The sequence below is a fragment of the Engystomops pustulosus genome, chromosome 1, assembly GCF_040894005.1.
Source record: "Engystomops pustulosus chromosome 1, aEngPut4.maternal, whole genome shotgun sequence".
In the NCBI taxonomy this organism is placed as follows: Eukaryota; Metazoa; Chordata; class Amphibia; order Anura; family Leptodactylidae; genus Engystomops; species Engystomops pustulosus.
Genome location: NC_092411.1, coordinates 67,984,783 through 68,219,245, shown reverse-complemented (window position 1 = coordinate 68,219,245; position 234,463 = coordinate 67,984,783). Strand labels below are relative to the sequence as shown.

At 40.7% G+C, this 234,463-nt stretch overlaps 9 protein-coding genes and 1 non-coding gene across 14 annotated transcripts in view; 4 read left to right on the top strand and 6 right to left on the bottom strand.

Moving 5' to 3' along the window:
- The first annotated feature begins 49,099 nt into the window (after positions 1-49,099).
- Positions 49,100-77,870, top strand: ATP2A2 (ATPase sarcoplasmic/endoplasmic reticulum Ca2+ transporting 2). 3 transcript variants are annotated; one of them, XR_011854323.1, is made up of 21 exons: positions 49,100-49,680; positions 52,588-52,605; positions 52,691-52,773; positions 56,010-56,114; positions 57,431-57,569; positions 60,572-60,652; positions 61,345-61,430; positions 61,511-61,975; positions 64,552-64,640; positions 65,177-65,279; positions 65,597-65,728; positions 65,969-66,091; positions 66,654-66,872; positions 67,110-67,445; positions 67,659-67,879; positions 68,016-68,218; positions 68,374-68,459; positions 68,589-68,722; positions 68,841-68,958; positions 69,069-70,684; positions 77,094-77,870. XR_011854323.1 is itself a non-coding variant. In XM_072143282.1 (21 exons), the coding sequence occupies exons 1-21, from the start codon at positions 49,563-49,565 to the stop codon at positions 77,105-77,107; spliced, it is 2,994 nt and encodes a 997-aa protein (XP_071999383.1). In that variant the 5' UTR covers positions 49,100-49,562; the 3' UTR covers positions 77,108-77,870. The 3 variants fall into 3 exon arrangements, 2 of the variants coding, with proteins under 2 accessions (XP_071999383.1, XP_071999375.1); XM_072143282.1 differs by having other exon boundaries at positions 69,069-69,189; XM_072143274.1 differs by lacking the exon at positions 77,094-77,870 and having other exon boundaries at positions 69,069-70,795.
- A 26,667-nt stretch (positions 77,871-104,537) lies between these two features.
- ANAPC7 (anaphase promoting complex subunit 7) lies at positions 104,538-136,116 on the bottom strand. The gene is made up of 11 exons (XM_072143242.1): positions 135,918-136,116; positions 131,877-132,063; positions 129,932-130,051; positions 129,151-129,262; positions 126,565-126,718; positions 126,123-126,265; positions 123,633-123,750; positions 117,577-117,773; positions 113,133-113,357; positions 111,227-111,377; positions 104,538-105,469 (listed from the first exon to the last, which is right to left on the bottom strand). The coding sequence occupies exons 1-11, from the start codon at positions 136,016-136,018 to the stop codon at positions 105,280-105,282; spliced, it is 1,698 nt and encodes a 565-aa protein (XP_071999343.1). The 5' UTR covers positions 136,019-136,116; the 3' UTR covers positions 104,538-105,279.
- A 258-nt stretch (positions 136,117-136,374) lies between these two features.
- LOC140122419 (ubiquitin-conjugating enzyme E2 G1-like) lies at positions 136,375-143,326 on the top strand. The gene is made up of 6 exons (XM_072143257.1): positions 136,375-136,534; positions 139,941-140,043; positions 140,411-140,508; positions 141,003-141,181; positions 142,486-142,576; positions 142,662-143,326. The coding sequence occupies exons 1-5, from the start codon at positions 136,492-136,494 to the stop codon at positions 142,570-142,572; spliced, it is 510 nt and encodes a 169-aa protein (XP_071999358.1). The 5' UTR covers positions 136,375-136,491; the 3' UTR covers positions 142,573-142,576; positions 142,662-143,326.
- Positions 143,327-152,210: 8,884 nt separating this feature from the next.
- Positions 152,211-162,672, bottom strand: ARPC3 (actin related protein 2/3 complex subunit 3). 2 transcript variants are annotated; one of them, XM_072143218.1, is made up of 7 exons: positions 162,527-162,672; positions 160,322-160,421; positions 159,150-159,226; positions 158,992-159,060; positions 157,260-157,386; positions 156,316-156,410; positions 152,211-152,454 (listed from the first exon to the last, which is right to left on the bottom strand). In XM_072143218.1, the coding sequence occupies exons 1-7, from the start codon at positions 162,530-162,532 to the stop codon at positions 152,392-152,394; spliced, it is 537 nt and encodes a 178-aa protein (XP_071999319.1). In that variant the 5' UTR covers positions 162,533-162,672; the 3' UTR covers positions 152,211-152,391. The 2 variants fall into 2 exon arrangements, with proteins under 2 accessions (XP_071999319.1, XP_071999329.1); XM_072143228.1 differs by lacking the exon at positions 162,527-162,672 and adding an exon at positions 162,071-162,162.
- A 9,775-nt stretch (positions 162,673-172,447) lies between these two features.
- On the bottom strand, positions 172,448-178,103 carry GPN3 (GPN-loop GTPase 3). The gene is made up of 8 exons (XM_072143172.1): positions 177,921-178,103; positions 176,704-176,812; positions 175,757-175,924; positions 174,747-174,871; positions 174,368-174,483; positions 174,179-174,275; positions 173,501-173,629; positions 172,448-172,814 (listed from the first exon to the last, which is right to left on the bottom strand). Exons 1-8 carry the CDS (start codon positions 177,966-177,968, stop codon positions 172,749-172,751), a joined length of 858 nt encoding a protein of 285 aa, XP_071999273.1. The 5' UTR covers positions 177,969-178,103; the 3' UTR covers positions 172,448-172,748.
- A 53-nt stretch (positions 178,104-178,156) lies between these two features.
- Positions 178,157-185,996, top strand: FAM216A (family with sequence similarity 216 member A). Of its 2 annotated transcripts, none has more exons than XM_072143198.1 (6): positions 178,157-178,473; positions 179,106-179,140; positions 179,572-179,696; positions 184,091-184,205; positions 185,215-185,275; positions 185,526-185,996. In XM_072143198.1, the coding sequence occupies exons 1-6, from the start codon at positions 178,385-178,387 to the stop codon at positions 185,608-185,610; spliced, it is 510 nt and encodes a 169-aa protein (XP_071999299.1). In that variant the 5' UTR covers positions 178,157-178,384; the 3' UTR covers positions 185,611-185,996. The 2 variants fall into 2 exon arrangements, with proteins under 2 accessions (XP_071999299.1, XP_071999308.1); XM_072143207.1 differs by having other exon boundaries at positions 179,005-179,140.
- Positions 185,997-187,475: 1,479 nt separating this feature from the next.
- Positions 187,476-197,425, bottom strand: VPS29 (VPS29 retromer complex component). The gene is made up of 4 exons (XM_072143185.1): positions 197,282-197,425; positions 189,742-189,933; positions 188,969-189,204; positions 187,476-187,905 (listed from the first exon to the last, which is right to left on the bottom strand). The coding sequence occupies exons 1-4, from the start codon at positions 197,282-197,284 to the stop codon at positions 187,788-187,790; spliced, it is 549 nt and encodes a 182-aa protein (XP_071999286.1). The 5' UTR covers positions 197,285-197,425; the 3' UTR covers positions 187,476-187,787.
- LOC140087914 (small nucleolar RNA SNORA49) lies at positions 191,750-191,878 on the bottom strand. The gene has a single exon (XR_011850044.1). It is a non-coding gene; the product is annotated as a small nucleolar RNA SNORA49 (small nucleolar RNA).
- Positions 197,426-197,443: 18 nt separating the features above from the next.
- Positions 197,444-226,403, top strand: RAD9B (RAD9 checkpoint clamp component B). Its single transcript, XM_072143157.1, has 11 exons — positions 197,444-197,649; positions 202,244-202,314; positions 204,681-204,830; positions 205,880-205,994; positions 207,135-207,234; positions 209,479-209,585; positions 211,493-211,602; positions 218,654-218,718; positions 218,853-218,966; positions 219,271-219,442; positions 225,036-226,403. The coding sequence occupies exons 1-11, from the start codon at positions 197,616-197,618 to the stop codon at positions 225,150-225,152; spliced, it is 1,155 nt and encodes a 384-aa protein (XP_071999258.1). The 5' UTR covers positions 197,444-197,615; the 3' UTR covers positions 225,153-226,403.
- Positions 226,404-233,063: 6,660 nt separating this feature from the next.
- PPTC7 (protein phosphatase targeting COQ7) overlaps positions 233,064-234,463 on the bottom strand; it is a 15,875-nt gene continuing 14,475 nt past the window's right edge. Inside the window, exon 6 of the mRNA XM_072143145.1 lies at positions 233,064-234,065. Coding sequence (XP_071999246.1) covers positions 234,007-234,065 — 59 coding nt within the window. The 3' untranslated portion in view covers positions 233,064-234,006. The remainder of the gene's footprint in view (positions 234,066-234,463) is intronic.

Below are 234,463 nucleotides of genomic sequence, written 5' to 3'. Positions count from 1 at the left end.
CTTATTCAGAACCCTTGTTTATTGCCACACGTTAAACTTCCCCATGCAGTAGGAACAAGCAATATGTAAGAAACCAAATAATACTGATGCATTTATCATTTGTTACTGACAGGAAATTTTGACAACCAGCCAAGGCACACTGAGCCTTGTACACTCTAAATGAGGACAGAGAGAATCTGGCAGGATCCCTGCTATTGCCACCTGTCCCGGGAAGATATTTTTATAGTTAAAATGTCTTTACAGAAATTAGAGAATTTGATTTCAAGTTGAACTACCCTATACGCATTTACAGCTGGTACTTTGCTATTGTCAAGAACCTTGAGAGAGGGTGTGGAGCCATGGACTTTCTTATTCTTTTTTGCAAGTACCTGGTCTGGACCTCCAGCAGAGAAATTAGAAGGCGTCATCCAGCCAAATGAATAAAAACTGATTGAGAAAAAGCTTTAGAATAGTGTTAAGTAATAAAATCATAGACTGTCGCTTCCATTCCAGCGATTCCTGGTCCCTCTTAACACAGAGAGAATGAACACAGGAGGCAGAGGCATGACTTAAAGACTTTCAGAAAGCATGTTAACTGGGCCCGGAGCCTTAACAGGTTCACGACCGCCCGCCGTGTATTAACGGCGGCGGTCTGGTCCCGGTGCTCACAGGCTGAGCCCTCTCCATAGCCGGTAAGTCTTTGCTGCATATTGCAGCAAAGGCTTACCGATCGCAGGTGTTTTCTATCTGATGGGTGCAGCCATCTTTCTGAGGATCGTCGCTCCCCGTAACGTCATCGGGAAGCGACGATCCGTCGCCATGGTAGCCTCGGGTGTTCCGAATACCCGAGGCTACTTCATTTTAACCCATTCATTACAATGTGCTATCAGCACTGTAGTATGGCAGTATATGGTAGGATTGATCAGACAACCTAGGGTTAAAGTACCCTAGGGAGTCTGAAAAATGATAAAAATAAAAAAGTAAAAAAAAACTAAAAATTCAAATCACCCCCCTTTTCCTAGAACTAATATAACTCTAAATAAACTGTTAAAATCATAAACACATTAGGTATCGGCGCGTCCGAAAATGCCCGATCTATCAAAATATACTAACGGTTTTTCACTGCGTACCTGAAAATCGCGCCCAAAGTAAAAAATGGCACTTTTTTGCCGTTTTAAAAAAAAAATCAAAAATTCTATAAAAAGTTATCAAAAGTTTGTAAAGTCAATAAAGTAGACATGTCATTTGGGGCGCACAGTGAAAGCCGTAAATTCCAAGCCCACAAGAATACCTGATACCCAAAGCGACTTGTAACTATAATCTCTGCAAAGTATTAACTTAAGGGGCCCAATAATATTGCATGTCCCACTTTTCAGTTTATTATTATTATTATTTTTTTTTTTTACAAATGTTTAAAATATCCAATAAATTTTGTTCCACTTCACAATTGTGTCCCACTTCTTGATTCTCCACCAAAAAAATTTTACAATTTTATATCTTAATGTTTGAAGCCTGAAATGTGGCAAAGGGTAAAAAAGCTCAAGGGGTTCAATACTTTTGCAAGGCTCTGTATTATATTTTGGGACTCTGACTTCAAATTATCATTTGCTGGCAAGGGCACCTAAAAAGTGTTGTAACAAGAGAGTCACCATAAAATACAGTTTACAGACTTTTTTTTATTTCATCTACAGGAAAACCTCTTTAAGCCTTGAATTATACTATACTATTTAATAACCAAAACCTTTTTAAAAACATCAACAGTATGTGCTCAGATCACTTACTTTGTCGGGAAATATAGAAAGATCTATAAGCCATATTTATCAATCTGCTGGCTAGTGCAAGGCCAGATTTATGAATTGTGCCTTAGAAAAATTGCATGCAAAGTATATTAAGCATAATTTTTGGACTTTATTTGCAATTTACCAAATAAAAAAATACCAGAAGAATAGAAGAAAACTGCTGACAGATCTATTAAAGATAATCTACCACCAAAATAAAGCATAATAAACCAGGGGCATTTACTCCTCCCTTATAAAATCAACTTTTACAATTATGCTAATGAGCCAGAAAGGCTCTTGGAGTTGTTAGCCTTCCATGCTGTAAATTCACAGACTGTTACACTATGAAAGAGCATGAGGGAATAATTGTTCCTGCAATAGTTAACATCATGTGAAGCCGTAGCATGGAGGGGCTCCTAGAGCAGAGTTGAATCTAGAATTTGAAAAACAAATAAGAGCACTATAACAAATAAGAGCAATATTCTATTCTAACATGAATACCTGAATATCTGGGATGCAAATAGTTTTTTTTTTTTCTTTAAATAGGTGTAAAGGTTAAAATAAAAATTTGATCCAGTAAGAGCTGGATTCAACTGGAAACAATATTCGTTGTGGGAAAAAAACTCCTTCAAAGATTTGCCAATTATATCAAACATTTGATCAAATATGTTACAAATTACAGCAACGCAGACTCAAAGCAAAACTGACTTAAGATATTTTCCTCATAGTCCTTTTACCCACAGATTAAAATGAATAAAGTAAAATATTGTTCTTGCTATCCCAATTACAAGGTAGCACATTGTAGCCAATCTCTATTACAGTGTCCAGAATGAAATGAATATATAAATACACTTGACCTGCACCTTGTGCTTTTATAAGGTTTCAGAACTTCTCAAAGAGGGAGATTAATTTACTAGGAGTGGGAGAGAGTTCTTCCACTTGATAGTTCAATGGTAAGACATGGAGATCTAGTGCAGCATGTATCTCTCATATGACAGGAACGTCTGCGCCTTGTGTTTCTCTGCTTTCTTAACAGCTTCCAAAATTTCTGTAAATGTATCAGGACGCTATATGACATATCCATGGCTAAGCTAGGACCTGTCAAAGGTTTTAGAATGCATTTATCATTTTATTTTATTTTTATTCCTGTGTTTCTTATGTTTCATTCACTCTTTTGGCTCTGGTTGTGATCTGGTGTTATTTAACCCCTTTAGGACGCAGCTAGTTTATAGCTTAAGGATCAGCTCCATTTTTTTGGAATCTTACATGCGTCACTTTAAATGGTTATGACTTTTGAACACTTTAACTTACCAAGAGAGGGTTTTTTCCGTCACGGGTTGTTCTTCGCGTTAGTGGAAAATATTGGGCGAAAAATGTTATAAAAGTTGTTAAATTCAAAGTTATCTCGTTTTCAGACTGATAGTTTTGTCACCCAAATTTGTAACTATTTTAATTTTTGGTTTATAGAGCTTGTTTTTTGCAGGACATGTTGTACCTTACAAAAGTACCATTTTTGTATGGATATGTTCTTTTGATCACTTTTTATTGCATTTTTCGTGGGGAAAGATTGGTAAAAATCATAATTTTGGGGTTTTTTAAAAAAAAAGTTTTGCGTCGTTCATCGCAGTTTAATAATTTTGTTTCATTGTATGGGTCATTATGGACATGGCTATACCTTATATGTGGGGTTGTATGGTGATTTTATTAGTAAGTGTTATATGTAATGGGACTTTGGGGGCTTTTTTTAAATTAATTTATTAGTTTACATTTAAAAATTTTTTTATTTTTTTTTTACTTATTTTCTTGTCCCACTATGGGACATGAACAAGCACTAGTTCAATTACTTGTTCATTGTAATACCCTGCAATACTGATTACAGGGTATTACCACTGTCAGCCTATGCTGATGCATAGGCTATCGCAGTGCCTGTAAGGTTCTGTCTGTGACAGGACCTTACAGGCATTTACTATGGTTTTAGATCAGACCCTATTGTTGCCATAGTTACGATTGGAGAAGGTAATTTCCCCTACAAGGAATTTAAAGGGTTACCAACCACGATCGGAGCTTGATAGGACCGTGGCTGTTAGATGGAGATGTCAGCTGTAGATTGCCAATGACACCCCATGTTTCCTGATGACAGTGCAACTCTGGTGAAGAGCTCAAGGGGGTCCATGATGTATTATTACAGCATGGAGAGCAATCTGGCAAGCTCCATGCCATAATAGTCTGTCAAGGAGCACCTACACATTCAATTTACAAAGTTTTGTTGATTTCTGCAATGTGACTCCATGAGTCATGTGCTCTCCACATTTCATTTCTACAATTATGAGGAAACACAATTGAAAAAGGCTCAGGAAATAAGCAACAACCACTATTGTAGACAAGCTAATATGACTAAGACAAAAAACCTGCTGTTAAAAAACAGCAAATCGCAAATCGATCATAAATTAGGTTCATGCCATAGAAACCATTAAACGTTGGCATCATTTTAAGATGCTAAAAACATATCATATATAATTTAAGTATAGCCTCTTAATTTCATCCCCCTAATCTGAAGCTTTTAGCCCTCCTGATCTTCTATGGTTTGCTCTGCTTAAAGGGGTTTTCAAACGAATCAAAGTTAGGCCCTATCCACAGGATAGAGCCTAACTTGCTGATCGGTGGGGGTCTCAGTGATGAGACACCCACAGGTGACGGAAACAAGTGGTCCGATGGGCTCCCAGTTACCTCAGTCAGACCCCTTTTTGCTCCGGGAGAGTAATGGAGCAGACGGCCGTGCATGACCGTTCTGTTCCATACATCTCAACGGAGCCAACGGAAATTGCTGAGCGCTGCTCTTTGATCTCAGTCAATGTATCCCCCTTCCCCCGTTCCTTGTAAATGTGCAGCAATCTATTTTTTTAATGTTTATGGATTGCAACTTTTTAAAGGAATTGTGCAGTTTCATTCATTCATTCCAATCTGTCCCTGGTCATGTGATGTCACACACGTGTCCATTTCTTTACTATCACAGTGAGTAATCAGAGCTGTGTAATAAAAGCTGAGCCCCTGTGTGACATCACATAACCAGGGATATGTTCCTATAGAATGACAGCAAGTAAAGATCTAGAAAATAGAGCCATTGATGCAGAAAGAATTTTGGAAAATTGTAGAACTTTTTTTTTTACACAAACCATATCAACTATTTGCTGAAAGTTGACAACCCATTTAAGTTTCAGTGCAGCTCTGGTCCATATGTCATACATTTTTCAACATTGTTCAAATTCACATAGATTTTTCTCAAATAACAACAATTGCCTTATAATAACAACTTAAAATAGAAGTTGTGATAGGTTTCCCTTATAGTAAGAGCCAAGTCAAATCAAAAATTAATGAAAAGATTTAATGTGACACATTTTTTTCTTACTCTTTTCTTTTTTAAAACAATTTATTGTGAAATACAAACAACAGTGATACATTGTAGCCATGTCTGTTCTTGTTGATTAGTGGTATTTGTTGTAAATATTGTAAATGAGCAAAAAGTTCTTCTGTGTTTAACACTTTATGTACAAATTTGTTAACTAGTTTGTACTAACTTTGATGACCTGTAACTGCGCAGTGAAAACATCTGCCTTTTACAACCTCGTGTACAAAGTTAATTATTAATATTATGCCTTAAAATCCTGCATGATGTAGATAGTAAAGGACATGGAACAAAGTGCACTGTAATCCTGGTCTAATGTTATTTCAGTGTAGGTGTTTGAAACGGCCTGCTTTGTGTGAAGTAACCTTTGCTCAGGCTCGAGATGTTAGTCTCTACATATTTCGTTAAACATTGCTTATTATTGACCATTTTTCATAGTATCAGTGAAAAGCACTCTGTAATATTAAGATCTATCAACTTTATAATCTTGGCAACAAAAAGTTAAAGGAGCTGACAATATCCTCTTAAAGGGTAAAGAAATTTACTTTTAAACCACTTCCAGTAGGTTGTTAAGCAGCTTAGCACCTTCCAGATCATATTTCTTCCATGGCCTATCATGGTGTCATCATCCATAAAATCCACTTTGAAGTAAATTGATTGTATAAAGTCTTTTGAGGTGGAGAGTTTAGCACTGCAGTTAAGCTCTTCCCTCCTCAGAATACCCCAGAATTTATCCACCAGACTTCAGGAGAGCCAGTTAGTGATTAGTCTGGACACAGGAGCTTAAATTAGAGTAAAGGATGTATTTTGAGCTCGGGAGAGCTTCACTTCAATGTTAAAGGGGTTGGCCACTCTTTTACATAAGTTGTCCATGTGACTTTACTGCCTTAAAGGGGTATTCTCGTCTGGGCATTCACATTCAATTTCAATAATCTGCCATATATAAACATTTCTTCAATTAGATGTTATTAAAAAAAATGTTTCTGTGTGAAGATAATTTCTCATAAATGTAGTCAATGTAGTTAATAATAATCCCTCAATGTTCATCAAGTGATTCAGTCATGCTTCTACTTACTTTTAGTGCTGCCTGCAACTCTCCGTGGATCTGAAATTTCAGTAGTATTGACACCCCTATATCAACATAGATTTATGGGTGAGAAAGAAGGCAGCATGATCTCTGTAATGTCTGATTTAGAATGAGGAATACAAGAAGTTTAGAAGGTAATGTATGGTAATAGGCTCTACGAAGGGTAATATGTATAAAAACTAGCAGAGACTTGCCTGACAATAGCTGACATTTTATTGACTAGACTTTTCTACTACTATACTACTACAGTTGCCTTTTTAAAAAGTCAATGGGGCTCATTACTAAGGGCCCCGTGGACCACACTGTCGTCGAACATCCCGACGATTTCCGTTTCGCACCGCAGGGACAGGGATTTAAAAGGCGATTTTGGCGCTTGCGATCGGATTTTGGCTTTCTTGCGACACAAATGGGAGGGCGGGCCATCGGACTATCCGACGGATTCGGACAAACTGCAGGATGCAAACCAAAGCACTTACACGCACCGGGAAGAAGAAGGAGAACTCCGGCGTACCTGAGCAGGGTAAGCGACACATTCAGCAAGTCAGGCGCACGATCTTCTTGAATCGCAGCAGCTGTGCATTGTCGTCGTACAATGCACTTGCGGGATCTCCTCCGGACCGGGTAAGAAATTTGCCCCAAGTTGTTAAACATATGTGCCATATAGGTGACCGAATTCTATGTTTAGCATAATCAGGTTCACAGGAGTGCACAGGCCCTGAATAACTCCTTTGTAAAGGATAACATGACAAGAGTAAATGTGAATTTGACCAGGTCATGACTACCATTGATCTTTACCTTGAATCACTTTCATAATAGTAGTAATAAATGGAAGGAGTAAAAATAATTGGAGGAGAGCACATAGAAAGTGTTTCCCTCTGTAATTATTCATTTGGGAAGAATAATTGTTGAGTCACATTGTTTACTAAGCAAACAGACCGCTGCTTAGTGTTAGCAGATACAGGAGCGGGTGACGGTGCCAGAGTGATGCAGATCTGGCATCACTCACATAGAGAAGGAAGGCTGAAGAGACCCTTGGATCGCACTACTTGATCGCACATTGGGCTACTTGATCATTGTTGGCTGGAGAATTTGCATCCTGCTTGGATATATCTATAACTTGCCTGAATGAAAATGTTGTGACCAATATTAATTAAAAATTGTATTATTCTTCGCTGTTATAGGTGAGATATTTATTACTATACTGGATCGCTAACCTCCAAACGCCCTCTAATGCCTTTGGCCTGACCCACCACCATGATTTTTTTAAGAGACTTGAAAAGCACATGGAGGGGACAGGTACTTGACCAGTTCACATTTTTTATAGACACTTACCGTACTTATTGTTAGGCCTTGGAGAGTGAACGGTCTTTACGTGTTTCTTATTATAATTATGTAGATTATGTAGATGGTTTACACGGAGTGGAGTGGGCAAAGAGTGGGAGAAGAGAGGTGAATGCAAGTTTTTCTTTTATTTTATAGCCTCTCCGGCTATAATATATATGTCCACATACATTTTAACAATCTGGTTTCCCTGCCAGGATTTTCTGCCATCAACTATTGTCCATCCTCAGTGCCAGTCTATGTATTATCCTTCTCTGACCTTGTAGTGTGCAATGCAAACATCTGCAGCCACTGTGCACTATACGTCTTACTACAAACCTCCTTATATAGGCAACATATGATGTGTCCCCCTTCCTCAACCTGTCATCCTGCTATAGGGCTGACGGTTGTGTGTAATCCCTGGATGCCAGCTTTTTACTGATAAGTACATGTGCCGGCTTCACACAAGCACTTCCACTTAGTAATATGTAGAGATGACAACACTCAAAACTTCGTCCTAAAACCACAGAAAAAGAAAGAACAAGCCATCCTTTCTCCTTTATATCACTGTGCATTTACCCTTTCCCCTTTACTGTCTGCCACAGCAAAATAATGAGAACATACAAAGAAATTGAGAAATGACTGGAAGCCACATGCAGTTGTTCTAAGCAGAAATCTGTTATTTGTTATGCTGAAATATACTGTGTTCTTCCTGCCTGTGGCTGCGATTGATGATAACTGCAGATTAAAAGGCTCAGAGAGCTGTATAATGGGTTTGCAGTGAACGGTGGAAGCATTGGACCTGTGATTACAAATGCTGTAACCTTCAAAGAAAACCTTTTGTTATGTGTCGTGCTGCAGTATGAGGGCAGAATACAAACTTCCATAGCTTTTGCTTTGAATACTAAAATCTGCAGCCTCTTGAAGCCTGTGACAGTGTAGGAAGGAAGATTGCAGTAGATGGGGTTGTGGTGAGATGCTTCTCTATAAATCAATTACACATACATCACTAAACCTCCGGGGAAGCCCATTAAAGTGTCATTTTTAATCTCAATTGTTAAATATAATTATTAATAGTCCATAAGCTATAAAGAATTCAGCTTTACATATAGAACCCCTCTTACTTCGGTAGGAGATGTTTAAAGGGGCTACTAAGAATATTAATAAAATACAGTATAAGGCCCCTATTAATTTGTAATGATTTTTCCCAGACAATTAGAGACAAATGAAACAATGTAATGATTGTGATAGTTTCTACATGTGATCTCTTGTCAATGTGACAATGAGGGTAATGGCACTTGTTCTGAAAATACAGCAGATTTTTTTACACAAAAATTGATTTTGTAACTTTACTTTCGTATTTTGCAGTTACTCGGGTGTGGAGGAGTATATACAAGGGAGGTTCAATAAGTACCTGTTTTAGAAATGAAGACACCATTTTTTCCAAATTTTTTTAATTTTCAACATAGTCCCCTTTTTGAAAGATACTTCTCCCAACGTTCCTGCCATTTTTTTTAATCCATAAAACAGGATTTGTCGGACGCTCCAAAATAAGCCTCTGTCTCGGCGATGACGTCCTCGTTTTAGTTAAATTTTTTCCCATAATCCATTTCTTGATGTTAGGGAACAAGACAAAGTTACAGGGAGCCGGATCGGGTGGATACGGGGGAAGAGGCAGCAATTCATAACGCTATTCATGCAGTTTGGCGGCGATAACTCTGGATGAAATGCTGGTGCGTTATCGTGTTGAAACAACACTTTCTTTTTCACCAAATGCGGCCTTGTCTCCTTCAATTTTTTGTCGAAGCGGTCCAATAACTCACTGTAGTATTGTTCAGTGATCATTCTTCCTTTTTCTAAAAAATCCATGAGAATGACACCGTTCATATCCCAAAAAATTATCGCCATCACTTTTCCGGCCAATGGGACCGTCTTCGATTTCTTTGAAGCAAATTCACCAGGAGAAATCCATTGTTTTGATTGTTGTTTAGTTTCTGGTGTGTAATGATGAATCCAGGTTTCATCAACGGTGACAACTCGACGCAAAACTCCTTCGGATCTCGCTTAAATTGCTCCAAATACTGCTTCGAAGTTAACAGCCACATCTGCTTGTTGTCCACCACGAGCAATCGCGGCACCCACCGTGTCGACAATTTTTTCATCGCCAACTCATGTAGAATATTAATTGCCATTGCAGTCGACACACCTACTGCCTCTGCTACTTCGCACACTTTCGTTCATCGATCAGCGAGTATCAAGTTATGGAGTTTTTGAATGATTTCTTTGGGAACCACGTCTGCTGGGCGTCCTGGTCGCTCCTCATCAAAAACGGATGTTCGCTCACGTTTAAATTTGTTGAACCAATATCTAACTGTGGTCATAGATGACGAAGTGTCCCCATAAACAGCATCCAACTTTGCTTTTATCTCCTTGCATTTTTTCCCATCCAAAAACAAAAAACTGAAAAACTGATACTGCTCTTTTTCCATCTTAGTGAAAATCACGAAACACGTCTCACTCAAATGGCTGCCAAATCCAAACTAACCTATCAATCAGTCTGCAATTTGTTTTGCCGTCATTTGAGAGATGGCAGCACACGATGATAACACCAACCTCCCTCAGGAACGCCCTCTGTCGTCAAACATGGGTACTTACTGAACCGCCATCGTAGGTACCTGTGTGAAGGTACCCTGCCAGCTTTATTTCATTCACTGTTACTATTGCCCTACAACTGCCTTTCAGCTAGGCCTGTATTTACAGCTCCTGCTATACGTAATGATAGTTCTGTTTTTACAAAGTTGATCAATTAAAAATGATCTCTTATTCATCAATTGCAATCCTGTAGAGAATTACACAATTCTTAAAAACAATGGGGGAGATTTATCAGAAGGTCTGAGAGCAGAACTGTTCTAAATGCTCCAGACAACCAATAAGAGCTCAGCTTTAATTTTATAAGCAGCTGTGGGAAAATGAAAGCTGAGCTCTGATAGGTTACCATGAGCAACTAGAACAGTTCTGCTTGCAGACACTTCTGATAAATCTCACCCAATGACTGCATTTAACCCCATTCCTGTAGACTTTGACCCCTTGTGCTCCACTCTAATGTAGTTTTACCCACTACACACCCACTTCTTTAGACTTAACACTTGTGTCCACACTCTGTTATACTATTCCTGTAATACTATGCTCTCTCTATAATTATAACATCCCTCTCACCTTACTCCGATTAAGCTCTGTGTTATCACATTATATACTTTAGCTACTTGGTCCACCTACCCTGTAATTTTTAGACTCCATTTCATTCTGGCAGAAGTGTAACCAAGGATGAGATAATATGTTTTTATTAAATGGAAATAAAAAACATTTGTGGTCCTGAAGATGCCCCCTCTGTAGCTAGATATATTTGGCAGAGGCTCTCAAAATCAAATGTCAAACACAGTCCTGCCTACAGTATTAATATATGGTGTAAGATATTGATGTGAATCCCTGATATAATACAGTGTCATGGCATGACAGAAGGGAAATCAAGGTCAAGGAAATCTTTACAATGAAGCAAGAAGCCTAAAGGAAATCTACCATCAAAATCAAGCTGTGGCACTTACTCACAGATCTGGGCACTGTGACTGAGATAATCTTTTTATAATTGTTATCCATGGCCTCCTTCCTTCTAAAATCAACTTTTAAAATTATACTAATAAGTCTGAGGAGCTAGCCTCTCTGTCATCTGACTTTACAAACTGTTACACTGTCTCACCCTCCCCTCTGCTTCCTCAGCACTTTTGCAGAGAACAGAAAGTGAGGGAATGGGGAGAAGGAGACAGTGTTGAGTAAGTGCCCTTGGTTTATCATGCTTTATTTTGATGGTTAGATTTCATTTTAAGGGTTTTTTTCAATTAGCCTTGGTAGCCTCCTTCTTCCAATAGCAGCTAAACCAGTAAGGTAAGGCTCCCATTTTATTGCTGCCAAACACTGGCTTCAGTGGTCACATGTACAAAAATGATATGTGCGTATTACAGGAAGACATACAAACCTTTCCTGATATTTGCACAACGGAAATAAAGGGTACAAAGAGTTTCAATAGATTTTCTATTATATCAGCTAGCAATTGGAATATGTTACTCAGATTCCAAAAAAAACTTGCTGATTTTGGCGCATTTTTTGGTCAATGAATGAAACCTACAATTAAAAATTTAACTGAACTGAACTGAATTTAAACGGTTTTTCCATCGGACCCTTCTTTGCTCCCGGAGATTAACTGAGCAGTCGGCTGTGCATGGAGACGAATAGGCCTTCCAGACATGCACAACCGGTTGCTACACTCATTTCGGGCAGCAAACAGTTCTCCTTATCTGTAGTGGTCACTGAGACCCTCACTGATCAGCATGTTAGGTCCTATCCACTTGTTATGTGGAAAAACCTCTTTAGTAGTATATCATGCTGCAGATTTTCTACACAAATATTTGTGAAAATAATTTCCACATCATCCATTTGTGCACGTACATTTAAAGGATCCTGAACTTGTAATGAATATATAATCCATAGTAATATAATACCCTGTGTCAGATAGTAAGGCTGATCATATCATTAGATTAATATTAACTGGAAGTGGAAATTTTCTTGGTTATGCCAGCCATTTAATGTTTATTGGGCTGTCCTAACCCATGGCTGATATCAGGGGGCATGATAAATGATAAAGCAATTGAATTTCAAGAAGCAAATCCTTTTGTTATGAGGGAAGATGAGCAACTAAGAGTATGAATTTTTAATCTTGGATTGTGCATGTGTTTGGTGGTATTGGAATGGCTATCTATAGGCTGAATCAGCATTTGGCCAACAATTATATAAAGTGGAAATATAGGGGCATTTTTCAGAAAAGCATTTGCAAGACTGAAGAGTGATGCTTACTCAAAAGATATGTAAATTAAACAGAGATTCATTAAAAAAAATATTAGTGTTAAACACATTGGCCTACATTTCTCAAAAGTAGTACAAACTGTACTAGGTGCGGCAGATTATTGAATACTGGCGCACGGTCTTCAATTATCTGGCATCCCCTGCACTGCTCGGGAAGTGTGCACCAACTTTTTTGAGTTCTGTTGAGTCGCAGTAATAAACGTAGTGCACGGTCTGAACTGGCACCTGAACACCCCTTTGGGTGCAGAATTTTGAGGTGTGGCGGGCATAGTGCAGCTGTAACACAATCCTGGCGCAAACACTTTATAAATACATGTTCAAGCAGTTTGCACGTACTTTTCAGTGTAAAGTCGGACAGAAAACTGGCCAAACACTTTAATTGACTTTAGTGTTCTTTATTCAGTTCGGAGAGGATAATTCAATCACTATTCATATTAAAATGGATCTCCAGCTTCCTCAAATAGGTTCAAGAGAAAAATTACACCTTCCAGGTAATGGCCATGGCAGCAGCAGAAACAGTTATGTCACTGCTCAACATGACCACCCAGCCAATCAACAAAGAGACCTAATTTCATACTACAGGAAAAGGGAGCAGGAGCGAGGTAAGTACATTTTTTTTTTATTTCTTGCCCCTACCCTGACCCCTTTAGAGGTTTCCCATTTAAACTGTAAACCTCCTTTAAAAGGAATACGTTGGAAGATTTTCAAATACTTTAGATTTTAGATAAATCTAAACTTTTAGGCATGACTAAGAGCATGTAGTGCTTGAAACGTGCAGGCCAGGTTTTTGCCTTTTCCCTGTCAATTTTAACCTGAAGAAATAAAGAATAGACCTTCTTAACCCCTTCCCGGTGCATGGAGAGGGCTCGTGGGCCGAGCCCTCTCCATAGCTGGTAAGTCTTTGCTGCATATTGCGGGTGTTTGCTGCATATTGCGCTGGGTGTTTTCCCGACGATCGACTCCGGAAATGGTGCCGTTGGCTTTAAAAAGATGGCAGTGCATGGGCGCCGCCATCTTGTCGTGATTCGCCACTCCCCATGACGTCATCGGGGAACAGCGATCCGTCGCCATGGTAGCCTCAGGTCTTCCAAAGACCCGAGGCTACTTCGTTTTAACACATTTATTACAATGTGCTATCAGCACATTGTAATGAATGGGGAGGAAAATCCCCATATACTGCCATACTGTAGTATGGCAGTATATGATAGGATCGTTCAGACAACATAGGGTTAAAGTACCCTAGGGAGTCTGAAAAATAGTAAAAGTAAAAATAAAAAAAGTAAAAAAAATATACAGTATATAATTAAAAAAAAAAACTAAATATTCAAATCACCCCCTTTCCCTAGAACTCATATAAATATAAATAAACAGTAAAAATCATAAACACATTAGGTATTTCCACATCCGAAATGCCCGATCTATCAAAATATAGTAACTGCATTTTACCCGTAGCGTAAAATAGCCCCAAAGTCGAAAATGGCACTTTTTTGCCAATTTGAAAAATATAAAAAAATCTATAGAAAGTGATCAAAAGATCGCACAGTCCTAAAATTATAGCAATAAAAACACCATCAAAATTCGCAAACAATGACACCACCCACAGCTCCGTACACCAAAGTAGATGAAGATGGCAAGATTAAAAAAAAAAAATTTGTACAGGAGGTTTTAATTTTTGTTAATGTATGAAAACATTATAAAACCTATACAAATGTGTTATCCCCATGATCGCACCGACCCAAAGAATAAAGTAGACATGTTATTTGTGGTGCACAGTGAAAGCCGTAAAATTCGTGCCCACAAGAAAACTTTGCAAATGCGGTTTTTGGAATTTTTTTACCGCTTCCCAGTACATGGCATGGAATATTAAATACAGTCACTTAGAAGTGCAATTTGTTACACAAAAAATAAGCCATCACACAGCTCTTTATGTGGAAAAATAAAAAATTTATAGATTTTTGAAGGTGGGGAGTGAAAAAACTACAAAGGGCCAAGTCGTTAAGAGGTTAAAGAAGTGCCACGACTTTCCTCGTCTATTTGGATTTACTTAATACATTACTTGTATTAAGTTTTAAACATATTGTATGGCTCACGGATTTACATTTTAAAATATGTGGCATTCATGGCTCTCTACGCCAAAAAAAGTTCCCAACCCTTGTTCTACCTTAAACAGGTTGTGACAAAATGAAACAGAAGCTCAAAAGTGGGTATATTCACCCCTACAGATCTCACATGATTGAAGTAATAACTTGCCTTGTTGCTATCCATTTTTTTCTACTTTTATACGTTTTTATGCCATTTTGACATGTAGTTATGATGCAGGTTAAACATTGGTGGAGTTTCAATAGGAAACAATCCAGGAAAATTTACACTTTTGAGAGTGTATGAATCATGTAAAAGTAAGAGAAACATTTTTGTTTTATTGCTTTCTGGCGCTATGCCAGGATTGTAGTCTGACTTCAGCAATCGTGTAACTGGATGCTGTTTGTAGCATCTTGAGCTGACCTTGTATTACATGTCTTTCTGAGGACTGAGCACATTTATGTGCTTGAAATTATACATCAAGCGTCTATTGAGTGTTTTATATATTTAGAACAGATCACAATATATGACTAATATAAAAGAGCTTAAAAGGCATGAAATACGTCACATTCAGTGGGTTGTTAATGGGAAAAACAGCAGGACATTGCCTCTTTCCTATTGTCATACATGAAATATTATTTTTAAAAAATGACCTGATAGGTAAATGTTTTGTAGGTTGGAAGCTCAGAAATCAAGATTGACTTAATTTATAATTTCATGTGTAAAGTCAGCATAAAAAAAACATCTAGGATTTATTTTTCTTTTTTGCTTAATCCTGAGCTATAATGTGTTAAATAGTATTGTTTCCCTTCTAGATATTCATTGTTCTTACACATTTGTTACTCTGATTAGTTTTTTTTACCCATGGAAAAAATTTAATTGCTGTCAAATTGAATCAGGATTATAGGCACTTAAAGGGAACGTGTCACCAGGGACCTCATTTTCACTAAAGCGCATTACAGCTGCATTGCAAATATGTCTTTCTGTTTTCTCTAAACATTTGCATTACAATATAATTGTGTGTTATAACTTACCTTGCACCCTGACAGAATCCTATGTGTAGTCCCAGGGGTTGGGCTTTGGTTTGGATGCTTTTCAAAAAACTACATGTGATTTGTTTTCTGCTCCTGTACAGCTCCTCCCTCCCCCACTGATTTCAGTTCCCCAGGCCGTGAGCTATGTGAAGGAGCAGGAGGGAGGAGCTGTACAGGGGCACAAGTGGGGGTCATGAGCTGTGCAGTCGGCAGCACAGACAAGTCACATGTTGTTTTTTTTTCCTTTTAAATCTTTTAATTGAGTACAGCATAATAAACAAGTTATACATACAACAGCTTATCATATAGCCTCTATTTTCACAAATTTTTAGCTTATTACAGCAAAAGTATTAGAATGAAAAATGTGTGTAAATTCTAAACCGGGGTAAGTTAGCATAAATGTTAATAAAAAAGGGTGAGGATTAGAAAAGGGAGGTAGGTTATATCAGGGTAAAAGTTGTTTGATTGAACCTAGTTTCAGTCATCTGGTGTTAGGGAGGGGTGATTGGGACTTCCAACATCTTGAAATCAGCAGTTTAGATGTCTGGAGTATATAACCTGTTAATTTCCTAGACTTTGCCAACATTTTATTGATGCCCAGGCCTAATAACGCTAAGGCTATGTCTAGCCATATAGAGTTTTTGTTACTGGAAGATATGATATCTACAATTCTTCTCCAAAATCGTTTGATTACAGGGCATTCCCAAAAAATATGTGCAATTATGCCTCTATGGCCACAGTTCTTCCAGCATCTATCAGAAGATCCTGGGTAAATGCGGGCCAAGTCTGCAGGTATATAGTACCACCTAGATAAGACTTGCTGATGAACTTCAGTGAGATTTGAGCATTTAGAGTCTTTTGAAGACCACTAGTTGGCCTCTTTCTATTGTAGCATGGAAAATTCCTGCCCTAGGTCTTTTTCTTGTTTGATTAGGTGCGCCTTCTGGGAAGTACCCCCTTCCCTTAGAATCGTTGTTTGTCTAGATAAATGCGATGGTAGCGTGGATAGTGTGTGCCAGTATGAGTTGGATGAGGGGACTGTTTTTATTTACGGTTTTAGTTTTATGAAATGCAGCCAAACCAAAGCCCAACCCCTGGGACTACACTGGGAATTCTATGAGGGTGGAAGGTTAGTTAGTTATAACACACAATTATATTGTAATGCAAAGGCTTAGAGAAAGCAGAAAGGCATATTTGCAAAACTCCTGTAATGAGATTCTGTAACATGTCTTTAGTAAAAATTAGGTTGCTGACAGGATCCCTTTAAACCCTATGCTATTGGTACAGAACTAAAATAGAGGATTGGTCCAATTGCTGCTGGTTATACTGGAGTTTTTTACATTTCAGAATTATCTGCACCATAATCTGTGACATAGTGTAACATTAATATATTTTTTAGATTGCAGGATTGTAGCTGGACTTAGAGCACTCTGGTTTACCCCTCCCCTCTAAATAACTGGTGTACATATATTGTACCTGATAAATACCTAATAAAAATGACTGTACAGATATAAAGTACTTTGCTAATAAATTGAAATTTGAGAGATGTTAATTGAATAAAGTATGTGCAACACCCCTGCCAATGTATAGGCAAGGTGGTAGTTGCAAATAGAGCCCTCTCCATGTCAGTATCTATCTGGTGAGCCTGTGCAACTCACCCATAAGACAATACTAGGAAAATATAATGTACTTGCAGCTGCAGATTCTGCCTGGAAAGGCAACAGTTAAACTGGTGTAAGTAATCATCCAATTATGTGGCTGTATTGTAAGCTGGGGTGTGATTGGAGAGGTGCTATCACCTGATCAGGGGGGTATAAAACTCCTGTGCAGTGGGAGCACATGGTCTTATCCCAAGGAGAGAGTGACAGTGTGGGCAGCATACCTTCATTGCTGCCACAGATACTAATCCCAGAGCTGCAGCTTCCACAATTAGGACACAGCTCCACCGCAACTATCCCAGCCTGCATCTACTATAAGACTGGTGCACCATTCCTGCGGCCCACCCTCCATCCCCATTCCAGTAATCCGAATCTGCTGTTTGATTGTTTTGGCCCGTTGCCTGCTGTCTGCTGTTCAATAAAGAACTGTAAGATGATTTGCACAATGTTACCTCCGTTTGATCCCTGGAAATGGCTGCTTACCACCACAGGCTTCCCCATCCATTACCCAGGGACTCATCCTACAGACACTCAGGGGTTGCCCCAGGGAGTAATCATTGAATAAGCCTCTCCCTACATATTTCTTGCACACACCACCTACTAAAGAACTGCCAGGCTGTAGGTCAGCCCTCCAGTTCCCATACCAAGCACTATGACCACAGCCACTCCGTTATTCTGGGCCCCGACTGCCTCCAGGCCCACAAGAAAAGGCTAGGCCCCGGTGGGGGATGTTGCATATAGAGACCTTATTTGCAGGATAATAAATTACAGTGAAGGGGGCTTTCTGAGGAAGAAAGAGCTTGACTTGATAAATCCAATTTACATCTCACTCAATCAAAGATGAGCGCGGCACTTGGCAATCTACATCTGCTCCCTAAAAATGAGAACGGACATGCATGGCTGTCTCCTCTACTCATCTCGGGAAACCACAAGGGGTCTGAGGTACTTCATCACTGAGACCCCCACTAAACAGCAAGTTAGCCCCTATCCTGTGGAGCACAGCACATACATCAATGTGAAACCACCCTTAAAGGTAACTTGTCACCACATTTTTCACAAAGACAGCTAGTGGCTGGTTACTATAGAGCCCTAGTAACTATCTGATACCTTTCTTTTAGCTAAAAATTGATACCCTCAGATCCCCTTAAAATCAGAGTTATAAACTTTCCTGGTGTCTTGGGATCTATATGACGAGTCGGAGGGCATGGCCTAATGTGATGTGACCAGGGTGACATCATCGCAGGTCCTTTAGCCTCTTAACATTAGCAAACTATACCCTATACACATATCTGACCACATAAAAAAATCAAAGCATCCCTGCATGGACTTCTACTCCTCTCCATGCACCCTGCTGTGATTACATTGGATATATACTTGGTGTACCATTGTCTAATGGAAGAAGGCTAAAGGACCTACTGTCCATGTCACCCTGGACAGTACTGCTGCATAAAGAAGAGGTGCTTGATTCAGCCGGATGAGCCCACGCCCACCTCGACTCACTATAGATTTGTTTGTATACCAGGCAGGATAATAAAGTTCAATATATGGGAATCTGAGGGGAACAACTTTTAGGTAAAAGAAGGGTGTTAGTTAGTTTCTACTGGGAACTTGCCACTAGCTGTATTTGTGAAAAAAGTGGTGTCAGGTTCCCTTTAATTTGAGGAATTTTACAAAGTCAAATTTCATAAATCTGTCTGCTACATCAGGATTAATATGCTAAGTCTGGAGTTAGTTCACAGTGTAAGTGAAAAGTGGACTGAGCTGGCTTAGTCTTAGAAAAAAATCACAAATATGTCGCAAATCTGCAGATGCAACAATTTTGAGACATTTTGAAGACAGAAACCTGATGTAACTGCAATGATACATCCCCCAATAGAAGTGTTTTGCATTAGTGTTTGTAAGCCGAAACCAGGAGAGAAGACTTTACACAGACGAGGTACAATGGAAGGACAGAATAAAGCCTGATATGAATATTTCTTGTGGTCTAGGGAAGTGAAGAGGTTAATGTCTGGGCATTTGGTTGTCTCAGACAGTTATATAATAGATATACTGTACTGCTTTGGCTAGTAGCCCGCATCATGTCATTAGGCTTTCTGGCTGTTAAAGGGGGTTGCCTTACAAGGTATCTAAAAGGCAAAGTTTTCTTTATCTCACCCTGAAAAATGTAAAAAAAGGAGAATCATAATTACCCGAGAAAAAGAACATATATTTTTCTACATTATCTCCTAGATGTTTGTCCCAAGTCCCAGCTTCTCTGTCAGTAATTGGTTACAGTCTTCCCATCATCAAATTAGATTGTGCCCCTTGTTCACATTTTTGAACATTTTTTTAGATTTAATTATGACCCTCTTGGCTGTACAGAATAATTTATTCAAACCCTTAAGGCAGAATGCCCAATCTACAACCAAAACCTACTTTTGTGTCTCAAAGTGCCAACATGACAATTTATGCAGTAACCTAGTGATCCCAGCTGTATCAATTGTATTGGCACCAATACAATAGAAAGATGATGGAGAAATTTGGATTATAGCTTCCTTCCAGAGTCCCCTGAAGAGGAAGAATCAGGGGACCCAGAGCAGGAGCTCAAATGATTATCCATTTCTGTCCACACCTTCTCGCTTCTCGTGTAGTCCTGGCAGCCAAGGAGGTGTCGCTTTAGCATGGCATGTCCATGGCTGTCTTGGACCACAGGAGGAAGCCATGAGTCACATCTAGCAAATTCTGTGCTGGGGTGAAGGCCTGGGTACCACCAGGAATGTGATTTTAAGCTGGTGAAAGGTTCCAATAGCTCATTTTCAAAATGCCTTTGTCAGCATTCTGAATCATTTCAGCAGTTTATAATAGTTTGATTTACATTATCTGTCTCCCTTCCAGCAGCGTGTAGAGAGTCCCAAAGGGGCAGCTGCAGCCTGTGCAGCATTCATGATTTCTGGCGCACAATTTTAGTAAATCGCTGCATGCAGCATCATAGACGGACAATACGCTTTCTGTGAACTCAAATGCGCTTGTGAATGTGCCCCATTGAAATCATTCATGCTTCATGAGAATAGAAAAAAAAAGTTTTCTAACTTGAAGAATGACAGACTTTCCTAATGTAAACAGCTCTCCTCTGTTTTACTAAGATGGGAGGATGTAGAAGAAATGCCCAAAAAGCACAACACTCTTTTTTATTGTTCACTGCCGAATCTGAAAAAACTATTAAAATTGATTTAGAGAAAGTACTCACTGCACAAGTGCTAAAGAAGCAAGGGGGAGTATAAGGCTAAGGGACCCCCTCAGGATTAATTGGCACAATATTAAAAGTTGATTTTAGACGAAAGGAGGTCATGGATAACAAATATAGGAAGATTACCTATATTTTGTCTAAATGGAATGGCGGCCACATGGTTTTCTATGGAGAGTGGAAGGGTGAGGGGCTCTCTCCTACCTTTCCTCCCTCCTCCTACCAGCTGTGGGCATGAAGCCTAAGTGTCCCTGGTTTATCATGCTTGATTTTGATGTTAGATTTACTTTAATACAAAGATTTCAGATAAAAAATGTGTCATACTGTGGCAGTGGCGTAACTGGAAGCTGATGGGCCCCAGTGCCAAGTCTGTGCCGGGCCCCCGACTATAATGTATAGTTTATAGTAATAGCAAAGTGACACCATAAGCGCTTCCTAAACCTCTTGGACCCAGGTGCGATCGCAACCTCTGCACCCCCTAAAGTTACGCCCCTGTTGTGGATATTATTAGTTATTTTCCTTTAGAATCAATGGTCTTATACTGCGGGCACTTTGTGTATTTGCATACAGGCTTTTACCTGTTCATATAGTACTCATTGTAATAGCCTAGGGGCCACCAATGTAAAGTATTTTGGGAGCCGAAATATTATCTGTTCCTGTTTTCAGATTTCCGCATTTCACCCATTTTCTTAGTAGTAGTCTGCTGCCTAGCCTTTGTCACTGTTTTCGTTATGCGGGCCCTGAAGGTTTGTTATCTTAAGTACCAATTGTACTTCCTAGTGGCATATTTTCATTTTCTGTACAATGTAATTTGAGGCTGAAAAAAAATTCCAAATGCAGAACAAATGACAAAGGAAAAAGTTAATTTTTAATTATTTATTTATTTATTTTTTGTTTTAATTACTTAAAAACCACTATATTGAAATGAAATCTGATGTGTGTTTTTTAAACCATTTGTGTATTGGAAGAGGGGTAGTCTTATTTGGCATGTATATCCAAAATTCTATATTTTAACTGGAAAAGTTCGGAGACGGCTTATATGCCATAAAATACACTCAATACAATACAATCTATATTTGTATCGCCATATTCTGACATACCCAACGTTTTTATGCTTTGGTGTATGTAAGGTGTGATTTTTTTTATGGGGCAAGCCGTTTTAATTTATACCATTTTAGAACCTGTACAACCATTTTATCACTTTGGGCAAATGGCAGAAAGGTAGCAATTTCGACATTTGTTTCTCGTACCACTTTCACCATATGGAACAATTTAGATTTTAATAGATCAGGCATTTTGGCACTGGGGATAACCTAGACTGTAAATGATTTTGTTAAATTTATGTGTAAGTAATATATAGGGGTTAATAGAATTTGTTGGTGTTTTGTTCATTTTGTAAATTTTCTTTTAAGGCTTGTACTGCAGGGCTGATGCTAGGGTCATAAAAGATCCGGGGCTCAGGGCCCAATGCATATGTATAGTATTTTCAGTACTGTCCACTCCTGTACATATCCCCCCGCATGTGTGGTTGGGCCAATAACAAGTGTACCTAACCTTATACTACTCAAATCCCCCACTTTGCCCGCATTTTATGACAAAAGAGTCATAAAAACTCTTAAACCAAAACGTTAATAAGGGCCAGATCTGGAGTTATGGTCCATATCAACCCAAGGAAAACTACATTTTTGGATTTGTTATCTTCAAGGGATCATAGTGGTCCAATTCCTGTAGCTCTAGCACCCTTGGGTCCAGAGATATAAATACCTCTGGATAGGACCATAGCAAATCAATGAAGAAAAACTTGGCACTCCTTTTTGTGAAATCAGAAAATCTTATTTTATTTTTTGTTCAAATTTGATCGAGAAGAGCAATCCAAATAACAATTTATGCAATGTTTCGGTCTTAATTCAGACCTTCATCAGGCACGGATTGCTAGGTATAAGAGGTGTAGAGGAGAAGTGCAGTGCTATGACTGCTGCAGCGCTGGGAGTAATGAGTAGAGCGGGGTCTTGTGTACCCGTCAAGCTCTAAAGATTTCGAGTGACGTATATTCTTTGTACAGGACCATAGCAAATGGCTTAGGTGTGGAATCAATGTGATCCAGGGATTCGCCATCATCCAATGATACCAGAACCTTGACCCTAAGACTTCCCCTTGAGAAGCTATGACTTCTCCAGGGTTCTGGATGTAATACCAGGTAGGAGGGACCCATGACCCCTCCGGGGTGGACAGAGGTATGTCTGCACCTGATATAATGAGAAAAGCTCTGACGCTTTTGCCTTTTGTCTAGAAACCCATTATACCATCAAGTACAGAGGAAGATCTTAAGGTGTGGACTATCAGGTTCCATTAGGCACACATACAAGGTTACTAACTTATTGAACTTCTGATACTTATAGTGCTACCTTTTGTATTTTGTACTCTTTTTAAATATATATATATCTCTTCTGTATATGTTGTTTTGTCTAGTGTGCCCTTAAGGCAATTAAATATAAAATCTAATCTGTATCACTCATATACTTGCTACTGGGTTGTTTCCTCACCCTATATAATCCCCGTTACGGACCGGCTTATATTAAAGGAGAACTGGTGGCAGCTTATTTGGTTTTATAAGGTTCTGTTTCTCTAAGCCAATGTGAAAGGGGTCTTATAGCCGTTCAGGGTTGTGATTTATTGTTATGCCACATCCAGACGTTGTGTGGACAACTTTAAATCACTTCCTGCGCCTCTCGGAACCCTTGCATTCTGGCAGTGTCTAAAAAGGATAATTAAGTGACCATGCATACTCTTCAGGGGTACGAAATATTCACACTATACAGATACAGAAAACAAAGGAGAAATCCCTACCTATTACATCCACTGACTGCAGGGGACGTGTCCTCACACTATCATTGTGAAAAACTGTTATTATATTTTGATGCAGTACATCTTTTTGTCACTTTTCTTAACAGGGATTTCAGGGATTATTTTTTTTATATATGTATCTGGTACTGGGGGTAATAAAATAATAAACAGATACATACCCTCTCAGACGGTCCCACTCACCTGCGTTGCTGCCCGTCACCACCGTTATCACAGTATCAATGGATCTGAGGTTTGATGTTTGAGGTCTGTGTGTCAGTGGTGTGTGACGTCCTCACACGTTGATCACAATAGAAGATACTGCCTGAGCTGCAAACTCAGGTAGGACACAACCAAGTTTTGTGGCTGAGGCTGACACACTGGGCCACAGAAACCAGCACTGTGTGCATGAACTCGTACAAATATTATTGAGCACACAAACAACTTTCATGAGACCTTATATAAATGTGATATGTCTGGTTGTAACTATTGTTTCTGCAATATTCCTGTCACTGTCATAAATTTTATTGATGGTGGAGCGTCATGGTCATGTATGCCTAGGGCTCCAAAATGCCTTTTCCCAGCCTTTAGCCATTGTTTTTCTTATCCATGCAGGGTTCAATGTACTAAACCAGGGGCTTAACTACAGTGTTAGCAGTGTCAGAGGGCCCTGTCATCCAACCTGACACTAAAGAATGGAGGATGGGCCCCTTTATATGTATATTATGGTCTACATTGTACAGCATAATATGTATATAACATATATGTGATGTATTTATATTGTATACATATACAACATAAATACACAGTGTATATGGTGTATGGTGTATATATACTGTATGTGTGTATGTATGCTGTACGTCTGTATATGGCACTGTATGTGTGTGTATATGTGACCTTTCACTGATATAGATTTCAATATAATTTCTTTATTAATTGCTTTAAATCTTAAATGGAGTGGAAAAATATGGACCCTTCAACAGAGAATCTTTATTAATTATTCTTCAGGGAGTTCTTCAGGACTTTAACAGACAGTTCCCTGTTAATTTCTGAAGGTTCCTAGCAACAGGTCCTGGCAATAGATTATTCAGTCTAATCCGCACGCTTCAGGGAGATTTGGTAGTGTCATTCACAAGTAACATTTTTTCACTTATGGTATTCTTAAGGGAAGCTGAGGGCCAGAAGGAGGAGCAAGGTCTTCCTCACAGAGTTTTTATAAGAAAAAACAGAAATGAAATAGTTAATTACGGTTTGAGGGGGGGTTACTGGAATCATACTGCAGCCTCTGGAACGTGAATGTGTAGTCTGGCATATCTGTTTTATATATGATGTTTCCTTGACAGCAGATAAGATGAGATGTACATGTTTTTAAGAACCCTAAGGGTATTTGTATCACTTTCTTTTCAATGTAATAACAGGGTTTTGGTAAGTTTCTATTTCTCATCTCCACTATACAGGGACCCTGTGAAACATAAGAAGTATGCTTTATCAATGGTGGTTTTTATCAATTTTTTATCAGGATGGTACATTTTTTTGCATGATTAGATTCATCCCCTTCAACCCCTATACTTATCCTTTCAGCTGTGGTATTATCTCCTCACATGAGTTAATAAAAATGGTTGCACTTGTTTGCTAATTTCGTGCTGTAAATGTATATCTAAAAGGGGTTTTCCAGAGGCATTTCAATATTCATAAAACAGATAAACACGAGGCCCCTCATATAACAAAATGTTACTAACATCTTAAAAATTGGACAGTATAAAGGAAGATTTGTAAAACAAAGAAAAATTAATGATTGTCCTGTCATGTGTACTCCAATGGTGTGAGTCAGTATGACTGGTCACCAATAAATTATAAGGGTTTGCTTTATTACTCTTTATGTAGTGTGGACAGTGAGCAAAGGTTGGGTACATGAAATGCACTTTTGGTAAAGAAGATCTGAATAGGCAACAAATGCTTCACAAAAGTGGTGCCATTTGTAATCCTATATGCAGACAGATAAAAAAATGTATGGTTTAGAGGGGGCAGCCAATGTTATACACCAAATAACTACAACATTAAATGAAATCTACCACCATATTAACATATATTGTAAACTAAGGACACTTATTTGTCCACATATGCCTGCTGATACTGATGTTTATTTTTAATAGGCCTGAAATCCCTGTATTTTCGAGAAAGAAACGGTTTTAAAATATGCAAAGGTTCTGTGGCTACTGGTTATGTCACAATAGCCCCAGCCTGTGCTGCCCCCCTGTAATTTTTCATGCCTCTGTGAGGGTTTTATCACCCCATGTGCTGAGCCGACTCTGACTGCTGAGGTCTTTACAAATTCTTTCAAAATGTCCTGTTACTAAGACATTAGTCGCTCCTATAAATCGTGGGAAGTATTTACCACCCTGGAAAACATATTTGCATACTTCCCAGAATTCCCTAGTGGAGCATCTATGGCTTTAAGTCTCCACACGCCTATAAGGTGGCCTTAATTGGCAAACTCTCCATAAAGAGAACCCTTACCTTCTGACTCTATAAATCCTGCAGGTTGTGCATTGGAACATTTAACAGATGCTCAAATTGAAGAGCAAGAAACACCTTGAACTCTTTGATTGAGGCTACATGCACCGGGCCGTTTTTTAAGGTTTTGTGCTAACCATTGTTTCAACAGCTAGCGAATGTCCCCATATCTTTCTAAGGGCTCACACACAAGGCCATAGTTCCTACAGCACCATGGGTGAGCCAACTGCCCAAGCTGCAAACTGTGGAGCAGGTCCTATTTCAGCCTATGTTTTCAGTTAGGGCAGTCCTCTTCTGCTTATTGCTGGTGACCTGCAAACCACAAAGGATGGACAATGGGACCCAGCCATCCAATCATTACCAATTTTCTCATGTCAAAGTTGCTCAGATATTTGCAGTTCCCTGTTTTTCCTAATTTCTGCTAAGTAACCTCAAGAAGTAACTGCCCACTTACTGTCTAAGTATCCCTTTAATTGACAAGTACAATTGTTACAAGATAATCAGTATTATTCACTTCACCTTTAAGTGGTTGTATTGTCCCAGCTGTGTTTATAGATAGCTGTCAACAACATAAAACAGACCCACTGATGAAGGCTAGACTGTCATTCAGCAGGCCACTTGTACTGGCAGTCCCCGGGTTACGTACAAAATAGGTTTCTTGGGTTTCTGCTTAAGTGTAATTTGTATGTAAGTCGGAACTGTATATTTCATAATTGTAGCTCCAGAAAAAATTTATTTTTGTCCCAGTGACAATTGGATTTTTAGCTGTAATGGGACCAAGGATTATCATTAAAGCTTCATTACAGACACCTTACAGCTGATCATTGTAGTCTGGAACTAAAGGAAAGCATCCAGAGAGCTTCACCAGAGGTCACCAGAGGTCACAGTGGGCAAAGGGGATCTGTAACTAGGGGTCGTCTGTAAATCGGGTGTCCTTAAGTAGGGGACCGCCTGTATTCCTTTTAGAAATTCTGGACACATCTAATTTTCAAACATCTTAAATGTCAACTAAGGAAGTTTCTTTGGTGATGGTGAGTCTGTATGCTACCAGGTTCCTTCCTCTTTAGATGAGCTATTTGTGGAGCGGAGAACTGGTCCTTAGGTAAGGGTTCCTATCTCTCTGCTGAAGAGAAGTGGGAGGGAGGGGGTTTACTGTTTTGTTCTTTACGTGTAAATGTGTGTTTCTAAAAATGTTTAAAAAACCCAATAAAAATGTTTTGATAAAAAAAGTCAACTTAGTAAAATTTCCCCTAGTAGCAAGGATTTAACTTCTTCGCAGTTTCACATCATAGTAGATCTAACTGTTTTGTGAAAAGCAAGACACTGTAATAAGGACTCTGAACTCAAAGACGACAGATACAGCCTGCTTGCCTCTGCATATCCTGGGCAATACATGAAACCAGGAAGATGATCCCTTCTGATGTCAAAGTGCAGACACAAAACAAGACAAATGAACAGATAGTCACAACAAGGGTGGTAAACTATCCGGGTCACAACTGAGATGGCATATAAGGTACAGAATCTCATATACAGAAGGATAGTCAAGAACAAGAGCCAAATTTTGGAAACCAGAAGTACAGACAAGCAAAGCATGGACCATAGAGCTTTAACTACCAAAGAGGATAGTGCACATGGGGTATTTATCAAACTATGACATGCTCTAGGTGAAAGAGGAAGAGCTCTGAGAGTGTGAGCATGTTAATCCTTGGTGGTTCAGATCAAAGTTATCAGAGAGCCAAGTGAGGTTGTTTCAATAAATCTAATCTAGCCACTAGAGCACTGTTCTGACTGCCGACTTTAATTCCAACTTCTCAGCTGTACACACACAAATGTAACAGACACATTTTTAATAAATATTTAATTATCACTGTAATGGATTTTACTTTGTAATAAATTTAACTTTGTGAAATACATTTGTCAGGGATCTGAGCAATTATCTGCAGTATCATACACCCACGCCTGGTACAAAGGATGCTTTTGCTTTCATACACATTGTCTGACCATGGAAGCAATGTTCAGTACATAAAGTCACCCTCCTACCACTACTACAGCAAGATGAGAGATACTCTTTCCTCTCCATACATTGTCTGAAAGACTACACTAAATTCATGCCACAAGGACGCCGTTGCTTTCACCATGTCTATAATTAAACATTTTGATGGACCATGACACATCTTGCTGGAATGATGTATACTCTACATTGTCCAAGTCAAAGAATGCTGATTCCAAATGATGGACTAGTCCTTTACAGACGCAAAACCTATTCCCTGTACAACAGAAGAAGAGAGGAGACATAAAAATAGACCCCTCTACATTCAGCCACACTACTCTAACTACGTCTGTGAGTGCACTTCATGGAAAATTCTTCATGGAAAACGTATTATACGAGCAGAAAATAGAGCCAGTCAAATAACTTCTACATTTGTCCACACCATTGTGAGTTTAAGGACCACCCACATTTAAAATAACCCATAAATCAGTTCCATAGACAGTGTTTGATAATTATAGTTTGTTTATTTATACATTTTTCTTAGTATTTATAGTGGCAAAAGTTGCTGGATGCTATCTGTAAATTGAAGGGGCATTCTTAGATATAGTATTCAGGACATTTTCACAGGTCATTCAAAGAATATATTCCAATCGCACTCCCTTTGGTGTCCAAAGTGCACAGGATTGGAATCCAACTCCAGAGTATAATATACAATAAATCCTGGGACACAAGTGGTTTTGATGCAACAAAGCGAAGGCTTTTTTATTTGCGACAAGTGTTACACTTTCCGCGAATAAAAAAGCCTTCACTTTGTTGCATCTAAACTACTTGTGTGCCAGGATTTATTGTATATTATTTTCACAGGTCGTGTCATAAATACAGGAGAGATGTGGGTCCCATCTTTTCGAAAACAAGGGTCCACTGACTCCCTTCCCTTGGCTGGGCCAAATGGATAGTTCCATAGTTTTCACAGGTCATTCAAAGAATATATTCCAATCGCACTCCCTTTGGTGTCCAAAGTGCACAGGATTGGAATCCAACTCCAGAGTATAATATACAATAAATCCTGGGACACAAGTGGTTTTGATGCAACAAAGCGAAGGCTTTTTTATTTGCGACAAGTGTTACACTTTCCGTGAATAAAAAAGCCTTCACTTTGTTGCATCTAAACTACTTGTGTGCCAGGATTTATTGTATATTATTTTCACAGGTCGTGTCATAAATACAGGAGAGATGTGGGTCCCATCTTTTCGAAAACAAGGGTCCACTGACTCCCTTCCCTTGGCTGGGCCAAATGGATAGTTCCATAGTTTAGCAGCTATCTATTGGGCCTGCTGCTTATAGAGGATCAACAAAGATTTGTTTTCGAGATGTGGGTCCAAGAGGTGGGGGACTTTGTGGGGACTTTTTGCATTAGGGCAAGCATACGCATTCTACACAATCATGCTAGACCAGTAAAAATGCCAGGACGATCAGCAGGAGGAAACCGTCTTTTATACACAGGCTGGTCCATGCTGCATCTGCCCTGCATGGAAATCTCTCCATGTAGGGCAGTTTAACCCATTAACCAAGCTTAGTCGCTGCAGCTAAGAAGAGAAAAAGAAGGAAGAGTCTTCCCCTCCCAGGAACCTTGCAACATGATAGTGGGTCATGGCAGCTGGAAGCCTGATGAAGGCCTCCATGCTGTCAGCCTATGGAAGCTTATTAGGCCCAGGTAGCTATATAGTGGGACAGGAAAAAAATAATTTAAAAAAGTAGTAAATTATAAATAATTTTAAAAAATCCCTTACCCTTTAAGTGTACTCCTATTGTGTAAAATAAATAGTTAAAATCCATTTAAAATCCCATCACACACTCTAAGTACTTTTTCTATGCTTTTATATAGTAATATAAAATAGATCTATTAGACTGAATAATCATTTAAATATGTTTAAATCATATGAAAATATACTGTAATAATATAAAAGAATTGCACATTTAATACACCAGCATCTGTTACCTTGTAAGACAATGAATGTAGGCACAATCAGGGCCATATTTAGTATTGAAGCTGCCCTGGGCATTCTTAGTACTTATGCCCCCTATCAGAGCCGTCAATCTAACATCTCTGCCAATAACCCCCAGCACGTTTCTAGAAGAGAGCAGTGCGGGACCAAGAGTATGTTTTTAGTAAATGCGCCCCACTATATATTTTTCCCCTAATATCAGGTGTCTGTGCAAATATGAATTGATCATTCTACATTACATCTAGAATGAGGTTCAGATCCATAGCTGATCTGAGCATGCATGTTTATTCAGAAGTTTTTGGAAATTTTTGCTAATTTGGGATTAAATTTGATTACTGTCCTTCAGACCACTCACTTAGTCCTAACCTTCCTCCTCTGCTCTCCACCTGAAACAGTTCTTGTTCTTCCTTCAATTTCAAGTCAATTTTGTTTTAGAATACTGTGACGGCCATTAACTTGAAAGCCTCCTGCTTACATTATTATGGATTTATTATACAATGTATTTATAGGGCAATGTAGGTTTTCATATTTTTGTACGTTACATACAACAATCATCATCATACTAGCTGCTTGCTTGCTATGGCAATTCTGGTCAGAGTAACCTTATTTTTTTTCTAGTAAATCTCACTCCGTTCATTATATCTTATCGAGAGAAATGCATTTTGTAATGCACTGACAATAGATGGGGATGGATGGCTAAACTTAGGTGTTGTCAACTTATCTGCAGGGGGTAGACAACTGACAATTCTCATTTGTAATAGCTGGCTCTTCACCGCATGTCCTGTCAAGCAGACATTTAGTTCCAAAGCCTGCAAACAAATTAAACTTTCAGGGTACACAATGTATTCTCATGTAAGAAACAGCTGGGGAAAGACTTTTTCAGTACTGTGACTAGGCTGCACCAGAATGGCCGATGCATCTTGTTTTTTTGATCCACTAAAAAAATGTTTAATTTGAATTACATATTGGAATATTGGAATGTGTAACTAGAGGCTTAGGGGAACCAGACCCTAAAATTTTACATATAAGCAAGTTGCTTGTTGGCAGCTATATATGCTTCTAGATTCAAATAGTTTGAGAACCTCTGGCTTACAACTATAGTAAGTACAGTTGAGAGGACCTATCATTTGCATAAGTGCATTTATAGTTATACCTATTTAGGCTATCTGCCAACAATGCAGAAAGACTGCTGAATTTATGTGACCCCCTGATGACAGTATCACATGGCCAGCTAGTCAGTATCATCTCTGCCTACTGGAGACATTGGGGCAGATTTACTTACCCGGTCCTGACGCAATCCTGCGGTGCGTTGTCCGACGAGGATTTGGGTCTGCTGCGATTCACTAAGATCCTGCGCCCGAGTTCCTGCATCCATTGCTTCTGCTCCGAGGTCCGCAGGAGTTCACCTGCTTCTTCCCGGTGCTTGTAAGTGCGTGTCTTGCGACACATTTCTAAATGTTAAATCCCGCATGTTGTCCGAATCCGTTGGGTTGTCCGACGGCCAGCCCCCCGATTTGTTTTGTTTGCATGCTGGCGCCGATGCGCCACAACCCTATCGCCAAAATCCCGAGTCAATTTGGAGCAAAACAGAAATCGTCTGGAAACCTGACGAAAATGCGCTCCGCGGTCCCTTAGTAAATGAGTCCCAGTGTGGTTATCCTTCTCTCTCTATGCTCCTAAAAACATATGAGGGGCTGGTATAGGACTTTTGTTTACTTTGTGAAGAGCAATTGTGCTACAATTGTATTATCCAAGGCCAAGCCCAGTGCCTCAGTTGGTGACTACCCCTTAAGACAACATAAAGGTATCATCAGGGGATCACCATGAGGCCAAGCAGTAGAGAAGGATCACAGGAATTTTCGATAGACCTGATAATTTTTTGATGAACCCTCCAAAATTCTGCTCCCCAGCTCCCCTTGGAAAATGCTCAATCAAGAATGCTCATCCTCCAATGAATTTATGGTGGCGCTATTATCCCAACCCATCGTTTGTTTCAGGCAATTTATCATATAAGGAAGATAAACATTTCTTCCATTGCTATTGAGACAATAATATTTAATGTCTGGAGGAACAGTCTCGCATGAGTTTTGAACATGTCTCAATGTTCTTCGTCAAAAAATATATTAATTTACACTTTTTTTCTTACAATCGATGTACAGTTCTTAATTAAAATGTTACTCCCACAATCTTTTCTCACCCAGCAGAAAGCTCATATGTGGTTCCCCAATGTAATTATTATCCACACAATTATCTGTTAAAGAATATGGTGGATACATAAGAATCTGACATTTTAGAAAATTTTAAAAATTTAAATTAAAACACACTTTAAACAACCACCAGTTATTCATCGGATCTCATGTTAACAGAATTTGCTGAAACTTAATACTTTTCTAAAAGTTCATTATACCAGTTGATGCCTTCTGAGGATTGAATGCCCTGCTGAAATGTTCTTGCCGGAGTATCTTGTATTTTTAGATTGACTGTCTCTTGCTCATTAGGAAAACGTGAAATTAAAAATGAGAGCACTTGGAAAGCACTTTCCTTTTATGACTAGATGAAATTTGCCAAGTGCTAATTTGTCTTTCTCATGATTAACAAGAAGTGAAGCCATAAAGGAAGTGTGTGATAATGCTGTGCAATGATTGGTTTAATGCAGATCTTGTGGGATTCATGATTACAAATTCGATGGTATATGAATTAATATATGCTGTACACTTTATATATACTAAAACCTCCAGGACCATGTCACTGTAAATTATGGCAGTATATAGATGGATTATTCTACCTTCAGATGCATTTTATTATACATAGTATATTATTATCATTATACATAGTAGGTACATACTGTAAGTAGGAACACAGCACAGGCTAATATAAATGATGAATGATATTTTAAGCTTATGGTAAGCCAGGCATTTGGACAGAACCCAGTCATATGTGAAATTATGCAACAGTTCAGATCAGCATTAGAGCCGACATTGCAATCTCTCCCACATCCAAATTTTGACGGGAATGATAATATTAATTCAATGCTAGTACAAATATTAATCTAAACGACAGAGCCTTTCAAGCATAGAGATACAAAGTCTTAGAATATTCTTCTATGACGTTAAAAAACAACACACGCCATAAAAGTCATATGCACTGCAAGTTTTACCTTTTACAGTGTTTCATTACAGAGAAACTGCTATTTCCTGATAATTTGACACATAGCGGCTCATTTACTAAGGGCTCCGCGGCCGCACTTACGTCGGGTTTCTCAAATTGTTCCGTTTTGCTCTGAATTCCACTGGCTTTCACGCAACAGAAATCGTGGGGCATGGCCATGGGACAACCCGACGGATTCAGAAAAATGCGGAATTTAAAAAGCGAAATGAATAGATAGTAATAGAAATAATAGATTTTAAGATTAAAGGGGTTGTCTGTACAATGAATAGTAATATACATTAATCTAATGTACGTTCTGTATCATTTTCCCCCTGTTTTCTAGATCTCTGCTTGCTGTGAATCTATTGAAAGCTTCATATTGTACTTCCTGTGGATAAAACTACTCCATGATCATATGACCATGGACATATTTTAGCCAATTAAAACATTAATGCTTCTCATAGAATTACAGCAAGCAGAGATCTAGAAATCTTTGAAGAACTGATACAGAAAGTATATTGGAAAACTGAATACCTTTTCATTATACAAACAATACATGTGGTCTCTGACCTAAAGGGCATCTACCACCAGGATGAAGGATTGTAAACCAAGCACACTAACATACTGGTGTTTGTCCTCTCTGACAGGATCTGCTCTTCTTTTGGCTTCTTATTCCCTGCTTTTTACAAAAAAAGGCTTTTAAAAGTATGCAAATAAGCCTGGGGGGCTCCAGGCACCATTAAAACCTATGGAGCCTTTAGCCCCTCAGGTTCATTTGCATATTTTTTAAAGCCTTTTATTCATAAAAACAAAGGTATAAGAAGCTTAAAAAAGAGTGGATGCTGTCAGAAGAGGTACACACCTGCATGTCAGTGTGCTTGGTTTACAATGCACCCAACTTAAAGGGAACCTGTCACCAGGGACCTCATTTTTCACTAAAGACAGATTGTAAAAGCCCATGACATCTGCAGTGCAAATCTGCCTTTCTGCCTTTTCTAAGCATTTGCATTACAATATAATTGTGTGTTATAACTTACACTTGCATCCTGTCAAAATCCTGGGGTAGTCACAGGGGCTGGACTTTGGTTTGCATGCATTTCAAAAAACAACATGTGACCTGTTTGAGCTGCAGGCTGCCTCCATGTTTGTGCTCATGTACAGCTTGTCCCTCCCCCACTGATGTCAGACTGACCAGGCTGTGACCTCTGAGAAGAAGCAGGAGGAGGAGCTAGACAGGAGCACAAAGGTGGGGGCACAGATAAGTCACATGTTGTTTTTTTGAAATGCATCCAAACCAAAGTCCAGCCCCTGTGACTACCCCAGGATTTTGTCATGGAGCAAGAGTAAGTTATAACTCACAATTATATTGTAATGCAAATGCTTAGAAAAGGCAGAGAGGCAGATTTGCACTGCTGGTGTCATGGGCTTTTACAATCTGTCTTTAGTGAAAAATGAGGTCCCTGGTGACAGGTTCCCTTTAAAGATGACCCCTAGTTACAGACAGACCTCTTTTCCCACTGTGACCCCTGGTGAAGCTTTCTGGATGCTGTAAGGCATAGGTGTCAAACACAAGGCCCGCGGGCCAAATTGGGTCTGTGACCTTGTGTTATCAGGATGGGATCTTGTTTCCCCGCGGCGCACAATGGAGAATAGAAGAGGACAGCTGCTGCTTCTGTGGAGTGAAGAAAGGTAAGTAAATGTTTTTTTTTTCCAACAGTGGGAAAGGGAAGTGCACTAGGAGCACTGTTACCACCGGTGTACATTGGGGAAGCACTGCGGCTATGGGGGGGCACTAGGAGCACAATTGGTGCTAAAGGACATTGGGGAAGCACAGTGGCTACTGGGGGCACAGTGTGGCTATTGGGGGTACACTGTGGCTACTGCGGGCACACTGTGGCTACTGGGGGCACTGGGGTACACTGTGACAACTGGGAAAACTAGGGAAGCATAGTGACTTATTGGGGCACTAGGAGCACAGTGAATGCTGAGGGACAATGGGGGAGCACAGAGGTTATTGTTATTTAACACTATATTCAGTATTGTGATTTTTCTCAAAGAGCTGATTGTAATTGTAACACCATATGAATGTAGATACTATACAGCTCAAGTAGATATATTTATACAGCAATAAAATAATAGTTGATCCCTTTACGACAACCACGAGGATGATGTGGCCCCCCGCCACCCCTGCTGTAAGGTGTCTGTAATTAAGTTTTATTAATAACCTTTGAAACTCCAATTTTCACACAGACTAAAAAAAAATTTTTGTCTGGAGTTATATTTTTAAAATATACCTGCACCTACTTACATACAAATTTAACTTAAGTACAAACCGTCAAATGTATTTGCAAAAATAGTGGAAAAACAGATTCTTATACAGAATTATTTATGGTCCATTATATGGTTAGTCAATTCTTCACAGGCAGTACTAAAGTTAGGTAGTTGTATGCAGCTTTTCCTTTATTAGATTTAAAAATTTTCTGTACAGACAATGGTGACAGTCAAGTGATATCAATGATAAATATTGCAATGTTGTAGATGTTTCACAGGATCGACCACATGGAACACTATAGTGTCAATGCAGAACAAAAAAATGTCAATTATTTAACTTTAGGTTAATTATTGAATTCTCCTTACTCTACTTTACCTAAAGGTTTAATTTACTAATCAGCATATGTTCATATCAGGGGTCAGGAACATAAGGCCTAGTGAATGCTGAGAAAAAATTATTTGACATATAATAGTTATTGATTAAATGGTTTCCAATTTAGAAAATCTATGAGGTCAACAAAATAAACTTAGTATTTTAAATATCAGTGGTAACCCAAACCCACGTACCTATGCTGTTCTATCTGTCTCATTTCACTGCATCTGAAAGTGTGATGCTAATATAAATAAACATATATATGCCCCCAAATTATACTATTGTGATTTGGTTGACATTTGTTTATATATTATAAAGATACATTTACAGATAATATCTGAATTCTTGAATATCTTGAATTCCTTGATGATGCGATAGATTATTGACTGAGGTGCAATCTTTCTAGCTGTGATACTGTTCCCTGTTAGGCCAGTTTTGTGCAGTGCAATGATGACTGCACGTTTCTTTAGAGATAACCATGGTTAACAGAAGAGAAACAATGATGCCAAGCACCAGCGTCCTTTTAAAGTGTCCAGTGCTGTGATCCTTACTTAATAATGTCAGATTGATTTCCAGCCCTGTCCTCATCAACACCCACACCTGTGTTAATGGAGCAATCACTGAAACAATGTTAGCTGCTCCTTTTAAGGAAGGCCTGCAATGAAGTTGAAATGTGTTTTGGGGGAAAAAAGTTCATTTTCTAGGCAAATATTGACATTGCATTTAATTGCTGTTAAGCTGATCACTCTTTATAACATACTTTAAAACCTGATGCAGTAAACTTTGTAAAAATTAACATTTGTATCATTCTCAAAACTTTTGGCCTCCCTGTTGTGCCTCACAGCCTTAGAGAAAGCTTGTTCCTGATGCCCTGTGTGATTATCCTGATTTCCCCTTGTGACCTCAATTCCGTTTCTGATCTCGCTTCTGTGCTGCCCGTCGCTACATCCCTGACTCTGATCCCGTGCTGACTGTCTCAACCTCTTGTCTGTCCCCAACCACGCTTCTGCCTCATGAATCTGTACTTCGCCCTGGCCGCCACCGCGGACAAGGTCACACGACCTGGTGGTACCATGCCGCAGAAAGTCCAATCCGCTTTGCGGCGGGCTCTGGTGAAAATCGGGGGCCACTTAGACTCCAGTCCCAGGTGTCGGCTTTCGTCATCGTCCACGGTGGTCCAGGGGATCCACTACCACAGATCCTTACAGTGGCCTACATTTAATAATGGCTGTGTTCCAGTTTTCTGATGGACTTTGCATTTTCTTTTCAGTGCAAACAGGTATTTAAGAGGTGTCTGCGCTACATTTGTGTCGCATGCGACCCTTTTGTGGTGCAGCTGCACTATTCTTCATGCGACACAAACTTCTGTACTGTCATTTATCATGCAAAGTTCTACAGAATTGTGTTGCAAGCCCTATATTAAAGGTGCACCAAAAGAATCTGGTGCACTCAATCGGGGCAGTGCAGGGAGTGCACATAGTGCAGTTTGCACTGTTTTTAGTAAATGTGGGTCAGTATCTAGAACGTGGCCAGCCTGCATTCTCTTGGCAGTAGACCATACTCTTAATGTTAACGTAATCAATATAACTCACGGGTGTATGACCCCAAGTTCCGCCAAATAGCTTTAATTTGGAGACATGCCCGTTAGTGACAATATAAAATACTGCTACTATGGTAACTCAAATTGGCTAAACTACAAGTAGCAATAAAAATGATAATGAATATGCTATAACTCATTACTTCTATTATTTAATGAGATTTTGTGTACATGGCCCTGCGGACAAAATGGTCTTTTGTTAATAATAAAGCAAGCTGGACAGGAAGGCACCAGATTAACCCTATTGGCGCCATAAAATTTGCAGTATTTTATAGCAAGGACCAGATGGTTGATTTATGAAATCTAAGTTCTCCATTATTTGTAATTTACATACTTTAAGTATTTGCTGGCATATGTCATATCTAACTATCAATGAAATGTGATGGAAAGGTTGTAAGTGCACAATATGAAGCACTTTAAATTGTACTTGTCAAGTTCTAAGCATATAACATTAGGTACATTTATCTTAGGGCACTGTTAAAGGTTTTTCAGAATAGTAGAGAATAGAAGATATCTTGTAGTTAGAAGGTTCATAGATTTGTATATTGAAATTAGTGAAGAAAACTTTTATGAGCAGTGTTTGAGAGGGTAGTGGAGCCTAGTAGACTGGATAAAAGCCAGACTGGTACCTGACAGAGCAGGGGCATAATTAGAAATAATTCTTTTGGCTATAGGCCCCTTCCCTGTAACTGTACGTTGTATGTACAGTTGACATACAGTTACCACTTTGTTGAAATTAATTTGGTGCCCTCCCAATTAAAATGGTCCTTACATGCCACTCTTTCTGTAGCTCCCACACCTTATGTCTCCTTATCCGCTTCCCACACCTAATACCTCCCTTAATGTAGCCAACTCCACCATTTGTCATCCTTTCTGTTGCCTCCTCCACCTAATTCCCAATTTTATTTAAATAAACATTTAACCACATGATTGCGCAGTAAAATCTTCCTGCACAAGGAAGATACTACTAAACAGGCACAGGATTTACAGAGATGTCACCGTCTCTCTGCAAAGTGCCCAGAGGGGCTTCGATGAAGCCCCCAGAGGTCCTACGGCTCATTTGAATATTTTTAAAATCTATTTATTTGCAAATTGCAGGGATTCAAGAATATCACAAAGACCGTTCCAGACTGCAGGGGATGAGATGCTCATGTAAGTGTAAGTGGTGTACCAGTGATTCTAACGGTAGATTTCCTTCACTATGTAATTTTTTTAATCACTTTTTATTCACATTTTCAAGGTTTTTTCCCTATTCACCGCAGGGAATAATCAATTTTGTATTTTTAAAGATTGGGCCATAGAATAGCAATACCTTACATGTTTATGCTTGTGTTTTTGTTTTGCTTTTTGTTCTAGGGAAAGGGTGGGTTTTACATTTTTTAAACTTTAAATTTTTTGTACAATTGTTTTCAGGTCTCCTAGGGTGCTTGAACCCTGGGGAGTCTGAATTATGATACAATATACTGTAAACTACTGATTTAAAGTATATTGCCACTTTTCTAGGTCTGTTTTAGACCCTGTCTCCGTTTTCTACTCACTTCAAAACTGTATGATCAATGTTTATACAGATGGCTGTGCAATTTAATTGAAATGGAAGCACCTATTTACTAAAATATACAGATTGCTGCATTCCTATGATGTTTGGAGGCACAATATGTTGTTGTGAGCAAATGAAAACAGCATTTAAATGGGTTGAACATTTTAGACAGAACAAAAGTCTTGTGTAATAATCGACCACCCTAATAAACATCCCCTTGAGGTCGATGACAAAGTTGAGAGTGCAACCTTAATTTGCATATAGCTTTGTTTGCAACAAAACAGGCTGGAGCATTTGATGTTCACTGTGGGGTCAGACAAGGCTGGTGGAACAAACAAAGGACAAGATGCACAGATGTGCAAGGGAAAAAGAAACTGAAAGAGACAGAAAAGGAAACTAATGGTACAAAGCTCATAAAGACCATTCTGCCATACACAAAGACAATTCTGCCATATATAAAGACAATTGTATTAATAAGGTTGGGGATCATGTTAAAGTGACCATACACATCAGACAGTTACTCTGTGTCCAATGTAACAGCCACACACGCCAGACCACGATGGGCTAGCAGGGGCGAGCTCTTTTAGGATTCTGAGGGTGTGTAGTTTAGGGGATATAAGGCCCAGATAGATAAGCACATGTTCCACAGTCTCTTTGAACAGTTTATTCTCAGTAGTCTGAACACTTCAGACACCAACCACAGTAATAATAATCCAAGACAGATTCTAGGGGCAGTGACTTCAGTACCTGATGTATGAGGCTGAGGTGTCTCTGTGCTCCAGTGTCCTCCCTCTGCACATGTCTCTGGATCCTCTGTAGCTTCTGCAGTTACATATATTCTTTCTCTCTGTCCTCTACAGAAATATCTTGTGCTTCCAGCTCTTTCTAATGTACAACTAATGTACAATCTCTTCCCAGCTTTGCTGAGGTGTCTTCTGCTGCTACAGGTTGGTGCACTACAACCCAGGCACAGGACCTGCTCTGCACTACAACAACTCAGACACTAGGCCTGGTCTGCACTGGTCTCTGCAAAATGTAACAATATTGTGTGATGTCACTACAGCAGCTTTGTTTAGTTAACTCTATAGTTGCTGTGTAGTAGTGTGATACACATGTGTATGTGCACAGTTTAGCTGTGTTTGTGAGGCAGGGATCTAGAGATGATGATACCCCTGTTTTCACTGGGCTACACCAACTTCTTAACAAAAACTTGCACACTTGCAAAGCTTTTGATCAGCTACAAGCAGAATTTCAGCTACCACATGCTTAGGGTACATTCACACGCGGTATGCCCGCCGTGCTGGAGGTGCTGGAGGTGAGGAGGAGGTGACCCCTCCGAAAGATAGAGCTTGCTCTATCTTTTTGCGGTGTGCGGCCTGGATCGGTGCCACACATGTGTGGCACCGGATCCCCGCCGTGCCGCTATTGCCGTCTATGGGGACGTACATGCGGCCGCAAATTTGCGGCCGCATGTACGGCCCCGCAGACGGCAGTGTGAATGAGCCCTTAGTTTTACCAGTATCTACAACTTTGCCATGCGTTCAATACACAGATCAGGGAGGAATATATCGAGGTGGGCTCTAGCGGCGCATTGAATAGGATACTAAAAGCAAATTCCACCAAAGGGTTAATTTCCTATTCTTATATTGTATTGCTAAATAATTCCGTTAAGGACACCCCACTGAAATGCCTTGTTAAATGGGAAATGGAACTTGGCCCTATTACAGAAGAACAATGGACTGTGGCTCTAGAGCTGCTACCAACTCTTTCCCCTAGTGTAGCACGTAGGATGTTGCATCTGCTACTTCTGCACAGGGCTTACAAATCTCCCCAGCTGTTACATCAAATAGGTGTCAGACCTAACTCAGAGTGTCCTAAATGTGGAACTGAGGAGGCGGGAGTAATCCACATGATGTGGGAATGTAGAGAACTAGAAACCTTTTCGAAGGCTGTCCTAGATATTATACACGCAGTCTATTCAATCACTATTGAGGTGACTCCATTGGCGTGCCTACTAGTTGTGCTTAACGTCCATAATCTGACAGAACCAACTAATGTAGCAATACACCGTTCCCTGTATCAAACCAGGAAGGTCATAGCCGCTCACTGGAAAAGGCCCCAGCCTTTTGAATGCGGTAATAAGGTTAGAATACAGTACACATGTATTTGAGAAAATATGGGGCAGATGGTTCGATACTCCTTCAGCTGCCCTAGTTAGAATTAGAGCAAGTTTAGAATACCAGCTATCTTTGGTGAAATAGTGAATGGAAGGTACATACACTGTAGATGATCTAAAAAAAAACTTGCACACTTGGCTTGGCCAAGTGCTACCTGCGTCCAGTGTCCTGAACATGTCAAGCGTTTGCTAAGAACAAACACATCAGGAGATCCAACTGGACAATCCTCATGTTTTCTGAAATCTGCTAAGAGGCATATGACCCCTCTACATATTATATTGGTTGATCCCACCAAAATGTATGTTCTTTCAGTCAATTTCTTTCTTCAAATCTTACTGCTTTGGGGCACAATGGGGCTCATTTACTAAGGGTCCGTCAAATGCATTTTGCCCCAGGAATTGGCGCACACGATAGGATTTTGGCGCATCAGCGCCGGCTTGCATGCGACAGAAATCGGGGGGCGGGCCGTCAGACAACCCGACGGATTCGGACAACACACAGGATTTAACATTTAGAATTGTGTCACAACACACACACTTACAAGCACATGGAAGAAGCAGGTGAACTCCGGCGGACCTCGGCGCAGAAGCGACGGATGCAGGAACACGGGCGCACAAGCTTAGTAAATCATGGCAGACCCGAATCCTCGTTTGACAACGCACCGTGTGATCTCGACAGGACGGGGTAAGTAAATCTGCCCCATTGTTAATTATTTGTACCTGTTTCTGCATTCTTTGCACCCCATTACCACCTCTTTACACGGTGAATGAATTCCTGTATAGAAAGAAGATAGTAAGAAATGCATGTCCCTAGTGAAATGGGAAAGAAATGTCTGGGCAGCTGTGTCCTACTCTATGCTGTATTACTTCTGAACTTTTGTATTGCCGTACTTGGAATAGACTCCCTAGAACAGTCTGTGTTCCATTGAGTTTCATATATACAAATGTGAACAAATTCAGTATCCTTTTGTGTAATAAATGAAAATGGATAACTTATTATGACACATGCTTTCAAGAAGGTCTTTGTTATTCTTCCATAATTAACCTATTTACCGACTCCCTCAAGCGTGACTGCTATGGAACGAGTATGAAGAAAACAGTCAATTTGAGTCATTTATTGCTTGCTACAATAGCAGGAGGCTTTCTTCCATTTCCCAGGGTAGAATTAAGCTCTTATTTCAAGCACATGCAATGTTAACCTCATGGAATACTGAATAGCTGCTTTAATAGCAGTTTTATTCCTCTTGATTATATTTTCTTAATATTACAACTTTTAGCAATCCATCTTCTATGACAGATATTATCAATGGCAGAGCTGTGCAGCGTGGCAGTGTATGATAAAACAGCATTGAGAAAGAGTTTGCCTTATCCTTATTTGGTTAAATCTACTGCCTTCTCTCCTTCTACAATCCAAGTAAATGCAAGTGTTCTACTTGCCGCCCACATCTTATGTATCCATATCCCTGGATAGTGTCTTTTAGTGTCATCTATAGTATAAGTCACATTGTGAACACAGGATAGTGAAGGACTTAGGATAAGACTTGTAGATTTACATATTTCCTCTTGGATTAAGTGTGCTGTAATTTGACTAGAATCTGCAGCTAGTAACATGTTACTTATGTAATAGGGAATGTCGTATAGTAAATAATACCGTTCTTTAAATCATCCATCTGTGTCAAGCCTTTCATTGTTTTTATTGCCTTTTCTAAGTTCCTATTGATCACTATAGTTCTAACATACTATTTAAGAACTAGAGTTTCTTACTGAATATGCCTGTATGCTGTGGAAAATGAACAAAAGTGTTTTAAGAAATGTCAATGCATAAAACTGTGATCTGTGGGAATGAATGTGAACTGCGGAGGCAGAGCAATCCTAGTGACTTGATATTCATGTTTAGTCTGCTAAAGTTGTTATGTATAACAATAGCAAAAGTTTTACTGATAAATCAACTACTGATTTTCAACTGGTATGAATCCCAATAGTACTATAAAAGACTTTCAAACTTTAGCACCTGCCAATGTGTGAAAAATCTAAACACCAATTCAACCTGTCAGGATGTTTTTAAAGTTTTGAAGGAAACTGAAGGAAACTATCCTAAAGTGCTGTGTGTGACCAGGGACTGTAATTATCCCAACCCCACCGTTGCCTTGTTTTGGGTACATTAACATGTTCAAAGCAGGTTTGGTTCATAATGGCTGAGAACATATTATTGAGAAAAGCTGCCAGTCCCCCTTTTTTTCACTCCACTTCTGGTTTGGACATCAAAAACTACATCTGAAAAATGGATTGTGGGAACGCACCCTTAATCTCTTACTATAAGTTGCCCTGTATATATCTGCCATAGACTACAACAGTTGACATGTGTGCCAGAAATTGTAAGCACTAAGCTGTGTGCCTTAAAGGAAATCTACCCCCAGGATGAAGGATTGTAAATCAAGCACACGGACATACTGGTGTGTGCCTCCTCATTTTCTGCTCTTCTTTTTGCTTCTAAGCAGCTTGTTTTTATGAAAAAAAGGTTTTAAAAATTATGCAACCTAAATCTTTAGAAACCTAAACTAATTTTAAAGTCTTTGCTCCAACACGGAGACAGTACGACACACGCTCTCCTCCTCATACTTGAGGCAATGGGAAACTGATTTGAACATCTCACTCACACCCAAACAGAAATCACATATTTTTGAGTTATGTCACAGAACCTTTGTAAGCTCGAGATACCAGGAAGTGGGGTACAAACTCATGTCCAGATGGTATAGGGTCCCAACCCGGTTAAATACCATTTTCCCGCAAGTGCACCCTACAAGCTGGAGATGCGGAGAGGAGGAAAGATCATTCTTTCATTTGTTTTGGTCGAGCCGGGTTCTCACCCCATTTTGGCAAGACTTACAACATCTTATCTTTTTAGTCTGTGGAGACTCAGTAAAGCTAGACCCTCCTCTTCTGATCCTCCACCATTGTGACATTTTGACGCGAAAATACAAATGCTCCCTCCTACGATTCCTAATAATGGCTGCCCTATCTTGCATCCCAATACTTTGGAAGCAGACCACACCTCCACCAATAGCCATGTGGATCAATAAAGTCAATGACATTATGCACATGGAAGACCTCACTTCCTCTCTTCATGGCACATATGGCAAGTTCAATAAAACCTGGCAACCATGGACCCTCTTACAACATTCTACTGAATACGGAGAATAAATTTGAGACGTTGGAGGGGTCTCTCCACCAGCCTTTCCTGGCTAAACTCCCCACCACCACCACTGGTCTGGGCGACCCACCCTTGTATTATCTCTCTCATTCTGTCCTACACTCCCCCCCCCCCCCCATCCCTTCCCTTGTTTCCCATACTCCTTTCTTCTGTCTCTATAGATAGTATTGCCCTGGGGGCCCCTTGTGGATACTCTACAGGGATGCAGGGCTCCCTCATAGTTCTGCTTCTTAACATTATAAAACTGCGAACACTTATGGGTAGTACATAAAGTGACTATATGTAATGTACACTATCATTTATGATTCATGTATGACCTATTGTTAAACTGTTTTTTTCATGTATATTGTTAATGTGACAAGGCTGCATTCCTGTCTTCTACTTGTGTTACAGCTGCCAATAAAAACTAATTCTAAAAAAGAAATTATGCTAATGAACCTGAAGGGGCTTCTTCTCCATAGATGTCAATGAAACCTGGAGCCACTCAGGCTCATTTTAATAATTTTTTAAACCTTTATTTCTTAAAAGCAAGGGCATAAGAAACCATAAGAAGAGCAGATTCTGCCAGAGGGGGCGCACACCAGTAAGTAAGTGTGCTTGGTTTACAATTCTTCATCCTGGTGGTAGATGTCCTTTAAAGAGAATAGAAACTAGTAAACTCTCTACCCATTTCTAACTGCAACTTCCAGTACCTGTTTTTAATAAATATATCACTGAAGGATTTCAAATACCCTGCCTCATATGGGTTCTACCCAACATGGAATTTAATGGGGCATGCTTTTCTCTCAAAACCTTATTATTATCATAATAAGATAATAAAAAAAAAATCCAAGTGTTTCCATGAAGCCCATACAGTTCCATAGTCACATTTGTAGTATAAACTTTGAAAGTTTGCCACAAAAAACTGAAATGTTAGGTTCATTTTTTCAGGAAAACACACTGCAATATTTATTTTATGGAAATTTAGCAGGATGTCTGCCCCCTGCAGCTTCCACCATAGCCTACACACCGGTGGAAGCTGCAGGATATCACGTCATTTTTTTCTTATTTTTACAAATATTTTTTTTAAGAATTATAAAGGGTAAGGCAAAGAGTTAAATGTAATGATGAGACCACTACAGTCACAATGCAGGACAAAGTTCCAAACTGTGAAAATGACAGTGAGGTACACATACAAATCTTACAGGGTCTTGCCTTCAAGAAATTTTCCATCATCTATTCTCCTTGGAGTCTATGGGGGTCATTTATCTTTTCCTTCCGTTGATGTTATTGCAACTTTTTGCTGCGTAAATGCTGATTTGCGTCTATTTTGCATTTTTTTTTTATGTTTCGCCTCAGTTCGCCTTAGGGGGAAATAAAATAAATGACCGCTATTGAATTTCTAAAATGTTTTAAATGTTTTAAATGTATCTTTGATAAACCACAGCTTATACATTTCCAACTCTGTATAGCTCATAACTTTGAATAGTCAAATATTTATCTAATATCTAGTACATTCTATTACTATTGTATGAATACATGATTCCATTCCATGTAAGTTGACCTTCTAGCTCCATGCAGTGCTCTGCATAGCTTCCGGAACAACGCTGCTTAGTAAGGGCAAAGGTCTCCTTTCGTCAGTGTTGCGTAACTGCTGTGCTGTGAATAATGGGTTACTGCTCTTCTACTATTGTGGGAGGATTCAAGGGAAATTAAAAGGCAGGCTGGAGATATCACGTCTGTGTTGTGTAATAGCACATAGTGTATTGTATGTGAATCTGATTTCTTGGTACTAGACCGAGTTCACCAGAATATTTTGGAGGGACCTGAGTCCGCCAGACATATAGGAATTTCTGAGTTAATACAAACATGCAAGCTAAAGGGTTATAATTTGTGAAACAGTTATGAAAAAAGTGATAAAACCCAGTGACAAAGGAGTCACTCTCTAGTAAAGGGCCCTTTTACACGGACAGGGAGGATTTTATTAAAACAGACGTTATAATTCCCCCCGCGCTCCAGTGCCCATATCTAAGACATTCCAGCTACTGACCTGGCAGAGATTTCTGCTATAGTTTCTGCCTTTTTTCAAGCTGGGGACTATAAAAATTTCCGCAGGCCGGCCGTTCACACCCCTGCCCACCCCATTTTCTTTGGGCGTGTGAGGGTGAAAAAATCAGCCCAAACTGATGGAGAAGGGGAGATTTATGTTCCTTCTCCGCTAGAAAACTCAGAAAGCATAATAAATCTCCCCCACTGTGTTTATGCATAATATCCTCTGTTCTTTTATGTATAAATATGGATTATTAAAAGGTACAAAATCACAAGTATACTTTACGCCATCTCCACTTCAGGTTGGCGTGCAGGAGCGTGAAGGAGACATGGCCGGCAGTGGAGTGGGCTCCAATTAGTGATTGTTCAAGGTGAAAGGTTGCTAATTATTAGCGCAATTCCATGCTAGGTAAGAAAAGGCATAGTAATATATACTGTGCTGCTGGCCACCAGATACAGTAAAGGGCAAGATGATGTGATAAATTTTCCCTGTACAGTACAGTACCTAACAATTGTGACATCACTGTTAATTATCTCTATACTGTGACAAAGCACTGGCATCAGTTTACTTTCCCTAAGATTGTAAAATGACTTTATTATCCCTGTACTGTGACAATACAGTGTGTATTATCCCCATACTGTGATATTACTGCGTTTATATCCCTGTACTGTGACATCACAATTTATTATACCTGCACTGTGACATCATCATGTTTATTGTCTCACGCTGAAGTAACCTTTACTTAATATTTATGTGTTTGTTACTCCTGTGTAATAAGTTCTTTGTTCTGAAATTGCTGTTTGTTACTATATGGCGCATATTTTGTATATCATATATCTGTTTTACAGTAACATTAGTGACTGGGAGGGCAAACACATTTGTTGGGGTATATTTTTTATGCAGTTTTTATTTATTACATTTTTATAGTTTTTTTTAAAAATTTTCTTTCCCTTTATGATCAGAGTGGACCTTTATTTTTATTTTCACACTTTACTTTCCCACTGTGGTTGCTGTGCAGCTGTATTGGCAGTGTCAGTCTGGGCTGTGCTGGTTCTAGAGAGATCCAGCAGCAACCCCCTAACAACGACATCCTGGTAATCAGGCTTTATCACATGATCATCATCAGGAACCAATAGCTGGCGATGCTTCTATTTTCCGCACAGTGCTTAATTGCTGTTTATATGAAACAGAGAAGACAGAAGTGGAAATTGCCACTTCTCTTCCCTCTACTGTGTCCCCTGCAGCTGCCTTTAGTGGGGCGCCGAAAACTTAACTGCCTGATAGCTTGGGCAACCTCCTAAAGTCCCCACCATTAATACACAATGGCCAAGATTTATTAAAGCCCCTGCGCCAGTTTTCTGTCTGACTTTGAATGTTCTTTTATGTGCAAACTATTTGCACATGTATTTATAAAGTGTCAGCGCTACATATGTGTCTCATGTGACAAATTCAGCACTGAAAGCGGCGTTCCGGTGAACAGTCGGACCCTGTGACATATTTACCATCCACTGTCATAAATGTGTTGTACACCCCATGTTAAAAGTGCACCAAAAAAAAAGGGTCCACTTTTTGGAACAGTGCAGAGGACGATAGATTCATGAAGAATGTGGGTCACAATTCCTGAATCTGCCCCCATTTGCACACTGCACAGGAAAACTACACATAGTGCAGTTTTCACTCTTTTTGATAAATGTGGGCTAATGTCATGGGACAGGACCGCCTGAGGATGGGCTGGAGCCAGTTACATTTTGTGACATTTACCATGGAGCATAAAGAAAATGTTACCTTTATTATTTATATTCTTTATATTTAAGTAGAACACCAACACTTTGTAAAAAAAAATATTTGATTTTAATGGAACCTGTCTGCAGAAATTGACCTAATAATCCAGTACCAGTATGTTGTAAAGCAGCTGAACACCTTCCAGATCATTTTTCTTTCATAACCCAGTGTGGTGATAGCATCCAGAAAATCTACTTTGAAGTGAGATGTAAATTGGTTGTATAAAGTCAAAAAGCCGGAGATTTTAACACAGTTTCCTCAGAAAGCCCCTTCACTGTAATTGATTGTCCTACATCAAGAAATATCACTAACCAGATCTCCAATGCATGATTTCAATCACTGTGGAGGAGGCCTTCAGAGCTCCCCACCTTAACTTCAGTCTTAAACTCTCCATCTCCCTAACTTTATACAACCAATTTACATCTTGCTTTAAAGTTTCTTTTCTGGATGCTGCTAGCACACTGAACTATGAAAGATACAAAAACTATAAGGTGTTACGCTGCTTGAAAATATTCTGGTAGTGGTTTATTAGGCCAATTGCTGATGACAGGTTCCCTTTACTGTAGCTTTGACTATATTTCTCTCGGAGCACCCATATGATCACTTGTTTTTTGAAAAAAGTACAAAAGAATCCCCCCCCCCCAGTGGATCAAATAAATTGTATAGGATCTTATCAAAGTTTACTGGGGTAAAATAAAGTGAAAGGTTCCCTTTAAACAGAGGTACCCAGAAACTTATTATGTCAATTTGTGCAATCCCAAGCGTCAGAGACATATCCAATATCTTTTGGATTAGGGATGAATCATGTTCATTGGACAACCCTTTCTATTGATGTTTATGTGACTTCACCTAGTAATTGTCTCTTGTGTAGCAGAAGTGTTCCTGATATGGCGCTATTATTTTCATGTACTATTGGAGTTTATTAGGAAAGCTCTTCTTCCTGTAGCACATGTCATGCAGTAGGATGCCTGTGGGCAGTACACGAGGTTAGGACACACATGAAGGATGGTGAGAAGCGGCTCCCAGCTCCGCCCCGACAACCTCAGCTGAGCGCAGGTCGAGCTCCCCCACTGGGACACTGCGAGCTACGTCATCATGATCCGGGATCCTGCTGGAGAATAGGGGCGTGGCCTGATGACGAGAACCTCCACCAATCAGAGTCGTCCACATGCAGCGATCGTGAGCCCGGAGCAGCCTCAGAATAAAATGCTATAGCGGCTGCACGGCTCTGCCACTAGTAGCGGCGGTAGAGGAGCTCACGGGCCGGACGTGCCATAAAAGGGAGGCCGCAGCGCCGGGACTACACCGAGGGAAGAGACGCTGCCCGGGACCTCCGCCATTACCTCGGCTCTCCGGGACGGTGCGGAACACTCGAGAACACCCGCCAATCGATATCATCGCGGGTGGCGATCTTGACGCGACGCCGGCTCCGGTCGCTTTGTATGAACACGTCCTAATAGCACCTGGCAGCTAATAGCGACCGAAAGCTGCGCGGAGCCCCGAGAGCAGCGTGCCCGAGGTGGGAGCTCGTATGGGAAGAGCGCTGTGAGGAGGAGGACACCGCCGGCCTATTGTGCGCTGAGAACAAGCGAGGACAGGGCAGACATCTGGCCATGGAGAACGCACACACCAAGACGGTGGAGGAGGTGCTGGCGCACTTCAATGTGAACGAGAGCACAGGCCTGGGACTGGAGCAGGTCAAGAAGCAGAAGGAGAGATGGGGGCCCAACGGTACGTGCCCGGAGTGTGTGCCAGGCCGGCATCTCCATCATGGAGCCACTTCCTGCAGGGCCTATCCCTAGCCGGCATCACAGGCGCACACAGAAGATGGCTGCCTGGATGCCACCTCGTGTGTCCTCCTACCCAGAACCGGTCTCTCCACTTCCCTGACAGCAGCCAGGCCTCGTGTTCCCGGTGCAATACAGGGCTAGCATCCTGCCCCAGGGTGGGGGTTACTTATATATCTATAGAGGGGTACATTACAGGGCTAGCATCCTGCCCCGGGGCGGGGGTAACTTGTGTCTATAGAGGGGTACAGCACTACAGGGCTAGCATCCTGCCCCGGGGTGGGGGTAACTTGTATGTCTATAGAGGGGTACAGCACTACAGGGCTAGCATCCTGCCCCGGGGTGGGGGTAACTTGTATGTCTATAGAGGGGTACAGGGCTAGCATCCTGCCCCGGGGTGGGGGTAACTTGTATGTCTATAGAGGGGTACAGCACTACAGGGCTAGCATCCTGCCCCGGGGTGGGGGTAACTTGTATGTCTATAGAGGTGTACACTACAAGGCTGGCATCCTGCCCCAGGGTGGGGGTTACTAATATATGTCTATAGAGGGGTACAGCACTACAGGGCTAGCATCCTGCCCCAGGGTGGGGGTTACTTATATATCTATAGAGGGGTAAAGCACTACAGGGCTAGCATCCTGCCCCAGGGTGGGGGTAACTTGTATGTCTATAGAGGGGTACACTACAAGGCTAGCATCCGGCCCAGGGTGGGGGTTACTAATATATGTCTATAGAGGGGTACAGCACTACAGGGCTAGCATCCTGCCCCAGGGTGGGGGTTACTTATATATCTATAGAGGGGTAAAGCACTACAGGGCTAGCATCCTGCCCCAGGGTGGGGGTAACTTGTATGTCTATAGAGGGGTACACTACAAGGCTAGCATCCGGCCCAGGGTGGGGGTTACTAATATATGTCTATAGAGGGGTACAGCACTACAGGGCTAGCATCCTGCCCCAGGGTGGGGGTAACTTGTATGTCTATAGAGGGGTACACTACAAGGCTAGCATCCTGCCCCAGGGTGGGGGTTACTTATAAGTATAAAGAGGGGTACAGCACTACAGGGCTAGCATCCTGCCCCGGGGTGGGGGTAACTTATGTCTATAGAGGGGTACAATACGGGGCTAGCATCCTGCCCCAGGGTGGGGGTTACTTATGTCTATAGAGGGGTACATTACAGGGATAGCATCCTGCCCCAGGGTGGGGGTTACTTATATATCTATAGAGGGGTACAGCACTACAGGGCTAGCATCCTGCCCTGGGGTGGGGGTAACTTGTGTCTATAGAGGGGTACAGCACTACAGGGCTAGCATCCTGCCCCGGGGTGGGGGTAACTTGTGTCTATAGAGGGGTACACCACAGGGCTAGCATCCTGCCCCGGGGTGGGGGTTACTTATGTCTATAGAGGGGTACACCACAGGGCTAGCATCCTGCCACAGTGCGGGGGTTACTTATATTTGTCCATAGAGAGGTTCACTACAGGGCTAAGAACCTCTCCTAGAGTAGGGGGTATTTATATTTGTCCACATAGGGGTACACTACAGGGCTACGACTTTGCCCCTGGTGGGAGTTAGTGATATTTGCCCATAGAGGGTGCACTACAGGGCTAAGATCCTGCCTCAGGGCGGGGGTTACTTATATTTGTCCATAGAGGGGTACACTACAGGGCTAACCTCTCCCTAGTGGGGGATAAGAACCTGTCCTAGAGGGCGGGTTACTTAGATTTGTCACTGCAGGTATAGTGGTCTGCTCCGCTGTGTGGGTTACTTGTATTTGTCCATAGGGAGGTGCACTGCAGGGATAGTAGTCTGCTCCATGATAAGATTTGCTCATTTGCCATAGATGGGTGCACTGCAGGGCTGAGAACCTGCTTCACATGGATGGTTACTTATATTTGTCCATGTGCTTATAGTCAGGTGCACTGCAAGGCCAAGAATCTGTTCCAGGGTTTGTTACTTATATTTGTCCATAGACGGTTGTGCTGCCTGACTAAAGGCCTCTTCCACAGTGTGGGTTACTTATATTTGTCCTTATAGGGGTGTGCTGCTGTAATAGCACTCTACAGTGAGCTTTACTTATATTTGGCCATATGTTTATAGATGTGTATTATATTATATTGCAGGCCCAATGTTATACATCCTATTTTTAGTACAGTCCTACTTTTTCTGTAGGCCGGTGGGAGTAGTTGTAGTTTTTGATTAGGTTTTCATCATGTATTTTTCTACTATAAGTTAGATGTACAATAGAGGCAGAAATGGACAATTTCTAATTTATCTTCATTCTTTCAATGTTCTGTTCTGTCCAGATTCCCTGTCCTAACTGTGAAAATATATCGTGGAAATGGCTGCTAGGTAGCCAGTCCAGTCCTAACTGCTGGTTGCACTCGAAATGTTGTGGCAGGGATCAACATGGGAAGTTATGGGCAGTATATCTTACATTGAGAGGATCTAATGGTGTAGTAAAAACAATACAGCAGACATGTTTTATCAATTAGCCCTGAATAGCACCACTAGACCTCTATAGAATCCAGACGAAAAGATTAGTTATGAAGTTCCATATTGTACATTGCATCAGATGCCAGACTCCGCCTAAGATAAATCCCCCTGTATTATATATGTAGATCCCAATACATGAACTGAGTACTGGCTAGTGTAATGCATAGACTTATCTGCAATGAATGAGTGGATGCACGGTGTGCAGCCTGAGCAATGTGAATAGAGGTCTTGGTTGCTGCATTGGCAGGATATCTTCCAGGATTATTTACAAATCTTGCCTTGTTTTATATATACATTTCATACTAATGGTTTCTCCCCCTTCCTTCCCTACTTGTTCCTGGACTGTTGGCCACATCAGAATTACCTGCAGAAGAAGGTATGTAACACTTACAATATCTGATGTTTTATTTTCCTGTGTTGTGTATGTGGATGTGACAAGTCCTTTCTTCCTCTTTCCTTAGGGAAAACACTATGGGAATTGGTGATTGAACAGTTTGAAGATTTACTAGTTAGAATCTTGTTACTTGCTGCCTGTATATCATTTGTAAGTATACGGAGAAGCAAAGACCTATGTTCAGTTTAACATGCTTGACATTTATGAAGTGTGTTCTATATGGAGATAGGTGCAATAGGAGGGATAATCATGGGGTCAGGGTTTTATATGGGCAGCTTTTATGTCATCTCAATGGCTACACTTACCTTTTCCTTCGTCTACAACAATAGAATGAGTATGATGTTTTCCTATTCTGTAGATGAGCATAGTTTGGGTCTCCATGCTTCTGATACCTGTGTCAACCATCTGTGTACAAAAGTGTCTCAACTCCCCTGACTCCAAATGTCTGGGGTAAGAAAGTATTAGATGCCTCAAAACCCTCCACCAGAGGTTGTTGGGCAGCAGCTAAATGTCCTCCTCCCTTTGAGAACACATACACTTTGCACTGTGCATGTCTGGGGGTTGAGGGGTCGTTGATGTTTGCTTTGTCTTTCTGATCTGTTCTAGAAGTCATGCACATCTTCATTCCAGGACTAGATGTTAAGAGCATAGTGGAATAATTTTACCTTGACTAAATGTCTGGTGTCATATTCTGACATGTTATGCTCCCAATGGTTCCAAAGTCAAATGATGATTGGTGGCTGTAGGTGACTCATTTCTTGACCATATTTAGTAACTGACCTTTCATAAGGGGAGATCTGGAATAATATAGTCACCCTGTGCCCTAGAAGAGGTTGCCTCTGTAGGCAGATATGGCACAGTGCCCCCCCCTCACTCATCCTGTGAAGCAAGCAGGTTACTACTTTTTATTCTACACTGCTGGGTCTCGTTAGACAAACACATCAGTATTGTGTTGTAATGTAAACATTTCTTAATCATGCTGTCATGGCGAGATGGTTAGAAGCATGTAACTTAATGAGTTGCACAATATTCTTTAATCATAGTGTGTACACTACTTCATTTGTTCTACATTTCATGGGGTGTTTAGTATATGATGTGGTTTGTCTAGGCTGCATGTGCTAAATAAGGTCACAAGAGGATAAGATGCCATTGATAAAGTAGCGATACTTTACCTATAGATGGAACTTCCTTATGTTGAGTCTAGTTTGGCATACCAGTTGTGAAAGAAAGCACTGAAGATATTCATGGATCATTTTACAATATTTATCAGTTGTAGAATTTGCTGATATTCTGTGGCTTGGGAATCCAGGGAATAGTCAGAAAGATGCAGACCATTATCATATGCTGACCGTTAATAGAAGTGTAGAATATGCAAAATGAAGGTTTTAAATATTCATAAATAAAAGCTTACCTCACCATTAAGTTAATACTCTTCCATTACTGTTCAGTCTTGTCTGCTATTTATATTCAGTAAGTCTATAACAGAGACCTTATTTATGTAGCACCAGATTTGGCAGCACTGTACACAGGTTATCACCCCACCAGATTCTCTCAATGGATTTCAAGTATACACTCTAAGGGTTATTAATCACGAACATGAATGTATGCGGCCAGTGTAAACGTGCTGTATGGTGGCACAATCCCATGGGCTGCACACAGAGCAGTAGATGAGTCCCTGCATTATATTGAAATATAATGGAAGGACGTGCAGGAACTGTATTAACTATCACATTTCTGTACTGCACTGTGTACAGCGCGTGGGATCGTGTCACCATATGGCACATTTTCATGGCTGCTCATGTCGTTTGCAAGAGTCCTAAGTTTGGGAGGGAAACCACCCAAGTATGGGGAGTGCATTCACACTTCATGGAGTTGAAGCCAGTCCAATTTTATATTCTGGACTCCAGTGCTGCTGGGCTGATAAGTCTATAACATAGACTGGCCGTAAGATTAGTTTTTAATTTTTCATCTGGTAAGCATTTTAATGTAGACTTGTTTGTCAGAATGGGGAATCACTCGTTTGGAGGCTACAAGCTATCCTTGTAAAAGTTCATTTCACTTGCAGGCAAATACATTGCCTTCCCATTGTAAAAATTGTAAAGATTTTACTCAACTAGAAGTTGTGCTATAAGTGTAACTAATGTATAGTCTGGTTGCTTGGGCTCCCTCCCGCCTATGAGTATTTGGCATTGAGGAAAGCCTTGGGTTTTAACTGACTGTATTGTGCGATTGATACATGGGATGTTTTCCCTGTGGCACAAGTGTTGAGCTTGCTATCTGTCTCTGTTTTAGAAATCGGAGTTTGCCTTTTTACTCTAAATATGCCTCACTACTTTATGCAACGTCTTGGATTACTATTCCTCCTCGTTTACTCACAGTGGAAGTTACATCTCATCCCATGGTTGTGAGAATAGTTGTGGACTGCATTGCCCGACCTGTCCCATAAACAAATGAGGTTTTGGTTTTTAACCTAGAAACTAATATCTAATCCTTTATACACTAGGAACTAAAGTAGCTATTTACTGGTCATTCTAAGCTGTTCTATACCTCCGTGTCCCTATAATAGAAGCAGCCTAACTATTTTCCTTCAGGGATCATTGTCCTGGAGAGCTCTTGATGCGTGGTGCAGTACTGGCTTCCTCTCCCATATAATCTGTATTCCCCTTGGGAATCTGGTGTTGACCAGCTGAAGCAGTGGGAACTTAAGGTTTTAGACATGGGAACAGTAAATAAGCTGGCCGAACGAAGGGTTGTTTGTAACCTGTGCATCAGATACCCTGTATATAATCCTATCTAGGATGACTTGATTTGCTACTAAGTGCTTGTTTAGTGTTTATCCCTGCTGCCTCCATTTAGGACATGTTCTCCTAGGTTTGTAAAAATAATCTATATCCCTACTGGATCAAATGAGATGTAATTTGTGGACCAGGAAGGAATGTCTGTGACATGTGACTTTTCTGTCTGGTCTAGTTCCAGAGTCACCTTCAATAACGTTTGCTGTAGCTGAGCTTTGTGTTGTGGTAAGCACAGTTAGTATATACATGAGCGAGTTCTTGTTATGATCTTGTTTAAACATCACACAGTAGGACATTCCTAGTCTGTTAGCAGGCCTATGATATGGGAAGCTTTACTTTAGGAAATTCAAAGCCCTCTGTCTGCCTAGAACGAAGGGCAGAAAAGTCTAATTCACTTCTTCTTGAAAAGCAGTTCCCCATGTATTGGTCTGATGACAATTATTTCTCATGTTTGTCTTTGAGATCTCAAGCCGTATCAGATCGGGCACCTCTTGTGTCTATTGTATGATAGAGTAGAAGATGCAAGCAAATTCCTTATGATGGCACACATGTCTTGGCATTTTTTTTTATGTATTTTGTTTTTTATTTTAGGTATTGGCATGGTTTGAGGAAGGTGAAGAAACAATCACAGCCTTTGTAGAGCCTTTTGTAATCTTACTTATATTAGTAGCAAACGCTATTGTTGGTGTGTGGCAGGTAAGTAAATATTTGTGCTATGGCACTGACATCTGTTACTTTTCCAAAACACATATTTCAGCCTTGGTCAAGTATATTAAGGTTGCAGCATATCTGTACCAGGTGAAAATTTTTACCTTTGCCATCATAATGCTGTTTCTAAAGCCATTGTTAGGGATACTATGTACACCTTGTTAATATATGTTAGGTATTACTAAAAATTATGAAATTGGCTTTAGAAAAAGCCACCTTAAATAGTACATTAACTGTTACACAATAATTGAAGCCCACACTTCCATTCCTGGTAAAACTGTTTCCAAACATGGTCATAAATTGGAAATATTCTGTCTGGAAAAACCTTCAATAGTAGAGCGTGTCAGAACACAATCTTTAAAAATAGAAGCTTTCTCTAGCTGGATCTTCTTTGCACTGATTTTGTAACATTCAATAATATGATTAAATTAGAATGTGTACATCTTACGGAAAAATTTTACTGTTTGTTACCCACAAGCGATTTGATTCAAACTTGTTCCGTTCACATTTTACTAGAAGAAATCTGCAGGTGCTGGACTTAACCTGACATATGAGTTCAGTGATTCTAGATTTGGTCCAGTAAATCCCTCGCATGCATTGAGCTCGTCAGAACAACCTCACTTGTGGGCAGCGGGCCTTAAAATTATGATTCGGAGTTCTCTGTAGCAAGTGCTGCAATATCCTGTTGCTCAAGTCTTAGTTTTGCAATTGCATCATGTCGTGGAATATCACTTTGCTATTTTTTTTTTTTTATTTTTTTTTATACAATATAGCAGATGCTTGAAAACTTTGCAAAAAGGGCAATAAAAGTTGCTCATGTTTTCAATCTGTCACGGCACAGCACATTCACAAGAGCATGGTAGCTGCATTTACATGAACGTAAGGGGGCCATACATACGTCCCCCATAGACGACAGTGGCTTCTTGGAGCACATGTGCGTGGGGGGGGGGTGAAGAAAGGTCGTCTTCATGGAGCCGTGCATCTCTTTGGAGAGGGGGTCACATCTCGAGCACGCCGGATGTTTGCCCGGCCGTAGCTGTTCGTGTTAATTTGCCCTTAAAAAAAAAAAAAAAAAAAAAAACTCAATCCTACATATTGCTGAGATTTAAATTTTCACTCAAATTCAGAAGTTGATGTATAATTTGTCCCACTACTTTATATAAGCTGCAGATTTTCTGTGCAGCATATTGGACAGTGTTCTACTGTCAACACAGTAAAACTTTTTTCCCCGCCTTTGAATTTTTAAAATTTACCTAGTGTACTTTAATACGATTTAGTACGATTACATCTTATTTTTCTAACAGGAAAGAAATGCTGAAAATGCAATTGAAGCGCTCAAGGAGTATGAACCTGAAATGGGTAAAGTTTACCGACAGGACCGAAAAAGTGTCCAGAGGATTAAAGCCAGAGATATCGTCCCCGGGGACATTGTTGAAGTTGCTGGTGAGCTTTTTTTTTGTGGGTAGTGACACATTGGGTTTGAAAGGTGCTGTATAGTTATTTGAAGTGAAGCTTAAAGGGATTTTCCAGCTGTAATATTACCATAACTGAATTGTGTGCCATGCGCACAACTGAACATAAGGGGTCAAAGTGTGATGCTCCATCACCTGGAGCCACAACTACAACTCTTTATTGACTTGCACCAGGCTCAGCTCTTGTTCTCTGGAGTAGGGGCTCAGCCTGGATTCCTGCCATCGGCTGATACAGAGGTGAGCTAAAGCCCTGATCCATGTTCTACAAACAGCTAATTAGTATATTTGGTTTTATTGTACCTGAAGGTTAATGTTTTATCACTGAATAAATCTTATACACCTACAATAAATCTTGCAAAACACAAATAGCAGGTTAAAAAGTATAACATACAAAAATATTGGGTATGCATTAAAAACGTACTGAATTGGCGTGTATATTCATCACAAACTAGTTATAATAAAAAGGGTCTGTGTCCCCTGAAAGTGACCATATTAGCAGTGAATGTCTTTTTCTTAAAAGTCCATAGAAGAAGCCCATTTTACCCGCTTTAAAAAAAAAAAAAAAAAAAAAAAGACGCTGATACATCGGTGTCAAACGATGAAAATAATTATTGCACATGAACGGATATTAAGCAAGGGTGAAGAGTACTGCAGACAGTATTTAGCAGGGTTTGAGTATTGGACCTTCACCATTCTGCGTTTATCTATACCTTGGATAGATCACCAATATTCTCTTTAATGTTATATGTGGTAGATGTATTTGCTGTATGTAAGCTAAGCACACACTAATAGCCGCTCGCTGATGTAGAAATGATTACTGGACAAAGACAGAGCTTGCAGTGTATGTTTTGCAGAGATGAATCTGCTGTGCAGTGCTGGGCCCTACATGTTATAAGCTCTAATATGTCTATAAATGTCAGATTGCTTTTAAGACCAGACATCAGCACAATTTATTGTCGGTCTCCAGCACTCATGTTAAGTAGCTGATGTATGTGGAGCGTGTTCCTAATACCTTTTCTGTTTAGTATTGTATGGACTTTGCCATAGAATTTGTAGAGTGATGTCCTTGTAGGGAGTTGGAGCACTTCACACGGGGATGCATATCTGGAAATGGAATTCTAGGCTCCATGCCAATGACATTTGTATGTCGAAACCAGTTTGCCTTTTGTGACAGTGGTGCAAATGACTGGCTGTGATAGATCTGTTTAATGATGTCCAATGCGCTAAGCGATTTTAGTGTCTAGGGTTTGTTTTTTCTATTAAATTATTTTAAGTGCTATTTGCTGCAGAGGTTTCTACAATGAATCTGTCATTCTGTAGATATACTTTTCCAATACATAACACAAATCTTAACAGATGAGAAAAGAAAAATAGTTTTGCCATTGGTCATATTCACCAGATGAAGTTTGTTTTACCTGTGAATATTTATACGAAAGATCCATTACATTATAGGTGGCTCATAGGTGTTTTATTTAACCTGCTAAGGTTTCCTGCAGGTGTTTAAGAACGCAAATCTCAAAACAAGCTATTACTTCTAATTGCATAAGGACTGCCACTAGGGACTACTGGCACGTGCATCTCCCTTTGGTACAGAGGAGTGCAACTCGCTGTGCCAGCTTTTTTTTTTTTTTTTTTTTTTCTCCTTGCATTTAATGATTGATATGATTGAAATGTACAAACTTGGTGATAATTGTGAGTTCTGTCTCACTTTATTTTAGGCAAACTTCTCGTTCAGGCAGGGGCATGGCTTTTGTGTGCATTTTAATATTTTTTAATTTTTTTTCAACGTGAACCTTTTCCTTTTATCTTCATACGTTATACAGACTCCATGGTAACCTGTTTTCCCGAAAAATAAAACATCCCTCAAAAATGAACCCTATTACAATTTTTTTTTTCGAGCTTAGAAATACAAAGCCACAAAAGCTTCCCTTCGAAAAGAGGGAAGAACATGTAAATGGCCCATTGGCCGATGGTGGATGGGAAATCAATTAGCAATATTTAAACGCCAATCGTCGCACGGCTTGCGACCAAAAATACCCTTTATCCACCAGGTCTGATGATTAAAAATTTTACTTTCATTGTATTTATTTATAAGCACAACTTACAAAGGAACATATTTAAAATAGACAAACAGACAGTATTAAGGAAGGTCAGTGGTATAGGATTCTTTTAGGAGGTTCTATATACATACAATATAGTGTCTTCCTATAGGGGGATTGATCAATTCTCCCTAAGAGGTTTGTAGGTTGCTGTAAAGAGCGTCGAAGAGACCTCCTAATTTGTTCCTATAAAATGAGTCAGGCTCTACATTAAACTCTAGATTTTGAAATAATTCATGATGCTATCCTATAAACTGTCTGCTGCGAGTTAAAATTCAAACATTCTGCTCAACCAAGCCCGAAACTGGCGTCATCAGGGGTTTGGAGCTGACTGTCAGCTCTGGTGGATAAAGGGTATTTTTGGTTGCTCGCCGTGCGACTATTGGTGTTTAAATAGAAATACAAAGCCTCCCCTGGAAATGACCTAATGGCAGTAATTGCAGCAGCTCCCTATATTTGTATTAGTAGATCATTTAGATACTGCAAGAGGATGTGACATAGGTGAAGAATTCATGGAATAAAATGTGATACGAGCAGCTACCCGGACAAGAAGTGGTCATTTAAGGAAAGTGTTATTTCTAAACTTGAAAGATTGGGGAACAAGAAATTAAGAGTTTAGAGAATTTATAAGGACGTTAGAGAAGTTGTTTTATTTTTCCATGAACAAGAATTCATTTATTGTTGTACTAAAAAAAAAAAAAAAAAGCTCTGACAAGACTTTCTCACAACTACAGTTATTCTGAACTAATAAACCCCATATAAACGTTACTTAGCAGTTATACACACTTAACTTTGGTTATCAATCTACATATTTAACATGCATAAGTGTTTATTGTGTTATTAACATCCTTTCTTTTTTAAATGTTTTTTCTAGTTGGAGATAAAGTCCCAGCAGACATTCGGCTAACTTCTATCAAATCTACAACATTGAGAGTAGACCAGTCAATCCTTACTGGTATGTAGAATGTAATTTTTAGTCGGGAAAAGTTTAAACGTTCATTCGGTAGCTCTATAGTGGAAAAAACGCAAAGCAGCCCACAAAATGTCTCCTTTTTTTACATTACACTCTTCTAAAACAGTATGTAGAAGAAACCACTGACTGGACCTTACATTGTTCAAAAATAGATGTCAGTCTGGCCCGTCATGAACATAGATTTAAAGGGACCCTGTTTGACTCCTTGTATTCAATCACTTTATGATGTTTTTCTTTAGCGGAGTTGCATGATGCTCCAGAATTGTCCTATCATGGGCAAAAAATTAAAATGTTGATTCTTTACATTGAGGCTCAGCATCATTAGAGCATTTCCTTGGAATACTCAAGTGGAAGCTGTAATGCAGTGGAGAAGTAAGAGTCTAATGACTTCAGCCTCTGACAACTGAGCTTCTGCTATTAGATTTGCAAAAAGTGTAGTTGGATGGGCATGTTTCCCTTAGATCTCCTCCCTTCACTATTGGAGATATATGGTGTGGTAACTCATTAATAAAAGACCTTATGATGGTGATTACTTGGTCTCTATCCTAGCAACATCTTAAGTGATTGAGATGTCAGTAACCCAGTTATGCTCCAGCTGTTATACCTTGTGTACTTTTTTCCCTGCAATTTTGGGTTAATGGTCTACTAAAGACTTTTTTTTGTTTTTGTTTTAGGGGAGTCGGTGTCTGTAATCAAACATACTGACCCAGTCCCTGATCCTCGTGCTGTAAATCAAGATAAGAAGAATATGCTGTTTTCTGTAAGTAAACTTTTCACATGAATCAGTAATGTGAACTACTTATGCCTAAGTTTTATAACTATATTATTTTTCTTGATCAGGGTACAAATATTGCTGCTGGTAAAGCCATTGGTGTAGTGGTGGCAACTGGTGTCAACACTGAAATTGGGAAGATCCGTGATGAAATGGTTGCTACAGAGCAAGAGAGGACTCCTCTGCAGCAGAAGCTGGATGAGTTTGGAGAGCAGCTCTCTAAAGTGATCTCCCTAATCTGCATTGCTGTGTGGATTATCAACATTGGACACTTTAATGATCCTGTGCACGGAGGCTCTTGGATAAGAGGAGCAATATACTATTTCAAAATTGCTGTGGCCTTAGCTGTTGCTGCTATTCCTGAGGGGTTGCCGGCTGTGATCACCACTTGTCTGGCTTTGGGTACTAGAAGAATGGCCAAGAAAAATGCAATTGTCAGAAGCTTGCCATCAGTGGAGACATTGGGCTGTACATCAGTCATTTGCTCTGACAAGACTGGTACTCTAACCACTAACCAGATGTCAGTCTGTAGGGTAAGAAAGTTCTTTGTTTTTATCTCTTAGGAAATAAAAATTGTGTTGTGTAGCTTTGTTTGGAAGGAATTGCAGTGATAAACTTCAAGCTCTCAGACATGGGACAGCTACTGACTGAGAGTGAAGGAGTTCATAGTCCCAGTTTACAGTGGAGAGATTGCTCTAAATAAATGAGGATCATTTTGCCGAATCCCCCTCCCAATTTATTTAGCTGTGATGTGACTGTAGAGTACTGTATACAGTAAATTATGCCTGCAGTTTAATTAGGATATTCAGCTCTTGTTCTATGGCTGGCAGCAGTGTCTTGCCTGCTTTATCAATGTCACCTTGAATGTGAGCGATGTGTAGAGTAGTTCTTGCAGCCTCCATCATTTTGCCAGTGCGTTGTGCCTGTGGTGCATTGCCTTGTTAAGTGAGTCATGGATGAATGAGCGATTTCTGCTCCCAACTCTTGCTGCATTCCAAGTAGAAATGAGATTGAGATTTTGTCAAAGTATAAAAGAAAAACCTAACCTAAAATGTGCTCGCTCTTTACGTGCTGCAGGCATAAACAATGATTACATCTATATGTCATGTTTTCTCTCTAATACATTAGTGTAATGTGTTTCTTTCATATCAGACAGGAATCCTTATCCTTAAAAATGGAAAGCCTCATCAGTATTTGTGTAGAATTTTTATTTGCTCATCTTGAGTTAACCCTTGCGCTGTGTCCACCAGAGAACAGGCGCTGATCAGTATTCAGGAGGAGACTAGTTGCAGTCTTGATGCATAACTGCTGTAGTCAGGGCTTGTGGATCCTAAGATGTCACAGAGCGAGATCTGTGTCTGTTTTAGTGTTGAAAGGGTAGCGATGGCAACCTAGTTCTTGTATGGGTTAGAGGCTGCCAGAGGAACTTTTGTGAATGGGATCAGCATGTGTGACTTACTAGTTTGGTTTTTTTTTTTTTTCTATATTCATACAACCTCCTTGCACTATAAGTGGACTTTAGTGTACCCGTTGCCTGCTATTCATCACAGATCTCCTTTGTGTTCGGGTTTATGCAGCCAAGCTTTGAGATTAATTGCTAAGTAAATTGAAGTATGTTACCTTTTAACAAGTCACTGAGCACGAAAGTCAAAAAGTTGATCATTCGGCTTTCATTGTGTAGTCTGTTTTCTTAAGATACTGTGTATATATACATTCTATAATAGGGAACAATTGCTCATCCCTGTGCTTTGACCTACAAACGGGCAGGAGAAAGCGTGGTAATATTCTGTGTACTCAAGGCCTTAGACTGTAATATATTATTTTACCTTTGTAGCATGGTTTTATGACTAAAGGTTATGTACTTTGTGAACTAGTCATTATTTTGAAGAATATTAAAGTGGTTACCCAGGATACCTTAGATCTTGTGATGGACAGGCGGGTGTACAAGCTGTTATCACACGGCTCTGATTATTCTCTGTGATGATAATGGCTCGTGCACCTGCATGTTCATCACAGGACCATGGACAGATCATATCCGCATTGAAGCTTTCTGTAGAAGGACAGCAAGCAGAGATCTAGCAAAGTGAGGAATTGATGCAGAAAATATATTAGAGAATTGTATGTATAACTATTCGTTACACAAACAATAACCATAATTTGCTGAACTTGGACAACCCCTTTAACTTCGGAATTCTCCATCCTGCATGGGTTTGCATTTGTCATAAAACTGAATTATAGGCTTAGTATGTGTAGACTGCAGGAATAGTGCTACATACTGCACAATGCTTGCTTTTTTAAGATGTGTTGCTTAAACTGTAGTTGAATTTTATCTGTGCAAAATTTAACCAGTGGGATCCTTGCATCTGGTGCTTTACAGATGAGCCTGATGGCAAAATGGCGGGGCACAGATTGTGATCTTATTTATGTTATCCATGGCCTCCGCCCTTCTAATATCAACTATGGGCTCATTAGCATAATTTTAATAGTTGATTTTTAGAAGGAAGACGACGACTGATAACAAATATAAGAAGATTGCCACAATGACGGTGCCTGGATTTATGAGCAAGTTCCTCTGGTTTATCATGTTTGACTCTGATGGTAGATTTTCTTAAAACTACATGGATTTTAGTAGTTTCTGTAATTCTAGTATTCTAAAATAAGCTTGTTTTGGTACAATATTGAGCCCTTTATCTTTCCATGCTGCTTGGGTTTGTATTTTAGTCATAAAACCGAATTATTATAGGCTTAGTTTGTGTAGACTGCAGGTATAGCGCTACATACTGCTCAAAGCTTGCTTTCTAAGATGATGTGCTTGCCAGAAGAGATCAAAACAGTGTGAACATGCTCTAAGTAAGCAGTACTTTTAGGTGAATTTGCCTTGGATCTGCCATTTTATATGTCACTAGTGTTTGTTTTTAAATCATAATCTTTACCTAAAAAAAGGGGAAAAAGTAAAGAAATTAATCAAAGATGAGTGGATTTATATATTGAAATTAAATACCTAAAAATTAGGACTAGTATGTAAACCATCTCTCCTAAAATAAATAAAAACTTAAGAATGTGCCGTAGAATGAACCGTACTGATTTTTATTTTCCCATTCTCCTACAGATGTTTGTCATTGATAGAGTCGAAGGTGATAATTGTTTTCTGAACGAATTTTCAGTAACTGGTTCCACTTATGCTCCCATGGGAGAAGTGTAAGTTTCTTTCGTGCATCTTTCAGATTTAGTTGCACACCACTGTGCAAACATAATGTGTTTTTTTTTTTTTTAACTATTTAAAGTTCCATTTATTTTTTTGGGATAGAAAACCTTTCATCACTTTCTCCATCTATGTTTACAAATGCAATTGTCTGGGGCCGGGCTTCTATTGCGTGTGTTTCCATGGAAATGTGTTTGCGATCAGGGTGAACAAACACAATGCAAGTGCCACCCTCGCGCCCCCTGAATGTGTTTGGTCTGTAGAATTGGGCTTGTGTGCTGGTCAGATCTCATGGACCAAATGCAGTGTAGTGGAAATAGAAATATGAAAATATCATAGAAATACGATGCAATTATTCCCTATATTGTGCTGAAATCCCACCTATTGGGTGCCAAGAGCCGTCTTACCGTGAAAATGCCTGTACGGTTAACACACTGTACAATACTTGCAATAGGCATCTTAAAATTGCATTTTACTATAACCCTGTACATTAATAGCATTATAAATTTCTTTTTTCAAATATGACATTTAGGTTGAAAGATGACAAACTTGTGAAATGTCACCAGTATGATGGACTGGTGGAGCTGGCCACGATTTGTGCACTATGCAATGATTCGTCGTTGGACTTTAACGAGGTTTGTATGATAAATGTGCAAACATGAAGCAACTGTAGAGTGAGGGGTATCTGTTATGTCTATAGCTTGGGGTGCTATGTATTAGATCACCAGTCCTTTATTTCTTGGTGTTTTTGCATCATGGACATATCAGATTTTGTCCTACTTTTGGCTTATTTAATACCGTTAGTATGTGTGTTTGTTCCCCATGCCCCCATGGATGCCTCTCTGATGTCTTACAGTCCTCTATAGGACCCTTATGGATTGTTATGATGCTGGCATGAATATACTTATTCAAGCAATATTTTCTTTTAATTCGGTTATGTCTTGCATTCTAGGCTAAAGGAGTTTATGAGAAGGTTGGAGAAGCTACAGAGACTGCTCTTACCTGTTTGGTAGAGAAAATGAATGTGTTTGACACAGATCTTAAGGGATTGTCTAAAATTGAGCGTGCTAATGCTTGTAACTCGGTAGGTTGCTCCTTTTTTTAACACACGCCATCGCAAAGTATTAACTGGTGTATTTACCTGTTATTTATGTAATCATCTTGAAGTTCTCATCTCTATGGGATCTGAAACAAATAAATTTTTCATCCATACTTAAAATTTAATAAGAAATATTTTAAAATGAATATAATATCCAATGTATCATAAGCCATTAATTATATGTACTGCAATGAATCCTATTCATCCTAATCTTATTGTGCACAGGTAATAAAACAACTCATGAAGAAGGAATTCACCTTGGAGTTTTCGAGAGATAGAAAATCCATGTCTGTGTACTGTACACCAAATAAACCAAGCCGTACCAACATGAACAAAATGTTCGTTAAGGTAATTGTTCATTTCACAACTTCACACTTATTATGAAGTTGGCAGATTTATCATCTTCAATAAACAATTGGCATTCTGATTTATCATTGTTTGTCTGCCTGATTAATCTGTAATAGGAGGTATTTTGAAACTTTTTTTTTTTTTGAAAAGTCAGATGCAACTACTTCTAACATATTTCCTATGCCAAGAGGGGACTAGTGGCTTTTCGCTCAAATTTGCGTTTCTCTCTTTAAAAGTCTCATGTTATAAATCTGACTTGGCAGACTTATCGCATTTGATACAAAACTTGCGATGCAACAGTCACATGCCACAAAACTGGTGTATTAACAATGACCATTTATTTGCTACTTTTAGTTGTGGTAGGGCTTTACAGTAGGCTCTAGTAGAAATGATGATTCGCCCCATCACTAACAGTTTTCCTTATTGCAAAGGTTTTATAGGTCTAAAACTCTGAAACCTATAAACTATAATTTACCAAGTTGGATATGCTGGGGTTTTTGGTGCCTGAAATCTCTATTTGAAGGTTTATCTTAATAACCATTTTAACTTTTACTGTTTTTAGGGTGCGCCTGAGGGATTAATAGACCGCTGTACCCATATCCGGGTTGGTAGTGGAAAATTTGCACTGACAGCAGGAATTAAACAAAAACTAATGAGTGTGATCAGAGAGTGGGGTACAGGCAGAGACACTCTGCGCTGCCTGGCATTGGCAACACATGATAACCCTCCAAGGAGAGAGGATATGAATCTGGAAGAATCCTCCAATTTTATTAACTATGAGGTGAGAGGCTATGTGTTATACATGTTAATCTGACACTAGATACTGTGAAATGTTTGTATTATATATAGCTAATAATGTAGCCCTGGCTTTGTATTTAATTGTATTATATATTTATACTCATGTTCTATCCAAGCAAAATTTGGTTATCATGGGATGCAGAGTTATGTTGCACTATATGTGTAAATTATTGGAAGAATAATAGCATTAATCCAAAATTGTTTCTGTTGTGTACTTCAGACCAATCTTACATTCGTTGGCTGTGTTGGGATGTTGGACCCCCCAAGAACAGAAGTGGCAGCATCTGTAAAGATGTGTAGACAGGCCGGGATTCGCGTGATCATGATCACTGGTGATAACAAGGGAACAGCAGTAGCAATTTGTAGACGTATTGGTATCTTCCGTGAAGATGAAGATGTTACTGAGAAGGCTTTCACTGGACGCGAGTTTGATGAACTATCTCCAGCTGCTCAGAGGGACGCTTGTATGAATGCACGATGCTTTGCCCGTGTAGAACCTTCACACAAATCAAAAATTGTAGAATTTTTACAGTCGTTTGATGAAATTACAGCCATGGTAAGTTGTGTGGTTGTTTTTTTTTGTTTTTTTTTTTTAGAAATTTTTCTGAGAAATCTAGACCCTTTAGCACTGCTTTCTTTCTTTGTCGATGCATTGCATTTACACCTACAGGTTGTGGTGCAGTTTTTAGCCAGAATTGGTTGTATGTGCAGTATAGTATTGAAGGGTTTAGTATCACCAGGGGTAATTTAAACTTTTATTTCCTTCCAGACAGGTGATGGTGTAAATGATGCACCTGCTCTTAAAAAAGCGGAGATTGGAATAGCCATGGGATCAGGTACTGCTGTTGCTAAAACTGCCTCTGAAATGGTGCTGGCTGATGACAATTTCTCCACTATCGTGGCTGCTGTGGAGGAGGGACGTGCAATTTACAATAACATGAAGCAATTTATCAGATACCTCATCTCTTCTAATGTTGGAGAAGTGGTTTGGTATGTATGAATTTTTTAAGGAGTCAAATATTTTTGAAATGTTGCCAAAAATAGACTGGGGGGGGGGGTAGTTCCCAAAGAATATATTTCTCTGAAAAAATGTTGAGATTTCCTATGTTTTTTTCTGTTCCATTAGTATTTTCCTGACTGCTGCCCTTGGCTTCCCAGAAGCTTTAATTCCTGTTCAACTTCTGTGGGTAAACCTGGTCACAGACGGCCTTCCTGCCACTGCATTGGGTTTCAATCCACCAGATCTGGACATTATGAACAAACCACCACGTAATCCCAAGGAGCCACTGATTAGTGGATGGCTATTCTTTCGTTATCTCACGATTGGATGTGAGTCTGCTTTATCTCAATAAAACTTTTTGTTTTGTTCCAGATCTTTGTTATCTTGTATTTAAAAGTTTTTGCCACAAGTGGGACACAATAGACTAAATTGTAATGTCAATGCTTGGATCTCATGGATGGTGTTTCTACCCTATGAAACATAGGTTATGTTGGTGCAGCCACAGTTGGAGCCGCAGCCTGGTGGTTTATCGCAGCTGAAGACGGACCAAGAATTACTTTCTACCAACTGGTATTTATCTTTTATTAAATGAAATTTTTGAAGTTGGTGTTACTTCAGATTGTTTAGATAATCAAAACCTACAAGGCCCTGTAAAATACCTTGTAATCTGCTAATGTTAACTCTGATTTCTCATTTTAGAGCCACTTTCTGCAGTGCAAAGAAGATAACCCTGATTTCGCAAATGTTGAATGCGTAGTCTTTGAATCTCCATACCCAATGACTATGGCATTGTCTGTCCTAGTTACTATTGAAATGTGCAATGCATTGAACAGGTAACTTCTTTGGATTTACTCTCTTCTTAATGTGATCTTATTTGTGTTGCATTAAGATCTACTGGAAGACTATGAAGATTCCTAGTCTCTAACTTCTGTTTCATTCTCTTTCTTGTAGCTTGTCTGAAAATCAGTCCCTTCTGAGAATGCCACCATGGGAGAACGTCTGGCTTCTGGGCTCCATTTGCTTATCCATGTCACTTCATTTTCTAATTCTTTACGTAGAACCATTACCGGTATGTTCTTAACCCATAGCCAGTAATGAATGTGGTAGATTTAACAATCTCTACCGACCCCTTTGCTAACGAATGTTTATTTTCTCTCCATCCTCTTCTTGTTTTTATAGCTTATTTTCCAGATTACTCCGTTGAACTTGGTTCAGTGGTTGATGGTGCTGAAAATCTCATTGCCTGTTATACTTCTGGATGAGGCACTTAAATATGTTGCCCGTAACTACTTGGAACCTGGTAAAGAGTGTGAAAAGCCTGCCGCCAAACCGTGCACTTTTTCCGCATGCACTGAGGGGATTTCTTGGCCGTTTGTGTTCATTTTCTTACCTCTGGTTATCTGGCTTTACAGCACCGACACTAACATTACTGAGATGTTTTGGTCTTGACTGACATTTTTACAGAATGAAAATGTTTAACTTAACCCGTACATTTTTATTTTTTATTTTTTTTTGTTTAAAGCAACTGTCTATTTCTGCTGAAATTTCACATGAACGTAATGCTGGTGAAGGCAAGTTTGTTTCTCATACTAGGTCCTATTTTCTCATTTTTTTTTGCTCCCATCTCCCCACCCAAACCTCTTGACAGCAGTGCAGACAAGAGGGTTTTTTTTTCCCCTCCATGTAGTGTTCTTTGACGTGTACAGAGGACTAACACTATTTTATGCAAATATTTTTTGTAGATGGAAAAAGCATGTACAGTGTTCAGTTTCATAATACCCATTCTCATATATATAAAAAAAAACTTACAAAGGAAGCAAAAAGGAACTATAATTTGATCTAATGGACATTATCTGCAGAATCTTGGTAGCAGATTTAGGGAACGTGTGATATTAATTGACTAAAATTACAAAGCATGATCTGTGTTTTCTGCATGGTCATTGGGATTTGGTTTGATATCATTATACTGTCTGTCTGATGGGCTTTTTTATTTAGCCATAAGCCAGTTTTTTTCTGCACTAAGCAGATAACTGCTACCTCAGTCAGTATTTTGTTTTCCAGTCTCTCATTTCATTGAATTCTTTTCTGTTTACACCAGTCTGATTCTTTGTAAGAGGTATGCCTATTCCTGCTTGTGCAGACCCCCCCCCCCTTAATTTCCAATCATGTTTTCTTTCCATATATTTTTAAGGTTATTTATTTAAATGTCTATTGTATTTTTATTGTAGCCAACCTATTATTTTCCCCAGTGTTGCCCTTTTCCATGGGCTTTACTTCACAGCCTAGTTAAAAAAACAAAACAAAAACAAATAAAACCTTTTTAATGGACAGAGAAACATGTCTTGTCTTACAAATGCTTTATCACCATAAGTTCCTTATTTTTTTTTTTTTTTCATTACTCATATTCTTTTTTTCTATATAGAACATTTTGTTATGTATGCGTGTGATCAAAAAATTGCACTGCAACGATAAAGCTGGATTATATTTCAGTTGTTGGAAAGCAACCATCCATCTGTTATCATTGCAAGTTATTCTTCTAACCTGTATTAACCAGAGTTGGGGAAATAGCTTTGTATTTAACTTTTTTGTTTTATTTTGTAAAACCTGTAAATAGCACATGACCAAATGAACATATTGTATAGATCTATTTTTATTTTAAGGTGACACTAATGACCATCATTTAACTGTTAGAGCATGTTTTCAGGTTGACTTCCCTCAGCCACCAAAGTTTAGGTCATTAACCGTCCTAATTGTGGTGTTTTTCTCCAAATGCCTTCCAACACTCATCAACTAAAGTGAGTATTCATTGCCTATGAAACACTCCGTCGTAACCGGCTCATGTAACGATGCAAGAATTTACAGTCTGTATTGTTGGTAAAGAATAAAAGTGGTTAAGTTTCCCAATACCTCGCATTGAGTCTGTCCTACACTTGCATTTACCTGCAGGAAACCAATCAGGGTTTTAATCATGTGTGTGTGTGTGTGGGGGGGGGGGGGGGGGAGATGGAAAGGCTTCAAAACAAATTCCGGCATACAGGGGCTGACATTAGCTGTAATCACACACTACAATTACTGATATTTACTTCCCTTTTTTTCTTGTGTTTCCCTTTTTTTTTTGTTGTTACTTTGAATTGTTTCATACACCTATGATTTCCCAAAATTGGACATTTTGAGGGCTGATATCACTTTGGTTCAGGGCAGAGTAGCATGAAAGGTGAACACTTAAGAGTTTCACAAATCAGTAGTCTTTTTAGTACAGTGATTCAACAAGATTCAAACTTGTCACTCAGCCAAAAAGTGGGTAATAATTTCCAGCGGCTTCTATTAGGGGCTGTGGGGGTTTCTGCATTTCCAGGGAGCAGTGATCAAGCACGCCCACTGCTGCTTCACAGCTGAATTATTGACTCCGTGCTCGCCAGCCTGCACATTGCTGCTTCCATCTAGGAATGGCTTCCCCCCCCCCCCCCCCCCCCCACACACACTCTTGTATATTGGATGTCCCAGCAATCAGGAGCCCCAACCTTTTTGGACATGTAAGTGGCAAGTTTCAATCTTCTTAAGGCATCTTTTTAGCTTCACCTCCCTGACACCCTCCTTGTTTTAGTTTCTGCATCTTGGGGCAGCAAAGGAAGCCATTAATACAGGATTACAGTTAAACTACATGATTGGTGGTTAATGCAAACTTCTAATGTGTTTTTCATAGGCCGTCACTTTTCAGGACCTGTTTTTGAGTCTTTAAACTTTAATGGGTTTTTGTGTCCAAAGCACATCAAAAGCTTTATGTAACCATTCAGACTTGATATATAATCTGCTATGGCCATTGTTGCAAATAGAGCAGGTTTATGTACAGTATATGCACGCCACAGGTTTTTTACACTCTTTTCATAGCGCTAGGTTGTATGTGGGGGTACACTGACAAAAGCGCCGCTCTGTCTTCTAGCTTTAAGAGTAATTAAACATTTTAAAGGGGTTGACCACTTTCAGCAAATAATTGATATGATTTGTGTGAGGAAAAGTTTTACAATTTTCCAATATACTTTCTGTATCAATTTCTCAGTTTTCTCTCTGCTTGCTGCTCAATAGTTCAATCTCTGCAATATACTTTAAAGGGCATCTACCACCAGAATTAAGGATTGTAAAGCCACCTCTGGCAGGATCCACTATTCTTCTTTTGAGTTTCCTATATCCTGGTTTTTAAGAAAAAAAGATTTATCATTATGCAAATGAGCCTGAGGGGCTCCAGGCTCCAGTAACAGCTATAGAGCCTGGAGCTCCTCATGCTCATTAACTTAATTTTAAATCCTTTTTGTAAAAACCAGGGCAGAAAAAGCTAAAAGAGCAGATCCTGCCAGAAAGGGTGCACACCTGTAAGTCAGTGCTAGGTTTACGATCCTTGATCATGGTGGTAGATGCCCTTTAAAGTACATTGCAGAGTTTACAATTATCTGAACTACAGGGGGAGGTTCATCACTGTAGAATCAGTCAAATTACGCCTCTTAATGTATCCGGTAGGACACGGGGATTGGTGGCCATCATGCGCCGGCGCACGAGTGCTGACTTGTGATAAATCTCCACCATTAAGTTTAGATGCACAATTATTTGTCTTTTAGGTATCTTGTACTACCTGGTTTTAAAAAGCTAGGGACTTTCTTTTAGCGGCAACATTTTGTATTGTCCGATGAGTCGGTGTGAGTCGGGTGAGCATTTTACACTTTCCTGTGTAAAGTACCTTTCATACATGACTTCCATTGTAGAACCTTGTTGATTCCTTTCAGCAAGATTATAGTTCCATCAGGCCTTTTTGTCTGATGTGAAGAAACCATAAATTGGTATTTGCTTGTCTTTTTCAGTTCCTTGGAAAGTCCAAAAGATGTAAGGTTAGAACTGAAGAATAGTAGTTTAACCCTAAATAAATTAAATTTTATTAGGGACATTATTTTTAGCTGGAGTATTACTGCATTTTAATTATTAACTTGGCTGGAGATCTAGCTACTACTTTTAGCCGTTTGACTCAAAACATTTTTTTGCTAGAAAGAGGTTCAATCCTACTATGTCCATAAATGGATACATAAAAAGCGAGCATTCCTAGTGACCAAGACGTGTTTAACTCTACAGTCTGAGACATCAAAGCTGCCAGGAAAGTCTTGTATTACTTTTTTCCATTGCATTTCATCAATCTTTCTTAGAATATTACCTAATTATCTTCCATTTTAAGTAGGAGAATTAGTTCTTAATACCTTTCCAATTTAGGAGAGCTTGGGATATTTAAAAAAAAAAAATCATGAAAACTTTAACCACAAGCAAAGACTACATTTGGCAAAAATTAGGACTGTAAGTGAATATTTTTAAGGACTGACAAGGCGAGGTGCAAAAAAATTTTTAGATTAAAAAAGTGCATTTGGTGTTTCCCAAAGTAGGGAAACGTCTCTAGCGATTTAAAAGAAAAAAATGGTATCACTAGGAATAATTGCTAAATTAGGTAGTTCTTCTCCCTACATCTTTTTGTTTTACCCACAGTTGGCAAAAATGAACTTTCAGTAGTCTTAACACTAGGTCATGGGTTTTTTTTAAAGGGAATGTCATAAGAAATTGACCTATTTTTAAAAGGAATTTTCTGTTAAAATTACAAACTTAAAGCAAAAAAAAAAAAAAATCAAGCAAAATAGACTAATTTGATAATTTGCTAGGAGTTTTGTCTACAGAAGTTGTCAAATGTGAATCATGGACCAAAAGGACAAGATCCCAATAGACTTCATTGACCCATCATTTCATCCACTACTGACAATAGGTCATAGATTATCTGCTTCTGTCCAGACCACACTCCCATAGAGTGCACCCCAGCTGGCTGCTGTCTGTTACCATCAGGCTGTTATAAAGCAGAGCAGTATGTCACAGTGAGAACGGATGAGAAGCTCAGGAAAAATGACTGCCTCCTAATCGTGTACAGATAGTAGATCAGCACATGCAAAGTGGCGCACTGCAGGTTAATGAAACTGCATTGTGACACGGGAGTGACTTGCTCACTTTACGGCATGACTTTCCAAACCTATATCTACTAGTGGCTTTTTTTTTGTGTCCCTTGCTGTGCTGATATATATCCGCTCTGCACACACTTCCTGGTTTGCCTTTTCTGGATTTGTGTTTATTCAGTCAGCCAGTCTGTGTAGCAGAGCCGCACAGGGAGGGATAGAATGGCAGTGTTACACATTTAGGAGACAGGGGCCTGAGCCCGACCAGATCAAACATCTGAGCTAATGAAGCGGAGCTAACAAAGGAAAAAAAAACCTGACCGCAAGGTCTGAGGAAAATTTAAACTTGAGGGAACTGATTTTCATATAGTCTCAGACACTTAAAGGACATCTACCATCAGTTTTACTGATGGTAGACAAGTCCCAAAACTGTTCATGAGCAATTGTTTGCAATATAGAGTTATAAAAATTATCCTTCTCTATGGTGGTCACTCTAGTTACATCACCAGAGTGCCTTGTATTAGAATTTATTTACTCCCCCATTACTCTTCCAGTCCCACCTGGTTCCTGACATCACTAGTGCATAAAGGGGAATTAAGTGGGAATCCAGTGATGTAGCTGGAGCGTCCCAGACTGCTTGAGGGCGCGGTCCCACGGTGCGTTTGCAAACGCAGACGCAGACCAAACCACGCCCACCGGGGCGGTCCGCGGTCCGATCGCATCGGCGTTTCTCTATGTTTCTATGGAAAACGCCGATGCGATCGGACCGCGGACCGCCCCGGTGGGCGTGGTTTGGTCTGCGTCTGCGTTTGCAAACGCACCGTGGGACCGCGCCCTGAGAGAAGTATTTTGCAACTCTATATTGCGGTATATAGAGTTATAATAAAAGAGGTCCTGAGAAGAACAATTCCTCAGGAACTGATTAGCAGGACTAATTTATCATCCATGAAACTGATGGTAGATTTCCTTCAAGCATTAATTTAAAATAAGGGCTTATTCAGATGACCATTGTTTGTCCTTGAAGTGCTGAGGATGCTTCTCTGCTTGATATGATGCAAGGAGTCCCTTCCCCATGGTACAGCAGGGAACAAGTGACTCCTTAAATCATATATAATATTTATATAGTGCTATCAAATTCCATAGAGCTTTACAAATCAACACTTCCATATGATAAATAATAGCTCTCCATTGTATGGATATTGCAACGCTATGACAATGGATCTTTGTCAAGAGGTAGGGTGCACACCTCAATTAAACCTGGCTCCAAGGTGCGTGCAAGTCTCAAATGAAGAATCAAATGAAAGAGCAATCCGTTGAAGTATAGTTTATTCACCAACCATGTGAAAGTAATGAAAATGACTCCATGGAGGGGCTGAAACATTGTACGTTTCTCAATGTTGGTCAATAAACCAATTCTACTTCGGAGTGCTGCTTTTTTGGATCCTTCATGTATGGTTAAGTCGGGTAGATTCATGCGCCTTCGGCTGCGCGGCCGCGGCTCCTGGGCCGAAGCTACTGCGTATCCGCAGAAGGCCGCAGGTGCTGGGGGACTAGGACGAGGATTAAATGGTAGGCGGAGTAACGTGGCTACTGGGGCGTGGAGTAGCCGCGACTAGTAGCCTCATATCCGGCTACTCCACGCCTCAGTAGCCGCTTAAAAAAAATTTACATATGCCTGCAATGAAGTTTTCTAAAAGACACCCGGGACGTGAGGATTAGCCCAAAAAAGGGCTATCCTCACGTCCCATTCATGCACCTACCACCCCTTCTACCTTTATAGGTAGAATCGGGGTGGTAGGTTCCCTTTTAAGGTGTTTCCCTAGTGATGTAACTGGGGACATCCCAGAGTTCAGCTCAGTTGAGGTCAGGGATGGATGCACTACTTTACATCCATTTTGACCTCCGCTCGCATGTACATGTTGCTCAGCACGATGGACAGGTGGAGCTTGCTCAGCGTATACGACGGGAGATTTCCTGATGTATCAAAAAAATCAAGCAATGAATGTAACATGAGGCTAAAGTTATATCAATCATAGATGAGGTGCATAATATTGCAACAAAGTCTTTTGTGGTCTGTATTTCCTTTTGTGTCTATCCTTGAAGCAAAATTGTATGTGGGGAATGAATTCATTTCTCTTTGTTCATGTTGATTAGAAGAGTGTAATGTACAGGTCACTTTTAATAAATGGATGGTTACGGTCTAAAATGTGTGATACATCACTACCTTTAACCTTTCACCTCTACTATTTTACCTTGGGGAAATTAACACACTTCTTCATCCACACACTAATGGACATGTTTGCCATTTGATATTCACTCTGCACATGAATGCTGTTAACAATGGTGATAATTGTGTATCATGATGCAGTGATTTAAGGAGTAAATAAATATGTATATTGCCAGTGTTTTGTAGAGATTTTATAGTTATGTTTTTGGGAGCTAAAAGGATGCCTATTTGTTCATTCTCGCTATTATAGGAATATTCTTACTCCTGATTGGCCTCATTCACACTTGTAAATTGTAGATCCTACCCAATGTAATAACAGGCAAGAATAGTTAGCCATTTTATCTCCCTGCTACTTCCAGTGCCGCCCTCCAGTTTTATGTGTACCGTGACAGCTGAAGCCACTAATTGGCTGCAGTGGTGGCCTAGTTCAGACATGTATCACTGCCGTACCCATAAAGCAACAATGGGAAACTGCATACAAGGAGTGGGGTATAACAAATAACTGACAGCTCTCATAGGAATCTCTGTATGGTAACAGGATTGGCCTGTTCTCCATAATAAATATGAAGCCATTGCTTCTATTAACCAAAATACTGCTGTCTGGGTTTTGTATTGTATATGATGCAGCAGGAGGGACAAAGACCAGTATAAAGCATATTACATCTGCTTAGTAAAAATTACCATTAACAATATTGAAGAAATGCAGTGGCATTTGGCAGTGCAGATAAAATTGTGCATATCAGCACTTGTTAGTTATTTTTCAATTGCAGCCATGAATGTTCACAAAATACAATTTGCAAGTGTAAATGCAACTTTACCATATCTACAAGTAGTGCAAGCATCCATGGATCCTAGAGCTGACCTTTTATCTGATTGATTGAACCCTCCCAGGTTAGGGTAGATGACTATACATTAGTTTGGCCCCAGGTGCTATGTATTTTTTTGAAGCCTGATATTCTGCAGATTTCCAAACCGCTGATGTCTTATTTCTTCTTCTTTCCTTTTCAGAACAACTGGAGTAATCCCCTTCTTAAACAATTGTGCAGAGGTGTAAGGTTGCTTTGTTGCGTGCATGTGTGTGTTTAGAGGCAGTTTTCAAAGTAAATGGAGACAAGAAAAGGCATGTGCTTCAAATTGTGCTAAAACCCCAAATCACCTTCACAATTACATGTGTTGGAAGATTCCAAGGAGGCGTATTCAGTGCACAGTGAAGATATTATACTGATTTGTTTGCTGCTAGAGGGTAAATCCTGAAGTGTAGGCTCGGAGGCCCCTCTAGCAACAAATGGAATGAGAAGATTAATCTAAGCAGCCAAGCCAAGTTTCTGTGTTTCGCCATGTAAGATGTCATCCGTTCGTGTACAATATCATTGTTGTGCATGCTTTCAGTTGTAAGTAGCCAGATACCTGTACTGTATCATTTTTTTTCTTTATAAACAGCTATGTACAATATGCACTTGTTCTATTTATAAACTCATTCAAAAGCTACAGATGTTGAATGTTTAAAATGTAAATCTCTAGGTCACCATTTCATACATTTTAGGTTTTTTAACTTGTTTTAAGTGTGCAAATGTCATTTTTGCACTGTAATAATGTAACTTATTAAATTATAAAGCAGATAACCTTTTGGTGCAATACGATTTACTGTGATGCTTCTAAGAAAACAATGTCAGTTGCTGCAAACGCATGTTTGGCTTCTAGACAATTGTAAATAATTTCAGTTGTTGCTGACATAAGCATCATAAAGACATGGTTTCTGATGAAATAAAAGTTTGTTCTACTATAGACACCGTAGCTGAATTGTCTATTTTACTTTACTCTACAATATATACAAGAAAAATGCCATTTAACTCCTTGAAACTACTCTGCATGCAAGTTGTCGAATGATGCGTGTAAGTGATTTCAATATTTGAGTGGAAGGCTGTTATATAATACATCCTGCTGGGCCTCCCTAACCCTGGATACATGATACTTATAGGTCCTGAAGCAAATCTCCCCACACTAACTGGAGTTCCACCTGTAGTTACTGGGCAGATGTCACAATCGGCCGGCAATGGCAGGATGCACTGAATGCAGAGGAGGCAGCATACATTATCAGGCGGTGCGCCAAAAGGCGCTCAGGTGAAGTAGAAGGCAGCGTCTCTGGCTCATTTGAATATTTTTATGACGTACAAAAAGCAAGGTCATCCTCTAGCCAAAAGAATGAGCAAGTAAGTTTGAGACTGTCCTTTTAAAGACTATTCTCAGTTTGCTAAAGACTCACTATATTGTATTTAAAGGTGTTATTCAGGAACAATTGTTGAAGGCCTATCTTCAAGATTGGCCACTTATGGTTGGTTTTGGGGGTTCAACCTGACCCACACAATGTTCAGCTGTGTACACATTGGAAAGCAGAGCTGGAAGTAGTTTCCTCTCTGTTGTAGCGTGAAGCTATAATTGCAGGCCCCACTGCTTCTGTGGTCCTGTTGTGGTGCGGACCACCGGTTCCATCCCCCATCTATAAACTATTGATGGCAACTTTTTGTTGGGCTCCCCAAAGGAAAAGGCACATTATGCTGCTAATTTATTTTAAGAAATTCTAAAAACTGCTTCTTTTGGACAAATCCATGACTTATATGTGTATTTAATGTCTTTTGCAAACATTAAGCCTGCACATTGTAAGGTTAGCACAGTACATATCCCTTTATTTTAGTCATAGTATTTCCAATTGCTCATGCTACAGCCGTAATAAAATAAATGACCATTGCTCCCTGACAAGGGGTTGAAAGCTGTTCAAAAATAGTAACTCCAGACTGAATTCCAAAGAACAGTGTTTACATCTCCCTGAGGTGTGTGCTGATCTGTGTCCCCTACAGCTATTAAATCATCCAGGCACAGATTCCTAGCCAAGGTCATGCTGGTTGACCCTGCTGTCTTACGTGCCAGTCACCTCTACACAATTTAACCTTTACAAGGCTTGTCAGTTTGTTGTGTTTGCCATCCTTTTAAGACCATGTATATAAAGAAACATCATAGGGAAAAAGTTACATCTAATGTCTATTCTATATGGAGTTATGTCAACCCCAGAATTGTTAGATTCCAACACTGAGGTCAATTTGATCCCATCTTTTTCTACATAAACGGGGTGGGGGAGAGGAAAAATCAGTGAAAAGGAGGCAGGAAGAAAGCGTCAAGAAGCATACTAGGCCTGAAGATGCCTTCATCAGAAGACTCGGGGTTGGGCAAATCTATCCATTTTGGAGACTGTGGAGGAATTCCTGTTTTCGGGTAGATATTCGGTAAGAAAGCGATTAATCTTGCCCAAGTATTGAAGAAAAAAATTGTACTTAATTTCTCCCGGGTGAGGGTTGTCGGTCCAGTTCTTTTTCAAAATTTGGGTCAGTTAGTCCAAAAAGGTATGAAGGGTAGGGGGTTCAGTTCTGGGCTAGATCTGTAAAATCGCCTTGGCCGATGATGCCACCTCTATGTATAGGAGAGGCGTACAACTGGGTATGGAGGTATATTTAGGTAGGTCCACATAACCAAATATAGCCAAGATTGGGTCTAGGGGTATAAAATTAGTGAGGTCGGACAAGGTGTATTAGGATACAGTGTGCCAAAAAGTTAGGCTTGATGGACAGTCACAGAGGCAAGGATAAACAGTAGGTCTACATCTGAGGTGGAACATTTACAGCAAGAGGAAGGAAAGCGAAGCCCTTAAGAGGAGACAAAAGTGTCTGGTGACTAGACAGCTGAGGACAGGATCTTATGGGCTTAGTCAAGGGCGTTCAAAACTGTGATGTTTGAAAGGTCAGGAGTGGTCCACTACCATCTTGTGAGAGCTGCATCCTTGTTTGCATAATCAGGGAGTGCAGAGTTTCTCCCAGTTCCTAGCTATTAGGCCCTTAGGAAATCATCAGGGGAGGTTCCAATATCAAATGGAGGTTCCATTATATGGAACAAAGTTTGAGGAGGACAATGTAAAGGTAGACTTGAGTCAGGATGTAGGGGTAAGAGTAAGATTGGGGTTTGTTTGAATTTAGTGAAGTGTGTCTCAAGGGTAAGAGGTTGGTTGCTCTGGTTATAAACCAGTTTTGCTAAGGAGTTGATGATTGTCCCTAGCCTCTGGTCAGTGTATAGGAAGGGTGAACTAAAGCTTATTAAAACATAACTTTTAATATATTCAATACAAGGTCATAAAGTACTTCAGACCAGAGCCACACTCCATCTCATAAGACCAGAAGAAATGGAGAGCAGTAATAAAACAGACAATTTTACATCGAACAATGGATAGATCTCAGATCAAAAGATCATAAACCAGAAAGATCTCACCCATGACAAGGAGTCAGGAGCCACGGAAATTGAGCAGGAATATGGAGCGGCTACTGTCAACAGAAGGGGATCACAGACCAGGAGAAGATGAAGGCACTGCATCCAGATATCCCTAAAACTGCACTGTCCCTGCTCCCCAGAATAGCTTCTGCCCTAACAAGGACAGTCCCAGGAGATCCCTAGAATCTAAAGGTCCCTAGGATTGCCGTAGAATGCCTTCCCAACGCGTTTCCAGATGCACCTTCCAGGAGGATCTTTCATCAGGGGAAATAAAACAAGGTGCATAAATAATGTCAGGTTGGTCACGCCATGGACAGTGTGGTCCTACAAAGAACACAGTGGTGTATTTTAGTAATACCACTTAGCCGCCACAAAGATACACCACTGTGTTCTTTGTAGGACCACTGTCCATGGCGTGACCAACCTGACATTATTTGCAGCCTGGAAACAGGTTGTCAAGGGAAAGATGAACTTGAGTGACCTCCCGTGATAAGTCGCATAATGGCAGAATCCAAGCCTTATAATCACTTTCTGAGTAACAACCCAGAGTGACCTGACCCTCTTCTGCTTGACCTAAAAGAAAAATGAAATACAAGGGCTGTGTGTGTGCTTGATCCTGCCTTATATAGGTGGAGTCAGCCAAGGCATTAATTGATTAATTGTCTGCTACTGCTTTGTTAACCTGTTCTCTTCCAAGTTGTGTCTAGGGGATATGTGTGCTGAACGGATGATAAGGAAATGGGGTATCCAGGCTATTGAAACCGTTTTTAAACTTATTTTATTTTTGAGTGCTAATTGAATTGTCAGTCACAGAAAAAAAAAGTCTACATTTGCCATGTATTTTTGGCAAATTTTAGCAATGTCTAGAGTGCTTCTTCACTCCAATACAAAACACATTTTCATTCCAGCGGCTGTGTTAAAGCTGAGAAAAAAAATGTCAGGCTATTGGAAATGTTTTTTTAGGTCAAACCCTTGGGATAATAAGTAAAAGGAATATTTGAAGGGGCTTTTAGTCTTAAAAATATTGGAGAACTAAACCTCAGAATAAGTCTATAGTATTAGGGTCTTGCAGGGGCAGCACTCTCATCAGGAGCCATGTCATTGGGCAATATTCTACATTGATATGGCAGTACCACTACACAGAGAATGGATACGTGTCTCTGGCCTAATGTTAGGTAAACCTTGTTTTTAAAAAATGTCTATTTTGTTTTAATGAAACACCTTTTATTGGCAGAATAAATGTTATGCATAACATATACATATTCTTGTATCTATACAAATACTGAGGTCTCTATGTACACAAAAACTGCTGCTTACATACAACATGTCTATACGTATGGAGCTATGCAGAATATACAGTATCTTCTGAAACAACTCGATACATTATAATTTATAAACTTACAAGCCAACCAGAAAGACTTGATACATTGTAAGATATCCAGTTTGAACAGGACAATCTCAGGTGAATTTTCAGCTGCTTATTACTGTGTGTGTAATCAAAACCAGGAGAGAGAGTTCCATTCCTATTTTTTTACACTATTTTTATCAGCATTTTACAATATAAAACTAACTGGACCCTGTAGTATGGTCAACAATACAAACAGTAGGTCAATAGACCTAAAGCTTGGAAATTGGGGCAGGAGAGAAGAGAAGGGAGGGAAACAAGGTTGTCTTGGGTCCCATTCAGAACAGGCAAGAAAAGTTTAGATCAACAAAGTTTATGTAGATCAATTTTCAATTCTAGTTTTATCTTGCAGAAGATTGTATAAAATACTGCAGTGGAATGTGGCACAGACAAGTATGCATGAAGGGAGATGTCTTGGATATGGCATCCCTTTGGAGATGGCCCATAAAACATTTATCACATTTATCTAACTAACGTATGGTGATCTGAGGTCCAAACAATTGGACCCTGCTGATCTTCAAATCAAACATCGTTGTCCTTCTGGGACCATACATGTGCACTAGCTCTTTGTCAGGCCCATAAACTTTGAATGAAATTCAAATAATGAGCAAGTGTCTATTACAGGGCAAAATGAAAGCTGTAAAAAGTATTTACCAGTAAACAGTTTCTCAGTAAATGGCACAGAATACTGAATACCATCAGTAAGAAGTACAATTTGTTGTACAGAAAACAAGCCCTTATAAAGCTCCATATACAGAAAAATAAAAGGGTTATGGATTTTTCAATTAGGGGAGCGAAAAATGGAACCCCAAAATAGGAAAAGGGCATCAGCAGCAAATGGTTAATGCAGACTACAGCCAGAAGCAGTAGCAGTCGGTGGAGGGGAAGCAATAGCATGGAGATGTCCACAGTAAATGTATGGGGTCAGTTTTACTCCATACTTTCTCCTACTTACATGAGAATTCTCTCTCCTCTCACATTCTGCATACTGTGTGCTTTTCATGAGCTGATCTGCATGCAGAGTAACACGTAACCCCCTTAGTAAACTGGTTGGCTGAACTGGTCGCCAGCCAAGTCTTCTCCAATCAGTATTAGGTTCTCTTCCTCACAGATCACTCAGGCCACCTTCCCACACACATGCTGAGTGATGTGTGACAAAGCAAACCTAATACTGATTGGCTAGAACTTGGCTGCCGAACAGTATAGTGTTCCTCTCGGTGTCACTCTACATGCAGCTCAGCTCCTGAAAAGCACGCTTAACGCAGAATGAGAGCCTGTGGGTGGCAGCGTGGAGACAGGGAGGCAGGAGCACATTGTTCCCGGAGATTGTAAGCTGTGAGCATGTGCTGCAGTCTGACATGTACTGCAGGACCCCATTCGTGTTAAGTTGGTGAGGGCCCTGGTGCATGTGCCCTTGGAGCCCTCGACAATAATCTGGCTCCGCCAACCAGGTTTGACAGGGTTGTAATGTTTTGTATGTTTGTAAATAAGGGTCAAATTATTACTGGATTGTCAGGCATAGTGTTGTGTGCTGTAACACAATAACCACACATGGTTAACCTTGCATTGCTGTGGTTTTGGTAGACAAAGCAAGTACAAGTGAATCCATATATCATCTATAAATCTTCCTCCAGTGATGTACTTTCTATATGTGAGTGAGTAGCAAGGGAAGAGGGGATTCTGCAACTTATCATAGTTACTAATAATTACACAAATTCCTGTCACATGGTTAAACATAAGAAGCTCAAAACTCAGCCTCCCTGACTATACACTTATAGATTAGGGCCTGAAGATAGAACAGGGCAATGAGAGTGTAGTCCTAGCTAGCTTAGAAATGTCTTTCTAAATCGTTATGTGGCCATTTAGCTGAGAAACCTTGATTTTGGGGATAATAAGAAGGGAAAATGTAAGTCGGAGTCGATCACATTTACATTGTGCTTTTCTCACATACTTTTTTAAACTTTAGTTCAGAATCAGATGGCAAAATGCAAAAATTATTTGCATGAAATAACTGCCATCTTGTTTGGAATATTTTATGTCTTCAGAGTTGTGAGAAGTACGGTATATATTCAACAGAAAAGGAACCAGCTGAGTATCGGTAACCTCCAGGTTGACAGTAAATAATATAGTTAAAAAAGTTGTGTTTCTAAAACAAACCTTGTATACAACAACAAGATAGGAATATTTACTTTACCAGTGTTTTCTTTTTTTTTTTTAATCAATATTTATTTTTTAATTGTGCATTTAAAAGATAAAGGGCAAAAAATAAGCAAAAAGAAGTTTGAAAAAAAGAAATAGTAGTTTTATTTAATTATTTCTGCAAGCAATATTACAAAGGGAGAGAAAAGCCTGTAATATTAGTCAACAAATCCTCTAAACATGGCATAGATGACGCTGTAATGTAACCCTTTTATGACTGTCATACGGCTATATATGGCACATGCCCAATATATATGACATTTATTAACGTCATGACAGTGGACAATTTCATAGGCCTATATCTCCCTCCAGCGGTCAGCTGAAGTCAGAATGGTGAAGCTGCAGAAGTACATGCACCCTCTGCATCTGTAGCTGTACCTGGGGAAGTGTAATGGAATAACGCTGTACATATACATAACATATTTTGGTAAAAGTTGCTACTTATTTAAAAAAGAAAACTTTAATCAGAAAAATTACAAAAAAAACCTTTTTTCACATTTTTACATGTTATTAATAAAAAATATCCCATCGGCCCTTCATGTATGCTTCCTTGCAGCTAAAAGAGCACTGTTATCTAGGTGACACCAACCGGCAGCACCACAAGCCTTTGATGTATTAGTTATTATGCTGGGATATATTTGGTTGGAGTGTGTAGAAGTAGGAGGGAAACAAAAAAAATTTTGGCGAAAATTTATTGGCATTGACAAGTTGATGTGTCCATTAGTAAGTAATTTAGGTAGGCTTCAAATCCCTCATAGTAGGGTTACCACTTGAGTTACCTGCTCTTTATGTGACTGACTGATTTGGATGGGAGCCTGGCTACTGTGAGAAAAGGAGGGATGGGGTGGAGGGATGGGGTGGAGGGATGGGGTGGAGGGGACGGGGTTTTGGTCATACCATAAATTTTTTTTGTGAACCTGTTATGTTGATTTATGTCCATGTTCTATCTTTTGAGGCCTGCTAAGATTTAAGTTTATACTTTTTTACCTGAAAATAATAAAAAGTAAGTTGAGAAATTCTCACCTGTCATGAATAGGCAAAGTATAAATCGTATGATATGTGAAGCTTTCCCAGTGATATTGTCATTTAAAGAAGCGCATAGGAGAAGGTAAAAAAAAAAATGTACCTGGGACACTGAATTACAATATTACAAAGGGAGAGAAACACCTGTGATATTAGTCAAGAAATCCTCTAAACATGGCATGTATGCCTATGCCTATATAAATATGTACTTGCTGACATGTGTAATAGACAGTTGGACTCACATCTAGATGTACGCAGAGCCGTTTTGACAGAACTGAATGTGATGCTGTATGTTTCTCATTGCTAACAAGAAATAAAAACAGAATTGATAAAAAAAAAATTTTTTTACCTGGACATTCAGGCACCAATGACCATAGGTTTTTTGTGCAGGCGGTTTTAATTTTTGTAAATGTATAAAACCTATACAAATTTGTTATCCCGTGATCAAACCAACCAAAAGAATAAAGTAGACATGTCATTTGAGGTGCACAGTGAAAGCCCTAAAATCCAAGAAAATAGCACAAATGCGTTTTTTCACCAATTTCACTGCATTTGGAATTTTTTCCCCGCTTCCCAGTACACGGCATGGAATATTAAATACCATCACAATTTGATACCCAGAACACAAACCCTCACACAGCTCTGTACATGGAAAAAATAAACAAGTTATAGATTTTTTGTGGGGAGTGAAAAATGGAAACGCAAAAACGAAAAAGGGCCTCACCATTAAGGGGTTAATCCTATCCCTCTAGAAGGTATTATGCTAGATTACGTATGACACAATCACTTAACTGAACCCCTCAGGCAGTAAATGAATTCATGTAGACTAAGCAGAGAGTGTAATGTTATATATACACATTGTATATAATAGCTGTGTTTCCTGAAAGCAATCGTGCTACAACCTGTATAGTCAGGGATTTTGTTTGCAGTACTTACACCTTACATTCCCCAACATTAAATACATTGCCCACGCCTAGATTCCTCTGCAGCAGTCAGGTTACGTCTGATATGACAAAATGCTCTGAGCAATCCCTTTGTAACCCTTCGGTATGAAATCCTTCTTCTCTGAGTCTCTTCTGGCAGTTTCACTTGACTCTGCAAATATTTAGTTTCTAACACGTTTACATCTGTGTAAGGCAGCGGCAGTGAGAGTAAAACAAAAACCTAAGCAGATCTTCCTTATTTGGTGCTCTATAGCTTTATAGATGTCCATGCATGCATGCTTCAGGGGATCACGCCGACTAGAAGTGCATATAAACGTCCAAGAATTCATATACATTATACGAAGCAGATCTCATCCTACTACCGGGCCCAGCTGATTCTCAGCGCCTTGGTATAACATAACAGCTCATTGCCGTTCTGTGATATTCTGCCATAATCACATAGAATACAGGCGGTGCCCTACTTAAGAACACCTGACTTACAGACGACACCGAGTTACAAACGGACCTCTGGTAATTGTTAATTTTCTGTACTTTAATCTTTGGCTACAATAAGCAGCTGTAACAGTTATCACAGGCGTCTAATGAAGCTTTATTGTTAATCCTGGTTCTTATGACAACCCAACATTTTTAATATCCAATTGTCACAGAGACCAAAAGAAATTTGACTGGAGTTACAATTAAAAAATATACAGTTCCGACTTACATACAAATTCAACTTAAGAACAATCCTACAGACCCTATCTTGTACGTAACCCGGGGACTGCCTGTACTCAAGTGTTCAAGCCCTGCTTTCTTGTTACGTTTCTCTGTACAAAAGTACAGTACGCTTTGGATGAATGGGTACAGTAGATGTACAGTAACTATTTTTCAGCTCTGAATGTACATGCACATCCTATGCAAAAAATTATGAAGGAATCCTATAAGAACCTGTGTAAATAAAATCTGACAGGCCAGCTGATATTTTTAACTACAAGTTTGAACATTTGGAAAACCACATATCATTTTCCTTACACTACTGTTCCTTTACCCTTGTCGCTCTATCAAACAAAAATCAATAACATGTTTAAATTGTTTAAACTTGTAGTTAAAAATATCAGCTGTCCCATCCCTTCCATGTGTGCAGTAACACTTGCATTGGATGTGCAGGTACATATAGGCGTCCCCTACTTAAGGACACCCGGCTTACAGACAACCCCTAGTTACAGACGGACCCCTCTGCCCACTGTGACCTCTGGTGAAGCTCTCTGATAGCTTTACTATAGTCCCAGGCTGCAATGATCAGCTGTGAGGTGTCTGTAATGAGGTTTTATTGATAATCCTTCATCCCTTTACAACAAAAAATGTGGAAAATGCTATTGTCACTGGGACAAAAAAAATTGTCTGGAACTGCAATTATATACAGTTCTGACTTACATACACATTCAACTTCAGTACAAACCCAAGGAACCTATCTTGTACGTAACCTGGGGACTGTCTGTATCACATATTTTAATTCAGAGCAGTACACCTACTGTTCCCAATTATCCAAAGCACAGGAAAAAAAATGTTATCTGTTGCAAAAATGGTTAAAGTTTTGTGGCTGACACGATGAAATGCCCTGGCACACAGAGACAGTTTAGTGTCCTGAAAGCTAAAGGGGCTAATTATTTTTTCCATTATAATTGGAAACTCTTTTGGGACAGGGAATAAATTAAAATGATTAATATCATTTCGAGGTCACCTACATTTTCTGTTATATGTCATGATTTACAGATATAATTCTCACCATTATCCTGCCTTATCAAAGCATATAAAATAATCCATGCTTATAGGACTATGATTGTCATAATGAAATGTCCACAGCAGGACACAGCATTTATTATTTGTGTTGCAAGGTCCCTTTTTGCTGCACAAATTGTGTGGTTTTTAGACTGTAATTTTAGATTTGTGTCTTTTAGATCTGTCGCAAGTCAAAATGACTCTCTACATATATATTTTTTTAAGTATTTATTTTTTGCTTTTATAAACAATGAAATAACAATACAAAGAAAAAAAAGTAGTACAAAACAACCATGTTACAGTATGAGTCATTGTAACCACAGTGTGTTCGACATATGATCAGCAGGAGAACACAAAAGACAAAAACGGGTAATGTACCATTCTGAACCGCAAAAATATAGCTAAGGCTATATTCACACTGCCGCAAGGGGGACATATATACGGTCGATGTATATACGGCCAATATACGTCTCCCATAGACGGCAATGGGTGCACGGCACATGTGCAGCCCCTCCTTACCCAGGAAAAAGATAGTACATGTCCTAACTTTTCCCGTATTACGGCGCAGTGTGCCATACATCTCTATGGAGAGTGGCGGGGGTGATCAGCGTTCAGCTCCTCCTCCTCTCGCCGCACGCTGCCGTCTGCCCGCCGTGCTACGGTACCACTTCTCTGTCCACACAACATGCTCCTCAGCGAAGGTTGATTCTTTCTGCTAGTGAGAGGTTTGGCCACTGCAGAGTGGGCACTGTAAACGTTTCTAAACATGTTCTAAAAGGGGATATTTCAATAAATACACATCAGATCCAAAATCTGAAAATAGACTTCAATATATTTTTCTAACAGTTATCCATTGTTACTAAATGCATGCACTTAATATACATATACATAATATCATTTGATATTTAAAAACTTTGTAGGCAACAAGAAAAACACCCATCTTCAGAGGGGAGGAGACTTAAAGGGGTTGTCCACTTTAAGCACATTCCGGCAATTAATTGATATGGTTTGTGTAATGAAAAGTAATAAAATTTTCCAATATACTTTCTGTATCAATTCCTCAAGATTTCCAAGATTTCTGCTTGCTGTCTTCTTGCCGTCATGCCATAGGAAGCTTCATTGTTTACTTTCTATAAATATAACCAGCCATGCACCTGTGTGGGTTCACATGATGATGCACTGGGGTTTAACACACAGGAGCACATTTACTAAGGACCTTGCGCCAGTTTTCTGTCGGACTTTGCATGTTTTATGTGCAAACTGCTTGTGCAGGTATTTAAGTCAGCGACACATACGTTTCGCACATGACTAATTTGTGTCCCACTGCGCCATAGCCGATGCGACACAAATTTCTACACATAAAGGGGCGTTCCGGTGCACAGTTGGACCATGCGCCACATTTAACATGCAAAGTCCGACAGAATCCTGTCATATGCTACATGTTAAAGGTGCACCAAGAAAAAAACGTGTAATTGGAGCTGAAACGTTGTCTGACGTGGGAATAAAAGTACCCTTTTAGTTTTTTTAAATATTGGAGTGCTGATGTTGTTTCTTTATTGTTATCAGGATGTGCTATTTGTCAAGGTTCTAGGCAGTTTAAATACATTGGAGCACTTTTGCTTACTCCACATGAGTTCACATAAAGTGGATTGTCCGTGTATAATGCACTGTGCCCCGATTCACTAAGATTGTGCACCCGATATCCTGCATGTGTCTCTTCCCCGCTCAGGTCCGACAGAGGTCACCATCTTTTAAGTGGTGCATGTAAGTGCTTGGGCTTGTGACACAATTTGAAAGTTAAATCCCGCTTAGTCCGAAGCGCACGCCTCCTAAATTGTGCAGCATGGAAGCCATCGCAGCTGCGACAAAAAAAGATAGTGTATGTCATAATCCCAGCTCAGACACTTGTTAAATACCTGTGCGAGCCATGTAATCCCCCAAAAAAGGTGCACAGTCTGTCGAAAGTGAGCAGCGAGACCCTTTGTAAATGAGCCCCATTGAGTCACAAGTTCTGCTGTTCTCCATATTGTGCGTATACAGGCAGTCCCCGGGTTACGAACAAGATAGGTTCCGTAGGTTTGTTGTAGTTTGTATGTAAGTCGGAACTATATACTTTATAATTGAAACCCCAGTCAAATTTTTTTTGGTCACTGTGACATTTGGATTTTAAAAATGTTGGGTTGTCATAACAACCATAATTAACAATAAATCTTAATTACAGACACCTTTGATAACTGTTATTGCTGTTTATTGTAGCCTAGAACGAATGTTCAGCAAATTACCAAAATCCAGAGGTCCGTTTGTAACTAGGGGTCGTATGTAAGTCAGGTGTTCTTCTATAATTTGTATTGAAATAAGTATACATTTCTGGTGTTAAGGTGTTATTGACATGAAATTCTCCCCAGATAACAGGAACAAAAAACCCATCCATTCCACAATGGTGAAGAAATCAAACAATAGATGAAAATGACACAGGGAAAAAGTATTGAATACATAAAGTATAATATCTGTGCCTGCATTATCCTCTGTCAACAAGGTGCGGGTGATGATGCGCCAATAAACATTGTCTATTACTTCCCATCAATATCAATTAATTATGTACTACACCCAGTAGTCTCCTTTCTGGTTACCCTACTGTGATAGACAGAATCCTTATCCTCTCAAAGTTTAAAGCAGGATTCTGACATCACATACATTTATGCTCAGTGCTTGTTTAGTTCACATGTAATAACAATTGTGCTTACATCTGGTATCTTCTGACCCCTTCGCTTGTCTTCCTAGTTATCCCTTTTTCTATTGATTTGGTACTTTGTTGTCCTCTTCTTGGCTCAAAATATTCTGCTTGTTCATTTGTTTGCCTTGGCCTCGAGTATGTAGGTAGGGAAGTTGTGGTGGGTCCAGCTTTAGGGTTCACAGTGTGTGTCCGTCTTTCTATTCCCAGTCTGACCCTTACATGAACATATACAGTATACATACATCCCTCTTTAAACTTGATAGACATGTTTTCTCTTGAACTCTACTCAAAATGTAAGTATGCAATGTGTTTTTTTTCCATTTCATACTCCTTTTGTTTCTAGGAAAAGAGAGAGTGTAGCCAACAGCACGTCCTATCAGAAGCTTCTAATGTGAGCTGTCTGCCAAGATTCACCAAACAGAATACGTGATGTGACAATATGCCCAAAACAGTTTGTTATTTTAATGAAGTGATTCGGGAGATGCAGAATTTAATTGTGAATTGCTATTTCAGCTTTATTTTTTTAGGCTGTTCATAAAGCACAGGTCAAGGTCATAAAGCAGGCATTTATCTAGACCTTTTCACAATGGTCTTGACAGTCCCTTATTATGTAGTCTGTGTCTCTGATATGATAAGCCACAGGCCTTCTCATATATTTTGGCACATTGCTGGCTACAATTGATACCAGTAGGGGAATGGGGTCAATTTCAACAAGCTTCCAAGCCAGAAAGTTCATAGATCTGACAGGGATATTGTACCTGGATGATAAGCCTATGAAACAAACATCGGCTTTCATAGTAACCAATCGATGTCCACCACCCCACTGATGATGCCGTGGGTGGGGGCTTGACAGACGATTGGAGTCGATATGGTGGTGAACATGTAGCCTGCAAGCACACTTCAAACATAAATTATGTACAATAAGTATGGAACAAGTTGCTCTTTAGCCTGCTTATCTCTCTGAAGTGGATGGACACTGCTCACTGCAGGAGAAAGTGCAGAAAAAAGGAACAGAGAGGCTGTTACGTAATAACAGTATAATACTAAGTATATTACAAAGTTTACTACTATGACCTTCTCTAGTCAATACTTTTAGGTTTGGTTACACTTTTTTGGTTACCATTTAAATCAACATCAATGTACAAATCATAATATTTTAGAAAAAGGTATAAGAGTTTCTCCAATCTAACTAATGGAAATCTCCTTCTAATCACTCTAATCATATACAAAACAGGAGGAACATGATATTTGTGTTTGCTCAAGAGTTACATTATCAGACTTGTCAAAATAGGATAACAATAACTCATCATCAGCATGTTTGATTATATATAAACGGCTTATGACATTTTAGTTTTGTAAGCCTTTTTCCTAAACTCAGGAGTAAGAAATGAGATTATAGTGAAGAATATGAAGTTGTCAGTTCTAATTCTCACAATCATTAGGAAATTGTTTTATTTTTTTCTGCTGACGTCTTTGAATTGAGTGCTATTTTTATCATCTTTACAATATTTGTTTGAGATGGAGCACTGCAAAAACCCAAACATCTAAAGATATGATTGTCACCTCATTAATTACAAGGAGGTAGGTATAGGCCATAAAATAAACATTCTCCTATTTGTTAAATCTTCAATCTTGATCAAGGTTATTTTTATGTTCAATCAATTTTATTAAAGTTTTCACATGTACATGACGTAAAACAATATGTATATCCAGCTGGGACAAGAAGTCATAACAAACAGTATACAAGAAACAATATAAACATAAGGGATTTTGCTTGTGGACATATGTTCGCTCATCCTGAGTACAAAGATTTAGTTTTAGTAGTATTCCCGGATAACCAATCAAGTTGAGACTAGCCCCTTCGTATAGGCGATTACAGGATCCTAGAATCGTGGAGGGCTTCCAGTATGCTGAGGCCTGCCTTAACATAGTATACAGATGTCTCAGCATGACGTGCATTGTGCCAGCGCGGGGGCAGTACTGTGAGCCTCCAGGGATGGGAGTGTCATCAGAGGCTCTAGATTCAAGAGGCGTGTAGTGTAGTAAGGTACAGGTCTCTTAGAGGAAAATTATGAATCCTACTTTAGTAGTGGTTATAAACTATACATCCAAGACAAGGGGGGGACACAATCCATTCATGCTGACAAATTATTAGAGGGAAATATACATGAAAGAGAGGGGGGAGAAGTGGGCATCACATTGGATCCTAAGGAGATTTGTTTGATAAAGTGGCACAAGAGGTCCATCTAGAGAGGCGTGGGGGGGGGGGGGGTAGTGGGGCGTAGGTAACCTTTCCCCACCTCCTTACCAGGCGCCTATCTAGGCTTCACTAGGTCTTTGAAGGTCAGAGAGTTTCGGAACACTATCCAAGGCTGCCATCGTTTCAGGAATTTAATTGACGGGCCGTTTATATCCGCCATAATTTCTTCCATACGGAAAATCTGAAGCATTTCCTGGGCGCATTCAGAGATAGAGGGAGGTGTGGCAGAGCGCCATCTTCGTGGCATCACTGAGCGTGCTGCCATTAATGAGAATGTGAGCAGACTGCGTTTTTGTTTCCCGATCTCGCAGGGTAAGATAGATAGTAGGGCTCTTTCCAGTGTTAGGGATTTTTATGCAGGGCCCCAACAGCCCTCTTGACTTTTGTAAGGTGAGTCCTAATTAACCCATGATTGAACATAAAGACTAAGCCGCACACGTCAATCTCTTAGTCAAGATGTTCAATCATGGGTTAATTAGGACTCACCTTACAAAAGTCAAGAGGGCTGTTGGGGCCCTGCATAAAAATCCCTAACAATATTTGGCATCCTTTCCTGGGTGGGCTTAGGGGTGAGCAACAACAACACCGAGACAGCCTCCGTGAAGGGTCCCCGCCGGCTTGGTGAACAGAACTGACCAGAGCGCTCTTAGGGTAAGAGATTAATTTTTGTTGTCTACCTTGATATGTCACTTCTGGTTCACTGGTTGGACGGACCGGGTAAGACTGTCTCTGTGTTATGTATTTGCCACTGTTGTTCACTGTAACCTAAGCTCAGAGTTTTTGGCAAAGAACCACTTTGTAAGGTGATGGACAGAGACTGAACAGAGACTGGACATTGAGGTTCTTTGCCAAAAACTCTGAGATTAGGTTACAGTGAACAACAGTGGCAAATACATAACACAGAGACAGTCTTACCCGGTCAGTCCAACCAGTGAACCAGAAGTGACATATCAAGGTAGACAACAAAAATTAATCTCTTACCCTGAGAGCGCTCTGGTCAGTTCTGTTCACCAAGCCGGCGGGGACCCTTCACGGAGGCTGTCTCGGTGTTGTTGTTGCTCACCCCTAAGCCCACCCAGGGACGCCAAATATTGTTAGGGATTTTTATGCAGGGCCCCAACAGCCCTCTTGACTTTTGTAAGGTGAGTCCTAATTAACCCATGATTGAACATAAAGACTAAGCCACACACGTCAATCTCTTAGTCAAGATCTTCTCCCGTTTAATAATCAAAATGCATAATATATATCAGACAGAAGAGTCATCAGAGAGGCGTGAATAGTATACTCCAAACCTATTGGTCATCAGCACATTCTGGGAAAAAAGTTAATTAATTGTGCTCAGTTCTCAGAGACCTTGTACACAGATATTGTTTATACTAGTCTGCTGAGAAGAAGGTGATAAGTGGCTCCAGAATCATAATATCATGCAGCATCGAGGACAGACTGGCTTCTCATTAAATGTCAAAGGGTATTAGCTGACAGGCGAGCAAACATGTTACATAAAATGAAGTTTGAATCATGACATTAACTTGACAATGGTCAGGGAACATGGCCGCTGTATCTAAGATGGCGGACAGTAGTCAAGATGGCGTCCGAAACCAGTGCGATCTCCTTAACACCAGTTTACCAGCTACCGGGGCGTTCAAGTGAGTCTTAGAAATCTCAATTACCTGGTTCCAGAAGGGGAGGAGTTTGCTGCATATGTGGAGCATATCTCCCTTTTCGGTACCACATCTCAAACGCATATCTAGCAGCTAAGAATATCAGTAGGGTCAGGACCCTATACAATCTTGAGAGAATTTTTTAGTTGCGGTTCTGCATAGCACAGGCAACTGAGAGATTGTGAGTGAAGAGGAAGGCTTTGTCCCAATCTTTGGGAGATAGGTCTATGCCAAATTCCTTCTCCCAGCTAGCAGTGTACTGCAGACTGGAGTTTTCCGATTCCTTTACTTAGAGGCAGTATATTTGTGAGATATAGTGTTCCTGAGGGGATGCTAGGCTGAAGAGACCCTCAAAGGGCATCAGTGGGGAGTTGAAAGCTGCCTCAGACCCCATGTGGCCCAGGAAGGAGCCAAGCTGAGAAAGTTCCAGCCACAGCTGATGCGCTGTCTCAGGACTTGTGGCAAGGTCCCTGAATGAGGGCAATGGGGCCACGCAACCCTCATTTTTTCACCACACACATGTTCTAAAAGCCCAAAACATGACAATTACATAATTGCTGTTGTCATGTTTATGAGTAGTATAGGTTCGTCATAATCATGTAGTGTATTTTACCTGGCTGCCGGGGTCAGGAATTTAAAATCAAATACATGTCTGCTCCAGGATCTTTTCCCCAGTCCAGTCCTTCCCTCTTATCATTGATGGGCTGCAGCTAGAAACCAGGGGAGGGACATCCCAAGGGAAGGAATTGAGCATGTGGGCTGGGGAAAAGATCCAGCAGACGTCTGTCCAATTTTGAATTCCTGCCCCTGGGACTAAGTAGCATTGTCATGTTATGCACTTTTGGAACATGTGCATGGAGAAAAATAGAGGTGGTGCTGACAGGTTCCCTTTTAACTTCACCAGATTTATCATTGAGGATTAGGCAATGTGGTGTAATTGAAGATAATTTAAATATTTTTAAACACTTTTTTTTAATCAACTGCCCATAGTGTTTTATTCTAGAAACAAAAAAGTCTGTAGAAAATAAAACCAATTGCATGAAGTTTGAAAAAAAAAATTACCCAAAAATGACATTAGTCAATCTTACAGATTTTTAACGCCGTGATCTGAAGATTTTGGAAGTCATCTACAGTGTTTGTAGATAACACTGTATAGCTCTGCACAGATTGTGTAAAATGGGTAGAATTATTATTTTCTCCTTGGACAAATTTGGCTTTTGTCTAAACACTAAGAACCTATAATTTGTGAGAAAGGGGATCCCTTGTACAAATGTAGAATGTTGTTCACGCATGGCTACTTTTTGGGATTCCTGGACATGGCTGAGTGCTTTATTTGACTTCCATAGAAAATGTATACAGTTGCTGCTCACATGCAATCATCTGCTTCATGCGCTCTGGGGTACAAAGAACCCCAGCTTTTTAATAAATAGGGTGGGACCACCGTAACCATCAATGATCATTAGGGTGCCCTATGGAGGTAATAGTGGCTAGGTCTCTGTTTTTTTTTTCCCATGGGCGTAACTACAGTGGTAGCAGCCACAGCAACTGCTATGGTACTCGAAGTGTCAGGGGGCCCCAACATCTGGCCCAACACACTAGAATGGAGGATAGAGGAATGGAGGATGTGCACCATTATATACATAATATACTCCACATTGTAAAGCATAATATGTATATAACAGTGCACATGTTCACAGTACACACCTGAGTTGGTAGCTCAGATAAGAAGACAGCAGACTGGACTGGAATGTCTCATCTTTACTTGCTATATACTATGTTCACTCTGTATGTGTGAATATATGCTCTATGCGTGTGTGCATATGTGATGTTTATGTACTATATGGTGTCTTTGATGTTTATAAACTGTGGGTGTGTATAAGATGCATATACTGCATGTATATGTGTATGTATCTGTACATAAATGTGTGTGCATGAGTGTATAAGTGTGTGTGTAAGAATGTGTGAGTGTGCAAAATTTTTTAATTTTTTTTTTAAGGTGAAAGGGGGCTCCATTCACAAGTCTTTTGTAGAAAAGTCGGAGCAGGCGAAAAAAAAGTCATTTTTTCTGGTGCCGCCAGCTAATAAATAGGTCGGAGAGCAGAACATGCGGTGAGAGCGCCACAAAACTGGCAGAAACACCGTAGTAAATGTCTCCTAATATGGCATGTATGACTACAGCAACCAATCAAATCACCGCTTTGAATGAAGGTCACAGGAATAATGATCTCATTGGCCACATTAGGCCATGCTGGCACTTCCCATCTACTATTATGCAGTAGCAAATATGGCAGTAAAGACTTTTAGGCCCCTTCCACACTTGCGTTGCAGATCACGTCAGAGTCTGATCAGGGTGTGATCAGGGTTTGATCAGTGAAAAACTGACATTTTGAATCAGAGTGCAATCAGTTTTCAGTCAGAGTTCGTTCAGTGTCTCAGTTTTTCATGCGCATTTTCAATGCAATTTCAATGCGTTTTTCACACGCAGGTAATGCACGTGAAAGGACTCAGGGCTGAGCTCTATCTTTTCTATGGCAATTGATGCGTGAAAAACGCATTGCACTTGCAAGTGTCTCAGAGTGCGATGCGTTTTTGATGTGTCTCCATAGACTTGTATGGTGCGTTTTTCATGCGTGTGACTTGCAAAAGTAGAGCATGCTGAGAATTAAACACGTTTTTTTTTTCACTTGCGTGGAAAAAAATGAAATGTCTGAAAAAACCCACTGATTACAATGGGTCAGAGTGCAATGCAAATTCTGCGTGTCAAAAGCATGCGCAGAAAACGTGCGTGAAAAACGCAACTGTGGAAGGGGCCTTATTTGCTAGATTTTTCTTACAGTAAACCAGAATAATGTTGAGTCTGGGAATGAGATAGAAGTATCTTCAATTTTCTAGGTGAAGAAATAAGTTCAGTGTTACGAGTTGTCACAGAGCAATGACTCGGTTGTACTTCACTTGTTCGGCTACGCAAATTCTGAACACATGAAAACATACATATATTTTATAAGACTGTCTGTATTCATTATATATTTTTATACTGTTTATAAGGAAATGCACTTTTTCTTCGGTGCAATGAATTGTAAAAGCAATTGTAATTATCCAAAATAACCTACAGTATCTTTACCTTATCCAAGATTAAAGAAGTAAAAGGAAAATATATGACAGAAGTTTTGGTTTAGCAGACCGGGGAGCAGTAAAAACCTAAATACTGGAATCTCAATATTGAAGAGCTGCTGCGTACATAGAGGTCAAGGTTCAATTACTTTTCTAAAACAATCAATGATATCTCCCTAGTACAGCTGCAAAATGTTTGTGCCCAAAATGCTAATAAGCTGGCAGCTAGGTCCACCATGCTTCCAGCAGAGACTTAAAGCTGGCATATTCATGAGTTCTGCATATGCCCCCCCACCCTCCAGAGTCTGACTGACATGGTGCCTGTTTTTAACCTCTTAAAAGGGGTATTCCAGGAATAAGCATCATTCATATACAAATGGGTCTTTAAATAAGCTATAAGCCAATATGTAATTAGTTATTTTAAATTTTGCTTCCCTTAGCAGATAATGCTGTGGGCATACACTGTAATGAACAATTAAAATACTACACACATTATTACTATGGTAACAGTGAAGGACAGTCTGTTACATCACCACTGGGAGCAGAGCTTAAGAGCAGGGAACTGTTACTAATAACTAAAGGATCATAGGACTTGTAGTTTTTAGTGGCGGCCATCTTGGTGATAACTGCACCTACTTTATTAAGCCCATAACATTTTGTAAATCATAAAAGCAAACTATTTAGCTTTTGTGACTAATGACTAATGACTAATGAGTTTTGTTATATTCATTTATTTTTAGCATTATGGGTTTTTGTATCAGACGTTTATATCGCTGGAATACCCCTTTAAAGGGAACCTACCATCATGAATCTACCTCTAAAGGTAGATCGGGTGGCAGGTGTATCAATAGGACGTGAGGATAGCCCCTTTTAAGGGCTAATCCTCACGTCCCCGCAATGTTTTGAAAAGTTTTATTGCCCCAATATTCAAATTTCCTTATGCGGCTACTGGGGCGTGGAGTAACCGCATCTGAGGTTACACGGGGCGGCTACTCCACGCCCCGGTAGCCTCTTTTCTCCTCCTTCCGAAAATCTTCGGCGCGCAGCTACGAGGAGCTGTGCGCCCTCGTCCGACGAATCTGCTGTCTGCACATGCGCAGAACAGCAGGCCCGTGCCTGTGCAGCTCTGGCTTCGGAGCAGTGACTGCGCAGGCGCGGGCCTGCTGTTCTGTGCATGCGCAGACAGCAGATTCGTCGGACGAGGGCGCGCAGTTACGAGGAGATTTTCGGTAGGAGGAGAAAAGAAGCTACTGGGGCGTGGAGTAGCCGCCTTGTGTAACCTCAGATGCGGTTACTCCACGCCCCAGTAGCCGCATAAGGAAATTTGAATATTGGGGCAATAAAACTTTTCAAAACATTGCGGGAACGTGAGGATTAGCCCTTAAAAGGGCTATCCTCACGCCCTATTGATCCACCTACCACCCGATCTACCTTTTATAGGTAGATTCGTGGTGGTAGGTTCCCTTTAAGGACTGCACTTAGTACATCAAGAGGTTAAGGCTGTAAAAAGAAGGCTTACAGGTTGTGTCCTCTCCATATAGGGCAGCTATATGCTGTACTACACAGCAGACACTTGCAGCTACCTGCCACAATTAGTGCTGGCAACAGTTGTGGCAATTTTAGTTGCTGTCTTCAAAGCCGAACATTTTACATAAATAGCAGCTTCACATGGGTGTGCCATATTGCTGCTAATCAGCACCCTCCACAACATCATCAAGGATTGAAGATTGGTTGCCATGATTGCTGGGAGCCTCCTTTGGCTGCCCATTAACACCATTATTATCACACGGCTCTGATTACTTTGTAATAATAATGGCTCTTGTACCTGCCCGTCCATCACAGAAGCTTTCTATAGAATGACAGCAAGCAGAGATCCAGAAAACTGTGTGGAATTGATACAGAAAGTATATTGGAAAAATGTACAACTTTTCCTTACATAAACTATATCAATTAATTGCCAAAAGTGGAGAACACCTTTAATAACAAACCTAAAGAACCTATTTTGTATGTAAATCAGGGATTGCCTGTACTCATTCATTGAGTACACCACTTCATACACCAACTGAGACAACATTGGGACCCCACAAATACCAGACAAACTTCACAACCATCCATGTCTAAATTGGATAAAACATGCATGTTTACTACCATAGGGACAGTGGGATGAACTGCTGATAAAAACCTTTAACCCCTTAAGGACGCAGGGTTTTCCCACTCATTTCTTGCTATCCACCTTCAAAAATCCATAACTTTTTCATTTTTCCGAGTACAGAGCTGTGTGAAGCTTTGTGCATAACAAATTTTACTTCTCCGTCACAATATTATTCCATGCCGTGAATCAGGAAGCTGGAAAAAAGGTCACGTCACGTTCTTGTGGGCTCAGTTTTTCCAACTTTCACCGTAAGCACCAAATAACACCTCTGCTTTATTCTTTGATTCAGTACGATCGCGGTGATACTAAATTTATTCAGGTTCTATTGTGTTTTAATACATTTTCAAAAATTAAACGAATGTGTACAAAAAAGAAAAAAAAAATTTCGCCATCTTCTGATGCTAATAATGTTTTCATACTATGGTGCACGGAGCTGTGTTAGGTGTCATTTTTTGCTAAATGAGCCAGCGGTGTTATTGCTACCATTTTTTATATGAAGTAAAATAGTGTAAAAGTCGCGTTTCGGACATTTGGGCGGCATTTTCCATTATGGGGGTCACCGCTGCCAATAACAGTTTTTATATTTTGATAGATCAGGTATTTTGGGACGCAACAATACCTATTGTGTCTGTGACTTTTACTGTTTATTACGTTTTATGTCAGTTGTAGGGAAAGGGCGGACTTGAACTTTTATGTTTTTAACATTTTTTAAATAATTTTAAAAACTCTTTTGACTTTTTTTTTTTTTTTTTACAGTTTCTTAGACCCTCTAGGATATATTAACCCTATATGGTCTGATCGTTGCTACCATATACTGCAATACTACTGCATTGCAGTATACCGTATATACTCGAGTATAAGCCGAGACCCCTAATTTTACCACCAAAAACTGGGAAAACCTATTGACTCGAGTATAAGCCGCAGGGTTTTCCCACTCATTTCTTGCTATCCACCTTCAAAAATCCATAACTTTTTCATTTTTCCGAGTACAGAGCTGTGTGAAGCTTTGTGCATAACAAATTTTACTTCTCCGTCACAATATTATTCCATGCCGTGAATCAGGAAGCTGGAAAAAAGGTCACGTCACGTTCTTGTGGGCTCAGTTTTTCCAACTTTCACCGTAAGCACCAAATAACACCTCTGCTTTATTCTTTGATTCAGTACGATCGCGGTGATACTAAATTTATTCAGGTTCTATTGTGTTTTAATACATTTTCAAAAATTAAACGAATGTGTACAAAAAAGAAAAAAAAAATTTCGCCATCTTCTGATGCTAATAATGTTTTCATACTATGGTGCACGGAGCTGTGTTAGGTGTCATTTTTTGCTAAATGAGCCAGCGGTGTTATTGCTACCATTTTTTATATGAAGTAAAATAGTGTAAAAGTCGCGTTTCGGACATTTGGGCGGCATTTTCCATTATGGGGGTCACCGCTGCCAATAACAGTTTTTATATTTTGATAGATCAGGTATTTTGGGACGCAACAATACCTATTGTGTCTGTGACTTTTACTGTTTATTACGTTTTATGTCAGTTGTAGGGAAAGGGCGGACTTGAACTTTTATGTTTTTAACATTTTTTAAATAATTTTAAAAACTCTTTTGACTTTTTTTTTTTTTTTTTACAGTTTCTTAGACCCTCTAGGATATATTAACCCTATATGGTCTGATCGTTGCTACCATATACTGCAATACTACTGCATTGCAGTATACCGTATATACTCGAGTATAAGCCGAGACCCCTAATTTTACCACCAAAAACTGGGAAAACCTATTGACTCGAGTATAAGCCGAGGGTGTAGTATACAGCCTGCCCCCTCATGTATACAGCCTGCCCCTCACATATACAGCCAGCCTGCCCCCATGTATGTTGGGCACATTTAAAAAAATAAACTTAATTCTCACCTTCCGGCGATACTCACCCCCGATCCTCTGCGGTGGCTCTCGATCCCCGGCAGCGTCTTCTGTCTTCTCTTGCTGGCGGAGGAGCGTCCATTCGATCTCCCCGGCGGCGCTCACTATGATGCGGCGGTGTCGCCGCTGATGACGTCACACCGCTGCATCATAGTAAGCGCCGGCGGGGAGATCGCATGGACGCGACTCCGCCGGCAAAAGAAGAAAGAAGACATCCGCAGCCGGGGATCGAAAGCCACCAACGAGGATCGGAAGCCGGCGCCGTGGATCGGGGGTGAGTATCGCCGGAAGGTGAGAACCAAGTTTATTTATTTAATGTGCTGAACTTCGGGAGCCGCCGCCGGGTATCGGGAGCCGCCGCCGGTGGATCCGGGCACCGGAGGGTGAGTATTAAAATTTATTTTTTTAAATTGACTCGTGTATAAGCCGAAGTGAGGTTTTTCAGCACATTTTTTGTGCTGAAAAACTCGGCTTATACACGAGTATATACGGTATGTCATTTCTGCACAATGAGCCACTGGCGAAACCGAAACTGCAGAAACCATGCAGCCTCAGGTCTGCCGAAGACCCAAGGCTGTCATGGCAAATGATCGCCGTCCCCCGATGACGTTCAGGGGAGCGTCAATCAGATCCAAGATGGCGGCACCCACGCACTGCCGTCTCTAACCCCCTTAAGGACGCAGGGTTTTTCACTCAGTTCTCGCTCTCCACCTTCAAAAATCCATAACATTTTCATTTTTCCGTGTACAGAGCTGTGTGAGGGCTTTTTTTGTGCGTAACAAACTTTACATTCCTGTGATATTATTTATTATAACATCCCTTGTACTAGGAAGCAGGAAAAAAATTCCAAATGTGGAAAAATGGAAAAAAAAAACACATGTGCATCACGTTCTTGTAGGCTCAGTTTTTACGACTTTCACTCTGCGCTCCAAATAACACCTCTACTTTATTCTTTGGTTCGGTATGATCACGGTGATACCAAATTCATACAGGTTTTATTGCGTTTTAATAGATTTTTAAAAATTAAATGAATGTGTAGGAAAAAGGAAAAAAAAATGTTGCCATCTTCTGACGCTAATAACTTTTTCATACTTTGGTGCATGGAGCTGTGTGATATGTCATTTTTTGCGAAATGAGCCGACGTTTTCGTTGCTACCATTTTCAGCACTATGCGACATTTTGATATCTTTTCATTACATTTACTACTGTATTGCAGTATATGGAGTTTTTGCACATGATTCAATTACAATGAGCCATTGGCTCATTGTAACGAATCTCCTGAAACCATGCAACCTCGGGTCTAACGAAGACCAAGGCTGTCATGGCAACCGATCGCCGCCCTCCAATGACATTCGGGGGAGCGACGATCATCGGAAACATGGCGGCCACCACGTTTTAAGTGCCGGCGGCAAAGAAGAGGGTAACACCCGCGATCGGTGCAAGCACCGACCGCTGGTGTTAGCAATGGGTCTTTGCTGCAATATGCAGCAAAGCCCATCTCTACATGAAGAGGGCTCAGCCCGTGAGCCCTCTTCATACACACTTTTCATAGCTCTGCGGCGGATATATCCGTTGCAGAGCGTGAAAGGGGTTAAATGGGTCCGGCAGCATCGGAGGAGTTAATAGCCGCGATCGGTGCAAGCGGTGGGGGTTTGCTGCAATATTCAACAACCCCCACCTGTGTATGAAGAGGACTCAGCCCGTGAGCCCTCTTCATACACCACTCACACCTCTGCCGCGTAGAGCTACGGAGCAGAGCGTTAAGGGGTTAATCTATCAATAATATATCTACCAGCATGATAAACCAGGGACACTTACTTATAGAAGAATTTCTAAAACCTTTTAATATAATTAACATTACAGCATTACATACATCCTTCCCAGTTCCATTGGAAGAGCTTTTACAAGGCACATAATGCACGCAATACACTACAACGAGGAAGGAATGGAAGAAAAGCATAACAAAGATAAACATTTCAAGAACAACCTACACGTGTAATCTGTATGCCAGGTATACTAGTCATCAAAATGATGCCCAAAACGGCCAACTCTAAGAGTAGTAGAAGAAGAAATGTCAGAAAGGTCACAGTCCAGGTGTGCAGCACACGGCTGCCATATCTGCCTAATCGGGGGAGGGGTTTGAGGGTTTACCAGGTCATCATAGAAAGGCTGCAGTACTTTTGTTATCCATCGTCCCCTTCCTTCTAAAATCAACTTTTATAATGATGCTAATGAGCCAGAAAGACTCTGTGCTGCAGATTCATAAGCTATGACATTCTGAAGGAGTACTTAAGAAAATGCATGTGGCGGGGGAGACCGAGACGTGCTACTGCTGTGTAAACAGAAGCTTTCTGTAACATGCCCATAGCCCTTCAGGCTCATAAGCATCATGATCATTGATTTTAGATGGAAGGAGGCCATGGATAACAAATAAAAAGATTACCACAGTCACAGTGCCTGGATCTATGAATAAGCGTCCCTGGTTTATCTATGCTTTTCTTTGATGGTCTTTTCTCCTCTATATATCTCAACAGGACCACATCTACAATCTACCAGATTATATTTATGTATTCTATGTATAGCCTTCTAAATGCTATTGTGTCTCTGACTGAGGCCTAGAAACCAAACTCAGTGCTGTACAATAGTCACAACCTGTCATCTGCTCAGTAGCAGATCTCAGACTTTTGTAATCAGTCTGCAAAAGGGCTGCTCTTTTTTGTCCCTTGACAAATAGTGGATGTTGGGAATTTAAGTGATAAGCTGTAATTGTAAGAAAACTTACCAGTACCTGTTTATATTCTCTTTAGTGCCATCATAGTGGAAATGAAGTACTATGCAGTGCTCATTTAGATGTAATGCAAGACGGGGCATCTGCACAAGCCAAGAGAATGGGTTTTGCAATCTGGACAAACTTTTACGTTTCTAAAATTCCTACAGAAATACACTGTAGGGCAGATTTTTAAAAAAAAATAAAAACTCATCACATACAAAGGTGGTCTTTTATTTAATAGAGAAGCAACTATCTGGTATACAACAAATCTGGTATACATTGTATACAATCGCAAAATCCTTGATCTTTTCAATTCCGTTTAAGCCCAATAATACACACACACATGTATTTCATATCGAAATATATTAGGTCTGAGAAGCAAACAAATATTCATTTGCTATGTATATACACACACAAAAAAAACTTTATAAACACATGGCACTGCAAATAAAAAAAAAATTATGAAAACAAGACAAAATACTGATGCTAATATTATTAGACAAATCCTATGTTCTTGGGTGCATGCGTTTTAAAGATGGGACCACAATATGTAAAAGCACAGAATATGCACAGCTGCTATACAGGTTGGAGATCATATGATTATCTACCTACTCATTATGTAAGGATGACAAGAAGCTAAGAGATGCCAAGGCCACAAATCTTATCCAGAAATGAAGGTGCCATCTATTATATAGAAGGTGCATATCTATATATACTACACATAGTTCCTTCTCTTAAGTCGTAAAAACTGCTCAGACTCTCCAACTTACCAAAATATACTTAGAAATTAAATGGATAACCAGACAGAAAACATGGCCAGAAACTCAAATGTACTTGGCATATCACAAAGGTTCTGAAGGTGATCAGTGGCTCCAACAATAACTTGCTTGGACATCAATTCTAGGCCTTGAACAAGGATGAGGAAGGATTGTACACACATCCATGTAGTATCTCACTGCATCCCAAACCACTGCTCTTGATCTGCCCACTGAGCTGCCTCGCTGTCGCTTCCTTCCAGGTCTCCTTCTTCCCCACTACCCTCCATGTCATCCACATCTTCTTCCTGAGTAGCATCTGTAGGGCTCTCTTCCTTCTCCATTTTCTGTATTCCCTCAAGTGACTTTTGATCATTTGGATCCAGGCTAAGAGAAAACAGAACAGTTATCAGTCATGTCCCATGCATAGTGAAATACAGAGGAAATGCAGTATAGCTTGTTACATTACTGGGATTTTGGAGACAACAGCACAGTTTATAAATAGCACCAGATACAAAATCCATGCTCCCCTTCACTAGTGTGCTCTCTAGTATCCTTTCTCATCATTTGGATCCTCAAATCTCTTTATTATTCCTCCTAGAAATATATGAATACATTGAGAACCGAGTGTTACCAATTTGGAATGGGTTCCCAAAACATAGGGCACATAGGGAGAGTTAAAACTACACTGTCCACAATTACAATTGATAGAAAGTGATGGGTGGTCGTCACACAGCACATCCTCAATCACCTCCTGAGATGTCAAGTGGCCTTCAGTACCAAGTAAATCCAGGTATGTCTGCTGCTGGACCCGCTCCCGGCCTCAGTTAAAGAGGTTTTGCACTCAGTTCAGGTAGTGTTCACCTTTAAATACATTGGAATCTGGGTATCTGCTCAGGAAGGGGATTTCATAAGCCTAAACTTTCTTCCACTTACAGAAAGAGCCTCCTCTAAAGTAGACGCATGGTGCGAAGCCCCCCATCAGTTATTGTAAGAGCTAATCTTAAAAAGTGCACATGCCACAACCGCTGTTCTTAACCACTGTATCTAATGGAAACTGGAGACCACGGTAGACCCCTCAGACCGAATATCTACAATGTGCTTTCTGATAACGGTCTAGAGCAAACTTAAAGAAAATCCACCATTTGATTTCATACATTGTCAACCAAACATACCTTGAGAATGATGTAGCTACATTGATTAAGAATTATATCTTGTTTAATCCCTGAACCGAGTGCCTCACCGCTTCTCCTCTTTCATTGCTCAGGAGAAAGACATAATCACTGACAGGCAGAAGTAATCAATGACTGCCGCATCCGCCACCTGCTGTGTATGAGTGATCTAGCGCAGGTTGATTAGTCTTGTCTAGACAATGCAGACAGCTGGTGTGATGTTTTTATGTACTGCAAGAAGCATGCAAACCAGCTTTTCCAAGGTCCTGAATGTCATAATTGTTTCAGCAAAACCACTCATGTCAGGGATTAAACAAGATATGTTCCTGCATCAGTGTGGCTACAGCATTCTCAAGGTATGTTTGCGTCATAATGCATCAAATTAAGTGTATGTTGAGTGTGGAGGATTGTAATAGGTTTACTCTTTTATGGTGTAATCCCTATCTAGGAGAAATGCAAATGGCAGACTTTGGTAGATGGGAGGCAGCTGGTGTTCACACCGTAGCACCGCTCCTTTACAACATTCTGCTCAAGTCCTTTGAGCAACTACAAGCATGACCTGGTGGCCTATGGGGACACAAAAGGCTATGTACTATGTCCTCCCAAATCAGGTGTACTGTAAGGGTTCCTACCCCGTATATGATACCAGAAAATTCCAGGCACACATAAAATTCTTAGGAGTTTTATTATTGTTTCTGGTTTATTATTGTTAATTGTCAAACACAAATACCGCTTATGGGAAGGAAGAAAATATGCCAGAAATCCAGATATCAGGTTTGTCTTGAATCAAGAGATATACAAGATGCACGTCTGTGCCGCATGGATTGCGCTCTATGAGTACGTGGTACAGTGGCACATCACCAATAGGGATCCAGAATAAAGCCCTAAGCATTGCTCCGATTCAATCTTTACTCTGTTACCGTAACTCTCTACTAGCTGATCTTCCACTTACTAAATTTTCTGCTTTTCAATCCCTATTTAAAGTAGCAGCCGGGTTGCACGAGGATTATCACTTTGCTTCAAAAACAAACATTTTTTTAATATTATCAGTGTATGCAAAACTTAACTTTAAGAATGCTTAGAAAAACTAAGGAGGAAACTGACACATACAAAAAAAACCCCACTATAACAGTACATAGCATCTCACAGCCAAGAAATGATAGGTAACCAATAGACAGCTTGGTACAAAATGTGGGATAATATTTGTATAAAATTCTGCAGGAATTTGTAAGGACACTTCCATTGTACACAAGGGATACCCTTGATTTGCTTAAAAGACTGGAGGGACTCTTTATCAATGCTGAGTATTTTCTGTCCAGTATTGATGTGGAGGCACTGTACTCCTCCATCCCGCATGGCCTTAATGGTGTATCATACCTTTTACAATCTAGAGGTGTCCAATAACGTGCCCACAATCGCCTCATCATCCACCCCTTGGACTTCTCCCTTTAGCACAACTTTCTCTATGACAGAATATTGTACCATCAGCTCAGGCGCGGCTATGGGTTGGCCCCGTGTGCCAACCTATGGCAATTTGCTCCTGGGCTGGTGGGAACAGACTTGAGTGTTTGGTAGTCCGAAGGATGGAAATATGGCAGGGATTGAGATGTGGGATTGGTATATTGATGACATCTTTGTCATCTGGAGTAAGTCCAGAGATGAATTCACTGATTTTTTTGGACTCTCTGAACAATAAAAAAAATTGGGCTGCGCTTCATGTCTGAACTTCCTTTTTTGGATGTGTTAATAAAAAAAAAAAAAAAGCATGATGGGCACATTGGACACCACAGTATATAGAGAAAACCTACAGCAACCAATGTGCTGTTATGGTGGGAAAGTAATCTTTATTATGGAATTACGGAAAGGTATACCTAAAGGCCAATACCTGAGACTAAGACAGAACTGCTCGGATGTGATGGAATTTGGAAAACAGGAGAATGACCTGCTTTGAAGGTTCAGGGACAAAGGGTTCTGAGTGCATTCAAGAGTGATCGCCAAACACTATTACATTGCAACCAGAGTAATTCCCCTTATGAGTTATAAAGGTTGTAATCATTCTGATCAACCCTTTTCCTTCTGACAATTCCTAATGACTCATCCCGAATTAGAGAGGAATTGGAGAGAAACTGGTTTACTTTGATAATGGATACGGATATCGATGATGCATTAGGACCCCTATCCAACATCATCTACAAGAGAGGACGATCACTGAGGGACCGTCTAGACCAGTGATGGCAAACCTTTTAGAGACCGGGTGCCCAAACTACAACCAAAACCCACTTTTTTCCCATCAAGTGCCAACATGACAATTTAAACAGTAACATTTTGCTCCCTGTTCTTCCACAACATTCAATTGAATTGGCCCCTTGAGGACACCAATACAGTTGAAAGCAGGAGGGCAAGGGACCTCCAAAGATAATCCAGCCCTGTTCACACCTTCTCACTCAAGCATCTCAAGTTGTCTGGGACTGCAGAAAGATTTGGTACCTATCTGGTAAACTCTGTTTTGGGGAGGCAGCCTGGGTGCCCACAGAAAGGGCTCCAAGTGCCACCTCTGGCACCCGTGCCATAGGTTCGCCATCACTGGTCTAGACCATAGCCATTTTTCTAAGCCTCTTACCACTACCTGGTTACATCATGACATCAAGAGGAGTTACCGATGTAGCGGGAGTGCTGCTTGTTCAGCAATGTTGGTGGAAAAACGATTTACCAATGTTATGGGGAGAACCTATGAAATCCGCTCTTTTATCAACTGCCGCTCCTCTGAGGGGTTTCCCCGATACCTGTTCCCATCCTCTATTGCAGAAATCTACTCTACAGGCTGGCAAGATTGTTCCAATTGATTACCCATCATTTCTTGGCTGTAAGATGCCATGTATTGTTAGGGTGTTTTTTGTCCGTGTCAGTTATTTCTTTTTTCTTAGGAATGGTTAAAAAACATAAAAAGTTTTATATATTTTCATTCACTCCTTGCAATTTATGGTGAAAATGTTATTCCAGACCATCTGCTGATGGTGTAACCACACATTTCCTTTGACTCTTGAACAAGGATTATGCAAAACCATTGGATTCCTTGGAACTAAATAACTATCGTTCCCAGAAAAGAGATGCAATACCCTTCACAAAGCAATGTTTTTTTTAATCAAACCAGCCTCATAATATACCATTGTATGTATTCTGTATACATGGTACACGGTATACATTCTATGCTTTATATATGCCATTGATATATTTCTTCAATACAAATTTATACACAAGAAGATAAAAAAAAGCTTAAAAAAGGCCAATAATGCTTAAAAATCTCAGATTTACATTTTGTGTACTTTGTACATTTTTAGTCACTTCTTTAGGAGATGAAATGACAAGTGCTAATTGTTCTGCTGCAGAGGGCTATGCAATGCACATGCTCCACACTTTGCTGCAGGATGGTGCATTACAGCAACACATTAAATGTGAGCTTTACATAGAGCAGCCCATTCCCTGCACAGCCCAGAGCTATACCAGGTCACCTCTACACAGTGTAAGCATCATATTTACCACCTAAATGGCTCCTCATCACCTTGCCACATAAATCCATACATTAAGAATAGCACTTATAGCCAAAAAATAACAACTAAATAAAAAAAGCCTCTTTACAGCAGTTCTTCAAGCGCCACTGGATATGAACCATTAATTATCCTGGTAAGGAATATGCCATTTACTTTTTAACCCCAACTTGACTTGCATGGCTTCCTTCTCAGAATAAGCCTAGCCCATATAGTATCTCAGGAAGGCTAACTGATGGAACATCTCATATACAATTCCCACGGACACTGTTCAAATGTTAAATCATCAAAATTATGTAGATATTCTTAAATTATTTTACTGTTAAAGCCCCTTAACGTCCAGGCCCTTTGTTTTTGCACTTCCATTTTTCACTCCCCACCTTCAAAAATCTTTAAACTTCTTTATTTTTCCATGTAAACAGCTGTGTAACAAATTGCACTTCATAGTGATGGCATTTAATATTCCCTGTCCTGTTCTAGGAAGCAGGAAAAAAATCCATGCGCAGTGATAATAGTCAACAAACGCATTTAAAACATTTTCTTGAAGGCTTGGTTTTTCCGGCTTTCACTGTGTGCACCAAATGACACGTCTTCTATATTCTTTGGGTCGGTACAATCATGGGGGATACTAGATTTTAACAGCCTTTTTAATGTTTTCATAGCAAACTTCAAATTGTAATAGTACACATTGGTAAAGGGTTAAAGAACACTAGAATGTTAACCTGCTTATTTAATTAAGCCCGGTTCACAGGATCTTTGTAAATAATTTAATAACACCATTTTTAGGCAAAATGTCCGGTACATTCATGTTTAAGGAAATCTACCATCAAAATGAAGCATGATAACATAAACCATGGGTGCTTACTCATAGATCCAGGCACCATGACACTGGTAATCATTTTATATTTGTTATCCATGGCCTCCTTCTTTCTAAAATCAACGTTTAAAATTATGCGAATGAGCCTGAAGGGCTCTTGGGGGGGGGGGGGTACCAGAACCCCTCTGTGCTGCAGCTCTCTCTGCTGCACTGTGCAGAGCACTCCCTCAATCCAGGTGCTAAACCTCCTCCTCTGCCTTGAGATTACAATGGGCAGAGGGAAAGGGAGTTCTGAGGAAGCAGAGTGAGGCAGTGTTAGAGTCTGTGATGCCAGAGCCCAGGGGGGCAAGAAGTTTATCAGTGTCACAGTGCCTGGATCAATGAGTAATTGTGCCAGGTTCGTCATGCTTGATTTTGATGGAAGATTTCCTTTAAAAACGGAATAAATCGGTAACCTGTAGATACTAAAGGTGATCTTACCCTGCGGAATAACATAAAAAAGCCTTACTCAAAAAGAACCTGCCTACAGATGGAATAAATACCTCCACCTATAGATATATTGTAATAAAATATGGAACTAGTAGAACAATCAATGTCAAAAGACAAGTACCTAAGAGCGATGCTGTACTGGTCCATAGCCTCCTGGAATTCGTTCACAGCCACTAGGAAATCGCCCAGCATACGATGCAGAACACAGTCACTTTGATTTGCTAGGGTACCTCTGAGAAGGGATATGCCTTCTTCATACTTCTGTTCTCTGCCTGCAAGAAAAAAAAAAAACTGTAAAAATAAGGGAAAAAATTACGGGCGCTTAAGTTTTAAAAGATACCTTTTTTGTGAGGAAGTTTTTTGAAGAAATGAAAGTGGAATATGGACTGTTGCATAAGGAGTTTGTTTCATTTCCTCCAGTTGATACACAAAATCAGATATAGTGCACTGAATATTGTTGGGGAAATTAATCATACAAAAAGGACTTTTCTACATTCAGAAAAACACAGGCGTAAGGGGAAAATACGTGATAATAGAAGAGCACTGTAGAGAAGATTACAAAGGGAAAATGGTAAACTGGTGTAGTGTAATGGGTGTAGCAAGATGTATAGGGAGCAGTGGATGATCCATAGTTTAGGCTAGCCCAGTACCTTATAGTAAATAGACTATGCTATACTTCAAAAGTACTAGCAAAGATGTACAGGATAGGAGCCCACTGTGCCAGAAATGGCGTCTTAGAGAGGGGACCTGCTCCATATGTTGCGGAAATGTAAATTGATCCAGGTTTTCTGACAAGACTAATAAGTGTCTTAAAGAGAACCAGTCTGGCAAATTAACCCCCCAAACTAAATATATTTTCATAAACCGCCATTAGAAAGCATTGCCTCTATCCCTTCATTGTCCCTCTACACGCCTATAAACTTAAGCAATGAGGTCCTAAAGCTGTATGCAAATGACCTGTGAGATGTCGAGTTGTCACCCCCCCCAGAGCTTGACTGACAGCCTGTATAATGATGTGAGGTATAATGGTGTAATGGCTCCTCCATGTGCTTCCTGGTGTTGGCGCCCCCTGCAGCCTGTGTGTGTGTGTGTGTGTGTGTGTGTGTGTGTGTGTGTGTGTGTGTGTGTGTGTGTGTGTATAGGAGAAATACAACAGTTCCAGGCAGCCATGTTATAGCAGAACATGTCAGGTACTTGTGTAGCTGATGTCTGTGTCTCTCACATGTGTATTAGGAGGATCCAGCATGTCAGCAGATAATGCTGACACAGACATGAGCAGGGGAGGAGAGGGGAGGGGTAACAGGGGTGACATCACTGCCTCTGAGCATGTGACCAGCCTCATTTACATAATAAAGAAAAGATGATTTTACAATGATTAATGTATGAATTGCCTAGGTAAAGGCTGTGATGGATCCTTGTGAGCTGCTCCAACAGGTAGAAGTGACAGAAATAGTGACCCGTTGACAGTTATCCTCTAAGCAATCAGGTCCTAAAACTGTATGCAAATGACATGGGAGATCTCCAATGAAATCATATACAGCTGTCCAGCTTATTCATGAGTGGGAGGTACAACCACCCCCCCCCCCCCCCCAGAGTTCACTGACAGCCTGTATAAGGATGTGACACTCCTGGTGCTGGCTCCTCTCTTTACTTCCTGGTGCTGACGGCCACACCACGGCAGCCTGTGTGTGTATGAGATACACCTATACACATGACTGACAGCCTGTATAATGATGTGACACTCCTGGTGCTGGCTCCTCTATGTGCTTCCTGGTGCTGGTGCCCCCTGCAGCCTGTGTGTATGAGATACTCCTATGCACATGACTGACTGCCTGTATAAGGATGTGACACTCCTAGTGCTGGCTCCTCTATGTGCTTCCTGGTGGACACACCACTGCAGCCTGTGTGTACGTATGAAAGATACTCGAGGATGCAGCTGGTTGATACCTTCACATGGATGTTTGCTTTAATATATTCTGAGTTATTGGTATTCCTTACATGACTGGTGGTCTGACCTAAATACTTACTGAGTAGTTCAGCTTTCTTTACCACAGCCTTAATGTAATCTGGCCTTTGTAAAAGTGCTTTGTCTAGAAGTGTTTTTGCCTTTTCTTGAGTAACGGGTTCTTCCAAGCACACTGTTGCCAGTAGAGTTAGTGTCTGCGCATTGGCTCCAAGAGTTTTATAAACATTATTGGCCATGACCATCGCTTCCCGGACACTATTAGATGCCAGATAACATTCAATAAGCCCTGGTAAGAGAAGAACAAAGAGTCTCTGTCAGATGAAAATTTACTTGGTAGCAACCCGACTTAAGAAATGGTTAAGGCAACAGAGCCAGGTCTCCAGGTTACATGCCAAGCTGAAATCAAAAGAAAAAAAATTATACAGTACAGACCAGCAGTGCAGAAGACAGTAAACACCGGATACTCTTACTGCATGCAGAACAGTCAGCAGACTTAAGGAATTACATCCTGAGTTACAAAAAAAAAAAATTCAAGTGAAAAAGCTGAAACGTTTGTAAAGCAATTCAGTGATGTTATACTGAGTGCAAGATATCATATAGAAGTGGAGATGTGCGATTTATAGGTTTATAGGGCCTGAAAAAGGATTCCTTTCTTATACTGAAGAGGTAGCAAGTCCCCCTTGCTTCGCAAAAATTTGAGCAATTCTAGTAGAAGTAAGAAACTAAAGTGCTGAAGCCATAGATTTCATCTAACGGAGACAGTCAGAGCATTTGCATTACAGGCGGTCCCCTACTTAAAAACACCAACTCACAGACGACCCCTAGTTACAAACGGACCTCTGGATATTGGTCATTTATACCAGTACTTTAGTCCTGGGCTACAATTATCTGACGTAAAAGATATCAAAGATGTCTGCAATTAAGATTTATTGTTAATCCTGGTTCACTGACAACCCAAAAGTTTTAAAATGCAATTATCATATTTGGGGTAACAATTAGAAAATTCAACTTAAGAACAAACCTACAGAACCCATCTTGTACGTAACCCAGGGACTGCCTGCGATAACACAACCATACATCCTCATAGACTGTTCCTCTTGCAAGCAGGGCCCTCACTCCTATTGTCCCATATGACTGTTTGTACTCTGTAATGTAGTATTATATTTGTGTATGTCCCCTATGATTTGTGAAGCGCTTCGGAATTTGATGGCTCTAAAGTTTATTATTATTATATACACACTGCTCTGAAAGCAAAGGGGCAGGGATACTATACAAACCCAGGGTAAGATACACTCACCGGCCACTTTATTAGGTACACCTGTCCAACTGCTGGTTAACACTTAATTTCTAATCAGCCAATCACATGGCAGCAACTCAGTGCATTTAGGCATGTAGACATGGTCAAGACAATCTCCTGCAGTTCAAACAGAGCATCAGTATGGGGAAGAAAGGTGATTTGAGTGCCTTTGAACGTGGCATGGTTGTTGGTGCCAGAAGGGCTGGTCTGAGTATTTCAGAAACTGCTGATCTACTGGGATTTTCACGCACAACCATCTCTAGGGTTTACAGAGAATAGTCCGAAAAAGAAAAGAAAACATCCAGTGAGCGGCAGTTCTGTGGGCGGAAAGGCCTTGTTGATGCCAGAGGAGAATGGGCAGACTGGTTCGAGCTGATAGAAAGGCAACAGTGACTCAAATCGCCACCCGTTACAACCAAGGTAGGCAGAAGAGCATCTCTGAACGCACAGTACGTCGAACTTTGAGGCAGATGGGCTACAGCAGCAGAAGACCACACCGGGTGCCACTCCTTTCAGCTAAGAACAGGAAACTGAGGCTACAATTTGCACAAGCTCATCGAAATTGGACAGTAGAAGATTGGAAAAACGTTGCCTGGTCTGATGAGTCTCGATTTCTGCTGCGACATTCGGATGGTAGGGTCAGAATTTGGCGTCAACAACATGAAAGCATGGATCCATCCCGCCTTGTATCAACGGTTCAGGCTGGTGGTGGTGGTGTCATGGTGTGGGGAATATTTTCTTTGCACTCTTTGGGCCCCTTGGTACCAATTGAGCATTGTTGCAACGCCACAGCCTACCTGAGTATTGTTGCTGACCATGTCCATCCCTTTATGACCACAATGTACCCAACATCTGATGGCTACTTTCAGCAGGATAATGCACCATGTCATAAAGCTGGAATCATCTCAGACTGGTTTCTTGAACATGACAATGAGTTCAGTGTACTCAAATGGCCTCCACAGTCACCAGATCTCAATCCAATAGAGCATCTTTGGGATGTGGTGGAACGGGAGATTTGCATCATGGATGTGATGCCATCATGTCAATATGGACCAAAATCTCTGAGGAATGCTTCCAGCTCCTTGTTGAATCTATGCCATGAAGAATTGAGGCAGTTCTAAAGGCAAAAGGGGGTCCAACCCGTTACTAGCATGGTGTACCTAATAAAGTGGCCGGTGAGTGTATATCTACATGCCTTACACCAGGGGTGGTAAACTGCTGGCATGGGTGTCAAAAGGTAGCACTCAGCCTTCTCTGTGGGAACCAAGGACACAAAACAAGAGTTCACCGGACAGTACTCTGGTAGGACGGTGGACAGAGCTGGATTACCATCAGAGCTGGTTCTCCAGACCCTGCGATTCTTCCTGTTCAGAGTGTACCCGGAGAGAAGCTACAAACATTATCCAAATTTCTTATCCTTCTTTCACTGGTAATGACATCCTCAGGATGCCAATACGATATCAAGTGGGGGTAGAGCAGTGCCAAGTTGGCACTTTTCAATAAATAAGTTGGTCTGTTGTGGTCTCTAGTTTAGGCGCCCCGGTCTCTAAAAGGTCACCATCCATGCCCTTTACTACTGGATGTTCCTGGCCACTTCACATTGTGGGATAAAGAATAACAACCTCCCTTATTTATGACGGTAGTAAGAGCAGTCTGTAGCTGGGTAGTTACTGAATCTAGTGTTCATTGTGTGTAAAACCCAACTAGATATACAAGTTGTACTCATTCATCTGGCATATTGTAGGTACATAGAAGAAAACATCAACACTGCCTCCCAGTGGTAGACAAGTGCATAAGCATCTTTGCTTACTTGACCGTTTATTATTGTTTCATATGAATTTGTATGTTCTTAAGATGTTCGTGAGGTTACTTTTAATCCATTGCCCATAGAACTCATCTCTATACCAATTCCTTCTGGTGCGTGTGGCTCCTGTAAAGCAAATCTCTGAATTCTGGCTTAGCAGCAGTTCAGACATTTTTGCGATGGCATTCAGCAAATGGAATTTTTAATTTGACATTCACATAAAGCTGAAAAAATGGGGAAAAAAAAAACTGAATGCTGTGCAAGCAGATTTTTCAGCTGAATCACCAGAAAACCTGCAGAATAAAATTAGCATGCATGGCAGCTTAGGCAAGATGGCTGCATACAGAAAATTGGATTGGATTCAGAAATAAAATTGAACCAATTATAATTTACACAATAATAAAAACCTGAGTGAAGTTGGCCCCCCCACCTTGTTCAAATCAAACAATATTGGTGTCAAACATTTGTGCTACGTTTGTGCCGTAAAAATTTTCGTTTGTGCCGCTATCGTTTTTAAGATTTTAATGAAAGTTTCCAGAGGTCATCAGAGGTCAACCAGCCCCCCCCCACATTGCCCAAACCAAACAAAGCTGGTGCCAATCAATTCTGCTACGCTTGTGCTGGTTTGTGCTGCTCAATTTTTGTTTGTGCTGCTTTTGTTTTGAATATGTGAACAAAAAATGAAAGGTCAAAAGTTCAAGCAGCCCCCCCACATTAACCAAATCGAACAAAACTGGCAAACGTCAGTGCTACGTTTGTGCAGCAAAACTTTTCGTTGTGCCGCTATCATTTTTAATATATTCATACTTTTTTCCAGAGGTCATCAGAGTTCATTTCTTCCAAAGTACAATGTGTTTGCTTGCTCCCCCTGGTGATCAAACCAGGGAAGTGTCACTAGGTTTGTTTTTTACCAGTTCATCCTAAACACCTGAACATACCTTAAAAATGATAGCAGCACAAATGAATTTTTTTGCTGCACAAACCAGCACAAACGTAGCACTAACGTTTGACACCAGTTTTGTTTGATTCGGTTAATGTGTGTGTGTGTGGGGGGGGGGGCTAGTTGAACTTTAATTTTTTGTTCATTTATTCAAAACAAAAGCAGCACAAACAAAAAATTGAGCAGCACAAAACAGCACAAAGGTAGCAGAATTGTCCGGCACCAGTTTGGTTTGGGCAATGTGGGGGGGCTGGTTGACCTCTGATGACCTCTGGAAACTTTCATGAATATCTTAAAAACGATAGCGGCACAAACAAAAATTTCTGCTGCACAAACCAGCACAAACATAGCACAAACATTTGACACCAATTTTGTTTGATTTGGACAAGGTGGGGGGGCCAACTTCATTCCGTTGCTGAACAGCCAGCCTCCAAGTCTAAATATACTATCTCAGTGTTTTGTACCTTCACAGCAATCCAAACGACAGGGTGCCAGGCGGATTGCTTCGCGAAAGTGAATGATGGCCTCTTGCACTCTCCCCATACTTCTCAAAGCTGCCCCTTTCAATAACAAGGCTTGAACACTGTTGCTGTTGAGTTGGATTGCTTTGGCTCCCAAATACAAAGCTCTGGAATGTCTCTTTGTGTAGAAGCTATGACATCTGTAAAAAAAAACAAAAAAAAAAAAACAATTGGTCAATAGTCCTCCTTTCTCAAAATGATTGCTCCAGATGCAGGGATATGTCATGGTTAAGGAATATTACCATATTTATCACTACTAAAAGATAAATGCAGGAAGTGAGAGGGCATAAAAACCTAAAACTTACTAGACTGCTTACTAGAATATTTACTCACCATAATATGGACTTGTGCAGATTTCAATCAGTTAGTCGATGACCGACAGACTAAATGGGGGGGGGGGGGGGGGACATTTATCATGAGACAGGCACCTTGCAACTACTTAAAGTCTGCCTGTTTCTCCTTTGGAAACCAGATTTGTCATTGATCACTATCATTTTAATAAATCTAGCAGCAATGCTTTACAGAGCTTTTATTATTTTTTGTGACTTATAAACTAAGACTTTTTTTTTTTTTTTTTTTTAATCCAGCCGAGCACTAAGTGACAGAATGAACAATTTGTCTGTTGCTCTTATGTTTATTTGGTGCAAAACACTTACTTATTTTTGGGATCAGGAGGTCGCAAGAACCATGATGCAACATGTGGTAAAAGTATGAAATATGTATTAAGTAGTTGAATCCCGTCAACTTCTAACTCTTAATTAAATTCACATTTAGTCATAGCCACCCATAAATTCACCCTTTGTACTGAAAATGTTAATTAGATGCTAGATGTTAAAAGGGTTGTCCACTTTCAGCAAATAATTTATGTGCTTTATGTAAAGTAATACAAATTTCCAATGTACTTTCTGTATCAACGTTTTCAAGATCTCTGCTTGCTGTCCTTCTATAGAAAACATCCATGTTCACTTCCACTGGATAGAAATCTGTCCATGGTCATGTGACGGACCCGCAGGTGCACAAGCCGTTATATCACACGGCTCTGATTATTCTGATGTTAACGGCTCATGCACCTGTGTGTTTCTTTCATGCCAGAATATGAAACCAAAAGCAATGGAAAGTCATATTTATCAAATGGCTTGGACAAAATCTTTAGTTATGAGATCCCCCTAACACAGGGGTCAGGAACCTTTTTGGCTGAGAGAGCCATGATCGCCACATATTTTAAAATGTTATTCCATAAGAGCCGTACAATATACACATGCCCCCCAGTAAATAGGGTGTCACAGGTGCCCCTGCGATCTACTTCTCGGATCGCAGACACTGCTGTGCCCCTCTCAGTGGCAGCGCCCCTTTCTGAGTTCACTCATCTCTCCACGTTCCTGCTTCCGTCTCGTCGATTGCCTCTACCCACTTCCCGGGTTCCTATAAAGATCGCCGGCAGCTCCCAGCATTTCCCGCCGGATCTTAGTGCTTCACGCCTATGAGGAAGCTTTCCAAAATGTTTCCTTCCCAAGTGTTGACCCCCCGTTGTGACCCTAGACCTGTTCCAGATTCTGCTCCTTCGCTGCCAGCCCTGACCTCTTGCTCCGTCCCCAACCTTTCATCGTTGCTGCCTGCCTTGATCTTCTGCCTGTTCCTGACCACGAGACTGCCTAGTGATCCTGTACCTTGATCTTGGCTGCCACCGTGGACAGGTCGCTCCTGTGGAGTACCATGCTTCAGCAAGACCATCCTGATTTGCGCCGGGCTCTGGTGAAGACCAGGTGCCACTTGGATTCCGGTCCCAGGTGTCTGCTTATATCATAGTCCGCGGTGGTCCAGGGGTTCACTAGTCCAAATCCAGACACCCACCACATGCCTCCCAGTAGATAGGTATTCCCTGCACATGCCCCCCAGTACATAGGTAGCTACAGAACACACTCCCCAGTAAGTAGGTAGCCACAGCCATGCCCTCATTTAAATAGGTAGCCCCAGCACATGCTTCCCAGTATATAGGTAGCCCCAGCACATGCTTCCCAGTATATAGGTAGCCCCAGCACATGCCCCCCAGTATATAGGTAGCCCCAGCACATGCTTCCCAGTATATAGGTAGCCCCAGCACATGCCCCCCAGTATATAGGTAGCCCCAGCACATGCCCCCCAGTATATAGGTAGCCCCAGTACATACCCCCCAGTATACAGGTAGCCACAGCACACGCTCCCCAGTAGATAGTTAATCACAGCAACAACAAAAAAATGAATATAAACTTACCAGCGCTCCCTCCAGCCAGCTCCTCATCGCTCCCATGCTCTTCTCTTTGACCCAGGCCTAGGCGATGGCGGCGATGGCTCCTGGGTCATACAAAGGACGTAGGCAGCGGTAACATCGCTGCCTGTGTCCAGTGATCAGTCTGAGACACAGCAGCAGCCATCACTATTTATTAAAGATCTGAGAGCCAGATGCAGCCAACAAAAGAGCCACATCTGGCTCCCGAGCCATAGGTTCCCTACCCCTGCCCTAACAGAATAGGGTCAGGGAGGCTAGCCCCCATCATCCTTTCAAATCTTAAATAGGTGGATCTCACTAAATCACCTATTTTTGGACATTTCTTGTCTGATATAGGATGAAAGGCAACAAAGTGCCCAGTGGATTTGAGGTAATGGCGCAATTGTTTCACCCTCATAACCAGAGTTACAGCGTTTAATCAGAACTCGGCTAAAAGAAATGTGTGTAGCTGAGGGGTGCTGTGTATTTCATTAGCACCCGTTTTAAGTATCGTTTATAAATGATGGGACTATGCTAATAGCTACACTCACCGGCCACTTTATTAGGTACACCATGCTAGTAACGGGTTGGACCCCCTTTTGCCTTCAGAACAGCCTCAATTCTTCGTGGCATAAAGTCAACAAGGTGCTGGAAGCATTCCTCAGAGATTTTGGTCCATATTGACATGATGGCATCACACAGTTGCCGCAGATTTGTCGGCTGCACATCCATGATGCGAATCTCCCGTTCCACCACATCCCAAAGATGCTCTATTGGATTGAGATCTGGTGACGGTGGAGGCCATTTGAGTACAATGAACTCATTGTCATGTTCAAGAAACCAGTCTGAGATGATTCCAGCTTTATGACATGGCGCATTATCCTGCTGAAAGTAGCCATCAGATGTTGGGTACATTGTGGTCATAAAGGGATGGAAATGGTCAGCAACACTACTCAGGTAGGCTGTGGCGTTGCAACGATGCTCAATTGGTACCAATTGGCCCAAAGAGTGCCAAGAAAATATTCCCCACACCATGACACCACCAGCCTGAACCGTTGATACAAGGCAGGATGGATCCATGCTTTCATGTTGTTGACGCCAAATTCTGACCCTACCATCCGAATGTCGCAGCAGAAATCGAGACTCATCAGACCAGGCAACGTTTTTCCAATCTTGTACTGTCCAATTTCGATGAGCTTGTGCAAATTGTAGCCTCAGTTTCCTGTTCTTAGCTGAAAGGTGTGGCACCCGGTGTGGTCTTCTGCTGCTGTAGCCCATCTGCCTCAAAGTTCGACGTACTGTGCGTTCAGAGATGCTCTTCTGCCTACCTTGGTTGTAACGGGTGGTGATTTGAGTCACTGTTGCCTTTCTATCAGCTCGAACCAGTCTGCCCATTCTCCTCTGACCTCTGGCATCAACAAGGCATTTCCGCCCACGGAACTGCCGCTCACTGAATGTTTTTTCTTTTTCAGACCATTCTCTGTAAACTCTAGAGATGGTTGTGCGTGAAAATCCCAGTAGATCAGCAGTTTCTGAAATACTCAGACCAGCCCTTCTGGCACCAACAACCATGCCACGTTCAAAGGCACTCAAATCACCTTTCTTCCCCATACTGATGTTCGGTTTGAACTGCAGGAGATTGTCTTGACCACGTGTACATGCCTAAATGCACTAAGTTGCTGCCATGTGATTGGCTGATTAGAAATTAAGTGTTAACGAGCAGTTGGACAGGTGTACCTAATAAAGTGGCCGGTGAGTGTAGGTCAGTCATCTTGAGACTCCAAATACCACGTGGACGGCTGCCCAAAAGAATTCCTAGCCGAGGTCTCACAGTGCGGATATCTGCTACTATTCATTGGTTAGGCTATTTAGTTTTTATTCCCTATTTATTTTAGCGATTTGTGTATGTATCGTATGTATATTGTTTTGTAACCTTTTTATCTGACAGTTGTATGTTTTTATGTGTGCACTGTACTTTAGTATATTACATCATGACGTCACTCGAGAGTGGGAGTTCATCACACAACTTCTTTTGCGACTTGGAAGCCACAGTGCTAAATCTTTCATATTTTTACACTGTTTAGTCTAAGCTTTCACATAGTCTAAATCTTAGACAAAAAGGTATTAAAATCTATAGCACTAGTTTTTAGCAAGAGGAGTGAGAGACCTGCTTATGACAAAGTTGTCTGTAATCTTAAAGGGGATGTCCAGGTATACCAACTTTTTATATATGACGGGGGAGGGGAGCAAGCAGCTGCCAGACACCTCTGGTAGCAGCTTATCTCCTGTTCGGAGAAAAGATCAGGCATCCTTTATTAATGGAGTTGTTTTTATTGTTATCTCCTGCTGCTCGGACCTCCACTGCAAGAGTACAAGATTTGAAATCGTGACTGATGGAGCAGCGGGTCAAGGGTATGTCCTGCTACTTCATGTAATATACAGTATATTGTAGTGCCAGAGATTTCCAAGCACAGGATTCTGGTATGTCTAGAACCCTAGAAAGAAAACAAGGCAAATGCATTTTTTCACCAATTTCACTGCATTTGGAATATTTTTCCCGCTTCCCCAGTACACGGCATAGAATATTAAATACCGTCACTATGAAGTGCTATTTGTTATGCGGAAAACAAAGAAAAAATTAAAGTTAAGATCTCACATCACTGTGAGATGACACTGTGCCTTTAAGAGGACTGTCCCCCGAAGATGGCTCGGGGAGGGGGCTGATCATGGGGTAGAGACCATTGTCAGGTGAGTTAAATGCCAAGGTCGCGCTGACCGCGGCAATTAACCGGTTAACCCCTTAAGGACGCAGGGTATTTTCGCTAATTTCCCGCTCTCCATCTTCAAAAATCCATAACTTTTTCATTTTTCTGTGTACAGACCTGTGTGAGGGCTTATTTTGTGCGTAACAAATTTTACTTTCCCATGATGTTATTTATTATTCCATGCCATGTAGTGGGAAGCCGCAAAAAAATTCCAAATGTGGAAAAATTTTAAAAAACTGCATGTGCGTCATGTTCTTGTGGGCTCAGTTTTTACAACTTTCACTCTTCGTTCCAAATAGCAAGCACCGACCATGGGTGATAGCGATGGGTCTTTGCTGCGATATGCAGCAAAGCCCATCTCTGTATGAAGAAGGCTCAGCCCGTGAGCCTTCTTCATACAACCTTCACAGCTCCATGGCGGATATATCCGTCACGGAGCGTGAAGGGGTTAAACACCCGTGAGTGTTACACTGGGATGTCAGCTATTGGCTGCAGCTGACACCCAGTGTATCCCGATGCTGGCTCGGCTCTGATCTTGAACTGAGTCAGCATAAGCTCAGAGACGGATATATCTGCCGCAGAGTGGGAAGGGGCTAATAAGGGGAGACAGCTTCACATTTTATTAAATAGCAGCTGCTGCATTTCCCACCCTTGGTTTATACTTAAGTCAATAAGTTTTACCATTTTGTTTGTGGTAAAATTAGTTGGCTCGGCAAATACTTGAATCAGATTATACTTAAGTATATGTAGTATGCATTCTACTGCACAATTATGCTGGAGATGGCAGCAAATGTTTTCCGACAAATTTGTAAAGGAAAAGCAGATAGAAGTTTTATCAACTCAAGATCACTTATCGCTAAAGAATACCTCCTATGTTACGATCAATGTTCATCTTAGCAAAGTTAAACTGCAAATAATATTCAACTATGATCAGTAAACTTGATGTGAACATATATGTATCCAAGTTAATACGTATGAGTCATCCTTACCCTGACACCACCCAGGGCTCCGCGTGCTGGTCAGATATATTGAATAATCTGCAGCCAAGATTTTCCACATCTTCTAGCCGCCCTTCTCGAGCTAACAAGTAGCCATATATATCCATTCCTACAGAGACAGGAACATTTGGGTAAGTTATCATAAAAGCCCTAGTTTTGTCCATTTTGACAACTTATCTCCTATACACATTGAACAGATTCCCATGGAACACAAGCATAAAGGGTCTCTTTAAAGAATATCTGTCACCCTTAAAAAACGGCACTAGGAGCTGCTTACTAAAGCAGCGCCTAGTGCTACAACAGTCCCACTGCTAGCATTATCGGAAACCACGGATAACGCTAGCAGACACTGCTTAGCTGTACAATAGCAGGGAGCAGCCCAAGGCGCTGCCTCTTCCCCGGACCGCCCCGCCCACTTCACAGGCCAGCAGTGACTGTCACCGCCCCTGATCCCGCCCCCTCATGAACACGGTCCCGGCTTTGAGAGTGGTCCGGCGTTTCTATTGTACAGCGCAGCAGTGTCTGCTAGCGTTATCGGAGGTTTCTGATAACGCTAGCAGTGTAACACTGCGGCATATGCTGTAGCTTACTTTAGTAAGCAGCTCCTAGTGCCGTTTTTATAGATAACAGGTCCTCTTTAAAGAATACATGTCAGCTGCACAAATTATTTTTAAGGAAGTAGCATTCTGAGATTTTCTTTTTCAATTGGCTATCCTTAGGTCAGGTGATTGTTAGATTTGTAGAGATCCAACCACGTGGCTACCGCACAATTCAGCGATTTGTGGATAAGTCAGAGTTTGGATCACTGCTGCAGCCTCTTCACAGTATATACGAGTGTGTGACCAGGATATTAGGTAATTTACCAATGTACATTTATAAATTGAAGCCTGTCGTCTTTTACCTCACCGGCCAGACATTCCTGTCCATAAAATGGCCATACATGTGATCTGTCCATGAGCAATCTCCTTGCCAGGATCTTTGATCCTATATTCATGAAAACTATCATAAAAGACTAATGTCCTGGCAGGGCGATTGCTCATAGACAGTTAGAGATCACACGACCCTTCATCTGCAGCCATTTTATTGACAGGAATGCCTGGCTGATGAGGTAAAAGATAGAAGGCTTCGCATTCAAGAAAGAAGATTATAAATTACAAGGAATGAGGGTCTGCAAGATACTGGTGACCATTGTGTACACTGGCATGTCCTGTAAACCAGCAGATTTTGATATTAGGCAGGCAGGCTATTTTCATGATGCTACAAACTATGGAAGTTCAGTGTGGGCCTTTTCTACAAGGAATTTGAGCACAGAAAACATCAAAACTCTGACATCTCCATAAACTGCTGATTTGTGGGGTAGCCACACGCTGAACCTTCAGCAAATAACAATCTCCAATAGCAAATAAAACAAAATATCAGATATAATCCTTTCATAAAGCAGCCAAGTTTTATAAATGTATTTATTCAAATATAATCATGTCATCATCTTCTGGAACATCATCATAATTCTCCAAACCCTAAGCTCCATTGAGAATTTTTTGTGACTATTGCCTTTAGAATGTCTAGCGATGGCACTTTCCTTATAGGAAGACCTCTTGTCCATGTTGCCTGCTTGTAGAGCATGTGTCAGCTTCCTCCGGCCTGCAGCTCCCTCCTGCTTTTTGATAATGCTGTCAGCTAACACGACGGAGGGGGCACATTTCCAACAGCTATACCTTCTATACTGTGGCATTTAGAAACAAAACTCTAGTGTCATTTTACAGCGGACAATCTCTCCTTTAATAGTGCACCTTGATTATCATCCTAGGTGCCACAGACAGGGAGATGTCCTCTGTTGAAGGTGGGAGCGGTATATGAAGATTGCACTATTATACAACTACTGTTAAATGATGCAATTGGTGCTGAATGCTGTTATATTCAGATACCATAGCAGCTAAAATATACTGCAATACACCAATATTGCATGAGTAATCAGACCACTTTGGGAGCAAACACCCTAAAGCAATGGTGGCGAACCTATGGCACTGGTGCCAGAGGCGGCACTCTGAGCCCTTTCTGTGGGAACCTAGGCCATCACCCTATAATGAAGTTCACCAGACAGAACTCAAAGAATCTGCCTGAAGAACCTTCCTACAATGATAGATGCATTTACCCTCCTCCTCTCAATTGGGTTGGTGTCCTTGGGAGGCTGAACTATTGAAAGTTGTCAATGAACAAGGAGAAATACATTACTGCTTAAAGTGCTGCGCTGGCACTTTGCAGTAAATAAGTGGCTTTTGGTTGAAGTTTGGGCACTCAGGCTCTAAAAGGTTCGCCATCACTGCCCTAAAGAGTCGACAAAAGGAGCAAATAGAGAAATGTAGCTAATATATATATATTTTTTTTAAGTTTAAAAATGTTAGGTATCCCTGCATCATTATATGTCTGATATATAAAAACAATATACCAAAGGAACAACACAAAGAAATATAATATCATTACCTTTAATCAAATAAGGGTCCAACATCTGTGCCTGCTCAAACTTCAGAATGGCATTTTTATTATCGCCTACCCGAAAATATAGGTCAGCCAAAGTCCCCAATAAGTCTACATTGTCTCTCAGCAAAGACTTCTTCTCTAAAGAACTGAGGAAAAAATGGTTTATAATATTGGGAGCCACTAATACATTCTTAAGTAAAAAAAAAAAAAACTTTCATTTATCATCAGTTCACATTAAATTAAATACACAGATGGGTTGTTTCCATTACTATAATGGAAACAAAATAACATATCTACAGCATACCGTATTATTGGAAGGGCTTCATATAACCATAAAGTTTTGGTTTTCGTTATCCTCTTCAACAACAGAAGAGCAGGATAGAACCTCTTGTGCAAATAAGAACGAGCCCCAGTTTAACATGACAGTTTTACATGAATGACTTACCAGATTGTATTAATCGCTCTTGTGTTGTCCCCCGTGTGTACAAATGCATACGCTTTGATCCAGGCAGAGAGCCAGTCCAGATTAGGAATGCTCTGAATAACATTCAGTGTCATGGAAGCCACTTCTGCTCCTTTTACAGAAAGAGACAACAAACCTGCAAATAGAAGACAATTTACAGCGTGTAGGATGTTCCACTAGGAATAGTACAATAAAATCTATACACTGCTGACATATTCAACAAAACAGGAGACTGTAGTAGATTGTAGCCAAACTAACATATAATAGCTTCAGGAAAAACTGCAGACTTGAGCAGCTAGATGGCTTGATGGGAAACTTTGGACAGATGTAAATGATCCTAAATGGTATTAAGATGGCTAGAAATAATTCATCAGACAGTCGTCTTGCCAGTTTGCCCATACACCCTCTGCTCCCTTTCTTATTCACGTTTATCAAAGTCACTTTCAGACGTCTGTTCCATCTACATAAAAAATCCAAATGTCTGATCCTAATCCCCACCATATACATTAGATGGGCACATTCAAGCCAAACATAAAGATGTTCATCTGGCCTTATTCAGATCCAGTCAATGATCCATGTGACATATGCTGTAACTCCAGTCCCACTGTTATAGTGAAATGAGTAATTTATTGAAAATTCATAGTAAACTTTCAGTAAAGTGACGTTTTGGTTGTCAAATTGACCATTCATCAGACAGAATATTTAGTGTATATACAAATTAGATGAAAAAGTACATCAATTATACATTAAATACAAAAAAAAAAAAAAATAGATATAGACGAGGAAGATTAAGCTGGTATTATTTATCAAATAAATGTACTACCAAAAGTTAGGAAAGTATGATGCATCATTACGGAATGATGTGTAAATATTGGAATGCAGTATGAATTACGGACACCCAGTTATAAGGTAATAAAATGAAAGCACATCTAAATATGTGTTGTAATCTCAGTAATCTTATCTGATGAAAGATATACAAGCACAATACTGCACAACAGTCCTAGACATAACAATAGCAATAAAATGTGTCAATCTTGATCGGATACTGTGGACACACTGGGGCAAATTTACTTACCCCGTAACTGGAGTTCACAGAAAGTTCACTAAGATCGTGTGCCGGATATCATGAATGTGTTGCTTAAAAGAGTTTCTTTTAAGTGGTGCATGTTAGGGCTAGGGCTTTCGACAAAATTTGAAAGTTAAATCCTGCACGCAGTCCGAATCAGTCGGATCGACCAAAGGCACACCCCCTAAATTGTGTCACATGGAAGTCAGCGCGGCAGCGCCAAAAAAGGGTTGCGGGCGACAATCACAGAGCACCCACTATTTAAATACCTGTGCAAGCCATTTTACCATTAAAGACGGGGCAAAGCCAAAAAAAGTGCACCGCAAGTAAATGTGCCCCACTGTGTAATAGTTAGGTGATTTGGGGAAGATACAAATAGAAGAAATTAGATAAACAGCAGCCACTAAAACATATATTGTTCGGTTGATCCTTAAAGGGAATGTGTCCTCCTGTGTGCAGGCCAGGTTTAATAAATAATGAACCATAGGTCACCGATATTACACAAGGCGCATGGTTATATGGCTATATTAGCAGTAGCATACAGGGGACTATATGAACTCTAGGCTACAAAACTAAAATCTTTCACTACTGTGAAGAATGTATTCACTTATTAAAGGTTCCTTTAAAGTAAGGAACCTTCCCATAATCTCCAAGTTATTTTACAGCTTCCTCCTCCTTGCAGCGTACCCATGATGCACATGGGGACTCATTTCCATCTGTTCGAGATATCACGGTCTAAAATTACATCTTGCTGTATTGCCCACAAATCAATCAATACCCAACATCTTCTCAATGGGGAACTCTTGTGCCAAACGCGACTTGGGAACAGGCATTTCAGATCCTTCAATAAAGCACAGCTTCTTTCCAACTTTAATTGCACGGCTAAATTAAAACATATTTTATTTGTTTCTCTCTGTGTAGCCAAAAATAGCCAAGTGAAGAGAAAGTCAATACTGTAGTTCCCATTTACAGCTTTTGTTCAATCTGAGATGAAATTCATGACTTGCTGTGAGGAAAGTATTAATGAGGCACAGCTTTTTAAAGCTTTCGAAAAAAATAAACCACTTATTTATGATTTATTGCAAACATGATACATCTTCAGTTCTCTGTACGTCATCTAAACAGTATCTAATAAGCAAAGTAACAGAAGAATAGTATTTTTACTGCCTCAAAATGAAATAGTTTATGTTCCCTTATAAAGAATGGCAGGACTATTATACAAGCTCTTTTACCTCTTGTGTCCCCGCTTCATCCTCATAGTCTGTAAGCTCTTGTGAGCTCACTCCTCTCGTTCCATATGACTGTTTGTTCTCTGTAATGTACCGTAATTTTATATTTGTATATGTCCCCTATGATTTGTAAAGAGCTACGGAACTTGATAGGGCCATAAAGATGTCTATTTCTACTGTAATTGTACATGGCTAACATAGTTCAAATGTAAAGTCTGTTGTCTTTGTATAGTACTTGGCTTGGATCTGGGTCAAACAGAACTGTAGTTGTACCTAAAATGGCGTCCAGTGCCAAAGGGCATTGTCTCAACACCTCCTTGTAACTTGTCACAGCAGATCGCTCCTGGCCAGCCTTCTTGTACAAATTGGCCAGCATCATGTTGATCTAAAAAAAAATACAGGTTGTAAGGTAAGTCAGACTTATAGACTGTCTTACAATTTACACAGCTTACTGGTTGGACTAGGTTGCAGGTTAAAGGGGTTTTTCATTTAAGGCATGTTCCTTGTCATGTTAGTCAAAAAGTGGGCAAAACAACCTCTGCTTAGAGATCTCTCCTCTTTTGACAGACATGCACTGCATGACCGACTGTCTAGGGGTGGAGCAACTTCTGGATACAGACAAAGAAAACGCTGCTGTCCTCTGACTAAAAACTCAAGAAATTCCATGACACCAGACACCTGGATCACTTTCCAGCGATCCTCAAACTTTTCAACATACTCTTAAACCCCACATGGTACTAGCCCAAACTAATGCACACCCTGTCACATTGGCCTTCCCCTTTCCCGCTGTACTGTGTTCTGAGCAGAGTCCAACAGTCCTGCTGCTACTGTTTACAAAGTTTTCATTGGCTGCTACCCAATACAGTCTGCAGCTTAGCTTCTATACTCCCTCTAATGCCAAAAGGGTGCTACATTCTGTAGTACAGGGTCCTGTCCACATTCAGTGAAAAAAACATTCAGTCTTTAAAATTTGTTCAGTATGTTGGAACAAACACACAGGCAGAAGTTATTAAAAAAAACATATATATTTTTTAAAAATTTGACCTCAATTTACCTTTGGAGTCCTTTGTCGGGAAGGGATTCCATCTAATATAGCAACAGCATCTTTATCTTGTTTAAGCATTGTATAACATTCTGCCATTTTATACTTGACTTCAATCTCTGATGGAAGACTCTGTAGACACCAAAATAATCATAAATTACAAATACAGTGAGAGAGACTCAAGACTTAACATTGTTGGAACTCTGATATAAAACAATGGGTGGTGAAAAAAGAAGAGTAATATCAGCCAGAATCTCCTACTATCTCAGAGTTGGGACACTGATCGGTTATTTGCATTTTAAGTCATCATTAAATTCCTAAATAATAATAAAAGGTCATATGCCCCTTTCCCAATTAACACACACACAAACAGGTCGGAAAGGCTCTGTTCACACTAGCATAAGGGATTTCCATTTTACGTTTTGTTCAATGAGAGCGTAAAGGAAACTAAAAGTGGAAAATTAACAGAAGGTCTTTCATTCACCTTCCCTTCGGACTGAATTAAAGCTAAGGAAGGTTAGTTACCTTCTGTTATGCTTCCATTATTATTAGCAAAAATAAAATCAATATAAAGGACACTTATGTTGGGGGTAGATAACCTCTGGAACAAAGAAATTGGCCAAAAGTCAACAAGGGATTTACAGGGAACCCCTTACCATGATCATGATGACAGGTTCCAATAGCATCTGCAATGTTGAGTTTAAAAATACCTTTGTCTGAAATACGAATATTTTCACTGTTTTATAAAAGTATATTTCACATTACCTGACTCCCTGCCAGCAGCATCCCGCAAGCCCTGGAGGCAGCTCCTAAGTCCCCCTAAGTCCCAGTATCATGCATCATGCCTGGATGTGGGGAATGGGACTGTTAAAGATGCCTTAAACATCTGGTAGACTACCAGTTTCCTGTTGTAGCTGCAGGTGTTTTTCATTGCTGCGAAAATAACTTTATAGAAAAAAGCTAATGAGCCCGAGAGCGGCTCTTGGCTCCGACGTGTTCTAATCTATTCACGCCCCCCCCTAAACATTATTCACCCCTGTCCTGCCCTACTATTGCAGACAGCCAGTAACATCATCTGGCCGTCTTAAAGTCTTACTCATGGTGAGAGCACTTTCCTTGCGCAACCTGCTGGATACCAGTGAGGCTGCGCATTGAACGTGTACTGGGGTCTTTGAGTCCAGTTAATGTCAGCAATGTGACCTTTCCTAGTAAATATGCCTAACATATACTGGAATGCTGCATCAAAGATAACTCACCTAGTCATGCCGCAGACAGAAAAACAGAAAAGCATTGACAGGGAAATTACTACTGCCACAGATCCATCATTGAAGATGGATATTTTTTGCTTTAGTCTCCATAATCATTAAAAAATTGTAACATCCCTGGAGAAAAGTGACAAAAGCAAGACAAGCAAAAAAACGAAAACAAAAAAAAACACTTAACGGAAATTTGTTGTACTCTCAACCACCTCAAACCATGACCTAGGAAAGAAGTTGTTTATAAGAAAATAAAAGAAATCTGCCATCAAAATTAAGCATGGTAAACCAGGGACGCTTACACATAGCTCCAGGCACTGATCCATGGCCTCCTTGGTCCTAAAACCACCTTTAAACTATTCGAATGAGGCTGAAGGTCTGAAGATCCACTGTGCTTCAGATTCAGAGCCTGTTACAGTGTGAAAGGGTCACTAACCCCTCCTATTGTGTGCTGAAACATTCTGAGCCAAAGGGATGAGCTCAGTGTAACAGCCTGTTAGGCTACAGCACAGAGTGGCTAGGGTACACCTTCAGACTTTTTAGCATAATTTCAGAAAATTGAATTAAAAAGGAAGGAGGCCGTGGATAACAAATACAAGACGATTACCACAGTCACAGTGCCTGGATCTATGAGTAGGTGTCCCTGGTTTTATTATACTTAATTTAAATGCTAGATTTCCTTGAAGCAATCTGGACTGTACCTGATTCTGTGGTGTTGTAGCAGCATTCCCAGTAGAAGGTCTGACTTTAGATGTCTTGGTCAATGCTTTCTTCTGCTGTAGAGCCATGGTGTACTTGCTGACTGCATTCCTGTACTCTTTGTCATGAAAAAGCGAGTCTGCATGGTAAACTAAAAGTTGGTACTTTTGAGATGGTGAAAACATTTCCCTAAACAAAAAAAAACAAAAAAAATGTTTAACTTTACAGACACTGCATCCCCTTTATTTACATCCTAAACAATGGATTATACTATAAAAAAACACACACACACACACACACACACACAAAAAGGATAACAGAGAAATCCAAAGGACAGGAATTTGGATTTCATATATTCTAGACACTACCCCACCCACCCCCATCTACTCCTTAGTTGCATCACCATAACTGTATCATACAACAGCAGATTTCCATGTTAGCACCAAATTTACAATGGGGGAAAAAGTATTTGATGCCAGGCTGATTTTGCAAGTGGTGGTAGAAACATCATACTTTGGGGGTGGTTTTCTGCAAAGGGGACAGGATGACTGCACCATATTGATAGGAGGATGGATGGGATAACAAGATTTTGGACAAAAACCTCCTTCTCTCAGTAAGAGCATTAAAGATGAGTCGTGGGTATTTCAGTATGACAATGACCCAAAACACACAGTCAGGGCAACCAAGGATAGGCATATGTATATAGCATTTCCCGATCCTGAAGTAGTCTAGCCAGTCCAGAGCCCTGAACCCAAACAGAAATCTTTGGAGAGAGCTGAAAGTAAAGGTTGCCCAACTAAAGCCTCGAAACCTGAAAGCCTCGAATATATTAAACTTCTCCCCTGTTTATCTATAGTATCAATTACCGTATATACTTGAGTATAAGACAAGTTTTTTCAGAAAAAAAAAGAAACAAACCCTGTACTCACCTTCCGAGGCCCCCCCCTGACAGGTCCTCTTCTATACAGCAATGCTCCGGCATTGGCTCCATGTCCCTGCGCCGCCAGTCACAGGCACCATGACGTCAGCTGCTCGCTGACATTCTACTATGTGCATGTGCCGGAGCATCGCTGTATAGAGGGCTGTACACTACAGGGGGCTGCCAGGCTGTACACTACAGGGGGCTGCCAGGCTATATATTGGGGAGGCTGTGACCAATGTATTTCCCACCCTCGGCTTATACTTTGGAAAAACCTATTGACTATTTTTTTGTGTTAAAATTAGGGGTCTCGGCTTATACTCAGTTATATATGGTAATATTTCATGCAATAAAATGCTAATTAGTTAAAAAATGTACAATGATATTTTTGGCTTTTTTTTTAGATTCTGAAGTGTACCTACAATAAAAATTACAGACCTCTCCATTCTTAGTAAAAAACTTGTCTCATATTTGAGACAAGATGAGCAATATGAGAGACAAGATGAGCGATATGAGATATCCCATCAAGACTTAATAAGCCATAGACCAGGTATATTGTCACTTGTGTATTCCAGGCGGCTGTCGATGGTATCATATGATGATAGATATCATATGATACTAGACCTGAGGGATGTTACTGTAACTCCCTACTAATCAGTCTTCCACTCACTAAACTCTCTCTTCTCCAATCTAATGCAGCAGCGACGATGGTCTTTTAGAACAAACGCTACACGATTGCCTTCAGTCTATACCAGTCACTGCCTGTCCCCTTACAAATACAGTTTAAAATAATCGCCCTCATCCACAAAGCTATGCAAAGTGCTGCACCTCCCTACCTCTTCTCTCAATCTATCTGGACTATTATATAAGCTCTTATACCTCTTGTGTAAACCCCATCATACAGTGTAAGCTTTTGTGAACTGGGCCCTCACTCCTATAGTTCCATATACCGTATTTTCCGGACTATAAGGCGCACTTAAAAGCCTTGGATTTCCTTGGAAATCCAAAGTGCGCCTTATAGTCCGGTGCGCCCTATGTATGGCGCTGGGCAGCGGAGCATACTTACATAGGTCCCCGCTACCGGAGACCGGAGACAGCAGATCTCCAGCGGGAACTGCAGACCACGCGGCACGAACAACTTCTGCCGCGTGGTCTGCAGTTCCCGCTGGAGATCTGCTGTCTCCGGTAGCGGGGACCTATGTAAGTATGGTCCGCTGCCCTCCTCCACCTCCCCCTCACCTTCCCCACTCACCTTCCCCGCGTCGCCGCGTCTCGTCTTCGGGTCGCGTCTCTTCTCCGCGTCGCGTCCCGTCGCGTCTCCGCTCCGCCCCCGGACCTCCGACACGCCCCCGGACCCCGCGCCTTATAGTCCGATGCGCCTTATATATGGAATTATTACATATATAAGGCGCATCGGACTAATGCGCCTTATATTCCGGTGCGCCTAATGGCCCGGAAAATACGGTAATTATGTTTAAGTTGTAATGTAATATTATATTTGTATATGTTTCCTATGATTGTAAAGCGCAGTAAGGCGCCCCCACTAGTATACAGCCAGCCCAGCCTGCCCCGTGTAGTGTACAGCCTGCTCCAAATAGTATACAGCCAGCCCAGAACTAAAAAAAAAACTTGTATACTCACCCTTCGGTGGCCCTGATGCGCAGCGCTGCTCCCCCGATGTCAGCGCGGGTCCTCTTCTGTCTTCTTCTGTATTCCGTAACATCCTGCAGGGTGCCGGCACCCACTTCCCGGCCGGCAGGCGCATAGTATGACGCGGCCGCTGCTGACGTCAGACTATGCGGCCGCTGCTGACGTCAGACTATGCGCCCGGCGGGAGAAAAACATGGCGGCGCCCTACAGGATGTTACAGAAGAAAGATGAAAATAGAAGACAGAAGAGGACCCGCGTTGACATCGGGGCCACCAGAGGGCGAGTATATAAGTTTTTTGTTTTTTTTTTTAAAGTGCTGGGCTGGCTATTGACTCGTATATAAGCCGAGTTGAGGATTTTCATCACATTTTTTGTGTTGAAAAACTCGGCTTATACACAAATATATACGGTATTATTATTCTAGACTGGAGGAAAGAATAAGTCATGTTTTGCTATCCCTGGTCAAGGCCATTATGGGATGTCAAGCTGAAAGTTGCTACGGGATACCGTGCACCACCCGGCTGCATAGCTCCCAACCATCCCAGATTCAGTGGGACAGTCCTGGTTTTTCACTGCTGTCCCGCCATCCAGGGAGGTTGAGAGACTGTCCCGCTGTGCCACGCTTTGACACGGATGTCTGAGTTCCTCCACTGCTACGGACAAGCCAGCTCCCGTCTGCCACCTTCCTGCAGCAATGCTTGGACTTGTGTTGTTATCCAGCTGCTGAATACTCATGAGGCAGAAGGCAGCAGAGGGGAGATGTGGCTGTGTAAGAGGTCAGGGCTGAGGGCTAGCTACAGTCTGTGCAGGTGCCAGTGACAGCCCTGCCTGGAGCTGCAGGAGCCGAGTTGTGCAGTGGCTGCCATTCTCTGGGCTATCTAAAGGCTCCCCAGGGACCCTACAGCTCATTGCATATGGATACCTGCCCCTGTCTGTCACACTGACATGTGGAGGCTGAGGGGCTTCATACTATGGTGTATACCGCCTGTGTTTATAGTGATGGGCGCATGTATACGGTGTATACAACCTGTGTGTATAGCGAGGAGGACATGTATATGCGGTGTGTCTTTAGTGAGGGTTGCATGTATACGCAGTGTGTATCTATAGTGAGGGGTACATGTATACACGGTGTGTATCTAAAGTGAGGGGTACATGTATATGCAGTGTGTATCTAAAGTGAGGGGTACATGTATATGCGGTGTGTAGAGGGAGGGTTACACATATATACAGTGTTTATAGTGAGGGGTACATGTTGGAATGCGGGGTGCAGGACCTTTATCATACGCTGGCACAGTTTCATATTGGTAAAAAGGAAAAAAAGCAATTTGATGTGAATTTATGTAAAAGAAGAAAGGGGCGTGGCCTAAGGATCCGATTTTTGTCCCCCTTTCTCATTTTGAAACGGTGGGAGGTTTGCGGTGTATGTGTGTACATCACTAGTCTTATACCATCTGCCGGTCTATCAGACACTCACGGGTTGTTGTTGCTCATGGTCAGCAGCAGACTGCTCAGTAGTCGCACATTAGAGTGCAGCCCGGCCGCAGCCATGTCCCGTACATGATCTATCACACTCATCTCGGATAGGAATCCCCGCAGTCTCCAGTACACAGTCCAGGAGCTCCACCCAGCACCGCTAGCGTTAAATGATGGCGCTCACTGAAGACCAAACTTGAAAAATATCATAGGTGTTCGAATTGCGCCTGCGCATTTTACACTTTAGACGTAACTATAGCTAAACGTTCTCATACATGTCCCACCTTCCACAAATAAGTCCTATCTGTGCATTGTTTCCTATAAATTATTACAACTGTATACTGTGGCAGACATTGGTTTCTGTCAGTATCCGCGCAGGCACACAAGGGACATCTACTATTTTCAAAATGGCTGCTTGGTCTTTATCATGCGTTCCATATCAGGGCGGGGCTTATGCGTTCCGGAGACAGGACTAAAATCTATAAGGGCGGAAGTGGTGCAAGGCAAGGGGTGAGCAGGGAGAATTGTGGTGACAGGTTGTCGGAGGAGAGCAGGAGTGGTGCAGTGGCCTCAACATGTCAGAACAGTCTGTCCTTCTCCTGAGGAAGCAGCTCGCAGGTGATGTCCCCGGCTCTCGTAGTCTGCTCTTTGTCTCTCTCTCACTATTGTTTATGGAGACTTGTGGGCGGCTCGTGAGGAAACTTCTTGCTTCAGTAGTTTCCGCCTGCCCGACCATGAGGCTGCACAGGACGCAGCACCGGCGGCAATACGGGGCTTATGGAGCGTGAAGTGATGTACTATCTCTATAGGAGTCCCGGGCCGCCAGGCCTCGCCCCCCGCATAGCGCCGCTCTATGCAGGCGCCATGTACAGCCATGTACTGCTCTGGACGGTGAGCTGCTAATTCTTAAACGTGGCATCTATATTTAGGCCTCATGTCATGGAGAAGAGCTGCTGACTACCAGGCTCACCTTAGGCTGTGCCAGTGTATGACGGTATACGGCTGTGCTCATAGCGCTGGCAGGGTATGACGGTATACAGCTGTGCTCATAGCGCTGGCGGGGTATGACGGTATACGGCTGTGCTCATAGCGCTGGCGGGGTATGACGGTATACGGCTGTGCTCATAGCGCTGGCAGGGTATGACGGTATACGGCTGTGCTCATAGCGCTGGCAGGGTATGACGGTATACGGCTGTGCTCATAGCGCTGGCAGGGTATGACGGTATACGGCTGTGCCCATAGCGCTGGCAGGGTATGACGGTATACAGCTGTGCCCATAGCGCTGGCAGGGTGTGACGGTATACAGCTGTGCCCATAGCGCTGGCAGGGTGTGACGGTATACAGCTGTGCCCATAGCGCTGGCAGGGTATGACGGTATACAGCTGTGCTCATAGCGCTGGCAGGGTATGGCGGTATACGGCTGTGCTCATAGCGCTGGCAGGGTATGACGGTATACGGCTGTGCTCATAGCGCTGGCAGGGTATGACGGTATACGGCTGTGCTCATAGCGCTGGCAGGGTGTGACGGTATACGGCTGTGCCCATAGTGCTGGCAGGGTGTGACGGTATACGGCTGTGCCCATAGCGCTGGCAGGGTATGGCGGTATACAGCTGTGCCCATAGCGCTGGCAGGGTATGGCGGTATACAGCTGTGCTCATAGCGCTGGCAGGGTATGGCGGTATACGGCTGTGCTCATAGCACTGGCAGGGTATGGCGGTATACGGCTGTGCTCATAGCACTGGCAGGGTATGACGGTATACAGCTGTGCTCATAGCACTGGCAGGGTATGACGGTATACGGCTGTGCTCATAGCGCTGGCAGGGTATGGAGGTGTACGGCTGTGCTCATAGCGCTGGCAGGGTATGGCGGTGTACGGCTGTGCTCATGGTGCGCTGGCAGGGTGTGACGGTATACGGCTGTGCTCATAGCGCTGGCAGGGTATGCCATGCTACTGTTTCTTTTCTTGGTGATCCCATTGTGTAAGTGCTGGGATCAAGAATATGAGGAGCAGAGATTAATATTTCTAACTTTTTTGTTTTTCAGTGGTTGATTTCCTTTAATAATTGGTGCTGACTTGGGTTTACCTGAAAGACCCAGCTTGTTTGAGTGGCACATTACTATCTGGTAGTCATCAGATGTGCCACAAGGTATACAACTAAGGGGCAATTGCGCCACTTTATTAAGTACACCATGCTAGTAACGGGTTGGACCCCCTTTTGCCTTCAGAACTGCCTCAATTCTTTGTGGCATAGATTCAACAAGGTGCTGGAAGCATTCCTCAGAGATTTTGGTCCATATTGACATGATGGCATCACACAGTTGCCGCAGATTTGTCGGCTGCACATCCATGATGCGAATCTCCCGTTCCACCACATCCCAAAGATGCTCTATTGGATTGAGATCTGGTGACTGTGGAGGCCATTTGAGTACAGTGAACTCATTGTCATGTTCAAGAAACCAGTCTGAGATGATTCCAGCTTTATGACATGGCGCATTATCCTGCTGAAAGTAGCCATCAGATGTTGGGTACATTGTGGTCATAAAGGGATGGACATGGTCAGCAACAATACTCAGGTAGGCTGTGGCATTGCAACGATGCTCAATTGGTACCAAGGGGTCCAAAGAGTGCCACGAAAATATTCCCCACACCATGACACCACCACCAGCCTGAACCGTTGATACAAGGCAGGATGGATCCATGCTTTCATGTTGTTGACGCCAAACACTGAGTGTATATCCAGGCACTGTGACTGTGGTAATCCTCTTATGTGTTATTCATTCTCTTTCCTTCTAAAATCAACGTTTAAAATTGTGCTAATGAGCCTTGGTGGCTACTCTAGCCCATCTGATCTGGATGTACTGCTTATTGCACACGTGCTGAGGCAGCAGGGGGTGGGTGGGATGTGTAAAGCTAGATCAGAGGAGCTCGGGTAAATCTTCAGGCTCATTAGGATGACATTAAAAGTTGATTTTGGAATACTACCACTGGCACAGTGCCTGGATCTTAGATGAATTTTGATGGTGGATTTCCTTAAGTTGTGTCACTGCCAGTCACTTCTTGGGATCTGTTCCATGGGGAATACAGTATACAGATAAGCATATGATATTTCTTTGGAGCTCTTCTGTTATGCATGGCCTCATCACTATGCTGGTACTGTAGTGGAGGCGCTTGGCTCTTCACATTCTGTAGTGGTGATATCTGTTACTACTACTCAGTCCTAGTCACTGAAGTTGCACTAACATTTTTCCAAAAGAGTAATGCACTCAACAATTTTGAGTGTTTTTTGCCAAGGAGGATAATACTTTGTGTGCATGAGGCGTTGGGATTAATACTGGCCCATTCAGAGCATCCATGAGGGAGCCATTGCACCACAGCTCTTGGTGAAGAGTCTGGAGTCCCCTATACTAGGCAATGAAGTGGATTCTGTGTTCTGAGGAGATCCCCAGCCAATTTATTCGGCTATTTGTGTGGGTGCAGAGACTCAACGCTTAACATGGTGTGATAATAATCGCAAAATGAAAAAATAATAGCAATGTAACCATCAGCTCATCTTGCAAAAAATGACACTTTACACAGCACCATACACCAAGGTATGAAAAAGTTATTGGCATCAGAAGATGGTGAAACACAATTTATTTTTTTTCGTACAAATTCTTTTTAATACATTTTCACAAATTAAACAAAACCTATATAAATTTGGTATTAACGTGATCATATTGAACCAAGAAATAAAGTAGACATAACATTTGAAAAGCATATTGAAAGTCGTGAAAAACTCGGGCCACAAGAAAGTGGCGCAAATGTGTTTTTCACCACACTTGGAATTTTTTTCCAGCTTCCTAGTACACGGCATGGATTAATAAATAACGACACTTAAGTAAAATTTGTTACGCAAAAAATAAGCTTTGTACACTAAAATTGAATGTTATAGATTTTTGAAGGTGGGGAGCAAAACATGAGCGAAAAAAAAGGCTGTGTCCTTAAGGGGTTAAGTTAACCTTCCTCTGCATCTTTATTTTTCAGAACTGAACAAGAACCCTGTTGAGGGATTTTCTGCTGGGTTGATAGATGACGATGATATCTACAAATGGGAAGTGCTGCTTATTGGGCCACAGGACACTTTATTGTAAGTTCTTGATTCGGAGATGCTTACACAGCAATTTATAATACTTCACATCTAATTTATAAATTAGGTGACCTTAATGTTTTTATAATAAATATATGAATGGTAATTGTGTCCTGTGAATATTTTACATATTGCTTATCAATTTAGAAATTCTTCATTTGGCGATCAGCTCATGAGACATGTAATGGGTTCCTATCGGGACCTCACTTATTCATTTTTTTTTTTTGGGGGGGGGGGGGGTTTAGAGCTGATGGAATCTGTCAAAGGTGTCTTTTTTTTTTTTAAGTGGAATTGGATCTATGCACCAAAGAGGGATAGTATAATGTTGTATGTGATCTTCTAATATGAATATTTTGTCTTCTTGAAGTGAGGGTGGATTCTTCAAGGTGCATCTTACTTTCCCAGTTGACTATCCACTGAGACCTCCGAAAATGAAGTTTATCACAGAAATCTGGCATCCTAATGGTAAGAGAAGTCCCTGTTTACTGTGCAGTTGAATGCAATGGGTTTCTCCACTTAATGACATTGAGTTGTGTTCGGTGAACAGTCAAGGTTTTTCCACTAACTTTAACTGTAAGGGGTTTTCTGAGATCCTGAAAAACCCCTTAGGTTTTTGTTTTTGTCATGAATATAAAATGTGCTTGTCTACTTGGAAACAAAGTATCCTGTATTCTTAGGCTTTTCTGTTCTGTGGATATGGTTAGTGGGGTATAACCCTTTCTAAAAAGCCTGTGAAATGTTAGATGCACTGTAATGTGCAAATGCAATATCTATATCTAGATCTCTATCAGTTGATAACCTATGTAACCTGTACTGGCATGGAAGATGGGCATGACATTGTACATGACATGGATTGGTTGTAGTGTAGGCTCTAAACGCAGTGTCTGTTTTCTTTGTTTTACTTTTCGGTGATTTTGCATGTGATGGTCTTTGTACTCATCTATCTGTTCCATTAACAGTTGCAAAGAACGGTGATGTCTGTATATCTATTCTCCATGAGCCTGGTGAAGATAAATTTGGCTATGAGAAGCCTGAGGAACGCTGGTTACCCATTCACACTGTGGAGACCATAATGATCAGTGTTATTTCGATGCTTGCTGACCCAAACAGTGACTCTCCAGCCAATGTAGATGCAGCAGTAAGTACCTCCAGTTTCATTGTATAATGAATTCATAAAATTTTCCAATATACTTTCTTTGTCAATTCCTCCCGGTATTCTTTCATGCAACAGGAAGCTTCATAAACACTGGTCCATGGTCATGTTATATCACACCGTAATTAACCCTTAAGAGGTTTTCTAGGACTTTATCAACCTTTCTTGGGAGGGGAAAAAAGTTAGTCTCTGGCTAACAGGATTGGCATAACTGGTCATGTGGTGTATTAGCCAGAAACGCTGTGCAGTGTCCTGTGCCTGGTCAGTGGTACTCTCTAATTTTGTTAAATGGGACCATGTTGTAATAAACAGATTTGGGGCACACACTGCACATTATTGAAAAGCTTCATCATGCATTACACATGAAAGAATTGCTGTGTAATGTTGGAACTCATGCAAAAGTTAGAGAACCCGTCATGCAAAATAACCCCCCTAAACTAAATATATTTTCATAAACTGCCATTAGAGAGCATTGCCTCTATCCCTTCATTGTCCCTCTACATGCCTGTAAACCTAAGCAATGAGGTCCTAAAGCTGTATGCAAATGACCTGTGAAATGTCCAATGAGTCATTAGCATATTCAAGCTGGCCACCTTATGAGTGGGAGGCACAGCCACACCCCCAGTGCATGACTGACAGCCTGTATAATGATGTGAGGCTGTATAATGTGCTTGCTGGTGGCCACGCCCCCTGCAGCCTGTGTGTGCATGTGTGTGTGTTTAGGAGAGATACAACAGCTCCAGGCAGCCATGTTACAGCAGAACATGTCAGGTACTTGTGTAGCTGATGTGTCTCACCTGTATATTAGGATGCAGCATGTCAGCAGATGCAGCACACACTAGCCATGCTTTACTATACATTACACACAGACATGAGCAGGGGGAGGAGAGGGGAGGGGGGACAGTGGTGACATCACTGCCTCTGACCATGTGACCAGCCTCATTTACATGATAAAGAATAGATGATTTTACAATGAATAATGTATGAAATAACTAAATAAAGGCTGGGGTGGGATCCTTGTGAGCTGCTCCAACAGGTAGTAGTGACAGGACAAGTGACACAGACCTGATGACAGGTGTCCTTTAATGTAGAAAGATAGCTTTGTGTGGCCACTGCTCCGTTTAAATGGGATTGAAATCAATAGGAAACTTCTGCTGTATCCTGTCATTGTTGCATACATTTATAGTCTTCAGCTGCAAAAGCCATAGATAAAAAAAGATGATCCACAAATGAATACTTTATTTAAGTAGATTACAAAATATTTATTTCTTACACTTTTCTGGTAACAGAAAGAATGGAGAGAAGATCCAAATGGTGAATTCAAAAGAAAAGTTGCTCGCTGTGTTAGGAAAAGTCAAGAAATGGCATTTGAATGAACTAGTAAGTTTTTTTTATACTTATCTTAACCTTGTCCATCTTCTCTGTAATGCATAATATTAATGTTACTATATCTTTTTAATTGCAGTGGACTAAGCCATCTGAAGAGCAATAGCATTCACAGGCAGGCGCAGAATTTGGCTCCCAGCGTGTGGCGTTTCACTGACCTCTGTCTTGCCCTCAGCGGGCAGTTTACTTACTGGTTTATTTTATAAATTATATATAATAGACTTCACATTTTTAACTGCAAAACCTGCAGATTGGTTTTCAATCCCACCAGGAGTTCTTTATTTATTCAGATATATATTTTTGCATATGTTTCTATTGTTTTTCTTTAATAAAGCTGAAGTGGCTTCCTTTACAGAACTAGTCTTCGCATTGTGAAGAGGTCTTGGAGTTTCACAGTTGGTTACAGGAAACGTTGCCAAAAGCATCAACATTAAATGCCATTTGCCCTTATGAAAATCTGTGGGGCCATAGCGAATAACCTCACAATGTTCTGCTTGGCTACTAACCTCAGCCAGAAGTTTAATCTTGGATGGCTTTTGCTACTGTTCATGGATTGTTGAATGTTGCTACTCTCAAATGGGATGGGAATATTCATGGATCGCACTTGGACCTCTTGATAGACTAGACACTTTAAAACCTCTTTTATATTAACCCTATGCTGTATGTATGTGTAATTTTGTTTTTCTTGTTTTGTGAAACAACTTTGGTTACAGAATTAAACTATTTTTGAGATGTTTTTGATAACTGTTTTATTCATATTTTTTACAGTAAAAATCTCAAACCTTGTGGTGCATGTTAAGGGGATATGAGTGTAGGTGCCATGACTACTTGATTTGTAGAATAGATGCCTGTATTTGTACCCATGACATTTCTGAGGTGTGGGTCAGATGCTTGGTTAAGCCTTCATTGTGCATATACATATATTTATTAGATTAGAGCCCTTACCTTTTTAACTAAACTTCTTGGTATTCACTGCTTGAATGTAGTGTGCTACTATATTAACATGATGGATATGATTAAAAAAAATTGCCACGTTTTGCAGCAGCTGCTTTGGAGTTGCAAAGATTAAAATCTGGAGCATATGCATTTTTTGAGCAGAATTCAAAGAGCTCTGCTAACCTGTTGTAGCAAATATGTGTAATTACTGTGGAATGAACAAATGCAGACTTTCTACATAGATCCTGCATTGTGTGCAAGTTGCCCAAAAGCCATGGACACATGGGAATCTACATTAATTCTCATCAGTTTTCTCCTGATACTCTGCTTGGTAAGTGATAAAGCAGAGCAAGTACTGGGTTATTACTTTTAATTGTCGTGTGTGTTTTTTTTTGTTTTTTTTTTTTACCTAGTGATCATTTCTGCAATCAAATGAAATAAAGTGGCTTGTGTAATATTCTGGAAATCCTGAGGGAGACTTGTCAAAGTGTTGCAGAGTTGGGGTATCTGCACACTGTTAGAATTTAGTGAGAATTTTGCCATTGTTGTTTTTAAGCCAAAACCAACAGTGGAAAAGGTATAATGGAAAGATCCGCATATGTTACATCTTTTGGACCATAACTTTTGGTTTAAAAATGATGCAAAATCCTGATGTGCAGGTACCCTTAGACTAGTCATCCCTTCCTACGATCTTACACCACCAGCTACTTACTGCTGCCATGAGATTTCTGGCACTGGGGTGTGTAGTTGCACTGCCCTCTATATACATGGTGGGTATTTTGGCATCGATCAGGGGGGTTAATAATTTAAATGTGGGTGCCAACGTCTTGGATTGGTTTGTTCCATATGACGTCATCAGGGACCAATGACAGCTGGGAGTCTCTAAGATGCCAGAGTGTTCAAAAAGATCTGTAATGTCTGTCTAATCTGCCATATACGCCAATAAAGTAGCACTGTGTTATATGGTAGGAGTGAGGCGAAGGCCTCATTCACATGGCCATCTGGGGTCCCCTTAGATAGCAATGGCAGCAGTACGATGCCACATGTGAGGCACTGTTCCGTGCTGTACACGGGGGAAGAAGGGGTGTACATGGGGGGGGGGGGTAGATGGAGCAAGCTCCTTCCCTGTGCAGTAAAAACTAATTCAAAACACACTTCTTATTTTCTTAAGAGAAACATTGTTTTTGCCCCGAAAATGCATTGCGCTTTGGTGGTACTCACCTAACACTCCTACACATGTGGAAGCTTCAGGTAAATCAAATTCTGCCATACTAGCGGATTATCTATAAGCACAGGTAAAAGCGACCAAATATGGGGGGGGATTGGTGCAACTCGCCGAGAACCAACTACTCTCCCCCCAGACTTAGGATGGCCATGAGACAGAGTTTGAGAACAATATAAGTACAGCAGTGGAGCTACACACTAAAACATCTTTAAAAAGAGTACTATAATTTGACTCCAGATGGGAACCCAGACTTTACCACCCTCTTGAGACCAAGGAAGACTGGATGCCTACCAACAGAAACAATTGAAGGTATAAATAAGCTTCACTCCAGCAGGACATGACAGAGGGGACAGTGACACAAACCTTCGAATATAATACAATAGCGACATTAGAAAATGAAACCAAAGACCCAGTTAGATGGTATTGACACATTATTTTATTATAGTTTATGTTCTTGCAGATAAATTGATGGAGATTGTAACACGATATTGATGTTAAATTGTAAAACATAAAATGTCAATGTAATGTTTTCTGCTATTCTGATTCTGCAATAAAACCGTTTATTAAAAAAAAAAAAACTTCTTTCCATAGAACTGATATAACATGTTCAGGATTTTATTTGTATATTGTGAAGTCAAAATGGTTGGCATCCAAACTAAACTGATTTAAGAAGTTTTACAGTCAGCAAAATGGTAGCAATGAAAACTTTCAGACAAAAATTATACCTTACACAGGTCTGTATACCAAAGTATCAAAGTTATTGGTGTCAAAATAGGACAAGTTCTTAAGATATTTAGTATCCCAGTGCTAGTACTGGTCCAAAGAATGCAATCGGGTAGGAGAGTATTTAGTCAGCCACCAATTGTGCTAGTTCTCCCTCTAAAAAAGTTGAGGTTTCCAACTGAAACGATGTTAAAACAAATCCAGAAAATTAAATTGTTGGAATTTAATTTTCCTCAATATAATAAACTTTAAGTATTTGGTCAATAACAAGTTGATCTCAATACTTTGCTAACAAAGGATATATAACGCAGACAGAAGTCAAACAAGGTTGGCACACACTGTTACTGGTATGTTGGCCCATTCCTCAACGCAGATCTCTTTTTCTATGGGATTGAGATGTGGAGATGGGTTGAGCCATTCCAAGACCTTGAAATGCTTCTTACAAGGCCACTCCTTCATTGCCTCCGCGGTGAGCTTGGGATCATTATCATGGTGAAAGACCCAGCCATGTTAAATCATCAATGCCCCTGAAGGAGGTTTGCACTTAATCTCACAATACATGGCCTTATTCATTCTTTCATGTACACAGATCATTCGTCTTGGACCCCTAGCCCCTCGTCGTGATGTTGCCACCACCATGATTCATAGTAGGTCTGGTGTTCTTTGGATGCACGTCGGCATTTACTCTCCAAACAGAACTAGTTGTTTCATCTGACCATGTGGCATTCTCCAAATACTCTTGTGGAACGTCCAAATGCTCTATAGCAAACTTCAGATGGGCCCGAATATGTATTGGCTTAAGCAGGGAGGTGCATGTTCGGCACTGCAGGATCTGACTCCCGGGCGGCATAGTGTGTTACTGACAGTAGCCTTTGTGCATTGGTCTCGGCTCTCTGCAGGTCATTCATTAGGTCCCCCCATGTGGTTCTGAGATTTTTGCTCATTTTTGTTGTGATGATTTTGACCCCCACGGGGTGAGATTATCAGGAGCCATTACTACAGGTAACCAGTGAAGGGCAGAGGAGCCTCTTAAAGACAAAGTTACAGGTCTTTGAGAGCCAGAAATCTTACTCGTAGGTTTTCCTCCATAATTTGCAAATAAATTCTTTAAAAATCAGGTAATGTGATTTTATGGATTTGTTTTCTCATATTGTCTCTCGTAGTTGAGGTCTACTTATGTCAATTAGAGGCCTCTTATCTTTTAGGTGGGAGAAATTGCACCATTGGTTGCTGCCTGAATCCTGATGTGGTGATTGCATGGGCTCTGCTGCTGATTACTGGGGGCCGTCCTGCTGTGTGTGACAGCTGGAATCACCACAACAATGCTACATAATCAGTTTTGTCGTACCTGTACAATAAAATAAATTGTTACTGTACACGTACGGTGAACACCGTAAAAAGAAAAAAAAAAGAAAAAAGTAACTTTTCTCCTGACAGGATAGCGATTAAAAAGTACATACAAAAAATAAAAATGTTAAATGTCTCAGAACATGGCAATTAAAAAAAAAAAAAGGAATTTCTCAGAAATTAGTTCCATATTCTGCAAAAAAAGCTATATAACTGGAGTATGGCCGTATTCGTAGTGACCCATAGAATATAGATAACACATGTTTATGGTATGGTGAATGGCCAAAAAAAAAAATCAGAATTAATGCTTTTTGTATCCCCCACCAAGAAAGAGTTAATCAAATCTTATCAATTAGCTATTGAGCCCCCCTTAAATGATGTACCTTGAAAGTGGATCTCATCCCAGAAAAACAATAAGCCCTTATATGTCCACATTATGAACAAATAAACATTTTACAACCTGTAAAATGTGCCAATGCAGATCTGCTCTGAATGATGCCGCATTCCATTCTATGACCTGTCGAGTGCCCATACAGAAGTTTACCACCACGTATGGGGTATCCCTACACTTGGGCGAAATTGGGTATCAAACATTGTGGAGCTTTTAGTCATGTAATTCATTGTGAAATTTTGGGCAAAAATGAATGTTTTGTCCAAAAAATTTATGAATTGTAGATTCCACCTCCATTTTGTTTTAACCCCTGTGAAACACCTAAAGGTTAATAGAGGCCTAAATAATAGTAAAAAACTACACCCCTCAACATATGAAAAAACAACAACATTTGAGGAGTGTAGTTTCCATAATGGGGTAATTTATGGGATGTTACTATTATTTAGGTCTCTCAAAGTCACTTGAAAGCTGAGCAGGACCCTCTAATATGGGTTTTTGTCGATTTTCATAAAAATGGGTAAAAATTGCACCCAAAATTTTAAGGTCCAAAACATCCTAGAAAAAATTAGAGGATGCATAAAAAAAACCATTCCAATATAAAGCAGACCTTCATAAATGTTAGCTATGAAGTTATTTGGGTGGTCTGACTATCTGTCTGAAAAGCATAGAATTTAGAACTCTAAATAAATAGAGAATTTTTCTACATTTTTGCTAAATTTCACAATTTTTTTTTTTTTTTTTTTTTTTTTTTTTTACAATACTAAGTGCAAAAGATATCATCCAAATGTTTCAGCTAATTTGACATAAAATGTGTCACGAGAAAACAATCCCAAAGTTCCCGGGATATGTTAGTGTTCAAAGGTTATAACCATTTATTGTGATACAGGGCAGATTCTGAAGCCCTTAAAGTGGTTGGCCACGTTACCTCATGTTTTTCGTGGTATTCCAGACCATAAAATGGCCGCAGGTGGAGGGTCATGTGATCTCTATCTGTCCATGAGCTATCGCCTTGCCAGGACCTTATGATAGTATTCATGAATATAAGATTAACCCCTTAACAACCTGGCCCTTTTTTGTTTTTTCATTTCCATTTTTCACTCCCCACCTTCAAAAAATCTATAACTTTTGTATTTTTACATGTATAGAGCTCTGTGATGGCTTGTTTTCTGTATAACAAATTGCACTTCATAGTGATGGTATTTAATTTGCCATGCCGTGTACTGGGAAGCAGGGGAAAAAATGCTGTGAAAATGGTGAAAAAAACGGATTTGCAGCGTTTTCTTGTGGGCTTGGATTTTACGGCTTTCACTGTCTACTTTATGGGTACGATATGGGAATCGATACTATCACAGGGATACCAAAATTTTATAGGTTTCATAATTTTTTCATACATTTACAAAAATTAAAACCTCCTGTACAAAAATGTTTTGTTTTTTTTTTATTTTGCCATTTCTGGCGCCAATAACTTTTTCATACATTGGTGTAGGAGCTGTGGGTAGTGTCATTTTTTGCGACTTTTGATGACATTGAATTTTATATGTTTTTCAAAATGGCAAAAAAGTGCCATTTTCGACTTTGGGTGCTATTTTCCGTTACGGGGTTAAACGCATTGAAAAAACTTTATTATATTTGGATAGATCGGGCATTTTCGGACGCGGCGATACCTAACTTGTTTATGATTTTTACTGTTTATTTATATTTATATGACTTCAAGGGAAAGGGGGGTGATTTGAATTTTTAGTTTTTTTATTATAATTTTTTATTTTGACTATTTTTCAGACACCCTATGGTACTTTAACCCTAGGTTGTCTATTTGATCCTACCATATACTGCCATACTACAGTATATGGGGATTTTCATCCTCATTGTAATGAATTGTTAATTGTAATGAATGGGTTAAAACGAGATAGCCTCGGGTCTTTGGAAGACCCAAGGCTGTCATATCAACGGATCACCGCTTCCTGATGACGTCATGGGAAGCACCGATCTTCAACAAGATTGTGGCGCCCATGCCTCGCCATCTTTTTGATCGACAAGATAACACCTGCTATTGCTGCTAGCTCAGATCACGGGTGTTACTGGTAAGTCTATGCTGCAATATACAGCACAGACTTACCGGCTATGGAGAGGGCTCAGCCCTTGAGCCTTCTCCATGCACCGGCACCCGACGCGCGCCGTACTATTACTGCGCGTGTCACTAAGGGGATAAGGTCTTGGCATGGCGATTGCTCATGGACAGATAGAGATCGCATGACCATCCATCTGCGGCCACTTTATGGTCAGGAATGTCTGGCTGATGAGGTAAAAGACAGGAGGCTTCACCTACCATATCAAAAAGGCAGAACTTTTAATAGATGTATATTGGTAAATTACCTAATATCCTGCCCCGTGCACTTACACACACGTTACAAAATACATGAGGTAAAGTGGCCAACCCCTTTAAGTGGCTTTGTCCTTAAGGGGTTAAATGTAATCTACCACTAAGCTAAAGGAATATTAAACTACAGATACTCACCTATAATCCTCTTCTTCTGGATCCCAGTACTGGTCTTCTTTAATCTTGACACGCCAGGATCGCTGGATAAAAGGAGCTATAAAACGCAACCCGGAGCGCAGGGACGCAAATGAGCTGTTAATTATTCACGCCTCCTATACCGGCAGGTATTAATAGTGTGAGGGGTATAAGTCCTCTTCATATCACCTAATATCTGACACTGCGGCCCTGTACCTTAAAGGATATCTACCACCAGGAATGAAATACTGTATGCAAATGAGCCTGATGGACTCCAGGCTCCATTAAAACATATGGTGCCTGGAGCCCCTCAGGCTCATTTGCATACAGTCCTTCATCCTGGTGGTAGATATCCTTTAATTAAAGCCATTTTCTTAATATGCTAATGAGTACAGAAGATTCTAATCGTGAAGAGAAGAGTCATGTTTTCTTCAGGTTGACAGTGAACCACTATTGCTTGTTCCTTATAATACCTTGTGTCTAAGATTTGAATGAAAATGCCATTTGTGTCACTGGCTTTAGATTAGACACACATTGATGGTCGGCAATCTCCGTCAGCTCCATAGAGATGAATAGAGCAGAACGGTCTTGCGCGGCCGTCTGCTGCGGGGAGCGACGAAGGCTCCGACGGAGGTACCTGGGACCCCATCAGAGCCCTTGTTCTCGTGATCTGTGCAGGTCTCATCACTGAAACCCCCACCTATCAGCAAATTGTTTTGTGGGAAAACCCCCATAAGTAAACCCAAGCATACTTACACAGTGGCTTATGGCCCGAGACAAGATTTGTTCTTCATTTAGCTGTAAATTGCTTATATTTCATGAAAAAGGACTTAAAAAAAGAGCTTCAGGGACTCCTGTGTACATCACAGACGTCCCTTTGGGCTCCATCGACTGTCAAAGGAGGGAGGAGGATTGCATAAGCCGAGAAGAGAGCAATTAATAATTAGCAGCCGGCGGGGCCAGAAAGGGCTTCTGCATCTTTTTAAAAGATCTTTTTCATGAAAAAAAGATCCGTTTGGTTGATTTCCTTTTATGCCATACTATTATGGTGCAGCTTCGGGTTGGGTGTTTGCTGCATATTGCAGCAAACACCCACTGTTAACACCTGCGAATAGTGCTGGCAAGAACTTCCATTATTGTGGAGATATAATTGGGTGATTGTGGGATAAGTACTAAGTCTTACCAGGAAAGTAAGTAGTCTGGATTTGTAAATATTTTAGTGGAAATTTTGAATTTTTAATGTAATTTTTGCATTTTGCTGAAAAGTTGCATGAAGGTGGTTGCATGGCTTTTGTTTTGGCATTTTTTTCGGGATTGTAAATTCTTATTTCTGTTGGGTATTGTGGTATGTATAAATCTGCTCATTATGAATTATTTTTTCCATCCCCATTCATGCGTACACCTCTGCTTTGATGTGAGCTTTATGTGAAAATGCATGTTTCATGCATTTTTTTTAAGGAAATCTACCACTTGTTTTTATGCATTGTGAACCAAACATCCCTTAAGAATATTGTAGCTACACTGATGCAGAAACATATCTTGTTTAATTCCTGAACCAAGTGGTTTTGCTCAAAAAACAATTATAAAGTTCAGGAGCTCGGGAATGCTGGGTGCAGCCTGGCTGCCGTACATAAACACATTACATCCACATGCCTGAATTGTCTAGACAGGACTAATCAACCTGAGCTGGATGACTCATACACAGCAGATGGGGAATAGTGCAGCGATTGATTACCTCTGCCTTTCACGGACAACAGAGTGTTGATTTATTCTTGGCCTATGTTTGGCAGGACAAGGCTGGAGCGGTGCATAATTAGGGTAAGAGGAGAGCGCCTGGACAGCCACTGGAGCGACCGAGCCTCATTTTCATAATTTTATAATTGTTTTTTTCAACAAAACCACTCAGTTCAGGGGTTAAACAAGTTATATTTCTGCATCAGTGTAGCTATAGCATTCTCAAGGTATGTTTGCTTCATAATGCATAAAAGCAAATGGTAGATTTCCTTTAAATAATTTGTGTTTGTGACAAAGTTGGATGAAGGTGGAAACTCGCCAGTTTGTCTGCTTTAAAAAAAAAATGGGTTTTAGAGGTTTGCCTTTACTTTTTGTATTTTACAGGTGGTGAAATCTAAAAACCTACAAATTATGACTTGTGGTCAATACACATAACATGAAGCCAACTGATTCTGTCTCTTTGCTGATGCTGGGACAAAATAGCCGATCATTCCAGGGGCAGGGTGCTCCCCTAAAATCAGACATAAATGGATCATTTAGGATTTACCTATATATTTGCTATGGATCTATAGATGGGAATGTTCGCTGCCTTTGGATTTACATAAGTTTTAACTAAGGTTTTCACTTTTTAAACTAGAACAAGCCATTGTTAGGGTAAATATTCACTATTTATTGTCATACAGGAGAAGATGTGCATGGTAACAAATCACTGTTCCAACCAGTGGAGATACAGCTAAAGCACAAAGCCACCAAACATAAATGACGAAAAGATATCTAGCTTTTATTAAGCACCAGCTTAACACTGAATATTATTCCAAAGTTTACCTTCTTTGTTTGGTTGTGAACGGTTCTTTTACAACACAGTATAAAACTTTTGCCCAAAATCAAAACAATTAAATTCAAAATAATTCAATATTTTCAAAGCTTTCCAAATTCTTTCCTTATTGCCCAGGACCAGAAAGGGATTTGTTCATAAACTGTTTCTTGGCAAAGCACATCCACCACTGGAGAGAGAGAAAAAAACATTAACAATGAGATTGTGATAGTAAAATGTCTTTAACACATTAATTCAATAATGATGACCAACCTAATGAAGAATCAAGACAATCTACAGGTTCCAATAGCCTATGCTTTGCTGATTTTAAAAATTCCTTTGTCTGCATACTTTATATGAGTTTAATTCACATTACCTTGTTCCCTGCCAGCAGCGTGTGTTAAAGAGAACCCGTCATGCAAAATAACCCCCCTAAACGAAATATATTTTCATAAACTGCCATTAGAAAGCATTGCTTCTATCCCTTCATTGTCCCTCTACATGCCTGTAAACCTAAGCAATGAGGTCCTAAAGCTGTATGCAAATGACCTGTGAAATGTCCAATGAAGCATTAGCATATTCAAGCTGTCCACTCTATTCATGAGTGGGAGGTACAGCCACACCCCCAGTGCATGACTGACAGCCTGTATAATGGTGTGAGGCTGTATAATGATGTGCTTCCTGGTGCTGGTGGCCACTCCCCCTGCAGCCTGTGTGTGCATGTGTGTGTGTGTTTAGGAGAGATACAACAGCTCCAGGCAGCCATGTTACAGCAGAACATGTCAGATTCATGTGTACTGATGTCTGTGTCTCTCACCTGTGTATTAGGAGGATGCAGCATGTCAGCAGATGCAGGACACACACATAGCTCCCAACCGTCCCGCTTTTGACGGGACAGTCACGGTTTTTCAGACCTGCCCCGCTGCCCCGGATAGATAAGATAATGTCCCGATAAGCTCTGCATTGTCCCGGAACAACTGGCTTGTGGTCCCGACACAATGCAGAGCGGAGAACACGCGGCAGGAGCTGCAGGTTGTAGTGTTCATAACTCAGAGTGGAGTCTCCTGCCTCCTCAGTGCCGGCTCCGCCCCCAGTGTCAGTCTCTGCCTGAGAGACACAATCTCCCGGGTCACGGCAGCAGGAGATGAGCTGATATGGGGCAGATTGTGAGAGTCTCCTCTGCAGCTCCGTTCAGTTGGGTCACAGAGAGGACAGAGGGAGAGATGTCTGACACCAAGGCTGCAGGTGGACAGCAGCCTCACAAGTAAGAAGTAATCTGCTCTACTCCATGTGCTCTGACTCCTCTTATTCCTGCTCTGTGCTGTGTCCTCTCTTCCCCCACATTTAACCCTTTGCTGACTGAGGGCTCCACAGGAGACACCAATAAATAACTGAATAGGTGACTGCCACTTATGTCATAGTGTAACATGTGAGTGTATGGTGGAGTACATGTGTCTATGTGTGACTAGAGTGTATTTATATGTGTAGGTGTGTGTAACCTGAAGGGGTTGTTTTGTAGATCAGCTATTAACCCAATACCACTGACTGGAGTAAGAGTACGTCAGCAGGAGGCAAGGGGGTATGGAGAGGGGTCACAGACAGAGCGTTCTCCATACCGCAGGGATACGTATTGCAGCTATCGCCCCAAATTGGTGCGAGCAAGGAGGAGTAAATGTGTAAAAGAGGAGGTTGAAGGAGAGGAGGATAGAGGACAGGGTTGGTTGGGACAATAGGATGAGGCTGGAGGATGCTGGGGGACAATAGGATGAGGCTGGAAGATGCTGGAGGACAATAGGATGAGGCTGGAGGACAATAGGAGGATGCTGGGAGGACAATAGGATGAGACTGGAAGATGCTGGAGGACAATAGGATGAGGCTGGAGGACAATAGGAGGATGCTGGGAGGACAATAGGATGAGGCTGGAAGATGCTGGAGGACAATAGGATGAGGCTGGAGGACAATAGGAGGATGCTGGGCGGACAATAGGATGAGGCTGGATGATGCTTGGGGACAATAGGATGAGGCTGGAGGACAATAAGATGAGGTTGGAAGATGCTGGGAGGACAATAGGATGAGGCTGGAGGATGCTGGGGGACAGTAGGATGAGGCTGGAGGACAGGAGGTTGCTGGGGAACAGTAGGATGAGGCTGTGTGACAGGAGGATGAGGCTTCGGACAGGAGAAGGCTGGAGTACAGGATGAGGATAGAGGAGGGAGGGGCTGGAGGACAGGAGCAGGAGGCTGGAGGACGGGAGAAGGAGGCTGTAGGACAGGATGAGGATGGAGCGGGCTGGGGAACAGGAGAAGGATAGATGACAGAGGGGCTGGGGGACAGGAGAAGGATGGTAGGAGGTGGCTGCGGGACGGGTGCAGGAGACTGGAGGACAGGAGGCCACAGGATGAGGCTGGAGGACAGGAGGCCGCAGGAAGAGGAGGCTGTAGGACAGGAGGCCACAGGGGGAGGAGGCTGGGGGACAGGAGGGCACAGGGTGAGGAGGCTGGGGGACAGGAGGGCACAGGGTGAGGAGGCTGGAGGACAGGATTCCAAGGGGGGGAGGCTGGAGGACAAGATGCCACAGGATGAAGAGGCTGGAGGACAGGGGCCTACAGGAGGAGGCTGTGGGACAGGAGAAGGATAGTGGACAGGGGGCCTGATGGACAGGAGGAGGATGCTGGAGGACAGGAGGAGGATGCTGGAGGTGGAGGCTGGGGGACAGGAGGAGGTTGCTGAAGGAGGAGGAGGATAGGGGACAGTGTGGGCTGGAGGATAAGAGGAAGCTGGGGGACAGCAGGAGGAGACTGGAGAACAGGAGGAGAATAGAGTACAGAGAGGCTGGAGGACAGGAGGAGGATGGGAGGAGGTGGCTGGGGTACGGGAGAAGGAGGCTGGAGCAAAGGGGCCACAGGAGGAGGCTGGAGAACAGGAGACCACAGGAGGAGGCTGAAGGACAGGAGGCTACAGGAGGAGGATAGAGAACAGGGACCACTACATGTGAGGAGGGGTGGGGGTAGGAGTACAGATAGGATTATGTGTAAGTTTGGGGAGATAAATATAAGTGCAAAACCAAATGTAAAGGGAGGATAAAATTAAAGGGGGGGTTTGTATGTTGCAGAGTTGCATTAGGGGTATTTTACGGGTCCATGGGGGGGAGGGGGGGTTGGGCAAAGTTAGGGGCATCGTACTGTGGACTATGCCAGTAGGTGGGGAAATGGGTGTGGTTTAGAAAAAGGGGGAGGGGCTTTTGTCCCTCTTTCTCTCGCCCAAAAGTTGGGAGGTATGCACACACTAGCCATGCTTTACTATACATTACACACAGACATGAGCAGGGGGAGGAGAGGGGTAACAGGGGTGACATCACTGCCTCTGACCATGTGACCAGCCTCATTTACATGATAAAGAATAGATGATTTTACAATGAATAATGTATGAAATAACTAGATAAAGGCTGGGATGGAATCCTTGTGAGCTGCTCCAACCAGTAGAGGTGACAGGACAAGTGACACAGACCTGATGACAGGTGTCCTTTAAGCCCACGGCGAGGGGCAGCAGCAGCCTATATTTGCCTGCGTCTCCGCATGAATCAATCCTTTCCTCCACAACACCGCCCCCTCCCTTCTCAATGCACATAGCAGGAAAAAGGGGAGGGGTGAGGGGAGACTGCATGAGTGTGGTGGAGAGGAGACTGACACAGGCACACACTGGCTGCAGCTGCCCCCTCTCCCAGTGCCTCACCGCATGCTGCTGGCAGAGAGCCAGGTAATGTGAATTAAACTTATATAAACTACTGAAATTATTCAGAATGCTGACAAGGCTATTGTCCTTGTCGCCAACTAAAAATCACATTCCTTGTGACAGGTTCACTTTAAAGGAAATATGTAGTGTGCATAAAATACCTTTAAACTTTGATGTACGTTTAGGTCAAGTTACGGGTTACAGAATTTAAAGGGTGTCAGTACATGGTCAAGTTTTTGTCATGGTCTTCATTCTATTTAGACACTTGTAAAATCATGTTGGACTGTTTATCGGCAACTAATACTGTATAGTGTATTACCTTGCTTGGCTTATCTGTCTGAGGGTCAAAGACTTTGTCACACAGTCTCAGGCCAGTCTCCTGCCTCAGTTGCTGCAAGTAGGCCCTCATCACCTCTGGATGAAAGGAGGATGGAATAGAAAAGAAACCATTGTCAGTAAGTGATGTACATATGAAATATCAGTAGGAAAACCAGCTCACTATTCAAAGAACTCCACCATGATGGACAAAGGGCTCCCAACAGTCTCAAAGAGCAGAAGCAAATATTTTCATTGACCCCGTGTAGCCATGTTTTTAACCCAATAAGCCTTTCTGAAATGTTTCTTTGCAGAATAAAGAGGGTATTTGCACCACGGACATAGTGAAGAGTTGCTTTCCCCAGCTGTGAAATAACATACATGTGCATACAGCAGTGGGCTCCAAAATTCACACACTAAAGAAATCCCTCTTAAACAACTAATTTTAGTTTCAGAGTCAATGCCTAGAATTACTGTGTGTATTGAGTTATTCATTCCCTTCATACCCGGTTTAGGTATAACCTTCTTTCCCAATTGTCTAACAAGATCCAAAATACAATAAAAATCATAATAAAACAAAAAATGTATTTTCAATTCTGACTATACTTTTAGTGCTTTTGATATGAACAATATGAATATGTGTCCATGTTCGAGTTAGAAAAAAATAATAAATTTTAAATTTTTGACCACAAAAGAAGCAGGAGTGACCAGTGCCAACCCAAGTTATTGCTGTTAAACCTTGAACCAATAGAAACATTTCAATCATTTTTTTTAAATTAGAGGGGAAAAAAACTTATGGGACCCCTATAGTCTACTCCATTAACCTTTTCCTGCAACCAAACAATTGTGGATTAAAATTTGGTGTAGAAACCAGTACGAAGGGAGGGATTAAACAAAGTATTTATAATATCTGTCCCCACCCTCATAGCAAACAGATCAGAACCTTACCATCTTCCTGTTTGGTGGAAGGTTTCACATACATGGCATTCAGAGGGAACCCTGGTTCTCCTGGAATGGGGAAGTTTGTAATTCCTAGAGTGTACATTTCTTTTTCCCCCTGTCCTTTCGCATTACACTGGTTTAAAGGAGAAAAAACCCCAACAATTTTACTTGGTAATTAACATTTATTACAAAATATAAAATTTTTATATACACAAGAAAGCAGAATTGGGGTGGGCTAGTTAAACATAATAAACATCTACTTACCTCGTCTGGTGCTGCCGATGTCCCGCGCCGCGGTCAGTCTCTTCTGTGCGCCAATTTGTATACAGGGGCACACAGGGACGGAAGCTCCCATCCGACACCATCTCCCAGCGCTTACAACGCTGAGAAATAGGGACGGATGGGAGGAGCCGGCCACATCGCGGACCGGAAGCTCCCTGTGCGCGACTTCTGTGTCCCTGTAAACAAACAGGGGCACGGATCGAAGGGACCGCGGCGCAGGATATCGGTGGCGCCGGAGGAGGAGAGTAGATGTTTATTATGTTTAACTTATCTTGAGCAAAGATAAGAAAAACTATATAAATGAGGTATCACCGTAATGTAGTGAACCAGAGAATAAAGTTAAAATATTATTTTTACATTGCGTTGAGCGGGGGGGGGGGGGGGGGGGAGTGCTAAAAATCCAAAATAAAAAATTGATAATTTTGTTTGTGTCCCCTTGAAATAGTTAATAAAATCTCATGAATAAGCTATAGACCCCCAAAATGAATTATCTATACATTGCATCTCACCCCGTAAATAATAAGCCTCATATGTTCACATTGCCAAATAAATTTAAATGTTATAGCCTGTACAATGTGACAATACAAATCTGCTGTGAATGCTTTCATTCTATGCCCGGCCATGCACCCATACAGCGGTTTACCACCACATATCAGTACTTGGGAGAAATTGGGCATTAAACTTTGCAGAGCGTTTCATTTCATTCATTATGAAACTGGCCTAAACGAATGTATTTTCCAAACAAATTCAAAAGTTTCTAAATCGCAGGTCCATATTGTTTTAACCCATGAGAAGAGTTAATAGATTTAATAGAAGTTGTTTTACATACATTGAGAGGTGAAGTTTCTGTAGTGGGGTAAATTATGGTGTATTACTATTATTTAGGCCTTTCAAAGTCACTTGAAAGCTGAGTTTTCCCTAAAAATGTGAGTTTTGGCAATTTTCATGAAAATGAGTACAACCGCATCTAAAGTTCTGCGCCTCATAACATCCTAGAAAAGTGAGAGGACGCATAAAATATAATTCTAACATAAAGCAGACATTCCCGAAATGTTAATTATCATGCTTTTTGGGTAGTTTTACTTCCTGTCTGGAAAGCAGAACATTTCAAACTTTGAAAATGAAGATTTTTTACGAAATTTTGCCAATTTTTTTTTTTTTTCAGAACGATACACAAAACTTATTTTACAACTAACATGACGTACAATGTGTTAGGAGAAAACAATCTCAAAATCACCTGGATATGTTACAGCATTCCGAAGTTATAACCAATTATCGTGATACATGTCAGATTCTAAAAAATCAAGTCTGGTCACTAATCTCAAAACAAGCGTCGGTGATAAGGCGTTAAAATACAATGATAGAGCCACAACATCCAATATTATCAATAGCTAATTTTGTAAATCTAAAAATTACAATGAAAAGCGGTATATGTGATTTTTGAGGAAACTCTCACCTTCTGCAATTTTTTTAAGCACTCAGAAATATAAAGGGTGATATAAATCAAGGTGCGGTCAGCTTCATTCTAAAAGAGAAGATACATTTTAATGATGATAAAAGGTGTCCAACTACAGAACACGACTATTACTATGTATTTCAGCTTTCATTACTTGCCTTGATCTCATAGTTTTTGAAGAACACATTGGCCTTGAAATAATAAATAGCTTCATCAATAATATCGTTGTCTTTAGCTGTAAAAGAAAAAAAAATGTAATAAAAGTCACAATTCTATTAAATGAACAACAATAGCGTCACCTTATGATTCTGTGGTCACATTTTTAATCAAGAAAATTAAGTTATTGTTTCCATGTTAAAGGGAACCTATCATCAGGAGCCTTTTTCTGCCTCCCCCATGTCCCCATAGAGAATAGTGTACACATTGCCAAAGAGTTCTATTCAGTAAAACTGTCTTTTTCCGAAAAAAAAATATAAGTTGGAACAAGGTTTACCTTTCCATATGCAGAGCTGTGTTCCTAGTCCCATAGGAGTGCCAGTGAGGAGTGGGGCAGACATGTATGACGTGCTGAGGGGGGAACTTTTTTCTCTAACTTTTTGGCAATTTGTACACTATTACACTATTCTCTTTGGGGACATGAGGGAGACAGAAAAAGGGCTCCTGATGACAGGTTCCCTTTAATATGCATGGGCCAAGTCCTCTCCATGGGTGAGGATGGGTGTCTGCTGTATTATATAGAAGATACCCGCCAATCATGAATTAAGTTTGGCGCAGATGTTTTGCTGGGACTTTTTGCATCATATATCATACATTGCCCCACATTTCAGTTTTTAAAATTTTTTTAAATATCCAAGAAATTTCGTTCCACTTCACAATTGTGTCCCACTTGTTGTTGATTCTTTACCAAAAAAAATATATTTTATATCTTTAGGTTTGAAGCCTGAAATGTGGCAAAAGGTACAAAAGTTGAAGAGGGCCGAATACTTTGGTAAGGCTCTGTATGAGAGTCCTTCCCACCATCCAGAGATACACTATTATGAAAGTAATCTCCATAGCTCTCCATCGAAGAAGCTACCTCTATAAGAAAGGGAGAACACGTCAACCCAGGGGTTAGTAACCAGGAGCGTCATTGTCCCTCAAACTTCTTTAAAGCATTACGTTTCATATAGATACACATGTAATAGGATTTCTAGGCATTTTTATTACTAATATGTCTCATAATACATATTACATGAAGTGAGTGGATAAGTACACATTTCCTAAGTCACTCTCCATGCAGCAAGCAGAGACTTGTACCTGTCCCGTAGTAGGAATGTGAGGAAATACTTACTTTCTTTGGGGGCAGGTCCTTTAAACTGGCTTCTTATCGGCAGCATTGCCATATTCCCAATTAGTTTGGTGTCAGGTTCCATTAATATAGAGTGGTAGGCCTATGGACCAGACAATGGATTATTACACTAAATCCGTGGCCATTGCATGTGAAATGAAGACACAGTACATACCACCAAGACATACAAAGGTAAATAACATTAAATGACTGTTATACATACAATAATATCAGCGCCATAGGAGTCACTATGTACACATGCACAGAGATAGCAGTGAATGATTCCTTATACAAGGTACAGGGCGGGTCATGAATACAGGCGGTCCCCTACTTAAGGACACCCGACTTACAGACAACCCATAGTTACAGACGGACCCCTCTGCCCACTGTGACCTCTGGTGAAGCTCTCTGGATGCTTTACTATAGTCCCAGACTGCAATGATCAGCTGTAAGGTGTCTGTAATGAAGCTTTATTGATAATTCTTGGTCCAATTACACCAAACATTTTGAAACTCCAATTGTCACTGGGGCAAAAGAAAAAAAATTGTCTAGAACTTCCATTATAAAATATACAGTTTCGACTTACATACAAATTCAACTTAAGAACAAACCTCCAGACCCTATCTTGTATGTAACCCGGGGACTGCCTGTACACCTTTCTGGGATCTTTGCTGTCAGAAGACATATGTGGATACCCATCACAAGTTACAATTTGGCAGTCAGGTGGGATTCTTCACACTGGGTGAACGTTGGGATTTCAGATTGAATATTATTGTCACTTAGTAAGCTAGCAAGATGTCAGATTAAACTCAAATCACTGATGATTTGTAGATGTATGTCCGCTCACATATGTGGTGTGTACAAGCGCAATAAAACAGATGAGGAGATTTGCCCAATTCGATTGCTGCAATTTGCGCAATTGTTAACAGCAATGTAATTAGGCAAATCTCCTCAGCTGTTGTATTGTGCCTGACAGAAGTGACAAAAGTAAACCTGTTACCAGTAATGTCATTTTTAGCTGGTGACAGGCTCCAATAGCCTGTGCTATGCTGATTATAAAAAATGCCTTTGGCTACCTGGATAACATTTTTTTTTTTAGATTAAACTTATATTACACATAATGTGGAGGTGATTGCCTGAGAGGAGAACAGTTCACCAATCAGAGCTCAGCTTTCATCTTCCCTCAGCTGTTTATGAAACGAAAGATGAGATCTGATTTGTTGCCTTGGCCAACTAGAATAGTTCTCCTCTGGGACACTTCTGATAAATCTGTATACACCTATTAATTTATATTCATTGGTTCTTAAACAATATTAGGAATGGGAAACGGACATCACCCTGTTCCATTGTGAGTGTGTTATGTCCTGGTGGCCAGGGGGTAATTGTCAGATAGCTGCTTTCCAAGTGAATGAAGGGAGAAGTCTAGAACATGTCTGACAACGTGAAAAAGAACTTAAGAGCGCTGTTGTCTAGTAACCTCGTACTGTGGCTTCTAAGCATCTACTGTTCTTTTATGGGGAATACAAGGATAACCGAAATGTAAGGAGAGGGGGGCAGGTTCTCATTTATAAGAGTAACACAGAGACAAAAATGTGCACATACAGTGAGCCACATCCTGTTCTCTTTTTAGTGTGGCCAGAGATGGGAAACATTAACCCTATAAGGAAAGGTCCACCTATGTAAAGCTATAAAGTTCTATGTAATCCGGGTGACAACCAATCCTTGTACCATTACTGCTGCACTGAGACTCACCCAACTTTCCTAAGGTACCACATAGCAAAGTGTCCAGTCATACAGTAATATCTTCGATATCTGGGGTGACAACCCTCCATTACTGTCCTATTGGTTGTCACCCGGCATTACTGTCCTACTGGTTGTCACCCGGCATTACTGTCCTACTGGTTGTCACCCGGCATTACTGTCCTACTGGTTGTCACCCGGCTTTATTTGACTTTAGGGTGGAATTTACCAGAACATAAGAATATGTTATATTATGATATAGATATAGTATAGAGTCAGCTCTGCTACATGGCACATGTACTGCACCTATATGTATGTCTGAGGGTGAATGACAAGTCCCTGGTACAGGTACAGCGCTTTCCCCGGGCCTCACCCATCACTTCCTGCGGGAGACATCCCCCTGCACCCGGGTACCCTGTAATCCTACCTGCCAGGGTCACAGAGCATTGATGCCACCTGCCCACTTACCGGCATGATTGCGTTAACGTAGCAGGAGACGATCACTACCCACCAGCGATGCTGCTCCGACACTTCCGCTGTCCCACCCTAGGCTCCAGAAGCAGGAAGTGTAACGAGTGACGATTCTCTGAGCCGCCGCTAGAGGCAGCAACACGGCACAGACTGATTGTAGCGAGTAATGTGGCTGCTAGGTGGCGATACTGAGCAGATGACTGCAGTACAGGGGACATCCTTATATGAATATAGTTCTGGTTTTCTAGGATCACTAAAATTAATGCTATTCCAACTTTTGGATGACTAACAAAAGAAATCTCCATACCTCCCTAAATAGAAATGTCATGCCATACTGTATATGGTGATAGATGCACCCTTGAAAGTCATTAATAAAGTCTCCATCTACGTAATGCATGTATGTATGAAGTCTATCAGGCACCTCGCAAACACTTGGTCCAATCTTATGTGTATGAGGACCCTTATATTTCAACTTTCCTGAAAAGATGCACAGAATACTGGCTGATGCTTATTTTGCCCCAGCATTTCTCCACAGAATCTCATGACAACAATGTGCAGGACATGGACAATACAGCAAATCTGATCATCCATAGCCCAGAAAATATTTTCTACAGCTTCTAAATGATTTTTTTTTTAAACCAACAGATTGTACATCTATTAGAATTTTGGTCAGATTCTGCAAGCCAAATTTCACAGCTGAACTGTGACCCTCGTTCTAAGGCTTAATTTTAAAAAAATAAAGGCTTTAAAATTATGCAAATGAGCCTGAAGGGCTCCAGGCTCCATTAACACCTATAGAGCCTAGAGCCCATCATGCTCATTTGTATGATTTTTTAAAGCCTTTTTTTTTCTTAAAAACAAGGGCATAAGAAGCTTCTTTTAATTATGGAAATACCATTTATGTATAGAATCAATCAACTCCATGGGTTTGAGATTTTTTTTTTCTACTTGTATTAAGGTTAAAATCACACAATGCAGTGACATTGCGGTTTTTGTTATGATTCTACAAAATCATGGGGAAAACACAGATGTTTTAGAAAATGTACAAAAATGTTGAAAACGATCAATTAGCAAAGAGAAACTCAAGCTGGTCTCAGAACGTGGGTTCTGATGTACTTTCTCCCCTATTTTTCTTTGGCCTGTGAGTTAAACATTGGCTAAATGTTTTTTTTCTTAAAAACCAAAAAGATACCTAATAAATGATAGGTAAAAAATACATATTTTAGGAAATAATTATTTTATTACATAATGCAGCACACATGAGATTTTGGTTTCATTCAGGTGACAGTTTTGTGATCAGAATGTTCCCTTAATATTTATAAGCCAAATCAGGAGTAAAAACAGGAAAAAGCATAACTCCAGATTTAAGCTTTTATGTTTTTTCATGTTTTGTTCTTGGTTTACTCACTAGAGTTCTGCTGCCTGAATAAGGCACTTAGGCCTTTAAAATGGTTGCCACACAATATATATATATATATATATATATATTTTTTTTTTTAAAGTATTTATTTTTGCAAATTTTTGGAATTTTTTTTTTAACAATTACAATAAACAAAACCAAAGAACAAGATTGTCTGTTACATACTTTCTTCCCCACAATACAGAATAATTGAATAGCATCCGTGGTAACGAACAGGATCTTATTGCGTTCCAATATTAACTAAGGGATATACCGCGATAAGTGACAGCAGATAATGTAACCAGACATCTTGATACAACACAAATAACTATTGACACATAGACAATCAGTCACACACACACACACACACACACACCAGCACGCTCAGTCTCCGTCATCATGGAGAGGAGTATATATCACATGTGATTATAGGGCAGTATGGGGAGTCTCGCACCATCTGGACCAGATGCGGTCAAACTTCTGGGGACACTTCCTGTTGACATACAGGGACCGGTAGTGGGGAATGACGCTGTTAATAAGTAATATCCATCTTTTTAATGGAGGGGGCTCCTGGTCCTTCCAGGTCATCACCACCACTTTTCGGGCGTAGTATAAGACAAACCTAAAGAAAATTTTGTCATAGTGGCCATTGATGACTTCATTTATGATACCGAGGAGACACACAGAGGGAGACAGTAATCGTGGGAAATCAAAGTGTACATTTAGGAACTCCAGCACTTCGGACCAGAAGACATGGACCCTAGGGCAGGACCAGACACAATGCAGGAAGGATCCGACTTCAGCCTGACAGCGAAAGCAAAGATCATTGGGCATTGCTCCCATACGGAATAGTCTAGCAGGGGTGAAGTATACTCGATGGAGGAATTTAGATTGGATCAGGAAGTCCCTCGCGCTCACTACAGATGTGAAGTAGGACAGTTCGACCTCCCTCCAGTCATCATCTGACAGGTCAGGGATATCCTGTCTCCAGCGTTCACAGGCTCTATCAAACGGTCTGGACTTTTGCTCTTGTAGGAGAGCATAGCACTGAGTGAGTGGCTTAGGGAGGTCCGGGGTACTCATCAGAGTCTCTAGTTTGGAGAATTTCACTGTCAGGCTGAAGGAGCCGAATTGGGCTTTGAATGCGTGTCGCAGTTGCGTGTAATGGAAGCTGGCCGTATTGGGTACAATATGTCTCTTCCTTATCTCGTTAAAGCTGAGTAATTCTGCTTCCGGGGATAAGAGCTGGCCTACAAATTTCACCCCCGCCGCCCCCCACATTGTCCATCCCGGGAGGGAGAGGAAGTGAGAAAGCCACGGATTGAGCCACAATGGAGTCCTAGGCGAGAGAGGGGGAGAGCTGTTTAGCTCTACCAGGGATTGTGCCCTACGCCAGCACACCGCTACCGTACGTAGGGGGAGTGGGGTATCAGATGGGGACTTATACCTGTACAGCAAGTTTGTAAGGGCCTCGTAGGAACCTACCAGGGCACCAGCCAGTGCAGTAGCTGCATTACCCATGTCTATATCTATCCACCACTGAGCATATACTAGCTGGGAAGCCAGGTAATAAAGATACAGATCCGGGGCAGCCAGTCCACCCCTAGACTTGGGTGCCTGAAGCAGCGCTAAACTGAATCGCGGGGCGCTACTCTGCCAGTAGAAGGACCTGAGAATGCCGTCTAAGCGTTTAAACAGACTCTTAGGAAGCAGTATAGGACAAGCATGAAAAAGGTATAGAAATTTGGGGAGGAAGATCATTTTGAATATATTAATACGCCCGTATAGGGACAAGGGGAGAGTGGACCAGGCTTTTAGGCGCGATTCCGTTGCAGCTATCAGGGGTGTGATGTTTAACTCCGTATATGCTTGGACCTTGCGTGACACCTGGACTCCCAGATATTTAAAGGTGGGCACCACCTGGACTGGGACGGGAAGGGAGTGTACCCCTATATCTGATAAGGGAAAGAGGGCCGATTTGTCCCAGTTAACCCGGAGACCTGAGAACCCCCCATAGCATTCTATCAGGGACAGAAGGGATTCCAGAGAGGGGCCCACATCCCCAAGGTATACAAGTGTATCATCAGCATAGAGAGATACCTTTTCAATGATAGAACCTCTAGCAATGCCCTTAATGCTATCAGAGTGACGGATCGCCACAGCAAGGGGCTCAATGGCAAGTGCGAAGAGGAGGGGAGATAGTGGGCAACCCTGTCTAGTGCCCCTGGCCATAGGGAGAGTAGGTGAGATATTAAGATTGGTCCTTACCCTAGCCCTAGGGTCGTTATACAATAACCTAACCAGTGCTGTGAAGCGAGGGCCAATACCCAGCCTGGGCAAGAGGGTCCACAAATAGGGCCACTCCACAGAATCAAACGCCTTGCAATTATCTAAGGATAATATAAACCCAGGGTCTGAAGACTTCTCTGCCTCTGCTATATTCAGGTGCAGTCTTTGTATATTTATGTCAGTTCCCCTCCCAGGCATAAAGCCTGTCTGGTCCGGGTGAACCAAGGATAATATTACTTTATTAAGCCTTGTTGCCAGAATTTTTGCTAGTATTTTAACATCTGAGTTTAGGAGGGAAATTGGACGGTATGAGTCGGGATGCAGAGGGTCCTTACCAGGCTTGGGAAGAACTACAATAAGGGCCTCTCGCATAGAATCAGGGAGGGAACCGCTGTCGAGCGCATCGGAGTACAGGCTAAGGAGATGGGGGACCAGAGTCTCACAGTTATCCCTATACCACTCACCTCCCAGCCCATCAAGTCCAGGTGTCTTACCGGGGGGCAACGATTGGATGGCCAGTTCCACCTCCTCCGCCGAGAGCGGGGCATCAAGCTCCGATGACTGTGCCGGTGTGAGCCTCCAAAGTGGAAGACTGTCAAGGAATCTGGAAATCTCGACGGAAGAGGCGGACAATCTGGAGCTGTAAAGAGAAGAGTAGAATTCGTGAAAAACCATGTTTATGGCCCGGGGTTCTGTGTTCAAGGCTCCGCTACTGTCAAGGATAGATGGAACGGAAGCACACGGACGTTCAGCCCGCGAGAGATATGCAAGCAGCTTCCCATTTTTATCTCCGAATTCAAAGATGGACGCTTCCCTGGCTTGCAGGCGCTTGCTGGTGCGCTCCTTCACTACAGCTAGATGGTTCCTCTGCGCCTGAGCCCAAGTCTTTTTATTCCCCGGAGTAGGTTTCTCTAGATACTCCTTTTCTGCAGTCACCAGAGCGGCGGTCAGCCTTTCCTCCTGCGCATTTAATGACTTCCTATGGCCCGCTACACCTGACATGAATGCTCCCCGCACTGAGGACTTGTACGAGTCCCAGACTAGAAGAGGATCAGGATGGGTTGAGTGTACATCCCAGAACTCGCTGTGCGCTGCCCTAACAGTACTCTGGACCGCTGGGGATAGGAGCCAGGCCGGGTGCAGGCGCCATAAGCGGGAGTCGCTGGGGGGGCCTATAAGGAGACTGACGAGCAAGGCGGAGTGGTCTGATGCACTGCGCGGGCAATAGGATACTTGATCAACGTGCTGCATCATATCAGGGGAGACAAAGGCCAGATCAATCCGAGAGAAGCTCTTGTGCACAGAGGAATAGAATGAATATTCTCTCTCTTGAGGATGTTTACTACGCCAAACATCGGCGAGGTCTAGAGAAGTGAGCCACTCATTCAGACGGACCGAGCCTGTGTCTAGGCCGCTTGTGCGATCCAGGGAGGGATTAGGGACTGCATTGAAGTCACCAATGCAGAGGATCGGACTAGGAGGCATAGAAGCAAGTTTACTGGAGATTAGGTGCAATACAGCTGGGTCAAAGGGAGGTGGGACATAGACCGACACTATAGTGAAAGTAAAGCCCCACAAGGCACAATGTATGACTACGTACCGGCCAAAGTGATCCGGTGCTACCTGTATGACCTCTATGGGAAGCGCTTTGGATATGAGTATGGATACTCCCCTGGCGTAGACAGAGTAGGAGGAATGATAACCTCTAGCCACCCAGGCCCGCTTCAGAGAGAGGACCTTCTGACCCGTAAGGTGTGTCTCTTGGATACATACAATGTGAGGGGCCTGACGCTTAATGACGTCTAACATCAGAGCCCTCTTGAATTTGGAGTTGAGTCCCCTCACATTCCAACTCATTACCTTAAGTGAAGACATCTTAGCGGAAGGGAAAGGGGTGTGGGGAAGGAGACGTGAGCAACCAAGCATTCATCCTTTCATACCACAGAGACATAGACAGACAGACAACAGTGAGCATAACAATTATAACCAGAACTGTACTAACAATCCCAAGAATATAAACCCCCTGTCTAACACCCTAACAGCAGTAGTGCAGACCTATACCCAATAACAATCAAAGAATAGAACAGTGGTCCCTAACTCAAGACAAACTTACACCATTTGTCCCGGGACCCCTAACCCTCAGAGTATATATAAACAGGAGGTATTTAGGCAGCCATGTTTAAAGAGAGCAAAGGAGGGGATAAGGGAAGAGTAATATGTAGAGGGGAGCGGTAAGAGGATAGGGGAGGGGGGGGAGTAGGTACAAAGAAGGGGAAGGGGAGGGGAAAGAGAAATAAGTGCCATATGTGGTGCACAGGCCAAAGTGACCAAAAGAGATAGCACATCAGTTATGGGGCACCATATACGAGGCGTGCGCCCCAATGTAAAGCAATATTAGAAAATTAGAGCAATGATTTAGGACCCCTAAGCATCAATACAGGACTAAGTCCAGCAATGTCATAGCTCATCAGATAAAAGGATATATGAGTCCAGTCACTCAGGAGGTGCGGGCCTTGCAGCGGGAGCCCGTGGAGCTGCATCAGCCCAGTGAAGTGCTTCGGTTGGGCAGGTGAAGAATCGAGTCTTCTGTCCGTCCACAATTCGGAGCTTGGAAGGATACATCATGGAGTATTTATACCCCTTGTCACGGAGACGGGCACGGACCTCAGTGAATTGTGCGCGTTGTTTCCTGACGGATGCAGAGAAATCAGGGTAGAAGGACACTCTGCTGTTGGCATAGAGGATTTCTCCCTTGGTACGGACAGCCCTGAGGATAGAGTCCCTGTCCCTAAAGTGCAGCAGCCGGGCCAGGAAGGGTCTTGGATTGCCCCCTGGGGGGCCAGGGCGGGATGGCACACGATGGGCCCTTTCCACTGTGAAGAACGGGGAGAAGGTATCTGCAGGAAGCAAATTTTTGAGCCAATTTTCAAAAAAGGATACAGGGTCAGACCCTTCTACTTTTTCAGGGAGGCCAACCACTCTGACGTTGTTCCGTCGCAGGCGGTTTTCGAGGTCGTCCGCTCTGTCGATGGATGCAGACATTTGGCGCTGAAGCTCTCTTATCTGTGTCGGCATAGGCCTCTGGACATCTTCCACCTCATATATTCTGCGCTCAGTTTCGGTGATTCGCTCTTTAGCTTTATGGACATCGTGTCTTAAAAGAACAAAGTCCTGTCGCAGCTCATCCACCTTGGTGACCAGTTTGGATTGGCATCCGTTAATGGCCGCCAGCACCTCTGCAAATTTGCGGTCCAGCTCAGTGGCCGCGTCAGACGGATCAGCGCCCTCTTCATAGCTTACAAGCTGTGGCGGGCTCTGGGAGCCTTCAGAGAGGGAGGGAGAGGAGTTTGGGGACCCCTGAGGAGAGCAGGGCTGTGTGCGGGAGAATCTCCCCAACTTTTTGGCAGCGTTCGACTGAATCTGTGCAAGAACGGCTTGGGATGTGGAGCATTCCTGCGCATCCAGGGGTTCCAGGGACTGGAATGGAGGATCTTCATGGACGGATTCATCATCCGATGGAGGCGCAGACACCCCGGACGCTGCTTTGAGCAATTTAGCCGTCTTCCTCCGGTTACCCATGGCGTCTGGGCAGAGGGGGCCAGTGATAAACAATCGAGGAGCCTAGCGTCCAGTAATTAGCAGAAATAGAATCAGGGCCCACGTGGGAAATTGCAGCAGCACTGCAAGGGTTAATATAAAACAGAACCCGGGCAGGGGGTCACTGGGAGTATGGAGGACTCAGTGCTGGGCTGCACAGCTTGGGGTCCCCAGGTGAGAAGTGGGCAGCAGCAGGGGAATTACTTCCCTACCTTACTCCTGGCTTCAGTCCGGCAAGGGAGAGGTTAACCCTGCGCGCCTAGGCCTCAGGCAGCGCAGGGGAATCCAGTATAGTGGCGCCTCCGGCAGGCTGCAGGGCTGACTGGAGCGCTGCCGCGATCCTACAAGTGGGTCGGCGGCTCCGTATGTCCAGAGACGGGGGGGGGGGTTTCCCTCACCGCTCCGGTGTGCAGCCGCGATGTCGGGCGGCTATGGTCCCGCCGCCGCGCTGGGCACGTGGGAGGCTGCAGGAGCTGGAGTGCGGGGGGACCGCACGGAGCCGGAGACCTCCGCGATACCGGCACCGGAGTGTGGAGGCAGGTACCCGCGGCACCGGGGAGCAGGCTGGAGGGGGTACAGGTGGAGGATGGCTGCCTAGGAAGGGTGATAGGGTGCCGGGTCCCGGGAGCTCCGCGGCGCACGTCCTCCTAGTTCGGCATCAGGCCACGCCCCCATATATATATATATATATATATAAAGCATTGTCTCATTGCTAGGTGCCTGACTACTGGATCGCCTTTACAATCATTTGCATTGGGAACTCCAGAAAGCACTTTTAAATAGGGTCACACACACACACACGTATGGTGGCCTAATCCCACTGGCTGCACATAATGCAGTGGGCAGGAGTCCCTGCATTATATAGAAACGTAATGCCTAGTCTGCTGGCCAAAAAGCTGCATCAAAACTATACTATTACTAGCTGCCCACGTTTATGTGCATAAGCCCTAAGGCCACACCGTGCTCGGTCTGTGAAAATTGGAAGGGACATTGAACAGATGACCACAGTGCATCATAGTGAAATTTGCATAGTTTGGCACTTCTGTTCCTCCAAAAAGCAGGGAGGGATTTCTGATTGGGAATGGATTTTATCTGTGCAACAAATTGCTATTTTTTTTATTTTTTTTTTAAATCTTCTCATTTGGATTCTAATGAAATCAGATGCAACATTGAAGAAAAACTCAGTTGCGGCAAACTTTACTGGGCTGGAGGAAAAGTCACAAATCTAATCTAATCTAATCTACAACTGCACCCAAATTTGCACATACAAAACAGAGAAAAAGAAAAAAAGATTAAAGAGGCTTGCCCATGAAAGAAAGTTCAAAAATGTTAATCCCCTAGTGATGTTGACACAATAAAGATCATTTTTAACCCCTTACTTTACAATTTTACTCTAAAGTTTTATTGCTGTTGTAGCTCCTATCACTCAGTGATCGTCAGTGTAAGAATGTAGAATGTGAGTGGGGACTCTCTAAGCAGACACTTCATGATTCCTCTGTGCTTTGAGATGCTGAGTAATAACAATGTGATTATCAGGGTCCAGTTTTATCTAAACTTTCATTTAGCCTCTGAACATTTTACTAACATCTGTCACACTTGCGTTGCAGATCACGTCAGAGTCTGATCAGGGTGCGATCAGGGTTTGGTCAGTGAAAAACGTGCATTTTGCATCAGAGTGCAATCAGTTTTCAGTCAGAGTTTGTTCAGTGTCTCAGTTTTTCACGCGCATTTTTGATGCAATTTCAATGCGTTTTTCACGCGCAGAAAATGCACGTGAAATGGACTGAGGTCTATCTTTTCTATGGCAATTGATGTGTGAAAAACGCATTGCACTTGCAAGTGTCTCAGAGTGCAATGCGTTTTTGATGCATCTCCATAGACTTGTATGGTGCGTTTTTCACGCGCGCCACTTGCAAAAGTAGAGCATGTCGAGATTTAAACGCGCGTTAAAAAAACGCGCATGTGTGCGTGAAAAAAAATGCAAGTCTGAAAAGACCCATTGATTACAATGGGTCAGAGTGCAATGCAAGTTCTGCGTGTCAAAAGCACGCGCAGAAAACGCGCATGAAAAACACAAGTGTGAAAGGGGCCTAAGGGTGAAGACACACATGGCGTTTTTGGGCCGTTTTTACTAAGTGCGTTTTCAGATCGTTAAACACGCATGCACACTGCTACTTGCTAACAGAAGCCATCTGAGCTGGTCTTGTAATGCAGGGGCAGATGGCAGAGAGCTCTGCAGTGTGCAGACAATAGAAACTATTCATGAGAAGAATCCAACGTCAGAAGATTTATGGTCGTATCCAGGAACAACCAAATTGTGAACAGCAGGACTGATAGAGACAGGTTGAAATTTTACTGTGAAATGTTGTATTTTTGTTAATAACAAAGAATGTGTTATTTTGTTATCCTGCGTACATTTAAAAATCTTGTCTTCATGGGAATACGCCTTTAATCATATTTCACTAAGATACAAGGAGTCTCATCCTTGGCACTGTGATCAGTCTGTGCAATTCCCCTAGAGCATGGTCGTCTGGCAACCACCTACAGTAAAAAACAAAAGTCCACAAACGCCCCCAATTTTATACAAGCTTAAAGCCCACGTAAGGCATGTCAGTTGTTATGTGTAACAGATGCAAAACTTCAGAACATCTTTATTATGAGAATAGAAAAATAAATTAAATTAGAGAATCATAAAAGTACTAACTACTGTACAACAAAACTGACCAATCTTATAAAAATTATGAATGTGGTATATGTATTAAAGCCTCAGTTCAGCTATTTTTTTTTAAATATATCCGACTTAGAAGACTCCGTTCTGTATGGCATTGCAGGCAGGTTATAGATCAGCCACACCTCACTACTTCCTCAGTATACAAAGTGGAGTCAGGGCAAAATCCAAATTCCCTTTACAATGTAAATATTGTATCATCAACTTCACTGTTCATCTGCTCGGTCCTGGAAGAATTCATCAAGATTCTGGGACTTGTCCTCTTCCAGTTCCTGTGGGGAAAATAAAACAATTGGCTTTACACTCAACTTGTAGCAATTTATAGAGACAAGGTATCATTCACAGGAACATGGTCAGTTTGTGAAACGTGGACTGTACCGTGACCTGAACAATGCTTTGAGGACAGGACTCCAAGCATCACAGTTAATATATAATTGTATCATCACTAAAATCCATTAGTTTTATTATTCAGGTCTAAACATTTGCAAGGAGAATATGCATCTCTCCATTATGATCGGTCCATAGTACAAGACCTTACATGTCAGCTTTCCTAAAGAGCCTCTTATACGGCATTATAATTAAGCCAATCATCAGAAATGAGAGGTCATAAAAAGATTCATTCACAGTAAATGTCCTAGCGATCAGCTAAAGAACGAGCAATTGGTTGCATCCTATACCCAGCATTGTAAATATAATGGGATGTTTACATGTGCTGAATGGCCTAGTTTTAGTATCCTAAAAGTGGAGGGGCACCAGGTATAAGAGATAATGTGGATTGGATTTGTAAGAGACAAAAAAACAACTTGCTTCATCACTTGTTACACTACTAATCAAGTTCACAGCTGCACCACTTAAAGAAGCTTAGTTTGGGTGCTCGCCCTTGTCACTGGTTTGACTCTCCACCTCTTCATGCATAAAAGTAGTTACACTACTAAATAGATAAATATAAACTACTTACTTTTGGCTCTTTGAACTCTAGGTCTTCCCCATATTGTATAGAAAAATCTATATGCTGGAGAACAATATTAATACATTCTTCATCAGATCGATCAAATGGCAAGAACCGAACCATGCTGTAGTCGTCAATCTAATACATAGAACAAATAAACTAAATTAGATTACATAGCACTGCGTTTATTTTCTGGTAGGCTAGTAGTAACCCAAAGGGTTAAAAATTCCTCATATATTACAACAGAGTGAAAATACAAAATTAATTTAGCCTTTAAAAGGACTAGGCCATTTTCGTTTTAGCATTTCCTTTTTGAAACTTTTTAATTTTTTTAATTGTCTCCCTAGTTACTTTAACCCTTGGGCGTGTGATCGATCCAAACATATATTGGAACACTACAGTATTGCTGTATATTAGGATTTTCATACATATCTATAACACTGATCTAGATTGTGTCACATGACAGGCCGAGGAGTCTCACATAGCCATGGGTGTTAACATCAGATGTTTGCTTTATTGTGCAGCAAACACTTGGTGTGTATGAAAAGGGCTCAGGTTTCGAAGAGTAGATGTTAAATTGTATTGTACAAAATGAAAATACATGCGTGTCAAGAAAAAAAAAAAAAAAAAAAATTATAAAAAAAAGGCAACGTGGAATGAATTCTAAAAATATAATCTATAACTTACTAATCCACAGATCGCTTTTGTCAACTTCTTGAATTTCTTACTTCTCAGCTTACTTGTTGAGTCTTCAATCATCGAATACATGTCTGGGTCTAAAAATCTGTCAATGGAGAAAGCAACGTGGTCGGGTACATGCTTCATATATTGAGAGACTACAGTACACATTAACAAAAAGGACTATGGTCATCTTACTTTTCGATTTCCTTTTTAGCCTTTTTACTCAATAAATCCATCTTTGTCATGATGTTGCACTGAGGTATCTCCAAGGAGACCATGGCACTCAAAGCAGCCATGACACCTGAAATGAACTGAAAGAAAAAGAAATAGTTGTAATAATGCCCTTCCAAATAGCATAATCCTAGCTAACTGCATCATGGCAGGAGACCCGTGTCTCGGAAACTGTACCACATACTAGTGTTATAACCAGAGTGATACAATGTCATATCAAGCGGTAGAATGGAACTGGAGAGCAAATTAAGGGGGATTTGACACTAATTTTAAGTCAAGGCAGATTCTGACTGAGATACCCTATATTTTGAGCAACATGTCCATTTCCCATATTTAAACATACCTTGAAAGATTCCACCATGAACTGAGAATCCACCAGGAACACTCCACAGACTCTGAACTCCCACTGCTGAAGTTGCTCCACCAGGTACTTCATAACTGGTAGGTGCGTGTATAGTTCAATCTGACCTAGTTTACATCATACAGGTCAATTAAAACGTGAAGCAATGTATAATATTTTTATGGACCATTGTACAACACTGTGTGTCATGGCCACCTTCATTATAGGTGCTATGCATACGTTGTAATATAACATTACATTTAACATTATTAAATAGATTCTAATGGAAGGAGGACCTGATATTAGCACATCCCATCCATTACAAAAAGAAGTCCATCCAAGGTGAATAGCAGCTGGAATGAACAAAATATGTAGTGGCAAAAGCACCAAATAAATGAACTGTTGGATAATTAAGTTCATAATTAAGGGGCACATAAGCTCTCCAGTCAGTCAAAGTTATGTATCCCCTAAGTTAATATATCCCCTAATCCTGTGGGTAGAGGAAATGTTGTCTTTGTGGGCAATGCCCTTTAATAGTGCACTTAAATCTATTTGTTCGATGAAGTAGCACAATGTCACCCCCATTTAATGCTAACCCCTCATCAGGAATTAGACAAATAAACCACTATCAGTATGTTATTAAGCAGCCAAGCAGCTTCTAGATCATATTGCATTTATGGTCCAGTGTGGTGGCATCATCAAGAAAATCAAATTTGAAGTGCGGTGTAAATTGATTTTTATAAAGTCAAAGAGGCGGAGAGTTTAACACTCAAGTCAAACTTTCCCTGCCTCAGCATGCCCCCTTTACTGTAATTGATGATCCGATGTCCAAGGACATCATTGACCATCTCTCCCGAATTCCAGCGCATTATGTAAATCACAGTTGAGGAGGCAATTAGAAACAGGGAGAGCTTGATTTCAGTGTTAAACTTTTAAGTTGATTTTCTTGAGGATGCCAATTTCTGATGACAGGTTCCCTTTAAGTAGAAGATTTATAAAGAAAATACAATTACCTGGACAGTCAAACAGTATGTAATCATCTTCAGTGTGCCCCAAACAACTCTCCAGCCAGTCAAAGTTATTAGCAAAATATTCCATACAATACACTAGTCCTCCATTAGGGCCAAATCGCAGGGAATCATCTTCCATCACATCATCTACTTCTATGAGCTCTCGGATATCTGAATCAGGATACAAAACACATTAGGAACAGAAGAAATAATTGCAAGGTTCTATTGACGCTACTGTCATATGAAGTAAACCTGTTATACATCCTGTTATGCAGGATGAGATGGTATTTTTATTGCTACCATTTTTGGGACTGTATGACCTTTTGATCACTTATTCTTAGCAGCATAAAAGTGGTGTTTTAGACATTAGGGTGCTATTATTTTTAGACTTTCTAGCGTAAATTACTGAAATATTACAGCATTATCGATCTGTAATAGTGTGCTACTGGCACACTGTTACAGATTTCTGTGAATCATAGTTCCTTGAGTCTTAAAAGGACTCTAGGTTGTCATAGGGACAGATCACTGCTCCTCATGGAAAGCAACGATCCAAGCCAAGCAATATGCACAAATCAGCCTGTGAGCCTTCTCCATACGCCCTTAAAGGCCTTGTGACGTACCATTACGTTACAAGTCTTTCAAGGAATTGCCTGTGAATTTACACCCGGGGCATAGATCATAAAGGTCATTCCAAACAGGATCAGCGAAAGATGGATGCCAGACTGATGCCAAACCAAAGCAAACGGGCTAGGAATAACAGATTTTAACGTCTGCTTTTCATGGCCGATTGACGGGTGTTGGCGGGTGTCATTTTAAACATTTGGCACGTCTTCATTTTTGTTGTTCTGCTTCTACAATGCAGTAATGAGTGCAGATGCATATGTAGAATTATATGCAATCATTTCACAGTTTCAGGAAAGTTGATACATATAATTTATGTTGCAACTTACCTGCCATGACCGGGTAGTCAAAATATTCTGCTGCAGGATCCAGATTTACAACCTGAACCGACCTGTTCAGAGCCTCACAGTGCTGGACCATAGTAGAACAGTAGGTGCTCTGCAGGGAGATCAATATGTTGGAAGTTCACTTTTTTATGTTCTATGGTTTTATGTAAATTCTAACATAACACTTTTCCTTTATTTCACTTTAAGTTGCCCTACACTGTTTTTGGTGCAATTGTTGGGGTACACAGAGGGCTACAAAAATCTGGTCTATGGAGTTCTATTTCACCTTCATGAATATAGAGACAGTTTTGGTCCCGCGCCAATTCATTAACCTCTTGTGCTACAATCTGACATCCCAGTGAAAATTATTGCACCAAAAACATGAACCCTTTGCCAAAAATGATAAATGACCCACCTTGACACTAAATTACAATAGCATAGTTGGCCTTAGTTAAATATAAGGACCCTTGGATGTGAATCGTCCTGTAAGATTTTTCAGCGCAGAAGTGGATACGACTGACTTCACTGAACTCAACTGATCAATGATCTCACCCACTTGTGGAACATTGTAGATGGAGCTATGGCATGGTTTTCAGCAGAAGATACTTGGCGGTTTATTAGGCTCCTAATTATTACAGTGACCCCTTTGCATTTTATCTGGCAGATTTCTGATAGATTTGTGTACGATTTACAAACACACTGGATGTCTTTGACAAATCTTAACTTTTAACCGTAATAGTATACACTTCACCATCTGTAACATCGTTATATATTATTGCAGTATATACAGCGGTGAACATGAGAGCTTGGCGTCACTACCTCCCCAACTCAATTTGTACTATTCATGTACATGCAGCCTAATGGAGTGATTCTCATGGATAGTATCTACACTTCGTTCAAAGTAAAACAAACTTGTCATTTAAAACAATCGCTTTTTCTGTGGTGCAACAAATTTATCACATGAGAGCAACATAATTGTCACAAATTAACATCATCTTTATATCAGCTTTAGGGATCACTGTATTATGTAACATTGGGAATGAGGTTTTCATAGGACCATTGACAAAGTCAAAGGCTAATGCAAGAAAAACTTGAATGTTCTGGATGTAGAACGTGAATAATGTGCAGTACAGCGTCAGTAAGATTATCCAACTTCTCCTGAGCTGAGCCGTGTCTATCCGTATGTGTGCTATAGGGTAAGCTCCTCTGGCTAGCCTCACCTTCCCACTGCCCGCCGGGCCCATCACCAGCTGCGCATAGCGAGGCATGCTCTCTGCGATGTCCGCCGGACAGCTTGAAGTTGAGGCGAAATAGTCTTGTTTACACGTGATTTTACTTCCGGAACAGTACGGTGGCCGATGGGGTTCATAATGCAGCAATTATTATCCGCGCTAGAAATAAAGTCATTCGTTAAATTCAATTTTTTTTTAATCTAACCCGATACATGACTCCCCCTTGTAATAAGTAATAGGTTCGCAGCAGGTGCCGGGTATTATAGTCTCTAGCACAGAAGATTGCTTTTTGGCACATGCGCAGTAAAGACGGCTCTTGCTCCTGTTTAGCATTATGGATCTTCTGCAGAAGCATCCAAGGAGGAGGCAGGTGTGAATCCTTCTATGTGTGAATGTTACCATGGGGACCTGGCATGTTCCTAGAAGGAGGGTGAGGCACCTTAGAGAAGAAGATGGAGGGACACACATCCTATAATGTCTCCACCTCTAAGAATACGAAAATGTCACATATGAAGCAAGACCATAAGAAACCCATTGAAAGGTTGGTCAGCAGGATATGGTTTTATATATATATATATATATATATATATATATATATATATATGTGCATTAGAGGGGAGGGTGTTAGGGTGCAGTTACACGTTGCATTTTCAATGCAGAAACGCATATTTACTAAAATGCATTTGTTTTGTACAATTTACGATGCCTTTGGCTGGTGTGAAAGCGTTTTTCTGCATTGATTTAAGTATAAACAGCTGTGTTAACATTTTCACAACTGCTTACACTTCCAAAAATGAGAAAAAGCGTTTTTACAAACCAGCCAAACGCATGATAACATGTAAAAACGCATGTGTTTCTGCAGTGTGTTTAAAAACACATCCAAACGGCACATGTGACCTCACTCTTAGACATATTGGATTCATTGCAGTTTTTTTGGGTCCCATAGATCAGGGGACACTCATTGAGCGAATTATCCTGGACCTCTTGTTAAAATAACACTCAGGGTGAAACGGATAGCCATCCCAAAGAGCAACAATACAATTACAATGCTAATACAACAATGCTATTACAGAGAATAGAACAAAAGACTCCCTGCTCTGTCATTTGGAGCTGAACTGTGGTTTAGGTGCCACCCAGACATAACTTTCCTTGATCATATGCATCTTTCTTCAGGACTATGGATTTCAGTCAAGGGGATACGGAAGAAGGTAAGTGCCCATTCAGAATTATCTCCTATTTCTAAAATAGATATGCGGACACATGATATTATCACTGCTAAATGTACACACTGGAGATTACGAAACAATTCTGACCGGAGCTACATTCAGACAAAAATGGCTGTGCTACATCTTTCAGCTGCAGTTTGGTGGGGACATCAAACCCCATACAAGACCCCCTATATTTTTGCTGTCCCACCTCTCCAGCTTAAGGGCATTGTCTATATGAGCTGGTACCCAGAATTTAACCACATAATCCAGGCGTGGATGAACTGTTTTTTGTGCAGAAGTAATATCGCATCCCTATTCCATCAGTAGTATCATCATCATGCAGTAAAGATAGTTACTTCTTTATGGCAATGAATATGTGTTGTAGACCAATCAATTCCACTCATAATAAGTGATAAGTTTATTTTTTTAAGGAGCTCATAATGATAAGAATTCAAAGGATTCCCGGAAAGGATGCCCCCAAAGAGTTGTTCCTTTAAGACAACAGGTTAAAACAATCAAAATTCCCAGGGCTATGAGAAATGAAGCTTTTCTGAAGGTATGGTCTTACTATATTACATATTTTATTTACTTCACTTGACAGAAGCAAAACGCACTGGAAAATGCAGGTTAACAGGGAACTTGATATATATAGCTTGTGATAAAAATAATAAAAATGTATTAGTAAGGTGACAACGCACCTATGCCTGTATAAAAAATACACCAGGAAGGTTTACTCTATCCCCACATATAACACTTATAGATCAAAAGACGAAAGAAAGGGGAAATGAATGAAGACTAAGATGCCATTAAATAGTAATGAAAAAGTGCAAACTTTTATTGGTTACATTGTGTTTGATAAAAACATGTACGAAAAGTAAAAGGAGAACTGGCTGCAGGAGACAGAAGTTCATATAGACCAGGAACTTGAGATACAGACAATAAGTGCTACAAGGTAAAAAGCATGCTAATAACAAAATTCAGTAAATACGTTATAGCAGTATATATGCCCAAATAATTAACAGCAGTGAAATGGTATTGGCGTATATATCATCAGGTGACTAAGCTAGTCATTGACCCTATACATTTGACACAGCTGAAAGTACCAAGTCTGTACTCATAGTTACCTGGTCGCTTGTCATCAGGAATTGGCCTGTATTTTCAGGTAGCGTACCACCTTCTAGTTTTTGTTTCTTTCATGGTCCAGTGTTGTGGCATCATCCAGAAAATTAACTTTTAAGTGAGATGTAAATTGGTTGTATAAAGTCAAGGAGGCAGAGAGCTTAATACTAAAGTCAAGGTTGGGAGGTCTGACCACCTCCTCCACCTTGATATTTTTCATCGGACTTCAGGAGATTTGGTTAGTGATGTTTCTGGGAGCCGGACACACTTTTCATAGTCCTCCAATGTTAATAAGTACGGTAGTCTTCTGCTTACAGAAAGAAGCCTAATACAGTTGTCCACCAAAGGATTGCAAAAAGAATATATAGGAAATGTGTGAAGGGGCACTATTGATAACCCTCTCTGTGGGATATAAATAGTTCGAGTGTAAACAGCCTTTTTCACAGGAAAAGTGACATTACTTATAATTCTTATGGTGTTGCTGATTCAGGCTAGGATTAGTGTGAAACGACTTGTCCCTGGAACGCATCCTAATTGCGAACTTTCTCTCCTGTAATGTTCACCAATTTTAAAGATGTATGAATAAAAAAAAAATAAAGAAAATATTTTTATAGAAGTGGTGAGTGCCAACTATTCTTTTCTCCTATTTGTTGTCCACCAAAGGATGTCTCAACCTTTTGTTTCTTTGTAAGGAAAATCTAGGGCAGATATTTTCGTAATTCCCATCTATCATCCCATTGAAGAACAAATTTCACCAAACCTAAGTGATAACAGAAAGAAAGCAGAAGACGGGTCTCATATAAACAATTCAGCAGAACATCGTAAAATCAGATCCTAATGGGTTTGGACAGCTACGCCTTTGTGCTGGAATGGCGGAGGATGATGGCTTGTTGCTAAGCTAAAGAGGTCTTTGATCTACTTAAGGGAGATGAAAAGATGCAGGACAGGAGAAAATTGCTTTCAGAAAGTACATCTTAAAATGGGAATAGGAGCAAATGAAATGTAGATGTGCCGTTATCCTGAGTGTCACATGTTATATAAGACATGTTTTACTGAGGCCATTACAGCTTGGTGGGCTAGGTGTAACACGTGGCAACAGAATATGTGGAATTGCACGTGGAGGCTGGTAATGTCTATGCAGATTCCTATATCCAAGTTCAAGGACCTCACCATGATTCAAAGCAAAAAGCATGATCTCACCATGACTAGTTGTGCCTGGAGATTGAATGGATGGGGCTGATTTGCAATACCAAAAGCAGCCAGTGGACAAGACAGCCTCTATTTCTGGAAAACAAGTCAACCTGTTTTCCAAATCTCTGCCATGGTTCCCAAATAAAAAGAGTCACAACCATTAGTGATGCCAGTTCAAAGCTATTATATCTAACCAAATGTGGATCAAACCAACAACTAAAATGAAAAAGTTGTAGACATCATGTTAATGAAATCTCTGAGCAATCTCTGTAAAAATGTTTTTAAAACAATGCCATCAAATATGAGTGACTATCATCTCATGGTACCTATCTGCATTCTTCTATGATAGGGGTAGTCATCCGTTGAGATGAAACACATTAAAGCAACGGAACAACACTGGATGTCCAGGAAAACCTTTTTTTTTTTTTTTTTTTGAAAATATAAATCTTTATTACAATGTTTACATATTTTACATGCATGTTTCAAAAGACCATACAATATACTCTAAAAGTGTATACATTAATTACATTAGTCTTTTAAAATCCTTCATCTACAAAATTTTCCTTTATGCTAACATAAATATAAACCCTTGACATAAAATGCATTGTTTATATAGGATTATTGCTTAATAGGATTATTGCAGTGTAGTCCCTTATGGCATCTAATATATAAAATATATATATCAGTTATTCTGCAACTTCCCTTTTCCTACAAACCCAACACACTTTTGCCAAGTCCCCCCCCCCCCCTCCCCTAAATGGATCCGCTGGCAGCAGGAGTGCGAAAGAAGCGGAAAAAAAATAAATAAATAAATAAAATAAAATAAAAAATAAAAAAATGTATATATATAAATATTAAAATTAAGATTAATAATATTCAACTATGTGTTTTATTGCCAACATGACCAGACCCTATTCCATTTATGCTCTGTACGCAACATCTTGGATCGATTACATTCATATTCCTTTATCTGCATGGAGAGTCTCCACCAGTTCTCTACATTTGGAGGGGACTTGGAGCCCCATTTTCGGACTATGATTATCATTGCCATATTCATCAGCCTACTAATCAGCCTACCATGTAGGTTAGTCAAACTCGGATCCTCCACTAGGCTAAAAATTGCTATGTGAATCACTAGGGGTAAATTGATTTTGAGAATGTGATCAATCCTTCTGAAAACTTCTTTCCAAAAGACCTTTATAATTGGGCACTGCCATACCAGGTGAAGGAAATCTGCGTCCGGTAATTGGCATTTCCAGCATCTAGATTCCTTCTTTAACTTCATTTTTAGCAACGCCGCTGGAGTGTAATACACCTGGTGCAAAACATTAAAATAAATTAATCTGTGATTCCAATTTAGTGAACACAATCTAGGGTTTCTGTGAATTCTCTTCCATTCTTCCATACTCATTGTCCCAATCACCCCTTCCCATTTATTTTGGGATTTGTGTATCTTGTTCCTAGAGTGACTATCCCTTATAAACCTATATAATTTAGATAAAGACTTATTACTATCCCCTTTCGTTTTAATAAAATCTAAGCATTTATGTGAATCCAGTTTCATTTTTATCTTGTGCAAATTATAGTTCATTACATGTTTTAGTTGCAAATATCTAAGCCAGTCTTCTGATCTCAAGCCGTATAACCTTTGCATCGAAATAAGTGATATAAATTTTCCTTCTATCATAATCTGTGATATGTACCTCACTCCCTTAATCCACCAAAAATTTTGATCATCCATAGCCATTACTCCCGTCAAATTAACATTAAACCACAAAGGGGTGTCATTTAAAAAACCATTTATTCCTAATATCTTTTTAGTGGCAGTCCAAATTCTCTTTAAAGTCTTACCCAGCAGATATCCCTGAAAAATTTTTCCTTCTAAAAGGGAGCCCTCCAGAAGCTCAAAAATACTTTCTGTTTTGCCCTGTGTCATCGTCACCAATTTAACCATCAGTGGAGATGTCCAGGAAAACCTTGACATTACTGATTAACTCATCACTTGTCCTCAATCTGGTGGTAGGTCACCTTCGATAGGTTACTCATGGTTAATTTATGACCATTTAGGTTACATCTTCTTCCTTTAAAGGGGAAGAACTTTTTTTCTCTGATCCAAACCTGATCTTCAACATCTTCAAGAACTTAAGGATGAAGTGCTAACCTGCACACTATTAGTACACTGGTTAGAGGGGCAGTCACACCACCGCACATTCACAATTGTGGCCTAAACTGCCTGTATCTCCTTTTTTTTATAGATCACACAACCACAAGCCTGTTGTCTTCTGAAAGATGAAAATTTTTATCTTTAATATTACACTATGGTACTATAGAATTGAAGATCGGGACATATGAAATGATACTTTCCCTTCAGCCTATAAAAGTGACAGATTTCTGGAAAAACATGACTCATTTGACTTTGAAGGAGTTTATTTTTTTAGATAAAATATAGAAGAGGCAAGGAGCCTGTCAAGTCACTTGGACAACTAAATGATGTAGCTGCTACCCAAGTTTGAAGAGGTCTTAGCGTTCTGATGTATAGAATAAAAATTTGTGAATAAAACGGTCATAAGCCCACGTCAGTTATGTTGTAATAGAAAGAGAACATGCAAATATTTTTTTAATATACATTTTCTTTTTTAGCATCCTGACCTTACTCTGGGACAAAAACGATATTTATGCAGCATCGCCAGAATCTACAGCGCCAATAACATGAGAGCCCTGACAGAAAAACATCTGCAGTCACAGATAAGATGTGGTATGACATGATGAAATAAAACAGAATAATATGGGGCAATATCTGCTTCCCTCCATGATAAAACCACAGCAGTTTGTTGTGGAAAATATTTTAAATATTTAAAACAGTAGCACTTTATTGAATGGGATTTATCCATATTCCATACACACAGAGTTACAAAAATCTGCAGCATGTCCCTTTTTCACTGGGGACTTTTGCCTAGAATTAAAGGGGTTGGCCATTTTTCAATAAATCTCTTCTATTGAACAAGTATCTGCATGTATATGTACCTGTGTCTGTGCCTTAGAAAGCTGCATACTTTACCTGTTCTCAGTATGCTTTCTCCTGCATACACTCCCTGTACCTGCTCTAGGTTGTGCTTGTGACGTCACCCTATGTCTCCTCACAGTCTGTGCACAGTGAAAGGAAGAGGCGAGGGAGAGGGAGCAGGATGAGTCATAACTGTTCTGCTGCAGCTCCACCTATTCAGCAGAACTCAGAGATGTAAATCTCTCACTTAATGAGCATTCAGGGATTATCTACAAGGAAGTAAAGGCACATGGGCAATTTAGGTAAAGAAGTGAATGCAGAATTACCGCTGTGTAAATTATATATCCTAAGGCTAGTTTTGCATCCCTTTGGCAGTTTTGACCCTTTCACAGATCCTCATAAATTATAGTCTAGGAGTGATACATAAATACTGGTTTAGACTAGGAACATGCTCTACTATATAATGGATTCAAAAAATGGATGGCACATGGAAGATTTACACTATGGTCACATGGAATAGACCCTTATCCAGACCCTTTTGCACCCGATCTGCAGGGAAATCCGTACCCAAATCTGGTACTATTTGTACCATTTCTACAAATCTGGCTGATAGAAATATACAGGATACAGAAATTAGAAAATATATTAAAGTAGAACTTGAAATAATGAAAAAAATGAGGAGACCATGATAGATATGCAGATACATCATTAGGCTGATATGTGAATTTATTGATCTACTTTTTCACTGAACTGTATACAGGTTCAAAGAAACTACCAGCTTCAGGAAAAAGCAAGCATGAACTAAAAGGACATTGTAGAAGGTACATCTTTTTGAAATTAGAAACACTATAGTATCTTGATGAGGTGACTATCATATAGTAGCATTCTGTATTATGGAAATATTCTTCCATTACTTATTTTTGGAAACATCTCCCCAAATCGGTGGCAGACTGATGCACCAGTAGCGATAGATTGAGTACCTTCACCTTTGTAATGCAGAGCAATCTCTGTAAAGCCTGCTGACGATAAAACAAACACTTTGAAGACACTAACTTTGTTTTTTCTGTGTAGAGACTATACAGCAACTTCAACTACTAAAGTGTCACAAACCGTAGACGATGTATGTGAGCAGATTACTTGCCTTTCCATGAAATGAAACCAACTGTGACGGCTGAAAACACTATAAATGGAAATTTTTTTGTATATATTAATTTCAATAAATGTTATGCATCTATTTATTGTACCACACTGTGCCCTGTACACTTTTCATTTCAATAAAAACTTGAGATAAGAGAAAAATTTTATGAAAGGATAAAAAAAAGATGTTTACATGGCACTTAAATTATCAACATTTTGCTTTATAAACAGCATTGGTTTCCAAGATCTCTAGGCAACCAAAGTTATGTTAGTTTACTAGGGTGAATTAATTGTCCACTTGCTAAAATTCTAGAACACCCCACAGTGAAAAAAAAAAAAATGTCTGTCTTACATTTGATATGACCACTTCTTACATGTGTTCCTAGCTTTTTATGCCAAAAACAGTGGAGTTGGACAGATATAAAAATTGTATCATACTTCTACATATTATACTGTCAGACAAACAAAAACTTATCTTACAAATTCAAAGGGGGAAAAAAACAACAATATAGAAAATATAGTTTACCGGAATATTCCTTACCTGAAGTCCTAAGGCAGCACCACTTGTAATTTCCTGGAGTCCTTAGACAGCACAAATACATTTGTCAGGATATAGGAGTCACTACTGTGCACTTTTTTTTTTTTTTTAATTTTCAATACAGTTAAAATGGCCATTTATTGTACTGGGAGGATTGTAGGCATTCCAATTTATGTTTATGACCATGTGGAATAGTTTGTATTGTTAGGAATTGATGAGCTTTAAACTGTATATGTGTATATGCATCTTACTTCTGTATAATATGTAAATTTCTTTTGGATCATCAATAAATTGATATGTATGAAACTAAAATGGCCACTGATTTAAATGGACTTGCAGTGGATTCAGTTAGTGTATATTTGGAGAACTCAGAACAGAAGCCACTGAAATCAACGGACATTTCCTTTAAAAGGATCCTTTTCCTCTCTTTATAAAAAAAAAAAAAAAAGACTCAATTGAATGCATTTCACTTTATCTTCTCCTAAGGGTTTGCCAATATCCCATAATGCTTCAGCACAGCATCACTTGACCAATCAGCTGGAGGTCTGCTGCAATTATCATCCTCATCTATATATTCCTAAATAAATGGAGTTACCCTCATAATAGCATCAGGATGGCTGAGCTGTGAACTCCTATAACTCTCTAATTAATATTGATATTCCCCTCGCAAGACTGTGTGGTGCATCATATTTCACACAGTAAGTTCTGATCTAAGTTATGGGTGACATATAGATCTTCATAGCCTGTCACCAGACAGAGATTCACATTACCTTCATAAAGTGTTATGTAGACATAGAAACAGAATATAAAAGTACATGTGCAAGACCTACACATGGAATACCATAATGAAACAAGGATTTTTCTTTTGTTTTAGGTGTCATTTTAACAAACATGCCAATAACTGATGACCCCTCCTTATACAGTTTCTTGTAAAACATACAGAAATTAAGGGAGGCAAAGCTGTATTGAGTATTCAAATAATAAGCAGAGGTTCCTTGCCACAATCTTCTAGAATACAGCCAATGTGGTTTTCAGGCCAAACCCTAAACCCAATAACATTATATATACTCGAGTATAAGCCGATAAGTATAAGCCAAGGCCCCTAATTCTACCACAAAAACCTGGTAAAACCTATATTTTATTTACTCGAGTATAAGTAGAGTTTGGGTTTTCAGCACATTTTTTTGTGCTGAAAAACTAGGCTTAGACTCGAGTATATATGGTATAATATATATATAAAAATGTTTACAAGAAAACTAGGAACTTTGTAATTCTCTGGTTTTGTGAGTGAAATTCATTAAAAAACTCAAAGTGTACACAAAAAAAAATCTATTCATAAACGGTAGGAAATGAAAAAGTATTTGTTTTAATTTGTATAGTTATTTTGAATCATCAGTGAATGTTAACATTTAATGTTATATTTACAAGGTTCTTTATTTATACAGGGTATTAATTATTTGTGGCACACTTGTTTATAACACATGTAAACTAAGAAATCACTAGTTTGTTTACATCAAACATTAAAGCAGCAGGAGGTGAAAAAAATCAGGTTACGTTGCCAGTAGGGGTTAAAAGCTTACATAGACTGCCTAGAGATGTTCACCGATTAAATACGGGTTTTTACGATAAAAGGCAATAAACAGTTCAAAGGATTTGTTTTAGGACTTCTTGTATTCAATTCTTTCTACTTTGACATCATCCCCGATCAGTTGGTAGACGTAGGTGACGACTGTTGAAGCTTGGATATCCATGAGAACAAAAGAAGGAATGATGTTGCTAAAAGCAAAGAAACAATGTCATCAGTAAAAGGAAGAGAATCTCACTAAGGTAATCAAATGACAATTTGGAATAAGTTACTATTGAAATAACACAAATTTTGGATATTAAATGACATGTATTGATTGTTTAGCAATTTTCTCCATCTTCAGTCTTCGTCTTTCGTTCTCCGTTGTCCCCGAGTACCATATACAGTGCACATGGAAACCATATATCCAAACTAACATGCTAGATTTAACGGGTCAGTATGATTACCGCAATACCAAATTGCTATATTTTTGCTTATGTTGTACTGATTTTGTACAATAAAACCTAATGTCGGGAAATCTATTATTTTTACATTACCATTTTCCAAGTAGCATAACTCTTGATTTTAGGTTTATATAGCTGGATGAGAGCTTGATTGTTGCATGACATGTTGTGCTTTACAACAGTACCATTTTTGTATTGACATATTGTATGGTATGTGGCAATACTATATGTGAGATTTGTATGGTGAGTTTTTATTTAATATGTAAGTATAATGTATGGCAGTGCAGTGTTCACTAGCTTTATCAAAAGCTATATAAAGCTAGCAGTTTAACACTGTTTTTACTGGGGTAGCGCTAGGAGCTGCTTACTTTAGTTTTTTTTAGGGCAACCTTTCCTCTTTAAAGATGCACAGAGAGGATAAAAGGCTGACAAGAGGAGGAAGAAGTATTTTTCTCCGATAGCATGCATCACAATTAATAGCAATAGCTTAACCTACAATTACACTTTAAAGTTATAAGACACTCGCAAATAATAGGAGAGCATTCTAAAAAGAATCCCACAGATTTACAATCTTCAAATTAGTCATTTTGTATTTAACAGTCTTGGTTCCAGATTTAACAGTATATAGCATGTAAACCTTACAGCTGCTGCTCATGCAGGTCTTACATGAGTAAGACTTGTGACTTCTTACACATTTTACAATAAATGTGAAAGATGGGAATAACCCCTTTTACTTTTTCCATGAATCTACAGTTTTTATACATCTGGAAACATCTACATAATTCAGACTATCAGTAAACAAATGACTTACTTTTCTAAAGCATTGTAGGCTCCTGTAGCTGACCCTGGGTTTATATAAAACTTGTTTTCATGTTCAAACGCTTCAAATTTGTGTGTATGTCCTGAAATCATGATATCTACATCAAGCTGCCTCTGCAACAATGCAAGGCTGGCCATATCACCCCAGGGAATCACTTGGTGACCATGGATTAAACCAATCTTAAACTGGCCAACAGTCACAACCTTTTGTTCTGGATAGTTCAAGTTCTAAGAAACAAAAAGACATTTTATTAGAATTAAAGAAGTTTTGTCAAATAGACATGTCAGAATAGAAAGTCTTGAGGTTTCAGGCATTAGCTGCATAAAAAAAGTCCAAAAACCAAACACATTAAAATTGTAGCTTTATTTAAATAATTAAACTAAGTATCCTTCTTGCTAATATATACAGTAAAAAGGCTGTGGATAAATAAAAGGGGATATAACTGCAGCATCAGACTACATAGGCTTTGTTTGTATTCTGTAGCTATGGAGACAAATAACAGACACGAGAGAAAATGAAGCTAGGATTTGATAAATAATCTAGATTAAATGCATTGCTGCATTGGTATTAATACTAAAAGTGTAAATATAATGGAGCCTAGTGCTATATAGTGTTGCACTAAAATCACAATGTAACCTACAGGGAAAAAGGTTATATATCCTGATTGCTGTTGATGTCCATTCACTTTATGAGATAGATTTAACTCTATTATTTATATTCCAAAATAAAAAAAAATGTAAAAGGAAGTTAAATAAAATAAGAACCTCATCAAAGTCTCCTCTGACGATGTGAACATCTCCAGCCAATGTCTTGAGGTAGTCATAGCTTTCCTTGGTGCAGAGATTCCCGGTGCATAAAATGTGTTGTATTTTACCAGGGACAAGCAATTTTTTGAATTTTGCTGGCAAGCTGTTACAGCGATGTGGGATGTGCAGATCTCCTAGTACCAAGACCAACTACAACAATGAAATAAGAACAGAAGTATATATAAAATTAAATAGCACTCATACAATAAATTCAGGAAGCAATCAAAATAAATGATAATGCATATAAAACATGGCTTATTGTAGAGAAGACTCCATGCAAGTGTTACAAGATCATGTGACAGGGAAAAAATGCCCAGTATGTATCACCACAAACATAGAACTCAGCTATAAATTTAAGAAAGTCATTTATAGTCATTTTATTTTTGTAATTTTGTCGAAGCATAAGATAACTATGGAACAATCTTCCGTTCATGGTGTAAATGCATTTGTCCACATGATTTTAAATCACAACAAATTATCATCACAGCACATTATTAGTAAATGAATCACTCAAAATATTTTACCTAGATAAATCAACAGGAATCGGCAAAATGTGATATTGCTTTCAGAAGTGAGAGCACTTGTAATGCCAAGGGGTATGTTCACCAGCAGCAGACGTTCAGTTTTTCAGATGCTATTTTTGATGTCCAAACCAGGAGTGGAGTGAAAATAGAGGAGGAGTAACTCTTCTCAGTGATAATCCTCACTCATTATGATCTACACCAGCTTTTGGCTTTTTAAAACTACGTCTGAAAAACTGACCGTGTGGATACACCCTAACAGAAATGTTTGCACCTGAAGCCTGTATTTAAAAGGGGTTTCTAAAAATCTCATCCTCATGCTGAAAACACAACCCGATTCATATGTATGGAACAAATGCTCCAATAACCGGAGAAGCAAACTGAACTGTACTGTGGGTTTACACCCGTCAATTTACTCAATCCTGCAAAACATAAACACCGTCTCTATTATAACTTCATTCCCTGACCACGCTCGTTTATGGTAACACCAGTAATTATATGGAAAGGGGAAGGCATTACAACTACTCACATTAGCTAAATCAATATCAGTTTTGGCAGAAACCCTTTCATCTACAATATATTTGTTTGGCTGTACACACAAATGACACAACATACAACAGCAATCAATAAGGGCCAGGTCACATCTGCGCTATAATTTCTGTTGGGCTCTTCTCTACAACTAAGTACTAAAGATTTTCCATTCCCCATAGGGTTACATATACAGAGGGGTAGCCAACACCATTTAATCCAAGAAAAAAAAAAAAGTTACATGAGCTGCAAAGTTATATTTTTCACTATAAATGAAGGGCACGATGATAACCCTTTAACGCAGATGTGAACTTGGCCCAATTCTGACCTACTGTAAGACTACAGACACAATGCAATTGCTTATTCATTGGTACTAATATAGGGGAAAACAGAACAGTCTGAAGTTCCAAATGTCTTGACTTGATGTCCATGGAGAGGCAGATTTCTTAAAAGGGTTAACTATATTTATACAACTATAATTAACTACTATTTTACACATTTATTACATTTTACCTTTTCCCTGCTTGCAGATTGAGTTTGTGTTTTAGTTTCTAAAGGGATTTTACTGCAAAAGTTAAACATGGCCATGGGCTGTCTATGTACTGCAGCGCCACTGTATCCGAGCTGGCAATTAGAAGTGTCTTTTCTAGGTGATCTGGTGTGTCATGACTAGTGACGGACAGCACCGGGATCAAGATGAAGAGGAGCCGAAGTGAGTATTTCTAGGTTTTTTTTGTGTTTGTGGAGTGGTTGATTTTCTTTAATGATCTAAGCTGCAATTCTACAAACAACCGATAGACAGCTGTGCTTCTATCTATGGAACAATGCAACTATGTTTTGATTTATTTATTTTTTTAAACTCCAATTATTAACATTAGATCACAGAAAAACCCGCAGAATACATTTGACAAAAATGATATGTATGTTCACAATCAGAAAGACAGAGGAAATTGTCTCCAGGGTCCATGATCTGAACAATTAATTTATCCTCAAGTAATGCCAGGGAATGTACAGACAACAATAGCCCTGGAGTAAGGATGAGGAAGCAACCACATCTATCAAGTCCTTTACAACCCTGAAATGGGTTGTCCACTTAAAAAATAAATAAATAATTGATATGGTTGGTGTAAGGAAAAGTTGGAAAAACAATGTACTTTCTGTATAGATTCCTCACGGTTTTCTAGATCTCTGCTTGCTGTAAATCTATAGAAAGCTTCTACTGTAAGTTTACTTCCAGTAAAAATAAATATGTCTATGGTCATGTAGGTGCACGAGCCATTAGTAACACATGGCTCGTTAGGTCACACGTTGTGTTTTGTTTGCGTATAACGCATGCATTTTCAAACCCCTGAAGAGGAGATTTGCCCAATTACACTGTTGTCAACATTGCATTTACAAAACGCAAGTGTTAATGCAATGTTAACACACACGTGTTAACGCATGCATTTTGTAAACACAACAATGTAATTAGGAAAATCCCCTCAGGGGTTTGAAAACGCATGCGTTATACGCAACATGTGACCGCAGCCTAGATGTGTCCTATGTCACAAACAGACAACACTGCTACGGAAAGGACTCCTGACATCTTAACGAACGATGATGTAATGAGGTCTTACTTCTTAACTAAATTACCGCACCTATACTATAATCATGTTTATACTGTCTTCACTGCAGTTTATTGCAGAAGCTTTAACTCCTTACGTCATACGTTTTTAGTTATGCGTTTTCAGCCCGTTAAAAAACGCATGCGTTTTTGTGAAAACTCATCCGTTTTTGTCTATTTTTAATTAAGATAATTGAGAAAATCGGACTAAAAGGCATGCGTTTTCAAAAACACAAACAGTTTTTTAACGAACTGAAAACGTATGATTAAAAACGGGTTCAAAACGCTGTGATAGTACACCGCGTGTCGGGTGCGGGTGTGCCCACTCCATAGCCTCCATGGTGCTAGTACCGATCACGGGTGTTATCACCACGATCGCCGCCGGCAAAGGGCCGCCATCTTGCCGAGGATTGTCCCTCCCTGTGAGGGGGTGTCAGGGTGCAGCGATCTGTTGCCATGACATCTCATTTTAACCCTTTCATTACAATGTGCAATCAGAACATTGTAATGAATGAGGAGGCAGTAGTATGACAGTAAATGGTAGGATCAATCAGACAACCTAGGGTTAAAGTACCCTAGGGAGTATGAAAAATAAATATAAAAAAAAAGTAAAAAGAAAAAATTATAATTAAAAAACCCTAAAAATTCAAATCCCCCCCCTTTCCCTAGAACTGATATAAATATAAATAAACAGTAAAAATCATAAACACATTAGGAATCTCCGCATTCGAAAATGCCCAATCAAAATATAATTACGGTTTTTCACTGTATTTAACACTGTAAAGGAAAAGTCGAAAATGGCACTTTTTTGCCATTTTAAAAAATTCAATAAAAAGTGATCAGAAGGTCGTACAGTCCTAAAAATGGTATTGAAAACGTCATTGAAAGTCGCACAAAATGACACCACCCACAGCTCTGTACACCGAAGTATGAAAACGTTATTAGTGCCAGAAGGTGCCAGAAGATGCCAAAAAAAATATAAAAAAAATCTGTACAGGAGGTTTTAATTTTTGGAAATGTATGAAAACATTACAAAACCTATACAAATGTGGTATCTCCGTGATTGTACCGACCCAAAGAATAATGTAGACATGTCATTTGGGGTGCTCAGTGAAAGCCGTAAAATCCAAGCCCACAAGAAATGGCACAAATGAGTTTTTTCACCATTTTCACAGCATTTGGAATTTTTTCCTGCTTCCCAGTACATGGCTTGGAATATTCAATACCATCACTATGAAGTGCAATTTGTTACGCAGAAAACAAGCCATCACAGGTTTTTGAAGGTGGGGAGTGAAAAATGGAAATGAAAAAACAAAAAAGGGCCAGGTCGTTAACGGGTTATTCCTATAAACGGGAACCACTCAAAATATTCAAAGCTGGCATGGAACATAGCATATACTCCTAAAAAAGGACAATAACTGCACCATTTAAGTCAAGAAATCATGTTGCCTCCCTATGTAGACCAAGATAAGATTTGGAGTAAGCTGAAACACGAGCGTAACAATGTATTACAAACAGAATTAAGTTTTACTGAACATAGTTGCAACACCATTTTTCTTTAGAAAGAGAACAGCTGATAGCAAGGACTACGTATTTATCCAACAAAAAATGTAAAATTAGAAAGGTGCTCAATTGAAGTATGTAAGCGGTGGGTACGTGCTGCAGTAGCTCTTCAAAACACAGCATACTTATCCACAGGATAACGGGAAAGGAACTTTTTAAAGGGGTTACACAGTAATTAACATAATGGCTGTCATTAAATATTCTGGCCCCTAGGCAGAGAACAGAGCCACATTGATATACTAGACCAGGGATCCAGAACCTATGGCTCACCAGCCAGATGTGTCTCTTGATGGCTGCATCTGGCTCCCCTGGGTCATAAAGAGCATTGGAGCAAGAGGTAAGTGATTTTTTTTTTAATCTTTGCTATGGCTACCCAACTACGGAGGGAGGGAGGGAGGGAGGGAGGGAGGGAGGGGGGGGGGGGCTTGTGCATATTGTAGGGCTCTCATGAAGTTACATTTTAAAATATGTAAAGTTCATTGCTCTCCAAGCCGAAAAGGTTCCAGACCCCAGTCCTAGACTGTGGAGAAGACAAACCTTTAAGTGTTATCTCTGCTTCTTTTATGATTTCATTATATTTGGTGGAAAAAAGCAATTCTCAATAAACCAAGTCCCTCAGGTGATGTTGGTCTTTTGAATAGGGCTGAATCTTCCCTAAAACTATAATTTACTTGGAGACCAAATTAAAACTTAATACATAAAATTAAAGCAACAGCATCAAAGCTTGAATGACTCCCAAGCCTCCTAGATTTGACCTACTATATACAAATGTTTGCCTTTATTTGTGCGGGTGCTGAATATGATGTGGCTGGAGAATGTCTTATATAGCAGCATAATGTGAGAGATGCAAACGGTAGGGGTAGATAACAGAAACCAATCATTGGTACCTCACCAGTGTTAGTAGATGATTAGCAGAAACTTACTCTGTGCCCAGGCTTATGGAGGAGTTGATTGCAGACAAGGGAGTATGAAAAGGTGAAACATGAGCGATGTTAAATAAAAGAAAGCAAAAGAAAATGGGTGACAAATTAGGAAAATGAATACAAAATAATCAATTTGGGATGTTATGAAAGAAAATGTTTAAGGTTTTTTTTTTTTAATACAGAAAAGAATGGAGAATATTATTAGACTAAAAAAAAAACAAAAAAAAACAAATAATGATCTAGTATACATAATGCCCTTTCAAATGACGAACAGCGTGCATTTGTGTTTTTCATTCCTTTCCTTTTCCAAAGGGAGTCTTGTCAGTTGCCTTAAAATGCTGAAAGTGTTATATGTAGTGTTATATGTCCTATCCATGGATTCTGTGGGATTCCATTGTGCAGCCGGGTTTTTCAGAACAAACCTACTCATGTGCAAATGGCCTTAGTCATGAATTTGATCCAGCAGCCATTTACATTTTACCATATATACTCGAGTATAAGCCATCCCAAGTATAAGCCGAGGCCCCCAATTTTACCAAAAACTGGGAAAACCTATTGACTCAAGTATAAGCCGAGGGTGGGAAATTCATTGGTCACAGTCTTATAGTATAGAGCTAGCCCCCCAATGATGTGTAGTGTACAGCCAGCCAGCCCCCAGTTTGACCAGCACATTAAAAAAAAAAAAACTTATATACTCATCTTCTGGTGGTCCCCTATGCTCCCATCCCAGTGGCTCCTCTTTTTTTCTTCTCTCTGCTGTATAAGCCGGCAGAGACCCGGACATGCCCTCTGCCGGCTAATACAGCAGAGAGAAGAAAGAAAAGGTGGGGTTTTCCAGCACATTTTTTGTGCTGAAAAAGAAAAATCGCCTTATACATGGTATTTCTTGTATATGGACTGGCCCAAAATATGGGTAACATGTTCTAGGTAGATTTTCTAAAGGAATACATTTATTTATTTTTTAAACATAACTTATTTCCCCCACATTGCCCGCTCTTCCATTTCTGCTGATAAAACATCCTACAGTTGGGACATTAGGGATAGAAAATCTGAGCTTGGCATCATTGAAAGACTTCCACACCCACAAGCTCAGAGTGAAGGAATATGTAGTAACTTTTGATAAAGGAGAACCACATTTTGGCCCTCTTACAGATGGCCCCTTCCCCTTTTGGAAACATCTCTGTATAAAGTTGTATATCAACCATATTTCCAGAACTGGACTCCCAGACTTCCATATTACTAGGAGTCCCAGCCTTACTACTGAACAAAGCAACACCACTGCTTTCTAAGGGTTAGTATCCTTAACACAGCCATCCAGATTAGCAGGATCCTTTATTTTAATACTGGATTTATATTTATGTAAAGAGAGAGAGGTTCCTCCGAGCTCTGGCTTCACCTGCTAGCAGCACTTCTACCATGCCTTCTGCCTCCACCGGCACCCCTTCATTGTGGCAGCGGGTAGCACCAATATGCCCTCGAACTGGGTTATATCATCTACTAGTGGAAGTGCAGAAAGGGGGAAGGGGTGCTTAATGATGCTGTAGCCTGGAGGGGCTCTGCTAATGCCCCCAAAAGCAGTTCTGCCCCATTTACATAAAATTTAAAACAAAGTAGCCTGCTAGTGTGAATAAATAAAAGTATGGGGTATTAACAATACTAACACAAAGCAAAGCTGTCACTTTGTAAAGCTATCAAGTGTTATCTTTTACGGTAGATATATATCTTTTTTTAAAAAAAAAAAAACCTACTTCTAGGGGAATCCAGCACTGAATCTCATTCATATAGAATACATTGTGATCGTATGTGACTGTCACTGGTCATGATGTAATATTACATAGGACCACTGGTGAATATGAATGCAATATCAGAACGTAACATGATGTGACAGTCAATGACAACTTCAAAACTTACAAATACAAAAGCCACAGTTCACCCTTAACCCCGACATCTACTTCTTAGTCTATTTGATATTAGATGTGTCCCTACCCTGTGACACACCATATGATGCGAGTACAGATTGCTATTATTCTTGTAATACTGTGATCACTAATACCCCAGCACTCCTCATATGGTATTTATGGAGGGTAAACCTGATCGGAAACTAGTCGGTAGTAGCCAAGGCATCTGCTTCAATGATCCCCCATTAACAGAGCGCCTGAGATCATATGACAGCACCAACACCCATCTGCAGACACTACAAGCAGCAAGGCCCCGGCTCACTGTGCGCCTGTATTACGGCGCTATTAGTCCTGTTCCGCGATGTAACCTGTAAGGAGGACTCCGTCCCTGGAAGGGGAATGAATACACGAGCAGAAAAGAGATGTTACACCGCCGGGCTCTGCGTATTGCGGAGCTCTTACCATCCTGCAAACCGGAGCCGACAGCCAGAATGGAATGAGCAAGAGAGCGAGTCAACCAATGGGAGAGCACTAACCGCTGCCAATCACAAGATGGCGTCAATAGCCAATAGGAATTCTTACAGTGCGACACTCAGAAGATGAAACATGTGACCAATTTCCTACGGAGCACAGGAAGCACCAAAATTGCACAATAGTCAAACGAAATGCTCGGGGTGTGTGAGGCGAGAAAAGAGAAATACGTCTGTGACTTGTGATCTGTTCCCGTTCTAACAAAACGAGGCGGATATATTAATGTCGAGGTCCTTCACATTATACCCCAGTAACTACCTTAAACATGAAGTGTGTCATTCCTGGCGGACATTTGAAAGGTATCAGGGTCCATTTTTACCTCACAGAACTACAACAAAATTAGTAACTTAATATGAAGCAATAGAAAACGCCTAGTATTATCTTTCCACAAAATATACTTTCTCCATAACACATAAGCTTACTTGTTGTTATATGTGGGGCAGATTGTAAGGAAACCACTGCTAGTCGCCGGCTTGTGCTGCAGTACCGTACACAACATGTAAGCGGATGTGGCGCTGTTTTAGAACCACAAGTTTTAGCCTTCCCGTACACTCCAGGATAATAAACTTGGGCAGGAATAGGACCTCCTGTGAATCTGTCGGCACGGGCAATGGGCACATACCACGTGCGTGAGCCCTTAGAAGAGACTGGGGACGTGCTAGGCGTAGAAACAATGGCGCCCATTATTGCCAGTCTCTGTTTACAAAAGCTAACAGTGATGTTGCAACCAGGACTGTAGAGTTGGATGAAACTGACAGAGATAAAGTGGACTGACTCCACAAACATATACTAAAGTTTAACAATTTAGAAATTTCCTACATACCTGTTCTATTCCTGATCTTAGGATTTAGGCCAGGGGTAAGCTACATTTATTGGTCCATGGGTCATATTGTCATACTGCTCAATTGTAATAGACCGCATCAGTAACCAGCAACAACAGTGCAGCACAAAATTCCAACCCAGAAATAATACCTGCCACAGTACAGCAATAAATACCACCCCAGAAACCAAGTACAGAATTCACAGCAAACAATAATAGTGCAGAACAGATAATAATAGTACTGGAGACCCCCAGAGCATAAAGCTATTAATACTGGAGACTTGTAGACTAACAATACTGGAGACCCCTGAGCAGACAGATATTGATACTAAAGACCCATAGAGAAGACAATAATACTGGATACCCCATAAGGCATAAAACCAATATTACTGGAGACCCCAGAGCAGAAAAAAAAATCCTCTCCTTTCCTGTCTCTTCTCCTCCCTGCACTACACTGCAGCTTCTTCTCTCCTCCATTTGCTGCTCTGCGCTGTGTCACATGCTGGTTTTATTCAAAAGCATCAGGACCTGGAGCAGAACTTTGCAGGTGAGGATCCAGGAGCAGTACAGTACAGCTGACATGTACTTACCACTTCTGGGTCCTCACCTGTGGGTCCATTCTGTAATAACTTCTCAGCTGTGCTTACCATCCCTGGCCTCCTGCACCAATGATATGCCAGTTATATTACATCAGTTATGACTGTCCATAAGGTGTGGACCGCAACTCATGGCTTGACAGGTTGCATGTGGCCTGTCCGCGTGGGTTGTACATCCCTGATCCCCTTTTTAGTTGAGATGAATGTGCTCTGTACTTTATGTACATGCTCAGGAGTGAAGCTCCTCTTCTATAGATTATAGGAATAAGGCATTGGGAAGTAATGTCCACATTTATGTCAAGCACTGCTAGAGTGACCAGGAAAACTGGACTGTTAAGTCGAAGTCAGTGGCCATTTTGGAGGAACTGGAGTCGAATTCTGACTCCCCAGCCCTGGTTGCAACCACAGCCACATACCTGCCACAGCCTGAAACTCCTTCTATAGGAGGTGCAATGCTGTTGTCACTGCATAACCGGCTGCTTCTGTATAAAAACAGAGACGGTCAGTGACAGGCGTTGCTGCGGCTGAAGAGGAGCATGGAGAGAGTATGAGGTTTAACATTTTTACAGCCCTGCTCCCCATTCGATATAAAAAAAAAAAAGATTCCTCGACCACTCCATTAAAATTGACCGTCTAACATTAGGCCCCTTTTACACAAACGGGTGTATTTGGCTGTATATAGATCACGTTTTTTAACTGTATATGCACGTACATTTATGGTGTGTTGGCAAATGATGTCACTAGCTTGCTCAACCCCAAAATCCCTGGATACTACACGTATATATAGCAGCATGCGGTGCACAACGCATGCAACACATATATTAAAGGGGCATACACTGCATAACTACACTGTATAACTTTATGGCACAATTCACTCACCCATTAAAAGCAATGGGAGACCATCATATTTTTTTCTGTGCGCAGCAGTGAGCACTTGCGGAAAAAAGAAGCAACGTTTACTGGATTTCAGGTAAATGCTTCTCACAATATACTACAAAATGCCATTGGAAAGCCTAAGGTTAAATACAGTCATTTGAAACAGGGGTCCACTGAAAAATCCCTATGGATGATGCCACATGTGGCGTTTTGAATGCGTTTTAGGCCTGTTTTTAAGCAGTCCGTCCAAAACCGTGTTTATTGAAACCGCATTCGTTTTTGACAGTTTTGACCAATTATCTTAATTGGTCAAAAATGCATGCGTTTTTTAATGGACTGCTTAAAAACGACCAAAAACGTGTTCAAAACGCCCCTTGTGCCATCACCCTAAGGGTGGTGTCACACGTTAGCTCTTTTATTCCGTGTGCAAATGCACGCAAACAGCAATCAGCGCCTGGTTTCTTGTATTGTGTAAACTGGAGACATTGGTCGCTGATTTCTGATGGCATGCATGCGCTTCCGTTACAAAATCAAAGCACTAACGTGTGACACCACTCAGCCTGGCTGAACGGAGAATGTGCCCCGTGTATGTTACCCCTCTCCATTCAACTCTATGGATTGCTTGGTGCTCTCATATAGTTGAATGTACCCCAGTTTCCTAGCTTGGTGTATATGTTAGAAAAAGCCTGAATGGGAAAACCCATTTATAGGACATCTACCACCAGTTTCTCGGTGATAGACTGTCCTATATATAATGTATGCTTGTTACCTGCATGGGATGAGTGATCCGTTTTCAGCTATCTCCTGAGCCTCCGCATTAGCCAGAAAAGAAGGTTATGTAAATGAGCGAGTGGCGTCTCATGGCTCCTCCCCTTTGTCATTTATGCACAACCCCTGCTTCATTGTTATTCACCCCTCCTGCTGCTCACTGTTCCAGACAGCTGGTAATGTCACCTGGCTGTCTGAAAAGCTAGCACATGGATTCCTTGCGCATGCGCACTTGAAACCTTCATGCATGCACAAGATTTCCATAGAGCCGGATGACATCACCGGCTGTCTGGCCAGAGCAAGCGGCAAGAGGATTGGATGACAATGAAGCAGGGGGCATGCAGCGGCTGCGTGGTCACTGCTCCGAAGCCAGAGCCACTGCGAATGAGCAAACGGCAGGCTTCGCGGACGAGGGCGCGCAGCTATGAGTTAGGAGATATGTGGTGGTAGGTTTCCTTTAACCCCTTAAGGACGCAGGGTATTTTCGCTGATTTCTCGCTCTCCATCTTCAAAAATCCATAACTTTTTCATTTTTCCGTGTACAGAGCTGTGTGAGGGCTTATTTTGTGCGTAACAAATTTTTCTTTCCCATGATGTTATTTATTATTCCATGCCATGTAGTGGGAAGCCGCAAAAAAATTCCAAATGTGGAAAAATTGAAAAAAACTGCATGTGCGTCATGTTCTTGTGGGCTCAGTTTTTACGACTTTCACTCTGCGCTCCAAATAACATGCCTACTTTATTCTTTGGTTCGGTACGATCGCGGTGATACCAAATTTATATAGGTTTTATTGCGTTTTAATAAATTTTCAAAAATTAAACGAATGTGTACAAAAAAGAAAAACATTTTTTTGCCATCTTCTGACGCTAATAACTTTTTCATACTTTGGCGCATAGAGATGTGTGAGGGGTCATTTTTTGCGAAATGAGCCGACGTTCTCATTGCTACCATTTTGAGGACTGTGCGACATTTGGATCATTTTTTATTACATTTTTTATGTCATCTAAAAAGGTGTAAAAGTCGCATTTTGGACATTTGGGCGCCATTTGCCGTCTCGGAGGTCACCGCCGCCCGTAACCGTTTTTATATTTTGATAGATTGGGCATTTTGGGACGCGGCGATACCTAATGTGTCTGTGATTTTTACTATTTATTATATTTTATATCAGTTCTAGGGAAAGGGGGGTGATTTGAACTTTTAATATTTTATTATTTTTTTACATTTTTTAAACTTTTTTTTTTCTCTTTTTTTCCACTGTTTCTTAGACCCTCTAGGGTACATTAACCCTAGATGGTCTGATCGCTCCTGCCATATACTGCAATACTACTGTATCGCAGTATATGGCATTTCTGCACACTATACATTACAATGAGCCACAGGCTCATTGTAATGCATGTGCAGAAGCCATGTATCCTCGGGTCAAACGAAGACCCGAGGCTACCATGGCAACCGATCGCCGCCCCCCGATGACGTTCGGGGGAGCGCCGATCGGAGGTAAGATGGCGGCGCCCACGCGCCGCCAAATTTAAAGTGCCGCCGGCGACTTTGCCGGCGGCAAAGAAGAGGTTAACACCCTCGATCGGTGCAAGCACCGACCGCGGGTGATAGCGATGGGTCTTTGCTGCGATATGCAGCAAAGCCCATCACTGTATGAAGAAGGCTCAGCCCGTGAGCCTTCTTCATACAACCTTCACAGCTCCGTGGCGGATATATCCGTCACGGAGCGTGAAGGGGTTAATACAATATATTTCTTTTGAACTAGCTTTCATACATGTATTTTTAATTATTCTCTATAATGTTACATATGTGCACTCTTGTCTCTTTTATGTTAGTATTTGGGAAAGCGCTTCACTCCCTTTCAAGAATTGGTGATGAGCTGTGGTTTGATCCACTAGAAAAGGGTGTAAGTTTTAATGATTTCTGTCATATTATACTTTTTTAGTGTTGTTTTGCTTTTTTTAATAAAAACATATTCTTGACAAATCAGAAGCTTTATTCACATACCGTATTTTTCGGCCTATAAGGCGCACCAAAAATCCTTTAATTTTCTCAGAAATCAAAGGTGCGCCTTATAGGCCGGTGCGCCTTATATATGAACTTATACAGAAATGTACTACAGACAAGATGTACTGTACATTTACCAGTGTTTAATAGCTCCATCCCCAGAAATTTCCTGCACCTTCCCACACAGTATACAGGGTCCCTAGCTCCTGAAGTGCCCTGGCACCACAACTAACATTGTGCCCATCCTGCCCTCCCCTAGCACGGAGAGACCGGAGCTGCCATAGTGCCGACCACGAGGCAATCATCATCAGCAGTAAGAAATCCCCCATACCTGACAGCGCTGTAACAGGGGAAAGAGAAGGAGCCACAGGGAACCCCACATAAATAACACCCTGGGTGAGGGAGACTGCTTAACCCCTGCTGCATCACCCTGCATTAACCCCCAGCAGCCCATACCTCTGAGATCAGAGCTCTCTGACAAGCTGAAGACAAGTTTCCCGGGAAGTGTAGCTGGCTTGAACTGTGCAGAGGTCTGCCACCTGCTGGTCATTTTTAGGTACTGCATTTGATCCTGCGCCTTATACTCCAGTGCGCCTTATATATGAACCTAGATGTCTTAGCAGGCATTTATTAGAGGTGCGCCTTATACTCCAGTGCGCCTTATAGGCCGAAAAATATGGTAGGTCTTAGACTAAGACGAGCGTATATGGCAGACATATGTTAGCAGTGCGAACATCAGCTAGCACAACAGTTGCCATAGGAGTGCATTATGCACAGCATGGTATGGTGAGCACACACATGTATCACTGTACCATGCTGTCACTGGAAAAAAAGATAAAGCATTCTCTATCTCAGTGGTGGCGAACCTATGGCACGGGTGCCAGAGGTGGCACTCAAAGCCCTTTCTGTGGACACTCAGGCCATCACCCCAGGACAGAGTTCCCCAAATCCACCAAATCTTCCTGCAGTCCCAGGCAACTCAAGAGATGCTGCTCTCAGAGCTATTTTACAGCAACACTTCATTGACTGTTTGGAACTACAAGAAAAATTAGATGGTGATGACAGAAGTGCATTCTTTTTGGAGGTCCTCCTGCTGGACCCACCATTCATCCTGTACAGATAAACCTTAGAATGAAGCTACAACGAGAGTCTGAATTTGCCCTCCTTCTTTCAGCTGTATTGGTGTCCGCAGGGGGCCGATACGATTGAATGATGTAGGAGAACAAGTAGCAATAAGTTACAGCTTATTGCACTGAACGGTAATTAAGTGGATTTTGGTTTGCAGTTTCGCACTCTGTCTTTAAAAGTTTCACCATCACTGCTCTATCTTTTGCTGCACGTCTCCCTATGGAGAAGGGAGGGGTGAGGAGCACTCCATTTTACCATTCACCAGTCAAACATATGCTATACCCAGTGCTGGCCTTAACATAGCATACATTCTTGTGAATGAGGCCTAAGAATGGATTCACACTGGCGTGTGTGTGATGTGTCTGTTGCGCATCCTTTGTGTTTTTACCTCTGTTCTCCAGATCTGCAGAAAAACTGGATTAGCATTGGTATAAAGCATACAAACATATAAAGCACATCACCTGGTTCCCCAGCCTCGTCAATGAAAAAAAAAGGACCTGTCATCAGTTTTTATTTGTGGACTTGGAAATCACTGGACCATGGACATGGAAAACAACACTAGTGTAATAGAGTCCTTAGACATGGCTGCGCATTACTTCCTCTTCATTCTATTAATCAATGGGATTGCATTAAGATAAAAGAAAACAAAACTTAACCTTTACAATGGGGCAACCCTTTCCATTTATAAAATTATTTTATATTCTGCAGGGCAAATTGTATTTCCTAGTTACATCTTTTACTATCCATGTAATATTCCTGGAAGCTGAAGAAAAAATTTAAATGTAGTAAACCTGACAAAAACAATCACATTCCCTGACACAGCATGATAAATGTGGCGCACCAGAACGTGCAGAATTTTGTGCCCGTTGGGTATAATGCAAACACTTTACAAATACATGTGCACTGAAAAGAACATGCAAACTTGTGCAGGGGCTTTAATAAATATGGACCATTTTTCCACACACACACACACTTTCCAGAAAACATGAGGTAAAGTGGGCAACCACTTTAAACTGATATTTAACATGGGAAACGTAGCTATGCCATGTAGACAAGTTAAATGGGAAGTATGGACCTTGATATTGGTATTACATAGATGATCATTCCCTGTTTATCTCTCATTGTTTTTTTTATCAGCTTGCTTTAAGAGCGGTGAATGCTTCCAGATCAGCATACGCCTGCATTGTCTTTTCATCATTGTTCTTCCATAGCTACCATCAAGCCTTTATTAATGAACAAGGACAAGGGAATGTTCCTCTGCAACTGAATTGCAAATTCTCAATTAAGGTAAGTATGGTATATGTAAAAAAAATTGTTAATATTTCAATATGGAGGGTGTAAAAATGACAAACAAGTGAGATTTACTTCTCACCTTTGTTCCAGTTAAGTGTGTCGACTGCCCTCACTGCCACCACCTTGCAGGTGCGGCTGTAGCAGGTACATGGCTGTCAAAGTAACATCACAATTGACTATATACAGACACAGGCCGGTGGTGATGGGAGGTGCTGCCGTGATCCCCAGGTCTTATCACTGTACATTTGTCAGGATAGCCCCGCGAAACAACGATTCCTTTAAAGGAAACCTCCCATCAAAATGAAGCATGATAACCCAGGGACACTTACTTCTAGATCCAGGAACTGTGACTGTGCTGAATAATTAATGTGGCGTAGTTTGAAACTTTATAATAATAATAATTCCTTTATTTATATAGAGCACATAGATTACAGAGTTGCCAAATCAGTCCCTGTCCCCATGGGGCTCACAATCTAATCAACCTACCAGTATGTTTTTGGAGTGTGGGAGGAAACCAGAGGACCCAGAGGAAACCCATGCGAACTTGGAGAGAACAATCAAACTCTTTGCAGATTTTGACACTGGGACTTGAGCCCAGGTCTCCAGTGCTGTAATGCTAACCACCGTGCTGCCCCACATAGTAAATTTTTTCACTTACTATTTGTTGGCTTAATTTACACCAGAACAATGCACCAGAATTAAAGACAAACAATAATTTATTTTTTCATCACCATCTTCTAAGTCATTCTATGGTTAAAGATGATTGGTTAATAACCGCGATCAGAGATATATCAATCACTGATTACTTGTCGTACTATGATAACATGCCAGAAAGGGGTTAAAGTGCAACTCTTAACAAGGAATTGCTTAGATGACAATTCCATTACAAATAAAACGTTGGTAAATATCCACTGATTTTTAAAGCATTGTTTATGTTAAACATCAGAGGTGACAATAATGTTAACTACAACAGTATAGAAGGCTAACACTGTACTTTGCTTACTGGTTTTGTGTTATGCTTCTGAGTATACTTTTTTTTGCAGTTAGTTCTACCTGTGTTTAGAAGTTTAAGCACATTGGACAGAAATGTTGAAAAATGCCATATTTACCTACATTTTGACTCATGTCACATGGTTTTTCGCCTGTTCTACAAAAATGGTGAGTAAATGATATCACGCATTTAGGTGCCAAGCAATAGTGCCTCTACATGGCACATAACTAAAGAGCCGTGACTTATACTAAACTTCAGAAGAACCTTCCCTCCAACCATTCACTTGTTCTGCATGAAAGTGACGTTAAGGCTAAGTTTTCTGACTTCTGTAAATAAATCCAGCATATTTTCATAAATGATCAGAGCTTGACATTGGTATTACAACACACTAGCAACTACATAGTAGACAATGCAGGATGAACCATGCAAAGCATCAGATCTGTAAATGTGAAGCATCAAATCAGTCTGGAAATAAATTGAATGTATTAAAGGACATTTACCATCAAAATGAATCATGATAACAATATAATTATTGTATACATTTGCATTTAGCCACTTTGCAAAACATACAATGCGCTGTATATTATTTTATTATTGTGCAACACACAATAAAACCGTTGAAGCAGACAATTAAGCATTATAAACCAGGGCACTTACAAGCACTGTGGCTATGCTAATCTTCTTATATTTGTTATCCATGGCCTCCTTCTCTGGAATGCCAACTTTTACAAGTATGCAAATAAGCCAAAAAGGGCTTTGCGTTTGTGTGTGTTGGGTGGTGGTGGTGGGGGGGGGGGTGTTACCAGAGGCTCTCCCTGCTGCAGATTCACAAGCTGTTACAGTGTGCAAGGTCAACTTCTCCCTTCCACCATGAGCTGAAACTGAACTTTTCTGCAGTGATATATATCTCAGACAGAGGGAGAAGTGCTGTGCAGGAGCTGGGGGGAGGGTGAGACAGTGTGTCAGCCTGTAAAGCTACAGCACTAAGGGGTTCTGGTAACACCCTCAGAGCCCTTCTGGTGCATTAGCATAATTATAAAAAATGATTTTAGATGGAAGGAGGCCATCAATACGAAATAAGAAGATTATCATAGTCACGCTACCTTGATCTATGAATAAGTGTCCGGGGTTCTTTTTCTGTGTCATGCCGAATCTCCCAGCATATAGAACCGCATCATTGTATGACTATGTTCACATGTTGTGCTGCAAGCCTTCACTGTGTTTTTGAGGAACATCATGAAAAAAAATTTACTGTAAGCAATTTAATAGAGTTCACTGCTTTGGAATTTTTATAATTTTTTTTCAAGGCCTTACTAAAACGTACAACTTGGCTTATGAGGACTGTGAACCAATACAAGCAGTGTATTCCAAATCTTTGTGTCCTAATGAACTCAGGATCCAGTCCAGGTATGTTAAGCTAATGAAATACATTTGTTTCCAAATGCATTTTTGACTCAAGCTTATATTTAAAATACAAAACTGTATCAGCTGTTTCTTTGATTGGAATTTTCTTTTTTCTAATACTCATTTTTGAAAAATAGATATATACAGTATACATGCATATGCAGTGTAATATGTATAAAGCACCAATAGTATTCAGTTACAAATAAACTGACACAGCAACATACAGAGCATAGAAGAGAACAAGTGGGAGAGGACAGAGGATGGTGCCTCCAATAATAATGCCTAACCAATGGACACATAAAATAGGATCTGCTCACCCTTTTAACCCTTTGGTTTTCTGCACATAAAATAGAAACATTGATTAAAAGATGCCAGCCTGGTAACCTATATTTTCACTTCACCCGAGCAGTGAAATGTAGACTTCAGAAATGTGAGAAAAAAGCCAGGAACCTCTCTGGATTACACTGCTATGTCAATGTAAAATTATGTGAAAACCCAAGACAAAATGACATATGATGTTTATTGTCATAAATTGCAATTAAAATTTTTAAAAACACATTTTGGGCTTCTTGCCCTTCCTTCAAGTAAAAGGGGTATTCCCATTACAGCAAATTAATGTCATTCTTTGCATGGTAAAAGGTTATACAATGTTTCGATATATACTCTCTGTACCAATTCCTTACAAGTTTTTTAGATCTCTGCTTGTTGTCATTCTATGGAAAGCTTACTAAAGTTTAAGACTAGTGGGCATAAATCAGACCATGGTCACACAGATGCACAGCTCGTTATATCACTTAGGGTGATGCCACACATGGCGTTTTGAAACCGTTTTTTGTTCGTTTTTAAGCACTCCGTTAAAAAACGCATGCGTTTTTAACGAATTGCTTAGGCCCCTTTCACACTTGCGTTTTTCACGTGCGTTTTCTGCGCGTGCTTTTGACGTGCAGAACTTGCATTACACTCTGACCCATTGTAATCAATGGGTCTTTTCAGACTTGCATTTTTTTTCACGCACACACGTGCGTTTTTTTTAACGCGTGTTTAAATCTCAACATGCTCTACTTTTGCAAGTCACGCGCGTGAAAAACGCACCATACAAGTCTATGGAAACGCATCAAAAACGCATTGCACTCTGAGACACTTGCAAGTGCAATGCAAGTGCAATGCATTTTTCATGCATCAATTGCCATAGAAAAGATAGAGCTCAGTCTTGAGTCCATTTCACGTGCATTTTCTGCGCGTGAAAAACGCATTGAAATTGCATTGAAATTGCATTGAAAACGCGCATGAAAAACTGAGACACTGAACAAACTGATTGCACTCTGATGCAAAATGTGCGTTTTTCACTGACCAAACCCTGATCGCACCCTGATCACACTCTGACGTGATCTGCAACGCAAGTGTGGAAGGGGCCTTAGAAGCAGACCAAAAACGGTTTCAAAACGCCATGTGTGGAATCACCCTTAGACATAACGAGCCATGCACCTCTATGACCATAGTCAGATTTCTATCCACTAGTAGTAAACATAGAAGCTTTCCATAGAATAACAGCAAGCTTGGATATAGAAATCCATGAGGAATTGATGCAGAAAGTGTATCAATTGGAAAATGGTATAACTTTTTAGTATAAAAACAATAACAATAATTTGCTGAAATGGGAATATCCTAAGCATATCTCATACATACTGTTGTCACAACATTATACAGTTTACATAAAATTTACCGTTGTGATCATTTATCAGGTACATAGAAAGTGTAAATAAAATGATGCTTTTCCAAATGCTTGCAAGTGAAAAAACTGAAATATTTATATATTATATTTGCATATTTATTCTTTCCCTTGTACTTTCATATCCTTAAATAAATCTAGTGTGAGTCACCTGATAGAGCACATCTCTTTGTAATTTATGCTCAGAATAAATACAGCTTTTTTTGTAAAGAGCTCAGAGGTTTTTTTTCAAAAACATTAGTGAGTATGATGAAAAGGAACACACTAGAAAGCTAAGGGATAAAGTTGTGGCAAAATGTATTGTTTTTCTTTTTTTTTTCTAAAAAAAGCCCCGTTGAATCCACCATCTGTAAAGAATAGAACATCTGCTAAGCTACCAAGACACGGATAGCAAAACCTAGTGGCCTACATTTTCTATGCAGAGGCATCCTGCTAAATATCCTATGCTACTGAGTACACAATTTCTTTTTGCATAGGGACTTGTCACTGATCCAGGTTAATTTGTTGTTTCTCTACAGAGCATTATCTGATAATATAATTCATTTTCCATCTTGTCAAGAGGAAATCACGCTGGTTTCTACCCCTTCCAAAATCATCTTAAAAAGTCATAGTGAAAAAGATCCTGGTAAGAGTTTCTTTGTTGGTCCATGTTGTTGTCATACACATGTACATAAAAATATAGACTCTTGCTTTAAAAAACTCTTACATCATTAAAACCTTAACTTGTTCAGACCACACTCTGACTTCATACGCCAGGATGGTCTACTCCTAACCTTAGAAGGAAGTACCCCTATGTCCTGCACAATTCGTAAGTGTTCCCTACTGAACATGTTAATAATAATAATAAACATATTCAAAGTATCAGCCAACACAACATCCTGCATCAGAGAATTCCACAGTCTTACTGCTCTAACAGTAAAGAATCCAACTAATGGACGCCCTCTTGGCAAAATATGCAAATAGGTTTTCCAGGATGCGATAAGGAAAACCATGCCTCTTTTAGCTACCATGCAAGGCAGCTCCCTTGCCATTAAGCATGACCTACAAGAGGCCTTATGACATGATGCGGTATTAAAGCCAAACCAGTTTATTCCAGCTGTTCCTTTTGGACTAGATATACTGATGTGGTTTTCCTAATCCCATCCTGAAAAATTTGCATTTTTTCCCAGAATCCCCTAGTGGAGCTTGGTGGGCATGGAATATTAAATACCATCACTATGAAGTGCAATTTGTTACCCAGAAAACAAGCCTCCAGACAGCTCCATAATAAAGTTATGGATTTTTGAAGGTGGGGAGTGAAAAATGAAAAAAAAACAAAAAAAAAACAAAAAGGGCCTGGGGTTAAGGGGTTAAACTTTTCCTTGCTTGCTGACGCTCTTGACCATATGACTATGCAGGGACTTGCAGGAATCCTAGCAATGTTCCATATACTGAAAATACTTATTGAAAAGGTTCTGTCTTGGCACCAAACAGCTTTTTGTGAAAATTGGACCAAATCATTATTTCTTCCTACTTTCTGTACATACAATAGTATTTGCATGTCTAACAAACACAAGACATTTCTTATTACTTTCTCTGCATTTGACCTGTTGGTGAAATGTAAACAAGTAACTTGCAGTACATTTATCTTATTTTTAGACTGTTTTTAGATACTGCAAAAAAAGGGGTGTGGTCAAAGTTATAACATCCTATACATCATAAGTAAATCTTCCCGTAGGTGTGTCTCCTGTCTAAGGTAGTTTTTAAAGCTAAGTTATGCTTTTTTTCTATTATATTACAGTAACCATCATTTTATTTGCAAAAGTATCAACTGGTAACTTCCATACTCAATGTTTCTTTTTATTATATGCCACTTTACCGGCCTGTAATGAGCAGATGGCAATCCTTCATTGGTCAAATCAAAGAGTCTCTGTATTAAAGTGACATGAAACCTAATTGATAACTTTATTGGCACTGCATATGGATAGTAAACTAATTTCTATGATAGGGGGAGCTCTTGCTCCAGAACTAAGCACAGAACTAAACAAGACCAATCCTTAGTTGTGTAATATGCGTTGGCCTAAAATAACTATTTTTATTGATGCCAGCTACAAATAGAACCACAGAAGATCATTTGGTACATTGTGTTACATGAGGAGGGGCACTTTGTCTCAGTTAGTTTCCCATGTTCTGCTCTGTAATATGTACATGTATATATTACATGTATATCTCTAAGGCTGCATTCACATGGCCATTGGGGGATGTATACACAGTGACGTATATACGTCCCCCATAGGCCGCTTTGAGGGCGGTCCGATGCTTCTATTGTACTCCGCAGCGGTGTTAGATAGCGTTATAACACTGCTGCATTAGTTTTAGCACAGGTCCTCTTGAGACTAATCTCTTGCAAGCAGGGCCATCATTCTCTTATTACTCTGTAACATCCTATTTTATTTGTTTATGTACCCCGTGATATGTAGAGCACTGCAGAATGTTATTGCACTATAGAAATTACATTTTATTTATTATTATTATATATTTTTATTTATGCAGGCTTTTTAAAGGTAATGCATACTGAAATTCACCTAGGCCCTGATGAATTTTATGACTTCCAAATTGAAATGGACTCATCTGAAATAACATTCTGTCTAAAAGAAGTAAGGGTAAGTAATGACATATTATGGGTATATATTAATTTGATTGCTTCTATAAAGGTAGATAGGTGAATAGGTTTATCTATAGGATGTGAGGATAGCCTTTTTAAGGGCTAATCCTCACGTCCCCGCAATTTCTTAATAACTTTTATTCCCCTAATATGTACATTTTAGGCTATTGGGGCGTGGAGTAGTCTGAGATGAGGCTACATGGTGCGGTTACTACACGCTCCAGCAGCCTCTTCGATCCTTCTACCAAAAATCTGCTGTTCTGCGCATGCACAGACAGCAGGTTTCTCAGATAAGGGGGGGGGGGAGCTGAGAGGAGCTGTGCGCCGAAGATTTTGGGGTAGGAAGATAGAAGAGGTTACTGGGGGCGTGGAATAGCTACGCCGTGTAGCCACATCTTCGGTTACTCATTAGTGGACTAAAAGTTACAGGCGGTCCCCTACTTAAGAACACCCGACTTACATATGACCCCTAGTTACAAACGGACCTCTGGATATTGGTAATTTATTGTACTTTAGTCCTATGCTACAATAAACAGCTATAACAGTTATCAAATGTGTCTGTAATGAAGCTTTAGTGTTAATATTGATTCTTATGACAACCCAACATTTTTAAAATCCAATTGTCACAGAGACCAAAAAAGTTCTGGCTGGGATTACAATGATAAAATATACAGTTCCAACTATAAGTTGAAGGGGTTTTCCACAGGATAGGGCCTAACTTGCTGATTACTGGGGCTTTCAGTGATGAGACCCTCACAGATCACGATAACGAGGGGTCCGATAGGGTTGCGGCCGCACATGACCGTTCTACTCCATTAATCTCTATGGAGCTGACGAAGATAGCCAAGCACAGCGCTCTGCAATTTACATGGATGGAACAATGGATGTAATATATTGGACGCTGGGCTGATGCCGGCATCCCAGTAGCCTCCAAACACGGGTGTTTAACCCATTAAATGCCGCGGTCAGCTTGACCATGGCATTTAAACTGCCTTCTTCGGATGGTGCCGATCGTTTCTACGGCAACCCTAAGGTCCAATCAGGACCCCAGGGCTGTATGCAGTGCCTGTAAGATGGCGTCTGTGATGTCATCTGAAAGGCACAGTGTCAGCCTATTGCATGTGCATAGGCTGACATAGCTAATACCCTGCAATACATCAGTATTGATGAGCATTATCACAAAAAAGCAATCAGATGGTTGCTTGTTCATGTCCCATGGTGGAAGTAATAAAAAAAGTAAAAAAATAAATCATAAGCCCCATAACATATAAAGAGACATATAATGCACAAAAAAAGTCTAAATCATAACACAAACCCCACATATATAGTATCACCATGTCCGTAACAACCCGTAGAATAAAAACAAATAATTATTGAACCTGCACAATGAACACCGTAAAAAAAAACTGTTAAAAACCTGGCAAATATTATGATTTTTACCTATTTAATCCCACAAAAAATGAAATAAAAAGTGACCATAAAAACATATGTACTCCAGAATGATACTGGTGCAAAGTACAACATGTCCCGCAAAAAAACAAGCCATCAACCAGGTCTGTAGCCAAAAAAGTAAAAATGTTATGCCACTTGGAAGACGGCGATGAACCAATTATAGATTTTTCCCCACATTAGGGTTTTATTTGGCAAATTTAGTAAAACATAAGAAAAAATATTCAAATCTGGTATCTCTGAAATTGCATTGACCCATAGAATATAGAAAACATGATTAATAGGCTTTACGGTGAACGAAAAAATCCAGTACAGAATTGATGCTTTTCTACTCCTGCCCTCTAAAATAAGTTCCTAAATTTTCAACAATAGGGGATACCAACCCCAAAATGGGAATACTGGAAAAAGCATCTCTTCCCGCCAAAAAAATGCCGTCACATGGCCCCAATAACGAAAACCCAAAACTTGTATAGCCTACAAAAGGGGCCAATGAGGAAACTAAAATCCTGGTAGCTGCAGGGCGCTCCTTCCCTTCTGCGCCTAAATATGTGCCTATAAAACAAGTAATGACCACATGTGGGGGGGTCTCTGAACTCGGGAGGAATTGCAGAACAAATTGTAAGGTGGGTTTTCTCTTTTTATCTTTTGGAAATGTGTAAATTTTAGGGCTAAATGAACGTATAAGCGACAAAATATGACAATTCTAAATTTCACCTCCATTTTGATTTATTTACTATGAAGATCTCAAGGGGTTAACAATCTTCCTAAAAGCTGTTTCTTACCTAGAGAGTGATTAGTCTCATATCATTACGATTCAAGAACATTAGGAAGACCTCACAATGAAAAAACCCAAGACAGCAGAGCACATATCCCTATGTTCCTAACATTTGATAGCGAGAGCTGCTTCGCAAATCCGTCAATGCTCTGTTCGGTAATCCCGCCGTATCCAGCCACCTACCCCTTAGCTTATCAAATTTTTTGGGACATTTCCTTTGTAAATACACCCCCATTCCAACTTAATTATGTTATTGACTTTATTTATAAACTCCTGTATTGTAGGTGTCGAGGTTTGAATCCACCGAGCCGCTATGGCTTTGCGTGCCAAGTATAGTAGTGTAGTGTGCATAACAGGGTAACTCCTTCTATGGTGTCACTTTCAATCAATCCCAACAATCAAACCCTCGGGTCCGGTTCCAAATCTACTGACAGTACTCTACGAATTAATTGAAGAACCTGTTTCCAGAATTCCCCCAACTCCCTGCACTCCCACATCATATGGAGCAATTTAGCATTTGGAGTCGAACATCTGGGGCAGCAAGAATCAGATCGAATTCCTATTTTATGGAGCATGATTGGCGTCTTATACACCCTATGCAGGATATAAATCTGCGATAATCTTTGGGCCTCTGACGGAGATAATGATAGTGTTCCCTCCAAGACTACTTCCCACTGAGTGTCGGAGATTTCCCCCACATCTGCTTCATTTGTCCCTTATAGTAAGAGGGTGTTCTTTCAGGTATTCTTCAAGTAGACTAGAATAAATATTAGATATAATTCCCCTACTCAGGTCCCCTCTCATTGCAAATTTTAGGACACAGTGATTTGAGGTTTTAATCCTTCCATCTTTGACCATCTTTTCATATGCATGTCTTAGTTGGAGAAATTTATAGAACTGTGTACGTGGTGAAAGGACTCTTGCAGCTGTTAAAAGCAGGATTTAAAAGTCTCACCATCTATCAATTGATGAAGGAACCATATTCCTCTGCCCTCCCATGGAGAAAACCCCTCAAGTCTGAACATCTCAGGGAGTTGTGGATTGTGCCAAATAGGGAAATATTCACTATATATACCTGAATCCCGAGCATCTAAATGTTGTTTCTGATAGTTTGAGGGGTGCAGATTTGAAAATGGGTTGTTGATATACAGAATAGGGTTTTTTTAAAAATGTTAAGTATAACAAATTTCATTCAAAACAGTAATTATCCCCAAAATAGTCAATTTTGAAAATACAGAAAACTGATATTTGACTTGTAAGCCACTTGACATAAAAACCAATTACCCAGACATTTCAAAATTATGAAAATGTAAAGTAGACATATAAGAAATGTTATTCAGCAACTTATTTAGGTGGTTAATCTATCTGCCTAAAAATGCGATGATTTAGAATTTCGAAAATGGCGATTTAAAAAAAAAATGCATAATTTTTTTTTTTTTTTAAATAAACTCAAAACTTAATAAGTCAAAATTTACCACTAAAATGAAGTACAACTTGTGGAGAAAAAAACAATCTCATAATCGCTTTGATAAGTAGCAGTGTTCAAAAGCGACGCAAGTCAGAACACAAAAAATGGCGCTGAGCCTTAAACTATAAATTGGCTGCGTCCTTAAAGGAAACCTACCACTTGAAGTGGCAGGTTTCTGATGGAAATACCGGGCACCAGCTCAGGGTGAGCTTATTTTTGTTAGTGTTTTAAACCGCGGTATCGCGGTTTAAAACACTTTTTAAACTTTATAGCCGGCGCAGGGCTACATAGGAAGTGAAGGAGAGCCTGAGCTGGTGCCCGGTATTTCCATCAGAAACCTGCCACATCAAGTGGTAGGTTTCCTTTAAGGGGTTAAAAACATCAAAAATAATCACACATGGAACAGCAACCTCCTCACCTACATGTTTTGGATATTAGTGTCCTTAACTGGTTTCTTTTCAGTTCTTTGACCTGCATTTTTTCTGGAATTTTTGGAGGGTAGTACGTGTCCATACCTAGCCTAAAAAGCCTATATTGTACATACTGTAATTTAAGTTATCACTTTTCACAGTAATAAGAATTTCAGTACAACTATAGAAGTCAATTTCAAAGCAGGTAATTATTAGGATATATGTCCACCAAACATGACCTAAGGCCACCCTGTAAAACCCCACAAGTTGACTATTAAATACTACAACTGTTTTTGACCAAATGGCATCAGCCTATCACAGGATGATAGCAGCCTATCATTAATATTATAAAAAGAAGTCTAACTTTAAATTTCAATTTCTTGAGAGTCTCTGATGTATTTAGAATAATCCCCTGTACTGTCACTGTTTCATATGGCTCAGTATACCAGTAACTATTATGTTTCTAACAATTTTACTTACCGTATTTTCCGGACTATAAGGCGCACTTAAAAGCCTTGGATTTCCGTGGAAATCCAAAGTGCGCCTTATAGTCCGGTGCGCCCTATGTATGGCGCTGGGCAGCGGACCATACTTACATAGGTCCCCGCTACCGGAGACCGGAGACAGCAGATCTCCAGCGGGAACTGCAGACCACGCGGCACGAACAACTTCTGCCGCGTGGTCTGTAGTTCCCGCTGGAGATCTGCTGTCTCCGGTAGCGGGGACCTATGTAAGTATGGTCCGCTGCCCTCCTCCACCTCCCCCTCACCTTCCCCGCTCACCTTCCCCGCATTCCCCATCGCGTCTTGGCGTCGCGTCCCGTCGGGTATCCGCTCCGCCCCCGGACCTCCGCCACGCCCCCGGACCCCGCGCCTTATAGTCCGATGCGCCTTATATATGGAATTATTAAATATAATATAATATATAATATAAAAATACGGTAATTCTTTTTTTTTGTTTTGAAAGCCATTCACTTATTATTATTACAAAAGTACAAAGGGAAACCCCAAAACAACCCCCACCCCACGTAGTGGGTGCAAAATATCCAAACCCAAGAATCCATAAATCAAGGGTATCTGAAAGACAAGCTTGAAGTATAAAGTCCACCCAAAAGGCTGTTGGCAGCTATATATAGAGTCCAATATGGTCAATGGGCACCTGTGAAAAGAAAATATAAGTCATTAACTAGGACCATCCGTATTCTCAGCAAGATAGCATGATTTAACTAAAGACCAGGGAGCCAGCCCTAGTGTATCAAGCCACTGCCCACAAATATCTGCAAATTCAAACTCTGTACCAAGCTTAAAGTGTAACCGTCACTTCAAAAAACTTTTGATATGTTGTAGGGCAGGTCATTTTAAACCCTTTTGCAATTGGATTAGTTACCCAATCTTGCTCCTTCCTCTTGTATTCTGCAGCCTTTCCCCTGTTGTTAGTGACTCCTTGGATTGCTGTTGCTAGGCACATTTCTTCTTCTCTGAGGAGCTGACTATGGACAGAGAATGAGACACACCCCCTCTCTCTCTGCTCTCCGCTGTTTACCTCACAGCTCAGTCATATGCTGCCAGGAGCACTAACTAATGTAGTAACCAAACACCTACACTCTTATCTCTCCCTCCGCTTTCCCTACACTTGTATATACACATATAATCCACACAGGCACAAGATGAAGAGCATCACAACCCCCCCTCTCCCATCACCTCACACTCCACAGCAGGAAAAGGCAGGAGAGACTCTCCAAGTCTTCATGCTGTCCCATCATGTGCTGTGCTGCAGGTATAGATAGATTGGTAGATAGATAGATTGGTAGATAGATAGATAGATAGATAGATAGACAGGATATACATAGATAGATAAATATGAGATAGATAGATGTCATTGGTCAGCAGCAGGCGCTTGTGATGAGGTGACAGGAGGCAGGCTCCGCCCCTCTGTCTTGCTGATTGTAGTTTTTTTTTAAAAAGCTGGAAACCTAAGAGACAAAAAAGGTACTAAATGAGGACCGAGAGGCTTAATACTTTGAGGAATGATTCCCAGGAACACCTGGAGCAGAATTATGGGCTCAGAATGATGGTTACTCTTTATAAATGCAATTCTCTCATTTACCCTCATTAACTATCCGCAGCCATTGCCTGCTTGCAGGGGTTTACCTTATCCCCTTGGCTCCTCCCCTGCCTTTGTTTTGCTTGGTAACCATGGGAATCTGCATCTGGATGCTGTCCGGATGCTGTCATGGCGACCGATCGCCGCTCCCTGATGACGTCACGGGAAGCAACGATCCTCACCAAAATGGCGGAGCCCATGTGCGGGTGTGACCGCCATATTATCGGCTATAAATTACCGGCAATGGAAAGGGTTCAGCCTGTGAGCCTTCACCATGTACCCAACCTGTGATGTACTATTACATCACATGTCGGTAAGGTGTTAAACTACATGGCGGCATGCTGTATGCATTTTATACTAAATGGCGGCACGCTGTATGCATTTTATACTACATGGCAGCACGCTGTATGAATTTTATACTACATGGCGGCACGCTGTATGCATTTTATACAACATGGCGGCATTTTGTATGCATTTTATACTACATGACGGTACACAGTATGCATTTTATACTACATGGCAGCACGCTGTATGCATTTTATACTACATGGCGGCATGCTGTATGCATTTTATACTACATGACGGTACGCAGTATGCATTTTATACTACATGGCAGCATTTTGTAAGCATTTTATACTACATGGCGGTACACTAGAGGAAGGAAGGAGTAATGTGCAGAGAATTTCACATATTTCTAGTTAATGAGACCCTGGCAGACTTCTGAATTCAGATTTGTGTTTAAGAAAAACAAATACATGTAATATTCAACAGTAAGTGTATATGTATGTAGTTATGTGCAGAAACTTGCTGTTAATCATATACTTTTTTTCCTGTTCATTTGTAGGGCATTTTGTCATTTGCAGAGGCGACCAGCGCTGTCATTACTATTCATTTCAGCAAAGCAGGACAGTAAGTTTTCTTCTCAAAAATTTATGCATAAGCTTTTTTTTATGTTTATGCGAGTTGTCAGTTTTAATGATCATTGGTGGACAAAATATGTTTTTTTGTTAAAACCATGAACTGTTTCATTGTTTATTATTCAGACCAATAATATTCAGCATAGATGACATGGCATTTGAAGCAAACTTTGTTTTGGCAACATTAGAAGAAACAGATGATTCATCTTCTCCTCAAAAATCAAATGACACAGTCCGTGAGTAAGTATAGATTGATCAGATAAATAGATCACATTACATAGATGTACAGTAGGCATTGTTTGCATTCAAATCTTATTTCAGGTCAATAATGCACACAAACCATGCAGGTTTGCTTGTGGCCTCTTCTTGCTTTTTAATATAATTTTATTTTATGAGTTTTTTTAAATGCATTTTATACTCAGAGATTGTACAGTATAACTTACAACTTACATTTAACAATGGTAGGTTCTGTCAGTTTTGTTTGGAAAGAAAATCAATCAAAAAAATGATCTTTTAAAGATATTAATAATCTTTTTTAAATTAGAACTACACCTGGAATGCAGAAAGTTAGAGAACCAGGGACTTTGGCTAAAAGAAGCAAAGACAATGAGAGTTATATAAGAGACAAAGAACCACCACCTACTACTGCTGTTGCTTCTGAAAACCTCAATCAACACACAACAGAAGAGCCATCTCCTCCCGCAACTTATAATCAGGTATTTTAAAGGAGATATTTTGGACTATAAGACACACCCCAGATTTAGTCATCCAAAAAAGGAAAAAATAATTAAAATGTCCCTGTTGGTCACGCACAAGGACAGCACATATAGCCTGCTGCATCCATACATTTACACACAGTCCTGCTACATCCATTCATTCGCACACACAGCACTGCTATAACACACACATACAAACAGGAACACACTCAGTACTGCTATACTACACACATAGGAACACACTGGCCACTACTATACACAATGAGTGCTACTATGAACACTGAGAAGTGCTATACACACTGTACACTGCTATGCACACTGGGAACTGCTACGAAAACTGGGCACTGCTAAGTACACTGGACACCACTATAGACATTGGGCACTGCTATGCACACTGCTTACTAAAGTAAGAATCTCCTAGCGCTACGCCATTTTTAGCAGTGATAAAGTGATAGCTTTATTGGAACCCTCCAATAAAGCTAGTAGACACTGCCACGCAGTATGATAGGAACGCCGGACCGCGCTCGAAGTGGTCCGGCGTATTAAGGGAGGAGTAGATGTGAGGGCCGACCAAGCAAGACGTGCTTCCTCTGATGCCAGGTAATTTTAGATAAAGTTGATTGCACACCGATATTCTGTGTTTACCTAGGCCCATTGTAGGGAGAAATAATATAAATGCTAGTGGGTCCAGATCTATTTTGGCATGTAAAATTTTCTCTAAGTTTTAATACACTGATCTCCAATAGCGAATTATAAGGAGACACTCCCAGAAGATATCCAGCAGGCATTGCATGAGATTGAGGGATTAAGTCTGTGTGGTACTTCCGGGTCGTGGTACCAATTCCATAGGAATTTATATACTGTAGATTTTTTTTTGTTTATACAATAATGGAAGGTAGTTTTTGAAAGGCATATAATTTTCCATATTGTGGGAGGTGAAGGGTGTAGAGGGAAGGGGTAACTGGGGATCAGTGTGTGGCCAATTAAAATTTTGTATGACATTTAAAAAATGCAAGACGTTTCTATTCACTTCTATGGTTCTGACGGAGACAGCTCAGCACTGTACTCGACCATCTCCAGTAGTTCAACAGTGAATGGAGTGGCAGTGCAAGTGCGTAACGGAACACGGTTCTCGTGATCCGTAGGGGTCCCAGCCATGGCCGGATTAAGGCTGGTGGGGGCCCCTAGGCGCAAAATCTGGTGGAGGCCCCCACTGAGTGTAGCATACATACACATCCTCCTGCTTCCTTTCCACTATCCCAGCAGTAACACCGCTACATACAGCCGGGGGGGGGGGGGGGGGGGCGAGGCGGATGTATGTAGCTGTGTTACTGGGGGTGAGGCGGCTGTATGTAGCTGTTACTGGGGACACAGCTACATACAGCCGCCTCATTCCCAGTAACACAGCTACATACAGCCGCCTCACCCCCAGTAACACAGCTACATACAGCCGCCTCATTCCCAGTAACACAGCTACATACAGCCGCCTCACCCCCAGTAACACAGCTACATACATCCGCCTCGCCCCCCCGTAACACAGCTACATACAGCCGCCTCACCCCCAGTAACACAGCTACATACAGCCGCCTCACCCCCAGTAACACAGCTACATACAGCCGCCTCACCCCCAGTAACACAGCTACATACATCCACCTCGCCCCCCCCCGTAACACCGCTACATACAGCCATCTCATCCCCAGTAACACAGCTACATACAGCCGCCTCATGCCAGTAACACAGCTACATACAGCCGCCTTGCCCCCAGTAACACCGCTACATACAGCCGGCTCATCCCCAGTAACACAGCTACATACAGCCGCCTCATCCCAGTAACACAGCTGCATACAGCCGCCTCGCCCCCAGTAATACAGCTACATACAGCCGGCTCATCCCCAGTAACACAGCTATATACAGCCGCCTCGCCCCCATTAACACAGCTAGATACAGCTGCCTCATCCGCAGTAACACAGCTACATACAGCCGCCTCATCCCTAGTAACACAGCTACATACAGCCGCCTCATCCCCAGTAACACAGCTACATACACCCGCCTCAATTTCTTTGTACTGCCAACCCTAACTTTATGATTGTGCCTTATACTTCCCTGAGGCGGATGTTTTGTTGCCTATTGTGCATTGTTGTAATTTTGAAAAATGAAAAATAAAATCTTTAAATAAAAAAAAAAACATACACCCGCCGTATCCCCAGAAACACAGCTACATACACCCGCCGTATCCCCAGAAACACAGCTACATACACCCGCCTCATCCCCAGTAACACAGCTACATACAGCCGCCTCGCTCCCAGTAACACAGCTACATACAACTGCCTCGCCCCCAGTAACACAGCTACATACAGCCGCCTCACCCCCAGTAACACAGCTACATACAGCCGCCTCATTCCCAGTAAAACAGCTACATACAGCCGCCTCACCCCCAGTAACAAAGCTACATACAGCCGCCTCGCCCCCCCGTAACACCGCTACATACAGCCGTCTCATCCCCAGTAACACAGCTACATACAGCCGCCTCATCCCAGTAACACAGCTACATACAGCCGCCTCGACCCCAGTAACACCGCTACATACAGCCGGCTCATCCCCAGTAACACAACTACATACAGCCGCCTCATCCCCAGTAACACAGCTACATACAGCCGCCTCGTCCCCAGTAACACAGCTTCATACAGCCGCCTCGCCCCCAGTAATACAGCTACATACAGCCGCCTCATCCCCAGTAATACAGCTACATACAGCCGCCTCATCCCCAGTAACACAGCTACATACAGCCGCCTCATCCCCAGTAATACAGCTACATACAGCCGGCTCATCCCCAGTAATACAGCTACATACAGCCGGCTAATCCCCAGTAACACCACTACATACAGCCGGCTCATCCCCAGTAACACAGCTATATAAAGCCGCCTCGCCCCCAGTAACACAGCTACATAGAGCCGCCTCATCCCCAGTAACACAGCTACATACAGCCGCCTCATCCCCAGTAACACAGCTACATACACCCGCCTCAATTTCTTTGTAATGCCAACCCTAACTTTATGATTGTGCCTTATACTTCCCTGAGGCGGATGTTTTGTTGCCTATTGTGCATTGTTGTAATTTTGAAAAATGAAAAATAAAATCTTTAAATAAAAAAAAAAACATACACCCGCCGTATACCCAGGAACACAGCTACATACACCCGCCGTATCCCCAGAAACACAGCTACATACACCCGCCGTATCCCCAGAAACACAGCTACATACACCCGCCTCATCCCCAGTAACACAGCTACATACAGCCGCCTCGCTCCCAGTAACACAGCTACATACAACTGCCTCGCCCCCAGTAACACAGCTACATACAGCCGCCTCACCCCCAGTGACATGGCAACCAATCACAGCTCAGCTTTCATTTTACCAGTGCTCATGAATATTTTAAAGGGGAGCTGTGATTGGTTGCCATGGGCAACTAGAAATATACTGACTTTGAGACAGCTTCATAAATCTGCCCAAGTATGTACACAGTAGGTGCATATATACCCATATACACAGTATGTACACAGTAGATGCATATTTACCCATATACAGGCAGTCCCTGGGTTACGTACAAGATAGGGTCTGTAGGTTTGTTCTTAAGTTGAGTTTGTATGTAAATTGGAACTGTATACTTTATTATTGTAACCCCAGTCAAACTTTTTTTGGTCTCTGTGACAATTGGATTTTAAAAATGTTGGGTTGTCATAAGAACCAGGATAAACAATAAATCCTATTTACAGAAACCTTTGATAACTGGTATATCTGTTTATTGTAGCCTAGGACTAAAGTACAGCAAATTACCAAAATCCAGAGGTCCGCTTGTAACTAGGGGTCGTATGTAAGTCAGGTGTTCTTAAGTAGGGGTCCGCCTGTACACAGTATGTACACAGTAGATGCATATATACCCATATACACGGTATGTACACAGTAGATTCATATATACCCGTATACACAGTATATACACAGTAGATGCATATATACCCATATACACAGTATGTACACAGTAGATGCATATATACCCATATACACAGTATATACATAGTAGATGCATATAGACCTATATACACAGTATGTGCACAGTAGATGCATATATACCCATATACACAGTATGTACACAGTAGATGCATATATACCCATATACACAGTATGTACACAGTAGATGCATATATACCCATATACACAGTATGTACACAGTAGATGCATATAGACCCATATACACAGTATATACACATATACACAGTAGATGCATATATACGCCTATACACAGTATATACGCCTATAAACAGTAGATGCATTTATACGCTGTACATGCACAGTATATACATATATACACAGTATATGTATTTATATACTGTACATACATATATATACACACAGTATATACACTGTATATACATATATGCACTGTATATACATATATACACATATACACAGTATATACATATATACACACAGATAAATACATATGTATATACTTACCTTTTAGGGTGACCGGCCGTGGCTTCAGGCGGGTGATCAGGCGGGTTGGGGGTCTTTTGGTTGTTGTTCGGCTGGGAGGGGGTCGGCAGTGCTTGTTCAAGCAGGGGGGGGCGGAGGGGGGTGTGCTTGTTCGGACGGGGACGGGGAGCGCCGGGTGCTTCTTCAAGCGGGGGGGGGGGGGGCAGAGGGAGGGGGATGACGCTTGTTTAGACGGGGAGGGGGGGGGGCACTGGATGCTTTTTCAAGCGGAAGGGGGTGTCGCTTGTTCGGCCGGGGAGGGGCGGCGGGTGCTTGTTCGGGCAGGGGGTCAAGCGGGGTTGCTTGTCCGGGCAGGGGGGGTTGATGTCACAGCCATGCATGGCGGGGGATTGGCGGGCCGGCAGGCGGTCACCTGTGCCAGGGCTCGCTTGTTCGGTCGGGGATGGGAGGGGGGGGCGGTGGGTGCCTGTTCGAGCAGGAGCGGGGCAATCGAGAGGGTTTTCTTGTTCAGGCGGGCTCGCGGAGGTTGGTTGCTCGGCCACGCATGGCTGGGGATGGGCAGGGGGGAGGCGGTAACCTGTGCCGAGGGGGGCGGCCTTGGAGGTGGAAGCGGTGTCACCTGTGCTGAGGGGGCGGCCTGGGAGGTGGAGGCGGTTTCACCTGTGACTGGGGCGTCTCTGTCGTGCAGGGAGATGAGTGGGGAGGCGGTCACCTGAGTCTGGGAGCGGCGGGCATCTCGGACGGGTGGCGCGGGAGGTGCGATCTGGTGGGGGCCCCTAGGGGGGCTAGATGGTGGGTGCCCCGGGAGCCCCGCCTATAATCCGGCCCTGGTCCCAGCACCGAGACCCAGACCGATCAGCAAGTTTTCCACTATTCTTTTTTTTTTTAAATTAAATATTTTTTATTGATTTTTTAACAGTTTTGCATTTATACAAACAATCCCCCATTCCCCCCCCCCCCCCCTTTCCAAAGACAAACTTCCTCCCTTCTACCCCTCAAACCTACCGAACGTTTACCCCTATTCTGTGGATAGGGGATAACTTGCTGTAAGTTGAATTAATTTAAATTAACTTTCATGTTTCCTTTTTTGTTTGTTATTTTAGTTTTGTTCCCTATTTTTTGGAGCCGTTTCATCAAAACAGCACAAATCTTATCAACCAGTCAATTGCTTAGCAGCAGACAGTGAAGATGAGAATGAAGGACTTTCACAGACATTTTAGCCTTGCTGCAGGTATTTGCAATGATATTGCAACCAGAAACTGCCTTTACTCTGTATTCTGTTAATATTATTATAGTATGTTAATCTTATAGGGGTCTAATGGTCAGCTCAGTGGCCACATTCAGTTTTCAGCCCTCAATCCCTCTGGGGGGCAACTGATAAAGGACACTGTAAAAATATGTCTTTTTAAAGAGGTTTTCCATTAGAGGATATTGTATTTAGAGGAGCTCTACAAAGGTTAATAACGTAAAAATGATTATTTATCGCTCCTGGTTAATGCTGTGTTTAACTTCTGGGGTGTCTTATTGAGCAGGAAAATCAGGAGTGTCTGGGAGCGATAAGTTATCCCCTGTCCCACCTATTTCATTAACTGCCTTGTATCACTTGTTCTGTAGCACACAGCACCACAAGCCTGATGTGGTCTAAGAAATGACATTCTTATCTTTAATATGACATCAAACGTTTTCTAGTTTTTGGTAGTTTAGAACTGAAGTGAAACCCATTGCAATCTCAAAACTTGACTCATCTCAGGCAAAATATGACTTTTCTCTCTTCCTTTTCATGTGAATTTGGTGGAGATTTTTTTAAAGATAAATGGGCAAAATATCACTAAATGGCTAGTAGTTTAATGGGGTATAATCTGAATACAGTGCTCCTTTAATTTCTCTATTATAGTGTTTTATACAGTTTATTCAAAAGGGAGAACAGATAAACAGGGCTATATGTTCTCTACTGTAAAGACAAGGAAGGTGAAAAGCAAGGAGGTTTGGGAGTTCTAGTTCAGTGCTGGTAGCATGTAGGTTATTGGCCTGGTTGAACACCTCACCATATGGCACCCACATAAGTGATATAAAGTTATTTAAAAACCACTACCATACACAGACATATCTACACTGTCCAAATACAATTATACTGTATAGTTCAATCCGGGTTCTCCTTGTGACTACTGCTTACTCATCACCCGCAGTAATGTTACCCCCTTATGCAATCCTGGCCCAGGGCTGCAATGTACATCTAGGTATATATTATTCATGCACAGTGGGTCAGCACTTTGCGTTCTCATCTGATGATCTCAGTGTTTGCCTCTAGTGGTTTTATAACCCACATGTATATGTTTTGGTGGTTAATATTGTTTTAATGAAAACTACACATCCCCTTTTGTACATCCTTTTTCAACAGCAAAGCCCTTCTGTGACTCCTCTTCAGCACCAAAATTACTCTTGCACTATTAAAGAATATGTTCTTAACTAAACTACAGGTTACTGTAACTTGAGGATGTTCAGGAAATGTGGAGAGTGCAATCTTTCTCTTGGGGATAAAGGGGTAAATGACGAGCAGTGATCATCCGAGAGCAAATATTGAACAATGACAGGAAACTGAGCGTTGCATTGTGACTCACCACATGTCTCAGTAACCAGGATGGCAGGCTGAGCAAGTTACCAGCTGATGACACACCACTGCTTCTCCTGTATTTTAATACACTAGTTTGCAGAGCAGCCAGTGTAAGGGAACGTTCAGTACAATACAGAGATATAACATAATAGGAGACTTTAATGACCCATAAGAAAATCTTAAAGGAAACCTACCATTTGATTTGATGCATTATGAAGCAAACATACCTTGAGAATGCTGTAGCTACACTGATGCAGGATCATATCTTGGTTAATCCCTGAGCGGAGTAGTTTACTGAAAAAACTAATTATAACATTCGGGTCCTTGGGAAAGCTAGGTCAGGCTGGCTGCCTACATAAAAACATTACAAACGGAGCTTTTCATTAGACATGGAGGTTAGTCAAGACATGACTAATCAACCTGAGTTGGATCACTGATACACAGCAGCTGGTGCAGCAATTAATTATTCTGCCTTCAGGCACAACCCAGGGATTACATCATCCTCTCCTGCAGAGAATAACTCATGTGCTAGGAGAAGAACTGAAGCAGCCATAGAAGGGACAGATCTTCATTATCATAATGTTATATCTGTTTTATCAGAAAATCACTCAGCACAGGGATTAACCAAGATATGATCTTGCATCAGTGTGGCTACAGCATTCTCAAGGTATGTTTGCTTCATAATGCATCAAATCAAATGGTGGGTTTCTTTTAAAGTGAACTGAGTCTTATCTTAGAAATAGCTCAATTGTAACCAAAATTAGCTTAGCAAAAGAGAACAAAACCCCAAGAAGTGCTACCAGAAAGAGCTCATGATAGAGACCATTCATTACATCCAATGTATCACACTGCATACTGCCAGGATAGTATTTAGTGCAAATGTGTATTGGGGTAGAATAATAGATCATCTTTATTAAAATAAAAAAATGTTTTTGTGGTATAAAACCCTCAGGAAGGTGGAGACAAAAGTACTAGGCATATGCACTGCTAGTTACACCAAATGAAAAGTTTCATAACATCTAATTGATATCACAGGTTGCGTAGATGTTTCCCTTCAGATAATGATAGAAGATCCAACCATTGTCCTTTTACTATACTACTGGAAGATCTTTTATCTCAGCTTTGCCAAGACTCCTTCTCAGTGAAACCGAGTTTGACCAAACTTTTCTCTATGAAGGTTTTACCGTTTGATCTATTTTTCTTTTAACTCAGAGATTTGAGACCCTAAAGCACTGATCCTTAGAAACCTGTGCCCTTAAAGGTGCCATCAGACCACCTTGTTCTCTCTCTCTTAGGTAACACGCTGGTTAGTGGAGTGCAATTTCTGGATTCGATGCTTCTGTAGCATAGCTGCTCCTCACCAGATTTAAATTTTTTTGCCCATCGCTTGAAAAAGTAGGGGACAGATGAAAAGAGAAAGCACTTTTCATGACAGCCATTTAGTATAAATACTATATTTATTAAATAATTTCTTACAGTTTACTTTCATTTACAGAGGTTATTTCCATATGTGTCACACATCATACATGAAACGCATACATTTGCATTTAGAAATAAAGGAATGCTATATATAAACAAAAGCACACAAATACTTATGCAACCTCATCACAATTATCAGCAATGTACAGTCTCAGAGTGGGAAACCTAGAAAAATCATATATACACATCCAGGGTTTGGATTAAGGGGTTGTGCAGGATTAGAAAACATGGTGTTCTAAAAAAATCAATGCTACACATGGCATATGATATTACAGCCAAATTCGCAACTGTGAGGCAGACATGCTTTTCTTATCCTATACAAGTCCTTTAACCCCTGTTAAAGGGGTTGTCCACTTTCACCAAATAATTGATATTGTTCGTGTAATGAAAAGTTACACAATTTACTTTGTGTATCAATTCCTCACTGTTCTCTAGGTCTCTGCTTGCTGTCATTCAACAGAAAGCTTCATTGTTTACTTCTTGAGGATGTAAAGCTGTCACACAGGTGCACAGTTCTTTACATCACATTGAGTAATCAGAGCTGTATGACATCAAACTACCATGGACAGATTTCTATCCACTGGAAGTAAACAATAAAGTTTCCTTTTGAATGACAGCAAGCAGAGATCTAGAAAAACAAAGTATAGTTGAATTTGCTTTTCCTTTTCATTACAAAAAAATAACATCAGTTATTTTCTGAAAGCGGACAACCCCTCTAAATTCTCTTCCAGGGGAGAGACTACTTTTAGACAGACATCCGGTCAAATATACTTAAAAGGCATCTACTACCAGGATAAAGGACTGTATGCAAATGAGCCTGAGGGGCTCCAAGCTCAATACGTGTTAATGAAGCCTGAAGCCCCTCAGGCTCATATATATATATATATATATATATATATATATATATACACACACACAGTCCTTCATCCTGGTGGTAGAGTCATTTAAACATCATTCAGGAGATCTGCAGAAAGAGCGAGCACACAAAACATTTCTGCTAATACATTTTTCTACAATGTAGTGACATACTGTTAAAGCAGCATTTTCGTAAATGAATAACCCATTTTCCCCAAAAACCATTAAACTTTCAACTTACACAAATAAAAAAACACACACACAAACATTAATAAGAGGACCTATGTACACATCCCACAGAACAAGTCCTAGCATCAACATTGATCACATTACCATTTTCACTTTAGGAAGTGCATGGGTTTAGTTTTCATCTAAAAATAGACGTTTTGTGCGCAGACAGCCGTAAAAAGGGAGAGACTAGGCCGATATGTGGCATTGTAAAAAAAAAAAAAAAGGAGGCATCTATCATACAATATTGCTTTAGAAAGATGAAAAGCTAATAATGTTACCCGTCTTTGGTGTTGCTTGGGGGAGAATGCAAGAGCCACGCTGCTCAGTATTATAAACTTTGATCATTATGAGGCAAAGTATTAAAGAAAACCGAATATATACATAACCATATACATTGAAAGACAAAAAAGAAAAAATAAATAACTTTACTACCCCAGGGATAAGAGTTTTCCATAAATGCCCAAGATGAGGGCTGTCACTAGTAGATGAGATAGAATGTCTACTAAAATGCCTAAAAATGGCCAATAAAACACTGGATGGGTTTAAAGGTCTCCAAATACAAGAAAATACAATCCAGGAAGTTGTTGTCATTCACCGATGCATTTTCTAAGCAATTCATCTGTCCATGTAAAACGAACACTTTGTCTGGTTTACATAAAACAAACATCTATCACCAATCCTCGAGACAGGGGGATAAGTTTAATACACCCAGAACCACGCTGATCGGCTGCCAGACCCTTCCTTAGTGCAGGGCATTGTCACATTCATGGGTTACTGGGCCAGTGCATGGTCCAAGCTTAACAAAAAAAAATAGGGTCTGCATTCATGTCAGTCCTGTGGTTTCTTCATTTGAAAACCCCTCTTAAAAAAAAAAAAAAAAAAAAGTACATAGCTATAAACAATCACAGATCTTAAATGTAAAGAGCATTTGAACAGGAATATGATTGATTGTAGAAATTGTTATTTAGTACTATGGTATTTTCTTATTGAAAATTTACAAAATGCAGGTTACTCGTACAATCTTGGGCAGCACTTACATGACAGCCTGGGCTGTAATCGCTGGCAGGCAGTCGGCCCAAAGAAAAACATGTCTCTGTGCTATCCATTTTAGGGGTCTTTCACATTGGCGTTGTTTTTCATGCCCGTGGTTCAGAGATTTCCACGGATGCCTCTCAAAGCCATTTCAACGGGTGTTTCCACTGATCCACTGTCCATGGAAAAAATTATGAAACCTGTCCTGTTTTTTTTGACAGTTGAGGATCAACTTAGGTAATAGAAGTCTATGGGTCCACTTTTTTTTTTTTTTTTTTACGGATGAGGCTGAAAAACTAGGTCAAAACACAACACATGGGCAACGGAAGCCGAGCACCAACCCCAAAGTGAAAGAGCCCCATTTCACATCAGTGATTATTCATTGAAGCCATTTTGGCATACGGACTGAAAAATCATTGAAGCCAGAAAGACAAAAAAACATTCTGTCCATAAGCCAAAATAGATTAATGAAAAATCACAGATACTGATCACCAGAAAAAAAATGCCAGTTTGAAATCCACTTAAAATGCATCAGTGTATGCTCAGAATTATTCATAATTTAGCTGTCTTTCCTACACCTATCTGGATTGCCATGTGACCTCTCATTCTGCAGAGTCGTGTAGGGAAGAACAGTCGCTGACTACAGATAACACAAGCAGCGTACTATATGTGGGAGGGGTGTCTGCTGAGTGGCAATCTTCCAAAATCTTTCCTTATATCCAACATGGATCAAAACAGCCTACAATTTATTCCCAACCCCCTTACTTTTCATGTTGATCTAAGATTTCCCGATAATGTAATTATATTATGTAAATTGGACTATATTATGTATCTATATATTATGTAATTGGACTCAGGAGACTAGAACATTACACCCAATTTATTAATAGTCCCATCTTTAAAATGTAAGCTACAAAAGTAATTGGTAGCCATGGGGGACAGACAATTTTGGTTTTGATCAATTGATTGTGTACACTTAAAAAAAAAAAAAACAGTGTAAGTGCTACAAAGACTGAGGCTTTACAGATTTGCCAACAATTTGTGAATCTAGTTGGGCCATGAGGAGAACTATAAGGAAAAAAAACCCCCAATGTTTGAAAAACTGCCCGCAATTCTTTGTTTCTATCTTCATGCATCATCAGGTGAGGAATGGATAAGTCAGCTCATACATGGTGGATATTGGAAAGTGTGTGTAAATCTCTGATCATTACCATCTGCAGTGTCTGCCAACATAGCTGCTGTTCATAGGCAGAAAATATCCCTGCAAATATTCAATACAGAACCCTGCGGCAGAGCAGTAGGATCAGCAGACGGATTATTGATAATCAAAACTAGGAGTCGTTGCTATGGTGTGAACATGCAGGGTAATATCCAGGCCAATGTATCTAAGGCATTTTAGAACTTTAAAGTACATATAAAAGTGGCCAATGTTATACATTCCAAAAGACAACAATTTACGTGATCACACAGAGGCCAGCCATTGACACATGATACATTATCGTTTCTATTGTTATACTAGTTCCCACATAATGAACAATTATGTTTGTGATAAAGACGACTACATAAAATGAAGCTGGACACAAGTGTACGAGTTTTTGCCCAACAGGACATTGATGCTGTAAAATGTTCTTTGCAGAGTCAGACTGGTTCACAAAATCTGACATGCTTAAAATGTTACTATCACAACGTTCTCGAACAGGCAAGCCAAGGAAGTCATTGTAACAATACAGACACTGAAGAAGAGACTGGAACACTTGAGTGACTGCGGAGAAAACCTTTAGGGTAGACGCACATGGTCAAGATACACAGTGGAGTTGCATTGACTTTGTTATCAATAAGATCAGCGAGCACAAATGTTCAGCACAGAAATGGACGCGCATTGCAGATTCTGCAGCATGTTTATTTACTGCCGCAGAATCTGCTGTGAAAAAGGAAACATTGACATGCAAAATATTTTTGCGTTTTCATCCAGGTTTAGGTCAGAAACAGTTGAGGAACGTCCAGACGAATACTACCCTTACTGAAAATGAACAGTGTGGGGACTGCAGGCTTACCTTCAACACACACCATTTCATGTTATTGGTAATAGTCACCAAGGGAAGGGGGGGGGGAAAAAAATAAAATAAATCATGCCATGTAATTCTCGTTCTCTGAATGCATGGCTACCTGTGGCAGAGAGCAGGAACTCCACTTTCTGGGACTAGTGGTGATGACAGTTCTGTGAGTTAGAACATAAATTATTCATGTCTGGGAATGTCCGTAGACTGCATCAGGGAGGGCTAATACAGCACAATGCTCTTAATCAGGATTCTCACTATATTTTACCAACTATGCCTGATGGGGATGATTGCTTATACCCTGCCGCTCCAGTCAATAGTACGGGAGTCTCCAGCACTTCCATTCACCGTTAATAAGCATGTGATACAACAGAGCACTGTGCTCGACAACTATTAATGCTCCAATTGTGACCTACCGTTCTACCCATTAGTGGCATACACCCATCTGTGTTTGTGTGTGTCCCTACGGTCGTACCCTCACCAAACTTGTGGATAGGGGGATAACTTGGATAGTGGGTGTACCCCCCCCCCCCTCACTTAACAAGGTTATTCCCCCTTCCATTATTTAGTTTCTCTCTGGATAAAATTTCTCACTCATTGGACACTAAATATATAAAATACTATAACCAGATTCCTAGTGAAGAGTTAATAATGCAGATGAATAAGGCAATCTGTAAAATACAACAAATTTCCATAGTCAAATGTGTGTGTGTGTTTTTTTTTTGTTTTTTTTAGTATATGCTGGCTTTCCTGCATTGTCAAGTTTTGGGCAGTTAAGGCAATATCAGAAGTCATTCAAGGTGACCTTGTTTAGACAATACAACAAGTTAGCGAGAACATACATTTCTTAACTGCGTGCACATGAGTAACTCATTGAGAATTTAATGCCTGTTACAAGCATGATGTGCTATTAATATGACATGTACATGGTACATGTTAACATTTAAATAAAAGCTCAACATAGGTATGCAAATATACAGTTTCACAAAATGAAGAGAAAAACCCATTCATGTACAATCTGAGGTAACATTACACACAACAGGCGTATAAAATACAATGAAATCACAGTCACATAATATTTCTGAGCTGCAATCTCCAAGATATAGTGAGTCCATAAAGTGACCAACTAGAGAAAGTGACACCCAAAACATTAGTGACAGGTAGAATTTCACTGCATAGTCCCAAAATGTTACCCAAAAATATATATTATATACATATCTGCATATAACACATATATAAACATGGCTTTAAGTTAAGTTGCTTAAAAAAAATAACACAAACATTTGAAGGGACTCCTCGTGTTGTATAGTACAGCAGTTCAGATTATAAAAAGGCTTCTAGTCAAGGTTCTCCAATGCAAAAGGGAACTGAAATATCCACTAAAATTTCAGAACAGGAGTTTGTTTACTTACAAAAATCTGTATCTTCTCCACCCCCCCCCCCCCCCCAATTTTTTTTTAACCCATTAACAATTTTTAAAGGATTCCACATGTGCTTTTTGGCAAAACAACCAGAAAACTAATTCCACAATCCTGATAAAAGCGCAGCTTTCTACAGAAACATGTTGTGGTGATGCTTCTGGTCGGCTCATGGAAGAAGTCAAATAATTTCAGGAAAACTCAACCATTAAACAGTAGTGGTTTTCGACAACGTCCTCAGTTGTAATATGCGGTCAGCATTCATTCACAACTGGCCAATGAAATCTGTTGAACAATTGCAGTCCTGCCAGCAGGATACAGTACAATATAATAAGTTCAAGGGTTGTAGAGAAAGAAAAATTCTAAATATGTAGCAGATGTTCCGCAAAGTTTAGTCTGTATATTCAGCTACAATTGACAGAAGAACAGTGATGTCATCCGGCTTTCCCCCTGAGGCAAAAAAAAAAAAAAAAAATTAACATATTTATAGCAGTTATTACATAAAAAAAATCTTTTCCTAGACAACATATATCGGATAACTCCAAATAATTGTCCAAAGACAATTATAGCAGATAATTTCCCCAATAATAGAATATGTAGAATCCAGAACTGTGTACATCGCTTCTTTACCATGTGACACGGTTTTACACCAATTAAACTATAACTTGTAATAACCATAACCTAACACATGATAAGAAAGCCGCTACATGGTGCGCTCTTCTGCCTGTCGCATCTGATAAAAACTATTGTATATGCCTTCAAACATTGTGTCTTATGTAAAATGTTCATAAAGATATACAGGCACAACTTGTAAAAAGGCTGATAACATAGGCAAGCGTAACACACAA

Coding starts and splice junctions, on each gene's coding strand:
- VPS29 (XM_072143185.1), bottom strand. Junction 189,205..189,741: donor TCAGAGGAGACTTTGATGAG/GTTCTTATTTTA, acceptor TTTGTTTCTTAG/AACTTGAACTATCCAGAACA. Junction 187,906..188,968: donor GCCTACAATGCTTTAGAAAA/GTAAGTCATTTG, acceptor CTTTGCTTTTAG/CAACATCATTCCTTCTTTTG.
- ARPC3 (XM_072143218.1), bottom strand. Junction 159,061..159,149: donor TCAAAAACTATGAGATCAAG/GCAAGTAATGAA, acceptor CTTCTCTTTTAG/AATGAAGCTGACCGCACCTT. Junction 157,387..158,991: donor GCTTAAAAAAATTGCAGAAG/GTGAGAGTTTCC, acceptor CCTTTAAACCAG/TGTAATGCGAAAGGACAGGG.
- FAM216A (XM_072143198.1), top strand. CDS start 178,385: ATGGAGGGACACACATCCTATAATGTCTCCACCTCTAAGAATACGAAA. Junction 179,141..179,571: donor TCAAGGGGATACGGAAGAAG/GTAAGTGCCCAT, acceptor TATTTTTTTAAG/GAGCTCATAATGATAAGAAT. Junction 179,697..184,090: donor GAAATGAAGCTTTTCTGAAG/GTATGGTCTTAC, acceptor TTTCTTTTTTAG/CATCCTGACCTTACTCTGGG.
- ANAPC7 (XM_072143242.1), bottom strand. CDS start 136,018: ATGAGTGTGATAGATCATGTACGGGACATGGCTGCGGCCGGGCTGCAC. Junction 129,263..129,931: donor CCCGACAAAGGACTCCAAAG/GTAAATTGAGGT, acceptor ATTTTTTTTTAG/ATCAACATGATGCTGGCCAA. Junction 111,378..113,132: donor AAAGAAAGCTGAACTACTCA/GTAAGTATTTAG, acceptor TTTTTCTTGCAG/GCAGAGAACAGAAGTATGAA.
- RAD9B (XM_072143157.1), top strand. CDS start 197,616: ATGAAGTGTGTCATTCCTGGCGGACATTTGAAAG. Junction 197,650..202,243: donor TCCTGGCGGACATTTGAAAG/GTATCAGGGTCC, acceptor CTTTTATGTTAG/TATTTGGGAAAGCGCTTCAC. Junction 219,443..225,035: donor CTCCCGCAACTTATAATCAG/GTATTTTAAAGG, acceptor TTGTTATTTTAG/TTTTGTTCCCTATTTTTTGG.
- LOC140122419 (XM_072143257.1), top strand. CDS start 136,492: ATGTCAGAACAGTCTGTCCTTCTCCTGAGGAAGCAGCTCGCAG. Junction 140,044..140,410: donor GGGCCACAGGACACTTTATT/GTAAGTTCTTGA, acceptor GTCTTCTTGAAG/TGAGGGTGGATTCTTCAAGG. Junction 141,182..142,485: donor CAGCCAATGTAGATGCAGCA/GTAAGTACCTCC, acceptor TTCTGGTAACAG/AAAGAATGGAGAGAAGATCC.
- ATP2A2 (XM_072143274.1), top strand. CDS start 49,563: ATGGAGAACGCACACACCAAGACGGTGGAGGAGGTGCTGGCGCACTTC. Junction 56,115..57,430: donor CTATTGTTGGTGTGTGGCAG/GTAAGTAAATAT, acceptor TTTTTCTAACAG/GAAAGAAATGCTGAAAATGC. Junction 67,880..68,015: donor AATGTTGGAGAAGTGGTTTG/GTATGTATGAAT, acceptor CTGTTCCATTAG/TATTTTCCTGACTGCTGCCC.
- GPN3 (XM_072143172.1), bottom strand. CDS start 177,968: ATGCCTCGCTATGCGCAGCTGGTGATGGGCCCGGCGGGCAGTGGGAAG. Junction 176,813..177,920: donor GCCCGGCGGGCAGTGGGAAG/GTGAGGCTAGCC, acceptor ATCTCCCTGCAG/AGCACCTACTGTTCTACTAT. Junction 172,815..173,500: donor TAGAGTTCAAAGAGCCAAAA/GTAAGTAGTTTA, acceptor TTTTCCCCACAG/GAACTGGAAGAGGACAAGTC.